The sequence below is a fragment of the Hemiscyllium ocellatum genome, chromosome 32 (genome assembly GCF_020745735.1).
Source record: "Hemiscyllium ocellatum isolate sHemOce1 chromosome 32, sHemOce1.pat.X.cur, whole genome shotgun sequence".
In the NCBI taxonomy this organism is placed as follows: Eukaryota; Metazoa; Chordata; class Chondrichthyes; order Orectolobiformes; family Hemiscylliidae; genus Hemiscyllium; species Hemiscyllium ocellatum.
Window position 1 is genome coordinate 22,989,988 of NC_083432.1, and position 288,358 is coordinate 23,278,345.

Here is a 288,358-nt window from a genome sequence, read left to right on the forward strand (position 1 = left end):
TCACACCAAACATTTCTTATTCATATACGTATCTAAATGTCTGTTAAATGTTGTAACTGTGCCCATCTCCACCACTTCCTCTGGAAGTTCATTCCACGCACAAACCACGCTCTGTGTAAAAAAAATGGACACCATCTCTTTTTATATATCTTTCTCCTCTCACCTTAAAAATATGCCTCCCGTCTTGAAATCCCCACAACCGAGGGAAAAGACACTCATCATTCACCTTCTCCATACCTTTCATCCCTCAAAGTCCACATTGGTGTCCTCACCACTCAATCTCAGAAATGAGGCAGTTCTGAGGAGGAGTCGCTTGATCCAAAATGCCAACCTTGATTTCTCTCCACCAATGCTGCCCAACCTGCCCAACCTTTCCAGAATTTCTATTTTTGTCTCAGGAATGAGTTCAAAAAGACAAAGTCTTTTCCCTGGGGTGGGGGAGTCCAGACCTAGAGGGCATTGGTTTGGGGTGAGAGGGGAAAAACTTACAAGGGACCTAAGGGGAAGGTTTTTCATGCATGTATGAAATGAGCTGCCAGAGGAAGTGTTGGAGGCTAGTACAATTACAGCATTTAAAGGGCATCTGGATGGGTATATGAATAGGAAGGGTTTGGACAGATATGGGCCAAGTGCTAGCAAATGGGACTAGATTAGGTTAGGATACCTGATTGGCACGGACGAGTTGGACTGAAGGGTTTGATTCCATGCTGTACATCTCTATTACTCTATGATCCAACGGAGAACTGGCACCTTTCATCCCAGTCTTGCTGCAGCCTGGTTATGCTCAGTGACTCACTGCCCGAGAATGCCATCTCTCAGGTATGTACAATGCCAATATCTGGGCTAGTAATGTCAGCTGATGTTTCTTCCTCCTCAGTCTGTTTCGCTTTCAGCTTCCTGCAGCATCCGTTGACCAAGTAGCAGTTTTCAAGAATAGATAGAGGCAAGATTGGTATGAGGGATGCCCAGGCTGGGACAACAAACAAGAGTTGTTTGATTATACTATTTGTAGCTAGTCCAGAATAACAAGTCGAAGGATGAGATCAGTGCTTTGAAGAAGTAGTCAGAAAGTGTGGCGCTGAAAAAGTACAGACACCATCATTCATCGGAAAGGCTTATGCCCGAAACATCGATTCTCCTGCTCCACAGATGCTGCCTGACTGTGCTTTTCCAGCGCCACACTTTTCGACTCTGATCTCCAGCATCTGCAGTCCTCACTTTCTCCTAGTCACTTTGAAGAAGCATCTTGTGCTGGAGAGAAAGTGGAGCCAGTGGATAGATAGTACTTAACTTCAAAAGGTATTTGATAAGGATATCGAAGGTTATCCTGGAAAGTCAAAGCTTGTGGTGTAGGGGCTAACACAGTGGCATGAACAAAAGCTTGGGGCAAGCTAACTGAAAGAAGGGAGTGAGAATGAATGGGTCTTTTAAAGTTTGGCAGGATATCACAAGTGCCATAGGAGTCAGTGCTGGGGCCTCAACTATTTTCCAATTTATATAAATGAATTGATGAAGGGTTTCAGCCTGTAATGTTGACCTTCCTACTCCTCGATGCTGTCTGATCTGCTGTGCTCTTCCACTTGCACATCTATTGACTTGTTACCATATGTATGGAGGATCTGAATGCATTGGAAGCAGTTCAAAAGATGTTCACTGGACTAATACCTGGCCTGAATGGGTTGCCTTATGAGGAAAAGCTAGACAGGCCAGGACTGTATCTTAATTCCTGATGAAGGGCTTATGCCTGAAACATTAATTCTCCTACTCCTTGGATGCTGCCTGACCTGCTTTGCTTTTCCAGCCACACAGTCTCAACTGTGGTTTCCAGCATCTGCAGTCCTCACTTTCTCCTCTGTCTGTCTTCTGAAGTAGAAGAGTCAGAGGTGACTTTATTGAAACATTTAAGATCCTGAGGAAACTTGACTGAGTGGATGCTGCAAGGATGTTTCCTCTTATGGGAGAATCTATAATCAAGGGTCCTAGTTTAAAAATAAGGAGATGAGGGAATGTTTTTTCTCTCAGAGGGTTGCCGTCTTTGGAATTGCCTTCCTCAAAAGGCAATGGATTGTTATATATTTTTAAAGGAAAGGTAGATAGATTCTAGATCACCAAGTGGATGAAATATTATTGGAGGAATGTAGAGTTGAATCAGACCTTATTGAATGGGGGAAGCAGGCTTAAAGGGCTGAGTGGCCTACATTTACTTCTTGTTTGTACGAAGACAACATGGGATTTGTGAGGGTACAGAAGAAACCATGTAGCGCCTGCCTCAGCAGCAGTCATTGACTTTCCATTCATTCCCAGCTGCTGCTGTCATCTACTATAGGGAGCCTTGTCCTGCAACAGATGGGGAAGTGAGTCTGGGGCCATGTGCCTGTTGGAGCTGAAGAGTTGACAGCGCACACAACATGTGAGATGCAAGCCTATGGCTTCAGCTGTGCACAGTGTCTAATATGGTAAAACACATGGACGGGAACCTTTAGTTACAGTTGACATTTGGCGGTTGAAGGGGATGTGGCAAACTGATCAAGATATGAGGCTTTCGGTCTATTTAATAGGACTCGACACATGAAGATTGTATGAATTCCTGTGAGGCCATTAATCTTCATTGGGCTCTGCATTCTGACTCAGGAGCTACGTGGCCCTGTGCTTCCACTAACTTCCCAATGTTTGCCCAGAATACCTCCTGACCCCATGAGGTGAATTGCCTTGCAACTGTCCCCATCCTGTACCAAGGCCTTCAATGTAGCATCTGAGAACCTCTGGGCATGCTCTTGTTTCCTCCAGGTTACCTCAGCTACAGGCGGTCTGGCTTTAAGAGTTTCTAGCATCACCTGAAGCAAAGGCTTCTGCTGAACCTTATGGATCCTCCAAAGTGTGTTCAACACTTGTCTGCCTGCTGCAACCATCGTAATTAGACCAGTACCAAGTTTGTGTGCTGTCTGCATCCTTGAAATAATATAAGATAATTATGCATTGCAATCCCTGCATTAGATTCTGGGCTCTGTGGAATTTAGATCCTCAGTGCAGGTAGCCTATGTGTTCAACATAACTATAGCATCATCGAATCCACACAAGCGGTAGAACTATAAATGTCTGAGTAATTTAAAGAAAAATTGAAAACTGCATTCTCCAGATTACTCAAGATATAAAAATTGAGTAAAACTGCACACTGATCTCCCGAATCATATTCTTTGAATGCATTTTTATATGTTTCTTTTAACAGGATAACTTGGCAGCAGGAATGAGTAGTTACAACTGCCTCCTAACATTACTGTCATGTTACTGCATGAACACTTGTTTCCCAGTGACTGTTAGAGGAAACCTAATGTCCTGAATAATGTCCCCTATTTCTTGTGGGATTTTACAGCTGGTGACTCATGGATGTGTGAATGGGCTTTGACTCATGTCTCATGCAATGCTGGAGCTTACCTCGCTGGCACTTTCTGCCCTCTCTCATGTATCAGAAACTCACCAGCCCTCATTAAGAACAGAAATTAGATCATAATTAGACATTTACTGCTTGCTTTGGTGTACAGTGACAGATGGTCAGGTAATTCAATTAACACAGTCTCATTACGGACTATCAGAAAAGGCACTTGAATAATGACCTTCACAGGCCTGTCAACTACTCAGCGCAGTGATTTTGGCAGACTTCATGTTTCTGAAATGATCATTTGCAGTTTGCAACTATTGAATATGACCAAAAATCATCAGAGGCCGATCATGATCTTTTAACGATTTTCAGAAAATATAAATAAAGTGGTATGCTTTTGTAGAACACTCAGGATCAGTGAGCAGACGGGTTCTGTAAGCGCAGTGGGTGGAGATCAATTCGACATCGCCAACTGGTGCTCCTGCTGAGACCAGGAGTGACCAGGGATCATATCTTCACTGCTGAAGAAGAGTTATATCAGACACAGAACATTAACTCTGACTCTCTGTCTGACTGTCTCTGTGCCTCTCTCTCTCTCCACCTCTGCTACCAAACCTGCTGAACTCCTCCAGCAATTTCTGTTTTCATTTTGCATCAAATCGAGAGGTTTCATGCTCCAACATTCGTTTTGACCAACCCAGGCAGTATGAGTTACTCACAAAGTTATCTGATCACAAGATAGGGATTAATCACCTATTAAATGTGCCATATTGCATGCTGAAGACAGGCCAATAATGAAGTCAGTGCCCTCCATTCAACCTCCGCGTTTAAGATTTCTGGGCTGGAATCGAGAGAAATTTGGTGAAATTTGCTTATGGGGGATATCCTATTTGGTGGGTCACTCATTCTCCAATGAAATTATAAACTGTTCTGGAAAATAGAACAATGACCTTTTTCATTATATTGAAACACACCCTAATCACTGTTTTATAACACAAACTATTTAGAAATGACCTGTTAGACATCACATACTCAAACTCATTGGAAAATATACTTTAAGAGGTTTTCGTAAAAACCACTTGGTAAATCTTTCCCTTTTATCAGGCAAATCCATAGAAATTAATTTAACTTGAGCAAGTATTTTATTTTTAGTTACTAGATGGTTAGCTCGCCTCTGATAATTGCAGCCTATTACTCTGCACCCTGTTAAACAGATCAATTGGAATGCACTAATCCCATTATTGTCTGTCCTATAGCAAGTCAGAAAGTCTCCTGGTTGTAGGATCATGCGCTCATTTGGGTTCTTTGGATCTTTGTGCAAGCTCATGTCCAGTTTCTCAGTTACTGTTAAACAAAGTTAACCATTGCCCTGTCCATGATCGTAAGGTCAGTGAGCAAAATGCTCAGTCCCACTTCTTATAGAACACCAGCACATGACTCCTAAGATCATGGTAACATCACAGCCAACCTCAAAGACTCATTTGCATATTGATTGAAGCCGGTCTCTAATGTGGTTAATTGCATTGACACAGTAAAAGAGAATAATTCTTGCTTTGCTTCCTTTAGGATGCTTTACATTTCAGAGGGACTGCTGCTCTGACAGGTTGAGGAAGCTTACTCTATCGATTCTGTGTACAGGGGAACATCTTCAAGGTATGGCCATTACCACTGATGTCATTTCCTGTATTTGGATGCTGCAGTCAGTGCTCCTGTGGAGCTTCCTGTCCCTGCCTGTCTAAACCCTGATTTCACAAAAGGAAACTCCAATAAAATGTACGATTGATGCAAACTGGTCTGATGCATCTTGTACACTTCAGTGTGACCAGTATGTTTATTTGCATGTATTCCTGGTTTTTAATTTTTTTTCTCCTTTGAGCTAACAAAGGCTTGAAGCTCCTTTCACCAATCCAGCCTACCTTAGACAATGTGGTACATAAGTACACAATGTGACAGTCTCATCTCTCCAAATGGGCTCAATACAATGGCACCAAGTCCCTCACAAATCAGTATTTCCAAAATTACTGCTTCAAGGAATTGGTATCTGCATTGTTCTGTGGCTGGTTTTAGGCCCCATATCTCAGGAAGGATGTACTGGCCCTGAAGTTGGTCCAGAGGTGTTTTACGAGAATGATCCCAAGAATAAAAGGCTTAAGATATGAGGAATGTTTGAGGATTCTGGACTTATACTCAATGGAGTTTCGAAGGATGGAGTTTCGAGGATTCTGGAGTTATACTCAATGGAGTTGCGAGGATCGAATTGAAACTTACAGAATACTGAACAGCCTGGACAGAGTGGATGTTGTGAAGATGCTTCCATCAGGAAGAGAGACTAGGACCTGACGGCACAGTAAAAGGAAGATCCTTTACAACAGAGATAAGGGGAAACTTCTTCACTCAGCGAGTGGTGAATCCATGGAATTTATTACCACAGAATGCTGGGGAGGCCAGGTCATTAAGTATATTTAAGATTGAGATGGATAGGTTCTTGAGCACCAAGACGATCAAGGGTTACGGGCAGAAAGCGGGAGAATGAGTTTGAAAAACTTATCCAGAGAAAGTGAGGACTGCAGATGCTGGAGATCGGTTAAAAAGTGTGTTGCTGTAAAAGCACAGCCAGTCAGGCAGCATCTGAGGAGCAGAAGAGTCAACATTTCGGGTATGAGCTCTTCATCAGGAATGAAAGGGTGGCCCAAGGGGGCTGAGAGATAAATAGGGGGATGTGGGTGGGGCTGGGGTTAGGTAGCTGGGAGTGATAGGTAGATGAAGGTGGGGGGTTGATGGTGATAGGTTGGAGAGTGGTGTGGAGCAGATAGGTGGGAAGGAAGATGGACACGTTGGACAGTTCAAGAGGGTGCTGCCGAGTTGGAAGGTTGGATCTGGCATAAGGTTGGGGAGGGGTAATGAGGAAACTGGTGAGAGCGACATTGATCCAGTGTGTTTGGTGGGTCCCAAGGCAAAAGATGAGGTGTTCTTCCTCCGGGCCTGGGGTGGCTAGAGTTTGGTGGTGAGTATGGCCTAGGATTTGCATGTCCTTGGCAGAGTGGGAGGGGGAGTGAAAGTGTTCAGCCACAGTGCAGTGGAGTTGTTTACTGTGTGTGTCTCAGAGATGTTCTCTGTAACATTCCACAAGTTGGCATCCTGTCTCCCCAATGTAGAGGAGACTACATTAAGAGCAATGGACACAGTAGATGATGTGTGTGGAAGTACAGGTAAATTTCTGTTGGATATGTAAGGATCCTTTGGGGCCTTGGACGAAGGTAAGGATGGTGGGTTGGTGGGCACTATGGACATAACAAGGGAGTCATGGAGGGAATGGTCTCTGTAGAACACAGATAGGGGAGGGGAATATATTCCTGGTGGTGGGGTCTGTTTGTAGGTTGTGGAAGTGGCAGAGAATGATATGTTTTATCTGGAGATTGGTGGGGTGAAAGATGAGGATCGTGGGGATTCTGTCCTTGTTGCGTTCCTCCAATCATAACAAGGACAAAGCCCCCCATCCCCCAACCTCTTCTCATCCTCCACCCCACCAGCTATGCTTTTCCAGCTCTGCACTTTTTGAAAAATTTATCAGCCATGATTGAATGGCAGAACAGACTCGATGGACTGAATGGCCTAACTTCTGCTCCTATCTCTTGCAGACCATAAGACATAGGAGAAGAAATTTGGCCATTCAGCCCATTGAGTCTGCTCTGCCATTCAATCATGGCTGATACATTTCTCAACCCTATTGCCCCGCTTTCTCCTTGTAACCACTGATCCCTCGGATACTCAAGAACCTGTCTGTCTCAGTTTTAAGCATACTCAGTGACCTGGCCTCCACAGCTTTCTGTGGCAATGACTTTCATAGATTCACCCCTCTCTGAGTGAAGATGTTTCTCCTTATCTCTGTTCTAAAGGGTCTTCTCTTTACTCTAAGGCTATGTCCTAGTCTCTCCTACCAGTGGAAACATCATCCCAACATCCAATTTGTCCAGGCCATTCCATATTCCATATGTTTCAATTAGATGCTCCCTCATCCTTCTGAACTCCATCCAGTATAAATCCAGAGTCCTCAAATATTCCTCATATGTTAAGCTTTTTATTCCTACAAACATTCTCGTGTACATCCTCTGAACCCATTCCGGGGCCAGTACGTCCTTCCTGAGATATAGGGCCCAAAACTCCCTATGTGGTCTGACCAGAGCCTTATAGAGCCTCAGAAGTACATCCCTGCTTTTATATTCTAGTCCTCTCAAAATAAATGCCATCAATGCATTTGCCTTCCTAACTACTGACTCAACCTGCAAGTTTACCTTTGAGCGAATAGAACTCCCAAGTCTCTGCACTTTAGACTTCTGAATGTTCTCTTCGTTTAGAAAATAGTCTATGCCTCTATTCTTACTATCATTGTCTAATGGTCTTAAGGTTCATTTACTTCAGGGTTTGCTCTTTTAAAATGCCATAATTGTGGCTATTTGATGCATCAAAACCTTCCTCCTGAGTACTCACTTTTCTTACCATACCCTGTGCACCAACCACACTGTCCAGGAAAGAAATCATATCTGTTTCATATCTTTCCATTGGCTTGAGGTTTGCTTCATGTGCGGAAGTTGCTGACTACACTGACACCCCTGGAATAGCTGGGCAGAGATGGGCAGACCTTGATCACTGGCCCAACATCCATTTCCATGATTTTCGCAACCTCCATGGTCTGTAAAATTCCACCCAATGATAATGTCATTAATGACATAAATTGTTTCATATCCACAAAGATAGGATCTGGTCGGCTAAAATATTTTGTTGATACTGGACAATGTAAAAATTTTAGCCCGAACAATTCCTCGAATTGAGTAGTGAGAATGTTAACACTCACTGAGCCAGCAAATAAGGTCCTGATTTAATTTCTTACTCAAAGACCTCCTCCACTGTTAATGCAGCATTACCTCAATTCCTACGCCTTGAATTTGAGTTGATGACTTCAGGTGATATTTACCATGTTCTGACTCTAAGACACAAGTGCTATCAACTAATTGCAATTTGTTTGGTTCAGAACTACCACTCTTGTTTCTGAGTCTAAAGGTTTTTGGTTCAAATTTCACTGCAGGGCCGGAGTAGCTACTTCAGTGCAGTAATGAATGGTACATAGCATGAGCTGATCCTTTGGAATGAGGTGGTAATTTAAATACCTATCTTCCTATTCAGGCGAATGTAAAAAAATCAAACAGCACTTTTGGAAGTTAAGCAAGGAGCTAGTATCCTGGAATAATTAGTCCTTTAATCAACACCAGAAGTAGAATACCTGGACATTCATTCTCTTCGGTTGTTTGAATACAAAATGGCTGCTACGTATACCGATGGCACAATATGGCTGTTGTTCATTGTAAGCATTTATTGGTTTTGGGGTACCTTGGAAAACTTGAGGATGTGTAAAGTGCTATATAAGTGTAAGCTATTTCATTTTTTTATTTGTGTTGCCATAAATGCACACATAATTTTTCATCAAAATTAACAAGCATAGATGTATGGATCCAACTGTCTTTTGAACCCATTTATGTTAATTTTTCACTGATTTATTCTGGTAACTTTTTCACATTTCCTTTTTACTCAGTGTTGAATAGCTTTGACTGAACGCCCTATTTACATGCCCTTTTCATAATGTTGAAGTAAGTCCTCTGAATCCATACTCAGTGTGAACCTTTTACACTGACTAATTTTATCAATCATCATGTCATTGTTTTAACATCTACTGGATGGATTTCATTGCTCTTCCTTTCTTGCAGTCATATGCTATTTCTTCAACAACCTACACTCTGATTCCTGGTACATTCCTGCTTAAAGATCCTTTCTACAATATTACAGATGGGATTACAATGGGCTTCTCTCCCTCACTTTCTTGTTTTTCCCATCTTGATGGGAATAAAATTTAGTTGAGCGAGGAGATGAAAATAAACTTTTGAAACATAGTGTCATGGTGATGAATAGCCAAGAAACAAACCCTTCAGTCCAACTTGCCCATGCCGACCAGATATCCCTATATTAATCTAGTCCAATTTGCCACATTTGGTCCATATCCCTCTAAACCCTTCCTCCTCATCTACCCATCCAGGTGCTTTTTAAATGTTGTAATTGTATCAACCTCCATCACTTCCTCTGGCAGCTCATTCTGTACACGCACCACTCACTGAGTGAAAAATATCCTCCTTATGTGTCTGTTAAATCTTTCCCTTTAAACCTATGCCATCTGGTTTTGGACTTCCCTAAGCTGGGGAAGAGATTTTGGCAATTCACCCTATCCATCTCCATCATGATTTTGGACATGTAAAGTCTCCATAGAATTCGGAGATTTTGCTAACAATGAAAGTACAAAGGAAAAACATTTCATTTCGACTTGGTCCATTCCTTCTCCTTTTAACAATGTTTCACCTGAAATTGTGACAGACAGCTGTCATGTTGAATAAGGTAATATGTGTGGTGCAGCAATGCAGTTGCCAGGGATTGGAGAGATGGAGCTTGAAGGATTTGATGGAAATGCAACACTGTCAAATATAATGTTCAACCAGCTCATCACTTCGCCATTAACAAAGATATTCAAAATGGAGAAATTCCCAATTAATTTCACACTAAGTATGATAAATATAAGTTTAATCATTGAAAAGGCTAACTACTGAGCTGTATCATTTTCCACAGAGCTTTACAAGAGGGAAATATTCTGCATATATAAGAATCTAATTTAATTTCTGCATGATCAGTGCAGCTAGAAAAGTATTAATTGTTAAAAAAAAATCATGGTTCACATCAAGCATATAGGGCTTAGACAATTGTCTGCCCAGATCACTGTCAGCTGCTTCCAGCTCTGGTGTCAAGTTTAGACTCATCTACACTGTTGAATCAAAACTCTGTTTTCTGAATATTTTCACTGAGTACTTGCTCATTGCTTGGCAACCACCTCCTCCATTTAGAAGGTGTGTTGTGGAATTTTCCATGTCTGTTCCTTTAGCTTTACAATTCCAACTCCTAATTCTATTTTCTTGGTTTAACATAAAGACATTCTGCTCCATTGATTTCTTTCATGATTTTAGAAGTTGGATCACATCCTGCCTTTAGTCTTCATTATTTCCAAATGAGAAAACAGATTTATATCGCTCAGCCTTTGTTCATAGCTCATTGGTTTAAGCCCTGCTTGATTAATATCATATTACAATTTTGAGTAAGGCAATTTCACAGACTGCGCACCAATATGCTCATCTAAGCTTCAACATGGCCCCTGGATGCCACCTATACACAACCATGGAATACGTAAAGGATGTACACCTGTGGACTAATTTTAGGAGCCTGAGCTTTTGAAATGAGTCTTTCCTGTCAGAAGTGTGAATTTGAAATCAGGTGTATGTTCTCCATGACTTTCTGACTGCTAAGCCAAATTTATAAGCAAATTACTAATTTGGCCCTTAGAAGTTCATCACTGACACTGATACAGCGCAGTGTGTTTGAACTCCTTTGCCTTCTGCTTTCAGGTCAGGCCTTAAACCAAAGTCCTATCTTGTTTCTGAGGTGAGCATAAAAGATCCAATGGAGCTGTTTTAAAGAAGGGCAATGGAGCTATCTCAAATATTCTAACTAATATCTGTGCCTCAACTAGCATTACAAAAGCAGTTTAGCATTTAGAAATGATTCATTCTGGACTGGTCTCCAACATTTGCCCTTCACAAACCTGAGATAATCCAAACTTCTGTTGCCTAGAATTAAACATGCACTACATCCCACTCTCCAACACATTGGCTACCAGGCAAGCAATATCTTTACTTTGAAATTTCTTATTTTTGAATTGTTTCATGGCTTTGCCCCTCACTCTCTCTGCAGTAGTCTCCAACCCAACAACCATTGTGTAATGAGACTGCATATGTTAATGATACAAAGACATATAAAATGATGTTACAATGACAACATAAGGTACTTCAGGAACTGACATCACTATTATTATGCAGAAAATACAGAGTCAATTTGCATATAACAAGTTCCCACTAATGCCAAAATAACAATGATTTGTTTCTATATCACTTACATCGTGACCACAATCAGGGTTTCTCGCCTTTGTGCCTTCACTTCTCTGGCAGTTTCCATGGCTCCATCATCATCCAACTGTCCAAACCACCTCAAATCTTCACTCCCAAACCCAGAATTTCCAGAGAATGAGCACTTCTCAATAGCCTCACCACCAAAGCCAGCATCAGAACTTCCATTAACTTTGTCGACCAACTAAGTATCGATTAATCATCACAAAGCCCATATGATTGTTTCCATCGCAGACACTATTCACTGCACAGTGAATTGTGCTCAAAAATATATCTACCAATGTTCTCATCTACAACCCGTACTCAGTCTGCCAGAACGAGATCTCACACAAAACAGACACCTAGGAGAGACAAATCAAAAAGTGTGGCACTGGAAAAGCATTGCCGGTCAGGAAGCATCTGAGAAGCAGGAGAATCAACATTTCGAGAATAAGCCCTTCATCAGAAAAGAGGAAGAGCTTATACTCAAAACATCGACTCTCCTGCTGCCTGACTGGCTGTGCTTTTCCAGTGCCACACTTTTGACTGTTCTCTCCAGCATTTGCAGTCCTCACTTTCTCCTAAGAGAGAAGTACAGCTACAAGAGGTTACTCTCCCTTAAACGCTACGTTGACTGAGATCGGAAGGGGAATGGGAAACATCATAGCCATGGGCAAGGCAAGGCACATATTACCCAGATGTATGAGATCACTGCAGCTCCTTCACACATCCACAGCTAATCCTAATCTCTAATCCCCATATGCTTTCCTCATTCACAAGCTTCCTGTAATGTCACCATCTATAGCAGCCACTCAATTGTTCCCTAAACCATCCCTAAACTTCTGTTTAAGTTCTCAGGTTCAGGAGTCTACCTATTTTCTGGATATCTTTTCCCTCAGAAACAGGAAAGCAAGAAAAGCAACGCTACATTTAACAGTACAGCTGGCATATTCCCCCGTCCCACTAGCACATCCCCCAGCTCAAACACTTTCTCTGCCAGGCATAACTTGGAGACTAGGATAGATCATGGTTCTTCCAAGTTGGAGCTAATGGGCAGAAGTTCTGCTGGGTGGTAGAGACTCTGCAGGTCCCAACCTCCTGGGATACGGGGCAGATATTTTGTCAGTGGTATTTGGGGGCAAGATCACATACTAGTTCTGCTGTAGAGAGCTGTCCTCTTTGTTGACCACATGTTGACCATGTGGGACCAGGAAGCACTGCTGCCTCACAGCGCCTGAGACCCGGGTTCAATTCCCGACTCAGGCGACTGACTGTGTGGAGTTTGCACGTTCTCCCCGTGTCAGCGTGGGTTTCCTCCGGGTGCTCCGGTTTCCTCCCACAGTCACAAAGATGTGCAGGTCAGGTGAATTGGCCATGCTAAATTGCCCGTAGTGTTAGGTAAGGGGTAAATGTAGGGGTATGGGTGGGTTGCGCTTCGGCGGGTCGGTGTGGACTTGTTGGGCAGAAGGGCCTGTTTCCACACTGTAAGTAATCTAATCTAAACGATATGTATGTTGCAGTGGACAAGCTGTCTAAAAATGAACAGCTCATGACCAGTGGAATAATGGAATCCACTAGCGGTTTGATTCAGAGTCTGGAATTTATAGACACAAGTGCAAAGAAATTGTCCAATTCCAGCCAATGGCTTGTGGAACCATTTTCTTTTGAGTGGTTCAGATTTCCAGCACCTGCAACATTTTGCTTTTTTGTTAATTTAGAAGACTCCTCAGTTGGCATTTCCTTAAGGTGATCAGCTCTCACTGGAATGGAGCACAGGGTAAGTGGAACGGGGAGATCATGAACAAAGAAAATAAATAAGGGTAACCTTAATGTAAAGTAATGAGGATTTGAATTTCCCAGAGATTTCAAACCGAATGAAACACAATCTTGGTGCCGAGTCACATCTATTCTACATTTACCTCAGAAAGACTGATTTTAGATTTTCAAATCCAGCTTCTGGGAGGATGGACAGTTGAGATGGAATTGAATCGAACATCAGAACTAAGGATGTTCAAGTGTGATAAATAAATTAGTATTAGCAATCACAGACAAGGAAGATTTTCTCTGGTTTTCCGATTAAATCTCATTTATTTTTGCCTGCAGCTTGATTATAGTCAGTGCACACAAGCTTTGAGTTATTGAATCTCGTACAGTTTTAATGGAATGCCCTGATTTAAGACAACTGCCCACAAATTGAAATGAAAACTGAGGGCCAAATCCTCATGACGGAAGGGTAAAACAGAAATCAGGACTGTTTCCAGATCCTGAACTCATCTTCAGAGAAAGTTGTTAGCTTCACACACTGGTTGTTGGGCAGTTCCATAGCCCCAGTGGGTGAGGGGTGGGGGTGGAAGCAGGGAGCTTGTTTCCTTCTTTATTCACCTGCCTCCGCAGGTAGTCACAATGAGATTCTTTAAACCAAACAGTTCACTTCCTTTTCTCCCAGCCTCAAATGTAGTTACGTTCTAAAAGACAATTTAAACATTTTGTTGAATTAACAGTGTGTTTATTAAGTACTAAATGTGAGAAGAATCAGTAATGTAACACACAGACAAACAGATGAGAAAAGGTGAGTCCAAAAGGTAAAGGTTTATCAAATAAATCAGTATCTGAGTTGCTCACGAAGAACGAATAGCTGGGGGTTACAGTCTTTGCAGTGGGGGGTTACTGGCAGCTTTGACATTGATTTTGAGATCCCTAGTTTAACAGGTTTGTTGAAGTTTTGCTGTTTTGATTCTTTTTGTCTGTGACTAAATCCCCAGCATTCAGGGTGAGAGAGAGTGCTTTTATTGTCCTGTTCTCTTTTGTCTGGCTTTCTGGTCCTCAAAGTCAGAGAATCCCTCTTATATGCAACACTGAGGAGACCAGATGACTAACTGTGACCCTCATAGCATGCTTCCACTCAAACCCAGGCTTGGACGCATGAAAACATTCAGTCTCACAAGCACACTCTAGTAGTGATGAAACTGTCTTTTTAACCCCGATCCTGGTGTATTCCTGAAAGGAAAAACACAAAATATATCTACAGTTTGGGCCATAATCCACATAACACAGGACTGAGGATTATTAGCCGTTTGTTGTCTTTATAATCATAAAAGATCACAGCCCAATCTTTCCCCCTAGCAGATTTGTTGTTTGATGTTCTCTTGGTATCTTTAGGCGCAACGTTCTCTCTCTCTCTCTCTGTCAGTCTAGGCTACCACTTAATTTATGTCAACAGTCATTCTGGATGTATTAATTCTCTTTTTAAAAAGTATATTTTAGAATTATAAATTAAAATTTTGACCAACTAGAAGGAACCAGGCTGGGATCAGAGGAGGCAATTCAATCAGATCACAGCTGATCTTCTGCCTCAACGTCATCTTCAAGCACGATACCCATTATACCCATATCCCTTGATACCTTTAAGATGGAGAAAGCTAACCAATCTCTAACGTGAATATGTTGAATGATTGGGCTGCCACGGATCAATGGGCTGGAGAATTTCAGAGATTTGTTGGCTTCTGAGTGAAGAAATTCCTTCTCATTTCAGTCTCCAAAAGCTTATCTCTTATTCTGAGCCTATTGGTACTCCCTCAAAAGTCCCAAGCAACCAGAGAAAACATCCTTCTTGCATCTGCCCTGCTGATCTCTAGAAGAACGGTTCTCCCTGTGAGCAGATGGCTGTTCTTGTATCATCTCTCTGTTCCTCCTGAAAGGTCTTTGTCAAAGGGTTAACAGACATTCCTCTAAAGGGTATTGTTTGATGTTAGAATCCATCATGCTCTCTGGGAATGGGAGTGCTGTGTTGAGGCAACCTGGATGACAGGAGGATGATGATAACTTTACAAATGATCAGGAAACAGTGCACCAACAGCAGGAAACCTCCCTCCTCCACCCCCAACTCTCCCCCCCCCCACCCCTCCCTTGTGGTTGCATAACAGCTGAATATTGAAAGGAGTGGGAACTCTTCATTAAATGAATCAGTTTGCATCATTACTATATCCTTAATGACCACATGGGTGCCTCTAATGATGCCCTACTCCCAGGAGAATTCAGCGATGGTAGTAAAATCATGGTCTTTCATCCTTGCAGCCTCAAATCCATTAGGGACTGAACATGGTGTTCAGCTCTTTGAAGTAGAGAGTCAGTGGTCTATGCGGTATGGAGGAATTAATCTACTTGGGAAGTGCCAATAAGATCCATAGCCAATCCTTGGAAGAAACCAGAGGTATTGATGTTCAAGGCTCCAATGATCTTGACCATTATTGGCAGGGAATAGTGACCAGTGCTGCAAGGTTGCAGATCATTGGCAAGGAGGGCAGCCTTGGCTTTGACAATCAACCTGGAGAGTCACAGTCTTGCCGAACATTGGTTCCTGGTCTTCTGTAGCTTTGTGCCTTCCACACTGGTAGATCCATAACTGAGGTCATATCACCCTTCCCGTTCCTCCCCCTCATCCTCCACCAGAAGTGCCCCTAACATCAGTTGTTCCCCTCATTCCAGTGCCCCCCGAATCTGACACAACCACCCTTCCTTAAAACAAAAGATTTCCCTTCAATTTAACTCATGGGGCCAAATGTAATTCTCTCCCACTGATGAAATTACAGACATTCAATTCGTCTGGCAGCATTTGTGGTCAGCTCTGATCTGGTCTGTTAAATGCCAAGGCAGTTCTTTGTGAAACGCTTTCTTGTTTTGTGATGTTAACTAAATAGCAGGATTATTCTCCATGTGGACTGCCAGAATGAAAATGGATTGCAAACTGATTACATTTACTTGCAGTTCATTGTATTCTTGATCCAAGCATAGTGTTTCTTGGCCACTTACTTATGCATTTATCAATACTGAGCTGCGGTGATGAATGAAGCGCTTGTGTTGTTTCAGGAGCTGCACACTGGAGGATTGACTTCTATGTCAGAGCATCCTGCTGAAAGTCAATACATTCAGTCTTCGTCATAATTACTTGTGAAGTGGAGATTTGTTCATTGGATCTTTGCAAAGCATGCAGGTTTAATGAAACAAAACATCATTGTGCTGATAATAGTTTAGAAGTTACTTTGAGCAATGCAGATTTTGTGAAGACAAAAACAGAGTTAATGGGTCAGAGTTCTGTTGGGGAGACAGGAAGGTAGACAGACACACTTCCATTAAAAGGTCCTGAGTTGCCATGTATGCATTCCCAGAAGGTGGGAGTGGAATAGAGTCAGGCCCGAGGCAGTAATGAAGAAAAGTGTATTACCAAACCAGCACGATTGCCAAAACTTCCACTTCTGCTTACTGGGGAATCAGGCCAGTTTTAACCGTGAATGCCAGATCTTCAAACCTTGATCACTCTCAACATCCAGATATCCATCATGGTTCCTCTGTACCCCCATACCCAACCCCATAATTTCTTGTTTCTCCCAATCCCCATTGCAACTCCCTGTACCCCCATGCCACCTCCATGCCTCATCTCTATGTCCTCCATTTCTATATAACCCTTCAATTCTACCTCATATCATTCATGTTCCCAAATTTCCATGTCACTTCCATGCATCCTTTCATACTCCAGTGTCACTTCCACACCCCATCTTATTTCCCATCCCTATAACCCTTGTTGCCCCGTAAGTATTCAACACACACTCAATGTCTACTATAGACACACCTCAGGAACCAGGTGGAGATTAGGAAATCTTCTAACAGTCTAATAAAGCTCTCACGCAAATATACTTGATTCCATGAACATCATTTAACATCCATTTACTTTTCTCAAATCATCTCAGGTTGTCAATCTATTATAAAAACAAGTAAAGATCTATTTCAATAACTACATAAAAGACAAGTAATCATTTAATAACTACTTAAACCTCTTAACAGAATGTGAATGTAGCTCCTGAGATGTGGTCTTTTAACCATTTGAAATTCAGCCAAGCATTCCCAATAAGCACAATATAATAACAAAGCCCAGGACGAATTTGTTACAACCAGAAAAAAATTGTAAACTTCTCTTATTTCTTTTTGAACTGAACCATGTGTCTTGCCAATCTGTGGAAGGACAGATGGGATAATTTCTTTTCCTGAAAGCTGATAATTACCTTTTTTTCAGTTTAAAATGGATTCTGGACATTTATGTCATTTCAGATAATTAGCTTAGAAATCCTAATAATGGCAGTTTAAAAAATCTATTTAGAATACATTGTCTAACTACTGAAATCACAAGAACTTTTTTTAACTGTTTCTTAGCTTGTCAATAACAGAATTTTAGTAATGGGTGATTATTCCTCTTCTGATTCCTCCCGTAAGACTGGGATTCCTTCATGGATAACTCCTCCTCTGAGAGGCCGTGGATTATTTACTTACTAATAAGGTCTGATGCCATTAAACTGTTGGGGTTTGGGGGGAGGTTATATAACCTAGCCACCCCTACAGTGGAACTGGCAGGAGGGAAGATGATAAATACCAGTGTACCTTTAATTTCAATGCATAATTAGGTGGCTTGGGGGAAAACTTTGACTTTTTGTGTTCTGTCCTCCACTACAAATCACAAGACTTTTAAAATAATTGATGGAAAAATACATTGCAGGTTAAATATTGCTTCCTTAATTCCTTACTTTGCTGAACATAACCTATAGATTTCAGTTTCCAGGCAGAAAGCACATTAACAAATTTAACTAAGCCTTGCACGTACTCAGAAAGGAATTGACAACAGCAATGTGGTTCTGGACTTGCTGAAAGAAACAGAAGTGAAAATCCAGATCATAATTTATTTGCACAATTGGACATATCCCTTGGTTTCCTTATTCACCCTTGAGTTGTGAGTGTGACTGGCAAGCATTTACTGCCCCATTGTAAATTCCTCTTGAGAGGACAGTAGTGAGCCAGCTATTGCACTATTCATAAGGGAATTGCAGGATTTTAACCAACCCACACTGAAGGAACAGCCATTTAATTCCAAGTGAGGCTGCATGTGACTTGCAAGTGATGGTTTTCCAATGCGTTTTATGCCCTTGTCTTTCTAGTGGGACATCTTGTGAGTTCTGGAGATGCTGTTGAAGGAGGCTGAATGAGTTGCTGCCGTGAATTGTGGAGATTGTATGCATTGCTGGCACATGAACCAATGCTGGAAAGAATGAAAGTTTAAGGTGTTGGACGCAATGCTGAACAAGCAGGCTGCTTTTTGTGCAGTGGAAGAAAGGGTTTCTCCACCACTGTTAGCCTATTATTTGTCTGTATTTCCAAAAGAAAGTACCAAATTACTGAGGGACTACCACATTAAACTCATCTGACTTCCTTAACGAGTTTTTTTCTCTGTTCAGTTTCAAAAAAACTAGAGGTCACTTACAAATCATGAATAAACTTCAGATTGGTAACATATGGAAAGTTTTGAGCTTCAGAACAGGAAGACGGAATCACACATTTTGACCATGATTGTTCTACTTTAGGTTTGCGTTTGAAAGCAGAGGCCTTCAACACAAAGGTGCAAAAAAAAAGACCTCCATTAAAGGTACATAAGTCACAAATTTCCATTGAACCAATAATGCCAAATGCCCGAGATGACAGATTCAGTGAGATTGTGTTTCCTCCAAAATCCCTCTGATTATTGCCTGCTCTGAGCAAACCAAATGCTATGTCATTGCTAGGTAGAAGTGAATCCAGTAGATAAAGAAGGCGTACAAATAACCTTCATAATGTCCAAGCAATTTATACGTTTTGGGTCGGCTTTTGGTGCATTCTTCATTCTGCATCCACTGCTACACCATTTGACCCAACACAACTTGTAAAATTGCAACCTAAAACACCCCTCTGTACACATATGGCTCACGGAAAGCCATCAAGCCAGCAGATCTCCCGATGCTCTCTGAAAAGGCAGGTTCCTCAGTTGTACCAAACGACTACAGGGAATTCAAAAGGAGTAAAACCACATGGATCATTAACCTCAGCCTCAGCAATGAAAAATATAATTGTACATTCTGACTACACAACCCTGCAGTGTCTACCTTCCTGACATTAGATAGTTTGTGCCACAGAATTATCGGCAACATTCTGACACATTTATCAAATTACATTTTCCAGCCGGTATCCCACATTTTTATGTGGCTGCAAAGTTGGTGGCACCGTGGTATACTGGGGTTGCCCTGTTAGTCCTCAACATTGACTCCAGATCCCATGAAATCTCATGATGTAAGGTCACTCAAGGAAACCTCATGTTGATTCCCATCTTTTGACAATCAATATCCCTCCATGTTGAACATGTCTGGAAGAAGCACTGAGAGTTGCAAGGGCACAGGATGTAATCTAGGTGAGTAACCTCAGTGGTCATCACCAATTGGAACTTAACAACACAGCTACTGAACAAGCTGGCCAAGGCCTGAATAGGACAACTGTCTATAACAGGTGGTGAGGGAGCCAAGCAGGGAAGGGTCTACCAGACCACAACCTCATCAATCTATTTATAGTAGATTCATCTGTCCATTACAATCTTAGAACAAGTACTCATAATGCATTATGTTTAAATCTTCACATTGAGAATACTGTCCCTTGTGATGTGTGGCAAGACCACTATGCCAAATGGGATAGATTCAGAATCAACTTAATCACTCAAAACTCAACTTCTTGGGGCATTGTGGGCTATCAGTAACAACAGAATTGTGTGTACCTTCTTGCCCCAGAATATGCCCCAAGTTTATCATTTCAGCAAACCAGCGGAGCAATCTTGGATTAATAAAGAGTACACAAGAGGAGGAGTGCCAAGCACACCCAAAGATGCCATGCCAGCCTGGTGAGTCGACAACACAGGACTACTTGTATGGCAAACACCAGAAGCAACATCAATTAGACAAAGCTAAGTGATCCCACTAGTAATGGGTCAGATCAAATCTCCGCAGCCCTGCCACAACTCAAAGAATCTAATTGATCTCAGGGAAGTAGAATTATTAGAGGGAGCATTGGGTGTGTCAAATCTGTCATGATATTTACAGGCAGCTCCATGTATTTGTCCTTCCAAGCATTGTGGAAGAGTCAATTAAGAGTAAGTATATTTTTCTTTTGTGCCATTCCCTTATGGACCACTTAGTTGCCTTGTTTCAACTCAAGTACAAGTGAATGATTACTATAGTACTTTCTTTCTCTGTAGAAAGCATCAGATTTGTCAAGTATTAGTGTCAGTGTCATGCAAAAGCTCTCCCTTTCGCTCTCTGCCAACCTTGCTGTCAAGACAACAGCAGCAAATAATTTCACTTCATTCCCGGGACACATTTAGCCAAGAGCTGACAGCAATGTGAGACATACATATGGCTCTTATAGGTACATACTGCAAACAAAGTAAGATATATGGACACTACTAGATGGGAATTGCCATATAAGAACAAGACAAATTATGCTTGTGGCACAGAAGCTACAATTCATTTGTCTACGTTTTCAGCTCAGCAAACGAGCTTTGCCCCTTATGTTCAAATATCACTCTCATAAGAAGTAGTGAGAGGATGATCAAGATTTATGTGATCATATTTCTACATGACGCTGATAAATTTATCATGTACAATCATTTGCAGTTGTCATGTTACTTACTAAATTTGATTAATTTTATACAGTTAAACTTAATTTCTTAAACATGTAATAATTTGTAAATAATGTGACAGAATAGAATTGACAGTTAGAGGAAAGTTGCTTTATTGCAAAGAGCGTTAATAACTGCATGACTCCACGTAACAAAACTGGAGCTGCAAATCTATGGTCAACAACATTTTGCTAAGATAATTGTTCTTGAATTAATAAATCTTCATTGGAAGATCGGCTTTGAAGTCATCGTTAACTTAAGGTTAATGTCGCAATGGCTAGACTATTTTAAGTGACTAATTCAAATAATTTTCAGTTGAAATTAAATTTAACAGATTTAATAACTGAACCAAAGCTTGCTAATTTGGCTCCTATGTGTATGCTTCACACATATGAATCAAACTGCTGGGCATTTTCCAATATATATTAAATGAGTCTAGATAAGTGAGTCACTTAGAATGGGATCTATCTGCAGAGCTGCACTGTCCAGTAGGAGAGTATGCTGTTCTGCTGGTATGCTGTCCAGTAGGAGAGTATGCTGTTCTGCTGGTATGCTGTCCAGTAGGAGAGTATGCTGTTCTGCTGGTTTTCTCTAGCTTTCTGAAAAATTAGGACTAAATTGGGGTTTAGATAAAACTAATTGCTTCTACACATTGAACACTGATATAATCATAGAGAGATCATAGCGATGATTGGGATGAATACAACAATGGATGTTAATACTTTGGAGCATTTTTATCACACACTTTATAGTCTCAGATGTTCCAATGTATGCCAATTCTAATGCAATCAATCTCTTGCAGTCGGACCTCTGAATTATAAACTCACTACAAATTCCCAAGAGAAATACTCAACAAAATAATAAACCTAAAGTGGGCGGCACGGTGGCACAGTGGTTAGCACTGCTGCCTCACAGCGCCTGAAGACCCGGGTTCAATTCCCGACTCAGGCGACTGACTGTGTGGAGTTTGCACGTTCTCCCCGTGTCTGCGTGGGTTTCCTCCGGGTGCTCCGGTTTCCTCCCACAGTCCAAAGATGTGCGGGTCAGGTGAATTGGCCATGCTAAATTGCCCATAGTGTTAGGTAAGGGGGAATGTAGGGGTATGGGTGGGTTTCGCTTCGGCGGGTCGGTGTGGACTTGTTGGGCCGAAGGGCCTGTTTCCACACTGTAAGTCTAATCTAAAAATAACTGATCCAACATGGTGAAATTATACAAACCAAACATTGTCCACAATTCTCAATAACTGTTCTCTCCCTCCTTCTGCTCTGAAAATGGTTGCATTATTACCAGAGTAGGTTTCCATGGGCACCATGGAACTTAATCTAAGCAGCTGTTATTTATTAGTGTTTTGGAAATTAACCACACAGGTAGAAACTGAGTCTGAAACAGTCCTCCATTTAACACATACAGATGGTCTATTGTCATCTGGAATGGGCACTCTACCATATTTTCCTTTCTATAACTCAGGGAGAGGATGCCAGTTCTGAAATTCAATGGTTCATTATGGCAAACTCAGTGAAAATTGAAAATTGATTCTGTTGTTTTCTCATTCTGTACATAGCAGCAGGTCACTGGGTAACGCTGCTGAGCCATTGAAGAACCTTACCTCTACTTAATGAAAATGGTTGACGCGATTTATGATAAGGTGAACAGAAATGGGTGAAACAAACTTTTAGGCTCTTGGCTTTACTGGATCAGTTATATAAAGCTGCACCCTACTTTCTCTCCTGGCACCAGCATCTGAGCTTAACATTGAGTAATGGAATAAACGTCTCTTCTTCCTAATATTTTAAAGTACCAAACTAAAGAATAAGATTTGGAAATCTTATTGGACTGGGGTATTTGTAGTTAAAAATCACATAACACCAGGTTATAGTCCAACAGGTTTAGTTGGAAATATTAATTTTCGAGCTCTGTTCACCTCCTGAAGGAGCAGTGCTCCAAAAGCTAGTGCTTCCAATTAAACCTGTTGGACTATAACCTGGTGTTGTGTGATTTTTAACTTTAAAAGAATAAGAATTGAGGTAGTTTTGCTGTAGTATTTAATGCATGAGGCTTCTGAATTACCCTGTTAATGATAAGCAGTCTATTTTGGAGAAAAACACAGCATTAGGAAGTGAGAAATGGAAATTCTATACTGATGCTCTATGAACTGTTCTTCTGAAACTATATTTAAAATGCATTGTTGGGGTAGTGTAGAAGGAGCTTTACTCTCCAACCAACCTGTATTCTGAACCAGCAATACTGTTTTTCAGTCTGCAGTTCTAAAATCATCAATATGATAAAGTTCCAATTCATCACAAAGTAAACAAAGTGTTTATATCATAACCTTATATCCCTAAGAACTCACATCATAAGAAGTTCTCCAGTTTCATCCCACAGTCCAAACGATGTGCAGGTTAGATGATTTGGGCAAGTTAAATTGCCTGTAGTGTTCAGGGGTGTATAGGTTAGATGCATTAGTCAGGGGAAATGTAGAGCAATAGGGTAGGGGAATGACTCTGGATGGGTTACTCTTCGGAGGGTTGGTGTGGACTTGTTGGACCCAATGGCCTGTTTCCATACTGTGGGAAGTCTATGAAATAAAAGTCTTTGATCATTTCATAACTGAGCCTATTATTTTATTTTTAAGTGATAGGGAATCTTCTACTTTGCTAAGATCATGTTTAATTTCTGACATGAGTAGCAAAAGCTGAGAAAAGACAATGACTACTTGAACCAACAAAGGAACTCCAAAGGTTGGGTCTGGGACCACTATTCAATATGATTCTGCTTTGACGGTTGATAAAAACAAGAGTGTAATTTTCTGTTTGTACCATCAGTATAAGAAAGACCAGACTTCCTTCGAAGGATACAAAATAGCTTAATCCAGCTCAATTTCACAAAATAATTTTTTATCCAAAACTGTTTCTTCAAATTTGTTTCAAGCTTTTTCTAAAAATATTCTGTTACGCATGCGTCTGGAATTTTATAGAAACGTAACAGCTCTGGAGTCATTTAAAATTGACAATACCTGTACAAACAAACATTGAGTTATTGACAAAAGAAATCACTGAATAAACGCTTATCATCTTAAGCTGCCAATTAATCAGAATTTTGAATTCTTTGCACCTATGTTAACAAAGGTAATCCTTTTATGGGTGTTCAGGCTCTTATCCAAGGTTCATGTTGTATGCTCTGGTGAGCTTCCAGGCTTTTATAAAAAGAATGATGTGGTTGAATGTGTTTACACAGGTAAAGATAAATATTGACTCTACTTGACTGACATCTGTCTGAAGTTATATAGTTTTATATTGTGATCAATTTATCAATAGCTCAATATTTATCTGTACAAGAGTAAAAGGTGAAAATGCGTTGCTGGAAAAGCGCAGGCGGTCAGGCAGCATCCAAAGAGCAGGAGAATCGACGTTTCGGGCATGAGCCCTTTTTCAGGAACTTTCCTGAAGAAGGGCTCATGCCCAAAACGTCGATTCTCCTGCTCTTTGGATGTTGCTCAACCTGCTGCGCTTTCCCAGCAACACATTTTCAGCTCTGATCTCCAGCATTTGCAGTCCTCACTTTCTCCTCCAAGAGTAAAAGGTACCAAGTCCTTAAAGCTAATGTTTCTGATACTTTAATGATCTGGTTGAAAGAAATATCAGTTTCTTTTTCAAAAGGTTACAAACATATGTTTTTTTTAGAGAGGTTTCACTGAGTCCTTTATTTCTAAAGGCCTTTGTGTTCTATATATGCAGCATACTGAGTGAATGGGCATGGAGTGGCAGTGAGGGGCCGCTGGGACTGGAATGGGGACACAAGTTGGCACAGAGTTGGCAATGAGGTCACAAACATGGAGTATTGGGGATGAGGGGTGATGCAATAGGTAGGGGTAACAGCTGGACAACCAAAACTGTAAGCAAGCAATTTGAACAAGTTTCCTGAGAACTGAGGGAGACGTTTCCACCAGCGCACTTCAGCACTTGGCTTTCCCTGTGGTCATCTTCAATCTATGTTTGGATCCAACTCCATCATTCCTTCAAGGCTCCTTGAGTGAAAATTGGGTGTGGCAGGACATTTCTACCAAAGGCCATCTGCCAAGTTGGGCAATTTCTTGACTCCAGTTACTCACCTGGATAGCAAATAATTGAGCTTTTTTTTAATCTCCTCATTACTTTGAAAACATTACCAGTGCAATTATAGAACATAGAACATAACAGCACAGATAGACCCTTCCGACCTCAATGTTGCGCCGACTGTGAAACCAATCTAAAGCCTGTGTAACCTACACTATTCCACTTTCATATGTCTATCCAATGACTATTTAATTGCCCTTAAAGTTAGCGAGTCTACTACTGTTGCAGGCAGTGCATTCCACGCCCTTACCACTCTGAGTAAAGAAACTACCTCTGACATTTGTCCTATATTTATCATCTCTCAATTTAAAGCTATGCCCCCTTGTGCTAGTCATCACCATCCAAGGAGAAAGGCTCTCACTGTCCACCCTATCTAACCCTCTGATTACCTTGTATGTCTCAATTAAGTAACCTCTCAAACTTCCTCCCTTCCAAACAAAAAAAGCCACAAGTCCCTCAGCCTTTCTTCATAAGACCTTCCCTTCATACCAGGCAATATCCTAGTAAATCTCCTCTGAACCCTTTCCAAAGCTTCCACATCCTTCCTATATTGTGGTGACCAGTACTATACGCAATACTCCAAGTGCAGCCGTACTAGCGTTTTATACAGCTACAGTATGACCTCATGGTTCCAAAACTCAGTCCCTCTACTAATAAAAGCTAACCCACCATTTGCCTTCATAACAACGCTAACAACCTGGGTGGCAACTTTCAGTGATCTATCTACATGGACCCTTTGCTCATCTACATTACCAAGAATCTTACCATTAGCCCAGTACTCTGCATTCCTGTTGCTCTTTTCAAAGTGAATTGCCTCACACTTTTCCACATTAACTCCATTTGCCACCTCTCAGCTCAGCTCTGCAGCTTATCTATTTTCCTCTGTAACCTAAACAATCCTTCAGCACAATCCACAACTCTACTGACTTTAGTGTCATCCACAAATTTACTAACACATTCTCTACACCCTCATTCAGGTCATTTATAAAAATGACAATCAGCAGTGGACCCAAAACAGATGCTTATAGCACACACTGGTAACTGATCTCCATGATGAACATTTCCCATCAACCACCACCCTCTGTCTTTCAGCTAGCCAATTTCTGATCCAAACAACTAAATCACCCTCAATCCCATGCCTCCGTATTTTGTGCAGTAGCCTATCATGGGGAACTTTATCAAATGTCTTACTGAAATCCATACACACCATATCAACCACTTTACCCTCATCCACCTGTTTGGTCACCTTCTCAAAGAACTCAATAAGGTTTGTGAGGTACGACCTACTTTTCACAAAACCGTGTTGACTATCCCTAATCAACTTATTCCTTTCTAGATGATTGTAAATCCTATCTCTTATAACTTTTTCCAACACTTTACCCACAATCAAAGTAAGGCTACTGGTCTGTATTTACCAGGGTTGTCTCTACTCTCCTTCTTGAACAAGGGAACAACATTTGCCATCCTCCAGTCTTCTAGCACTATGTAGATAATGATGGCATAAAGATTAAAGCCAAACGCTCAGCAATGCCCTCCCTAGCTTCCCAGAGAATCCGAGGAGAAAGTGCATCTGGCCCAGGGGACTTACCTATTTTTACATGTTCCAGAATTGTGAGCACCTCCTCCTTATGAACCTCAATCCCATCTAGTCTAGTAGCCTGTACCTCAGTATTCTTCTCGAGAACATTGCCTTTTTCTAGTGTGAATACTGAGGAACAATATTAATTTAGCATGTCTCCTATCTCCTCTGACTCCAAGCACAACTTCCCACTATGGTCCTTGATTGGCGCTAATCTTACTCTAGTCATTCTTTTAATCCCGATATACCAAAAGAAAGCCTTAGGGTTTTCCTTGAGCCTATCTGCCAACAACTTCTCATGCCCCCTCCTGGTTCTTCCTAACTCTTTCTTTAGGTCTTTTCTAGCTAACCTGTAACTCTCAAGCACCCTAACTGAGCCATCATATCTCATCCTAACATAAGCCTTCTTTTTCCTCTTGACAAGAGATTCAATTTCCTTAGTAAACCATGGCTCCCATGTTCAACAACTTCCTCCCTGCCTGACAGGTACATACTCAGCAAGGATCCGCAGTAGCTGTTCCTTGAATAAGTTCCGCATATCAATTGTGCCCCTCCCTACAGTTTCCTTCCCCATCCTATGCATCCTAAATCTTGCCAAATCGCATTGCAATTGCCTTTTCCCTAGCTATAACTTTTGCCCTGGGGTATATACCTATCCCCATCCATCACTAAAGTAAACAGAACCAAATTGAGGTCACTATCACCAAAATGTTCACCTACCTCCAAATCTAACACCTGGCCAAGTTATTACCCAGTACCAAGTCCAATGTGGCCTCGGTCCTTGTTGGCCTGTCTACATATGGTGTCAGAAAACCCTTCTGTGCATATTGGACAAAAACCGACCCATCTAAAGTACTTGAATTCCAAGTCAATTATTGGAAAGTTAAAGTCCCCCATAACAACTGCTGTGTTGTTATCACTCCTATCCAGAATCATCTTTGCTATTTTTTCCTCTACATCTCTGGAACTATTTGGAGGCCTACAGAAAACTCTCAGAAGGATGATCTCTCCTTTCCTGTTTCTAACCTCAGCCCATACTATCTCATTAGGTGAGTCCTCAAACGTCCTTTTAGAAACTGTAATACTGTCCTTGACTAACAATGAACTCCACCACCCCCCCCGACTTCTTTGTTCTTCATGAAACATCTAAATCCTGGAGCCTGCAACAGCCATTCCTGTCCTTGCTCTGTCCATGTCTCCAAAATGGCCACAACATTTAAATCCCAGGTACCAACCCATGCTGCAAGTTCACCCACCTTATTCCGGATGTTCCTGGCATTGAAGTAGACACACAGTGTAATGTAACTGAAATTATACATTGAAAAATACCTGGATTGTCTGTTGAGTCTTTCATCTGTTTGAATACCATGATAGTTTCACTTTTTTACATCAGTTCAGTTACATCATTGTAAATTTTTGCGATAAATTCTGTGCCTTAGGGTTGTGTCCTCCACTATCACCTGATGAAGGAGCGTCGCTCCGAAAGCTAGTGTGCTTCCAATTAAACCTGTTGGACTATAACCTGGTGTTGTGTGATTTTTAACTTGGTACACCCCAGTCCAACGCCGGCATCTCCAAATCATTTGTTCAGATAATGATTGTTTGGCTAACACTTCTGATTGTAAACAAAGGAAGCCATACTGAACGTAATTACGTAAAAAAGCGTGTTTAGAGATTTCATTTCATTCAATCGATTAAATGCGTACAAACACCAGATGTTGTTTAAACATTCATGATATTTCACAAAAAAAATCACTTTTTGCCTAGCAATTGACTGAAATCTGGGAAATGTTTGCTGATATTTTCCTCGGTTTTATCCCAGTCCTCGACAGCAGTCGGCATCTTTCTGTTCGGTGTCATCCTGCTGTCTGGACTAACCAAGTGTTGTCCCTCCCTCCTCAGCAACTGCCAAGTCCTTAGAGAGAGAGAGAGAGAGAGAGAAAGAGAGATAGAGAGAGAAAGAGAGAAAGAGAGAAAGTAGAGGGGGAACCACAAGAGAGAGGGAAGACTTTTTCGCTGACTTCAGCTTCTGTCCTCCCATCAATTTTATTTTAAGGAGGGTAAAGTTCTCCTCGTGTTTCATCCCGTCAAGTTTCCTCCTGTTTATTTTCACATGTGCTAACTCACTACGGTTCGGTCTCCCCATCAAAAAATGTTACATTACATTTTCTTGTCAGCTGAAAAATATTGAACTAATTTCTACTTGGAAGAAAAAAAAAATTAGTCATGGGACAACAAGAGGAAAAAGCAACAGAAACGAAAACTGCGAGCACATTTTTTGACTTCACTCTCCAGAGAATGAGCTGAGGGAAACAATTGTTGGGTGAGTTAATGTTGAGAGGGAATCTTGCGCTTATCGTGTACAGCTCAAGCTTGAGTGGTCACAGTCACAAACCTTTGTCTTCAGGGAGAATAAGTACCGGAGAGCCTCTCTATAAAAAACATAAGACTTAATTCTAACATCATGTCTCGGGTATATATTTGAAGTTAAATATTTATTAAAGCATACTTGCATCTATATTCCTGTTCAAATTTACAAAATGATGCATTAAGTGGATGGGGAATAGAATTTTCCTACTTCAGTTGAAGTGCGCGTACAGAGCGTGTACCTTGATCCTGTTAGGCTAATCCGAAATTCGGATAATTGATGACCAAGGTTGTTCTGCATCCATTAACTATAATTAATTGTTCCAAAATAATAACACCCCAGAAACACGCACTTAGCAAAGGCAAATTCAGTGAAACAGATTGTCTCACGTGCAATTCTAGCAGCAGAAAGAGAACCCAAGCTTTTAGCTGGAACTGAGAGAGGAACAAAATCTTCCACATCCTGGTTCAAGACCCCAGCAATTGCTAAAAGCTAAAACTAAAAATCCTGGTTCTGTGGGAGCCTGGCCCCACCCATTGGAGTGAAAAAAAACTCCAAGGCCTCAGGCTGTTTATACTATTGGATTGACAGAGGGGTTGGCAACTCTGTCTCAACCTTTCTTCATAAAAAAAAAGTGAAAATACATTTCTCAAAGCCATAGAATCATCACACCTGTCCCCTCCTTAAAGAACCATGAAGATGTAAACATGGCTTCACTTTTAAAAACCTTTAGTCTTACTCTTCTAGTACACTACAATACATATATATTACATTATTCCAAGCATGCAAACATTCACTATACAGTCCATTTCAGTCTGTTTTCTCCCAGCACCGAACATTCCTGTCTTCCTTCAGCAAAGTCGTGACAATGCGTTGGCAATAATGTTCTCTCATCCTGCTACATGTATCATTTTCAAATTGAATGTTTGCAATAAGCTCCATCTGAATGAACTGGACTTTTTATACTTAAGTTTTCTCAAAAACTTTAAGAGGTTATGAACTGTATATATTGTCTCAGACACACTATTGGCAATATAAATGGCAAAATGTTGCAATGCTAATACCAAACTCTCTGTGCTGCTTCTCAATTGTGGAATCAAGTAACCTGTTGATGATTACTCAATTTTCTGGAAAAATATCCAATAGGTCTATCTTCTCTTCATCTTCTTGTAAAAGTAACACACCAACACCCACATCACTCGCATCAATGGTGACTTTGAATGGCTTTGTGTAATGAGGTGTGGCTAACACCAGAGCAATGATTAACACAGCTTTCAGGTTGTCAAACACCTTCTGACATCCATCCACTGAAATCTTCTGCATTTCTTCAAGAAGTCAAGTCATTGAAGCAATCACACAGCTAAAATTTGGTACAAACTTCCGAAAAAAACACACTCAGTCCTAGGAATGGCAGTACTTCCCTTTTTATTAGTATGGAAAACTCCTCAAGAACCTTTGTTTTCACATGCTATGGAAACATTTGTCCATGTCCAAAGACATGGCCCAGGAATGTGACTTGAGTTATTTATGTGCGAGTTACTTATTGTCACATTTATCTGGAAAGATATAGTGAAAAGCTTTCTGAGCCACAATCCGCACCACTTTGAGTTACATAAAGCATAAAAAGAAATTACATAAGTAGAGTTAATCTTCTGTACAAGGGGTTTTTCAAACACACCTCCAGGGTCTCGGCAAGGTTGTTCCAGGGTTCAAGAAGCTTAAGGCAACGCCTCCACCACAGTGATTCACCACCGTCACTGTCACTGTCATGTTGGATGCCACCACTGCCACCAAATGATGACCTCCTAAGTCCACACTACAGGCTTACTGCAGCCAGGAGTACTCACACCAAACATTGTCAACGCTACAGCCAAAGACCCATCAAATCTACAATCTGGGCTTACCGCAGCCAGAAATCTTTTTGATGTAAAATTTGACCCTTGATCCAAATGTATGTCTGTGGTCAGCCCATATCTAGTAAAATAGTTGAGTAACTCTTCTAAAATCCCTTTAGCTGTGATACTGCATAATCGAATGGCCTTTGGAAATCTGGTCTGCTCAGCAAATACTGATTCCCACCTTTTATAGAATATAGAATCCCTACAGTGTGGAAACAGACCACTCGGTCCAACAAGTCAATGCCAACCCTGTGAAGAGTATCCCACCCAGACTCACCCCCACCCTACCCTATCCTCCTGCATTTTCCATGGCTAATCCATCTAATCTGACATTCTTGGACAATTCAGCATCACTATTTCACCTAACCTGAACAGCTTTCAATTGTGGAGGAAATTGGAGAACCTGAAGGAAACCCACACAGACATAGGGAGAATGTGCAAACTCCACACAGTCACCTGGGGGTGGAATTGAACCCGGGGCCGTGGGGCCGTGGGGCAGCAGAGCTAAACACTGAGTCACCGTGCTGCCCAGGGCAGGGCTCCTATGCAATCAGTTTAGCCTCTTGAAAAAGATTCCTCATATGCAGGAATCAGTATTAAAGGTGCGGGTTTTATCACCATGGGAAATTTCCTGATTACCTGACACGTATGTCCGGCAAAATTCGACCAAATTCTTATGCAGTCCACACCAAACAAAAAATGGTTTTGTACTTTGGCATGAGATTTCCTTACTCCCAAATGACCTACTACCTGGTAATTCATGTGCTATCTGCAATACTTCTTTTCTATAGCCCACCGGTAATACAACTTGATGAACCTCTACCAATTTTTCATCCACTGAAATATGGTCGCCATTTCCCCATCAAGACTTCATTTTCAAGATAGCAACGTTCTGGGATACACCAAGGTTCATCTTCTGTGCATGCTTCAGTTTTCCATCTTTCTGTTGTAATTCAGCTAATTTCTCTGAACTAAAATTATTTACTTTGTTTTCCACCTTTTTGCTTTTGCTTCACAATTTGACCAAACACAGACTCTGATAACTGAACTTCAACGTTCTTATCATTACTCTTTTATTTCTTGACCTGCTTCGCCCTGTGGTCTTGGACCTTGGTACCACACGGTCAGGAAACATCCCAGTCTTACAATAGTCTTTTGGCAGAGATGGGAAAGTGTACCTTCAAACAGGGTATTATACAAAGGTTTACACTGGGACTTAGGAAACATGGTTTGTACTATCCAAGGTAGCTGTAGCCATCTCCTATTTCCTCCAGCTTATTTGCCGATTCCATAGCTTTACCCACCCTCTGTAAAACTCCCAAAGTGATTTCTTCCACCCCGGGTGTTAAGTAAGTATAAGAATGACAGTTTGTAAAATTGACACAACCATCATACCATTTTCCAGTATTACATCACCAGAGATGTTCCAAGATCACTCACTCCTTTTCTCACATAGAGTGGAGTGGATGATCCTGAAAGATTTCTTGATGCAACTCTCCAGTAAGAATCTGATTGCTTTGGTATCTCCCTGAGGAAGTGTGTGTGGATCTAACTGCCCGGTTTCTGCATTAAAACGCTGCTCCAGACAAATTTCCGTGTTTGCCTATGCTGCCCTGAGATAAAGTTGTTCATTCGTGTCACTTCATTGTCGCACAAAAACCAGCTCGCATGAATAAACTGGACTGGGGATAATAAAGCACTGATGCAGATATGCACCTAGAAAGGTAGGCACAACATCAATCTGAAATCACTTGATGCCAACATTAATGAGATTTGAGAAACTAGATTAAAAGATCGATAGTCATAGGTGAGGTGCCGGAAAAATGGAGGTTGGCTACCGTGATGCCACTGTTTAAGAAAAGTGGTAAGGACAAGCCGGGGAACTATAGACCAGTGATTGGTTAGGCCACTGATGGAATATTGCGTGCAATTCTGGTCTCCTTCCTCTCAGAAAGATGTTGTGAAACTTGAAAGGGATCAGAAAAGATTTACAAGGATGTTGCCAGGTTTGGAGGATTTGAGCTAAAGGGAGAGGATGAATAGGCTGGGGCTGTTTTCCCTTAAGTGTTAGAGTTTGCTAGTGACCTGATAGACTTTTATAAAATCATGAAAGGCATGGTTAGGATAAATAGGCAAAGACTTTTCCCTGTGTAAAAAATGAGGTCTGCAGATGCTGGAGATCACAGCTGCAAATGTGTTGCTGGTCAAAGCACAGCAGGTTAGGCAGCATCTCAGGAATAGAGAATTCTCTATTCCTGAGACAAAGACTTTTCCCTGGGTTGGGGAAGTCCAGGACTAGAGGGCATAGGTTCAGGGTGAGAGGGGGAAGATGTCAGAGACCTAAGGGGAAATTTTTAATGCAGAGGGTGGTACGTGTATGGATTGAGTTGTCAGATAAAGTGGTGGAGGCTGGTACAATTGCAACATTTAAAAGGCAGCTGGATGGGTATATGAATAGGAAGGGTTTGGAGGGATATGAGCCAAGTGCTGGACTAGATTGGGTTGGGATATTTGGTCGGTATGGATTAGTTGGACCGAAGAGTCTGTTTCCATGCTGTACATCTCTGTGACTATGACTCTATGTGATGGCAGATAAGCCTTGACATTTAAAGAATGTCATGTTGAATTTAAAGAAATAGTGCATCATTTTCAAATATCTTTCATATGCGGGCAGTTTTTGGTGACTATATTTGTCACAGGATAAATCACGGTGATTGTGTTTGCGGTAGTCCCTCAGAATGCTGATGGCACGTGGTTGTGGCAAGAACTTATGCCTGGAATCTTTTGACATGACTACACATTTCTAGCTGACCAGGAAACTCACCCACTCTTATCCTCTGTCAAAGGAATATGGGATGGATTTACAAATTGATAATCAACTTATTTGACGCTATTATCATATCCTGAGGTGAAGCTGGAGTTTTGACTCAGATTCAGCAGCACCACCTTTGTGTCAAAAAGCGTCCTCCTCTGTGTACTACCATCCAAACTGAGCATGTTCAAGCCCCCATGCACCTCAACAGGATATTGTCTCAATTAATATATATTCCCATTGGGAATAAAGATTCCACAAGTAAAGTGACGCAACTGTGCTACTAAAGGGACTTAAGGATAGTAACGATTAACAAAATTTATAAGCTTCACAGAAAGGGCAGTAAGCCTGGGAATTGGGTGGATTTTAGGATTCAGCAAAGGATAAAGAAATTGAAATATAAAAGAAAAAACAGAATGCAACAATAAACTGGCCAGTGGCATAAAAACAGAATGTAAAAGCTTTCATTTCATACAAAAAAAGGGCTAGCAAAAGTAAACATGTGTGCCATAGTGAGGAGAAAGTATCATGGGAAACAAGGAACTGGCAGAGATATTAAAAGAATACCTTTCATCTTAGACTTAGACTTAGACTTACAGTGTGGAAACAGGCCCTTCGGCCCAACAAGTCCACACCGACCCGCCGAAGCGCAACCCACCCATACCCTTACCTAACACTACGGGCAATTTAGCATGGCCAATTCACCTGACCCGCACATCTTTGGACTGTGGGAGGAAACCGGAGCACCCGGAGGAAACCCACGCAGACACGGGGAGAAAGTGCAAACTCCACACAGTCAGTCGCCTGAGTCGGGAATTGAACCCGGGTCTCTGGTGCTGTGAGGCAGCAGTGCTAACCACTGTGCCACCATGCCGCCCTATCATCTGTCGAGATAGAAAAGGCAAAAATAAACATTCAGGCAATAGTGAGGAAGCAAGCATCTGATGAAAATGAGCAGCAGGAAATAGCACTGGAGAAATGACTGGATGGATCTAAAGCCTGTTAATTCCCATAAAGCTCACTGACTACATCTTGAGGCTTTAAAAGAGGAGGTTGCAGAGGAAATATAAGCATTTGTTTTGATCCATTAGAATTCTCTAACATTTAGAATAGCCCTGAAAAGTTGAAAAGTCGAAAATTTCTATTCAGGAAACGAGAGTGAGTGGAGCCAGGCAATTTAAGGTCAGGTAGTCTAACACGAGGCAAATGAGAAAATTTATCATGAAGGAACTGTGAGCTGTTTGGATCCCTTATTTAAGGAGAGATATCATTTCACTGGAGGCAGTATGGAGAAGGTACACTAGGATAATCCCTGATGTGGAGAAATTGTCACATAGACAAGGGCTAAACAGGTTGGACACTACTCACCTGAGTTTAAAGGGATGAGCAGTGGTCTGATTGAAACACATAGGATTCATGAAGGGTTTGATAGGGTAAATGGTAAAAGGACGTTTCGCTCATTGGAGGAATTGGGACCAAAGGATAGCCTCAGAATGAAGGGCTGCCGATTTAATACTGAGATGAAGTGCGAATTTTTGGAACATTTTGCCATGGAGAGCTATGAGAGCAGAGATCTTGTGTATATGAGAGAGATCGATTCGTGATCAGTCGGGGAAATCAAGGATTATGGGTAGGAGCAAGAAAATGGATGTGAGGAATGTTGGATCTGCCATGATCCTGTTGAACAGCAGAGCGGGTTCAGGGGACCGAATGGCCTACTCTTATTCCTATTTCTTTCAGTCTTAAGAGGCTGCTCAGAAAATCATAACAGCACAGATTTTGCAATCAGTGGCAAATCAGAGGTATTTACCACTGACAGCCTGAAGAGGTATGACCATAAGCTGCAGGGGAAATTTCTTCTTCCAGATGAAGCCTGAGTCCAACACTGAAATCAATTCAGAGATGCAATAACCAATCACAGTGCCTGTGAAGGCATATTCCCATTCAGCGCTTCAATCCCAAGACAGGCCTCTTGAGGTCTGTGTTCAACTAAATGACGGGTAATCATTTCTTGATACTTTGCAAAACTTTATTACATAATTAGAACTGGTCAATGTGAATGTAGAATACGTTTCAACAACTGAATGCATAAAAGCAAATTACTGCGGACGCTGGAATTTGAAACCAAAAGAAAAAATGCTGGAAAATCTCAGCAGGTCTGGCAGCATCTGGAAGGAGAGTATAAATACCACCCTATTTCTCCTTTTTTTTAGCTTTGACAAAGGGTCAGTTAGACTCAAAACGCCAGCTCTTTTCTCTCCTTACAGATGCTGCCAGATCTGCTGAGATTTTCAAGCAGTGACTGCTGTGAGTTGAATATAGTAATTATTACCATTGACCTATTGGAATTCCTTCCATTTTGACTACATTCTGCTTCATATCGACAGACATAGATTGAAAGTGTTGTTGTAACATTCCAGAAATTTTCTTTTCATTATGAAGACATACTTTAATGACAGCTCCCCCTGTAAACCTGCCTCCTCTCCACCACCATGCAGCACCATGACTTGGCAGCCTTTGCATTGGATAATAAAATTTGATGTGTTATTACAAATTCATGAGATTTCTGTCTTCAAAACAGTTAGGGCACTGTGTACAGGTTAGGTTCCTTTACTTAAGGAAGGTTATAGTTGCGTAGAGAAAATGAAATAAGGAACAAAAGATTTATTGAATGGACCTTGGGATTATCTGATGTGGTAAGATCTTGTAGATTAGGCTTATTGCCTCCAGCATTTAGATAAAGGAGAGTTAAAAATATGTAGGGGTTTGACAGAGTAAATTAGATTAGATTCCCTACAGTGTGGAAACAGGCCCTTTGGCCCAACCAGTCCATACCGACCCTCCGAAGAGTAACCCACCCAGACCCATTTCCCTCTGATTAATGCACCTAACACTATGGGCAATTTAGCATGGCCAATTCACCTAACCTGTACATCTTTTGGATTATGGGAGGAAACCAGAGCACCCGGAGGAAACCCATGCAGACACGGGGAGAATGTGCAAACTCCAGACAGACAGTCGCCCGAGGCTGGAATTAAACCCAGGTCCCTGGCGCTGTGAAGTAGCAATGCTAACCACTGGGCCACCATGCACCCCTAAAAACAGAACCATAACATAAATGCTGGAAGAATGTTTTGTCCAGCTGCATAGACAAGAATTAGGGGTCAGTCACACTTAAGTAATCACTGCTGTAGGACAGAGATGTGGAGAAATTCCTTCCCTCAAAGGTTTGTCAACCTTTAAAGTTTTCATGCAAGAGAGTTGGGGATGCTCAGTCATCGAGCATGTTCACAACTGAGATTAGTAGGTATTCAAGTACTGAGGGAATCAAGGGAGATGCACTGCAGAATGGGAGGTAAAGACTGCAGGAGGTAGAGAATGAGCTGAAGCATCTTCAAACTTCACCTTTTCAGCCTGCATGGCAGGAGTCTAGCTGGTCAAATGAACAGGATAACATACAGGCACGGGTGGAGAGGAAAGGATGGGATGGAAAGGCTGCCATTATGAGAGACATCAGCAGGTTTACCCCAGAATCTGTCTGGCTACTACTCTCCCTAAGGCTGTATTCAGCAATCCTGATGGTCTTTTGGGGAACAACTCACAGTACTGGTATAAGTTGCTATAATTCCAGGATGGAAGGGTGATGCTGAAAAAGCACAGCAGGTCAGGTAGCCTTCAAGGAACAGGAGAGTTGACATTTCAGGCAGAAGCCCTTCAACTCTCCTTTTCCTCGGATGCTGCCTGACCTGCTGTGCTTTTCCAGCACCACCCTTTTCGACTCGGACTTTCCAGTATCAGCAGTCCACACACACTCCTAAAATTCCAGGATGCCCTGGAGACTCCTTTGTGTTGTGCTATCCATAGCCATGAAGGCCATTCTTTACAGCACTCAAAGCTTTGATGGAAGCTGGGACATTGACTATCAGATGTTTATCATGGTCCGTTTCTCTGGAGTGCTGATGGAGGTGACTGCCTGTTCCATTTTGAAATGACTGGGCTGCAAGCTGTGCACTAACGCCTGATATTTGAACTGGGCATCTCCACACTCTGACCTCAAAAGTCTTGCCAGAAAGCCAGCACTCAGCCAACCAAGCGGCCTTCATCCACAGTCTAGTCCATTGAGGTTCCTCAGCTCGATTCTAATTCCAGGTATACAATTCTAAAAAAAAATGGCAGCACTAAAATATCTAATGTTTGGATTGGAATTTGGGGCATTCAAAGTGATTCTGGTTATTTACTCATGTTGGTTGTTTTCCAATCTTGGGGCTGAAATTCTACATCAACATCAAGTTAAAACTTTCATCACAATTGGAGCTTACAGACTGGATTAGTCATATTAATCCATTTGGCTCAAGAACAGGTGGTATTCAGGTTCATATGAATCATAACAGTTCAGCAAGAAATCCAGAGGCTTTGAGAATTAAAGAACAGCTTGGTCACAATTTGAACTAAACCTTTTTCACACGCATTTTTGTCTCTGATGTAAAACCAACACCTGAAACCATCAGGGCTGGGCATAATCATTTCTGAAAGTGGAATTGATGAAATAAATCAATACAAGTTGCAATTTCAAACCGTGGTGAATCTACCTGACATTTAAGGGGATAATCTCTTTTTCACCAAAGACACTAATGAAAAATCATTCTAGGTGGTTGCTGGGTTCAAAAAATAAATTAATCCTGGACAAAATCTGTCAGCCAAACAACATTGCTAATTGAATTTGGGATAATTTTGGAATTATAAATTAGAGGGCATAATTTATTTTTGAGTGAAAATAAAGAACAAATAAAAATTTGCAGATTTTGGGGAAACTATTACATTAACAACCTTAAGCCAAATGAATTAATTTCCTTTAAACAGAGTCATTGGCACAGCTGTGTTCTGTGAGAAAGACATGAGAAAACTTACAATAAATTAAAGACAGGAAGCTTTCCTCATGGACTGATCTCCATGAGGAGACACAGGATCCCTACAAGTGCAGATTGAAACCATTCAGTCCATCAAGTCTGCATCACCCCTCCAAAGAGTATCCCACCCAGATTCACACCCTATCCCTGTTAACCCTACATTTACCATGGCTATATTACCTAGCCTGCACATCTTTGGACACTATGAGCAATTTAGCTTTGCCAATCCACCCAACCCTCACATCTTTGGACTCTGGGAGAAAACCGGAGCACTGGTCAGAAACCTACACAGACACAAGGAGAACGTGCAAACTCCACACAGTCACTTGAGACAGGAATCAAATCTGGGTCCCTGATGCTGTTAGAAGCAGTGCTAACCACTGAGCTGTCATGTCACCCTGGAAGACTGTTGCTTGCTCTTTGTGGCACTAATGGAGGTGATATGGAAGCCGGATGCACAAACCCAGCATGTGTAGCAAGTTAAAGAAGAATACTTTGTCCCCATCATCGAAAAGCAACGCAGTGACAGAGATGCTATCTTACACTATAATCTATTTACACCTGTTCATTGCCTTTATGTTAATAGTTGAAAGCCAATTCATAATTGTACTTGCGTTCGGTGACTAGATAACCTTTATAAACTAAATTAAAAGGTGATCTTTATAGACATGCTACAAAATTTTGTCCTAACATTGGATTGCATTTCAAAAGTATATTGTTCTCTCCAGGGAGCCCTTTTATCAATATTAGCTACCTGGACTCCAGACCACATAGCTGAATAATTTAAAGGCAAGTGTCCAAATGTAAATAGTCACCTTTTGGTACGAATCACCTTTAATTGCTGGTGGCAATATAATATTAATGCACGAGATTGCCTTGAAAATCAGATCAAAAATATCAGAAACTTGGAAGGCGCTTCTTGAAAAAATGACAAATGTAAGTCATGGGTGGCTGTGAGAATGTAAAGAAATTGACCAACTTAGGCAAAAAAAAGGTGTTTATTCAGTTAAAAGGAATATTTCAAATAAAATGCATTATATCCAGTACTTGAATAGATATGCATAAGCACGACACGGAAAACTGTAGGACATTCGGGGAACTTCCAGGGTAATTAAATATTTGTTTAAATTGAAATAACTCCACAGAGGCCAGTATCCTGTTACCACTTTGCCCTTTATTTGAACATGAAGAGTCCTTGACATGATCTAGTTTCCTCAGAGTGAACAGGATGCTGGGCATTCCTTTTTTTTATTTTATTAAACAAATTACAAAACGGTTTACAAAAAACAGTTAACATTTACAGCTGTATACAACAGCAATTTTACAAGGGAGAGGAGCAGCAAAGCCAGACCCCAAACCCTACCGTTCAACCAGTTTACAGGGAGATGAGGCATTCCTGTTTATAACTGTCAGCCAGGGCTCCCTGATTGCACACGCAGGGAACTCCTGTTCTATAAAGGTCCCCCTGTCTGAGCTCATTAAAATCACTGCAGAACCATAGATATTCATGATGGAAACAAGAAAAGAAGAGTGATAAGGCTTCTATTTGCAGACAATCAATAGACAGCCTTTCTCTTTCTTTCATAATGTCAAATTATAAAGCTACACACTGATATCACAAACACACCTACAAAAGATGTGTGCTTTAAACAAATTCCAATTAAATGTTGAGACATGGCAATCTAAAGAAATTACACTGAATTGAGAGCTTCCTCCAAATCTATTTAATTGAATATCTTTATTTAGAAGGTGGTTTTAAATATTATCTATGCATGGAAATAGACAATCTATAGCTGGGAAAGCTAACTAAGATCCCTTGATTATCTGAAATTTCTCTTAGTTGAGGTTTTAAGCTGACAGTAAGTTTGACTGGTTAGATTTATTTCGATGAAGTATAAAGGTAGTAGAATCTTTAAGAATATGCTTAAAGATGTGGTTGAATTTTCTGTAAAGATGTACTGGAATTGAGTTGAGAGTTCTTGGTACAAATTGTAGGATGACTTGCTTTAAGATCAGCTCGAACTGAGTTTCTCAAACAACCTTCGATACAGACAACAACTCATCACTTCACGATGATTGTCGAACCACCTACGAAACAGTAGAACTTGAAGGAGATGAAAGGTGAGTGTGCCAGTGGATTATCAATTATGTACAGGAGGAAAATGTGGAGGGGGCTGAAGTTTTGGACTAAGTCCAGTTCAACGTGGACCAGAATCTGATCACGTAACTCAAAAGCAAATTAAGTCGCACAGAGGGTTTGACATGAGGACAGTTGCTTAGCAGTTAAAAGATCAAAGAAGATAAGAATTCTCATCAATACCTACTATTGAAAGTGAGACCATTAAGGAGAGAGGTTGATTGATCCTGGTCAGATCAAATCCATTCAACAGCAGCCAACCAAAGCCTGATTATGTAGAGGGTGACTAAATGTTTTGTGAATCACTCTGCAATATTAAGCTAATAACATGGTTGAATTTGAATTAAAATTGTGTCAGTTGTATTTCTCAATCTTGCAGGTATTACAAATAGTAATCTGTAGCACATCTAAACAAGGCAATTTCAGCCTGGGACATGTGATGAAAGCAGTAGATATCAACATTATGTGAAAGAAAAACATTTATTGCAGTCTCAGAGTTAGAACTCTGCTTTTTGATGAGACTTAACTCCATCATTGTCATTTACTTACATTTGACTTTCCCTGTGTAACATGTTATTTTGAAAGGCTTCTACCCATGCTTCCTTCCTCAGCCAAACACTAAATAGTTACAGAGGATAACAGATGGCTGGTGATTTATAAGATTGTAAATGACTCTCAGAGCTCTGATGACATCATAAAACTACTGAAGTGAAACTTCTGTGCTTGAATATCATCACTGGAACCCTCAAGAGTGCGTTACAGCTGTAATCTTCCGGCAAACACTAATTTGTACAGTTTTTATAAGTACAGTTTTCCATTTAAGTGTCATCACTGGTACTCAGATAAAGAGTTCCTGTGCCAGCTACCATTAAAAGCCATCACAATGTTCCATTCAACTTCCAATCTTGATCTAGTCATCAGGCATATAAAAGTATTGTTGTGTGGGTTGTAATACTGACATTGGATGGAAAGAGAATGTTTATTGTAATATAATGCATCATCTTTAACTGGCTTGTAACACTGCTACATTTTGTTTCAGTCATTCTGAGCTTCATGAGATGAAGAAAGATTTGGCCGCATGATGTAGAAAAATCTGATGGCTTCACGGCAACTAGCAACCAGTTCAGTCTTGCCCACATATTCCCTATTGATTTCTCATCAAAAACTATGAAGGTTAACTGGATAAAGCATAGATATAAAGTAAACTTGGATTTTCATTAAAATGCCAAAGGTCATATAATTCAGGAAGCATCAGGAAGATGTATAATTTCTGGCGAGAGGGAATGCAGTTGAAAAGAGTTGCGTACCTGGGTGTGAGAGTATCAGAGAAGGGTAACTGTGATGATGACGACAATATTGAAGGAAGGGTTGGAGTGTCTTCTGCTTTTTGAACATGAAGCAGAAGATGGAAGACAACAACAAATTGGTTAAAAATAAGGCAAAAGGTGAGGGTGGTTAATCCTATATTATGAGGCAGCCTGCTGCAATATGATAAACATTGATGAACAAACAACACTAATTTCAGAGGTGAGTTGATTGAGAGGGGAGTACTGGAAGCATCCAGGATTCAAAGAATTTGAAAGACTTAAAAAAACATTTTTATTAAAAATTTGAACAAGAAAGAATGCACAACAGAAGATCCAAAAACAACACCATTAGTTTTGGCTTGTTTTAAGAATAGAACCACCTAAGATTTCATATATGACCTCAATCACAGGCAGACAAGGAATAAGGAATTAAGGAAGAACTGATCATCATGGATAAGGTTACAAATAATTGACACAGCCTGACTAATTTGAGAACTAGCTGAAAAATGTGTTGCTGGAAAAGCGCAGCAGGTCAGGCAGCATCCAAAGAGCAGGAGAATCAACGTTTCGGGCATGAACCCTGCTCTTTGGATGCTGCCTGACCTGCTGCGCTTTTCCAGCAACACATTTTTCAGCTCTGATCTCCAGCATCTGCAGTCCTCACTTTCTCTAATTTGAGAACTACAACAGCAAACTGAATTAATTTGGCCTGGTTCATTCTACTGAGGTAACGGGCAGGAATTTAGCAAATATTCACTATTTAGCATGTGGTTCTGCATATTGACTTCTACTTTAGCTGCCTGTATTGATCAATGTGCAGGAGGTGTCAAAAAAAAACGTAAATGCTATACATTTTTGAAAAACAATAGAAAATACTGCAAATTGTCAATAGTTATTCTTACTTTCCCTGGGCCATCAAATTTATTCTGGATGTCAATAGCCCAACGCAGTTCAACAACGGAATATATCCAATGTTCTTTATTAAAGCAAAGTAAACTTCAAGAAATACTGCAAAATGCAAACCGAAAGTGCTTACAATTACAAATGTACCCATGTACATGGACTATCCAAAGGTCATACGAGAACAGTGATCAGCCCGTATTGTCTCAACTTCCAGCCATTGATAAGACAAGCTCTTCTCTGAGATGGCAAATTGTGTTGTGGGGCAAGCTTGTATTATATCCTCTTTCCATACAGCCAAGCCGGATATTTAACTCTCACACTGTCCAGTCTCTAGCAATGATCAGTTTGACCATTGGCACAGTTTTCCATTTGCTCGCATCTCCTTGGAAAGAGTATAATCACTTTCTTTTAACAAACCGTGATCTTAGTTTTAGCTTAGTCATGTTTTATATAATCCAATCCAATTTATGATATTTACACAGTATGATTCCATGACAATGACCAATTCAGCTGATAAATAGTCCACATTAATACATATAATTCACTGTCTGTTTCAAATAAACCTTCAGCTTTTATAGACTTACTGTTACATTACAATCCATTACTATTGAGTTACCATGCTTGATATAAACACATACACATTCTGTCAGCAAAGCAGAGAAACAGCTTAAACCAGTGACCTTTCAAACCATTAGGTCATCACCAGGCTTCATATGTTTTCGCCTCATTTTGTTGAACTTCATTTCAACTAACCTAATAAATTTTAGGTTAATATCTACACAAAATGCAAAGCCAATGATCTTTGAAGGAAAATAAGATTGGTTCAAATCATTCAAAGCCCAAATGCTGTTGTCTGATCTTTGGTGGTTAAGTTTGCAGTTTTCTCCATTTTAAACAGATGTGCAAATAATAGAAAAACTCTTGCTTTGAATTTTTCATAGAGCAAGTAATGAACTACAAATTGCTCTTTCCTGGTAGAAAGTTTCTCAAGCATATTAAGCATTTTATCACACAAATATACGTGAGAATGAAAGATTTGCATCTACAAATTATCCATATTAACAGGAGATGGATTATTTTTGCTCTGTGCTGTTAATACAGATGTCAAATTGCAGGGTGTAAAATGACAACTTTAGCAATAAAGACAGAAACACACATCAGTAATGGAAATGTCACTTGACCCAAAGTAACTCTCCTTCTCACATTGACTCTCTCATCACAGCTCTCAACGTTACCTTGAAGAACACCAGTATTGACAGGAAGAATAACAAGAGTTAAAAATATGTTTGCAGCCTTCTCCAATCTCATTAAAGTAGCGTTTCCCAGCATCAGGTTTAGATTTCACTAATCACTCATTCCCAAGTATTTTCTCAAGCAATTTTTCTTTTAAAAGTGGCGTACTGTATTTACATTCTCTGGACAAACAAAATATATAAGCTCCACACTGAAAAGTTAGTTACTTTTATCCAATGTTTCCTGTTTACATCTTGCTCTTCTTTACATGAATATAATAAACTTAAATTACCGTGTTCAAATCGACACAATGAGGGTCCTTGGCATAACATTTTGAAAAACTGCTGCCCAATCCAACTGAGTTTTCAAGCTTGAGAGAAACACACAAGAAATGCACAAGGTAGAATCAAAATTAACTTGGAAGTTAAAAAGAGAAAGGTTGATAAAATTGTGTTGCTTGCTTATTTAAGATGAAACAAAAGAACATAGGAAATACATGCATCTTTCTTTGTCTCCTTATACAGTAATGGCTTCAATGGTGTTTAAAATAAAAATCAGAAAATGTAAGTTAGAAAGTGTCTAATGGAAAAATGTTCTAAATGCTGCGTGTTAAATGTAATTAAACATTCAACATGTGCATTCATAAATGCCAGGAGCAATTCAAATTTAATTAGCATAAAGATGTGTAAATACAGGTATAAAGTACAGAGAGCTGCAGGGTGCAGAGAGAACAGCTGATGAAAACAATTTTGCCAAGTATTCCAGACATTGGTGATGCTATTTAAAGAAAAGCAAATTAAAGAGGGTCAGGACACCTGCGCAGTGCAGGCACCACAGACTTTACTGCATTAAACTGTAAGATGTGTCAAGATCTTGTCAGCTGCTCATCAGGAAAACAAAGTCATCTACTTGGCTGCTTCTGATCTGTTTAAATTTCTCACCCCGACATCAATGGCCCTCATTCCCCAAACAACACTTTCATCGCTCATTTTGTTGATATATTTTCTAATTGGGCATTAAGTTCCTGGTTCAACTGATTGCTGATGGTGTTGTTAAATAAGATAAGAACCAAAGATAAGATAGCGAGTGGTTTGGTCAGGATCCTGCAGGGGATGTTTGTTCTCCTGTGTCTGCTGCATTTGTCCTTCTAGATGGAAGTGGTTGTGCCTTTGGAAGGTGCTGCCTGAGGATCTTTGATAAATTTCTGCAGTGGACCTTGTAGATAGTACACACTGTTGATATTAGGCGTCAGTGGAGGGAGTTGATGTTAATTTGGTGCCAATCAAACAAGCTGCTTTGCCCTGGATGGTATTAAGTTTCACAAACGGTTTTGGAGCTACACTCAAACGGACCAGTGGGGAGCATTCCATCACACGACTGACTTATGTCTTGTAGATGGTGGACAGGCTTTGTGAAGTCAGGGCGTGAGTTACTTGTTGCAGTATTCCTAGCCTCTGACCTGCTCTTGTGGCCACTATGCTCATAAGGTGAGTCCTATTGAGTTTCAGGACAATGGTAACCCCAGGCTGTTGACAGTGGAGGACTCATTGATGGTAACACCATTGAATATCAAGGGTAGTGGTTAGATTGTTTCATATTGGAGATGGTCATAGCCTGGCATGTGTGGAAATTATTTACCCCTTGTCAGCTCAAGCATGGATATCGTCCAGATCTTGGAGCATTTGAATATGGACTCCTTCAGTATCTGAGAAGTCGGGAATGGTACTGAACGTTGTACAATCATTGGCAAACCTTTCCCACTTCTGATGGCAGGGAGCCATTGATGAAACAGCTGAAGATGGTTGGGCCGAGGACACTAGGAATTCCTACAGAGATGCCCTGGAGCTGAGATGACTGACCTCCAACAGCCCCAACCATCTTCCTCTGTGCCAGGTATGATTCTAGTCAGCACAGAGTTTGCTCCCATTACCCACTGATTCCAGTTTTAGAAACTAGCAGAAAAGATTGTGGTGTAGCAATTAGACCATAAGACATAGGAGTGGAAGTAAGGCCATTCGGCCCATCAAGTCCATTCCGCCATTCAATCATGGCTGATGGGCATTTCAACTCCACTTACCCGCATTCTCCCCGTAGTCCTTAATTCCTTGTGATATCAAGAATTTATCAATCTCTGCCTTGAAGACATTTAGCGTCCCGGCCTCCACTACACTCTGCGGCAATAAATTCCACAGGCCCACCACTCTCTGGCTGAGGAAATGTCTCCGCATTTCTGTTCTGAATTGACCCCCTCTAATTCTCAGGCTGTGTCCACGGGTCCTTGTCTTCGCCTAACGGAAACAATTTCCTAGAGTCCACCCTTTCCAAGTAATGTATTATTTTGTAAGTTTCTATTAGATCTCCCCTCAATCTTCTAAACTCCAATGAATATAATCATAGGATCCTCAGCCGTTCCTCGTATGTTAGACCTACCATTCCAGGGATCATCCGTGTGAATCTCCGCTGGACAAGCTCCAGTGCCAGTATGTCCTTCCTGAGGTGTGGAGACCAAAACTGGACACACTATTCCAAATGGGGCCTAACCAGAGTTTTATAAAGTCTCAGTAGCACAACGGTGCTTTTATGTTCCAACCCTCTTGAGATAAATGACAACATTGCATTCGCTTTCTAAATCATGGACTCAACCTGCATGCTTACCTTCAGAGAATCCTCGACTAGCACTCCCAGATCCCTTTGTACTTTGGCTTTATGAATTTTCTCACCGTTTAGAAAGTAGTCCATGCTTGTATTCTTTTTTCCAAAGTGCAAGACCTTGCATTTGCCCACATTGAATTCCATTAGCCATTTCCTGGACCACTCTCCCAAACTATCTAGATCCTTCTGCAGCCTCCCCACTTCCTCAGTCTGTCTGTCCAACTAACTTCGTATCATCAGCAAACATCACTAGAATGTCCCCAGTCCCTTCATCCAGATCATTAATATATAACATGAACAGCTGCAGCCCCAACACTGATCCTTGTGGAACACCACTTGTCACCGGCTGCCATTCCGAAAAAGAACCATTTATCCCAACTCTCTGCCTTCTGTCAGACAGCCAATCCTCAAGCCATACCAGTAGCTCACCTCGAACACCATGGGCCCTCACCTTGCTCAGCAGCCTCCCGTATGGCATCTTATCAAAGGCCTTTTGGAAGTCTAGATAGATCATATCCACTGAATTTCCCTGGTCTAACCTACTTGTCACCTCTTCAAAGAATTCCAACAGGTTTGTCAGGCATGACCTCCCTTTACTAAATCCATGTTGACTTGTTCTAATCCGACCCTGCTCTTCCAAGAATTTAGAAACCTCATCCTTAATGATGGATTCTAGAATTTTACCAACAACTGAGGTTAGGCTAATTGGCCTATAATTTTCCATCTTTTGTCTTGATCCTTTCTTGAACAAGGCGATTACAACAGCGATCTTCCAATCATCCTGGACTTTCCCTGACTCCAGTGACTTTTGAAAGATCCCAACCAACGCCTCCGCTATTTCCTCAGCCACCTCTCTTAGAACTCTAGGATGTAGCCCATTGGGGCCAGGAGATTTATCAATTTTAAGACCTTTTAGCTTTTCTAGCACTTTCTCTTTTGTAATGGCAACCATAGTCAACTCAGCCCCCTGACTCCCTTTAATTGTTGGGATATTACTCATGTCTTCCACTGTGAAGACTGACGCAAAGTACTTATTAAGTTCTCCAGCTATTTCCTCATCTCCCATCACTAGGCTTCCAGCATCAGTTTGAAGTAGCCCAATGTCTACTTTTGCCTGTCGTTTGTTTCTTATGTATTGAAAGAAACTTTTACTATCATTTCTAATATTACTGGCTAGCCTACCTTCATATTTGATCCTCTCCTTCCTTATTTCTCTTTGTTATCCTCTGTTTTTGTATCCTTTCCAATCTTCTGATTTCCCAGTGCTCTTAGCCACTTTATAGGATCTCTCTTTTTCTTTAATACATTTCCTGACTTCCTTAGTCAGCCATGGCTGTCTAATCCCTCCCCGGATAATCTTTCTTTTCTTGGGATGAACCTCTGTACAGTGTCCTCAATTATACTCACAAACTCCTGCCATTTTTGCTCTACTGTCTTCCCCACTAGGCTCTGCTTCCAATCTATTTTTGTCAGTTCCTTTCTCATGCCCTCATAATTACCTTTATTTAACTAACACTATTACATCCGATTTTGCCTTCTCTCTTTCAAACTGCAGGACTTTCTTGGGGTAATTGGGGAGACAGCAGAAATTCATCCCAAGGAGAAGAAACGTTCTAAGGGGAGAACGGGGCAATCATGGCTGACAGAGGATGTCAGGGACAGCAGAAAAACAAAAGGAAAAGCATACAATAAATGAAGATTAGTGGGAAGCCAGAGGATTGGGAAGCCTTTGAAAACCAGCAGAGAACTGAAAAAAAAGGTCAGAAGATGAAAGCTAACTTGGTAATATAAAAGAAAATTGCAAGGGATATTTTTTAGATATCTAAAAGGCAACAGAGGTATGAGTGGACATTGAACCACTGGGAAACATGGCTGGAGAAGTAATAATGGGGAACAAAACAATGGCAAAGAAACTGAACAGGTACTTTGCATCGGTTTTCACAGCAGAAGACCCCAACAGCATACCAGAAGCAAGAGAGAGTCAAGGGGCAGAGGTGAATAGTGGCCATCACTGAGAAGGTGCTGGAGAAGCTAAGAGATGTGAAAAATCACCTGGACCAGAACTCCAAAGTTCTGAAGGTGATAGCTGAGGAGATTGTGGAGGCATTGGTGGTGATCTTTCAGGAATCACTGGAGTCAGGGAGAGACCCAAAGAACTGGAAAATGGTTGACAAACATCTCTGTTGAAGCAGGGAGGGATGCAGAATACATGAAACTGTAGGCCAGTTAGCCTGACCTCAGTCAATGTTAAGATTTTAGTGTCCATTTTAAAGTAATAAGTGAGGTCTGCAGATGCTGGAGATCAGAGCTGAAAATGTGTTGCTGGTTAAAACACAGCAGGTCAGGCAGCATCCAAGGAACAGGAAATTCGATGTTTTGGGCCAGAGCCCTTCATCAGGAATGAGGAGTGTGCGCCAGGCAGGCTAAGATAAAAGGTAGGGAGGAGGGACTTGGGGGAGGGGCGATGGCAACGTGATAAGTGGAAGGAGGTCAAGGTGAGGGTGATAGGCCGGAGTGGGGTGGGGGCGGAGAGGTCAGGAAGAAGATTGCAGGTTAGGAGGGCGGTGCTGAGTTCGAGGGAATCGACTGAGACAAGGTGGGGGGAGGGGAAATGAGGAAACTGGAGAAATCTGAGTTCATCCCTTGTGGTTGGAGGGTTCCCAGGCGGAAGATGAGGCGCTCTTCCTCCAACCGTCATGTTGTTATGTTCTGGCGATGGAGGAGTCCAAGGACCTGCATGTCTTCGGTGGAGTGGGAGGGAGAGTTAAAGTGTTGAGCCACGGGGTGGTTGGGTTGGTTGGTCCAGGCGTCCCAGAGGTGTTCCCTGAAGCGTTCCGCAAGTAGGCGGCCCGTCTCCCCAATATAGAGGAGGCCACATCGGGTGCAGCGGATGCAATAGATGATGTGTGTGGAGGTGCAGGTGAATTTGTGGCGGATATGGAAGGATCCCTTGGGGCCTTGGAGAGAAGTCAGGGAGGAGGTGTGGGCGCAAGTTTTGCATTTCCTGCGGTTGCAGGGGAAGGTGCCGGGAGTGGAGGTTGGGTTGGTGGGGAAATGGACCTGACGAGGGAGTCATGAAGGGAGTGGTGTTTGCGGAACGCTGATAGGGGAGGGGAGGGAAATATATCCCTGGTGGTGGGGTCCGTTTGGAGGTGGCGGAAATGACGGCAGATGATACGCTGTATACGGAGGTTGGTGGGGTGGTAGGTGAGAACCAGTGGGGTTCTGTCTTGGTGGCGGTTGGAGGGGCGGGGCTCAAGGGCAGAGGAGCGGGAAGTGGAGGAGATGTGGTGGAGGGCATCGTCGATCACGTCTGGGGGGAATCTGCGGTCCTTGAAGAAGGAGGCCATCTGGGCTGTACGGTATTGGAACTGGTCCTTCTGGGAGCAGATGCGGCAGAGACAAAGGAATTGGGAATATGGGATGGCGTTTTTACAGGGGGTAGGGTGGGAGGAGGTGTAGTCCAGGTAGCTGTGGGAGTCAGTCGGTTTATAGTAGATGTCTGTGTTGATTCGATCACAAGAGATAGAAACGGAAAGGTCTAGGAAGGGGAGGTCGGGATGGAAGGTGTTGGTAAAGTTGATGAACTGTTCAACCTCCTCGTGGGAGCACGAGGCAGCGCCGATACAGTCATCGATGTAGCGGAGGAAAAGGTGGGGTGTGGTGCCAGTGTAGTTGCAGAAGATGGACTGTTCCACATATCCTACGAAGAGACGGGCATAGCTGGGGCCCATGCAGGTGCCCATGGCAACTCCTTTAGTTTGGAGGAAGTGGGAGGATTGGAAAGAGAAGTTATTCAGGGTGAGTACCAGTTCAGTCAGTCGAAGGAGGGTGTCAGTGGAAGGGTACTGGCTGGTGCGGTGGGAAAGGAAGAAGCGGAGGGCTTTGAGTCCTCCGTCATGCGGGATGGAGGTGTACAGGGACTGGATGTCCATCGTGAAGATAAGGCGTTGGGGACCGGGGAAGCGAAAATCACAGAGGAGGTGGAGGGCGTGGGTGGTGTCCCGAACGTAGGTGGGGAGTTCTTGGACTAAAGGGGACAGAACCGTGTCGAGGTACGTGGAGATGAGTTGGGTGGGGCAGGAGCAGGCTGAGACAATGGGTCGGCCGGGGCAGTCAGGTTTGTGGATTTTGGGCAGGAGGTAGAAACGGGCGGTGCGGGGTTGTGGGACTATGAGGTTGGAGGCGGTGGATGGGAGATCCCCTGAGATGATGAGGTTATGGATGGTCTGGGAGATGATGGTTTGGTGGTGGGAGGTGGGGTCATGGTCAAGGGGGCAATAGGAGGAGGCATCCGCGAGCTGGCGTTTGGCCTCAGCAGTATAAAGGTCGGTGCGCCAAACTACTACCGCGCCTCCCTTGTCTGCCGGTTTGATGGCGAGGTTGGGGTTGGAGCGGAGGGAGTGGAGGGCTGCACGTTCTGAGGGTGAGAGGTTGGAGTGGGTGAGAGGGGTGGACAGGTTGAGTCGGTTAATGTCCCAGCGGCAGTTGGCTATAAATAGATCGAGGGCGGGTAAGAGGCCAGCACGGGGTGTCCAGGTGGATGGGGTGTGGTGGAGGCGGGAGAAGGGGTCATCAGAGGGTGGGCGGGAGTCTTGGTTGTAAAAGTGGGCACGGAGGCGAAGGCGACAGAAGAATTGTTCAATATCTCGCCGCGTGTTGAACTCATTAATCCGAGGGTGTAGGGGAATGAAGGTGAGGCCTCTGCTGAGGACTGATCTTTCATCCTCAGGGAGGGGGAGATTTGGAGGGATGGTGAAGATCCGGCAAGGCTGGGAGCTAGGACCTGGTGTGGGACTGGAGCTGGGAGTGGGGGCGGGGACAGAGATCAACATAGGGGCGGGGTTAGACGTGGTGACAAAGCTCGGGGTGGGGGCGGGGTTAAGCGTGGGGGTGGGGTCACGCGTGGTGACAAAGACAGCGTGGGGGCAGGGTTACGCATGGTGACGAAAGTTGGCGTGGGGGCGGAGACACCTGAGGCGTTGTGGTCGTGCAGGTTAGTGATGTCAGTGGGGGCGGAAGTGGCTGCGGCGACGGCAACCGAAGGGGCGGAAATGGTTGTGGCGTCGAAAGAACCGTTGTCATTCCTGGTAGCCACGGGGGTCGCGACTCTGTCTGCGATCTTCCTGGCGATCGTGGAAGCGGTTGTCTGTGCGGCAATCGCTGGGTTGGTTGTTTGGGCGGCGATCGCGGAGGCTGCGAGGTCGGTGGGGGCGGAAGTGACATCACGGTCATCATCGGCCGTTGCTGCTGCGGGCGCTGTAGCGACCGTGTGTGTAATGGCGTCCGACAGATTGTAGAGGCCGATGACCTCCATTGCCAGAACATAACAACACGATGGTTGGAGGAAAAGCGCCTCATCTTCCGCCTGGGAACCCTCCAACCACAAGGGATGAACTCAGATTTCTCCAGTTTCCTCATTTCCCCTCCCCCCACCTTGTCTCAGTCAATTCTCTCGAACTCAGCACCACCCTCCTAACCTGCAATCCTCTTCCTGACCTCTCCGCCCCCACCCCACTCCGGCCTAGCACCCTCACCTTGATCTCCTTCCACCTATCACATCACCATCGCCCCTCCCCCAAGTCCCTCCTCCCTACCTTTTTTCTTAGCCTGCCTGGCACACTCTCCTCATTCCTGATGAAGGGCTCTGGCCCGAAACGTCGAATTTCCTGTTCCTTGGATGCTGCCTGACCTGCTGTGCTTTAACCAGCAACACATTTTCAGCTCTGTCCATTTTAAAGGGTGAGTATGCAGAATTCTTGGAAGTGCACGGTAAAATTGTGTAGAATCAGCATGGCTTCGTCAAGGGGAGGTCATGCTTGACAAATCTCTGTTAGAATTCTTTGGGGGAAGGTAATGAGCAACTTAGACAAAGGACAAGCCAACGCATATGACATTAATGGACTTCCAGAAGGCTTTTCACAAGGTGCTGCATAGAAGGCTGCTAAACAAGAGTCCATGAAGTTCAGCGCCAGCTACTGACAATGTTTAGAGGATTGGTCGACTGACAGAAAGCAGAGACCATGGATAAAGGAGTACTTTTCAGGCTGGCAGCCGTGACTCGTGGAGTTCCACAGCGATCCATATTGGGACCACAACTAGTCTCATTCTAGATTAATGATCTGGATTAACCAACTGAGGGCATTGTTGCTAAGGTTGCAGATGACAAAGATAGGTGGAGGGGCAGGTAGTGTTGACAAAGCGGGAAAGCTGCAGAAGTGGATAGGACAAAAAAAATCTGGCAGATGGAATACATTATTGGAAAGTGTGGTTATGCACTTTGTAGCAAGGACAGAGGCAAGGATTATCCTGTAAACAGGTAAATGCTTTAGAAGTTTGAAGCACAAAGAACTTAAGTGAAGCCTGAACTAGGACTCTTAGGTTTAGTTGGCAGCTAGGAAGGCAAATGCAATGTTCGCATTCACTTCAAGAAGGCTAGGATGCAAGAGCAGAGCTATACTGTTGAGGTTCTAAAGGGAGCTGGTCAGACTGCATTTGGAATACTGCGAGCAGTTTTGGGCTTTCTTCATAAGGAAGGATATGCTGGCACTGAAGGGGCCCAGAGGAGGTTTGCAGGAATGATCTAGAGATGAAAGGCTTGTCATATGAGCAACGGTTGAGGACTCTGGGTCTGTACCTGATTGAGGTTAGGAGGAGGAGGTGGGATCTGACAGAAACTTACAGAATACGGAGAGGCCTGGATGGAGTAGATGAGAAGATGTTTCCACCACATTCCAAACACTGGGATGTCTCATTTCCCACCCCCCCCACCACCACCCCCATCCCCACCACCACCATCCCCATCCCCCCCACCCCCCCCCCCACCATCCCCATCCCCATCCCACCCACCACCCCCACCCCACCCCACCCCACCCCACTCTAGTAGGAGAGACTAGGACCTAAGGGCACAGCTTTAGAGTAAAGCTTGACCTTTAGGACTGAGATGAGGAAGAATTTCTTCAGCCAGAGGGTGGTGATCCTGTAGAACTCACTGCTGCTGCGGGCTGTGGAGGCCAAATCATTGAATGTATTTAAGACAGAGATAAATAGGTTCTTCATTGGTAAGAGAAGCAAGGGTTATGGAGAAAAGCTGGGAGAATGGTGTTGAAAAATATACCAGCCCTGATTGAATGGTTGAGACGACTTGGTGGGCTAAATGGTCTAATTCTGCTCTTATCTCTTAGGGACTTATGCCACAAGTTTGATATTATTAAAAACTCAGTATTTAAATATTTATTAAAACTAAATATTAGCTCCTTTTGAATTTTCTTAATGTGAAATTTCAATTATTTTATTCAAAGATGAGCTCCAAATGTGTTTCCCAATGGAAAATTAGATTAAATGATCAATTCGGGTTTCCAGAATCAGCATATTTCATGGACAGTAATACATTGCATTGTGAGTATATGATCCCTAAGAAATTTAAGCAAATATATTCCATCTAAACTGTAGTATTGGGTTCTCTACCAAACCTTATTTTGGAACGGTTTTCTGGTAGACCTGTGCTTATGTTTTCAGTAGTTTGCCCAAAAAGCAGGAGTGATCCCATGGTGTTGCAACCCTTGGCCCAGCAAGGTCAGGATGCAGTTCCTGGATCCATCACCGTGGAACAGGGAATTGAATTCTGCACTGTTGACACCAGTCGTGATCCACCATCTATCCAGCAAATTTAGCTGTTTCCCACAGTGCCCCACCTCACTAACTAATCAGAATTTTTGTGGCAATACACACATTTACTTGCATGTTTTTCTCAGAGTTCTGAATAGTAATGATGGTGGCTCATCACATGGCTGGCCTAAATCTTTGTTTTTCTGTTTACCATTGATGTTTGCTGGAAGGATTTAAAAGTTGGTTTTCAACCTTTATGAAAGGCCCATTTCAGGCACAAGCCCTTCATCAGGAATTAGGCATTTCTCATGAAGGGCTTATGCCCGAAACGGTCAACTCTCCTGCTCCTCAGATGCTGTCTGACTAGCTGTGCTTTTCCAGCACCACACTCTTCAACTCTCAAACTTTATGGCTGTGCTGCAAATATACTTTCCCGAGCTGTTACGTCCTGGAGTGGCACTTGAACCTGGAGCTTCTATCTCTGACATAAAAGCACTACTCATTCAATCATCATAGCAACACACTGGCTTCAGTTTTTGCACATGGACCATGGAGATCCATACACGAAGAAAAACAGGGAATATTGCCCATTAGAAAGCTTCTTTATGAAGTGCTGGACTCTGCAATAAACAGGCTTATCATCCATCTGGTTAAGATAAGGCAATGTTGATTGAACATGTTTCTGAGAAACTTATACAATGAAAACCAGACACAATTTGTCTTTAGATATCTAAGTCATTGTATGTCAGATGATGTGAAGAATTGAAGCCAAATCAGAAAACTCTCAAGAAAACTGACAGCCCCAAAAGTCTGACCACTCAAGAACAACTCTAACATGTGAAAATGAATGGTTACATGGGCTCTGTAACTTGAGCTGCAAATGAGCACAGAATTCCTTTGCTTGTACTCAAGGGAAAGAAAGATCAAATCCAAATCTCGAAAAGTCAAGAAGTGAACAGATAATTGATAATGCATTTCTCAAAGTCTAGAGATGAGGTGTCTAGAAAATATTTCTATTAAAATGGCACTCAAATTTTAACACTTCTGATATTTCACTTCTCAGTAAGTTTTAATATTAAAAATGAACAAAAAAAGACCCCTTTTTCATCTAAACCACCATGCCATCAGCTTCCCAGTAATGACCAGAGCAGTCACTGTCACATCCCTTACCCCAACCCCATATCATCCCCAGGTCACATTGACACAACCGCCTGTAAAAGCCAGCTCTCAGAGCACCTTAACTTTATGGAAACATTCTTATTCTCTAACCATCCCAGTAAAGCGAATATTCTTTCAACCTTCTCCCCTATTTCAAACGGTCATATTTCGAGGTGCGATGGCCTAGTGGTATTATCATTGGATTTTTAATCCAAATAACTTTCTGGGTTCAAACCCCACCACAGCAGATGGTGGAATTTGAATTCCATGAATACCTGGAATGAAGAACCCAATGGTGACCATGCATCCAGTGTCAGTAAAATCCATCTGATTTAGGGAAGGAAACTGCCAGTCTTACCTGGTTTGGCCTACATGTGACTCCAGACCAACAACAATGTGGTCAACTCTCAACTACCTTCTGGGCAAATTAGGGATGGGCAATAAATGTTGCCTAGTCAACATCACCCTCATCTTGTGAATAAAGAAAGAAAAAAAAACAATGGAAAATAAGAAACAAAATGGAATTGATTTTATGATTTGGACTTCAGGTGCATGTTTATGCTCCTGACAATGGCACTTTAAGACATTTTTCTCTTGAATAAATAATCAAAAACAAACTATATTGTATATCCTCCATTATACTATTTTTTGATTCACACCAACGTCTAGCAAAAGCGCATTACTGGTAGCTACCTAAATACATAGTTACTACTTCGCCTGTGTCTTGAGAGTTATTTGAAAGTAGGATCTGACTCCTGCCTGACAGCTGTATGTCACCTTGCACAGAAGGGGGTGGTGAGGTGGGGGCAGGGGGAATGCATGATTTATTTGGGCAGTGAGGGATAGATTGCTGATATTAGCAGAAAGATAGAATTTCTTCTCATATTATTCTTGTCTCACAGCTTGGGCTGATTAGTGTGAACTCTCACACACCACAGAAATGCTAGGTGATGACCATTTCAAGGGAGAATCTAACCACTTCCCCTTACATTCAATGAAATTCTCATCACTGAATCCCACTTATCAACATCCTGGGGTTACCATTGATCAGAAAACAGAAATGGAATAGACATATAAATACAATGCCTACAAGAACAGGGTAGAAGCTGGCAACTTCCGTGGTGAAAATGTAATTCCTGTCTCCTCAGTGTTTATTTCACACATACAGAGTGAAAATCAGGAAAGTAGGAGTACTCTATACTTTCCCGAGTGGAGGCAGCTTTTTCAACAGTCAGAAGACTTAACCACATCCACGATTGATTTGCTCTCCCATCTATCATCTTAAACATTCACTCTCTCCATTGTCAATGTGCAGTGACAGCAGTGCGTACTATCTACATGATGCATTACAGCAACTCACCAAGATTCTTAAGACAACACCTTCCAAACCCACGATCTCCGACACCAAAAAGGGCAAAGGGACGAAATGCAACCACTTGCAAATTTCCCTCCATGCAATGCACCATCTTAACTTGTAACAGTCAACATGCATCCAGTGTCGCCGAGTCAAATCCTGGAACCCCTTTTCCATCTGCACTGTATGTGCACCAATAGCCTGGAACTCCCATTCTAACAGCACTGCAAGTGTACCAATAGCCTGGAATTCCCTTTCAAACTGCACTGTCAACACATCTGCACCCAGAGGACTGAAATGGTCCAAGGCAGGTTCTCAACTGTAGTTAAAGATGGCCAATAACTACTGGTCTACTCAGCAATACCTTCATCACATGAAAGAATGAAAAAAAATGAAGTGTACTTCTGACCAAGCAATAAATTGACTGCTTCCATTTAACTGCCTTTGGACTAAAACCCATTTGTCTGGGGTATGTTCTGGTAAAATACATAAAATGTATCATGATTGGCTAAGATTGAAAGAGGAGAGCTTTTATATTCTATTTATTTCCAATCACTTGCTTGTCTCTCATATGCCTGGGGCAAAGTACAAAGTCATTTTTTTTCCAGAGTCATAAAACCAAGGGACTAACTTATGAACTGATTCTTCCAATATTCTTGCCATTTAAATCCACAGGAACTGTACATACATCAACAATACATTATATGCATCCATCGAGCTTTGACTTTTGCATGCAAATAAAATGTTGATTTCTGAGGCCCATCTTGTACCAACTCTTGGCAACATGAAATGTCGATGGTTGGTAACTGTGTGTTGGTAACCAACATGACCAACTTCTCCTGTCTCAATTTTTGGCAAAAGAGGTCAATGCTAACATTTTTATACTCCATCCAATATCGTATTTGCTCAAAAGTCCAGCAAGCGGAACAATAGCAACAGTGATCAAACCATCTGGGCAGGATGATCTAATTTATGAAATATTTCAGGGGATTAGCTCGGTACACTCCAATCAAAACACTACTGTGGATTCACTGATGCAAAGACAGAAACAACTTATCAGCATTCAGGTTGCTTGTTGCTTTACTGAGGTAGGTGTCCCTTACGTCGAAGCATATCGATGGTGCTTTATGTAGGTGTGAGAAAACCTGAAGCCTGATACATAATTCCCATACCCGAAGCTAGAAGAGCTCCACAAGCTCGGGGTTCAATTTTCTATGAAAACTTCTACAACTAATGCTTCAGATAGCATTTGAAAAAAAAGGTTGTAAAACGCAATATAAAATTGTAGGTTCAGTATCCCGATTTAAGGAGTGATGTAAATGGCCTAGAAGAGATTTATCAGATTGACACCTGGAACGAGTGGGTTGTTTCATGAGGAAGGGTTAGATAGGATGAAACTGGTTTTAGCAGAGTGCAGGTTGATTTGACTGAAGTGTATTAGATCCTGACAAAAGTAGGCGTTGAACAGATGTTCTCTCTTCTGGGATAGTTCAGAATATGGGACCACTGACAAAAAGTTAAGTCAGAAAGGAGAAATTTTTTTTCCCCTCAAGAGGCATGTTTAACTTTGGAATTCCCTGCCTGAAAAGGCAGTGAAGATGGGATCAGTGAATATTTTTATGGCAGTGGATGCTTTTCCTGTTAGTGTCCTAGGCTCAACCATCTTAATGGCTTTAACTCTATCATTAAAATCAGAAGTGAAGATGTTCAAAAATGACTGCGCAATGTTCAGCTCTTTTTACCATTCAGGATGGTAATAGTCCATGTATCAAGACTTGGAAAACATCCAGGAATGAGGTGATAAATGGCAAGTAATGTTTGAACCACAAAAGTCGACATAATGATCAACTCCGTCACGAGAGGAATCCTACTATTGCTCCTTGAAGTTTGATGACATTACTGTTACTTAATTGCTCACTATAACATCTTAAGGATTATCATAGCCTAAAAACTGAACTAGACCCACCGCATAAATACAGTAACTATAAACAGCTCAGATAGAGTAATTCTGCAGCAAGTTCATGTCTCCTGGCTCCCCAATATCCATCCATCATTTACAAGTCACAAATCAGGATTGCCTCAATGAGGGGAGCTCCAAGAACACCCAAAAAGCTTAATACCATCCAGGACAAAGCAGTTTACTTGATTGGTACCATCGTGCATTCTCTACCCAAGTGATGCTCAGTGAGTACTGTGTCTCATGTACAAGATGCACTGCAGTAACTCCAATAGTACCTTCAAAACCTGCAAACTCTTAGAAGGGGCAAGGGATTAAGATGCACGGGAACATCACTGGCGAGTTCTCCTCTAACATACACACCATCCTGATCTGGAACTATGTTCTCATTCATACATTGTCTCTTGAACAAGATCATGCTTACAGCACTTCAGGTATCCTTCTAGCCCACAAACTGCAGCAGTTCAAGGAGGCAGCTCAGTACCACTTTCTCTTGGACAATTACAGATATGCAATATTTGATGAGCTAGCCAGCAACACCAACTTCCCATGTATGAATGATAAAAAGATAAATAGATCTCATTTGGCAAGGGAATCAAAAAGTGTATCAGGGAGAGGAGGTCATGGAATTCAAAACCAAACCAGATTTTTACATTTTTATCATTCATACGTAGGATATCAATCTTGCTGGGTAAAAGTGAGGACTGCAGATGCTGGAGGTTAGAGTCCAGAGCACAGTAGGGCAGGCAGCATCTGTGGAGCAGGAAAATCGATGTTTCAGGCAAAAACCCTAGCTCAGCAAATATTGCATACCCCTAACTGTCCAGATCATATCTTATTGAATAGCAGAGAAAAGGTTAAGGGGCCAAATGGCTTACTTTTGCTCTGAGAATGCGTTCCTAACCTATTTACTGTGGTGGTTTTCCACTGGAGACGAAGGTTATTTGCTCTGATTAGGATGGGTAGGTGAATTGTTTCTGCTGCTCTTGTATATTGCTGTGATCACATTAATAGGGATCAAGTGAGTGTCAGCGAAAGTGGGTACTGCAGATACTGGAGATCAGAGTCAAGAATAGAGTGATGTTGGAAAAGCACAGCAGGTGAGGCAGCTTCTGAGGAACAGTAAAATCAAGGGCTTTTGCCTAAAACATTGATTTTCTTGCTCCTTGGATGTTGCTTGACCTGCTGTGCTTTTCTAGCACCACTCTAATCGAGTGAGTGCAGTCTGGCAGCGTTCCACCAATTGTTCCTTCCTGAGGAAAATATTCTCTTTCAACCCCTTCATTAGCATTGAGATTAATATTAGCACTGTGGGAACAGAGTTTGCATTACTTTTAACACCCCAGTTATCGAAACAAACACTAAAGACCTAAACATATGGTCTCCGTGCTCATGGCCCAGCATTGACTGGTGAATGTAGAAGTCCAGAAAGATAGCAACATGCTAGAAATCTACTTCTATTGAAGTGGAGGGGATGACAGTGCAGTAAAGATGCTACTCTTGAAGAGCTTTTTTCAACAAGTAATCTTTATAGCATTCAAATTAAATATGGCATCTTATCAACACACAAGATCTTGTATGCAACTGTACTTCAACCAAATGAAACTAAAGCTTTATTTATAAAGTGCTGAAGTTCTGAAGGAGGATCACTGGATTCAAAACATTAACCATCTCTCTCTCTCCACTGATGATGCTAAACACACAGAGCTTCTTCAGCAATTTCTGTTTGTTTCAGATTTCCAGTATCTGCAGTTGTTTTGTTTCACCTCTAATACCATTGTTTTGCAGCACACTTGTTTTGATTTTTGCCCTGCACTGAAGTACCTGTAGACATCTCACTCTAACTAAGTGCATTACCATGAGCTTACATGTCTTGGCCATGGGAAGAGATTTGAATTTACCTAATATTTTACCATGTGTTTCAGGGCATCTCATCACACATCTCATTCAGATAATTACTTTGAAATGACTTATGCCAATAATGCAGAAGCTATTTTCTGTAAAGGATGATCTTAAAGCAATGAGCATGACCTGCTCACAAGCTTTCAGATATGACTGGAATGAGGGTGGAGGGTTGGAATCTTAGTCAGTTTATGTAGTGAACTCTTAAATTTCTTTAAATAGTACCATCACACCTTTACCATCCATTTGAAGGGATAGAAGATATCTTGGGTTAAGGTTATATCTGAGGATAACACTCCTCCTCACACAGTAGCTGTTCAATAGCTGCTCAAACTGAACAGTGGGACTTGAAAGGATAACCTCTACACCCAGCGAGTTACACAATCCAATTGCATTGTCACATCTGACCAGCATGGCTGGGGTAATATCTCTTTTCTCTGGGAAAAAATGGGAGAAACTGGGGAGGATAGAGGGGAAGCAGTATTTAGACAAGGTGTTTCATCGACTGCTCGGACACTGTAATACACATGACTCCTGGCTGTAAAACAACGCAAGTGCAAAGATATTGCCTTTGTTTGCCCCTGCAGAATGCCCGCTGTGAAGCAAGATGAATGATGAATGAAAATGCCAACTGTTCTTTCAGGTGGCAAGCTCTGCCTCTCTGTGGTATAGTGCTCTCCTATTTGTATAATAATTCATTTACCCATGACTGTGTTCATGAGGTTATGACAGTATATAAACTAAATACAAGAACATATAAAAGGACTGCAAAAGCAATGCTTGTAATTGAAAAAAATTGTTTGCAATGGGAACATTTGGGATACTCTAGATTGCATTTATATTCAGATTTACTGAAATTCTAAATAACCAAATCTCTCCTACGATCGTATGTGAAACTACCCGATTTATGATACAATTTCAAAGGGAAATACTTTCTCAATTACATTATTGAAGATATATAATATGACTTATTGAATATAAATGCAAGAGCTGTCAATCATGGGGTATTAAACAATTTTCCATTCACAGTCTTCACTGGTTAAGTGTATTTTGTCTACCGCCTCAATACAGTGCCTCCTCCAGGCAGCTATGTGTCATTTCTACTTTCCAAAGTTGTGAGAGGCTGCAGACTTACCACTGAAATGTAGATAGTGCTCTCGGGCTGATAAGAAAATGGGTTGATATGACCAAGAGCTTTTACAGCTGGCTGATTTTCTCATGTTGCCCTCGTTAGACTACAGAACCTGACACTTTATTTTTGTCTTGGCATGTGGACATTACTGGCAAAGTCAACATTTGCTATCTATTCCTAATCGCCTTTGAACTGAGGGGCATGCCAAGCAATTTTGGAGGACAATTAAGATTGGGATTCAGTCCAAAACTGTGTGGGTTGAATGGAATGGCCATGCTAAACTATCCATATTGAATGCGCAGACTAGGTGGTTTAGCCATGGCAAATGTAAGATTACAGGGATAGGGTGGGACACTCTACAGAGGGTCTGTGCAGACTCAATGGATCAAATGCCTTCTTTCTGCACTATAGGGAATCTATGATTCTATGCCAGACTGAGTAAGGATGTCATTTTTTTTCTGCCTCTAAAGGACATTAGTACATAAAGTATTGTGGTTGCTATTGCTGAGACTAGCTTTATATTCCAGATTTATTAATTAGGTTCAAACCAGCTGTCACAGTGGGACTCTACACAGGCCTGGACATCTGAAGTACTGCTCCAGTGACATGACCACTCTGTCGCCATTTCCTCACAATCAACCCTGAATCTCACGCGGCTTCAGAACTGGAAGATTGACAATTGAAGTGACTCTCTCAGTCTAGTAGCTTCAAATGAACAGCCATGAACAAAGGAGATCACATTAACTTCATTCAACTGATCAAATTGTACAAGGCTGTGTGCTGAGGCAAACTATTCAACTGAAGCTGCTGAGTGTGTTCTCCGTTACATGGTGACAGGATCGAAAGGTTCAGCCATAACAAGGAAATATCTTGAGGCACAGTGGGTTCAAATACGATTGCTATCTGCCACATTTTTCTCTTTGCTACTATCCATTGTCTCCAGTTCGTCTATGGCTATTTACATAGCAGAAACGTACATGACAGGAAGCTCTTCAGCCTCGCTCACCCGATATCCAAGACAGGAGTGCTCCTAGTCATCATCAGAGGGTTGCTCTACACTGTTGAGGTCATACCAACAGACAATATGGAGGAAGACTTTCAGCAGTAAGTGGACAGACTCTCACGTTTGTGAAGAGATTGATTTGACTATAAGCATAATGGAGACAAATCTCACAGCCTAGACTATTATGTTGAATAAATCAGCACTGACTAGGGATGCTGGAGGTTGTTGCTGTTGTAGAGAGCTGTTGTCATAGTGGGGCTAAAATGTCTCTTTCAGACAGACAGTTGATAAACAGCCTCGGGCTCCCCCTCGGGTTTTTTTTTAAAGTAAGACAAAAGCATCACGAGTGAGTGGATTCAAGCTCATACAGACTCAAAAGGAGTTTGGTTTTGCTATCAGTGAGTTGAGGTCTCTGCTGTTAGAGTGAAGTCTTCAACCGAAATACTTCCTCTTAAAAAAAATCAAAAGGGCAGATTGCTTCTTTCAGTTTTCTTTGTACTGGACTGGAGAGAGACAGCATGTGAGACTCATAACTCGGTTGCTGTATTGCTTTTGCCAAGAAAAGAGTGTAGAGAAAACAAAGGCCAATACAACAGATTGAGACGGGGAAAACTGCTGATGGAGAGGATACTTCAAACCCATTAATCTCAGCTGAGTAATACCCAAAATCCTACAAGTCAATCGATAATATTCCAACATCAAAAACTTCCCCGTCTCCATTAAGCAGTCTATTTTCAGTTGCTGGTGATGGAGAATCTAATCAACTGTTGTACTACATTGCCAAGTACTGTAATCAATCACATGCATAATCCCAAGAGTTGAATAGATGCTAGATTTGCCTGGGATGCAGCTGTAGTACTGAATTACTTCAAAATAATGGCTTGTATTTGATTTGAATTTTGTTGGCATTTGAAACATGTAGCACAGTCTCTATTGATTGCAAAGGTTAAACGTGGGGAATTGGGATGAAGAGTGGGAAGAATTCTGATGAAATTAATGCAAATGAAAAAGCTGAAGGCAGCTGGTTCTTTATACTCAGTGCACAAATGTGTAAGTCACCAACCTTTGCAACTTGAAGTCTACAATGCCATTTGGAAGAATGGCACCGAGTGTGCACTTGGTCAAATGAGAGTGCTTTGAAGTTGGGTGAAAACGGAGTTGGGGAGACAGGGAGTAGGTGACACTGAAAGACTGAGTGAGATGCTCAGTCTCAGTCCAGGCAGCTCCAAAAAGTCATGCCGCCCCAATGGAAATAACCAATTATTAAGTGATATCTGCAGAGTATTATCTTACAGTTTTTAAAACACATCAGCTTAAATTAGCTTTGGGGAAGCACGGTGGCTTAGTGGTTAGCACTGCAGCCTCACAGCACCAGGATCCCAGGTTCGATTCCAGCCTCAGGCAACTGTCTGTGCAGAGTTTACACATTCTTCCAGTGTCTGCGTGAGTTTTCTCTGGGTGCTCCGGTTTCCTCCCACAGTCCATAGATGTGCAAGTCTGGTGAATTGTCCATGCTAAACTGCCCATAGTGTTAGGTGCATTAGTTAGAGGGTCTGGGTGGGTTACTCTTCGGAGGGTTGGTGTGGACTGGTTGGGCCAAAGGGCCTGTTTCCACACTGTAGGGAATCTAACCTAATCTAAAGGGATCTCAATTAGAATAGAAGTGTTTGAAACAAAGGTCAGTCTCTAGCTTAACTAAATTCCCTTAAAAAGGGAGTAACTAACTTAATCTACAGAGAAATGAGGAGAGATATCAGACCCATGGTGTGCCCCTCTTGCACAATGTGGTAAACAAGGGATGCTTCCAGTATCTCCGATAGCTACATGTATAAGTAGCATATCCATCTGCAGTTACTGGTTAACAGCTTTCAGAGCTGGAGCTGTGGGTGGATTCACTGTGGAGCACCTACAATGACGTGAATGTTGTGGTCAGTACGTTTGGAAGATGGCCACATTGCAGGTGAGAGTTACACAGGCAGAAAGGGAATGGGTGACCATTAGACAGAGTAAAAGGCTCAGGAAGGAAGTGCAGGAAACACAGTGGTCATCTGCCTCTTAAGCAGATAGACTGCTTTACTGTTGGATGTCTGGACCCTCAGGGGAAAGCAGCATCATCCAAGTTCCCCAGCATGTGTGGCTCTGTTGCACAGAATTGGAGGAAAACAAGCCACAGGGCTATAGCGATAGGGGATTCAACAATAAGGGGTTACAGGTAAGCTCTTCTGTGGCTGCAGACGTGAATCCAGAATGGTATGTTGCCTCTCTGGTGTCAGCGTCAAGAATGTTACAGAGCAGCTGAGGGGCATTCTGGGCCAGGTGAGTGAACAGCGGTGGACGTGGTACACATAGGTACCAATGACATGGGTAAACAGAGGGATGAGGAGCAGCAAACTGAATGTAGGGAGTTAGGAGATTATTTAAAATCCAGGACCTCAAACAGAGCAATCCCAGGATTAATCCCCATGCTAGCAACAGCAGGAATAACAGGATAGATCAGTTGGACATGTGGCTGGTGAAATAGTCTACCAGGGAGGGGTTTTCATTGTTGAGGCACTGGGACTATTTCTGGGAAAAGGTGGGACCTGTCCAAGCCTGACAGGTTGCACCTGGGCAGACCTTGGACAAATACCCTCAAGAGTTTTTGCTAGCTCTGCTGGTGAGGTTTTATGCTAACCAAAGTACAGGTTTAGATGGGTCAGATTCAGATCAGGAAATGGGAAGTCAAGCATTAGCTAGTGATGTAGTCAGTGACTCGGATTGAAGATCCTCTGAAGAGCAATCTGCCTATACCCAACACCTAACACGACGGGCAATTTAGCATGGCCGATTCACCTAATCTACACATTCTCCATATTCACCAAAAGAAAGGGATGATGTGTATTAAAGCAATTCAAGAGGAGCAGTATGAAACATTGGACAAAATAATCACAATGGATGTGTTAGTGGAGTTAGAATCTTTGAAAGTGGATAAGTGGCCAGGGCCAGATGCATTCCTCCCTGGGATATTGAAGGAAGTCAGTGAGAAAATAACAGATGCTCTGAGGATTATTTTCCAATCTTCACTCAACCTGGATGAAATACCAGAGGACTAGAAGAACGCAAGTGTAGTTCCATTGTTTAGAAAGCAGACAAAAAAAAATGCCAAATAACTATAGGTCAGTTGGTCTGACTTCAATGGTAGGCAAATTGCTAAAATCAATTCTGAGAGATTGGATGAACTGTCACTCAAAAGCATGGACTAGTCAGGGATAGACAGCATATAGTTTAATGGAAATATCATACCTTACAAATCTGAATTCTTTGAGGAATGAGGAGGATCGATTAGGGTAGTGCAGTGGATGTCATCTACACAGATTTTAGTAAGGCATTTGACAAGGTCCTATATGGTAGACTGGTTAAAAAGATAAAAAGCTCATGGGATGCTGTGAGGATAATGTTTTGAGTTGGCTCAGTAACAGGAAACAAGGGGTAAGCATCAATGGCTGTTCTTACGAATGGAAAGCTATTTTAAGTGGTGGTACACTCAGTGTTAGGGCCCCTGTTTATTTTACAAACAATTTGGACTTGAACATGGAGGACACAATAGAGAAATCTGGAGAGGACAAAAATCGGCCACACAGTAGATAGCTGTAAGTTCAAAAGATATAAATGGGTTGGTAAATTGGGCAGGAAAGCGGCAGATGGAGTTCAACTCTAATTAATGAGAAGTAATGCGTTTAGGGAGGTCAAATAGTAAAAGGAATACACAATAACAGAAATATACTGAAAAGGGTAGATGAAGTGAGAGATCTTGGCATGTAAGTGCACAGGTCCCTAAAGTGTTCAGGTAGATATTCTATATCTCTGCTCTCTTTCATTGGCAGAGATATAGAATACGTAATGATGAAACTGTGTAAGACTCTGGTGAGCTCACAACAGAAGTAGTGTGCGCTGTTCTGGTCACCATATTACAGAATGTAATTGCTATGGAGAGAGAACAGACAGGATTTACTAGAACGCTGCCAGGGCTGGAGAATTGGAGCTACAAGGAGAGACTGGAGGGGTTGGGGTTGTTTTCTTTGGAACAGAGAAGGCCGAGTGGTGACATGATTGAGGTTTACAAAGTTAAAAATCACCAGGTTTAGTCCAACAGGTTTATTTGGAAGCACTAGCTTTCAAAGCGCTGCTCCTTCATCTCTGTTTCCATCTCCCCCACTCTCGCTCCCTCTCAACCACTTGGAGGAGCAGTGCTTTGAAAGTTCGTGCTTCCAAATAAACCTGTCAGGCTATGACCTGGTGTTGAGAGATTTTTAAAACTTTGTACACCCCAGTTCCAACACCTGCATCTCCAAATCATGAGATATATAAAATTGAGTTAAAGATAGAATAGACAGGAGGATCCTGTTCCCCTTGACAGGGAGTTCACAAAACCAGGGGCCACAGATTCAAGCTAAATGGCAAAAGGATTAGAGGGGACAGGAGGAAAAACACTATTCCACAGAGAATGGTGGGTATCCGGAATTCGCTGCCTGAGAAGGTATCTGCATCATAAACTGCAGGGCTACGGGCTGTGTGCAGGAAGATAGGATTAGAATGGGCATCTGGGTACCTTTGGATCAGCATGGACAAGATAGGTTGAATGCCACCACCCCCCCCCTTCTGTGCTACATCATTGCTATGGCTCGAACTCAGAAGTGTCCAAGAGATCTAATATTGTTTTGTCTCTAATGCCATCTTTGTCAAGTTGACTACAAGCAGTTTAAAATAAAAGACCTTCAAAACTATTTAACTTAAAATAGAATAAATGAAACAATGCAGTTAAAGTTAAGTTCACCTTAATATTTCCATTCAGATTACTAGTGCAGATAAATGCCTGCACTTAAGTAAATTCCTTGCATCACAACAGTTGTGTATCAAAGCCAGAACGTGTAATTTTCCACTCGATTTGACAATCCAGAGGCCACCGTAAATGGGGGCCTTTAGTCCCCATGAAAGTCTGAACATGTATGTATTACCCATTCCTAATTGCTCAGAAGGCAATGGAGTGTGGATCTGGAGTCATAGATAGACTGTACCACTCAGACAGATTTCCTTGCCAAGGGGCATTGGAGAACCAGATGGGGTTTCTTTTGACAATCAGCAAAGGTTTCATGGCCACTAGTGGAATTTTAATTCCAGATTTTTATTGAATGGAATTTCCGCAATCCGCCATGGTGGGATTTGAATCTGCGTCCCCAGAAGATTACCTGGGTCTTTGGATTAATTGGGCCAGTAATAACACTGGTGTCCTAAAATGCACCATCCCTGGGTTGTCTCAAACCACCAATCTTTCCATTAACAACAACGCACTGACCAATTGTCTTGTATTTGCATCTTTAACACAATGAAGTATTTTAGAATTGAACAGAATAGGAAATGCATTGTTACATGTACTTTTACATGAAAAAAAGTGAAAAGTTTTATCAGTTACCCCAATTCACTCTCACAGAAGGCTGTGGAGACCAGGTCATTGAGTAGATTTAAAAAAAAAAGAGATAGATAGGTTCTTGAGTATCAAGGGGGTCAAAGGTTACAGTAAGAAAGCAGGACAGTGGGGTTGAGAAACTTATCAGCCATCATTGAATGGTGGAGCAGAATCGATGGGCTGAATGGCCTTATTAAAAAGGCAGAATAATACATCATTAAAAAAGTAAAGTCAACATTCACAGTTCAGTAAAGCTGAACCTAGGCTCAGGGAAAGCCGATTTAGGAATAACAGAATAGCCTGAAGACACAGCCAGGCTGAGAGCACTATGCCGGGCCACTGGATACAAGGCTTTCGCTCAAGACCACTGCCTCATCATGGCCTAGGCACATTTTGCCAGGAATGCACAAATGTAAGATTTAACTGCAGGCATGATTCAAGGGATTTAAGAAAAATGCTGGAGGAATAGGATCTAGGCGATCACCACCAATACTGATTTTGATTCCTCAAGGTGGTCAGAAATCTTATGGAATTTGACAACCACAGAAGCAGAATAAAGTGCAGCCATTGGCTTGTGAAAAGTTATGAAAGAATTTGAATTGGGAATTAGTGGAGGTTGATGAGGATAAAAATAAATGGTCAAATGGGGCAAAATACTAGCTAGACAGCAGTTAGGTGGAAGCACCTTGTTTTTTGAAAAAAAAAGTTTACGGTCATTGGGTAACAAAAATCAGGGACAAAGGTTTTAGCAGCAGCTCAGCTGAGGTTTTGGAAGTGTGGGTCTTGGTGATAGAGGCTACCCAATAGAATCGGTTCCATGGGTTTATAGGACCAGCTGAAACTCAGATGGTCTTGACATTCGGGCACACCTTTGTAAGAACAAAATGGAGAATAGCATCTTGGAATGGAGTTTACAGGTGGATGCCTGTAAATGATACCAGCAGAATGGAAAACAATACCACAACGCTGCGAGTGAACGTATCACATTGATTTGAAGTTATCAGCCCCAGTTTCCAACTCCAGATTCCAGTTTTTGATTTCTCACAACCTTACATTAAATGAAACACTTGATGCTAATGAAGGAGATTGCGATATAGTTACATGATTGTTTCTGAATTATTACTTCTATATCCTGGTGTAATTGTACATAGAGGACTCTTTCCTAAAATATTAGTACTCTACAGGGTTTGATACAGACAGACTAACGCTGCGCTATTTGGCATTTACACGATGCTGAGAGAAGTTGCTTCCACACAGGGTCAGGCGAAAGTGAGGACTGCAGATGATGGAGATCAGAGTCTAGATTAGAGTGGTGCTGGAAAAGCACAGCAGGTCAGGTAGCATCCGAGGAGCAAGAAAATCGATGTTTCGGGCAAAAGCCCTTCATGAGGAATCCACAGTGTTGGTCTGACGGGTTGTTCCAGGGAATTGAACATGCTTGGAAGAACAAAGAGGGACCATGAAAAGGAGGAGCAATTTTTAGAAAAAGAGGTGCACAATGAAATGGAGAAAGGTGGACAGCACCTTTCTTCCTGGGGTCTGTATGACCAGGTTATGCATGACAGGCATTTATGAAATCAACTAGATTGTCCTATACAACAGCTGAAAATGTGTTGCTGGTCAAAGCACAGCAGGCCAGGCAGCATCTCAGGAATAGAGAATTCGACGTTTCGAGCATAAGCCCTTCATCAGGAATGATGAAGGGCTTCCTGATGAAGGGCTTATGCTCGAAACGTCGAATTCTCTATTCCTGAGATGCTGCCTGGCCTGCTGTGCTTTGACCAGCAACACATTTTCAGCTGTGATCTCCAGCATCTGCAGACCTCATTTTTTACTGTCCTATACAACAGCCTGGTGGAACTCACTCTCCTCTATTGCTGTCACGTGGTCCTTCCCATAAAACACAAAACTACGCAAGGATTTGTAAATGCACAACCAAGTCTTTTTTAATTCTTTCACAGGATGTGGGTGTTGCTGACTAGGCTCAAATTTATTGCCAATTATAAATTACACTCAAAGTTGGTGCTTTTTTGAACCACTGCAATGGTTGGGAAGTTGGGGTACCAAATGCTATAAGAAAAGGGGTTAAAGGATTTTGAGCCAGCACTAATGAAGGATCAGTGATATAGTTCCAAGCCAGGACAGTGTCATTTGGAGAGGTAATTACAGGTAACTATGGTCCTATACGTCTGCAGCCTCACCCACTTAAGTGATAGTTGAGAGTTTGGAAAGTACTGTTGAAGGAGCTTGGGTGAGTTATTGATGTATGCTTTGTAGATGGGACACACTGTTGCCACTTTATATCCAGTGGTGGTGTACGTGAATGTTGAGGGCAGTGGATCTAGTGCTAATCAAGCAAACTCTGTCCTGACCACAATTGAGCTTCTTGAGTGCTGTTAGTGCTGCACCCATCTAGTCAGGTGGATAATATTCTATCCTACTCTCAAGAATCACCACCCGGACTCCAAACTATTTCTGTCTCCAAAGATGCTCTCAGACCTGCTGACTTTCTCCAGCATGCTTTGCTTTTATTTCAACATTCCAGCTTCTACTGTAATCTGTTTTTAATATGATTGGTAATGGTAGACAGGTGGGGTGAGTTACAAGCAGGGCAATTCCTAGTGCCTAAGCTACTCACATTGCACATATATAGATAGCTGATCCAGTCAGTTTCTGCTGAATCATAACCTCCAGAATGTTGATGCTAATGCCATGAAATGTCAACAAGTAGTAGTTATTGAGAAGACGGAAATGGAGAACGGCATTACCTGCCACTCGTGTGGCGCAAGTGTTACTTATCAATTACCAGCTCAAGCCTGGATGTTGTCCAGGTGTTGCTGCATACAAAGGCAACTTCAGTCTTGGAGGAATTTCAAACATGTACCACTTGTGTCTGTATCAATGAACATCCCCACTTCCAACCTTCTCTCAAATGAAAGTCATTGAAGGAGCTGAAAATTGAGGAAATCCTGAAGATGCCATGATGTCGTCATGGGAGTGAACATTGATTTCCAACATTTCACAGTCTTCCATTGTGCCAGATATGATAACAACTAGAAGAGATTCTCACCCCACCCCAGCCCTCTCCTGATTACCATTAACTCCTGCTTTTCTTGGGGTTAAATGCCGGCCCTCACCTCTGGAGGTCAGCTCTATTGTTTCTCCTCAATAAACCAACAAAAAGTTTAGACAGCACTGAGTTGGGGACTGCAAGAGAAGATCCAAACCTCAAAGAAACTTACAAATGTAAACAAATGTCATTTCTAAAGAAGCCACAGATAAAGTGCAGCTCTGTTTGGATTAATGATATAATGAGATCAGGAGCTGAGCAGCCCTGGCAGGACTGAAACTGATCAGTGACCTGGTTATTGCTGAGCAAGTGCCAAATGATATCGCTGTCTACAACCCTGCCAATACTTTGCTGATGGTTACTTTTCCTAGTCCTTCAAGTGTCTGCAGGATGGGAGGTGGAAGAGTGTTGACTTACAATGGAAGACTTGACAGATAGCCTTCACAGACAACCTTGACCAACTCTCCCCCAAAAGGGGGAGCTTTGTACTACATGAACTGCACTTGAGCTATAAACAGTCTGGACTGGCTGGCTGGGGCAACATTAAAATGACACTGGTAGGGTTGGGAATGCCATGTGCCTGAATAATGGCAACAGTTACATACTCCATAATACCAATGGACACTTCCTGATGTAGCACCACAGCAAATCTGGTGATATGTTGGGGTAGAGATTGACTGATTGTGCATTGTCCTGGAATTCATAATTTTAAACTGGGATTTACAAAAAGCCCCCAAAAATTGTTGTTTTAATATAGTTCAAGTGCTTAGTAGTTAATGTCACTAGGTTAGAAATACTGACAGTGTTAAATTGCAACATGGCTAATGGTGAAACAAAGCCCAAATGTATCAACATCGGTGTCATCACAAAATAACTATTATCCTTCAGGAAGAGCCATTTAACCCAGTTGCAACTCTTGTTCCATACTGTACTTCTGGCCTGCTGTAGTTGTCATACTTGCAGCCTTTAATATCCTCTAAGTGACCGAGCAAGCCACTCAGCTCTGTGCAAGGTTTAATAAGAAATCAAGACATATTATTGATGGCGAACATTATAATCAGAATGGGATTAATTTCAACTCAGTCAACTCGGCAACGCCTTCCTCACTAATTCAGAAGCAATTTAATATTGTTAGATTCTGAATTATAGACATCAGCAAACATCCCATCACAAATTTCTGACTTGATCACATATTGAAACTCTTCCAGTGTTGCACTTGCCGATCCAGTTGCATTGCAGGAGCCACTGGACTGAAATAGTTCAAGGAAAGACTATTCACTATATTTTCAGGGCTTGGTAGAATTAGATGGGGGCGACGTGGATAAGCACAGTTAAATCAGTTGTTAAATGCCTAGAATGTAGGTCCAATCAATCAATCAACACCAACAGCATGGGGTTCAAACCCCTTTCCAGCTGAGATTTGCTCAGTGCCTGCCTCTGCATGCTACCCAGAGAAAAGCACACCAATGTATAGGTAAATAATTACCAAGGGACCTCCCTTCAGGTATAGAACTGCAGAGTTAAGAGTGCAGGCCTCCCCATAGCCTCAAAACTTTGAACACAAATAGAAGTGGCATGTATGAGCAAATTTAAGAATCAAAGTCTTTCAATAACTGGAGAAACTCAGCTGGTCTGGTAGTATCTGTGGAGAGAAAGAATCAACAGTTCAGGTTGTGACCTTTGCTGGCAGAGCTGCTGAGTTTCTCTAGCTACTTCTGTTTTTGTTTTAAAATGCCTGTTCCTTTATGCCCTGACAGCATCTTGTCTCTACGACTACCATTTCCAGAACAGATGTTTCTCTTAATGAATTCTTTGGGTAATCAATTTTCCTGGCAGCTACGAATCTCAACATATTGTAACCTATGTTACAAACTTCCAGTTTTAAAAATTAGCACACTTTTATTGACAGACATCAGCTAAACCAGATGTACAAAAATAACTAGCGGTCTGCAGACATATCAAGTGGTACCAAAATTCTTATAGTACTTAAGATCAAAAAATTAAACAGTGGACAGTAACTGACAAGTACAAGAGGATCAGAGACAGAGCAATCATAATCATTGCCAAAGTAGTTAAGCTATTTTAGTAGATACTTACTTTATTAAAATAACAAGCCAAATTTTGGTAATAAATTTTGATAATCAGAGATTACATGATAGTGCCAGAAACATTAAAGGCTTTCAAAGGAGTGGGCCACCTTGTGGAGAAGCAGATTACACCTCTAAGTGTTGTGCTTTGTTCATTTAATTGGCAAGTAAATGGATGACAGATGTGATTCAACGTAGAGAAATGTGAAGACCGAAGCACAATAAAAAGTAGTGCAACTTAAATGGTTAATTTCATGAAATTGGAAAAATCTTCTATAGATGGATCCCTATAGATGCAATTATGGCTTAAGTCAGGGTTACAGAATGATTTTTCAAGAAGTTAAAAGATGCTATTAGAAATTATTCAACTGCATTCTTTCCCTGTTATCAGCATACAGCCACTAACTTGGTGACTAATGAACACCATGCCAGTGATTAAATAATGGAATAAGCCATGTTCCATTAATTTAGTCATCTCCAATGGCAATGGGTAAGACACGTATTGAACTAAGTCATACAAATCCTACTAGGTCCAAGGGTTCAGATTCAGCTTATAGTTCTGTACTGACAGAATCCCTCAGCTGAAAATTCAATTACAGAAAATAATGAAACCAGGGAGTTATTTATTATCGCTTAAGCCCCAAACACAATCGAGTCTTAATGATGACTGGATCAGTCTTTATGTTCAAAAGGATTACTGACACTAGTAGTTCACATACGCAGAACAGTCACTTGTAAAACTGACCCAGTAGGCGGCGATTTACAAAAGTGTGAAAAACTGGGGAGTGTGTAGAAAATGTTGCTCAGTGAGGTCGATCTGTTGAGTTTCACTGTGATTTTTGAACGAAGACCCCCTTGTCTAGGAGAGTCTGTAATAATGTGAATCAGTTAGATTTCCACATGACCAGTCAACCACTGGCCTCCAGTTTCTTTCAGTTGAAGTATGCAGCTCTCTAGTATTCAATTGACAACAGCATTAGGTTATGGGGATTGTGAAAGAGGAAAGAGAGACGTACCGGATAGAGGATTTATTGGAATTGTAAGCACATGTACGATTTATGGGCAGAGGAGATTTTGAATTTAATCAACGCAAATTAATGTATTCTAAATTATTCATACAAGTGTTATCTATTTTCCAGCACAGACTAATCCCCTGCACTCACAATTTAAATAGTGCTAATTATATTCAAATTAATGCCATAGTCCTATTGATTTTTTTCATGAAAATGAACAGGAATTTTAATAAAATTGCTGAGGACTTCAAAACCACTGATGTTTTCATTAACTAGGTGTATTAATTTACTTTTCAAAATGTGTCACCAAACAAGAAAGGCTGTGAATGTACTGATTACAGTTTGTTTTTGAGCACTTCTACTTACCTACCACATTAAATACTCTGAGGGAGCCAAAGCTTACAAATTAAATGACATTTAAAAACCCTACAGATAAAAATAGGCCAAATTTTGAAAAAGAAATAAGCAAAACTGAAATCAGATAGCTGTCCACTCAGTCAAATGTGGAAACCTGGGAATTGCTATCCGGGGTGTTCTCGCTCCTCCAGAAACACATTTACAACAGAATCTCAAGATTCAACCATTCAACTACATAGAATAGTGCAAATTTGCTGTCATTGAATAATTGCATACATTGGCTAAACTCAAAGTAGTTGAGGCTTCTGCATTCCGGTGTAAATTAAGTTTAAATGAAGTGTTAAGTCTTCATTAAAGGCCAGCACCACCTCTGGCTTTGAAAATTAACCTTTGCATGTAGTCCTCATTACATCAAATTTTAGTTACTGTTGGAAATTTATCAACTTTTGTTTTTTTTCTTTTAATATCATCTTTACCTCTCACTTGCACTACAAACTGAGGCGCAGAATGCTCAGCTACCTAATGCTACAAAGTATTCAAATCATGAATAACCAGGAAACAGTCATCATCATTAATTTAGACCAATGCATGTGATGATGATGATGAAGTGCACTTTCCAAGTTAGATAGACCTCATCACTTCCTGGTGGTCTAACTGTAACCCAATATCAGCATTGATGAGAGTGTTTAGGCACGCGTCTGACATTCCTGACTCTGGCACTTGCAAGAAGTGAGACCAGCTGCTGCTCATTTGACCGCATGACAGCTCTGGAGCTGTGGATGGACTCACTGTTGAGCATCTGCAATGCTGAGGTGGTCATGGACAGCATATTTAGTGAACTGGTCACACCGCAGGTTAGAATTGCTGAGAAGGGCAGTAAATAAGTGACCAAAAGACAGAAAAAGAGGAAGAAGGCAGTGCAGGTGTCCCCTGCGGTCATCTCCCTCCAAAACAGGTATACTGTTTTGGATACTGTTGGGGGAAATAGCTCACCAGGAGAGGGCAGCAGTTGTCAAGATCATGGCACCGTGGTGGGCACTGCTGTACAGAAGGGCAGGAAAAAGACTCGCAGGGCCATAGTCATAGAGGATTCCATTGTGAGGGGAGTAGATAGGCGGTTCGGTGGTTGAAAACAGGATTCCCGGATGGTATGTTGTCTCCTAGGTGCTCAGGTCAGGGATGTCACCGATCAGCTGCAGAGCATTCTAAAAGGGTAGGGTGAACAGCCACTTATGTCTTAGGCATACAGGCACCAATGATGCAAGTAGAAAACAAGATTAAGCCCTGAAAGAAGAATTCAGGGAGCTAGGAAAGAAGCTAAAGGGGAGGACCTCAAAAAGGTAATGATCTCAGGATTACTATCAGTGCCAGATGCTAGAAATGAAAAAAATAGGCAGGATGAACATGTTGACAGGGTTGACAAGAAGACTGTTTTAGCTTTTATTAATAGAGGGATCGAGTTCCGGAACCATGAGGTTATGTTACAGCTGTACAAAACTCTAGTGCGGCCACACTTGGAGTATTGCGTACAGTTCTGGTCACCGCATTATAAAGGAGGATGTGAAAGCTTTGGAAAGGGTGCAGAGGAGATTTACTAGGACATTGCCTAGTATGAAGGGAAGGTCTTATGAGGAAAGGCTGAGGGACTTGAGGCTGTTTTCGTTAGAGAGAAGGTTGAGAGGTGACTTAATTGAGACATAAGATAATCAGAAGGTTAGATAGGGTGGACAGGGAGAGCCTTTTTCCAAGAATGGTGACGGCAAGCACAAGGGGGCATAGCTTTAAATTGAGGAGCGACAGATATAGGACAGTTGTCAGAGGTAGTTTCTTTACTCAGAGAGTAGTAAGGGTATGGAATGCTTTGCCTGCAACAGTAGAAGATTTGCCAACTTTTAAGTACATTTAAGTCATCATTGGATAAGCATATGGACATACATGTACTGCACTGTAATGTTCTATGTTCTATGTTCTATGTTCTATATGTGGCTTAAGAGATGGTGTAGGAGGGTGGGGTTTAGATTTGTTGGACATTGGGACCGGTTCTGGGGAAGGTGGGACTAATACAAAATGGATGGTCTACATCTGGGCCAAACTGGAACCAATGTCCTTGGGGGAGTTTTTGCTACCGCTGTTGGAGGTTTTAAAAAAACGTGGCAGCAGACTGTGAACCAGAAGAGAAAATAAGTAGGCAGTGAAGTGGAGACTGGAGACCGCAAGAATCATGAAGATAGCATTAATAAAGGGAAGAGTAGGCAGGGAGTGTAAAAGAACCGGTGGCCTGAAATGCATCTACTTTAATGCAAGGAGGATAGTGTGTAAGGCAAATGAACTTAGGGCTTGGATTGGTGCCTGGGAGTATGATGTTATTGCAATCACAGACTTTAAGATTTAGATTACTTAGTGTGGAAACAGCCCTTCGGCCCAACAAGTCCACACCGACATGCTGAAGCATAACCCATCCCTACCTTTACCCCTTCACCTAACACTACGGGCAATTTAGCATGGCCAATTCACCTGATCTGCACGTCTTTGGACTGTGGGAGGAAACCCACACAGATACAGGGAGAATGTGCAAACTCCACACAGTCAGTCCGATCCGAGGCGGGAATTGAATCCAGGTCTCTGGCGCTGTGAGGCAGCAGTGCTAACCACTGTGCTGTCCAGGTTGAAGGAAGGGAATGATGATTGGTAACTAAATGCTCCAGGATATAGATGCTTCAGACAGGACAGGGAGGGAAGTGGGGTGGATTTGCATTGTTGGTCAGGGATGATATCACTGCTGTGCTAAAGGAGGACTCTATGGAGGCATTATTGATAGAGCTGAGAAATAAGAAGTGTGCAATTACATTGTTGGGGCTGTATTACAGACCTCCCAACAGTGAGCGTGAGGAAAAACAACAAATAGGTAAACAGATTATGGAAAGACGTAGAGGCAACAGGGCAGTGGTGATGGGAGATTTTAATTTTCCCAACATTGACTGGGATACACTTAGCGTCAGAGGTCTGGGTGGGATAGAATTTGCAAGAAACGTCCAGGAGAGTTTTCTAGGGCAGTAAGTCAATAGTCAGACGAGGAAAGGGGTCAAGTTGGACCTGGTACTGGGGAACGAGCCAGGACAGGTGGTAGAGGTTGCGGTGGGGGATTTCTTTGGGAACGGTGACCACAATTCTGTAGTTTTAGAATACTCGTAGATGAAGAGATGGTCCTAATGGAAGAGTACTAAACAATTATATCAAAATTAGGAAGGAGCTCGGAAATGTGGATTGGACACATTGAAGGGAAGTCCACATTTGAGGCGTGGGAGGCTTTCAAAGATAGATTAAAGATAGTGCTGGATAAGCATGTCCCACTGAAGGCAAAGGATAGGAAGGGCAAGATTCGTGAACCATGCATGGCAGGAGAAATTGTACGACTAGCCAAGAGGAAAAGGGAAGCGTACATAATGTTCAGGCAGCTAAGAACAGAACGTACCCTGGAGGAATATTGGCAGAGTAGGACAAGTCTTAAACAAGGAATCAAGCGGGTTAAAAGGGTCATGAAACATCTTTAGCAAGCAGAATTTAAGGAGAATCCCAAAGCATTTTATTCTTATATAAGAAGCAAGCAGATAACTAGAGAAAAGATTGGTCCACTAAAGGATAATGAAGGAAGGCTGTGCGTTGAACCTGAGAGAATGGGTGAGATTCTGAATGATTACTTTGCATCATGTTCCTCTCCTCAGTGAACAGTGATGAATGTTGAGATTAGAGCTAGAAGTTTGATTAGTCTGGATCACGTTGACACAAGTAGAGAAGATGTATTGGGTATGCTAGAGGTTATTAAGGTTGACAAATTCCCAGGACCAGATGGGATCTATCCCAGGTTGCTGAGGGAGGTGAGGGGGGAAATAGCTGGGGCCCTGACAGATATCTTTGTGGCATCCTTAAATACAGGTGAGGTGCCAGAGGACTGAAAGTTTGCTCATGTTGTCCCCCTGTACAAGAAGGATAGTAGGGATATTCCAGGTAACTACCGACCAGTGAGCCTGACTGCAGTGGTGGGAAAGTTGCTGGAGAGGATACTGAGGGATAGGATCTATTTATATTTAGAAAAGAAGTTGATAGATGAAGGAAGGACTGTTGATGTCATATACATGGACTTTAGTAAGGTGTTCGATAAAGTTCCCCATGGTAGACTAATGGAGAAGGTGAAGCCACATGGTGTACAGGGTGTTCTAGCTAGGTGGACAGATGCATGAATAGGTGGGGAGCAGAGGGATACAAATGCTTAGGAATTAATCGATCGGTTTAGACACTACATTTAGATCGACTCAGGCTTGGAGGGCCGAAGGGCCTGTTCCTGGGCTGTAAATTTTTTGTTTTTATTAAAGGTATTCACTATGCTTGTTGAAATGGGTGTAATGCAGCCTTGATTCTTGTGCTTAATCTTGGACTTACACTTGAATTCACTACTTCATTTGGTCTATTGAGGAAGAGAGTACGTAACTAAAAGAAAAAGGATAATAGGGGATGGGAAGGGAATAAAATGAGAGACAGAGCAAGATCAAGTCAAACTATTCTGCCTCATTTCGATATGATGTAAGCCAAAGGCATCCTGAACATTAACTAAATTTTGAAACTCTGGTTCTATTTATCTTAATTGGTTATTCATGGACAGTAATAATTAGTAGTAAATTGACACTGCTCAGCTATGTTTCTGTATTCCTGACTGGGAGTGTTAGAATTTTGATCTTATTTAAAAAGTAGGAGGCACCAGCCTGTGATTTTCTGTAGTCTGTGGATCTAGCTTACTGCTGGCGAGAGCAGTTCAATAAAGGTGACCAAGTATCACATTAGCATCATGATAGAGCAGAGGCTAGTTTCTTTTTTGCCCAATTGGATCTCGTGATAGATTTATAATAAGATAGACAACTTGGCAGCATAAAAAGAGTTATTTTTGTTTCAGAGAGTAGCATGAGAGAAAGATTTACTAGTAGGTGATCAAAATTGGGAAATAAACAAACCAAGGTACACAACACTCCAAAAAGACAGGTAGAATTGGAGGAGTAGCCCTGATTGTAACCGACAACATAGGTACAATAGTGAAAAAGGATCGTCTCAAAGATCCAATATAGAATCAGTACGAGGGGAGATTAGAACTAACAAAGGTCAGAAACGGTGGTGGCAGTAATTTATAGAAACTCTTACCAGTTATGATACCGCTGATCAAAATATTAAGCAAGAAATAATTGGAAAGTGTAACAAAGGGAATGAAGTAGTTAAAGGGTATAACCACGGCAATAAAAAATTAAGAGTTTGAATCTGCACAACTAAAATTTAGGAAAGACAGTCAGGTCAAAATGTGCAGAATACTTTTTGCTGCAATTTCCTGGAGTGATATGTAACCACTAGAGGTAAAGCCATATTTGACCTAGCATTATGTAATGAAACAGGGTTAATTAGCAATCTCACTAAGTGATCATGAAGAAGTGATCATAACACAGCTGAATTCTGTGTTAAGTTTGAGAGCAACATTCAGGTCAAAATGTTAAATGCAAACATAGCCAAATCCGTGAACGTGAATAGAGCTGATTGGGTAAACAGAAATATATAACATTTAATGAATAGTGAATCATTTAAAAATGTTTCCAAACATGTTCAACAAAATACATCCCATTAGCACAGCAATAGATATCCATCTGTGGTTATTAGGGCAGATAAAGGCAGTATTAGCTTGAAAATAGAGACTTGTTATTGCAAGTGCAAGAAATTTCTGGATTGAGTGTCTGTAAACAATGCTAGGTGACCAATAAATTGATTAAAAAGCAGGCAATGTAAAGCAGGCAAGATAAAAAAAAGTTCTTGAGAGCTTGTTCTAAGTGAAATAGCTAAAGTAAATATTAGTTCTGTTGAAGTAGAGACGGGGGAATTTCCCTTGGAAAATGGTAAGATGGTGAACAAATATTTTGCCTCTCTTCACAGTAAAAGACTGGAATTAACAATTACAAAAAGGTGATAGTATGATTGAAGAAGTAAAATGTAATAGGCATCAGTAAAGTATTACAACACCTTCATGGTCTGAAAATTCCTAGGATCTGATGGCCTTTATTCAAGGGAACTTAAAAAGAGGTAACTAAACAGATATTGAATATATTTGTTAGAATTTCCAAATTTCCCTAGCTTGTAAATTAGCTTTAAATTATACACTGGCAAAGGTAACACTTATTCAAAAAGAGAACAGGAAATTACAGACTAACATATATCAAACAAAGAACGGAGGATGCTGAAAATTTGGAACAAAAACAAATGGCTGGAGAAACTCTCAGGTGGTCTGGCAACATCTGTCAAGAGAAAAGAATGTTAATATTTCAAGCACCCAGTGACCACAGTCCAGTTAGCCCGACATTAGTCATTAGAATAACAAACTATTTTTTAAGGTAGGTTTTAATAATGAATTTTCAAAATCCTGCTATAATCAAAGTTCATATGGCTTTAGGAAATTCCAACCATGGTGTCAAGCCAATTGAACTGGTCTTTTGCCTCTGTAGTCAAGCACAAAATTGGAGCTTAGATTAACTGGCCCTCCTCGAATTGAAAGATGGATTGAGAGAACATATTCAGAATACTTGAGGTTAGAACCTCCCACAAATAGTAGCAAGTTTCTCAAGCAAAACCCTTGCCTCGCTCATATTACCTGCGAATTCTTCCCCTATCAACTTGAATGTGGTAATGTATTTCTTTGGAGGGGGTTGGGGGGAAAAGAGATCAGTGCTCAGCAATCCTGATCTCTTGAACAGAAACTACATTGGTGCTGCCAGACTAGACTTCAATTTTGCACTCAACTACTGTCTCATGTTTTGTTATTGCTCCAGAGCAAACCTGCAGCAAAACATATACAATGGGCTGCCCAAAATGTCAGGCCCCTCTCATTACTGTGTACCTCGAGCTCAAAGGATTGCAAGCACAACGTGAGGGGCCAGTTCAGTTGCAGGAGTTACCAGCAAGATGTTATATTTAAAAAGTTTCAATTTTACTCCAATTTTTTTTTAGTCAAGTGTTTAGTCCCTTAGCCCTCCACTCTCCAAAAGCAGTCGAACTAGTCACCCAAAGCAGGGAGATTAGTTGAGGGCCACACCTTTCAGCTTTAATATGGGTTTCAAGGTGGACTCAGTTTGTGTGTCACCATAACTTACCAAAGGAAAGACTTACACATGGTTCTGGTGTGTTTACAATCCTGATTTCCACCAACGCAGGCTGAAACTGTGATGCAACCAAGCATACAAGAAAGCATACTCTTCATTCACACACTTGGGCTGTCACACGTTTGGTTTCCTTTTGAAGTTTTGGTTTCCATTTCTAAGGTCACACTTGTGTTATAGCAAGTACAGCAAAAGATCACTTGATTTGTTCCTGAGTCTTCCTGTCATAAGAGTCATAGTAAAATGGGCCTGTACTAACTGGAATTCAGAATAACAAGCAGCCTAATTAAAATATACAAGTTTCTGAAAGTCTTGGCAGGTAGACAGAGGCTCTAGCTCCTGGCTGGAGAATCTGAAACATGGAGATATCTCAGGATAAAGGGGCTGATCATTTAGGTTTGTGATGAAGAGAAATTAACTGTTATTGTGATTATTTAGAATTCTCTACCTTGGAAGGTTGTGGATGTCTGATCATTGAATATATTTTAAGGCTGAGATAAATGTTTGATCTCTTCTCCAAACTGTATTTCATGGAATAAGTGAGGAAGTGAACCTGAGGCAGAAGGTTAAAAATCACAACACCAGGTTCTATTCCAACAGGTTTAATTGGAAGCACACTAGCTTTCGGAGCGACACTCCTTCATCAGGTATTTGAAGGAGCGTCACTCCGAAAGCTAGTGTGCTTCCAATTAAACCTGTTGGACTAGAACCTGGTGTTGTGAGATTTTCAATTTTGTACACCCCAGTCCAACACCGGCATCTCCAAATCATGAGGCAGAATAGTAGCTATGGTCATATTGTGTGAGGTAGCTTGCTATGGTGATCATCTCATATTTCTTATATTAGCAACTCTGACAACTCCAGCACCCCACCAAGTAGCTTCACTTCATAGGGAAGCACAGGGAAGATCCAGAGGCTATTTGGCGATAGGAATAGAGTCACATGTATCCTAGCATATTTCATAAAGTTAGCAATCAAAGGCTTTTATTTTCTTCTTCTTCCCATCCCAAGATAAATTGCAGTATGTATGTTACAAACAGGCTGCCATCAAGAATTGAACATCAACATTGTTTTCTAATCATTTACCTGGTGATTAAATCATAAGGACCACCACTGAACTTTATACAGCTTGCTGGAATACAGGACCATGGATGGCAAGTGCCCCCCCACACCTTTACCTGGCTCAAGTGATCATTCGTGCTACAGCATCTGCCCTACTGTAGGACAAAATCACAATTAAAGTTCCACAACTCAAATCCACATAGAAACATTTTAGAGAACAGCAATTATAACTGATTCTCACAGGCTGAAAATCCATCAAGCCAATTATAACTCTCCAATGCTCCTTGTGACAGATTAGATAATTCAAGACACATTAGTCATCTGCAGTCCACATGGCTATCCACTGCATCACACTGTATATATAGTCACTTGTTTTTTGCAAAACCCACAAAAGCTAGTTTAGATTCATAAAGTTGTAGAAGTGGCAGAATGCAACCTTTGCTTGAACTAAGGTGACTGAAATAAAGTAACACAATTTTGGAGAGATCCTTTTCAAAAAGAAATTGCCATACTAGTTTACCAGCATATCTATTAGCAATTGGACCACAGGTGAAATTTTTCACATTTAAAAGCTAATTTTCCCAATATTGGGGCAAGTCCAGAACTAGGGGATCACAGTCTTAGAATAAAGGGGTAAAGTCATTCAGGAATGAAATGAGGAAGAATTTTTTCAATTGAGCTGTGAACTTGTGGAATTCTCAACCACAGCAAGCAATTGGGCCAGTTCATTAGATATATTCAACAGGGACTGGATGTGGTCCTTGCAGCTAAAGGGATCTGGGCTACGGAGGGAAAGTGAGAGTGAGGTACGAAAAGTGCATGATCAGTCATGATCATATTGAATGGTGTTGCAGGCTCAAAAGGGCTGAATGGCCACCCCTGCACATTTTTTTCCATGTTTTACATAAATTTTCTGCTAGTACTATCAATTTGTTCGCATCATTTTATTTATTGAAAAGGCAAAAACTCTCCCTCCTGGTTTAATACATTTGTGTTTTAAGGACAAGTTGCATGACCAGGTAAAGGAAAAATGTCACTGTTTGTCTAAATGGTTATAAATTAAGAACTTTAGCCCAAACTCAAATATAGGCAGTAAAAACCATATTGGTTAAGGAATTGTGTCCAATTTCTTGAAAACACTGAAGAGAAGTGAGGGATGTAATTAGTTATTCATAACTTTTGGATACCTCAGACTAAAAAAAAATCAAAGTCTGTTTGAAGTTGCCAAGGTAGTGATAAACTTCATTGGTCCTTCCCTTTAGACTACATAATGTACAAAAATAATGTTGTTTAAATTATCCATGATTATATATTATACCTATACATTAAGTCTTTCCATAAGCCTCTCACTGAGCTGATACAAACATCTTTACTCTAGTACTCGGTGCAGTGGCAGATGTCCATGGTAGTCAAGAGGCACACCCAAGCTTGATGGTACAATAGAGATATGCAGTGAAAATAACTGATCTTCTCGTCTTTGTTGTAATGTTAATTGAGTGCATTATTTAAATTGCTTTCAGCAACAAAACATGCAATGATCATTCACCAACATAGTGATAATTTATATAATTGTCACTAAAATGCACAGGCAATAATTGTTAGGTAGTCCTTTTCATCTGACCTGAAAATGAATCAGATTGCAAGATAACACCAGAATCTAGATGCATATCCTGTAAAACTCATACTTGCCCTTAGTCAAAAAGGATTTGTTCTCATTACATTGATTAGAATATTGACTGTGATGCATTAGATTAAACAACGATAAGACTATGGAAAGTTGACCAAACTTTTGATTGGCTGAGAACTAGGGTAAAATTCACATAGTTCGCACTTAGTCTGATCAGAGCTGTTACTGTGAAACGAGAGATTCACAGACATGAACAGAAAATCAAAAAGTATTAAAAATTCATAGCTATACTGTAATAGCAGACATGAAAAGGGCATGCATGCATTTAATTCACAGCATTTCTACGTAAGGAGTCCACTCACTCATTAAAACAGTCAACTCCTTTAGAGTCATGTGGAAATCTAATCCTGACTGGCAAGTCATGACCTTGCCCTAACTGGTAAACTGCCAACAGTTGTGTTATTGAGAGCTGCACTGAATGAAGTTAGATTTGTCAGTGGACAAGTATGAATAAAACTTGAGTCTGCATTGACTTCAAATTACACTTTCCTTAGTGACATATGTTCTACAGAGTTTTGTTAGAGAGTTCTCCTTATGAGCCCGGACAATGGAATTTGGAGAGCTCTAAATGAGCAATAATTTTAGGAGGCGTTTTTTTTTTATATAGATACATTAATGGTTTAAACAACATCTCCTGCACCCCTTGAGGAGGTTTAACAGAAATTCCTTCGACAGAATTTTTTCTTCGATCTGAGCACTACATTTGCAGTCAGCACTGAACAAAATATTAAAACCTTTATGAAGCTCAAAAGCCAGGGTAGATTTTTGTCTCGGTTCCCCCTTTTCCAGACGCGATTTCAAAGAACATAAAATCAGCAGCTGTGATATGCCACTTCTAGAGAAGCAAGATCCCACAATATTTAAAAGGTCATCTACTATTTCAAAGCTTGAGGGCCAATCTGTAACATTTGAATAGAAAATGGATGTGCACAAAACATTTCTGTGAAGTCACTTTTAAAAAAAAAGTTGAAGTTTTCAGCAGATTATCAATAGTCATAACAGAATATATTTTCCTAAAATTTCCAGCAATGCTTGCATTAAGCAGGTTCCAAATGTTCTTTTCATAGTTCCTCCTTTGGTTTAAATGCTGTTCCTCAGTAATAAACTATAATTGTCTGGTCTGTTTCCACAATTAGGCCAATGACATTCCACTACAAATGTTAATTCCACGATCACAGCTCATACTTTTAAGGTTTGTCTGAACATCCTCCAATTGAATATTAAGCTGACAAGGTTCTTATTCAACCCCTGACGATAACTAAGTGCTATCTTAAGTATTAATCTTCGTCCTGGTTATAAGTCAGTCTGAAACCATGAAATTTGCAAATGCTATATTTCAATCAAAACTTCTAAGCCCGTCTTCTGCCAATTAGAATTTACATGTCGCCACTTCACTAGTTCGCATCCTTATGAATTTCTGTGATGTAGATTCTTTTAACCTGTACTGTTGTTGCCCAAACCGGTCTTCTCCGATGCACTATTTTTACCAAACCTATGTAACACCATGCTCAAAGTACATTTCCATTAAAAATCTGTCCCAAACTTATGCCATGCTGTTCCCACTGATCAATCACCCGTGACTTCAGAACTCCCACTGCTTTCCTAACCTACATTAACAAATCCAAAATCAACAACTTCTTGCAGGCCTGCCCGTATACTTCTGTTCTTATAAGTTTGAACTTTGATCCATCATTGCTTGTCAGACTGCCTCAGGAGTCAGTGCTGGGCCCATTATTGTTTGTTATCTATATCAACGATTTGGATAAGAATGTACAAGGCATGATTAGTAAGTTTTCAGATGACACTAAAATAGGTGGCACCGTGGACAATGAGGAAGGTTATCAGAAAATGCAGCAGGACCTCAATCAGCTGGGGAAGTGGGCCGAGAACTGGCAAAAACAGCTTAATATAGCTAAGTGTGAGGTCTTGCATTTTGGAAAGTCAAATTAGGGTAGGAGTCTCAGTGAATGGAAGGGCCTTAAGGAGGAGTGGAACAGATGGATCTTGGAGTTCAGCTACACAGTTCTCGGAAAGCAGAGTCCCAGGTAGACAGGACAGCGAAGACCGCTTTTAGCACAATGGCCTTTATCAGTCAGGGCACTGAGTATAGAGGTTGGGAAGTTATGTTGCAGTTGTACAGGACATTCCTGAGGCTGCACTTGAGGTATTCATTTTGGTCACCTTGCTATACAACGGATGGTATTAAACTGGGATAAATACAAAAGATATTGCCAGCACTGAACAGAGTTAATAGGGAGAGGGTGGATTAGCTAGGACCTTTTCTTTCTAGAATACGAGACTGGGTGGGTGGGGTGGGGTGGGGTGGGGGTGGTGGTGAAGAATCTTAAAGAAGAGCATAAAATCATAAGGGGCATGGATAGAGTGAATGCACTGGTCTTTTGCCTGGGGTGGTAAGCATATAGAATGAGTTTCCAATAAAGTGGTTGAGGCAGGTCCATTAACATTTAAAAAAATCATTTGTACAAATACATACATAGGAAAAGTTGAGAGGGATATTACCAGAGTGCAGGGAAATGGGATTAGCATGGGTGGGCACCTTGGTTGTTATGGCCAAATGGCCCGGCTCTGTGCTGTAGCACTCTATGACTGACAGTAATGGTAAAGCTTGGAGTGACCCTGGTCCTATACTGTGTAGATCCTTCTTCAAGCCACTGTACCTTACTTCTTTCACTGGTCATTGTTAAAAGCTTGTACAAGGCTTCTTTTTCCCCTTTGAACCATACTACAGCATCTCATCTGTAAGATCTGCAAATGCATGGCATCCATTTCTTCCACAAAACTTCATAAGAATATTTTAAAGCTTTTTTAAAATAGTTGTTGCCTGTTCCAGTATACATTCATCTAATTTGTCTACATTAAAACCCATTGTTTCCTAACAAAACACTTCATTGGTCCAGTACTGTAAACATTTCAGAGGGTCGGTGTGGGCTTGTTGAGCCAAAGGGCCTGTTTCCATACTGTAGGCAATCTAATCTAATCTGATCTAAAGAAATCCTATTCTATTTTAAGAAGAAAAAGTTTTGAATGCTAATTACCACTTAGCTGGGTGACCATTGTCAGAAACAGCATACAAATTCTTTGGTTAAGAGTAGGTCATAGGCTGAAAACTTCGCGACCCTTTCCGCTATACCTTACACTATGGGCAATTTAGCATGGCCAATTCACGTGACCTGCACATCTTTGGATTGCGGGAGGAAACCCACGCAGACAGCGGGAGAATATGCAAACTCCACACAGACAGTCGCTCAAGGCAGGAATCAAACCCGGGTCCCTGGTGCTGAGAGGCAGCAGGACTAACCACTGAACCACCATGCCATATAACCACATTTGGCAGAAATCATAGAACAGATCAATAGTGGAGAGGTAGGACTGGAACTTCTGACGTGTCATCCATAAAACTTACTACAAAACCTTCATAACGCTTCATGCTCAAATCAATGCATTTGATTGGGCAATATAAGGTATTTAAATTGCGATTTCAACTTAATCCAAATAGAAGATAAAAACAAAATCTGGAACAATCAGCAAACCACTTCTAAAATAAAATAGAACAGACATAACATTATATTAGTTCAGAGTTATTTACAAGCAGCTATTAATTGTGTGGAAAAACACAGAACAGTCTTTGTTACTGGTTTTTGATGGCCATGCAAACTTTCATCCAGAAGTTGGCTAGAGATCAAAAACATCTAGTTGACCTTTTTCTTCATTAGTCCCATGGACTTCAAACTTCACCTGCTCTCAGGTAGAGAAGCTAATCCTTTAAAATTTACTTGGTCTGTGAGTGCAGCAGTTCATCATCTCCTATCCAAAAGAACTTGGACAAGCAAATTGTTTTATATGAAGTTAATGGCAGGCACTTCCCATCCTGATGTGATCAATAACTGGAATGTACAGCTTGTTCACATAAATTAATAGCTATATTTCACTTGGACTTCCAATGCTCATAAATTGACTTTTCTGATCCATAGAAGTCTTTCAAACACCTTTGGAGCACCTTCCTGCAGCTTTAACTATATTCTAAATCAAATTAGAAAGCAATATTCCCTGATGAGCTAATGTAACAATATTATGCATTGGATTTTGTATGACAAAGATGCTAATTGAGAAAATGTACTCCATATGACAGTATATCACAGCATCCTTCATAAAATGTCTACTTAAGTGGGCTAAAATTCAGCTTCTAGGAATAGATTTGAAAGTTATTTCTTTCAAAAGCACAGATTCTGAAAGAGCCAAATTGCTCCCAAATGTGTATGCTATCAATTCTAACATATTTCATTATAAGAAAAGGATCTGTGTATTAGATTTGCACTCACAGTCAAGGCAGCATCTACAATAGCAACACATGACTAGACTGTCTGTAGATGTTCAGTTTCTCACGTTAACTTCAGGAAATCAATAGAAACCTCAAAATTGGTAAGCATTTTCTAACTCCAATTATCTGTCATAGTTAGAACAACCTGAAAAATGTTTCACAGAAACACAAAACTCCATTGCAAAAGTTAGTCATCGTGAAGTTTTCAGCCTCTGACCTACTCTTAACCAAAGTATTTGCATGCTGTTTCTGACAATGATTAATTCCAGTTTGATGATTGGAGACTCAGCAACAATACTGCTTCATGACATTTTTAAAAATGGTTAGATTCCCTCATTTCAGATTGTCACTGCATGACATGTGTTGGTGTCATTTGCTGCTGATTAGGTAAAGTCCTACAGCCATCCAGGTTTGGCTACATGTTATAATGAATCACTTCAGTATCAGAGGAACTGTTAATTGTATTGCACATCAATGGTTGAAGAGATAGCTGCTGAGTACATTTCAGCCCAGGAACTATTGAATGATGTCCTGGGGCTGAAATGGTTTATCTCCAGCAATCATCTCTCTTTGTTGCATTCCACCAATCTATTAAAAGGCTTTCAGCTGATTCTGACTTCGAAGGATTCCTCAAGAATAAACGCTTCAAAGTTTGGGAGAAGATTTGTAGCTCGGGTGCTCGTTGTTGTGGTTCTGTTCGCTGAGCTGGGAATTTTTGTTGCAAACGTTTCGTCCCCTTTCTAGGTGACATCCTTAGTGGCCAGAGAGGATGCCACCCAGAAAGGGGACAAGACGTTTGCAACAAAAACTCCCAGCTCGGCGAACAGAACCACAACAATAAACACTTCCTTGACGCCAACATCAGTCAATAGACTGACAATAGGTGCAGGAGTAGTCCATTCTGCCCTTCGAGCCTGCACCACCATTCAATATGATCATGGCTGATCACCCTTAATCAGTATCCTGTTCCTGCTTTATCTCCATAACCCTTGATTCCACAATCCTTGAGCGCTCTATCCAACTCTTTCTGAAATGAATCCAGAGACAGGGCCTCCAATGCCCTCTGGAGCAGAGCATTCCACACAGCCACCACTCTCCTCATCTGTCCTAAATGGTCTACCCTGTATTTTTAAGCTGTTTCCTCTGGTTCGGCACTCACCCATCAGCGGAAACATGTTTCCTGCCTCCAGAGTGTCCAATCCTTTAACAATCTTATATGTCCCAATCCGATACTCGCTCAGTCTTTTAAACTCAAGGGTATATATGCCCAGTCGTTCCAGTCTTTTAGTGTAAGGTAATCCCGCCATTCCAGGAATTGACCTGGTGAACCTACGCTGCACTCGCTCAATAGACAGAACGTCTTTCCTCAAATTTGGAGACCAGAACTGCACACAGTACTCCAGGTGTGGTCTCACCAGGGCTCTGTACAGCTGCAGAAGAACCTCTTTGCTTCTATACTCAATCCCTCTTGTTATGAATGCCAGCATGCTATTAGCCTTCTTCACTACCTGCTGTACCTGCATGCTTACCTTCATTGACTGATGTACAAGAACACCCAGATCTCTCTGTAGTGCCCCTTTACCTAAATTGATTCCATTTAGGTAATAATCTGCCTTCCTGTTCTTGCCACCAAAATGGATAACCATACATTTAGCCACATTATACTGCATCTGACCACTCGCCTAACTTGTCCAGGTCAACCTGTAATCTCCTAACATCCTCATCACATTTCACCCTGCCACCCAGCTTGGTCAGTCTCAGCTCACTTCTGAGGATCTAGTTTGGACAAAGGCTGCAACTGATCAGGCCTAAGTGCCCCTTGCAGAACCAAACTAAGCAGGTTGCTAGCAGATTAGTACCCTGTTAGTCAACAGCATATTTGTATCATGCTAGAATCATAGAATCCCGACATTGCGGAAAGTCTCTATTCAGCCCAAAGAGTCTGCTTTGACCTTCCAAAGAGCATACCACCCAGATGCAGACCCCTACTTATCCCTGTGGGAGCAAATCAAAGCACCCAATGGAAACCCACATAGGCATGGGGAGAACATGCAAACTTCACACAGTCACCGAGGCTGGAATTGAACCTGGGTGCTTGACACTGAAGAAGCCGGGCTAACCACCAAGCAACCATGTTTGCTGGGGTAATTGGCTGGCTTAGATTGGTTCATTTTTTAAAATTATGGACAGAACATATGAGATGTGCTGGTACAGCAGCTCTAGCATGGGTGGCAGGTTATTTTAGAATGCAAGTTTTATTGGTCCAAAGTCTTTGTAGCACAGAGTGTCTTCAGCTGTTTCTTGCTACCGAGTGCAGTGTATCAAATTAGCTGAAGAGTGGCACTGGAGACTTCATAGGGAGACCTAAAATGATTCAACTGAAAGACTGCAATTTAGCATTTTCTAACACTACACTCCAGTGTCACCTTGGAAAGTGAACCCAAACTGTCTGTCTCAAATAGAAATGCAACTGCTGGACAGGAACTGAACATTTTTAAACATACCTATAACGAATACAAATCAGAGGAAGTTGTGATCTGAAAGGTGACCTTTAAAATGTACACGAGATATTAGATGACAAACCAATAAAACTAAACCATACTATAAGGGTAGGAAATAGAATAATTTGCAGTCATTTAAGAATAAAGCACTAGGCACATAAATGAAAAGAAAATTTAATATTTGACAACGGTTAATATACTGAATGAACACCCTGACTTCCAAAGTAAGCAAGCAAATCAGGGATTTTATTCCGAATTGTTTATCTTCACTTCATTACATTGCCAACTGATTGAAAAGGCATATTGGCAATTCAACCTCAGTTCACAAAATTGCTTGAGCAATTTGATTGCCGTGTTTCTGTTGATGACAGGTTCAGGATTCATATCTTTAAAAGAAATTGTGAAATTTCTTTGAATGGTATCCCAATTCCTCTTTCTTTTTCCCCCATTTATACTTACTGAAATGATTGCTTTCAGTTCATTCATGTTTATTTAATTGGATAAGGTGATTTGTAACTGTCAGTAAACTGGCCATCACTAATTTCTGGACAAAGATGCCAGTGTCTCGAGGCTTCACACAAGATAGTTTGAAATGAGTGATTTGTAGGATGGAAACTAAATACTATCTATTTAATTGAAGTATGTGTATTTAGTCAACATTTAAAACGTGTAGATGAATTAGGAAAGCTAAGTTATTCATAGCTGTTAACCAACAGCGCATCTGATCTATCTCTTCATACTCAGCTAATTCTCCACAGTTCATCAATACCAACAAGTTGAATTGCTATGTCAAGTATCTTCTACATCAAATGTGAAATCCATAGTATAGAAATGTAATCTTTGTAATTCCTTTTTAATAATCTCTAATGGTAATACTTACTCTTTAAAATATTAGTTAAGAAATTATCAAGTAGGGGGACACACATGGAATCATATAATCTTAAGTGTTTCATGAAGAAACAACCCTGCTAGCCATTAATACAGCACAGAATTCAGCTCGACATTTAAGCTGTGCGATAAAGCTTAACATCACATTTTTAAAGCTAACCATGTGCTGTCCCTGGATTTGCACTTTTGACTCCTTTGAAAGTAATTTGATAGGTTTACCTTTTACCAGGTCCTGGGCTCAATGCCGATATCAAAATTATACGCAGCTTTGATTGAATTTCTTGAACGTCTTCTTTAGGTTTACTGAAAGAGCAAATGCATCTCCATCCTCTGACTTTTGATGTTAAGTCTTGGGATATCAAATCAAGTTATAACTTTTCAAATGTTTACAAGTAAAATATGCAGAGTTATGTTAAAGTTTAATTACGGTTTACAATGCTCTTTGCAAGAGTTTTAGCATTGCAAATAGTTTAAGAAAATATAGAATTACTACCAACATAAACTTACGAGGAAGTTGAGTGTCAACAAATTAGCAAACGGTACACATTATGTGGACAAGTAATGTCTCCCGGCCCAAAAGAAAATTACTAATATCCAATTTGCTACACCAGGCATTTTTCACATTATACAATTACATACAAAGTTTCTTTAAAATCTACTAGAACTGAAAATTACTTGGCGCTGTAAATATTCAGCTTACTCAAGTTAGAAATTTTAGGTTTCTTGCTTTCATCAATATTCATGAAATGATCATTAAAAGAACCATATCTATCTTTATTTTTCTAGATCTACACCAATTACCTTTGTTATATTTAGCTTTATCAGTTTAATCGAGATCATTTTAAAAAATTGACAAGACTTTTCATGTTCTGGTTTTGTCTATTAAGTGGGCACTGGAAGGATTTTCAACTTTTAACCTTAACCGTCCTAATAAAAAACGTCCAGGCTGAAAGAGACCAATTTTATCCAGCACTCATGTTCAAGTATTGCATGGGATGTAGCGTATGTCTGAAAAACATTAGATAGCATTGCATTACAAATACAAAAATATTCAAAAGCAAATTTGCAGAGCTCCATCAAGTAACAGAGCATCAAAGGTGGGTGTGTTTGAAGAAGCAGTGTAGTATGATGGAATGAATAAGCTGGTAGATAAAAAGATAAATATATAGGTGACATACTTTAATATATCAACCTATCAACAAATCATTTTGCTATGTTCACATGAGCAACAAAAGCAGACCATACAGTTTATAGTTTCAGGAATGTAAAGCTATGCTGCCATCAGCTGTGATGTACAGAGTACAGCTTTGACTTAAAATAAAGTGCCACAATGCAAACTCAACCACAAGTTTTCAGTCCGACTTTTCTTAGACTGCACCATCTTACTTTGGAGAGGGAACAAAAGGGACCAAAACAATAGCATGAGGAGAAAACAGGCCTGTTCAACCCCTGTCTAAAAACAGAAAATAAACCTAGAATTTTAAATTTTTGATAGCACAACCAGAAACTATGCCCCAGTTTCAGAATTAAAAATAAGGGTTGCAAGGATTGTTTGCAGCATCCATTCTCATTCAAAACATTTGTAAAATTCAGATTTCAACCTTGGTAACAGGACAACGCAAGAGTTCACTTTAAATCACAAATCTCAAAAGGAGATCAGTCTTTTCAAATAAGTGAGACTTCCTCAAAGCATAACACAACAAACACTATTGAATCAAATCAAAATAGCAGACTTTGCTCCAATAAATAAGTTTGGAAAAAAATTCAATACAAATTCTGTTAAGTGACTGACTCTTCAAAAATAATTTCTGCACAAAATTTATTCACTAAACAAAAGCTGAATTTGCTGTCAAAACCATACAATTAATCAATATATCACAATATATTTTCTGGGGAAAAGGATTTCCTCTGAAGAGGAAATACACAAAAGGCATTTCAATACAAAATAGTATTTTACTTATAATTTCCAAAGAAAAATTTGGGACTTAACCATTTCAAATTATGTTTCCCCACTTCAGAAAAGCAATGAATCAAAGGAAGCAATGCAACCTGGGAACAAGTTGCTACAAATTAACCTTTTCTTTCTCGGGTAGAAATAGTTGAATGTGTTTGACAAAAGCTTGAATTCAACAGCTGAAGTAGAACTTTTTTTTATCCCCCCCCAGTGAACAAGAAAACGTGATCATCAATTCTCGTTCCGTTTGTTAACCCAACCAAGAAAAATGCCCAATACATTTTTCATACATTCTACACATGAAACTTCAGCTATCATCTGAAAACACATTTACATAGCCATAGCTCTTATGTATCTAAACATAGTTTAGCTTAGAATGCTAGGAGCACAAGGGTAAAGTCTAAACTGAATGGTTCCTTTCCATGCTTTTAAAATTTGACCCAAATTTGTGTGGATTCATTTTTTCCATTTTTTTTTATTATAATGATATTACAAGTGCTACTTAAACAGTTCTCTTTTGACTGCTGTTGCAAACTTTGGGTCAGATGCGGCTAACGACATTAACGTACTTGCATTTTCAGTGGAGGGACAAAAGAAGTCCATTGGCATCTACCGCATCCACAGCCTGAGTATTTCTCTCCTCCTCCATTTAGAGGTTGTCCATTTGACTCTAGATGCCCCTATCCATTTTCTTGTGCTGACAGAAGCTGGCTTCAAGTTCACGAAATGAAGTAGATGAAGTAGTGCAAGTTAAACGGCTACCTTTTTCTTTCCCCCCCCCCAACTCCCACCCACATAATGAAAGCTTCTGAGCCAACATCTAAAAACATCCGTTAAAAAACAGCGGGAATCCGTTCAGCCAGGTCTAGGGGGCACAAGACAATGCAGCAAAAGTTTGTGGTTTGTTTTTCTCCCCAAAGTGCTTAGTGCAGAAGGGTCATTAGCACACCAAGCACGGTCGTTCCCATGGCGGGAAGCGCGTCAGAAAGCTTCATACATTGCATTGTGCAACATTGTGATCGGGTCAGTGCTGTAAAAATGATGCGCTCCATTTTCTAAATGTCACTTTAGGACTGCTTGAGCCGTTTGCGGGGAGGACCAAGGAAAGGGCATTGAGCTGATGCTAGTGATCGGTAAGCTTCAGCCACCAGATGAGGGTGGGACAAAACCATAGATTTCCAGCCAGATGTTTCCATTACGTCAGATGCATGGCTATAAAGATGAAAGAAAAATAAATAAATAAATTATACACACAATATCATAAGAGGTCAATGTAGTAAAAGCCATTGTAAAGACAAGATATCCTTTTCTCAGTACTTTGCTGTAACTTATACTGTCGGTTTCTCTCCCCCATATGCCCAAAATAATTCATATATTTGCATGATGAATTTTAAAAGATTCATAATTGTTTTAACAAAATGCCATTTGTTAACTACAGAACTGGACAATACATTCAAAATAAAACCACGTGACTTTACTAATTTGCCAATATGCTATTATGTCCAAGTGAAAAAGAAAAAGAACACAAACATAATACATAACAAAAGTGTCCATCATTTCATATATGCAACTTTAAAAGATAATAAGCAGTTAACGGGTTGCAAACAGCAGCTTATGTCCATCTGATTGCTATGCAGATTACCTTACTTTTACCTAAATGATGTTAAGAGCTTGTAATCGCTTCTGGCAATTATAGTCATTTATTTGTATGTGACAATAAACATTCACTCATTCATATCTTCTAAGTAGATGAGAAAGCCCCTTTACATCTAACAATTTTTAACCATTACAGACTTGAAATAGAAGACAAACAGTTTAATGATAAGTTTGTGTATCTCAATCACAGAATGGTCCAATACAGGAGGCAACTATTCTGTCTGTTGTGTCCGTGCCCAAATCTCCGAGCTCTCTGCTAGTTCCACTTGCTCAGCACTTCCCTATAAGCCTACCGATTTTGTTTCAGATAGACATCCATTTCCTTTTTGAAAACCAAAACTGAAATCCATTCACCACAAGCGCTCTCAGTGCATTCCAGATCACAATTATACACTGCAAAAACAGCTTCTCCTGTTGCTTTTGGTTCATTTATTCTTTAACTAGTTGTCCTCTGAAAAATGAAAAACATCTATAGTGCCAGACCACACAAGATTTTTAATATGATTGATAAATCTCCTCTCAACCATCTTTTCTCAAAGGAGAATAGCCCTTCTACAATCTATTCATACAACTAAACTCTCTCAGCCCTGAAAACATTCAGCAAATATCTTGATCTCCTCCAATGGCTTCACAGCCTTCCTAAAGTACGGTGCTCAAAATTGGATAATAAACATGCTTAAGGCAGAAATAAAGTGTCTTATAAATGCTCACCATAATTTCCTGGTTAACCCAAGTCTTACGATACAATGATCATGACCCCAAAATGTTCTCCTCAACACCTGATCTAATTTACGTCTCATCTGTCAGATGAAGATCCAGCAATGCATCTTTCCTTCTGGGTTCAGAAATATACTGATCAAAAATTCCCCAGAATACATTTCAAACGCTTCTACCCATACGGCCTTTATACTATTATTATCCTAGTCTACATTACATATAAAAATACATTATAAATATTATGCATTCTCAATAGTCTAATTTCCTTGCAAATTTGTTCCTTTCCATAATTTACCCGAAGAACACACTTACTTTAGTAATGGTGCCTCTTTTTATTTTAAAGATGTAACCAAATAGAATCTACTCTCGATTCCTCCAGGTCAGCCATTTTTAACAGGGGCCATCAGGTCCTATTCCCATTTTGCTATCTGCATCTGCTGCTCAAAAGTATTATTTGTCACATCTTGGACATTCACATTATGAGCAACACATAGCTAATTTATCCTTGATTGCATTCCCTTACCCTAACATCTATTACTTTAGTTCTATTGGACCTTTCCAATTCTTTGTGCGCCTTCATTTTCCTCTTGAAATGTTACATCCTGGCACCTAGTCCTCTGGCAAGTTATTTTAAACTCACCCTAACTGCGCTAATGAGAAAAATGGATCCAGTTCTGTTCAGTTGTTTCATGCTCTACAGATCCAAACTACTTCAAAAGTCATCTTAATGTTGCAGGAATTAATGCCTTCCTTTCTTAATTCAAAAATACACCTACGCCTTCCAAATCCTGTACTTATTTGCATTCAACATGAGGTTATCCAAAATGTTAGTATGTCTACTCTTTAACATTTCATTCTAATAAAATTAGACCCAGGAAATCAAGTTGATTTACCTCCAAACACTGAACAGTTACATTTTTAAAATAACATGTAATACCAACTTCATCATTTATCAATTTAACCTCACTTTATAACAGATCAATTTAAATTAAATAAAGCTCAACATGAATACACACACAAGTGACTACTCCACCTGAAATCTCACTTCAATACTTTTATTCTCATACAGTTCAGATTGTCAGTGCAAAGCCTCTCCCACTCCAACCCATTCCAATCCCAGGCATCTTTCTTGTTGTTCTGCTCATGGGTCTCTCCTTTTGTGCTGCTCTTCGCCACTTATGGGCTTCTTTATACAACTCTGCCTCCTGCTCCTTTGCCTTTCCTTTGAACTCAAATGTCAGCTGCCTGGAGTCAGGCTCCATTTACATGTTTCCTCACATCAATCTACCACTCAACATCTTTCATGGAGTCTCAATAATGCCCCAAGAATGATAACATTATTCATTCTCCAACACCAGAAGTGAGGTCATGAATCAATATATTGAAATACAACATGAAAAAGCCTTTCTATCTCAACCTCAAATTAAATGTTTTAATAAGGGTCCACACAATCTGCTTTTAAAATAACAGAATTAATTTAAAAAATTGAATAAAGAGTAAACAATGATGGAAGACAAATATACTCCAGCATACCAAAAGGTTTACAAAATGAAGAATGTTATCTTTAATTTTCTTTTCACCAAAATTCAGTGGAATCTTCAATAGGCTGTTATTAAACAGAGTTTGATTTTTAGAAGAGGACACAAACATTCCAAACTGTCTAATTTGAATTAAATATCATGCCACATTAACATGGGAACTCAGTGAATTAACATAATTATCATTAGTGGAATTATTAAATTCACAGGAGGCATCAATTTGGTTCGGTAGTTTCCACTTGAAGAGAGGGCTCTCTTGTGGTAGAGACAGAGTCCCTACCCCTCAACTGGGAGGCCCAGGTTCCAGTCCCAGCTGCTTCAGGGGTATGTCATAACATCTGAACAGGTCAACTAAAAAATAGCTCAAGTTAAAAAAAAACATATTTCTTTAAATTCCATTCTAGTTAGAAGACAACTCCAGCGATTGAGCAGAAAGTCTAAGTTGTGTTCTGTTGGACATGACATTAAACCCAGCCTCAACTTGCTACACTAAAGATTCAGGTTTATACTGAAAGTCCCACAGCATTTTCCCCTCAAGACTATCAAATAATTAACCAGCCATTCATCTCATAACTATGTGGTATTTTGCACTGTTGTCAAATGGCTGCTACACTTATCTCCTTAATTGTTAATTTATTTAATGAGAATACTTTAGACATGTGTGAAAAACATGGTCAGATGTTGTACATGTAAATGTACGATTCTCACTGGAATGCTTGTGGCCCAACCTGGTTTCACCGATATTGAAACCTATTGAATAGCAAGCTAGGGAAATGATTGCTGGGTCACTTGCTGAGATATTTGCATCATCGATCATCACAGGTGAGGTGCCTTAAATGAGCATTGGCTAAGATGGTGCCACTATTCAAGAAAGGTGGTAAAGAAAAGCCAGGCAACTATAGATCGGTGAGCCTGACATCAGTGGCAGCCAAATTGTTGGGAGGGAATCCTGAGGGACAAGATGTACAAGTATTTGTAAAGGCAAGGGCTGATTAGGGCTAGTCAACATGGCTTCGCACGTGCAAAATCATGTCTCACTACCTCGATTGTTATTTCTCTAAAAAAACTCAGAGGATTGATGAGGGCAGAGCGGTGGACGTGATCTATATGGACTACAGTAAGGCATTCAACAAGGTTCCTCATGGTGGCCTGGTTAGCAAGGTTAAATCACAGGGAATACAGGAGAACTAGCCATTTGGATACAGAACTGGCTCGAAGGTAAAAGAGAGGGTGATGGAGGGTTGCCTTTCAGACTGGAGGCCTGTGACCAGTGGTATGCCACAAGGCTCGGTGCTGGGTTCACTGTTTTTTGTCATTTATATAAATGATTTAGATGTGAACATAGCAGGTATAATTACTAACTTTGCAGATGACACCAAAATCAGAGGTGCAGTGGACAGCGAAGGTTACCTCAGAATACAAGATCTTGATCAGATGGGCCAAAGGGCCGAGGAGTGGCAGATGGAGTTTAATTTAGATATACGTGAGGTGCTGCATTTTGAAAAGGCAAATCAGAAAAGGGCTTATACATAATGGTAAAGTCCTGGGGAGTGTTGCTGAACAAAGAGACCTTGAAATACAGGTGCATAGTTCTTCAAAAGTGGAATGGCAGGCAGATAGGATAGTGAAGTCGACATTTGGTATGCTTTCCTTTATTGGTCAGAGCATAGACTAAAGAGTTAGGAGGTCATGCTGTGTCTGTACAGACACTGGTTAGAGAACTGTTGGAATATTGTTTGCAATTCTGGTCTCACTATCCAAAGGATGTTGTGAAACTTGGAAGGGTTCAGCCAAGATTTACAAGTTTGCTGCCAGGGTTGGAGGATTTAAGCTAGAGGGAGAGGCTGAATAGGCTGGGGCTGTTTTCCCTGGGGAATTGGAGGCTAAGGGGTGACCTTAGAGGTTTATAAAATTATGAGTGGCATGGATAAGGTAAATAGACAAAGTCTTTTCTCTGGGGTGGGGGAGTCCAGAACTAGAGGGCACAGGTTTAGGGTGAGGGGAGAAAAGTTTAAAAGGGACCTAAAGGGCAGAGTTTTCGTGCAGAGGGTGGTGCATGTATGGAATGAGCTGCCAGGAAGTAGTGGAGACTGGTACAATTACAACATTTAAGAAGGCATCTGGATGACTACATGATAGAAAGGGTTTGGAGAGAAATGTGTCAAATGCTGGAAATGGGACTAGATTAGTTTAGGATATCTTGTCGGCATGGACGAGTTGGATTGAAGGGCCATTTCCATGCTGTACATCTCTGACTGTGATTCTAAATCTATGACCTCATAAGGCTAGCTGCAACTACTTTCAAAATTACTGAACTTTTTACCATAAATACTAGCCTATCTTAGATATTCCCACTAAATATTTGAAAACTCTAAATTTAAAAAAAACAAACTTCTTACAAGATACAAAGTTCCAAACACACAAAAGCCACTTCAAATGATACATTCCACATGACAGGCAAGACAGGTTCTGCAACTTTTTTTCTAAATACCAAGTGCTGGTGGGGGCACTGGAAACACACTGTAGCTCAGAGTACTTCCTAGACATAATCCAGTTCTACTCTGGCCAGCATAGGGTCACTGGTAGTATAGGTAGCCTATTCCAAAATATTCAGTTGATTGCTTACTGCACTCAGTTAGAAAATGTACTTCTATTAAAAGACAGAATAATATCAAGAAACCTGGACATTGTTCTTATAGGCTTTAAAGTTGCCCCTCAGCATTGCATATCACTATATAACCTTCCTTATATTTACATTTCATAAAAGGAAATGGTTTCAGTCAACAAGCCTTTAGGGCCTTCTCCCCACGTGTAACAAATTCCCACAAGTCCCAATCAAAGGCAAGTGGCCATGCCAAGATACCTGGATAAACTGATGTAGCCAAACACAATCAATGGCTCCGAAAGAAACAAAATGCAGCCTCTTTTTTCATGGAACTCAGAACAAAATCAAAACCAATGTTATAATTATTCAAGGAGATGTTTGTCAGTGTTTCACAAAATGTGAAAACTACTATCATGGATTTCATTTTGTATCTCTTCTGCAAAAAAACTATAAACAATGCGTCCCAGCATATTCAACACTCAGTCTTCCATTTTGCATGTAATTTGATCAATCTCAGCAGTAAATTAGGTATGCCTGACCTTTTAGAGTCATAGAGGCAGATGTACAGCATGACAACAGACCCTTCGGTCCAACCTATCCATGCCGAACAGATATCCCGACCCAATCTAGTCCCACGTGCCAGCACCCGGCCCATAACCCTACAACCCTTACAATTCATATACCCATCCAAATGGCTCTTAAATGTTGCAATTGTACTAGCCTTCACCCCTTCCTCTGGCAGCTCATTCCACACATGTACCACCCTTTGCTTGAAAAAGTTGCCCCTTAGATCTCTTTTATATCTTTCCCCTCTCACCCTAAACCTACGCCCTCTAGTTCTGGACTCCCCCACCCTAGGGAAAAGACTGTATTTATCCTATCCATGCCCCTCATGTTTTTGCGAACCTCTAAGGTCACCCCTCAGCCTCAGATGCTCCAGGGAATACAGCGCCAGCCTGTTCAGCCTCTCCCTATAGCTCAAATCTTCCAACCCTGGCAACATCCTTGTAAATCTTTTCTGAACCCTTTCAAGTTTCACAACATCCTTCTGATCGGAAGGAGACCAGAGTTACATACATTGGCCTAACCAATGTCCTGTACAGCCGCAACATGATCTCCCAACTCCTGTACTCAATACTCGATCAATAAAGGAAAGCATACCAAACGCCTTCTTCACTATCCTATCTACCTGCAACTCCACTTTCAAGGAGCTATGAACCTGCATTCCAAGGTCTCTTTATTCAGCAACACTCCCTTGGACCTTACCATTAAGTATACAAGTCCTGCTAAGATTTGTTTTCCCAAAATGCAGCATCTCACATTTATCAGAATTAAACTCCATCTGCCACTTCTCAGTCCATTGGCCATTTGATCAAGATCCCGTTGTAATCAGAGGTAACCTTCTTCGCTGGCCATTGCATCACCAATTTGGTGTCAACTACTAACTATACCTCTTATGCTCCCATCCAAATCATTTATATAAATTACGAAAAGTAGTGGAGCCAGCACCGGGCCTTATAGCACTCCACTTATCACAGGCCTCCAGTCTGAAAAACCCTCCTCCACCACCTTCTGTCTCCTTTAAGCCAGTTCTGTATCCAAATGGTTGTCCCTGTATTCCGAGTGATCTAACCTTGCTAAACAGTCTTCCATGGGGAACCTTGTCAAACACTTTCCTAAAATCCATATGGATCACATCTACCACTCTGCCCTCATCAATCCTATTTGTTACTTCTTCAAAAAACCTCAATCAAATTTGAGAGATATGATTTCCCATGCACAAAGTCATGTTGACTATCCCTAATCAGTCCTTATTGGTAGGAACCAATAAGACTTTCTAATTTAAAGGAAAAATTACCATAGCTTAGATGGTTTGAGAAGGACCTTGCCTATCCCTTCATTAGGCTGTCAACCTTTAATACAAAACAATTTACAAAGTTACAGATTCTCCCTTGATCAAGATAAACACTGGCTGGCGTTCATAGGTGTGAATACCAGACCAGGTATTGGTGAAAACAGACATGTGCTGGTTCTGTATTGAGAAGTCATGAATGTTGTTGAACATCATGTAATCGTCTGGAAATATCCTCAATTCTAAGCTTATGATGGAAGGAAGATCTTGATGAAGCAGCTGATGCTTACGCTTATGACATTACTCATTACTTAGTTAGTGTGGTGACTGATTGTCAGTAAGTGACTGGATTAGATCTATGTGTGAATAGGCATTTATTTAATGACTACCATTATCGGCACTAATTTATAAAATTAACATTCAAACGTAAACAGTCTTGCCCCAAACAAAGCATCAGTTTCTTTCTGTAAAGAGATGGTCTATGTTCACATTAGGCAGTTCCTTGGGATCCAGTAGAAGTCATGTCCACTTACTGAACAGACTCCAAGAGATCACTGAAATTCAAAACCAAGCTGTACATAATGCCCCATATAGGGTTGATGATGCTTGAAGGGTCATATGGAGATGAGCTGTTAGGTGACTTTTTTGACATCTACAACTTCTCAACCCTGACTGTGGACCTCTGAAATTTTAAATTTAATGTTGAACTCATGATGTGCACCTTCTCTGCAGCAGTAGCACTGCACTCTTCGCTCTAATGTTGAATGCATTTTGTATGGTACAATCTGCCTGTACTGCACACTACCAAAATTTTTCACCATGTTTAGACAAACAACAATAATCATCTCAATTTTGTCTGTGTGCTCAGAAAGTCTCTCAATCGGGCCAGTGCCTTGCCAAATAAATGTTCGTGTTGATCAATCATACACCAGGCACTGGCATGAGTAATGGGAATGTTCAGCCTTTTTTTGGATGCTATGAGGACTTTCCAAAGTGTCAATGTCCTCAGACTTTCATTTCACATAAAAGTTCCAGGTAGAGCAGTTGCTTTCACAATTAGTGTCAAACCATTTGAATGAATAGTAAGTCTTATCCAGCTTAGCTGGCTTTGAGTGATTAATACCACAATGGCTCAAAAGACACTGCTGTTAAATCTGCTTTGCATGTCAACAAATTTGGAGGATCTTGTGAAGATGGAGCTGGTGACAGTTCTCCAATTTTCCCAAAATATCTACTGTATGTTGTCCAAGTTTTCAAGGCATACAAGAGCACGTTTACTACTGCTGTCCACTAAATAATGGCTTTAGTCCTCAGAGGTTTGAGATCCTAGTCTCAACTTTCAGTTGGCCATTTGTTGGGCTGGTATATTATAATTTTATATACTAGCAACATTTCAGGAATGAAAATAATGTTACATTACAAAGTGACGTAACAGTGCTGCAAAGACAAAATATGTAGCAATTTATAGTTTAAAATAATTATCAGTCTCCATTAATGTCAAGTTCCCATAGAAACACTGCAACAAAATATAACTAATGGCCGTAATTTTATGCTAACCACAGGTATCACTCAATATTAAATTCGATTAAATTTCTAGCATAGCATCAACATTTTTCCTTGTATGAAGCAGCTCTCATTATCAGAATTTCATTGCTCCCTAGATTGTGTTCCCAAGTCAGATGATCACAGTAGTACTTTAAAATGGAACTTCTACTTCTTTGAGAATCCTTCATTACTGAGCAACTTTCAGCAACGCAATACAAGAATCCATGACTCAGATTGATCTTTGAGAAGTCCTAATTATCCTCAACGTAGAGTTTGAAGGAAAACTGGCTAAGAATAGTTGATTTCTAATCAGGTATTCTGATTTTTTGCCTACAGGACAGAAAACATCAGAAGGTAGATCTACTTAAAATTGCAATCGAGAACATAGCCTCTTCAATCGTGTTGAACAGAGTAAGGTTCGAGTGTATTTTATGGCATTCTAACAAAACCAGATGGTTGCAAAATGCAGTAACAGATTAGTGATAACAGCTTAAAAGCTAAACAAACTTTGAAAAATACCCAAAGTGCAGATTTTACATTCTATTCTCGACAAAGAAAATCAGACAAATTTAAAAATGGGGTATTTTAAATAAGTTTATCTGCATGATTTTTAACTGCTTGAATTTTTCTGTTTATCATTTGAGACATCCTAACCCTCAACTACCTTTGGCACTTAGTCTTTAATCATATTGAACTCATGTACACTTTACTATCCCCAACTAACAGGTGACCAACAAATACTGAAATCTAATCAACAAAACCTAATCTGCAGGTCACAAACCATGCAGCCGAAAGAATTACTTTTGAAAACTCAACTGCAAATCCCTTAAACCTCCATTATAGCATAATTTAATGCACAAAAAAGTGAAAGCGTTGCTTTTTCACATCACTTGCTAATATGGAATTTTCACACAATGTCAAGATCGTTATGAAACTGCATTGCAATCTGTAACATTAATCCCTTTAAAACATTCAGCGATACTCAGCATCAATATCCCACATAAATTAGTGCACAATTTTAATGTGAGAAATAGACAAGAGGTAAATGGAGAAAAAAGTGCATATTCTTAAGGGCATCAGTCATACTTAGATCTTAAAAGCCTGCTGGATTTAAAGATAGATTTGTATTTCTAAACAAAATGGGATCGACCAGATAAACTTGTACCAAAAAAGGATAGTTTGATCCAAACAGGGAAATCTAATGACATCCAATCTAATGCTAGACCAGTCATCAAGCCAGTCAAGAGACAGGAAACAAAACTTTTCATCCAAATACATTTCTCACTGAAAGATCCTCCTGTACTCTGTACAACACCAAGTATTTTACTGCTCCTCATTGCCATCAAACCTCATACTGAAGTGGAATTATTAAAAGAAACCATGAGTAGTCATTTCACTCCCATTTCCAACAGACATAAAAGAAAAATGCTTCAATTATTCTTCAGATCCATTCTGCATCTCATCCCAGAAGAATCTTCACCACTGAAAATCCTTCTTAACCCATTTATAAAAAGCACCACTAAGTTATATTCCATGCTGTTTTATAACCACTTTTACCCAATGCTACTCCAGGCACATATTAAAAAAGTGGGTAAATGCTCCAATTTCTAAAAGCACAGCATTTAAAAAAAAACGCTAAGTTACTAGTTCATTTGTGTCTTGCTTACTGGATGGTTTGATTGTTTTAGAGGATAATGACTAGAACTGAAATCTTAGTTAAACATCACACACCAGGTTATAGTCCAATAGGTTTATTTGAAAGTACAGGTAGACAACCCTTTATCTGAAATCCCGAAATCCAAAAAGCTTCGAAGTCTGAAAGTTTTTTTTGCAAAGTTTTCTTTCAGGCATCAATTCTGTCTCAAGGCTCGTTTTACTCAGCGAGTCTGCTCCTCCGATAAGATTTTTAAAAATTTCACCATCAAACGGTCACTTATTCTGAAATTCGAAAAATTCTGAATTCCGAAAACCAGCTGATCCCGAACATTTCGGATAAAGGACTGTGCACCTGTACAAGCTTTGAGAGCACTGTTCCTTCATCAGGTCGCTAGCGGGGCAGAATCATAGGACACAGCATTTATAATAAAAGATCAAAGTGTCAAATAAACAAAGCTAGACCGCTGTTAAACCTTTGATCACTTAAAATGGGGATGCAGGTTTCGACTGATTAATATGTAAATCACAGAACTTCAGAAATTTTATCAATTCCTACTTTAGAAACAGAACCAGTCTGGTAAGGTTGGGATACAGACAGACTCTCATCTCACACCTTTAATGCATTGTCTGAGCTAAGAGGTCACTTTTTTAATATTGATAAAACCTTAAGTGGTCTTCAGACTGTGAGTTGAAAGAAATTCTGGGATTTAACATAATTAATCAAACCTACATCCCCATTTTAAGTGACTAAAGACTTAACAGCAGTCCAGGTTTCTTAAATGCATTGCATCAATTACATGACACTTTGATTTTTTACTAGAAATTCCATGTCCTATGATTCTGCCCCACCAGTTACCCGACAAAAAAAAAAACCACTCCAAAAGCTGATGATTTCAATTTACACCAGATTATTGCCCAACAGGTTTGGGTGATTTTTAAAAACTTTTTCCACCCCAGTCCAACAACTGGCACCTCCACATCATGAAATCTTAGTGTAATAGGAAGAGTAGTTCATTCGGACCATCACGATTTCTCTGGTTAAGATAATTGCTCAATGAATTAAGGCTTCAACTCCAACCACTTGCCTCACCTCCATAATCCTCAACTTCCACCTGGCTCAAAAATTTGTATAATTTGCCCTCGAATACTTTCAATGACAAACCTTGACTGTATTCTACAATGTTCAAATTGTATCCATTTAGTAAAACAAATGAAAAATGTGGAAAGAAATCATATGACATTTGATACCTGGTCCAAATTGCCCCCTAACTGTATATTTGTTACCTAATTTTTTTTGTTTTCTCAGAACCATTTCTTAACCTGTAAAACTTCCATCAGTAACATATACAAAGATTTTAAGCAATGCCTCAGTAGAATTTTCCCTATCTGGGTAAGCTTGAAATTCTGTTGATACATTTTAGACACTGCAGTTTTTAAACATTAATTTAAGTAACCTATAAATCATGACTACAAACACTTCAGAAATGGTGCTCAAAATTTGGGGAGAAGAATAATGCTTTGAATCAGGGGATACCAATTTGAAGTTTCCAAGGATTTGCAGCTAAACTTCGTGGAATGATAATGATAAATTTTTACTTCAAATTTTGAAACAAAAAACAAAAAATATAAAGCTACATGACAGAAAAAGGCAATGTCAACATTAAGAACGTGCAATTTTATAAAGGCATTTGGTACTCCATGTTTGTCTTTTTGAGCTCACAAAGGCAGAGTTCACAAATGGAGAACAAGACTTTTCTCCATTTTGAGCACTCTATGCCAACATCAAAAACATTTAAATGGCAACTAAAATTTAACTTAGCCTTGACCACAGAAGTTTAACACTAGCTGAACCTAGTGAGATTTTACATCACACACTGACTACTTTTATGGCCAAAAGATGACAGCCAAGTTACTGTACACTGTGAGCCATCTGCAGCTGGGACATCCAACATTCATTTCATCCAAGACTCAAGAGAGAAGCACCCTGAACGGAGTACGGGGACGAAAGGGTATGGTATTGACCTTGTGACAGTTGACCAAAATTGAAATTTCAAGTTTGCAATAGCACTGAATTTTAGTACTCACTAGTTTATGAAGTCTACTGCTTGAGTTTTGAGTTGATCTGCACTGTGTAGATCTGCCAGAATTAAAATTTCTGCAGCATTTTCCACAGACAAATTGCTGCAAAGAGCATCCTCACACATCACCTTCAAACGTTCCAGAGCATACTGAAACAATAGAGTTTGCATCATTTAGAAACAAAAGACCAGGCAAGTTTTAAAAATCATATTGCCATTTGTAAAATACATTCAATTGAAAACAAAAATCACAGCACATCCTTTATCTTAGTCAGACCCAAGCTACATTCGCACTTCAAACTTAAGTTCTGAATCTAGATTTTGCAAGTCCTAAATGCACACTTGTCAGTACAATTGGAGATTTGTTTTGAGGCAATGATTACCTGACCTGATTAAAATTCAAATACAATTTCCAAGTTCTTTTGCTTTATGGTTGTTGCATTGAATTTCAGGTGACAGAGAAAGCTGGGATGGGATATAGCACGGATTGTCTGAACCTGGGTACTGAAGCAGTGGGAGAAGAGAGTGAACTGGGTGACAGAAGCAGGTGAGTCAAAGACTTGAGGACAAATTGCACAAGCACGAGAGACAACTCAAGTAAGGAAGTGGTGAGCAAGCAAGATTCAGAATTTGGAGCAGCCACGCCAACAATGACGTCTACTGGGTCAAGCAAATTGACTTTCAATTGAAGTCCCAGTGAAAAGTGCACATACCAGACCCATTATATCTGTAACACTAAAGCAGAACTTTGAAAAAGATGACTTAAATACTGTCTTACTCGAACCTTCAAAATAATTTTTAGAACTGGAGCTGGTGTCACCTAGTATCTATGACAAACCAACCCAAGTTAATTTGAGAACAGGCATAAATCTTTAACCTCAATCTATTTTATCATTATGATTGATCTTTAACCAAAACCCAACTGACCATTTTTGTTCCATACTGATTAGTGCCATAGGCTAACAAAAGTCTATCATAGCTTTAAATTAATAATTTATCTAGTACCAATCACCATTTGTGGAAGTGTTTTAAACTTCTACCATACATTCTATGAACATGATTTTTTTTTAAATTTTTCCTTCCAAAAGGTTTGGCTCTAGTTCATGCCTGAGTCTTAAACTTCACAACAGTACTGCCTCTCTTAATCAACACATTTTCCCCACAATATCTTGAAAACTTTCAACATTGGCTCATATGCCTTAAAAGTTCAGTATTCCAAGAAATGCAATTCTAGTTTGTGTCTCATCTCATATGTTAAAGCAACATGGGCTGCAGTGACCAATTGTACAAAATAACAGAAACACCGCAACATTGTATTCTGATGGTGGTCTTGAAAGACACAAAGGAAACTGCTTTCTAAAGCATCATTTCAAAATATCAGAAGCATGTCTGGAGTATTGTGAAACGTAAACTTCTCACTTCAAGTACCACATTTACTGCCTTAGCAAAATAGAGTTTGTTAAAATGCAAATGATTGAGACCAGCAAGTTCATAAAATGATCAAGGAATTAGAAGTGAGTAATGCATCAAGTAGCAAAAATAAAAATTATATTTTAAAACTTATTAATGTGACCAGATAGAAAAGGCATTTATTAATAGTTTATTATTTTTGCACCAGATGGCAATGTAGTGCAAAATGCGTGCTTCAATTAGGATCACACTGCCTGGAATCAGAAACTTTGAAGTGGTTAAGAAGTGGGCAAATTCATTATCCTCTAACGGTTAAACCCTGACATTGTCATGCAAGTTTAAAAAGCACTCAAAAGTAACAGGAAAACAACCAAGCCATAATTTTGATAAAACATCCAAATGTGATGAGCAGAAAAAGTAGTCAGATGGCTTAAAAGGTTCATCATTCATTCATCTAATATGTTAGAAATAGATAATATTTTTCTTGTTTGTATTGAAGCAAACTATTCTAAAAGATCTAATGTATAACAATGCAGCAGAACCGGAGATCTCATGTTCTTGTTTCACATTGCTTATTATGCATAGGCTGGCTAAGACCTTTTTGAAGTTATCATGCATCATTTAATCAAGAAGATTACTCATAAGCTTTGCTAGGATTTCGTAATTGTGATTTGGAATAATAATTATCTTAAGTAAATTTAACTTGAATACACTATATCCAAAAGTTACACCAGCTTAAATTCCTGGTATACATTAGGGATGAAGGGGATCAATTTGTTCAGAGGGACTGCCTTCTTCTGTGAAACAATTAAAATTCATTCTAAAATTAATATTTTAACACAGTATAGACCATCTATAATGGAACAATTCAAATGTTTTTGGTGATCTAACATTAACAATTAAGCACCTTATTTTGGATATAATACTGGTTAGATTAATACACTGGGTAACATCCAAGTCAGAGATGAGCCTATGAACAAATCTTTTAACTAGCACCACAACTTGACAATTATGACAAGGAATCAAGTATTAATCAAATAAAATCTGGATGTAAAAGATGCCACAGTGCCTTGAAAATATGTTTAAAAATTAGCACTCAAACACATTCAGGAATAGAATTACTCATGGGTGCGCGTATACCTGCTGAGCTTGGAAGTAGATTTGCAGATGTTTCGTCCCCTGCCTAGGTGACATCTTCAGTGCTTGGGAACTTCCTATGAAGTGCTGCTATAGTCTCTCTTCTGGAATTTATTTTGTTCCATTCCTGCTGCTTTCGATTGTAGTGGCCGGTATATTGGGTCTAGGTAAATGCATTTATTGATAAGAGCCTGTTATGAGGGTCATGCGTCCAGGAATGCTCTGGCTGTCCTCTGTGTAGCTTGTCCTATGATCATTGATTTGTCCCAGTCAAATGTGTGGTTCCTGTCATCTGTGTATGGCTACTAGGGACAATTGGTCATGATATTTAGTGGCTACTTGGTATTCATGTATGGATTGTTAGTCGTCTGCCTGTTTGCTCTAGTGCTTTGTGCAGTCTTTTCATGGAGTCCTATAAATTACGTCAGTCTTGCACATGATGGGCATTGAGTCCTTTGCCCTAGTGAGTTGTTGTCTGAGCCTAGCTGCTGATTTATGGGCTGTCATGAATCCAAATGGTCAGAAGTCTGGCGGTCAGTTCAGAGACTTTTTTTGTGTAAGGTAGCATGGCTAGTGAGTTAGGTCATTGTATGTCCTTGCCACAATGTTTGCCTGTTAGGCATCTAGGGTCCATTGACCTGGACCCAATGTGCTTGCTGATAGAGTCCATGGAGGAGTGTTATGCTACGAGGAATTCTACAGAGTATTCACCAAGAACGGATATCTCTGCAACTTCATCTGCAGATGCCTACCAGATAAGGACATGCCACGACCTAACTCACTAGCCATGCTATCTCTGAACCGACAACCAAACTTCTCCGACCAATGGGATTCATGACAGCCCATAAACAGACAGCCATTCTCAGACAACTCATCAGAACAAAAGACCTTACACCCATCATGCGCAAGACAAATGTAATTTACAGGATTTCATGCAAAGACTACACAAACAGACAACTAACAATCCGCACCCACAAACACCAACTTGCCACTAAACACAATGACCAGCGGTCCATGGTAGCCACACACAGATGACAGGGATCACAAATTCAACTGGGACAACATAGTGATCATAGAACAAGCTAAACATAGGACAGCCAGAGAATTCCTAGAATCATGGCACTCATCCACAGACTAACACGCATTTACCAGGACGCAATATACCAGTCACTACAACAAACAACAGGAACCGGCAACTGGAAGCAGCAGGAATGAAACCAAATAAATTCCAGGACAGACAGTACAGCAGCGCTTCACAGAAGGTTCCAAATCACTGAAGATGTCACCTAGACAGGGAACAAAATGTCTGCAAATCACTCCAAGGGTTACGAATGCCTGATTAAAAAATGACCTCAGTAAAGCCTATTTTAAAAAACTGAGTTACATACAATGGTCTGTACTAACGGACTACTTTGCTCGACGCTCAAAACACTATTCAGTGGGTCACTGGCCCGAGGAAGAACAACGCCACACCATCATTGTCATTTTAAGTCGGATCACATAAACATTGTTGCGTGCGTTGTGTTATGACTTGAATTTGTGTGTTTACACCTGCGTAATCATGGCTTCAAACTGTAAATCCGATGCATGTGGTGGTAATGCATCGGAGTAAAAAATGAGGTCTGCAGATGCTGGAGATCACAGCTGCAAATGTGTTGCTGGTCAAAGCACAGCAGGTTAGGCAGCATCTCAGGAATAGAGAATTCGACGTTTCGAGCAGGCTTATGCTCGAAACGTCGAATTCTCTATTCCTGAGATGCTGCCTAACCTGCTGTGCTTTGACCAGCAACACATTTGCAGCAGTAATGCATCGGAGAAAAGGAAAGCTATCACGACTGAAATGAAAGTGGAAATAATAAAGCAATCAAAAAGAGGTGAAACTCCAACAAATATTAGAAAAGCGTTAGGCTACAGTCAGTAAGCGATCGAGACAATTATGAAGGACAAGAGGAGAGTAATGGAGCATGTACAAGGCTCTGTCTCAACGAAAGCGACAATTATCACTAAAACGCAGTGGCCTAATTATCAAAATGGAAAGGCGATTGGTAATTTGGTTAGGGGATCATAATAGCATAATATTTCTATTAGCCTTGGCTTAGTGCGAGAAAAGGCTTGACGTCTTTTCAGTGATTTGAAAGCTACACGTGCAGCAAGTGAAGGTGCTTGCGATGAAGAATGTGCTGTGAGTAGTGGTTAGTACAACTGTTTCAAAGGGAAGGTAAAGTTACACAATATTAAAGTGCAAGGTGAAGCAGCGAGTGCCAATGTAAGTGCTGCAAGAGTTTCCTGAAATTTGAAAAAAAATTGAAGGGGAAAGTTCTGTGCCTGAGCAAGCATTTAACATAGACAACACATGGGGGGGGGGGGGGGGGGGGGGAGAAGAAAATTGACTGAAAGGATATACATTTCAAAAGAGGAAAAAAACTGCTCCAGAGCATAAGACATCCAAGGATAGGTTATCATTACTGCATGGTGGTAACACATGTGGAGATTGTGAGCTTAAGCCTATGCTTGTGTATCGCTCCCTAAATCAGAGGACACTTAGTCGAATCATCAAGGTATCTCCTCCTGTTTGGAAGGCAAATACAAAGGCTCAGGTAACAAAAGCTCCCTTTGAAAACTGGTTCCTGAATTTGTTTGCTCCTGCTGCTGAATACTATCGCTTGGCTAAAAAATTCCTTTCAAAATTCTCCTTGTGCTTGACAATGCCCCCGGACATCCAAACATTGTGATGACCTTCACCCCTAAATGTAAAGGTAGTCTTATTACCACCCAAAACCACATCATTACTTCAGTCAATGGATCAGGGAATCATAGCTTCCTTGAAAAAGGTTATTATTTACACCGGACCTTCTTACAAACAATCAGGGCTACCCAAGATGACGCAAATGACTTTAAAAAGAGTTCTGGAGGAATTACATCTACGATGGCATCAAAAACGTTGAAGATTCTTGGGAAGTAGTGAAGAACCAACATGAAAGGAATCTGAAATTGAAGTTGTCACATGTACCGAGTCACAGTGAGAAGCTTTGCCTTGCGAGCAATACAGGCAAATCACAGAGTTAAATAGCATAGATAAGTAAATTACAGGTAAACAGCAGCAAAACAAAAACATAGGAATAGGATAATGTTAAGAGTTTGAGAGTCCATTCAGTATTCTAACAGTAGGGTAGAAACTGTTTTGAAACCGGCTGGAGCGTGTTCAGGCTTCTGTACTTTCTCCCAGATGGTAGAAGTTGTAGAAAAGCATTGCCTGGGTGGGATGGATCTTTGAGAATACTGGCGGCCTTTCCTTGACAGCAGGCCTGGTAGCTGGTTTCTGTGGATGGGTGGTTGACCTGTGTGATTGTCCAGGTCAATTGTACCCCAATTCGCAGATGGTTTTAAAGAGTTCACAACTGAGGACATTGTCAAAGCCAGGCAAGCTGCGGTTGGTATTGGTAATTAATCAAATGCAGTTAGACATCAAAGAAGATGATGTCTTAGACTTGCTTGAATCCCATGCCAAAGAACTTACCAATGAGGATCTTATGGAGCTGGAGCAGCAGATGATAGCATTTAAGGAAAAAGGCTGGTACCAAGAAACCCCAGAACCCAAGATGTTTTCGGCAAAGGAGTTAGCTGAAGCCTTTCGTCTCATTGAAACAGGGATGGCAAAGTTAGAGCAGCAAGATCCTAATTCAGAGAGAGGTTCACCAAAATTTACTGGACAGTTATTAATGGCCTCAGCTGTTACAAGGCCATTTATAATGAGAAAAGGAAAAGATCTGTTCAAGTCACCCTTGATGTTTACTTTAAGGAACTGACTTCAGAATCAGACTCCGACTCTCCTGCAGTCACAGCAGGCCCATCCCCTCATGTACCAGGCCCATTACCCAATTAATAAAGTCATCTTAATTATTAATTCACGCCCCTTCCAGTATGCAAGACATCGATTGGAACGAGTGTAAGTATTAATCTTTAATCATTATCTTTTCTATCTAAACAATTTAAGATAGGTTTCTTTAATCTTTTAAATAACTATACACACATTGTCAATTATACTGCAGCTACATTTATTACTATATTATTATTTTAAAGATTTTTTTGGTAAAATATATACTATATACTAAGAAACATTTAACTAACTGACGCTAGATGTGAACGTACATAACTATTCCCACTTGCATACAAATTCAACTTATGAACAGACTTAAGAACTGAACTCGTTTGTAACTTAGGGATTTCCTGTACTCATTCTGACAAATGAAGATCTGCTCACAAACATTAAGTTTTGATGTAGTACAGATACCAGGGATGAATAACTTCCAGTACTCTAATTTTAACTGAACTGAAACTACTTTTGTTCACTAGTTAACTACTGACTCGCATTAGTTTCTTGCTTTCTCACTCACCTTATCAGCAGCTGCAAGCAAGTCATCTGCCATTTTGTCAAGATTTGGTGCCTTTCCCGTATAAATAAAACACATCATTTCCTTAAAGACTTCAGGCTCCACATCATTAATTTCTACTCTATTCTGTGGAAAACGAGAGGGGGTGGAGATTTTTGAATTAAATCTTATGATTGTTGCTCATTGTCCACATTTCTTTTATAACACCTTCAAAAAGAACAAAAATAGGGCATTCTGGAAGCATGAAACATGACTTCTGTCCTTTGTAATTACACTTTTACACAATGAATACTATTGTTCCACAACATTTCCCAGGTACACGCCATCACTCCAACACTAAAAACAAATCTGCTAGATAAAATAAAAAGCTTTTTGACTTTCAATCAAAATCTGCAAAGGACATGGAACACTTCAGTGTTAAATCATGCCTCAAACCCCAGAAAAAAAATTTAAAGGAAGGAAGGATTACAAAGGAAATATATTTTGCATGCACCATTATGCAATCTTCCAGGGAGCTAAGACATGCAGCACAGCAATCCACAGCAGAATGGATCCGCAGTCTGCGCACAGGCTGAGCTAGTGTCAAAAATAAAGTCAAAGCACAAGGTTACTCAATGTGGTAACTCATCACAGCAGGTTTCAAAACTATTTAGCGCAAATGGAGCTTTAAAATTATATACAATCAAAATGTTTTCTCTTCCGTTGACTGCAGCACAGTTAATAACATTGCAATCCATTTAGTGCATGCTCAATGTTAGTTATTTCTGATTACAAAGTACTATTATACATACATACCTTTTTACTTTCTTCCATTTCATGCTCAAACATAGCACTGAAGACTGGGGATCGAGCTAAAAGTAAAGATATTTGTTTTAACTTTAACTGTTCTAATTTAAGCATTAAGGCTCCAATTACCTGCCTGTGATTGACTACACCAAATGAAGTAGTTTACTATTTTCACTGTAAATATTTAAATAAAATGCAACACCTAGGTAAATAAACTTTAAACTTCTGCAAAGCGAATGTGCATAAGTTCAAAATCTGAAGAAAGATTTAGACTGCCACTTGATATTGAATCCTTCACATTATATTTGAATGTAAAGGATTTGTTATAATCAATCACTAAGCATCAGTGTACCGAACAAACCACATAAGGTGTGTGGGGGTCAAAATATTAAGCATAAATTCCAACCGAAGGAACAATGCCAATTAAGAACTAAAACACACAATACTGAATCAAGCCGATGAATTTCACAATCTTCATGTCTAATCTTACATGACATAATACAGCTAGGTTATCAATACCAAGGCTAAATAAATTTGGTCGCTCTCAGCCAGATCAAAATCTCCAATAGTGCATAGCACTAATCCACCATATCTCTCTCTTCAGATACCATGCTCTAAGATGGCATTGATTATCATGGATTTCCATTTAATTGGTCCAAAATTATGCTTAGTAAAGCACTGCAGTGACTTTGTTACTTTTGCAATATGGTTGATCAGAAAACTCTTGCACTTCCAATACATTTGATGAAAAGTGGTAAGAATTGGTTGGCTAATAATCAGTCTGTCTGACAACATTGCAATGGCTACGGAAAGTATGCTCAAGTGACAGTATGTCCCTAATATGCATACTTACAAAATAAAGGAGAAAACTACATTTGGGAATAAACATTTACAGGCAATTTTTCAGTGAGATCAGGAGATTAAAGTCATCAAATGAAACAGCAAACTGCTTGTTTTTAGTTTAAATTAATTGAAATCCTGAAGCCCTGCACACACACCCTTTACTATGGAGTTTGGCCATCAGATACTACCACGAGCAAATAACTTTGTTGTGCTCACATTGTACAAACTAACCAGCAAACTGGAATGATATCCATTGAACTAAATGCTGACCATCTATCCAAAAATAGCTTTTATTCATATAGCTGGGGAAGTAATCATACCTCATTACGGAGGTTTAACAGTTCCAGATGCCGCACTGTGTAGTGTTCAGATACAACCCGGAAAGCATGTCCCAGAGCAGAAGTGCAGTATGTGGACTATAGGTTGCCTTGGATGCCCCAGACCCAATTTGAGCTGGACCTCATGTGCCTATTATGCAGTCAGTGCGAAATCCTCACTAGTCAGTCCTTAAGTGATTGAGTGTTGTGCAACTTTTCTGTGGAAGACTGAAAACTGACTTGATCAATCGGGTTAATTACCAGCTGGTGGTTGGTGATATATGCAGTCAATCACTCAAGTGATGTGACAACAAAAGGTGGGGTTGCTGTCAGAGTGTGTTCCAGCAAGAAACAAGATTTCACATGGGTGTGTGGCTTTTTCCTCAGGATCTGTTTCAGGGGAGTGCTTCACTAGCTATCAGCAGTGGTGCTGTAAGATGGATTTATCTTTCCCAACACAGTGAATGCCAGGAAGTTCAAATAATATGGTAGTACAGAAAAAATACCCCAATTAATTATTTTGGCTTCCTGCAGGGAATATTTAAGTCATGAAGCAGCATTTTGTTGTTGGTTTGACCAGGACAAATAAAACACAGCATAGCATGTTGGGGGGGTCTTCTGGCAGATTGGTAGTATCCCTAACTCTGAGCCTGGAACCCAAGTTCAAGTTCCACCTGGTCCAGGGGTGTGTCATAACATCTCTGCACAGGTTGATTCTGTGCTAGGTAGGACCTGCCAGTTTCTCCAAAAGATTCGCTTTCATCCTGAACTTAGCTCAAATTTTTTAGAAGTGCTTCTGATCAAGAGTGAAGCCAAGGTATTTTGGTTTTGGGTGACAGGTGAGTGGGTGGCCCCACAACTGGACATAGAGTTCTTCCCCAGTCCTAAGAGTTATTTAGATAGTGGAAACAATAGTCCTGACACATTTATATGGTCTTCAGTAAAGCAGGTTTTCTGTCCTGAAAAAGTGTGATTTAATGCTGCCAAGGAGGTATTGAATTTTGGCCACCAGGCTCCTCGGATCAGCAAGGAGAAAGTGAAGACTGCAGATGCTGGAGACCAGAGTCAAAACGTGGAAAAGCACAGCCGGTCAGACAACATCTGAGGAGCAGGATGAAGAGCTCATGCTCGAAATGTCAATTCTCCTGCTCCTTAGATGCTACCCGACTGGCTATACTTTTCCAGCGCAATGCTTTTCAGCTGCTGGTGTCAGCAGCTAACACCACATGTGAGCATGCCTCAAAGCCAAAACCACACATGGAGGCACCTCACCATTAACACCAGAAGAGGTAGCCATGATGTGGAGGTGTTGGAGTGGGGTGGACAAAGTCAGAAGTTACACAACACCAAGTTGTAGACCAAGTTGTAGGTTTATTTAAAATTACAAGTTTTTGGAGTGCTACTCCTTCATCAGGTGAAGTGCAGGCTTGTGATTTTAAATAAACCTGTCGGACTACAATCTGGTGTTGTGTGACTTCTGACTTTGCCCAGAAAAGAGAACAACTGCCAGACTGGACTTCCACAGATTATGTAAAACATGAATGATGCAAAGCAGCCTATCACACTCAACTCTACTGCAAAGTAGCAAATGGGTGTTCTACTTGGAATTTACTTACATTCAGTTGTACAACTGAAATAATTGAAAGGAGCCCATGAGCATATGTTTCAGAGGAAGATTTAATATGACGTACAATATACCTCTGGAGCACAAGGATAAAAGTTGGTAAGTGCATTTAATTCCATCAAAAGTCAATGGCTGTGGCTCAAAGCTATTTGGAAAATTCTGAACATAAATGAAGGATTTAATTTGCTTTGACTAACACGGAGTATCTAAATAATATAGCATATGATGCTTGATAAAACACTTCCACCAAAAATTGTTTGACTAAATCATTGCTGCATGAGTTGATCCTATACAACTCATTTCTACCCTTGGTAATCCCCATTAAATGAATTCTTGATTCCATTTTAATAGCATGCAGGAAATGCAAACAAAGGGTTTTTATAACCCAAGAGCCAAGTTTGACCAATTGCCACACCCAAAACACACTTTTCTTTCACATGCTAATCTAAAATGTGACATTCTTTGCCTTTACGTCAGATTATCAGAATCCTGCGATTTTTTAAAATGGATCAAAACAACAAAACATTTGATACATTTTGTATGAAAAGAGACATCATTTGATACAAACTTTACATATATTTTTATTAAAAGCTCTGGGCGTTAAGAATGTTCCAAACCTGCAAGGATTGCTTTGTGTGCTTGGAACTCTTGTCCAGCGACACAAAGACAACAATCTGTAAACCTAGAGTTTTCCCATAATCCTCCAAGTTCATCTGCTAAGCGACATTCAGGAACTTTCACCATATTCATGGTGTTCTGGCCTGATATATTCACAGAATCTTGGACCACACTCACCTAGAGTGTAAAAAAAATACAAACCCATTATGTTGCACCAATACACAGTTACTGATACCAAATTAAGTACCAATCAGCATTACTTAAAATAAATGCAGCTCCACCAGTGCTAAATTAATGCCAAATTGTAAAAAGCATAAACTTTGCACAAAAATTATAAACAGTCAGGGTGCACACATAAAACACAAGTTAAAAGGGCACAGAAAAATCATTACAATGCATTTCTTACTTTGATAATTTATTGATTTGTTGAAATGCCATTTCTCTTATAAATTCAAACGTCAATATAAGAGTATGCCCCATAGCATTACTGACATGGCCTTCAAAATTTATTCAACTTTGAAAGCAACTGAAAAAGCAATGTGCACATTACAAAAACAGTATGATTTTGACTTCAAGTAATTTCCAATCGAAATAACTAAACATTTTTACGGCCTTTCAAAAAATGATTTATCGTATAATTCTCAGTTTAATTTCCAGCTTGTGCAGATACTAGTTTAAACAGCTTTAAGTAAATTCATTCAAAATGTCAGTGATAAGAAAACAGTGAAGAATTACAAAAATCTCTTTTGAATAAAGAGCAGAATTTTATTCTGCCATGGCTCATCAAATGAAAGACTTACTATTCTAATGTTTCCATTCAACAATTGGAATGGAAGGATTAAAATAATTACTTCTAAATTTGCATATATGGCAAACAATCATCTTTATTTATGAAAATGAACCATAAACACTTTTAAGGCAAAGAACAATCAAGTACACTTTCCATCACAGAAGGTTAATGATACTTATGTGCAATGATTATACATTGCTTGGCTTTGTGCAGATATTATAACAGTACTGATTTGAACCTTGTTAGCTAGTGAATATTTTTGGCTAGGGAATTGACTAATATTATGGAATGTATGCGAACTGTTTAAAATGGTGTAGAACTTAATCAAGATGTGGAATTTTGGGCAAATATGGTCACAAGTGCAAAAATACGCTTCTTTCACTTTGACATAGCTGACGTCTGATGCTGTGGCTTTCTCCACTCTGAATTTTGCAAAAATGGCTGAAGATAACTTAGTACTATCTGCCTAGAATATGGTACAAGATTAAGAAATAGCTGCAGAAGTTCTGAATGGAAAGGCTAATTTTGTTTTATAATAATGGCCAATCAAAACATGAAAATATAAATTCACACATCTTCACAAAACCAGTGTTCAAAAGCTATATAACAGTTCAATCTCTAAAAGTGAAAGATTATTTTAATAAATTGATTCTAGTTACAAGAGATTTAAGATGTCAAAAACAGGGAAAAATAATTGGACGAAATTGCTATCGAGTAACACCCACTGTGAAGTGTACTGGCATCTATACGCAAGTCAGAACACCACACAGTATAAAATATCTGTTAAGCATAAGCGAACATTCACATGTTGGATCCATAAAATTAACAGAAAAACAGGATCATGTTCGCAAGTATAAGCTTCGAAAGGTCGATACTCATAAATCTGGGTCCCGTGTAAGACAATCTAGGCTGCTATACTAATACTGTCAGTGGACGGAGTTGCTCGCTTTTAAAACACAACTTTTGTCGAAGTCACAGAACACCAGGTTAGACTTCAACAGGTTTATTTGAAATCACAAGCTTTTGGAGCACAGACCCTTCATCAACCTGGTGTGGTAGGAGTTGACAAAGTCAGAAGCCATAAGTGTCAAGCCTCTGCACTCCGGTGTAGCAGCACTAGCCAAGTGAAAATGCTTTGCACCTTTGGGAAACTCAAACATAAATGCATCTTTAGTAAACACTATTCCAATTTTGGTTTAACATTTCATGGTTCAAAGTAATTTCAACCACTTTTCCTCCATGAACTATTTAGGAAGAAAATAAAAACTGCATTTTGAAAATTATCCTCAATTATACAGACACTTTACCCCAAAATCTATGAATGGCTTCACCATCAAGCAGGCCAGGATGCTGACATATAAAAAGAAACATTGCCATCAATTGTTTTCACAAAGGTTTCTGTGGAAGTTATTTTAAGGAAGTCACAACTTACATATCCCTGCTGGTTCATCAAAAAAGTGAGGTCCAATTGTACTAATACTACAATCAATCTTGCAAAATAGTTAAAATATATGCATAAAAAATTGCGACAGACTTTTCTGAAACAATGTTCGTTGAAAACATTTTAAACAAATCCAGGAATATTCATTCTAAATTCACATGGATGTGTATGAACCTGAACTCGGAAGGTGACCCTAAGATGGTATGCATGCTACACACACAAAAAAAAAGTACAATGCATTGAAACAAAAAACTGAATTGAACCTGGTTCATACAACTTATACATTCAAAAAAATAATCAAGGATACCCCAAACTGTTTTTCAAAATCAGTTCTAAGTAAACCTGTAAGTAAAACAAACTGATAAAGTTCTGGCTCAGTTGCTAGTCCACTTACCTGAAGTGAACAATCAAGTTCCAACACTAAATTGGAACATAATCAAGAAATGAGTACGAACAATATTACTGGAGGTGCCATTTTTATATGGGATGCTAGAGGGAGACCCTGTCTGCCATCTCAAGTGGTCCTAAAGTCCCATAACACGGTTTCAAAGATCTTCTAGGGATTTATCCCAATATACTGGCAAATACAACTAATCCATCATTCAAAATCACAGACGGGTTCTCTCGTTATCACTGCGCAACTATGGAAGTAGCTAGCTGATTTTAAATTGGCTGCCTGGTTTCCTGCATCACAACCTTCACCATAAGGCGCTTTAGGATGTCAGAGTATGCAAAAGACATCCAGAAAAGGCAAAATTGTTTTACTAAAAATGTTTTCATTTTTAGTACAAGGAAGTTTAACACTAAGCTCTATGTGTGATAACCTTTCAAAATAATAGTGAAGAATTTAAACAAAAAGTGGGTGGAAACTCCCATCATTAGTGAGATTGCTAAATGCCCCATTTAATTATTACATTTATAGGATAAAGAGATGTTCAGGAATCTCTGTACAGACTACATTCTTTGGAATAATGTCAAAAGGGTTTGTCTATTCTGCAGGCAAACAAATAACACGTGGTTATGTAATGATAATAAGAATGACTCTTGTGCTTCATTTACAACTAGCTTTATCTTGTTTGATAAAGTAGTACAATTTTTAGTTGTTTCAAAAATATAGGTGGGCCTTTATATTTCAGATTCAGTCATTTCTGCAACGAAACCCTAAAAAAAGTTAGGGTTCAAACAAAGCTATTTTCTCTTTTCCCACTCCCATGCTCTAAGTGAAGCTTTTTTAAAAAAAAATTGCAAGATTCATGAGAAATAGACAAGACCTAAATTTCTTCGATTGTCTCAATTCATAAATTTGTAGTAATTCAGCTTGTCCTATTAATAAGAACACAACATTATTTTCTGTAACTGCCAACTTTAATCCACATTCAAGGGCAAATTGTGCACAGAGGTCATGACTATGTCAATGAGAAGCTTTTGTATCTTTATTATGATGTTATATTCATGGCATTGTGACTGAAAAGGAAACTCAGTCACCAGAAGCATTCAAATTGATGGAGAGAAATTTTGGATAGTCAATCACAACTTCAAGTTAGCAAGGCATCAGGACTGCATTCAAAGAGACTGATGGAAACAAGCGTGAAAATTACACAAACTTAGGGGAGGTGCCAGAAAGTGGAAACTTGTAGACAGCATGCCCTTATTCAAAAAAAAACTTGCTGGAGTAAGCCCAGCAATTGCAAGCTCATTGAACTTCTGTCATAGAAAGATTTTGCAATTATTCGGTACAGAATTAGTCAAATGTTTAGGAACAACCGATATATGATTTTCCCTGTGCAAATTTGTTTGACTAACTTGGGAGTTTCTTTGAAGAACTAATGCTCTTAAGGTGGTGCTTATGTGCTTTCAAAATACATTCACTACAGTGCCACACATCAGGTCTGCAAAAAAACAAATTTAGCTCAGGGAATGAAATGCTCAACTATTTATACAAAATTGACTGAGTGAAAGGAAACAGAATAATGGTCAGTCAATAGCTTTCAGGCTGAAGGAAGGTTTGTAGTGGGGAAGCTCCCCAGGAATTGATATTGGGACCCTTGCTTCCCTGACGTAATAATGATCCAGATCCTGATATGAAGGAGAAAAGTTCAACATTTGTGGATAGTATAAAAATAACAAGCATTATAAACTGATCAGAATAGTGCACAACTCTGAAAGGATGTAAGTAAATTTGTGGATTAGGCACATTGGAAGCAGATGAAATTCAATGTGAAGAACTTGGACAGACAATATAAAATAGGGGCTACAATACTGAAAGGATTGCAGGAGCAAAGAGATCTGGGTGTATGTGTGAATAGATCACTGAAGATGGCTGAACAGGTAGAGAGAGCAGTTAATAAAGCATAATCCTGGTCTGCATTAGAAGTAGAACAAAGAGTAATGATGAACTTATGAGATACTTGTTAGACCTTACGAGCTGGAGCATTAAATTAAGCTCTGGATGTCACACTATAGAAAGAATCTGAATGCACTAGTAGGTAGATGGTATTTACAAAAACTGTTCCAGGAATGGGAAACTTCAGTACAATTAAAGATCGGAGAGTTTGGGCTGTTCTCCTTGGAGAGAAGGCAGCTAAGAGATCTAACAGAAGTTTTCAATATCACGAGGGGTCTACGCATTCCCTATAAAGAACACGGTGCTACAGATTTAAAATGAGCTATAAACGTACCAAGTGTGATGTAAGAAAAAGACTTACATAAACTAATTCTGGTCTCAAATGCACTGCCTGGAAGCGGGCTTAGAGGTAGATCCAGCTGAGATATTCTATAGAAGATTGGATAATCTTTTGAACAAAAACAATGAGAAAGGGTATAGGGAAAAGGCAACCAATGGCACTGGGTATTAATACCTTTGGAGAGCCAATATAGACAAAGTGAGTCAAACTCACCGGCACTGTAACAATTCGGTGATCCTGTTATTCTAAAAGGATGAGAGGATAGCGTAGCACTAATACTTGATGGCAGTGAGGTACAGGTAGTAGATAGAGTGTATTGAAAGCTGCAAGCAGGTGGAGAAGAACAAGGAGAAAAGGTTTACTTTTGAGCACAGTCACAAGATATGTGATTTTCCAAACAGGAATTTTGGTACTATGGCAGAAATCTGATTGAAGAGATTTAAGCATGGAGATCCAAGGAAGACAGGAACAACTTGGGATTGGGTTTGGAAAAGAAACAGATTGACATTTCTTGACTTTGCCAATAGTGAAAACAACCAATGCTGGAGATCACAGTGGGTCAGACGGCACGCATAGAGTGAGAACAAGCTAACATTTCAAGTAGAGACTCAAAATGTTAGCTTGCTCTCTCCCTATGGGAGCTGTCTGACCCGCTGTGAACTCCAGTATTGGCTGTTTTCAGTAGAGATTCCAGCAAAGCAATGATTTGCTCCAAGAAATGTCAATGCTGGAGATCCAAAATGAAAAAGTGATTCAGAAATTTGGCAAGTCTGGCACCATTTGTCAATAAACAGAGTTAGCATCAAGTCCAATGTGGCTCTTCTTCAGGATGCTGTTCCGAAATGAAGGCACCAAATGAGATGGTTCCATGTGTAACCTCTCAAAAACAAAAGACATAAGCAAACTAAAATAGAAGTACATGAGTCACAAAGATTGATAAATTTAACTGCATTTATTTCAATGCAAAAGGCCTGACAAGAATGCAGAATGGTTGGAAACATAGGACTGGGATATCACAGCTAATACAGAAACGCAGCTCAGGGAGGGGGAGGACTAGGAGCTTAATGGTTCATGTCACACATGACATACAAACAATAGAAGAGGGGCAAGAGGGGAGGGGGATGCAGCATGATCGGTTACGATTATATGATGGCTATACTTAGGAAGAACATCTAGTGACGTTGTATGGGTAGAACTGAGAAATAGGAAAGAGATAATCACCTTATTGAGATTGTACATCAAAAGGGGAAGCAGTTTGCGGCCAGTGATCATAAAGTGACAGAAACAGTTAGACCTGATCTAAAAGTTAAAGTTCAAAATTGGAAGGCAGCCACTTTTGATGGTATAGGCATGAAGTTTCAAAAGTGGTTTGGGAGAGGCTATTCACAGATATAAAGGGATAGGTGAAAGTGGGAGGCCTTAAAAATGAGGTTTACAAGTGTTCAGAGATGGTATGTTCCTGTTAGTATGAACGGCAAGGTAGTAGGTGTAGGGAATTCTGGATGACTAGAGAAATTGAGGATCTGTTAAGCAAGAGCAGGAGAGAGATGTTAGGTATGGACAACTAGTATCGAATGAATCTCTAGAGGAGTACAAAGGTAGTAGGAGTATAGGTAAGAAGGAAATCAGGAGGGCAAAAAGGGGACATGAGATATTTCTGGCAAATAGGGTTAAGGAGAATCCAAAAAGATTCTACAAATACGTTAAGGGAAAAATAAGTGTAATGAGGGAGAGAAAAGGACCTCTTTACGATCAACAAGGCCGTCTATATGTGGAACCATAGGAGATGGGTGAGGTACTAAACAAGTATTTGCATCAGTGTTTACCGTGGAAAAAGGTTATGGAAGCTAGAGAACCTGGGGAAAGAAACCGTGAAATCATGGAAAGTGCCCAAATCCAAGGGGGGGGGGGGGATTGGGTGTCTTAAAATGCATTAGGTGGATAATTCCCTGGGACCTGATCAGCTGTTTCCCAGAACTTTATATGAAGCCATGGATGAGATTGATGGGCCTCTTGCTGAGCTATTTGCATCATTTGATAGCCACAGGTAAGGGTGCCAGAAAACTGGAGGTTGGCTAATGCTGCGCTATTGTTTAAAATAGGCTGTAAAGAAAAGCCATGGAACCATAGACTGGTAAGGCTGATGTTAGTGGTGGCTAAGTTGTTAGAGGGAACAGGATTAACATGGATTTGGAAAGGCAAGGACTGATTAGGCAGTGTCAACATAGCTTTGTGCATGGAGAAATTGTGTTTCAGTAACTTGGTTGAGTTTTATGAAGAAATGACAAAAGAAGATTGATCAAGCCAGAGTGGTAGATGTTGTTTATATGGATTGCAGGAAGATGCTCGACAAGGTTCTGCAGAGTAGACCAGCTAGCAGCATTGGACCAGTTGTTTTTCAGACTGAAGACCTGTGAACAGAGGTGTGCCACAAAGATTGCTGCTGGCACACTGCTTTTTTGTCATTTATATAAATGATTTGGATTAAGTATCGGAGATGAGGTTATTAAGTTTGCAGAGGACACCAAAATTAGTGGTGCAGTGGAGAGTGAAGGTGGTTATTTCACAGTACAATGAAACCTTGACCAGATGGGCCAATAGGCCAAGGAGTGGCAGATGGATTTGAATCTCAGTAAATGGGAGGTGTTGAATTTTGGAAAGGCAAACTTACACAGTTAATAGTAGTGTCCTGGGGAGTGTCATAGAGTCATGGAGATGTATAGCATAGGAACAGACCCTTTGGTCCAACCTGTCCATGCCAGTCAGATATCCCAACCCAATCTAGTCCCACCTGCCAGCACCTGATTCATATCCCTCCAAACCCTTCCTATTCATATACCCATCCAAATGCCTCTTAAATGTTGCAATTGTACCAACCTCCACCACATCCTCTGGCAGCTCATTCCATACACGTACCACTCTCAGTTAAAAAAGTTGCCCCTTAGGTCTCTTTTATATCTTTCCCCCCTCACCCCAAACCTATGCCCTCTAGTTCTGGACTCCCCGACACCAGGGAAAAGACTTTGTCTATTTATCCTATCCATGCCTCTCATTATTGTGTAAACCTCTATAAGGTCACCCCTCAGCCTCCAACGCTCCAGGGAAAAAAAGAACCCCAGCCTGTTCAGCCTCTCCCTTTATTACTGATCAAAGGGTCCTCTGGGTGGAGGTACATTGTTCCTTGAAAGTAGAGTCACAAGTAGCTAGGGGGGTGAAAGTGTTTAGCATGCTCGTCTTCATTTGCCTGTGAACAAAGTATCAGAGTTGGGATGTAAAGGTGCAGTTGTACAGGGCATTGATTCAGCCACTTTTGGAATACTGCATTCAATTCTGGCCTCCCCGATAGAGGAAATGTGGTGTTAAATTTGAAAAAGACTGCAGAAAATATTTACAAGGATGTTGCTAGGGTTCAAGGGTCTGAGCTACAGGGAAAGGCTGAAGAGGCTCCCTGGAGCGTCAGAGGCTGAGGTGACCATAGGGGTTTATAAAAGCATGGGGGCATAAATAGGGTAAATAGCCAAGGTCTTTTCCCCAGGGTGTGGGGAGCCCAAAACTAGAGAGCATAGGTTTAAGATGAGAGGAGAAAGATTTAAAAAGGGACCTCAGGAACAACCTTTCTCGCAGAGGGTACTGCGTGTATGGAATTAGACGACAAAGGAGGTGGGGGAGGATGGTACAATTACAACATTTAATAGGCATCAAAAGTTTAGAATGATATGGCCCAAATACTGGCAAATGGGACTAAATGAATTTAGAATATCTGGTTGACATGGACATTTTGGATTAAATGGGCAGCACGGTGGCTCAGTGGTTAGCACTGCTGCCTCACAGCACTAGGGACCCAGGTTCGATTCCCACCTTGGACAACTGTGTGTGTGGAGTTTGCACATTCTCCGCATGTCAGTGTGGGTTTCTTTTGGGTGCTCTGTTTCCTTCTATAATCCAAAGATGTGCAGGTCAGGTGAAATGACCATGCTAAATTGCCCATAGCGTTCGGTGCATTAGTCAGGGGTAAATATAGGTTAGGGGAATGGGTCTGGGTGGGCTGCTCTTCGGAGGGTTGCTCTTTGGAGGGTTGATGTGGACTTGTTGGGCCAAAAGGCCTGTTTCCATACTGTAGGGAATCTAATTCAATCTATTTTCATGCTGTGTAATTCTATACCTGTGATAAACATCAGCAGGGACTGGATTAGAAACTACCTGCACAAGTTTGCCCAAAATTGGACACTAGCTTCTTCCTTCAAAATTACTAATCACTATTTCATTACAACATTGCCATAAAATCAAATATGGCTCCAATAGAATACTCTCCCTATCCAATTCATTGTATAATCCAAAGAGGCGTTGACTTTTTGCCAATTTAAGGACAGATTAAGGATCAGTATTGTCTCATTACTAAACTTTAATGCCAATTCAAAGATAAGGATGCATTGTAATATCTATTTATATATGTTAGCATAAAAAGCACTAGTAGTGCATAAATCACAAAAAACCTAATGTAATTCTTCAAATCAGTAAGTGAAAAGTGAGATTATCTAGCACGTTACCGGGATTGACAGGTTTGATTTATAAAATATATTAGGCTCTTAATTTCCATGTCAATTTGTATCAAAACTGCAAATTAGTTCTTTAATATAGCATTTAAAATCATGAAATGTTTCTGCTGCAATAATTGCAATATTTTCTGAAATGCTGATATATACCCCAGACATGGCTTATATTACTTAAACTGAAGTGAGTTCATTTGTATGGTATGAGCTGCCAGAGGAAGGGATGGAGGCGAGTACAGTTGCGACATTTAAAAAGGCATCTTGATGGGTATATGAATAGGAAGGGTTTGGCGGGATATGGGACGGATGCTGGCAGGTGGGACTAGATTAGGTTGGGATACCTGCCTGGTATGGATGAGTTGGACCGGAGGGTATGTTTCTGTGCTGTACAGCTAAGACTATGACTTTACCAAACAATTTAAATAATTAACATTAATTTAAATTTTAGTCACAGATGATAAGTGTATGCTGTCTGGTATCTAAACTCAGTGGTTACTTGATGCTAATATTGCTGAATCATTTAATATTCTATCACATACACCATTTAGATTTAGCCAAGATGCATGCACATACTTCAACACAATACAGTACACTGGGAATATTAAAGATTTTCCATAACTGTACAGCAAAGCAGTGTTATCCAGCACTTCACAAACTAGAACAGTCCTCCAACCAAGATCTCCAACTGAATGCAGCAATTTCTGCTCTGTTGCTAGGTTGCAAAATGCAACCACCCGAAGCATTTAAGTATTAAAACTATACAGGCATTTGTTTACAACTTACAAGTGATGCTCATGCCCTTACAAGGGCTTTATGGCTCAAAATCAAGGATCAGATCAAATCAAAATTTAAGTCCTTACTGGAACTCTGCTTTCACAAACAATAACGACAAAATGTTTGTTTTGAATATTTACAGCACGAAACCAGAATCATGTTTCAACATTTGTTCATTATACTTGTTTACAAATAGCCAAGTTACTATATAAAATCATAATGTCAGTCTGACATGATTTAAGTACCATCTGAAATTTGTGCCTTGAATAGCTGAGTTATTAACCACTGGGTTAACTGGTATTTTCAATTTACCAGCACTATCTGGTTATGGTGCATACTGGATAACACAAATGTTTACAGTAAGTTAAGATCCTGAATGCAACAAATAAGCTACATCACAATCCTCTTAGAACAGTTCTAAGAGACAGATATACATTCGGTTTCGACTCGGAGGGATCAACAGCAACAACTCATGCTTATATGGTTCCTTTAATGCAGCAAAGCATCACAAGATGCTTTACAGATTTGTAAACATCTGTCACCAAATCTCATAAGGAGAAATTAGGTTAAATGACTAAAAGCTTGGTGAAAGTAAGCTGAACGAAATGTCTTCAAAAGATGAAAGAAAATGAGAGGTGGGAAGGTTAAAGGAGAACATCCCAGCATTTAGTGCTAAGACAGCTGTAGGTCCAGTCAACAGCACTGGAATTGTCAAAATCAGTGATGTTTAAAAAGCACGGCTCTTGAAAGGCTGGAAGAGATCCAGGACAAGGAGTGGCAAAACTAAGGACAGAGGAAAAGCTTAAAATTGAGGTATTGTTTAACGAAGCACCAGTGTAGATAGCTCAATAAGCACAGAGGTGATGGGACTCAGTTTAGGACCACCTCAAGGTCAGCTATTTCAGCAATTCTATATTCACAAAAGGCACAGACCACTATATAATTGAGTGTCTCACAGGAGAGATCCAACAATAATAAATTAATTAAATCCAGAAGAAAGCAAAAAGCACAACTATTAACTATTCTTTACTGGGAGTGACCAGATAAGAAGTGAATATCTAAATTCTTTATTTTGATAAATTACCATGTTTACCTTCATCGATAAATAATCTATACAACATACTATTTCCGATTTATTATTAATCTTTCAACAACAGCTCATTGTTATCAGTCTGTTACTTAAGAGGATTAATTTGGTTTGCTGTTTCTAAAATGCAGTAACCATGTTAAGGCTGCCTAACTCAAAGCACATTCGTTAAGAACTTACTTCACAGAACAATGTGAGTTTGTCATCAGGAAGGAGCCCATTGGCTTCATCTAGTAGAAAATCTCTTCTAATAAATTTCTTGAAACCCCAATCTTTTCCTTGTACAAACCGATAAGCACGCTGGCTCTCTGCAATAAAAAATACACCCATTCTTAGTTTAAGTTGTAATTCTGTAAAGTCTGTAAACCCGAGAAACAGACTGCTAACCTTTTATTGCTTTCAAACAGCTTTAGCCACCTGAATTCTATTGTGCACCTGGGTATGGTCACAGTATACATTCTAGAAGATAGTAAAATGGGCTGACTCAATAGAACTAAACTAATTGCATTCTGTGGATGATAAAAATTCAAATATGGCCTTTAGTAGGTATTTCAAAATCAGAATTTCTAGTACATCAGCGAACACCTCTACAAAATTGTTATCTGCTATGTACTTTACAGAAATAAAGAAATAAAATCCTAACAAACATTCTTTCCTTTCTCAACAAAAAGCAATGTAAATATAGTGACATGAAGGTCATTTTCTTAATGTCAAGCTTATTAAAATTCTGCTGCATGTATTAAAGTCTCAACTTCTTAAAAACAAACTCTTAATTAGTAAATTAGATTATAATCTAAGTCTGTATCTTATGAACTAAGGTATGCGAATTAGGTATGAAATTAACCCTGTAAGTTGAATAATTACATTTTTATGGTAATCAAAACAACCATTTCACAGTTCAGACAATCAACTTCAGCTGGAGCTAAATTATAAATAATGGTTTTGCTTATTTATACCAAATTATTAATATTAACTTCATTAAAAAGAAAAGGAACAGAGACACCAATGGTTAACACAAAGAACTTTCAATTCTCAAAGCTAGTTTCAAGTTCAGCTCTAAGTGATAATCAGTTTTCAGATTGGCTTTAAGTTTTCAAAGTTATTCACACGATAGGGAAGTCATTGGTTAGGCCAACACTCAATACTCATCCCCAATTATCCAGAGGGTTATTCAGAGTCACATATGAGGCCAGGACAAGAGTTTTATTCCCTAAAACGACATTAGTAAACTCGATGGACTTTGCAAACAATGATTCCGTGATCTTCATCAGACTCAAATTTATTGAATTCAAACCTGACCATCTGCCATGGTCAGAATTGAACCAGAGTCTCAAGAACATTCCCTGGGTCTCCAGATTAATAATCTAGCGATAATACAACTAAGCCATTGCCTCTTTCACATTATAAAATCTTATATGAAATAAATTAAAAGCGGTCTTAATCTATTGTCCAGTGCATATGAACTTAGTGCAAAATTACTATCGCGTTGCGAAGGGATGGATATGGGCAATTTAGAATATGAACGTTAAGACTAGTGAAAGAGTTGCCCCCTTGTAAATGAAAATAGATATTAGATTTATGCCAAAGCTAAATGTGCTTGATACTAATACCACATGATAAAAATCAAGTTTCATTTCACAGTTCTAATGCCAAAATCTAATAAGTTTCTTATACATTATGCAAAAATTAATAATATCCATGAAGGAGGAGGAAGAGCAATGGAAGTATTTGTGTTAAATAAAATATTGACCACAACTGCACTGCGCAATACTGCATATAAGAAATTAGTAAGGCCCAAGCCACAACACCTCAACAAACATTTAAAACTGTTGTATATGATATGAAAAAAAGTCCATGTAAATCTTCTGCAGTATACCAGAGGCTACTTTATTCAGGACAAATAGCTAAAGTTATGAAGTTGTGATTGAGTTGCAATAATGAGGTGGCAAATGAAACTTGTTAAATGCTTCAATAGCATACAACTAAATCATGATATTATACAAAGATATAAAACCACTGGTGATGATTATGGCTTTAAAATTGCCCAAAAACTGAAAGGACAACTTGTTCTATCAAATAAAAGTGATGAAATAAAACAAACGCAATTTAAAATAGGCTCTTCAGCTTCTAAGAGGGGAAAAAACAAATTAATATTTTGTATGAAGGATTATTCTTAATTCTCTACCTAATATGCTAGCCTCTCTTTTCTTTCCCAGATAGTGATATATCTACCATATATCCTTAACATTTTCTATTTAAAGATTCAAGCTGCTTGGCTTTTAAATTGTCAATCACTTGAACTGTTCAATCGGGCAATTTTTTCAGGCACTGATTACCTTAAGATAAACCTCCTATCATTTAGATTTATGGAACTTAAATCTTGAAGAGAAATAAACATACACTGTGAAGGGTTTCCATTTCACACATGAGGACAAATGCAACAGTACTTAATTTCAAAAGATCACAAAAACTTATTAGACAGGAAAAATGTGCTTTGTCCCTTTTGTAACATAAATCATTGTGATCATCTAAAATACAGTCCTTTGTCAGTGCCCTATGAGCACATGATGTAAAGCTTCAGCAGCATGTCTCTCTTCTCAGTAATAAATCACCTTGTGGAAATGAAGCATGACAGAGGGAAACTTGTGATCTCTTAGCTCATCACCTGGGAGCCATTCATGAAATTTGCATGCAGGTCCTTGGCTTAGCCATTCTATTTTATTTTAAATACGCTTTCAAGTTATTCAAAGGCATGCTTTCCTTGTTCAATTTTAAGTGAGCAGGATTTCCATTTCTTCAGTGTTGACGGGTAGATAGAAAAATAATCTTTACTGTGGTCCAAATGGGACTAGTAAACTGCATGCAGGAAAGAGCAAAAATGCTACATTTTTCTAACAGATGAGCATGTCTTTCTCTAATCTTCCTTCTAATCTTTACAGAACCAAGAAAGGTTGAGGTAACTGCCCTACAGTATTTAGAAAGCAGACTTGGCATCGACAGGTTTGCTATATCATGGGGCTTATACAACAGTTAAGTCTATAAGGGGTTGTGGAGCTTACAGCTACAATCCTGCAAAGGCTGCTGAAGTTAGAAGACCAAGCACTAGTGGGTTCTTCCTAAGAATTATTAGAAGAGGCAATAACACTGACGCTAACAGCAGGATCAATAGGCACCCATTAATTTCTTCTAATGACTGATTCCAAAGACAGGATTCCTCATGAATATAAACTTTAGCTTGAGCCATATATCTTGGCTGAGCATTTTTTGATTCTACTAGTGTGAAGGCTAATGGAATATTATTTTTTAGCCTTGTTACTGCAGGTGTGGAAACCGTGTAATTTCTTTTTCAAAGCATCTAGGCCTTAACTGAAAGCATTTTAACTTGGACATAAATGCAAAATTTCAGAAAATCCATTTACAAAAATAAAAGCACATGAAATGACAATTGTTTTCTCGTATTTTTAGTAGTGGAGGGGGAAGAAGCATATTTTTTCTCGATATTGCAGGTGATATTATATGAAAACAATCCTTGGATGAGAACTTTATTCAACGAATCAAACCTGAGCAGAGTAAGTGAATTCCAAATAAATTCCACTTTAAAAATGTAATCCATTAGTCTGCAGATTGTGAAACTGAGGATAGGCGTTAAAGACTCCAGCCTCAACTGAAAGATAATCTGGACCATTTCATACTTCCAGTTTGGAGTTGACAGGGATTTTGTTTCAAAAAGGGGCCGTCAGATTAGGGGAAATGAAGTCAAGAAAAGGGAAGCATTGGTCATAAATTATTGCTCTTTTACACCCAGTTTGCACAACTGAATAGTGCTGCATTTTAAAGCGGAGCCTGTTTCTGAAGCATACTGTCACTTCACTTACCCATTGCCTTAGTTTCTTCACCTTTTGCGTTCAGAATGGAGAATTTAAATTTTGCTCTGACTTCACTTTTTGGACAGCTGACTAGCAGCAGGTAGAGTGATAGGTAATCTTTACTTTCCTCATCTAAACCCTTAGGGTTCACTCGGAGGCACCTTAAATATACATAAAAATGAAATATGTTAAAAATAAAATGAATGAATTACATACAGGCTGAAAAAAAATTAAGAGCATTTTAGATGCAGAATTGGGCTGTCTCAGATGTTCTTCCTCTTTATAACTTTCCTCTTCTTACCATAACTATAGCTAGTTACTACATATGTAAAGATCACTTGTAAAAAGGATGATCTATCTCAATTATGTTCAATGCTAATACTTAAGAGTTGCTGTGGTGTCCTTCAGGCCATAATTCATTTTTTGTAAACTACACTTCCCAAAAATTTTAATGTAGAGACTGTCTCCAATATTACTACAAATGACAAGCCAACAAATGTTACTATATTTCAAATATACTCAACTCTAGTTCCCACTCATCTTGTAAGTGATAGCATTTTAAAATGCACTTTCCATACTTACCATTCTCTTTCCTCTCCTCCCCTACACAGCAACCGTCCCGCCCCCCACCCCCAACTTTTACACAGCACATGGGGATGTGGGAACATTTCATGAATGGGGTGAGGGCAAGTTGCTTTTCAACTTGTTTGAACTGAAAAGTGTGACAACTCTTCACGAGCATTAAGTAATTTGCTCTTCTAATTCACATGCTCAATAAACGCTTTTTCTCCACCACTCTCCCCAACCATTTTGTGCCCACTAACCTCATTTCATCACCTCCTCAACTGTGGTCTAATTCTTCATCAGTAACAAAACAGATTACATTGCTTTTAAATATCTGTATGCTATTATAGTCATCAAGTTAAAAAGCACTTAATGAGTGAATCAAACAAAAAGAAACTTGCTTGCCAAATTCAAAATTAAAAAAAGTAAACAGTTCAAATGCCATGAAAACATAATTGTTCACTTGCCCCTATAGTCATGAGTTGGCAAGTAAAAACAACACATTCATTTTAATCAAAGTGCTGGATACTCCTTAAATGAAGCTTTGGAAAATAGCTAAAATTAAAGTACAGGCAGTTCAGGTATGATACGCATTTTTTAAATACAATTCGGCTATAACACAAGGTGAATAGCGGAGCTTCATTTATAAAAAAAACCCTCCCACTCGCTGTTATGCAATTCTGTCCCGTTACCAGCCGGCTGTGATTTATTCTGCTTGCACATCTGTTGCAATAAGAATAAATGTGCAATAGGTTGTCATCTGTGTTACTTGCTTAGATCTGCAACTAAGGCAGGGGAAGCAAACATTGGAAAACTTTTGCTGGAATGCTCAGTAGCATCATACACTGTGTTGGAGGGTAGGAGTCGAGAGAGAGAAGCGGGGCGACGAAGGAGTGCAGGAAGAGGAGGGGGGAGTGAGAGAGTGAGAGCGCGAGAGAGCAGGTACAGTTACAGCAATGTCCAGGGAGTGTTGGAGAGTAAGCAGGGCCTTTTATTAAGCAGAGGTTCAGTTGCTGGCTATTTGATGCTTCAAAACACTGATTTTGAGTGTGTGCGCGCGCATGAGACAGAGAGAGAGAGGGGAAATGTGTGAAATTAAGGACAGACCGTTGGCAGCCCGCCCCACTCATCCCTGAGATATGCCTAATCCAAATTTGCCAAGCCTCCATTTGAATTGGGGGGGGGGGGGTGGTGGCAGCGAATCAAAGTCTTGCTCCTCATTCGCTCTGAAACCTGAGAAGTTGGATAATCTCCAGCCATTCACGGCTTTCAGCTGCCCTTTTGTTTTAAAAAAAGATTTTACTCATGCCAAAATAAAACTCAGAAGTTTCACAAAGTTTAATAGCAAACAGCCAAGCTCTGGATAAACTTCACTCCACAAGGAGCCGGGAATACAACAATACATTGGGAAACTCTGCTTGTAACAAATTGTCATTTCTGTAACTGACCAGAAATGGGCTGTTCCGCTAAACTGGAGTGCCTAAGCCTGTTTTTCCCATTAACCCCATTACTTCCATTGTGCGACTTTCTATAACATGACATCGCATAGGAACGCAATTATCATGTTATAAGAGAACTACCTGTATTTGCAAATGTACAATATGGAAGAACTGTACAGGTTTGACGTCTATACTTCGACTGAACACTTAAAATGTTAACATGCTGAATACTAGTAAATACTAATGGATTCTGGAGTCTTGGTACATTTGAACCAAATTATATTTCCCTTAAATTGGATTTTGAAGACAACTTAATGATGGATAACTTGTTACAACATAATTTGTTTCTTCTCATTAATTAATGGTCCATTTAGAAAGTTCTTGCAGCTTTATCAGAATCTTTCACTATTTGAAGTTAATTGCTGCATTACTAAATGCTTTACCATCACTGAAGGTGAAAGATAATGCTTAAAGGAATGCAACGACTGAAGATGATCTTGACTGAGATATCAGGTCCTGTTCAACACATCTCTGGAATTTATTATTTTCAACTCTATACCATTGTCAAAAAAGTATCTGCCCCTCAAATGTGAAAGTTTTTCTTTACGTAAGCAGCATTACACTCACTTCTTGAAGCTTAGCAGACTAAGACAGCTACACCTGTGCACTTTTAATCACCATTAATGACTGTGTTTTGCACATAGCATATATTACAAAAGGTGAACTTGTTGCTTGGAACACAGCAATAACGTTTAGTGGTAGAGTCTGTACCTTTGAGCCAGGAAGAGCCATGGGGCCAAGTCCCATCTGCTCCAGGCGTGTGTCATAACACCTCTAAGCAGGTGAGTTAGTAGATATCTAAACTTGGTTCAGAAATAGATCAAAGCACTATCAAATGGTTTGGGTTGCACTAGATCAATTCTTGTAAATTACAGTTTGGAGCACCGTGGATCCAATCATTTCATTCGAAAAAAAAATTCCATATTTTAAATTGGAGAGAGGAAAAGATAAACTTCAGTTGCTGGGAATATGAAATTAGCATAGAATACCAGAATTTCATTGTATGCCTTTTAGCACTTAGAAAGAGAAAAAGGTGCACTTTTTTAGATTCCAAAAGGGTGGAACCCAAAACACTGGCAAACTTTGCCCTTACCAAATGCTATTACACACCCCATCTATTTCCAATGCTCATTTTCCCCCTCTTATTTCCTATCCATCCCATTCTCAATAAGGAGAGTGGGGAAGGGGAAGGAGAGATGAAGAACGTGGAATCATTTTCACTCTAGGGAATTACCATCACATAACGACTGCATTCAATCATTCAGCAGCTGTTTCTATGTTTTAAGAGTTGATTTTAATACTGCTCGGATAGTCCATAAAATTACATGCACCCCAACATAATCAAATTCATGATTGAGAGTACTTTTAACATCAACAATGTTGTATTTATGCCTCCCTGCTTGTTAGATCCAAATTTCACCACCCTCCCCTAAGACCCAGATTTGCTGTGAACTCCAATCACACCAAAAATAGAGTTCTCTACATTATGATCTGTAGGTCAAAAGTTGTGTGCGTGAGGAAGGAGAAAAAAGAAAGAAAGAAAGATGAGGCGCAAGGGAATTAGCTCCATTCCTCTAAAAAGAAAAAATGTATTCCCTGAAGATATATTTTATGTTGGTTATGTTCTTATACATCACCAGTAAGACAATGTGTTGCCCTAATGGTGTATAACATTTAGATGTACCACACCATGAGCAAGAGTAACTCCCTTGAGCTCATTATGCTGAATACTTCAAGATTTTAAAACTAATATGTTCCAAATATTGACAGAAACAAAATGGAGTTTTTAAAAAAGTGCCTAATTTATAAAAGTACCTTCAATAGTAACACTTTACAAAGATAATGTTTAGATATCAGAATTGTTTCTTCCCTTATAAACAAAGGTTTTTTTAAAATTCATTCATGAGCTGAGGGGGTCACTGGCTAAGCCATCCTTAATTGTCAACTACATTGCTATGGGTCTGGAGTCAAGCATAGGCCAGACTAGATAAGGATGGCAGTTTCCTTCCCAAAAAGGACATCAGTGAACCAGATGACTTTTTAAATGGTTATCAATAGACCCTTATTTTCAGATTTTTATTGGATTCAAATCCAAGATTCAAAACATTTCCCAGAACATTACCTGGCCCTCTGACTTAACAGTCCAGCAATAATACCATTAAGCCACAGCCAAATAAATTAAAACTGTTATTCATAATTTTAACTTCAAAAGTAGAGTACTGACGATATCACTGATGGTATAAGTTTAAAGATAAAACTGACATCATTAATGTTAGTGCATTTACTCATCTTGTTATGCAGGTCACCTTCCCAAAAGCAAATCTCCATTTAAACCACCAATATAGTTTAAAATTTATTAAATAAAATCAAAATAGTTGCAAAAATACTTGGCTCAAATCTTTGGATCGGTGTCAGAATGCCTTTTCCCAAACCAGATCAGAGAAAAAATTGCATATTTACAATTGGCGATAACCAGTTATTCTTGTGCCCAATTTCCAATCAGCACAAATTTGGTCTCCAAGATAAAAAATATAGTTTAAAAATTATTCTCATAATACAATACAAAAACACCACAAACACAATTAGCTTTTCATATGTACCATATTCAGCACATTTCTCCTTTAGATAAGATATAGAGATTTAAACTTTTCATAATGGTACATTTCTAAATTTTCTAATGCACAAAATATTGTATACCATGACTTTGCAGTTTGAGATAAAAATTACAATATCAATGCAATACAAGGATTATTCCCTCAATACCCAAAATAAAAGTTAGGGAGGAAATAGCACAGGATGCATTTGTTCATGGGATGTGTGCATCACTAGCTTGACCAGCAATAATTGCACATCCCTAAATAAACAGAAGTCAAAGCAACAGTTAAGTGCCTGGAGTCACATGTAGGCCAGATAAAGGTAAAGATGGTAGAACTCCTTCTTAAAGATTGGTGAACCAGATTTTGTTTTAAAAAGATAAGCAACTGTTGCTACAGAGTTATTAAGCCAGCCTGTCGCTGAATTCAAATTTCGCCACCTGCCAGGATGGGTCTTGAAGCCATATCCCCAGAATTTTGTCAAATGATTAAGCATTACTCATCAAGTGACATTACACCATCTCTCCCCCTACAGATAAGACAAACCTCCAAACAGTTTAAAGTTTATTCGATCAGGAATGGGAAGATAAGAGTCTTGATCTGTGGGATACAATATTAAATTATAGCCTGGAACTGTGCACTTGGGTGAAACCTTTGGAAGGAATAGCTGTAAGAATTTTGCCATTGGCTCAGCTGACATCAGCACTAAGGCCCATTTCTTCAATAGGTATCCTCATTGACAGCCAGTTAGATTAACAGAATGAAACAGTCAGGGAGCAAATCTCAAATACAACACCAAGCGGAGTGGACTGGGAGACCTTGCCCTACTCCTGTTGCCCTAAATACAGCATAACAATGTCACTTACCTCTTGGATCTGGTCCTTCATGTCTCCTTGCAATAATAAAAATACTCAAGTTTCCTCCGTAAACTTTAAAACCCCCAACCGCGTGCGTCGTGAAAGATTAAAATTAACCTCAAAACATTTGTTTGCAACAGATCTAAACTACATTGACAATTTGTAACTGAAAGATCAACCCAGTCATCCACTCCTAATTACTACCTAATGTTCCTTAACAGTAGCACATGTGCGACAATACTTGTTGCATAAATAATATTGAATTTGGGTCATGAAGTATGATGCTCTGGACAGCACCAAGTATCACAGAACACAAATCTATCAAGGTGCATTACCTTCAGAGAGAATAAAAGGTTTTGTTTTCTTTTTAAAAACTACATCTTTCTTCCTCTCTCACACCATCAGGTTACTAGGGCTTCTTCAGGAATACACAGAGGAACCTCGATTATCCAAACAAGATGGGTGGGCACTATTTTGTTCAGATAACTGCTTATTCGGTTAAATCGATTCGATGCCTCTCCTCTTTTCTATTGAAGTCTGTTCCACGTTCCAGACACTAGACAACAGCACAGCACGTCTGGGCCTCACCTGCCCTACCACACCCCCTTCCCCACTCCCCATTCCGTTCCAAATCCCATCCAACACTGACCCTGCCTGTCCCCTCAAGCGCGTCCAAAACCAATCTTCAACCCAAAACCACACCCCCATCTGCCTCCAGCACTGCTCACCGGGGAAGGAGGGGTTAGGGGACACACCTGCGCAAAACTCCAGGGAAAATGTAGGAAGAGCGAGAGGGGACATCAGTCACTTAGAGAGGGTGCCTATGCTGCCATCAGTCCAGGACTGTTCTTGGCAGCACTTTTAATCATTGTAAACAAAAGACACATGCAGAAAGTCTTTGATGTAATGTTTCTGTAGGGACCTCAAGATCACCTTCAGATGATCAGATTTTTGGATAATTGGTATTCAGATAATCGAAGCTCCTTTGTATTTTTAAATTTTGCTCAAAAGAGAAGTGATTTTCCTGTCGCCTCATCACAAAAGTCCTGAAAGCAGTTTCTAATTGTGCACAATATACCGAATTGCAAATTCTCTATTCTGGAGTCAAGAATCAGAGTCATCGAGATGTACAGCATGGAAACAGACCCTTCGGTCCAACCCGTCCATGCCGACCAGATATCCCAACTCAATCTAGTCCCACTTGCCAGCACCCTGCCCATATCTCTCCAAACCCTTCCTATTCATATACCCATCCAAATGCCTCTTAAATGTTGCAATTGTACTAGCCTCCACCACTTCCTCTGGCAACTCATTCCATACGTACCACCCTCTGCGCAAAAATGTTGCTCCTTGGGTCTCTTTTACATCTTTCCCCTCTCACCCTAAACCTATGCCCTCTAGTTCTGGACTCCCTGACCCAAAGGAAAAGACTTTGTTTATTTACCCTATCCATGCCCCTCAATTTTGCAAAACTCGTGGATTTTTGTTTGAAAAACTGAAAATAGTTCCCGAATTAGTAAACAGAATGAATGACATCCAATAATTTTACACCTATAACGAAGACATAATCCTGCATTTGAGCTTTAAACAAAACATACTCAAAACTACATTAACTAAAGTATATTCAAAATTGTAGCTCTGGAAAAGGCCACCATAACTTCCTAAAGTCAAGTTAATTGTTCCTTCAACCCCAATCCAAATACTTATTTTACCTTGCAATGAAATTATATCCAATGTTTGAAACATAGAAGTACCAACGATCACCGCAAGCATGAACATGACTCCAAATAAACATCAGAAATATTTGATGCTTACTAAGGTATCAAACTATGAGATTTTTAGTGGTCTGTACAACTCAAAAACACATCTACTCCATTAATGCTATGGTCTAGATGGAAAAGGGAGTCGTCTAGCTCCCTCTTAACAGAGCAGAAGGTAAGAAAGTAAAGGATAAATGTGAAAATCTTTTGTAGAGCAAGAAAATTAAAAAGTCATAACAAAACTGTTCTTTGGAAGGAACAAGGAGATTTTCTTCTTTTTAAATGTATTAATTATTCCTAATTTTAGCCCTTTGTCTTGATTAAGGGTTTGCATGGGTTCTTTATGGAACGGTTTAATTTATTTCAATTAATCCTAAATATCACCCAGTCTATGGAAACCAACTATAGAAATAAAAGTGCTGAACTCCCCCTCAACATTAAGTACCTTCCAATTAGTTAGCACCTATTATATGAAACTATAATAACAAAATGCTGGCCAACAAGTGACAAGAATTGAAATAGCCAGCTTACAGCTGAAAAATTCAAAATATTTATTAATAGGTCATGAAGCAAAATAGTCTAATACAGAGGAACTTCGATTATCCAAACAAGATGGGTGGGCACTATCTTGTTCGGATAATTGATTATTCCGTTAATTGATTCAATGCCTCCCCTCCAGGGCTCACTTTTCTGAAGTTTCTGTTTTCCTTGCTCTGCCTGCGTTGTTCCCTCTCCCTGTCTCAGCGTTTGTTTCTGAGTAGATACACGCTTGCGTGTAAGGGACCTGCAGCATTGCTGAAGCCTCCCCACCACCCCAACAGTTCAATGAATTAACACAATGAACACTTGCTAAGTCCACTCTCCGTTCAGGAGACTAGGCAGCAACACATCACGTGCGAGCCCTTGTCTGGCCCATCCAACTCCGCCCCCTTCCTCCCCCCCCCCACAACCAAACCCAGTCCCCACCCGCTCACCCCACCCATCCCCTCCCTCTCCGGGGCAGCCGAACAGGACACCAACAATAGCACTGCTGCTGCCTTTGGAGGGGGGTGAACCTCAAAACAGAGCAAAGATGTCCAGGACTGTTCTCAGCAGCATTTCAATAAACCAAGTTTATTTTTCCTCATTGTAAACAAAAGATGTGATCAGTGTTAGAAGCACCTTTGAGGCAATGTTTCTATCGGGACCTTGAGATCTTCTTTAGATAATCCAAAATTCAGATAATTGATATTCGGATAATTGAGGTTCCTCTGCATTAAGAAATGAGACAATTTGCTGGGTTTTAAATATCCAACTGGTGACTGATCTCCTGAATTTACCTATAATTCAAATAATATTCTTCCAATTTAAATGGTTGCAAGGTACCACAAGGTTGTCATGGGATGATTATATACAAGGTTCAAGGGGAATTTTGAAATTTGGATTATGCCCTGTACCCAATTATTGCACGGAAATTTTAGAAATAGATGCCATAGCTTCCACAGCCTTCAAAAGGGACTTCTGGTTCACAGGCAATATAATGGATTAGGTCAAATGTATCAAATCACAAATTCATTTCTCTACATGCTTCACTAAGCTTTTCAATCATCTTGCCTTTCCCAAAACTGCATAAGCAAATCCCCATAAATGCAAAATTTATCAGAGAGCTCCACACTCACCACTTTAATTTATCATTTGCTCCAGATGAGAAAGTTGAACTCTTGATAACTTCTCCCATTTCTTCTCTGCAGAAACTGAAGTTGTTGATAGTCCACATGTAAGAGAACTTCACTACTTTTATCTAACAGAAAAGGAAAAAGATCCTTAATTATTGCAAAAACAACTGATGACACAACTACAAAGAACAGTAGGTCCATGCTTTGCTTAAAGAATGCCTGAGAGCTGCGAATTGAAAGGATCTGGAATCCAATATGAAAAGTTTTTCAATGGCTGTTCAGGGGTAAATCTAATTCCTGTCCTTAAAATTCGCTAAATAACAAATCTACTGGCATCAAATATGGATAACAAAGAATTTGAATACCACCCAACTGTTATTAGAAATTTCAAATTCTTGTATTCTGTGCTGTTAAATGTCTTGTGCAATCTATTGCAGATGACTTCATAGAATCTGTATTTTAAGAATAGGAAATGATCAAACCAAAAGGTGAATTGGCCATGCTAAATTGCCCGTAGTGTTTAGGTGAAGGGGTAAACATAGGGGAATGGGTCTTGGTATGTGCACTTCGGCGGGTCGGTGTGGACTTGTTGAGCCAAAGGGCCTGTTTCCACACTAAGTAATCTAATCTAATCAAAACAATATTCTTGAGACTTATGGTCTGTAAGGGTGGAGAAAACCTGTCACCTGGTTGAGGAATTTAAAACATGGGGTCAGTTTCAGACTAAGGGATTGACCGTTTTAAGGCTACTTGGTTGTGATATAAATGAAACAGAGAATGTTGAATGGATGATTAGTAAACTTAGGATGACAAAGATTGGCCAGGTGGTTAACAGTGAGGAAGAAAATCTTCGGTTAAAAGAAGATATAGGCAGCTTGGTCAAATGGGAGATCAGTGGCAGATGGTATTTAATTCCGACAAATGTAAGGTGATCCACTTGGGAAATAATAAGACAAGTAATTAATGAACAGTAGGACACAAAGCCTGGAAAACAGGGATCTTGGAGTGCTGACCATAGACCACTGAAGGCAACAGAACAGGTTAATGTAGCCTACAGATCACTGATCTAGCATAGATTTTAGGAGCAGTGAGGTTATGTTGCAGTCGTACAAAAAACAACTTTGGTTAAGCCATAGCTGGAGTATGCTGTATGGTTCTGGTTTATGCAACCATATACTTCCTATAGCGCGATAGAGCAGGTGCAGACGAAATTCATCAGGATGTTACCAGACTTGGAGTATACCAACTATAAAGACTGGCTAAACATACTCAGGCTCTTTACAGCAAAGAAGGCTGCAGAAGACCTGACAGAGGTGGATAGGATTATGAGGGGCATAGATATAGGGAAATAGAAAGCAGGCATAATTTTACAGCGAGGGGATTCAAAGAAAAATGCATTCATCCACAGGATGGGAGGGGGAAATCTAGAATGCATTGCCTGGAAGGACAACAGAGACAGGGAACCTTAACTATTAAAAAGGTACACGGATGAGTACTTGAAATGTCATAAGACTCAAGGCCATGGGCCAAATGTTGGAAAGTGGGATTAGTATAGGCAGATCAGTACAGACTCAACGTGCCAAAGACACTGTTTTGTGCTACACAACCGTTAATAGAAGGCTCTTGAGCAATCCGAGCTATGATTCATTCTTCAGTCAATATCATTAAAAGTAATTCACTGGTCGATTAGCATTTCGCTGTTTGCAATATTGTTGATGCAGAATGGTGGATATTGTTGTTCATGTAACCATGATTGAAACTCAAAAGTAATTCAATTTGCAAAGTATCCTGAAATATAAAATGTATTATAGCAGCATATAAAAATAAGGGCCAATTGCTTCATGTAGTTCAGGATTCATCTTCAGCACTGCAAGTTAATTTATAGTTTACAGAGTCATAGAATTACAGAGCATGGAAACAGACCCTTTGGTCCAACACATCCATTCTAACCAGATATCCTATGTTCACCTAGTTCTGTTTGCCAGCAGTTGGCCCACATCATTCTAAACCTCTCCTATTCCTGTCTCTATCCAGGTGTCTTTAACTGTTATAATCAGTTTCCACCATTTCCTCTGGTAGCTCACTTCATACATGCACCATCCTCTGCATGAAAACATTGATCCTTGAGTCCCTTTTAAATTTTTCCCGTCTCACCTTAAACCTACGCCCTCTCAGTTTGGACTTCCCCACTCTGGGAAAAAGACCTTGGCTATTCAGCCTATCCATACCCCTCATGCTTTTATAGACTTCTATAAAAGGGCTTCTCACAGGGTCCGATGCTACAGGGAAAATAACCCCAGCCTATTCAGCCTCTCACTATAGCTCAAACTTTCTAACCCTGGCAACATCCTTGTAAAAGACCAGAATTGAATGCAGTATTCCAAAAGTGGCCGAACCAAAGACCTGCACAGCTGCAACGTTACATCCCAACTCCTATATTTGATTCACTGACCAATGAAGGCAAGCATGTCAAATACTTTAAACATCCGGTCTAACTGCGACTCCACTTTTAAGGAACTATGCGCCTCCACCAAGATGTGCAATTGTTTGGCAACATTCCCCAGGACACTACCATTAACTGTGTAAGTTTGCCTTTCCAAAATTCAACATGTCACATTTATTTAAATTCCAATCGCTCTGCCACGCCTTGGCCTACAGGCCCAACTGATCAAGGTCCCATAGTATTCAAATAACCACCTTCACATTCTACTATACCACTAATTTTGGTGTCATCTGCAAATTTAGTAATCATACTTATACTCACATCCAAATCATTTATATAAAATGACAAAAAGCAGTGGACCCAGCACCAATCTTTGTAACACACCTCTGTTCATAGGCCTTCAGTCTGAAAAACAACTGGTCTAACCCAACTAACCAGTCTACTCTGCAGAACCTAGTCAAACACCTTCTGGAAATCCATTTGGACAACATCCACTGCTCTACCTTCAATTTTTTTTTGTCACTTCTTCAAAACACTCAATCAAGTTACTGAGACAATTTCTCAAAGCACAAAGCTATGTTGACACTGCCTAATCAGTCCTTGCCTTTCCAAATGCATGTTAATCCTGTCCCTCAGAATCCCCTCCAACAACTTAGCCACCACTAACATCAGGCTTACCAGTCTATAGTCCCATGGCTTTTCTTTACAGCCTATTTTAAATAATAGTACAGCACTAGCCAACCTTCAGTTTTCCGGCACCCTTACCTGCGGCTATCAAATGATACAAATAGCTCAGCAAGGAGCCCATCAATCTCATCCATGGCTTCATATAAAGTTCTGGGAAACAGCTGATCAGGTCCCAGGGATTTATCCACCTAATGCATTTTAAGACCCCTTCTGAAATTTGGGCACTTTCCAAGTATCACCGTTTCTTTCCCCAGGTTCACGAGCTTCCATAACCTTTTTCACGATAAACACTGATGCAAATACTTGTTTAGTACCTCACCCATCTATGGTTCCACATGTAGACGGCCTTGTTGATCGTAAAGTGGTCCTTTTCTCTCCCTTAACGGATTTGTAGAATTTTTTGGATTCTCTTTAACTCTCTTTGCCAAAGGCATTTCATGTCCCCCTTTTTTCCTCTGATTTCCCTCAAGTATACTCCTACTGCCATTAAAGTCAAGGGATTCACTCAACCCCAGCTATCCATACATAACATCTCCCTCTTTCTTTTCCTTGACAGATCCTCAATTTCTCTATAGTCATCCAGAATTTCCTACACTTACCAGCTCTGCCCTTCACACTAACAAGAACATACCGGCAAGGAACTCACTAGCTCATTTTTAAAGGCCTCCCATTTTCCAACTGTCCCTTTATCTGTGAATAGCCTCTCCCAAGCCACTTTTGAAACTTCATGCCTAACACCAAAGTTGGCCTTCCTCCAATTTGGAACATTTAGATCAGATTTTCCATCACTTTTAAAATTAATAGAATTATGATCACTGACCCCAAAGCACTTTCCCACTGACACCTCAGGCACTTGCCCCACCTTATTTCCCAAGTGAAGGACAGATTTTGCTCCTTCTCTCGTAGGTACATCCACATATTAGATTAGAAAATTTACTTGTGCACTTAAATTCCTCTTCATCCAAGTCCTGAACACGACGGCAGTTCTAGCCTCTGCTCGGAAAGTTAAAATTCCCTACCGTTGCAACTTTATTATTCTTACAGATATCGACGATCTCCTTACAGATTTGCTTCCCAACTTCCTGCTGTCTCTGGGGGGTGTACAGTACATTCCCAAAAGGTGGTCATCTCTTTCCTCCTCCTCCTCAGTTTCACCTATATTACTTCACTGGATGTTCTCCCAGGAATATCCTCCCTCAGTACAGCCATTAGGTTATCCTTAACCAAAAATGCTGCTTCCCCCTCCTCCCATGTCCCCCTTTCTATTCATCCTATTGCAACTATACCCTGAAATATTAAGCTGCCAGTCCTGCCACTCCCTGAGCCACACTTCTGTAATAGCTATGATATCCCAGGCACTTGTTCCCAACCATGCCCCGAGTTCATCTGCCTTGTCAGGCCTCTTGCACTGAAATAAATGCAGTTAAATTTAATAAAATCTTCCCTCATTCTTTGCTATTCTCTTGCCTGCCTTTACTATGTAACTTGCTCCTCTTCTGTACTGTACCAGCCTGAGGTTTCTCTTTTGTCACACTCTTTTTGGGTATACGCTCATACTCCCTTACTAGTTTAAAACCATCTGAGTCGCACAAGCAAATCTCACCATCAGGACATTGGCCCCCTTCCAATTCAGGTACAACTTGTTCTCCTTACACAGGTCATTTCTACCCCAGAAGAGATCCCATTGATCCAAAAATGTGAATCCTGGTCCCTTGCATCAACATTTCAGCCAAGCATTCATCTGCCCCATGTTCCTATTTCTACTCTCACTAGCACATGGCACCAGGGGCAATGCAGAAATTGCTGTCCTTGAAGACCTATTTTTTAACCTCCTACCTAATTTTCTATATTGTACCTGCAGAACCTCATCCCCTTCTCTTACTATGCCACTGGTACTAACATGTACAATGACCTTCTGCTGGTCACACTCCCCTTTGAAAATATTCTGCATCCTTGACCCTGACACCAGGGAAGCAACACACCATTCTGATGTCTTGTTGTCAGTCACAGAAACATCGGTCTGTGCCCCTCACAACAGAGTCCCTTATCACAATCGATTGCTTGGAACCTGACATACACATTACTGTACACAGTCAGTCTCTGTACTGTTCAAGACTCTGTGCTTTTCTCAGCAGGTACACTATTCACAGTATGTGTTGCCTCACACAGAACTTACTACACTTGACAAATCATCATTGGGAAGCATTCGACAAGAGTATGGCATCAAGGAGCCCGAAGCAAACCTGAGTCAGAGAATCAGTGGGAAATCTCCACTGGTTTGAGTCATATCTAGCATACAGGAATATAGTATAATTGAAGATCAATCTCAGTCCTAGGACATAACTGCAGGAGTTCCTCAGGATAGTGTCCTAAACTCAAACATCTGTAGCTGCTTCAACAATGACCAATATGTCATAAGCTCAGAAGTAGGGATGCTCACTGAGGACTGTGCACCACTCTCAATCACTCAAGATACCAAAGTAATGCATATTCATGTACAGTAAGACCCGAATAACATTTCGGCTTCGACCGCACAGACCAAACAAGAAAATCTAACCACTGTCCCTTGCTGTCCAATGGCATTTCCATTACTGAATTCCCACCATCAACATCCTGGGGTGAATTTTGATCAGAACCTGAACCAGACCAGTCATTTAAAAACAGCAGCTATAAGGGCAGGTTTAAAAAAAAGAGCTAGGAATTCTGTAGTGAACAACTGACCTCTGAACTGTCCCCCTGCTTGTCCAACACCTAGAAATCACAAGTCAAGAGCGTGACAGAATATTTTCCCCTTGTCGGAATGGATTCAGCTCCAAATCAAAAACAAAAAGTTTGACATGCTCCAGAACAAAGTAGCCTACTTGGTTAGCATCCCATCTTCCATAATCACTTCCTCCAACAATGGCAGCAGTAGCATGTACCATTAACAAGTGCACTGTAATAATTCACCCAAGGCTTCTATGATACCACCTTCTAAATCCATGAGATTTACTACTCAAAAGGGCAGAGGCAGCAGATGCATGGAAACACTACGACCTACAAGTTTCCCACCATCCTGACCTGAAACTATATCACAGGTCCTTCATTGTCAGGGAGTCAAAATCCTGAAATGCTCTTCCTAACAACATTCAACATCTATATCCAAAGACAGCAGCAGTCCAAGACAATAGCTCACCATCAGTTTGTCAAGGACGATTAAGGATGGCAATATAACTTAGCAAGGAACATTCAAATCCCATGAATGGAAATAAAAGAAACAATCCTATATTATCAAGCCATAACACAGATTTTCAAAAATTCATGTGTAACAAATATTTGAAGACATTTATTTCTTGAAATAAACATTTCAAAAACAGAAGACTGTACACTTAGACTCATTTGTAAATAATTTCATAGCTATTTGAGGAATAAAATCTGTATTGAAAATTGATCTGGTATTTGAAGCATCCAGTCTCTGGGCGCTACAGGGAATTCACACAAAAGGGATAGTACTGTGGCCTAATTATCAATTGACAGCCTTTACTACTTGGTCCATAAGTCATAAACTTTGCATTGAAATTTCAATGTAACTATTAGATTACCTATACTGCAGCAGAGATACTGAGATTTGAAACAAGGTATAAATCAAGCTAGTTTTATTTCAGAAATAAAGGTTATTGAGAAATTCTATACCAAATATTTGCCATTTTATTTTAATATATCCTAAAAATAGTAAATTGCTTCAGTAATGTATTAGGCATGTGGAAGCATCAACTTAAAAATACTTGTAGAATTTAAAGCATAGGTAGTTTTATACCTGTTAATGGACAAAAGAAAGCCTCTCCAATAAGTCACCTAGCTACAAAATTAAGTGCAAGGTAGCAAAACTGGGTCTTTAGTTCATGAGCCTTGGTAATCCAGCCCTTTTAGCATGTCTTTTTAATTTAAGAACTGTGAATTTCGAAGTCTTCAAAGTTTGATAAAGCTGCACAAGATCTGTTTGGTTTACCAACAGATTACTCCTAAATCAAAACATGAAACATCAAACAAATGCTGATATTGACCAAACTTGAAATCTTTGAAAACAACAACATGGATTTAAACATCATACACAGAGCCATGAAAGACATTTGTGTGGTCAATAAATCCCACACACTTGAACACCCTGTAATAAAAGCTTTGATTTTGAAAGTTTATAGCTCATGCAGATGTATGAAAATACTCAAATTTTCAATTGCTGCTCAACATGGCCAGGCATTTGTTATTGGTCTGTTCACCAAGCTGGTAGGTTTGCTGGCAGCCATTTTCTCCCCTTTCTAAATGACATCTTCAGGGCTGTGTTGGCTCCTGTTATGCTGTTCTGCTTTGAATTTATGCGACTCTGTTTGAGCCATCTCCAGTTGGTGCCAGTTCCGGTTTTGGTTTTCTACTAGAGCTGTTTGTAACTCGAGTCCAGGTCAATGTCTGGATCAGTGGTGCTGGAAGAGCACAGCAGTTCAGGCAGCATCCAAGGAGCAGCAAAATCGACGTTTTGGGCAAAAGCCCTTCATCAGAAATAAGGGCAGAGAGCCTGAAGCGTGGAGAGATAAGCTAGAGGAGGGTGGATGTGGGCAGCACGGTGGCACAGTGGTTAGCATTACTGCCTCACAGCGCCAGAGACCCGGGTTCAATTCCCGCCTCAGGCGACTAACTGTATGGAATTTGCACGTTCTCCCCGTGTCTGCGTGGGTTTCCTCCGGGTGCTCCGGTTTCCTCCCACAGTCCAAAGATGTGCAAGTCTGGTGAATTGGCCATGCTAAATTGCCCGTAGTGTTAGGCAAGGGGTAAATGTAGGGGTATGGGTGGGTTGCGCTTCAGGGGGTCGGTGTGGACTTTTTGGGCCGAAGGGCCTGTTTCCACACTGTAAGTAATCTAAAAAAGTAGCATAGAGTACAATAGGTGAGTGGGGGAGGGGATGAAGGTGATAGATCAGGGAGGAGAGGGTGGAGTGGATAGGTGGAAAAGGAGATAGGCAGGTAGGACAAGTCATGGAGGCAGTGCTGAGCTGGAAGTTTGGAACTAGGGTGAGGTGGGGGAAGGGGAAATGAGGAAACTGTTGAAGCCCACATTGATGCCCTGAGGTTGAAGTGTTCCGAGGCAGAAGATGAGGCATTCTTCTTCCAGGCGTCTGGTGGTGAGGGAGCGGCGGTGAAGGAGGCCCAGGACCTCCATGTCCTCGGCAGAGTGGGAGGGGGAGTTGAAATGTTGGGCCACGGGACGGTGTGGTTGATTGGTGCGGGTGTCCCAGAGATGTTCCCTAAAGCTTTCTGCTAGTAGGCGCCCAGTCTCCCCAATGTAGAGGAGACCGCATCGGGAGCAACGGATACAATAAATGATATTAGTGGATGTGCAGGTAAAAAACTTTGATGGATGTGGAAGGCTCCTTTAGGGCCTCGGATAGAGGTGAGGGTGCAGGTTTTACAGTTCCTGCTGTGGCAGGGGAAGGTGCCAGGATGGGAGGTGGGCTGTAGGTGGGCGTGGACCTGACCAGGTAGTCACGGAGGGAACGGTCTTTGCGGAAGGTGGAAAGGGATGGGGAGGGAAATATATCCCTGGTGGTGGGGTCTTTTTGGAGGTGGCGGAAACATTGGCAGATGATTTCGTTTATGCGAAGGTTGGTAGGGTGGAAGGCGAGCACCAGGAACGTTCTGTCCTTGTTACAGTTGGAGGGGTGGGGTCTGAGGGCGGAGGTACGGGATGTCGACGAGATGTGCTGGAGGGCATCTTTAAACACTTGGGAAGGGAAAGTTTGGTCTCTAAAGGAGGAGGCCATCTGGTGTGTTCTGTGGTGGAACTGGTCCTCCTGGGAGCAGATACGGCGGAGGCGGAGGAATTGGGAATACAGGATGGCATTTTTGCAAGAGGTAGAGTGGGAGGAGGTGTAATCCAGGTAGCTGTGGGAGTCGGTGAGTTTGTAAAAAATGTCAGTGTCAAGTCGGTCGTCATTAATGGAGATGGAGAGGACCAGGAAGGGGAGGGAGGTGTCAGAGGTGGTCCAGGTAAATTTGAGGTCAGGATGGAACTTGTTGGTGAAGTCGATGAATTGCTCAACCTCCTCGTGGGGTGAAATTGATGAATTGCTAAACCTTTTACCTCCAGGTCAATGTGTTTATTGATGGAGTCAAAGGATGAGTATAATGTTTCCAGAAATTTCTTTGTTCTTTGTTTAGCTTGTCCTAGCATCATTGCATTGTCTCAGTCAAACTCAGTTCTTGTTGTCCATGTGTATGGATACCAGGGAGATTTAGTTGTGTCACTTGTTTGCTAGTTGGTGTTGATGATGCAGGTCGCTAGCTGTCTGCCCTACATCTTAGTGTAATCACTGCATGAGATTTTGTAAATTACATTCGTCCTGCAAAGTGGGTATCATGTCCTTTATTCTGGTGAGCTGCTGACCATGGATGTTGGTTTGTGTGCTGTGAAGATCCCTCGTGGTCGGAGCAGTCTAGCTGTCAGATCCAAAATGTTTTTAATGTATGGGACAGTAGCCAGTGTGTTGGGGCATGTCTTGTCGTCTTGGTGTTGCTTATCCACCAGGCACCTGAGGACAAAGCTGTGGGTGCATCAGTTTTTAGCAAAGATTTTGTATTAGTGTTCTTCTTTTCACAGGGCCTGGGACAACAAAGATAGTAGGACGGGCTAAACAAAGAATAGCAAGGGAATTCCTGTCGGCGTGGCACTCATCCCCAGACTCCATCAACAAACACATTGCACTTCAGGTCCAGGTCAAACTGTTGAAATAGAAAACTGGAACCGACACGAACTGGAAACAGCTCAAACAGAGCCACGTGAACTCAAAGCAGAACAGTACAGCAGCACTTCACAGGAGCCAACACAGCATTCCTGTCACCTAGAAAGGTTTTGTTGGCAGATATTTCGTCCCCTACCAGCTCAGTGAACTGACCAACAAATCCGATCAGCTCCCAAGCTACACATCTTCACAAAAACTTTAAATGATCAGGCATAATACAGGTTAAAACTTTTCAAGTCTACTAAGATGGAAAAACAGTCAGGCCGCAAAGAGAGAGAATATAAAGATTGGAATCTGACATGGCCGCAAACTGAGCCAGACAAATCAGCACAACATTAAATACTATTCCTAATCAGCAATGGCACTGGTGTTTATTTCTCAGCCACTATTCAAGTCACTGCAGACCCATGGACAGGGATGTTAACTATTGCATCAAAGCAAAGGAAGAGGTTTACAAAGATGCCAAAACAAAAGTTGCAAGCCTGAGAATTGCAAAAACCTTAGAATTCAAAAGGATGACCAAGAAATTGATAAAGAGAGAACACAATATTTGAATATAAAATAGCACAAAACAAAAAATGGGTTGTTAAAACTTCTATAGGTATGTAAAAAGGAAAAAGATCAAAGAAATGCAAGCCTATTACAGGCAAAAACATGAAAATTGACAGTTGGAAATAAAAAAAAAGACGGGAGCCAAATAAGTTGTGCGCGCTTTCCCTGTTCTGAACACAGATACAAGTCTCTCCAAATTAATGATGATCCAAGGGTTGAGTAAAAGAATGGAACTGAAAGGAATTAGTATTAGCAAAATATTAGTATTGAGAAATTAATGAGGCTGAGAGGTGCACAATTCCAAAGACCTGATGCCCTTCATCCTACAGTATTGAAAGAGATGGCAGAGGTGGCAAATGCATGGAAATATTTCCAAAATTCTAATAATTCTGCAAAAATACCTGCAGATTATAAAATTCCAAATCCAACCATGCTGCTATAAATCAAATAGCTTAACCTCACTAGTGGGGGGAAATACCAGAATCTATTATAAAGAATGTAATTACTGGATATTTCAAAAATAAATTACCTAATTGGACAGAGTCAAGAGAAACGTATAGAGAGGAAATATGATATTACATCCACTTTGGGAGGAGAAATGAGGATGCAGTGTATTTCTTGTGTGGTGAAAGATTGTAAAGTCTTATGATGAATCAAGGACACCGAGATCCCTTTGGACAAGTAACCAAATGCCAGCACGCACGGACAAATTCAGAAGGCAACATTATGTTAGCATTATTGCCATAAGATTTGAGTTCAGAAACAAATAAGTTTTTTTTCCTCCATTGTGGAACATTTATAAAAAAAACTGCATCTGGAATACTGCATGCAATTGAATCCCCCTGCCTAAGGGAAGATACATTTGGCATATAGGTTTCTAATTACTAATTAGAAAGATTATGGGAATAGCGTTGAAATGTGGCATTGAGGTAGATGATCTGTCAGCTTGGCACAGTAGGCTCAAGGGGCTAAATGATCTACTCCAGCTCCTATAATCAAGTTTGGCAGTAATGCTATTCTCAGTTAACAGACATTTATTAAATAACCCCACACATGAAGAACAGAAATCCATCAAGGATTTCAAGGAAGTCCATCACACTAAATCTCAGCCATGAGTCAGCACCTCTGAAAAATGAAGTGAGAAAAATTATGCATAACTTTTGAAAAGTATAAATTTGGAGACCAAAGCTTTTTACAAAATAGTCATAACCAGCTGGCTAGTGCCAATATACATTTTTTTTTTAAACATTTCTTCCATACAAAAAGAATGCAGAAAAGAACTGTTCGTAAGAACCTGCCTACCTGTGTATAGCACCAGCTTTCTGCCACAGGTCCACTTGACATTTCAGCTGGGGGTGGAGGACTTGGTACCCTTGACATCGCCAGCTTAACTATTCTTCAGGTTTTCTCAAGGCAGATGAAAAAGAGTTCTGTAGAAACCTTATCCTGTTACTGTAAAAAGGTGAACACAGTTGTTAAAGGGTGTTTGCATTTTTGGTCATTTTGCCTGATGCAACCAAATTATCATAATACTCCTAAATTCATTTTAGAGATTAAAGAAATATTGTCAAAAGAAAACAATTTACAATATTACATGATTAATTAACACACCAGATATTTCACTTTAAGAATTTACAACATATTTACTATATCCATCTCAGCTTAGAAATTCTACAGCATTCATTAAGCTGATAACATCAGGGGTTAGACAAGCCCACTGGAAGTTAATTTTATTTGAATTAACAGAAAAACTCATTGAGCCTCATTTTCCAGAGCTGTTTCAAATGCAGTTGCTAACTGTTGGATACCTAAACGTTTGCTATACAACTACCATTCATTATCCAGCAAAGAGACTTAAGCAAAACTTATTTGCTCACCATCAAAAAATGGGATAGAAAAGGTAACTAGTAGTACTTACTGCATACCCAGTATGAAGAATAAGTGCATAAAGTTACAGATCCACATTTTTTCAGTAGGATTTTAAAAAGACACCAAGAGGTAGATAGAAGGATTTTTGATCGTATTTGGGATTTCTCCATCAACCACCATTGTCACAAGATGCTGAGCATGTGAAATACTAACAAAGATCAGCACACAGAATTGCTCTGCCCATGGAGTAGACTGAAGATGCAAAGTCTAATCATCTAATGATAGAGGAAAACAGACAACCACTGCGCTACAATGCATCAGAGACTTGTTTGGCATTAAGCATCTGCAAAGGTAGATTGTCTAACATAGTACACTATGCAGCTTGAACAAATAAGTAAATATTATTTATTGGGAATTTGTAGAACTATAAATATTCAACACAAATAACTGCATAATTAGTGTAAATCATCAAGGTTAGTATCCCAATGAGATCAAGGCACCAACATCTCATTGAAACAGTCAAAAGCCGACAGGTACAGATTTGATGATCAGAAAGCACATGCAGACTTCAAAATTAGCTATCAAAGTTTCACGCTCTTTTCACTGAACTGCAAGCTGATATTTTGAAGAGCCAATACAATATTCTGGCAAATCCTGTTCATTAATTTCTTACAAATCTAGAGAAGTAGCAAAAACAAATATGCTGCAAACTACGATACAATGCAACTATCAAAGAGGATCAATGCAGGCTGTGGATTTCCTCCTATCTCACAGAGATTGAGGTACCATAACACCTGGTAAACCAAAATGAGGTCACAACACCAAGCTATAGAACCAATTCCTCAAACTCCCCACCCCACCCCCATAAAACCCATTTATCATTTGAAAAGGCTGATAAGCCAAGATAGGTAGCGATTGCAGTGTTCTTTATTGCCAAGTATACCAAAAGTTACTTTAAAACCACAGCAACTAGCATATAGAACTGTCAAGCAAGAATTCTCTCCATCTCAAATAGAAAAAAAGTTAGAGGGAATAAACATGCACATTATTGAAGCACTTTGATCTATTTTTAATTCCCCACAGGGTATTGTGGCCAACACAGATGTAGCAATTGCTACATCTGTCTTTTTAAAAATGCTGCAGCCTAATTGTTGATGGAGGTCAACGGATTCTTATCAAAAGTAAAAAAGTTTTAATGTTACATGGGAATGGCAAGACCAAGAAATCTTTTATTAAGTTTATAATCTCAAAATAATTCAGAAAAGCAAAGCTCAGAGAAATGAGATAAGACTTGGAAAACAAGCAAAGTTTGTCAAGGTGAAAGTTAACAGTATAATGCCAAACAGCTATTGAATGACATTGAAGAATATGGCATGCATAACAGGGGAAACGTGGAGGGAATACAAAATTTGAGCAATAGCATTACTGTACAAAAGCCCGGCAATGAAAACGTTTATATACATCTCCCACCTGTGAATTTTGGTAATGACGAGCAACATTTAAAAGTAAAATACACTTGGTCCTCAGCTAGATTAATAACTCAAACTTCTCTTCCAATAGCGCTGAGTGCTGAGATGTTTGCCTCAACTAAGGGCAGCAATGGCGCTACAACTTGCAGCAATTGCACTCATGTTTGAAAACCAGAAGTTGCAGTACACCTCAATGTGTTCCTGAGAAGAGCACATTAAGGATTACAATAGCAGGAAAATCAATGTGGCAAGAATCACATTAGGCCAATTGTCCACAACCTGCATGGATGCTCATCTGTAAGGATGTAGGATCTCAGAATGTGGATTTAAATAAGAAAGTTGGACAGAAATACTAACCCTCTTTCTTGGAGATCTGTTAACCTGAGCAATCGGGATAGCATGGTGGCTCAGTGGTTAGCACTGCTGCCTCACAGAGCAAAGGAACTGGTTTTAATTTCACTCTCAGGCAACAGTCTGTGTGGAGTTTGCCTAGTCTCCCAATGTCTGCTTGGGTTTCCTCTGGATGCACTGGTTTCCTTCCACAGTCCAAAGATGTGTAGGTTTGGTGGATTGGCCATAGGAAGTGCAGGAGTACAGGGATAGGGTAGGAGGGTGAGTCGGTACAGATGCAACAGGCCAAATGGTCTGCTTCCACAGTAAGAGTCGTACAATCACAGAATCCTAAGCTCTACTAGAAGCAGGAAGGATAAGATAACGCAGTCCTTTTTGACAAAGGCCATTGTAACAATGCAAGCTGAAACCTGCTGGTTCTTGGGGTCTGACATTCCAACCTCACCCCAACTCTTACATCCCTCTAAACATTTCTTCAGTTCCACCAATTTTGGAGAAAACATTTGATGAGGAGAAAATACAAGAAAACCCTCAACTTCAAGAAGAGCCAAGGAGGAAAAGGGGAGGGTGGGCTTTCATATCCATGGGACAAACCAAGCAGACAGGAAGATTAGTCAAAGTCAAGGCTAGAACGAACAGTCAAGAACAGTTGTGAAGCAATGGTAAAACTTGTGATGTTATCATTCAGCGGTTTGCATTCTCTCAAACCCAATTAGTTTGCTGGCTTTTGAATTACAATACATTTAGTCTGGGGCTGTACTCCTTTTAACATCAAGGCCACTTTTCCACTTTTGGCTGTGTCAATTATACCATAATGCAGATACATGAATGGGGTCTTTTGTTCTTTTCTGATATCTTAAGTATCAGCATTCATTTTTGTCAAGGATTTATCAAATATTATACACCAATCCACTGTTCTTCCTCCACACTGCAATGACTGACAGATATGTGGCTCCAGTTTATTCCTGAGCAAACTTCTGTTGCTGGTGGATTTTATGGGTTTTTTTTCAACTTCATTAGCTTTCTTTCCTATTACAGAGAGTCGACACCTCCCGAGTTGTCACAGTTTTGACAATATCTTCCATTAGTGTACCTTCAAATAACTTCTAGACTTTAATTTCCTTCATTTACAGACTTGGACAACTGCTCATTGATGACTCCTGCAGAGTTCACCTTTCCAAAATCATTGCACTACCACTGTACTTCTACACTGAATTCTGAACTACACCATACCATGACCATCTATTTTATATGACATCTTTACTATCAGTTTCAATATCATAGTTTTTAAGCATTTTCATTCTGTTGCTACTCTGAATGACAGTAAGTTTTCTCCCCCTTTTCAATACTATTTGCTTGACCTCCTACAAGACATTCTATTAGAGTCATAGAGATGTACAGCATGGAAACAGACCCTTCGGTCCAACCCGCCCACGCTGACCAGATATCCCAACCCAATCTAGTCCCACCTGCTGGCACCCAGCCCATATCCCTCCAAACCCTTTCAATTCATATACCCATCCAAACCTCTTAAAGTGTTACAATTGTACCAGCCTCCACCACATCCTCTGGTAGCTCATTCTACACACGTACCACCCTCTGCATGAAAATGTTGCCCTTTAGGTCTCTTTTATATCTTTCCCCTCTCACCCTAAACCTACGCCTTCTACTTCTGGACTCCCCGACTCCAGGGAAAAGACTGTCTATTTACCCTATCCATACCCCTCAATTTGTAAACCTCTAAGGTCACCCTTCAGCCTCTGATGCGCCAGGGAAAACAGCCCCAGCCTGTTCAGCCTCTCCCTATAGCTCAAATCTATTGTAATGCCTTTTATCACTTCTTCACCTTCAAGCACTATCCTCCCAACTCAAAACCTTTCTTGCATTCTTGCCTCATTTCTGTTCTGATACATAAGCTTACAGCTTCACATTTCACATTCCTGCAATGGGAATATCAAGGTACTCAACTAGCTAATTAGCTGCATCAAGCCCCATCTCATTCATATCAGCCTTCTTACTCATTGCACCCACTGGAAACAAACTTTGCCCATCTTATGTAATACATTGCTTCCTACTAATGATCTGTGGACCTTATCAGAGCAGTTATCGGCAGCCAGTCCAAATGCATTTCCCTCCAACCCCAGAATGTGTTCCCTGGTTACGAAGGCTATTTCACAAACACATTGATGATGGCATTGACATCACAGCCTTGAGAGAAAGTTGGCAAAGGTGATGACACCAGCATTTCTTCATCCCGCCCCCCCACACCAATCACCAGGCTGCATCCTTCACCATTCACCTTGTCATGATCAACATGACGACACTGTGGTATTTAACACAGGATCAGTTTGGCATTACCTCTACTCCTCTGGTGGATCTCACCTTACTCCACGCTCACACTGCTTTCAAACTAATTTTGGACTGTCTTAATTACAGTGAAATCTTTATTACTGTGATTTTTTCATTGCTTTCTTTCCCAAGGCTCCGCACTAGAAGATTTCTTAACCTTGTCAATTTCAAACTCTCTCAACTCATTACGTTCTCTTTCTTCTGGGTTCATTGCACTTTTAATATTAAACATTAACCTCTGTAATTTCCTCATAATATGCAAGTTGTCCTATTCATTCTTGCCATCAAGTGATTGCATTAGTCTGCATCAATCACAGTTGAGGCCCTCGAAGATGATTTTCTTATGTCACTTACCTTCAATACCCAACCCTATCTCATATATTAAAAACATCTATTGCATTATACTTCTAGATTCTGCCTTTAAAGTTCAAGCCATTTAGCCTTGGCCCTCCATTTGTCAATATTTTCACAGTTAATTTACTCAATTGCCACCTTCACCTCCACTTTGGTTATCAGTGTCTAAATAAAACCATTATCCTTGGTCCCTCCCTCGTCCAAATGCCTTCATCTTTATTCACTTGAGGATTGCAGAGCTAGAAGTGGACAGTCAGTCATCAACTGTCAGATCTGACTGGACCAAAGTATAAATAATATCTTGCTTACATCAGTTAAAGCTGTTCGCTGTTCCAGAATCATTCTGGAATGCAAATATAACCCAGCTTTTTTTCTCTATTACAATCTATCTTCTTAAATCCCTCCTCTTACTGCCGCCTACTACTGCAAGTAGTTCATCGACTTTCATGCCATTAAGATTGAAAGAAGGATTCCAATCGCCACTTGAAACTCAGTTCATATTGCCACTGCCTCTACCCCTTTCAGAAGAGATAAGATTAAAGTTGTGTACTCATAGCATTAGTGTCACAGTTAATCCCAAAGTGAACTTGCAACCTCAAATCATGCCATTACCAAGACTACATACTTCCACCACTGGAACTTTACCCAACTTCATCCTCCGAGCTCTCACTGAAATCCTCATACATGACTTCATTACTTGAAGATTTGACCATTCCAAAACACTCCAACCAGGATATTTCACATTGTACCATTCATAAACTTGAGGTCATCCACAATTCAGATGCCAACTCAATTGCCTACTCTCTACCCCAATTTTCTCCTTTGAAGTGAATCCTTAAAAGCCCACTTTGGAATAAGTTTTAATCATATGACATTTTTCATGCAATTCCATGCCATGCTTCACAGGAATTTTAAAAAATAAAGTATCTCAAAACTTTTAATTACTTTAACTGCACTATAACAAATCTCTAGGTAACAACTCTTACCTTACTCTGCTAATCTGACCTTTTAATTCCCACCCCTTGCCTCCCTTCTCCCAACCATAATCAGAATAAGAAGGCTACTTACCATTTAACATGCTCTTATTTTTTGTCAATGGTTTTATGTGGAACCTAAAACTCATTGTAAATATCAGTTCTTCCCTTACTTCAAAAACATTCAACTGAGTTAGTCAGACCTAGTTTGTTTTTAACAAAGCAATTACCAGTTCTTTCTGATTCGCTCATATTTGTGCTTGTCCTCAGTTATTGTATTCTTAAGGGCAGGTTCTTCCATCTATGGGGCAGTTTCCCTACAACTGAAACACCAACAGGCCTATGGTTAGCTAATTTAACCCTCCCTTCCTTACAGTAACAGTAACAATTTTCCACTCTAACAGCACAATTCTCAAAACAAAAGAAAAAGAGAAGCCTGAAAGATTATCCGTGTCTAAAATTTCATCTACTTCCTTTAATACCCTGTGTTAGAAATCATTAGGCCTTGGAGATTTATTTATCTATTCTAAGACCTATTATTTCCACCAGTAATTTTTATAAAGTTATATTGACTGAAGTTCCTCCCTTTGTATTTCATCTATCTTGAAGACTGTACCCTCTTTCTCTAAATAAGATGAAAAATATTTAATAACTCTCCCATTATCTTGTTAAATGATTATATCAAAATTATGCATGAGGTTAAAGCACAATATAAAATCTGGATTGTTAAGATTTTGAATCTAGGCAGCAATTAATATACAAATTAATTCTAAGTAGTTAAAGATAGAAGCATTTACAGCTGTTTGAATACATGGAACTCTTTCCACGTATTCAGAAGTCACACAACACCAGGGAGTCATGAGCTTTCAAAGCACTGCTCCTTTGTAAGGTTCCTTCACCGGAGAAAGGAGCAGCACTCAAAGCTTTTGAGTTCAAATAAACCTGACGGACTATAACTTGGTGTTGTACAATCTTGAACATGACACATGGCATTAAAATATATCAGCAGGTTAATGTACCCAGCTCAGTTCATTAAAGTTGCTGAGAATGCACAAGACCATAATTCCGCAGCATCTTCAGAATTCAAGATAGCAGAGAAAGCTCACTACATAGCTTGGGAAATTCCAAAAAAAATGAAACATATACAGAGAAAAGACTATTATATGGTCCCAGTCAGAAAATGAAATTGTGAAATATGTCTACGAAAATCACCAAAATCAACTTTAGTTTCTCACTGATCTTTCAGAATGCTCACTTTCAAACTTACAAAATTATGCATTGCAAAGGTTTAGGCCAGCCCTGGATGATGCAATAGGTCTATTAGCAGATACAAATTTGCACTGCAATAGAGACCAAGATTTCATGGTAACTCCCAGCTGAACTCGATTATAGCTTATCGGATTTCAGCAGCTTACAATGAAACATTGACAAAAGAATCAACATCAATGTTCTTCCAAAAAAGGCCAGTGTATGATACTCAAGGGTTTTGACATGTTAATCAAATGGTGAGGAAGGGATTCTATGATTTTATGAATAAGTTGGGAAAGAAAACAGTTATGAAGACAACAGGCTATGAATGGAGTAGCTTCATCATTGGGCTGTCATCTGTGCCTGCTGGGGCAAAGCTAAAGCCAACACTGATATTTGAGAGAGAAAAACAATCCCAAAGCAGCAATTCCCAACAGGAGTTCTGTTCAGCTTCAAAGAGAGGAAGAAAGCAGAAGAACCAAGTGGGAAGGTGAGAGGAAGGGTAGAAAATATAGTCCAGTAATTTTGGATTTTCCAACGATGAAAAAAAAACAAAGATATAGGTAAGGAGAAAATCAGATGTATGCCATTTGGTCCTTCAAGCCCACTTTGCCATTCAATATAATGGCCGATCATCAGATTCAGTATCCTCTTTCTCCCCGTATCCTTTCAACCTTTAGCACCACAAACTAACTCCTTGGAAACAACGTTTTGGCCTCAAATGATTTCTGTGGCAAAGAATTCTACAGGCTCACCACTGTGTGAAGAAATGTCTCCTTAGCTCTGTACTAAATGTTCTATCCCATATTCTTTAGACTATGATCACTGATTCTGGATTCCATAAGCTACAGGAGCAGAAATTAGGCCATTCAGCCCATCGGAGTCTGCTCTGCCATTCAATCAGGGTTGATAGGTCTTAACTCCGTTCTCTCGCTTTCTCCCCGTAATCCTTGATCCCCTTGACAATCAAGAACCTATCTATCTCAGTCTTAAAAATACTCAATGACCTGGCCTCCACAGCCTTCTGTGGCAATGGATTCCATACATTCAGTACTCTCTGGCAACAGTTTCTCCTTATTTCCGTTCTAAAAGGTCTTCCCTTTACTCGGAGGCCATGCTCTCAGGTCCTAGTCTCTCCTACCAATGAAAACATCTTCCCAATATTAACTCTGTCCAGGGCATTCAGTATGTTTTAATTAGATCACCTTCATCCTTCTAAACTCCATCAAATATTAGCCCAGAATCCTCAAATGTTCTTCATATGTTAAGCTTTTCACTCCTGGGACCATTCTCCTGAATCTTGTCTTGACACGCTTCAGGCCAGTTCCTCCTTCCTGATATGGGACACAAGACTGCACACAATACTCCAAATGTGGTCTGACCAGAGCCTTACAGAGCCTCTGAAGTACATCCCTGCTTTTATACTCAAGTCATTTTAATGCCATCATTGCATTTGTCATCCTAACGGCTGACTCAACCTGCAAGTTTATAGAGACTCCACGGTCAACGGGGGACATCCTTCCTATAATTTAGTACTGTTAGAATTTTATAACTTTCTAGGAAAATTCTCCTCATTTATCTCAACTTCAATTAATACAGTCGTAATGTTCATATGTCAGTCCTGCCATCCCAGGAATCAATCTGGTAAACCTTTGTTGTACTCGCCTCGTGCTCAGATTAAAAATGCAGACAATGTATCAGGTGCAGTCTCTTCGAGAGCCTTTACAATGTTCTCATCTGGCACATCAAAGTATCACACCTTGTCAATACTGTTCCTGAAGTTGGATCTCGAAAGTGCGATTTTGCAGCCTTGTTCAACCACAGGATGACTGTCTGCCACAAGGGCATTAGGAGAAAAAGCGGAAAGACCAGATGAGTGAAGAAGAGAAGAAATTCACCAAAGGTAGCAGCATACAAACTCCAACATTAGTAACCTTCGCAAACCCTGGGGAGGTTTAGGATTAAATCAGAATGGAGATTGTGAAATGTTTCAAGAAAGTTGAGCTATCCAAAGTATAGATTCATAAAGTGCATAAAAGGCACTTCTGCCCATTGACTCTACACGAACAATAACTAAATGGGCACTAATCCCAATTTCATGCATTTGTCCCATATCCCTCTATGTTATGGTATCTGAAGTGGTCATCCAAACTTTGAAGGTTGTAAGGTTTCCAGACTGCACTACCTTCTCAACCAGATTCCCACCAGCCACTGAGGCAGAAAATATTTTTCCCCCCAAATCCGCTCTGAATCTCCTATCCCTTAACTAAAAGGGTATGCCCTCTTGTAACTAACCCCTCAACCAAGTAGAGCAGCTGCTCTCTACTCACCCTGTCCACACTCCAAGTTTATACACCAACAACCATGTTCCCCTTTAGTCTCTTCTACTCTAAACAAAACAATCCAAGCCTATCTAAGCTCAGTTTCTCCATCCCTGGCAATATCCTGGTGAACATCCTCTGTATCCCCTCTAGAGTGATGACATCCTTCCTGTAGTGAGGTGACCAAAACCATACACAATAAGGCCAAGGTCTAAAGCTCTGTACAACGCCAACAATACCTACTTCCTTATACTCTATGCTATGACTGATAAAAGGAAGCGCCTCGTATGCCATCTTAATAATCCTATTCAAATGCTCTATCAACTTCAGGGATCAGTGAATAAATACACTAGGATCCCTGTGTTCTTCTAGTCTCCTGCCATTCATTAAGTATTCCCTCATTTTGTTGTTTCTTATAAACTGCTTCACCTCGCACTTATCAGGGTTAAATACCACCTGCCACTGGTCTGCCCATCTGACCAACCCAGCTATGTTCCTTTAACCCAGAACCATTTTCTTCTATATCAACCACTCTACCAATCTCGGTGTCACTTGCGAATTTGCATATTTACCTATATCATTTGTATACATTACAAACAATAAGAGTCCCAGTACGAATCCTTGTGGTGCATTACTGAACACCGGCCTCCAGTCATTCGAACAGCCTTCTACCACTAATCTTTTAAATCCTATTATTAAGCCAGTTTCTGATCCATCTCTCCAAGTTTTCCTCAATTCCATGTGCTTTAACCTTTTCGAATTAATCTCCCATGTGAGACCTTGTCAAAAATTTGAATGACCTTGAATTCAATCCATTCAAAAACAACCCTAACTTTGAGTTAGAGAGATACAATTTGGAAAGTTACCCAGGAAGTGTTGAATGGCTAAAGACCATGTTAACTCCTAAGTAATGATACAACACCCATCCTGGGCCCCCTCAATCTCCAACTCCCCATCACCCATTCTAATAAATGCTATCTCAGGGATTCACAGGACTCTCTATATCTCTGTTAACCACCACATTTGCTCTCTCACCCACATGCCAACCCACCCAATTACCCATCTGCCAACCTACCCCTTAACCAACTAACAACCCACCCCATTAACCACCTGCCAACCACCACATAATCCCACCTAACACTTTACCAATTATCCCCCTACGACTCCACCCCCTCACCTACCTGCTATACTACCCTCTTTCTAATTTGATATTTTTACCCCTCAGCCACGTGCTGCCAAATTCCCTTACCAGCTGATAGTATTAGTCCCTTACCCATCTTACACACTGCCATGACCACGTGAAAGTTATGTCTATAGGTGATGGAGAACTTTAATTCCAACATATACTTTCTTTTCAAAAGAGCGCTAAGATGGCCATTTTGACAGTGGATGGAAATTCAGTAGCTGTCTGGAAAGAAATTCTGGAATGTTACACCTTTACAAAGACAGGGAAGCTTTGAACAGAAAGTCAAAAACTAAAGAGACAAGCAGAGGCTAATTCCTAAACTGTGACTCAGCTATCTGCTGCAGCAGGTTTGTGCTTTTACCCTTCCAGGGAAAACGGAGGGGTTAAAAATGATTTTCAACCTTGGTTTGTGTCAGTGACCGAACATTAGTGTATGAACTAGAAAGTTTGGTTAAATTGGCTCCTTTTAAAACATAAATGTTGCAACCAATCATGGAAATGGGTGACTGGCCAATTAATCCCTCCTCATCCAGCAGTTTAACTATAACAAATTGAGGAAATTACCTCATGAACCGATCATAACACCAATGCAGCCCCTCTCCCATATACCTTACACACCCCTCTACTGCCCGTAGTTTTGGGGATTTAAACTGGCCTTTGACTGATTTATGCTGGCACCATTAAAATAAGGGTGGGCATGTATGGTTTTCACATAGGATTCTTCACACCAGTGCCTGCAGGGATTCCCACTCCTGGCGAGTTCAGCACGATGCTCCATTGGAAGCTGAGCCACTAACTTCTCAGAGGGGTAACTGGTAATTCCCTTGTTAAATCAGAGTTGGACTCCACCCCAGATGAGAGGGTTTAGTTCTTCAGATGTATCAGAAAAACAGCCTCTTGTTTTATCGATTTGCCTCATCTCAAATGGTGCACTGAGATGAACCTGGCTCTCAATGCCAACAAATAAAGGAACTCATTATGGACTGTCGGCAGGATGTATTTTAACCTTCTCAAATCAGTCTCCCTTGTCAAAAACTTTGCTAAAATCCATATAAACCACGTCAACTGAATTTCCCTCGTCCACACATGATCACGTTTTTAGAAAACTAACAAATTTGTTAAGCATGACTTCCCTCTGACAAAACCATTGTAATGTTAAAAGATTAAATTGTACTCTCTCCCTGGACATTAATGTAATGTCAAAGCATTAAACTATGCATCTTTCTCCAAGAAGATGAACATTCTGAAAGTGTATGGTGGGATGACATTCTGTCTCAAAGACAGCATGCAGGAATTTAGATGACTATCAACTGTAATCCACACTTCATTTGGACTGCCATTTATTACCATTCTACTGCTATTATCAAGCTCTCATTCAGTCCCTTCCATTCAGAAATGCTTTCATAGCCATCACCCAGCCAATCAAATTCGTTTGCAAGATCATCCCCTTGATACTGAAGTATATTACACAGACATCATGCAGGGAAGGAGCAAAACCAGAACTTGTTTGCAGAGCCGCCCTGAAGCCAAGACATCACACCCACATTGTCTTGGGTAATCACAGAGTCAGGAAATTATTTGCATAACAATTCCCCAGGATTAGGGCATTTACATTATCTCTGAGGATGACCTCATCCTACCATTATTGTATCTGGGGTAATGTGTGATTATAGAGGTGGGAGTGGCTAGAACCTGTGAGCATTACCAACTGACCTGTATAAAAGGGGATGTGTTTGCTTTGTTCAGGGCCTCTTGACTGGACTTCGCACGTGTGTCAAATGGGTCACCTAGCTTGTACGGGCTTTAATAAACTTAACTGTTTGCAGAAGTTGGAGTGTGTGAATTGCACCTAGTGTGTGAAACCTCAGGAAAAGAACCTAACACCAATGTTGACTATCCCTAATTAACCAATGCCTTTCCAAATGGCCATTAATTGTTCCTTCATAATTTTTTTTTATTAGTTTCCCTACCACTGACAAAGACTCTAATTTCCTGATTCAGCTCTACCACTCTTCTTGAAAAGTGGAACCACATTAGCTATCCTCCAGTTCTCTGGCTCTTCCCCTGTGACCAGAGAGGAATTAAAAATGAGTCACAGGCCCAGCAATTTTCTGCCTCGTCTCCCACAGCAGCCTGGAATGTAATTCATTCAGGCCAGAGGATCAGCCCGTCTTTAAGCCCAACAGAGCCTCCACGTCCTCATTTCGTATTTCAAACTGAAGGCTCCTCATGGCCCCTTTTCTCAAATTCTGGACCTATGTCCTCCTCTTCCAGAGTGAAGACTGAAGAGAAATATTCATTGAACATCCTTCCAATATCCTGTGGCTTCTCGCACAGTTTGCAGGTGAATTTGTGGCGAATATGGAAGGATTTGCAGGTAAATTTGTGGCGGATATGGAAGGATTTGCAGGTGAATTTGTGGCGGATATGGAAGGATTTGCAGGTGAATTTGTGGCGGATATGGAAGGATTTGCAGGTGAATTTGTGGCGGATATGGAAGGATTTGCAGGTGAATTTGTGGCGGATATGGAAGGATTTGCAGGTGAATTTGTGGCTGCTCCTTCCATATCCACCACAAATTCACCTGTACCTCCACACACATCATCTATTGCATCCGCTGCACCCAGTGTGGCCTCCTCTATATTGGGGAGACAGGCCGCTTACTTGCGGAATGCTTCAGGGAACACCTCTGGGACGCCCGGACCAACCAACCCAACCACCCCGTGGCTCAACACCAACTCTCCCTCCCACTCCACCGAGGACATGCAGGTCCTTGGACTCCTCCATTGGCAGAACATAACACCACGACGGTTGGAGGAAGAGCGCCTCATCTTCCGCCTGGGAACCCTCCAACCACAAGGAATGAACTCAGATTTCTCCAGTTTCCTCATTTCCCCTCCCCCCACCTTGTCTCAGTCGGTTCCCTCAACTCAGCACCGCCCTCCTAACCTGCAATCTTCTTCCTGACCTCTCCGCCCCCACCCCACTCCAGCCTATCACCCTCACCTTGACCTCCTTCCACCTATCACATCTCCATCACCCCTCCCCCAAGTCCCTCGTCCCTACCTTTTATCTTAGCCTGCCTGGCACACTCTCCTCATTCCTGATGAAGGGCTCTGGCCCGAAACGTCGAATTTCCTGTTCCTTGGATGCTGCCTAACCTGCTGTGCTTTAACCAGCAACACATTTTCAATTCCAACACTTGCCAGGCTTCTTTTCTTGGAATCAGATCCAACACTGCGCTATCCCTTATTGGAACACTTCCATATCTGCTCTACTTACTGCAGTAATTGACTCCCTTATTAATTGTGCTACATCACCACCCTTTCTATACCCTCCTCTGTATCGCGTCAACATCCCATACCCCAGAATGTTGAGCGGCCAGTCCTGATCTTCTCTCAACCGTGTTTCTGTGATGGCCACAATATCATATTTACATGTGTCAGTCAACACTATTAACTCAACAGTCTTACCTATTACACTTGTAGCATCAACATAACCATTCAGCCTTGCCTTACCTTTCTGAAATTGATGTGCTTCCATTGCTGTAGCATGATGTCTCTTTTCCATCAATATTCTATAACCCCACCACCAGACTAGATTAAACTCCTCCCACTAGCACTAACATCCTCGCAGGTAGGTTTGCTAATCAGAGTGCGATTCAGGTGAACACCAGCCCATTTGTACATGTCCCACCTTCCCCAAATTCAGTCCCAGTGACCCAGGAACCTAAAACCCTCCCTCTTGCACTAACTTTCGAGCCACACATTCATCTGCCCTAATTTCCTGTTTCCCACTCTCACACTTGATGAAAAAACTGACTACTTTTGGAATGATATGGTCAATGTTGGCATTTTTGCTGATAAATTACACCATGAATTAAGATGATCAGGAGGAGTTATTTGGTTCAAAGGTCAAGGAGGAAGGTAATTTTAATGGATTTTCATTACACATTCGGTATGTTCTGCTGTTAAGCAGTATGCTTAAAAACTGAATGAAATTGTGTAAATTTGAATATGGCTTTGTTTTTGAGGAATTTCATTTCTGTATTTAACTCTCAATCTTCAGAGGTTATTATTTTAAAAAATTACAACTCAAGAATGAAAATACTTTGACTTTTGTAGGCAGGGTTGGGAAGAAGAATCTGTGGCCTAGTAATTCAGCAATACAGTGAGATAAGGGGAGGTGAGCTTCAACTCATTGAACATATTTCTCATCCACAAGCAGATTCCTCTGACTAAAAAACTAGCCTAAAAAAAATCAACTTTTACATGAGCATAGACAGTAATTTTGTTACATTGCACATTTTCAGAAACATGCACATATCACAGATCTCTTAAAAGTGTATTTATTGCTACTACACTTAAAGGAAGCTTTTAATACTTCTCTATTTAAAAAAAACATTAAGGCTTGTAATTGAATTTAATATGATCTGCACTTACCAACCTGGTTCAGAGGTGAAGTAAAGCAGTTACTAAGCCAAGTTAGCTTTCCAAACTGGAGATAGAGTAATCTAGTAATTGACAATAAATTTGTAACCAAGTAGGATTTAGTTCTTGTCAAGTTTGGAATAGTACAGATGACTCTTAAGACACAAGCACCAGTAGGATGGCATATCAGAGTACTTTAGGAAAGCTTTGGTTCTTCTGTTAGTGATCGCACGTCCCTTATAAATCAACTGCCCTTCATGTCGTGTCACCTACAGTAACAATTCTACACTACCAGCGCCTCTGCATTGGATTCTCTCCAATTTACTTCAGAGAGCAATGTTATCAACAAACTACTGATCAGGTCGAACACAGGTAGTTGTGGTATAATGCAGGTTTCGGCAGCGCAATTTGGCTATAACGTTGCTAAAGAATTAGGGAACAGTACTTTGGAGATCACGCACCTCTGTTCACAATAGCATGGTTTCAGTGAGGATCGGTTCATGCATTTTGTCCTGCGCATGCACCAATGGGCGCGCCGAAATCTCCGCCCCATTCTGCACATGTCAGTGTTCTTGCCATTCTGTGCATGCTCCCATGCCTGCACATGTGCGATATTGGTGCTGGTCTTCGTACCGCTCTGTGAATGAGCGATAAGTGCCCCAGGTTTCATGCCATTCTGTTCATGTGCCAATGCCAGCTGCCAACAGAGCAGCTGAGAGAGGTACTGTATAGAGAGCAGCTTTCTTACACTTTTAAAGTGTATGGTGATAACTTTTTGTTTTGTTAATAAATAGGATTTTAACCTTCATACAGGCTGTGCTATACTTTGCATTACACTTGTGGGCGAGGTTTGAGCAATCGTGAGTGATGCTTTTTGCCAACCTCATTTTTCCCATAGGCCCCATTATTTGTATTAAGTGAGGTTTTGTTTGAACACAACTACTGAGTTATAGGAGAACTACCCACACTGAATTAATTGACAAGGTTGAGGAATTATGTATTAAGGATAAAGTGAACATTAAATATGTAAAATGACGACAGAAACTTTTTTTAAAATCTACTACCTGCTCAACTTGCAGTTAGAGTTGGCAAGTCAAAAGGTTAATGCATGTACTAGGACTACTTTCACTTATTTTCTCTCAGAGCCTTTCTTTAAGGGCAAGACTCCAATGTCTCTTTTCCTTCCCCTCCCTCTTCATGAAAGCCGAATTGCATGATAACACTTGGACAGACATAACATGCAAATATAATTATCCCTCAATTTTTCCATTTTGAATATACTAGTGGGGATTGTACACAATAAGTCTTCCTGGTATATCAAAAACATTTGGAAGTCAAGAAACAAAACCTACCATATACAAACCAGGCATGCATGTTACTGAGAAACTATTTTAAACCTAATCCAGTTTCATTTTTTGCAATGTATGATTTAACAACTTTATTGCTAAAGTTTGCTTACTGCCATATTCCTCTGCAGCAACAAGAACTCACCTTTGTTTCACCTTTTGCCAGTTGAATAATTGATGGCTCCAAATTTGCACTGGATGCAATTTAAGTTACTTTCCACCAAGCACAAGGAGCTCAGAATGTGCATTCAACAACATGGCCACGAATACACTAGACTAACAAAGATTATACAACAAAATGCTTCTTGCTCACTCTCAGGCAGATTGTAGTTAAACTTTCTACATCTTAAAACACTCCTGATAGTGACATCAGAAATGCTAGTTTAAATGTATACTTGACAATTTTTAGTTGCAATTATTTTCAATGACAATTATGTACAATGACTACACAAGAATTGAAATTGCAGTACTAACAAACAAACCAGAGAATGCCATTCAACCAGTTGAGCCTTGCTCCACTATAATGGTTGATCAGAACCTTAACTCCATACTCCTAATATCACCAGTAAATAATGTATCAGTTTTGAAACATTCAATTATTCAAGTGAATGTACCTTTGAGGTCTGGAATAAAAAACAAATGAACTCCAGATGCAGCTTACCCAATTCTCAATAAAATTCCCAACTTGTATTCCAAACTCTTGCAATAGACAGCAACAGGCTATTAGAATTTTTGATGTTATTCAAGATTTTGCTAAGCTGTAACCTAAGAACTAATGCTTGGTACAAAATTGCATAACATAAAAGGGGAAGGGGAAGGGGAGAGAGAGAGAGACAGAGAGAGAGAGAGACAGAGAGAGAGAGAGACAGAGAGAGAGAGAGACAGAGAGAGAGAGACAGAGAGAGAGACAGAGACAGAGACAGAGAGAGAGAGAGAGAGACAGAGACAGAGAGAGAGAGAGAGAGAGAGAGAGAATTTTTATCTTCCCTCAATCCTGACAACATTTTTCAAAAAATGAAGATTTGTTTTAAAAATATATGTTAGTTTAAAATCATTAGGAACAACTTACCACATAAACGGACAGAGACTTCTGTTACATTTTTCTTTTTAGGTCAAGGTACATGTCAGTATACTAAATTAACAAGGACTTTTTTTTTCAGACAAAGCATCAGTCCTAAGTGTCTACAGTGAAATTCAGTCTCAGCTGTCGAACAAATGTGGCAATTCTTTGACATCTGTAGGCAGATTGCCAGCAAGTTCCTTTTTCACTAAGCTAATATAAAAACAATGCAAATCATTCAGGACTTTCAGATGTCAGACCTCCGAGACATTATCTGTTAAAAGTGATTACTGATTTTGTAACAAATCTCAACTCAATTTCTACCTCTCATGACAAATTGCCACATTTTCTGAAGCAATATTGATGGTCAAAAACTTGACAATGTTTTTCCAAAAATTCCTTGGCTGGTGTTTCAGTCACATGTAAGAAAGCATGGAAACATTCAGTAATGTGCTTTCAGAATGGCAGAGTGCTGCATGAGAAGCCTGCATATCTGCTAAGTGGGTGACTATAGGAAAAAGGAAACAGGAGACAAATGTAGCTTAAAATTTCAAACACCGATTTGTGGTACCTTTGGTACCATGAATAGAGTCAAATAAAAATACATCCATCTGCACTCTATAGTACAGATTAAAGTGAACTTCCAAACACCTTTACAAGAGTCACAATCCAATAACCAATTCACAACCCCATTACAGGTGTACGGGTATAAATCAACCAACCAATCAGGTTGGTATGTTAAAAGCACAAAATGCAACCTGTGTATGAATATGTGCAACTTGGACTTCATTAACCACTTGATACTCAAATAGAATGAGATGATTTTTATTGCACTGAAAAACACTCACCTTTCTTAATTTATCACAGTCTCTCTGTACTTCAATACCACGGAGTACTGCGGGAAACCTTTTAACCGCAAAATTCAGTTATAATCATTCCTGAAAAAAAATTAAAAGTTGTTGAAAAACTTGCCTCATTTTATTTTTATTTAAAACAGTGCTTTCATTTTACTTTAATAGTATTAGAAATTTGGCATTAGTCGTACTAAATATCACATTAAGTAAACCAGAATATGTGAATGTTGACAATATTTAGTTAAGTACAAAAATTACTTGGAGGGAAAAAAACTTCGCTTTTCAACATGGTTTCTCCACCTTCTTGGTTACCGAACCATCTGTAACCAACAGTCAACTTGCATCGAACCACAAGGCAGTCACGGCTACTTTGATAGCAGCCACCATTAAGGAGCCTAAAGAGTCAGCTTTAAGTTGGATTTTGACTCCGACTTCCCTCCCTCTTTTTCTCTGCTGAAATAGCAGCACAAAACAGTAGGAGCTGTCATTGGGATTGCATCAAAGTTGGTGTGTCCCAGAAAATGCCAATTTGACAAGTGATGGTTTTATGGCACAGTAGAATTGTCCCCATCTCTGGCTCAGAGAACCCAGATTCAAATCTCACTTGCTCCAGAAATGAGACATGTAAATGTTTGAGCAAGTTAATTAAAATATGTACATCTGAAAAGCAGGGTAGTTATCTCTGCAAATCCAAGATGTGCGTGATGAAATTCAAACTTGACATTTGTCTGTTCCAACAATCAACAACGCTGACGTCATTATAAAAACCCAGAGAAATATCAAATGTTCAATGCTTTTAACACCCAAAATAAGCAACCTGCAATTTAAGCCCAACTGTCAACTGAAGAAATTGTCATTATGTCTGCTTAATGCAAACTAAAAATACAAATCATACAGAAGGAGGAAAGAGTTTATCTTCAAGAAAAAAGATGCTTTCTCTTGCCATGTTTTTCTTTCAAGTCACGACAGAAGGAAAACAGAGGTAATCCAGGTAGTTACAGTTCGGTGAGCCTGACATCAATGGTGGAAGGCTGTTGGAGAAGATACTGAGACACAATTTATTCACATTTGGAAGTGAACGGATTGTTAGTGAGGGGTTTATGCAGGGAAGGTCACGTCTCACCAACCTGTGAGTTTTTATGAGGTGGTGACAAGAATGATTGATGAGGGAAGGGCAGTGGATATTGTCTACAAGGATTTTAATAATGCATCTGGTATGGCACCTCACGGCAAGCTGGTAGACTCTCGTGGGATCCAGGGTGAGCTGGCTCAATGGATACAAAACTGGCTTGGTTATAGAAAAGTATAGCGGTGAAAGTGTACTTTTTGGACTAGAGATCTCTAATGGTGTACCACAGGGATCACTGTTGTTTGTAATATGGAAAATGAAGCAAAATGTAGGTTGTCTGATTAGTAAGTTTGCCAATTTTAATATCATCTGCAGAGTTGCAGGTAGTGAGGAGGACTGTCAAAGGATACAGCAGGATATAGATCAATTACAGATTTGGGCAGAGAAATAACAAATGGAATTTAATCCAGACAAACGTGAGATGATGCATTTTGAAAAATCAAATTTAAGTGTGAATTACACAATAAATGGCAGAACCCTAAGGAGTAGTGACAGACAGATTTGGTATACAGGCTCACATATCCCCAAAATGGCAACACAGATAGATAAGGGGGTTAAGAAGGCATACTTGCCTTCAGCCAGGGCATCAAGTATAGAAGTTGGCAAGATATGTTACGGCTGTATAAAACTTTAGTTGGGCCACATTTGGAGGAATAATGCATACAATTGGGCGGCACGGTGGCACAGTGGTTAGCACTGCTGTCTCACAGCGCCTGAGACCCGGGTTCAATTCCCGACTCAGGCGACTGACTGTGTGGAGTTTGCACGTTCTCCCCGTGTCTGCGTGGGTTTCCTCCGGGTGCTCCGGTTTCCTCCCACAGTCCAAAGATGTGCGGGTCAGGTGAATTGGCCATGCTAAATTGCCCGTAGTGTTAGGTAATGGGTAAATGTAGGGGTATGGGTGGGTTTCGCTTCGGCGGGTCGGTGTGGACTTGTTGGGCAGAAGGGCCTGTTTCCACACTAAGTAATCTAAAAAAAAAATTGTGCCACACTACCAGAAGGAGATGGATGACCAGGACGTTGCCTTTTCTTGAAGGCTTTGGAGATGAGGAGACATTGGATAAACTCGGACTGTTTTCACTGGAAAGACAAAGGCTGAGGAGCAACTTGGAGGTTTACAAATTGATGAGGGTACAAATACAGTGAACAGTCAGAGGCTTTTCCCCAGGGTGGGAAGGTCAACTACAAGAAGGCACAGGTTCAAGTTTAGGGGAAAAGTGTGGGGAAAAAAAAAGTTTTCATAGAGGGTGGTGAATGCCTGGAACGCACAGCAGGCACATTAACAACAGTTAAGGAGCATCTTGATAGACACGAATGAGAGGCAAACAGAAGAATAAAAACTATGTACAGGTAATAGGTAGTGAGTCTAAATAAGGATTAGGAATTCAAAGTTTGCGAGAAGATTTGTAGCTCGGGTGCTCGTTGTTGTGGTTCTGTTCGCCGAGCTGGGAGTTTTTGTTGTAAACGTTTCGTCCCCTTTCTAGGTGACATCCTCAGTGCTTGGGAGCCTCCTGTAAAGTGCTTCTGTGCTGATTCCTCCGGCATTCATAGTGGTTTGAATCTGCCGCTTCCTGTTGTCAGTAGCTGTCCGCTGCAGTGGCCGGTATATAAGGTCTAGGTCGATGTGTCTGTTGATAGAATTTGTGGATGAGTGCCACAAATTCTAATTATTTTTTGAAATATATAACTGTGCACACAATCTTCTCAAATCCTTGTCAGGTTGTTTGCCCATTATCTCGAAATTGTGCCCATCTTACACATTCTACCAGCAGAAACAGTTTCTTTTCAGCTGTGCCATCGAAACTACGCAAATAACTCCTTTAATCTTCTTCCTCTAAGGAGGACTCTAATCTCCCTCCTGTCATAAAGGAGAGTGTGAAACTTGAAAGGGTTCAGAAAAGACTTACAAGGATGTTGCTAAGTTTGGAGGGTTTGAACTATTGGGGAAAAGAGATTGAATAGACTGGGGCTATTTTCCCAGCAGCATTGGAAGCTGAGGGTGACATATAAAAGTTTTATAAATTCATGAGGGGCACGGATAGGGTTAATACAGAAGGTCTTTTCCCTGGGGTGGGAGAGTCCAGAACTAGACGCCATGGGTTTAGGGTGAGGGGGAAGATATAAAAGGGATCTAAGGGGCAACATTTTCACTCAGAGGGTGGTGCATGTATGGAATGAGCTGCCAGAGGAAGTAGAGGCAGCTGGTGTAATTGCAACATTTAAAAGGCATCTGGATGGATATAAGCCAGGTGCTGGCAAATGGGACTAGATTAGTTTGGGATATCTGGTCAGCAAGGACAAGTTCGACTGAAGGGTCTATTTCTGTGCTACACATCTCTATGACTCACTAATACCATTCTAAAGAATCGCATCTGTATCTCTCCTCAGTCTAAGATATAAACTGTTAGGAAATGAGTTAAGTTTTTAGTTTTGTGAAGCAAGAGGTTCAGCTGAGCATGACTCAGATCAGTAAGAACTTGCAGTTAACAATGGAGTGCTGGAGGCGAGGGCAATGGGTTAACAAGGTGGGAAAGCGTTCATTATGTACAGCCATTTAACAAGATTGGAAGCAAAGTCAGTTTAACAAGATGAAAAGTATTCATTATATGAAGCCAGTTAAGGTTAAGAACAATGTGTAACAGCAGATGGCTTAATCTTTACTATTGACACTTGCTGATTTTAACAGTCAGTCACTCAATCAATATGTATGTTGCCTTATCTGAATGTTCCTCCCCGTAAAATGACTATATATAATTTATTAAGAAACTGCTCTTCCAGAGAAGACCGTAAACTCATGTTCCTGTGCACAAGGGTGACTGTTCACACGCCCTCTCTCCAGGGCCTGGAATAAAAATGAAGGAGATAAAACTCTACTGTGTCTGAGCATTTTGTTTCGACTGAGGGGCAAAACGGGACGAAAGGTCTTCCATAGATTTGGATAGTACTCAAGGCCTTGCCCAGCAATTCATAAAAGATGTACCATGTTTTCACATTACCAAATTATCCCTGTTTTTATACTACACGGGTCCATTTCTAAAGTCACAGATGCCATAGGTTCAACAGATTTCCTTTCTTTTGAAACTGAAAGGATAGCAACAATGTGAAACCTGGTTGTTATTGCAATTCTTCATGGTAAAAGTGACAAAACATTTAAACATTTTTTACATGAACATGACCACACTGCTAGAAAGAACATGCACCACTTGACCAATTAGTGGCACTGTAACTATTAATCAAGTGAAACATCCTACCCGACAGACATCATTTCAAACAATGTGGTAACTATTTTTAATTTTGCATTCAAATGCCTACCTACATTACATGCTTAAGTCCTGGAATAGGGCTTGACCCCCATGGAAGATCTGTTGGAGGCACGATGGCAGATCCCTGCAAATATGTCAAGCTCAGGTTTCTAAGCAGCTTAGAATTTAATGTACCAAACGGTAGTCAAAACTTCACTGAGCTAAGATTTCCATGATATTTCAATGATATAAAAATGTCTCAACACTCAAATTTCAAACATGGAGCAATGGATCACCGGTAAATGAAATAAAGGAGACTCTTAATTTACATCATGCAAACTAACTTTAGCTTTCCAGCTTCATTAGAACAAGAAAAAATTACAGCACAGGAACAGGCTCTTCGGCCCTCCAAGCCTGGGCCAATCCAGATTCTATCTAAATCTGTCACTTAATTTCTAAGGACCTGTGTCTCTCTGCGCCTTGCCCATTCATGGATCTGTCTAGAAAACAAACTTTCCAGGTGGATGTGCCATGAGTCCATGTAATTTACAACAAGTTTCTTTTAAAATCTGCTTGAAGAAATAATCACTTTTCATACCTTTCCCTGCGTCAATTTTGTGGTTTATGATTAGATTAAATTAGATTCCCTACAGTATGGAAACAAGCCCTTCAGCTCAACAAGTCCACACTGACCCTCTGAAGAGCAACCCACAAAGACCCATTTCCCTCTGACTAATGCACCTACCATCTAGCATGGCCAAGTCACCTTACTGGCTTATCTTTGGACATTGTTACAGGCAAATACTACAGGAAGGGTCATGCCTTCATTTCACTTTGCAGAAATCACAAAAGGCCAAAGTAACTGCCAATTCATACAAGACAAAGATTCTAAACAAAAAAAACTTTCCTGCAAACACTGCAAGCCCACTCCTAGAAAGTCAAAATTTTAATCCAGCAAACTTTTTAAAAAATCAATGACTTGTTAACAAAACACTACATCTTCCAGAACAAATCACCAGAAACCCATAAGCTCGGAATAGAATTGGGGACTCACTGAACAAGAGGTCAGGCTAATTTCAAGTTTTAAGCCACAATCTCATGATATGAAATTAGCCTTTTAGAGCCAAGTAAATTGACCCTTATTTATTTACCACCAAATGTAACATTATAAACAGATACTTGAAGCTGAATAGTTAAGAATCATTTGTTGAAAAATATTAAATACTTTTAAATTTGTCAGCAGACAAGCATGTTTACACCAGGGGAAAAAATAAATTCACTTTTACTCCTGAACAGGCTCCTTGTCAAAGTATTATTGAAATGGTTCACTCCCACTGTCAGTTCCTAAAGATTTTCCTCAGTCCCTGCAATGTTAACAAATAAAATCACTGAACCAGAGCTTTTGAAACAAAACTGGAATTTGACAAATTTAACTCAGTTTTTAAAAATGGCACCAGTCTAATTTTGAAAATAGCCATTCATTTCTAATACATTACAACACTTTGGAAAGAATCCTGAAGTCTAAAGTTTACTACATATTTTTCTTTGATTTGGCTATGGTTGTAACAGTTGTCACACCCTAACACCCATACTTAGTGAAAACATAGCATGTTACATATCCATCTCAGAAACAATAGAGGGTCCACTTACAATATCCGTGTTATGTTTCAATGTGAAAGTATACTGTAGAAAGGACAGTAGTGCAATTCGGGTTGTAGTTCTCTTCACCAATAGGACTCCAAGGCAGCAAATATGCCCCAACTACAGATATTAAATAAAATTCATCCCAAAGAGAAGCGTTATAACCTGATAAATTGGATTCAAAACCAAGTGCCAACCATACATTATGGAGTTAGAATTCAAAGTTTAATATAGATCATCACCGAATTACTAAAACTTGCAACAGATTCTTAGGTTATACAAATCAAATTTACTTCGTTGAGCAAAATAAGATATTAGTTATTCTATTAGGGAAGGAGGTAGGAATAACCATTTTATTAAAATGAGTCTTCTTATCCTTAAAATAAGTATAAACTTCAAAGTACAAGTTCGATTTTCTTCAGTTAAAAACAAAACAGAAATTTAGATAAAGATGCATCAAAAGGATTGTGGGACTTCTGTTCCATTTTGATTTACTTTCAAAGGAGCACTTACAACAACTGTTTAATCAGGATTGATTGTAGAACAACCACAGCATCTTAACATTAGGAGTAATAATTATTTTAGACAAACTTTGAGATACAAAATCTTTTGAAAACCTCCATTAAAATAAATGAGTACAATAATTATACTCAGCTTAAGTCCATTGAAAAATTCATAAGGGAATTTAAAATAAACTTGATCTAAAGAGTGGCAAGACCATGAAATTCACCATCATGGATGATTTGTAAATAGTATAGAATTATATATCAAGAGCAGGACTTTTACACTATTAATGGTAAGGTCTGGGGAGTGTTGCTGTACAAAGACACCTTGGAGAGCAGGTTCATAGCTCCTTAAAAGTGAAGACGCAGATAGGTAGGATAGTGAAGGAGTGATTTGGTATGCTTTCCTTTATTGGTCAAAACAGAGTACAGGAGTTGGAAGGTCACGTTGTGGCTGTACAGGACATTGGTTAGGCCACTGTTGGAATATTGCATGCAATTCTGGTCTCCTTCTTATTGTAAGGATGTTATGAAACTTGAAAGGGTTCCAAAAAAAAAATTTGTGAGCATGTTGCCAAGGTTGAAGGATTTGAGCTACAGGGAAGAGGTTGAATAGGCTGGCACTGTTTTGGACTGGAACATCGGAGGTTGAGGGGTGACCTTATAGAGGTTTACAAAATGATGAGGGGCATGAATAGAATAAATTGACAAGGTTTTTTTTCTCCCCCGGGTGGGGGGAGTCCAGAACAAGAGGCATAGGTTCAGGGCAGGGGGTGGGGGGGGGGATGTAAAAGTGACCTAAGGGACAACTTTTTCCACACAGAGGGTGGTGTGTGTGTGTGTGTGTGTGTGTGTGTGTGTGTGTGTGTGTGTGTGTGTGTGTGTATATATATATATATATATATATATGGAATGAGCTGCCGGAGGACATGGAGGCTGGTACAATTACAGCATTTTAAAGACATCTGGATGAGTATATGAATAGGAGGGGTTTAGAGGGACATGGGCCAAGTGCTGGCAAATGGGACTAGATTAGGTTATGATATCAGGTCAGTATGGACGAATTGAACTTAAGGGTCTGTTTCGATGCTGTACATCTGACTCCAAGAAGCATTTGAGGAGATGACAATAGATGGTTAGGATGCTAGATTTAGTTAAGAAAATCTCAGTCAGCTTGAATATAGCATAACACACAAATGAACTATTTGGGTCAAATGGCTTGCGTCAACTTTCAATATTATAGAACAGTGTAAAAATATCCATTTGTCATAATTCTAAGGGACTCAGAAGTTCTTCATTTTTATTTGAATGAATTCAGAGACAAATGAACCAATTACAGACCCAAGCCATTTTCAGCAGTCAGGTTTATTGTCCACGTACTGCATGAAAACATCTCGAAGTAAATTTTACATCACACCTTTCCAGATCAGAGTCATAGAGAGGTGCGTAAACAGAGGAAAAAAGTCCATTATATCATACAATACAATGAGCTACTCTCAAGTGCCTTGGCCATTCTGCTTCACAAGCCAGGATTATTCCACTGGTCTGCCTTAATATATTTTGCATAACCTTTCAGGCCTCTAAGCATAAGAAACATTGTGTTACAGTTCTCAACTCCATGCATGTGGAATGATAACGGTTGAATCTCACTGACAACTTTGCCCTTGCTGACGCACAAAACAAAGCACAAGAAACAGCACAAAACCGATACACCCGTAACCTTGACCTTGACAAATACATTCAGATGTAACACAAGAAAAGTCAACATGCATCTTGCTACTGTACATGCTGCTCCCTAAGTTAGTTATTTCGTTTCCTAAATCACAAAAGGTGTGCTATACTTACTTAAATAACTCACTAAATATCATTGACTGTTAAAATTGCACCACAAATTTACTCCTTCAGCATTAAATTTCAAAATCTACACAAGCATAATGAATCAAAAAGTTTACTGCTCACTTAATAAAATTTCAGCTTAAATTTTTGAAGCAATAAATTTAGGTGCATTCAAAAAAATTAATCCAGCAATAAACATTTCCCAACATGGTGGTAGGGTGTTCCAAAAGTGCTTTTAAGTACTTGAGCAGGTCAAGTTTTTTTCAAAACGGTGCTGCACTCGTTGCACTGTAGATGAACTGCACACTTTAGTGTTCCACAAAGCAGTGATATAAAAGCAAAACATTGTACATGCTGTAGGTTATCAAATAATGACAGATAGGAAACGGGAGAATAGATGGCGCTTTTTCAGAGTGACAGGCTGACTGGACAAGGACTGCAAGAATCAGTGCTTGAACCCTAGCTATTCTATACAGGACAAAGCAGCAGAATTAGGCCATTCGGCCCTTCAAGTCTTCTCTGCCATTCAATCATGGCTGATATTTTCTCAACCCCATTCTCCTGCCTTCTCCCTGTAACCCTTAATCTCCTTAAAAATGCATGACCTAGAAGAGGGAATCAAATGCAACATTTCCATGTTTGCTGACAACAAAATGGGATTGAGCGTTGAGGGGCATGAAAGGAGCTAAAACGGGATTTAACCTAATCGAATGGATAAACACATGGCAGATGCATTACAATGTGCTAAATATGAAGTTATTCAGTGCAAAAGGCAGAGTATTGGGAAGACAGTGGACATACAAAGGGACCTGGCTACCCTTGTACACCAGTGAATGAAAATAGACAAGGAGATGCAATTAGGAGGGCAAATGGTATATTAGCATTCATTGAAAGTGGAGTTTTGTTCAGAAGCAGGGACGTCTTATTGCTGTTACACAGGGCCTTGAGTGGACCTGGAGTACTGAGGACAGTTTTTGTCTCTAAGAAAGGGTATAATTTTCTATAGAAGTAGTACAGTGAAGATTCACTAAACTAACACGAGGAATGGCAGGAAGATGTCCTTTGAGGACAGAGAGGTTTGACTGGGCCTACAGCCTATCTTCAATGGGAGTTTAGAAGAATGAAACTGCTATTTTGGATCAAGATGAGGAAATATTACTTCACTTAAAGTAAACCTATAAAAGCTCCTACCATTACGGGGCAACGACAGACAGGTTGACTCAGTACTTACTATGGAAAAGGAGGATAGCTTGCCAGAAGTCCCAAGAAAGTTAATACTGGATCAAAGAACAGGGACTGAATAAAATTATCACAAGTAAAACATTAGCATGAGAAAATTAATTAAATTAAAGTAGCAAATCCCCAGTACACGGTTTTCATGCAAGTGTGTTAGAGGAAGTAAGGGAACACAATAGATTTCCCTAGATACAGGAGGTACCCCTCTGGATTCGAAAATTGCACATCATTGTACTTTTTCAGAAAGATGAGAGGGGCAAACCAGAGCATTACAGACTATTGTTGGCCTAACATCCCCGATAGGAAAATTGTTGGAATCTACAAGAATGGGGTAAATGAACACCCTAAAAATGTTCCGTTCATCAGAGAGAGCCAAAATTGATTCATGATAGGTACGTCATGCCTGACAAATCTCACTGAAATTTAAAGAGGTGAACTAAGATAGTGGGAAGGGGAATGCATATGGATGTTGTTTATATGGACTTTCAGAAGGCATTTGATAAAGTTCCAAATAAAGGCAGTTGACTGAAGGTAGAAGCCCATGGAATTGAGGGCAAATTACTAACAAGACTAGAAAACTGGTGGAGTAGCAGGTAATAGAAAAATAAGGATAATTGGTAGTAATGCAATGATGATCAAATAGACAGCTTTAGTAATGTTAGTGGAGATAAATATTTTGAAACATGAGTAAAAACTTCCTTGCAATGCTGAATGCGATCTTTGAGCTCGCCTAAGGATTCATTACCTCCGTTAACATCTTATTCAAAGGCTGGCATTTCGACTGATGCTACATTCTCCAGTGCTGCACATGTCTTCCACCTTAGACGTGGTGCTTAAGTGTGGTATTAAAACCAATGACTTTCATATTTAGAGGCCTACATCTTTGTTAAAGCTTCATATTTGCACAGAAAGCAAAATTTGATAATTTCCTTGCAATCTTACTAGTTTAAAACAAAACTCATAATTCTAAAGTTCACCATTGTACCACAGCAGAAGATTTCTACTTTAAAACACAAGTTATACAGAAAATGGATACTTAAGCTTCATATTCAGGGGACCTCCTTTTATAGAAGTACCCAAACCCATAAGGAGTCTATTTGAATAAATTACACAACTGAATGGAGTTTGCGCATTCTCCCAATGTTTGCATGGGCTTCCTCCTACATTCCAAACTTCATTAAGTCCAATCAGGTAGCAACATCCAGGGGGCACAGACACATAAATGTCAGTGCAAAACCTGTCTAAGGCAAGGCCAGAGCATCAGTATATAGCAAATTTACTGCTTCACAGGAGATTAACTAAATTTATATTCTAAAGAATGCTTTATAATGAGACATTTTACACAACAGAAAAATTGTTTTATTTTCTCATTACTTTGATACCAAGTTTTACAGTTCTTGCATATAGTTAGGCATTAGAAAATTAGGAACCTGAAGAATTAAACTCTTCTTCCCCAAGAAGAAACAATTTTCCATCATTTCTGTCTTTCCAACATAGACAAACCCGACATAAAATGACATCAATACTCTTCAGTACACTGCTAAGCCATTGTACCAAATGACATTAAAATGTTTTAGATGATTGAAATAGATAAAATAACAACTTGTTTGCAAAGCATGCCAATTTAAATGTCTATGTAAATATAGATTTAACAGTAACAGGCCAAGATGACAACTAAGCAAAAAGGGTATTTATGCAGACATTTAACATTTTAAAAAACTACACATTGGTACAGTAGTATTATCCCACAGAGATCAATACTGAAGATCAGTTTCTTACTTGGCATGCTTGGTGTTGTTACAACTAGTCCCTGAGTGAAGTCCCCCAATTTTTTGTGGATAACCCAAATGGATGGATGGATGAACTGACTCCCCTTCATTGCTTACCAATTGCTTGCAATAAGGTTAACTTACAAAGGATTCGTCCCCTTGTAAGTACTTTCGCCCAGACCAAATGAATTTGTTATAAAAGGAATTAATGTAATCAGACTTTGAGTTTACAATGAAATGAATTTATTTGTTACTAAATAGAAGAATAAATAATACAACAAAATGCAAACTTGTTTATAAACGGAGTCCAAAACAAAACTTTAAAAAATACACAGATCAGTTTCCAAGTACATAATGAAGATCAGATAGTAGAAAATTGCAGCTATTGCACTAGCTTGTATACGGAGCATTCATGTTATTAAGTAAGCAGTCAATTATGAGATCCTTGGCTTTGCAGGTTGACCAAAACTATTTTGCCATAATGGCTGGTTGACAGCACTCAAGTGAGAGTCTGTTTTATTTTGAAAAAAAAATGTAGGGATGTCGAAGAGCAGTTCTCAAACTGATTTTCACAGCTCAGACACCCAAACTAGTATATCAAGCCACTAAAATACACGGACCAGCGGATGCAGTTTTGAACTAATCGTTTGTATATACTCCTAGAAGGGTAATACACAAATGTCTTAGCAGGAAGGCATCTAATGCAGACAGAAGGGTGGACAGTCAGCCTATCACCTGTTATTCATTTAAAACAAAACAATGGACTGTGGATGCTTCAAATCAAATTGCTGGAAAACCTCAGCAGGTCTGGCATCATCTATGGAGAGAAAGCAGATTAACATTGAGTCTACAGACCTGGGAGGCTGACTTCAGTGATGGATAGGTTGTTGGAAGCAATTCTGAAAGGTAGGATTTACAGGTATTGAGAGAGGTAAGGAATGATTAGGGACAGTCAGCATGATTTTCCACAAGAGAAATCTTGTCTCAAAAAATTGACTGACGTTTTTGAGGAAGCAACCATGATGATTGATGAGGGCAGAGGGGTAGACACTGTTTATTTGGACTTTAGTAATGCTTTCGACAAGGTTTTATATGGTAGACTAATTAGTAAAGTTAGATTATAGACTTCACGATGAGCTTGCAACTGGATACAAAATTGGCTTAACTGCAGGACACAGAGGGTGGTGGCGGAGGTTTGTTTTTCAGATTGGAGACCTGTTACCAGCAGTGTTCCATAGGGAACAGTGCTGGATCCATTTGGTTTGTCATTTATATAAATGATTTAGATGAGAAAATAGAAGGCATGGTTAGTAAATTTGCGGATGACAACAAAATTGACGATATAGTGGACACTGAAGAACGCTATCTAAGATTACAAAAGAGAACTTGATCATTTGGGTCAATAGGTTGAGAAGTGGCAGATGGAGTTTAACTTAGACATGAGTTATTGCATTTTGGCACATTAGGTAAGGGCAGGACTCAACTAAAAGTTGGGCCTTAGCTGGTGTTATAGAACAGAGATCTCAGGATTTAGGTACATAATTCTTTGAGGTTTGCATCATATTTTGACTGGGTGGTTAAGGCATTTAGCACACTTGCCCTTCATTGCTCAGATCTTTGAGTGTAGGAGAAGTTGTCATGTTCAAGTTGTACAGGACATTTGAGAGGCCTCTTCTGGATTATCGTGTGCAGTCCTGATATATGAAGCGTTCAGAAAAGATTTACCAGGATGCCAGGAATGAAGGGTTTGAGTTATAAGTACAGGCTGAATAGGCTGAGACTTTTTCCACTGGAGCATAGCAGGTGGAGGGGATGACCTCAAGAAGGTTTATAATATCATGAGGCAGAAAGAGAAGGTGAATAGGAGGCGTATTTTCCCTAGGGCGGGGGATTCCAATACTAGGTGACATACTTTTAAAGTGAGAGCAGAGAGATCTAAAAAAAACCATGAGGGGTTTTTGTTTTCTTTTTACAGAGTGGTCCATGTAGAATGAAATTCCAATTGAAATGTTAGATGTGTGTACAGTTACAACATTTAAAGAACATAGGAATAAGTAGATGAATAAGAAATGTTTGGAGGGATATGGGCCAAGTGCAGGCAGATTGGATTAGTTTAGTTTGGGATTATGGTCAGCATGGATTGGTTGGACCAAAAAGTGTATGACTTTTGATCCTTCTTCAGTGTTCTGAAGAAGGACCCAAAACATGAACTCTGCTTTCTCTCAGATGCCGCCATACCAGCAATTTCTGATTTTATTATCTCTTCATTAGTCTGTTCGAAACTCTCCTGATGTTACATGGGTATGACATTCTATTGGTTCACAAAAGGACTCTTTCAGACAGTTACTGAGTTTACACCTGTAGTCAGTTTTTCACTCTGGCAGTCCTCTTAAAAAAAACACATGATGGAATATGTTCATAATACAATGGACCATAGTTCCACAATCTTCATAAATGAAAATACAGGAATACTTGTGTTCATCCTTACTGACCTACATTTTGGGTTTAAATGCAAAGAAAAAACAGCAAGGCATAGGTTAATACATTGGACATATTGGACATAATCAGTCCAAAATAAATTTTAAAAATGGTGACCGAAGGGTCGGTTTCCATGCTGTACATCTCTAATGACACTATAAAGAAAGAGGGGTAAATGGATGGGAATTTATGATCAAGGCAATTGAGGAAAACAAGTCTCAATAGCTTGTACGCTCATAAATAATAAAAATCTAAGATGCAAAAAGCAGACACAAAAAGCATAATATAAAAGGCACATAGGGTTAAACAACCTGAACTTTATGTTCAGTTCTACTGTGCTCAGACAAACTCAGAGCAAAGACCATAAGACATAGGAGTGGAAGTAAGGCCATTCGGCCCATCGAGTCCACTCCGCCATTCAATCATGGCTGATGGGCATTTCAACTCCACTTACCCGCATTCTCAATTCCTCGAGACATCAAGTAACAATCTTGATGTTACTGGCTAGAAATATTGGGATGAAACAACTCCACAACAATAGTATGGGTTAGCGAGTTTAAAGACGACTTGTAGCTCAGGTTAAGATTCTAGATGTAGGTTTGCTCGCTGAGCTAGAAGAAAAATGAACCTTCCAACTCTGAGCAAACCAACATCCAGAATAGAATGAGGTGACTAAAGATTAATACAATTGAGGGCTCAAAACATACTGACACATTAGGAATGAAGTAACTAACCCCTAGCAGCAGCCAATAAAAGGATATCAAAATTCCAGTTAAGCTGTATAAAAACAAAATCTGTTAAGAAATGTGTCTCTGGGTTCGGATATCTGGTCGGCATGGACAGGTTAGACCGAAGGCTTTGTTTCCATGCTGTACATCTCTATGACTCTAAATGACAGAATGAAAAAACTGCTCAAAAGGCCATAAATGCAAAGTTGATTGAGATGATTAAAAAGGGAGATAAATACTTAATTAGAAAGTAAGCACATTCATGGATTAAGGAGCAAAGGACAGAGCTCCATGGTGAGCAAAACAGAGCAGGCTTAGAAGACTAATAACCTACTATAACTCTACCTTATCTTCCTTACTAATTAAATGTTAAAAAGCTTTAAAACCAGTCTCTCAAGTAGAAAAACTGGTTGTGTTCCAGGTGACAACTGCAGTCCATCAATCTGAGCCAGTAATCAAGTCAATCTGGTGAAGATCTTCAAAATCAGAAAAATCCAACTCCTTTTTGATTTAACCCCCTCCCCTTAACAGGCTTTGCATGCAAATTCAATTAGAGAACATGAGTGATTTATTGGAGGGTGATTTACAGATGGAAAAATAGGACTGATTTAGTGATAGGGAGAGGGGAGCAGAAGGAAGAGTGCTTCAGTTGTGTATTTCCAAACGTATAAAGAAAAAAGGCAAAACAGAAACAAGATTATCAATACCAGCATTCAACTCCCACTTGCTCCAGGAGGTATGTAATAACAGTTTGATTAAATCAAGGGGATCTTGCAGTGCAGTAGAACAATACCTACCTCTGAGCCAGGAAGGCTGAATTCAAGTCCCACCTGTGTCAGGTATGTGTTGTAACATGCTTGAACAGCTTGATTGGAAATATCTATGGAATCTTGATGAAACGTCACCTCACGTATTTTGGGGTTCTTGGCAGCTGAATGGTAATATTGCTGACTCTGAGCCAGGAAGCGCAGGATAACGTCCCACCTGCTCCAGATGATGGTAACACCTTTGAACAAACTGATTAGTAAGTATTTCCCTACTTCTAAACTGGAGCCCTGGATTATGGTCGCACCCCCTAAAAGGTGGGTCAGAGTATGTCTGAACAGGTTGATTACAGAAAAATTAAAATCAGCATTCATGAGGCTGTCAAACTTACGCAGTGAAACAGCACTACCTTGCCAAGGTGGGCTCATAAACTCAGAAGTCAAAAACGTAGGAGAGACTCTTCAGGCCATCAAATCTAGAACAAAAACCTTCCAACTAGCCTCATCCCATTTTTAAGCACTCAGCCCACAGCATTGTATCCATTAGTGTGGCAAATGTACAATTAAATATTATTTAGGAGGGTTTCTGCATCTACCACCGTCACAGACTGAGTTCCAGATTCCCACCATCCTTGCGGTGAAAAACTAAATAGGAGCAAGAGAATGACAGGCTGGCCAAAGTAATTAATTTCCTTTGTAACCAACCAATTTGTGGCAAATCTTGTGTGCACACTTTACAAATTCCATCATGCCAGGGGTCCCCTTGTGGCACAGAGGGAGAGGCCCTGGCCTCCGGACTGGAGACCCAGGTTCAAGTCCCAGCTGCTACACAGGTGGATAATAACATCTCTGAACAGGCTGATTAGAAAAATAAGTTTTAAAAAATAATCCTACATACTTTGGAGAGGCAATAGCCTAATGGTATTACCAATGGATTGTTAATCCAGAATCCTGCCACAGCTGATGGAAGTTGAATTCAATAAAATGATGTCCATGAAACCATTATTGATCGTCGGAAGAAACCCATGGGCCAAATGGCCTTACTTCCACTCCTATGTCTTATGGTCTTATGGTATGAAAATCTTAATTGTTTTTGAAAACATTTATGGATTGTGGACAATTTTTATTAAGCAAGCAAATTTTTAAAAACTAACTAGTATTTTAAAATTTGTTTAGAAATACACATTTGTATAGAAAGTGAACTGGATAAATAAATGCAAATAAATGCCTTTATAACATATACTTTGACAGATTCTGCAAGCAGGTTATGAATAGACAACCACTGTCAAAGTAGTGCATTCCTTAATTGACACTATAAATTACTTATTCCTGATGAAGGGCTTATGCTCGAAACGTCGAATTCTCTATTCCTGAGATGCTGCCTGGCCTGCTGTGCTTTGACCAGCAACACATTTGCAGCTGTGATCTCCAGCATCTGCAGACCTCATTTTTTACTATAAATTACTGTCAGCTTTAACTGTTGCTTATTCAAATCAACAAAGTTACTTCAGATTTGCTTTAAATAAAATACATTTTGCAGTCAATGCCAAATAGGCTGTCAGAACAGAATTGCAGTCAATACAAATTGCAGTGATGAAAAAGATTTGCATGCCAGTGAAAAATGCAGTATTCCCTTATTAACTGCAAAAAGTATTCTATATTTCCTCTCGAAAATATTGTAGGCAAAAATAGTTTCTATCCTTGTGTGCACAGGACATAATTTCAAAGTTTACAAGCAAGTCAATGTACTAAACAATGGAGACAAACAATCATAAACTTCAGTGGGACCTGACCAGGCATAGGTCAGATTAAATTTAAACAGGAAAATGTGTGGGAAAATGTTTTAGGCAGTAAAATTAGGAGGGACAATATGAACTAAATAATACAATTTTGCAGGAAAGAGACAACAAGGGTATCCATGCACATAAATCTTTGAAGGGGAAAGAATAAATTTAGAAAACAATGCATAAGATTCTAGACTTGATACAAAGAGAACAGTAATGCAGCCTTTATAAAATAGAAGTCAAGCCTCAGTTGGAATAACGTTCAATATTGGGCATGACATTTTTGGAAGGAGGAAACCTGAGGATATAGAAGAAATTTACTCAACTGGCATGAAAAGGCAAGGAACATCAGGTTTCAGTGGAGAATGGAAGAGCTGGGAATGCATACTTATTAATGAGAAGGTGAAGAGGCGATCGCTTAGAGGTTATTTTTAAAACTCATGCCTTGATGGTGCAGGTAGAGAGAGGCTGTTTATGTAGAATGCACCACGTGAAAAAATGGTGGTGGAAGCAGATTCAACATTAACTAAAGAGAATTAAGCGCTTGAAGGGAAAAATGGCAACGGGGAGTTTAGGAGAGTGGAACTAATTAGAAAACTCCACCAAACATCCAATAGATCAAACAACTTTATCCTCCACTGAATCATCCAATGATTCCTTGAAGTTTATAGAACTGTTCAGCCCTTTGCATCAATGCTGGGGCAATCCAGAGTAACACCTCTCTCCTACTTTCCTCTCACAGATCTGTATTTCCACTGTATCAAATAGCTATCAACACTTTTCCCTGAAAAGGTGCATTTCTTTCTGACCCAAATACTCTTGGTAGCAAAACATTTCATGTTCCAGCAACTATACAGCATGATAAGCTATAAATACACACTAAGTAGTTCTCCAGTAATAACATTATAATTGAATCTGATCATTTCCTTGTTTGACTTTCACATTTGTGCACTTTACAGCACTGAATATTGAACACAATCTTTGTTTTTCTTGGCACAATGCCACTACTGCTATCTAGACTGAGATGAGGCAACTCAATACAGACCAAAACCTTGCAACCTCATAAGACAACAAGATATATCAGACTTAGGTCATTCAGCCCATCAAGTCCACCATTCGATCATGACTGATGTTTGAGACCCATTCTCCTGCCTTCTCCCTGTAACATGACCCCATTACTAATCAAGAAACTGACTTAACTACACAATGACTTGTACTCCACAACCTTCTGCATGCAGTTCCACAGATTGACCACCCTCTAGATGAAGAAATTCCTTTTCTCCGTTCAATTGTGTCATCCCATCACTGAGGCTGTGCCCTTGGTTCCTAGTCTCTCCTATTTGTGAAAATACCTTCTCAACATCCACTCCATTCAGGCCTCTCACTATTTGAGAAGTTTCAATAAGGTACCTCCCATCCAACACACACCCCCTCCCCCCACCAACCTTCAAACATTGCTGGTTACATCCATTAAAAAAAATAACAGATTAGTTGTTGTCCTGTTTCCCCCTTCAGTCAAAGCAAAACGCTCAGAGACACAGTATAGGTTTACCTCCTCCATCTCCACATGATATACATTGAAGGTAGTTTGCTATAGACCGCCAAGTATGACAAACCACAAAGTAGAACATTCCCCAGTGTAGCAAAAAGCCAATCTCATGCCTCCAAGTTGAGTCTCACGACATGGTGAAAAGCAAAAGAACCCGACTGATCCAAACTGAGAAGTTTCTTACATGTGAAGATTTGAGGAGAAGAGTCAGGCTGAGAACATGTATAAGGTACAAGCAGGCAGGGAAAGAGTGAAATTTTGAGTTCTGTGAAAGAAGGGTTTCAGCTGAGCATGACTCAGATCAGATAAGAACTTGCAGTTAACAATGAGGTGCTGGAGGCAAAGGTAATGGTTTAACAAGGTGGCAAAGCATTATGTAGAGCCATCTAACAAGATGAGGTAGTATTCAGTATGGAACGTCAGTTACTAAGGTGAGCAGTATTCATTTTGTGAAGCCAGTTATTCATTCTACCAGCAGATGGATTAATCCTTAATGTTAATTGTTGATTATAATGGTCACTCAATTACTATGAATGTTGTCTTATTTGGATGTTCCTCCTTGCAAATTGACTATATAGTTCATTGAGAAACTACTCATCCAGAGAAGACCGTGAATTCATGTCCCTGTCCACATTGGCCAACGTTCTCTCTCCCTCCAGGGATGAAGGGGGTAAAACTACACTGTCGGAGTGTTTTGCTTCGACAGAGGGGGTGGGGGGAGAAATGGGCCGACAAAGTGAGAAAGTGAGTCATATTAAACAGAACACCCCAGACACTAAACTAATAGGGTAGCTTCCACAATAAATCTGGCTGAGCTACGTTTTAGAACAAAAGCAAACAAATCCAGCAACCAGCAAAAAGCTGGAGGTCAGCTATTGTCAGATCTGCATGAGATTGTTACAAAAAGTCCTCTCTCTGCACTGTTTCTATAGAGGAATATAGTCGCCTTCACATCAAGAATGAAGCAGATCACAGAAGGGGAGGGGGCAGAAAGTGTGCACTGTAGAGATTCATAACATTTTTTGCATTTTTAGTATCAAATGAAGCTCAAATCAAGTTATTCCACTTCACAGTCAAGACTACCAATGTATTAGAATAAAAGTTCCACTTGTTGGTTTAAAAGAAATCAGTGAGTACATCTGGAGTCATTATTCAACCTCATCATGTGCAATACAGATTAATTCACCTTATACAACATCATCTCATTCCAATTTCCTCTACGATTAAGCTATGCCTTCACTCGGATTTACACCAAGTAAGCCAAACAACTTTAGGCTAATGATCCAGCTGCAGGGAAAATTTAGCCTCAACAATCAAAATTGTCACAGCACAGTTCCATTTCAGTGGAAGTAGTTCCACAGCACTGCTCATACATGATAATTTTATCATTTGCCATAAAACATTATAACTTACTTGCCCCAAGAGTAGTATATCGAAATATTAAACATAGCTACAAGTTTTATCTAAATGATGAGAGAGAAATGATATCAGTGCCTCATGTTGTATACTCTCCGATTCAATGCTTTTTCCTGAATTGCTAATAAAGACCATTCTATTCTTAAAAAGCGCAATATCCTCAGTTTTTCCCCAATCACACTGAATTAAGTACGTACCTAGGCAAACTCTATGATCAGAGAACAGATTAAATCAATGCTGTTTACTTTGACCACTGCGAACAAAATGGCCAAAAAACTGCCCAGCCAGTTTCCCTCTTCAAAAGAAATTATATTTCTCATTCTGTGCGAAATTAATAAGTTCCTCAAACCACCCCCCCCCCCCAGCAAAAAAATTACTTCCAAATATGAATCTTCCAGGCCAGAAATCAAAATCAAACTATAATCAGTTACATCAGGATTACATTAGGATCACTAGAAGAGTGTGATTAAAAAAAAATGATGAAAACATTACAACTGCTTAGACTCATGCAAGAGACAGATGCACAATATTTTGTATGGAGTTGCATTCAATATTTATAGCACTCACAACTTACAGTAGTGTGGAAAAGTTCAACCAAATTGATTCATAACTATCTGATTTAGGGTTGCAGACAAGAAAAAAAGCTTGATGCACCCGAGTCTGTGTACTTAACACCAATTTGACATAGCTCTTGGTTACATGTGGCTCCAGCTGCATGATAATTAAATACTCAAAATGATTACTACAACCAAAAACAACTTTCAAAATGCATTTGCACTGCAATGGCTGGTGGGTCCTGGCCAGACAGAACCTAGTTTACACTAGCTGGTTCCTGCCAAGCAGGAGCTATAAATGCGTCATTCAGGAAAGAATATTGCGCATACCTACATTTATAGAGCTCATTCCCAAGGAAGAATCCCTGCTTTCTTAACATACAAATTATTTTCAGTACACCCAAGCCCCCATAGCTTAGAAACATTTAGTGTTGGCCATTTAAACTGGATATGCCAAATTATCAAGCAGGCAGTATTGACTGTTTTACAAATATGCGCAAAAGTTTAAGATCATCCGCACATAGCAGATCCCAAAAGGCAAACAAAGATGGTGACCACCCACACTGTTTACTTTTATACTTGGCATAAAAATGAATCCACCATTTTGTCATGCAGCAGCAAAGTGTTGAGGACACTGACACTTCGTTCAAGGAGTCGAAGTTAGAAGTCATTGTACATGCCCCATTATGAAATAGAACATAGAGTATAATCTAAGCTTTTAGCCAATAGTCTGAGAAACTGTCAATGGCCTGAAATATTTACAGTTTGGCTCCACAGGGCTGCCTGCCCTAAATTTTTTTTTAAATATCAAACTTTTATTTGTTGCTAACAGAATTAATATGTCACTTGGTCTACAATTTCAATTTCTCCAAGCTACCACTACTTTCTCTTGTGTCATTTTCCCTCCTCTACATAGCATCCTCATGGTCCAAGGGTTTCTCACCACACCCAAAACACCATCACAAAAGGGGTGGGGGTAGGAGGCAAATTTAGAACTACCGTGGCCAGTAAGGGCACCGAATCCACACTATTGATGTTATTCTGCACCACACAGTAGTGACTTAGTGAAATGAGACAAACCACCACTTCTACTTATTCTTCCACCATCATATTCAATTAATGTGTCATAAAACATCAGTTCCCTTGTACACTGCTATTAAGTCAACAGTTAAACTAAACGCTGTTTTGTAATCTTGTTAAATATACCTTTTTACAAAATGGTTATACAAGGAAACTACATTAGAGGGGAATTTTAAGTTTGTTTACAAATTAGATTTATTAAAATTACTCAAAATAAGTACACTGTTCTCAGTACATGTATGGTCCCGTGCAATTTTTATTTGCATGCAAGGTGAGCATCACTGGCTGGGGTAAAATGTATTCCCCTTGAAGAGGTTGTGTTGAGCTGAATTCTTAAACCGCTGCAGTCTATATGCTGTAGCTCGATCCTCAATGCTGGTATGGAGGGAATACCAGGATTTTGAACAAGCAACACTGAACGAAGAGGGTTAGATTTCCAAGAAAGAATGAGGAGTGGTTTGGAAGGGAATGTTCAGATCATGGTGCTCCCGTGTATCTGCTGTATTTGTCCTTCTACATAGCAGTGGCCATGGTTTGGAAGGTGGTGCTTAACGAACCTTGCAGTATAACTTGTAGACAGTACACACTACTGCTAATGAAAATTGGTGTTGGAGGGATTGGATGTTTGTGAATGTGGTACAAATCAAATGGGTTGTTTGTCCTGGATGGTGTCAAGCTTCTCGAAACTTATTGAAATGCGCACACCCAGACAAATGGCGAGTAGTCCAACACACTGACTTGTGCCTTGCAGACGATTGGACAAGGTTTGAGGAGTCAGAAGTCAACTTACTCATTGCAGGATTCCTAGCCTCTGATCTGCACTTGTAGCTACTAGTCATACGGCTCGTCCAGTTGAGATCAGTTTCTGGTCAATGGGATTCAGAGATGCTGAACATTGAACATCAAGGAACGATAGTTAGATTTTCTCTTGCTGGAAGGGGTCATTGCCTGGCATTTGCTGTCGTACAAATATTACTTAGCACCTGTCAGCCTAAGCTTTGACTAATGTCCAGGTTTGGCTGCATCAGGACATGGACTGCTTCACTGTCTGAGTCATCGTGAATGTGCGATGTTCAGCACCAGTCAGCAAACATCCCCACTTTTGACTTTATGATGGAGGGAAGATCATTGATGAAGCAGCTGAAGATGGTTGGGCAAAGGAAATACAAATGGACAGGAAGTGAGCTTTGTGAACATGGTGACTGCACAAACTGCTGCAGTTTAATGTGTAACACCTTACTGGGATTCTCATTGGTTTTCGCAATTTGTTGTACAAAAAACATGTTTTTCTTTAAAACAAATTATAGTAGTTTTTTTTAAATCTGTAAAAGGTATTGAGACATCAATTAAGTGAAGTAAAATTGTGAAAACTTGTTTAAATCTCAATAATATATGAATGTACATTTGCAAGATTGTAATATTTACTCTTTCCAAACTTCTTAAAACTTCTCACTGAGTACAAGTAACATCAAGTTGTAAAGACTGAAAATTGCCAACTGGAGGTAACAATGCAAAATTAGAAGAGGTACTAAATGTTAAATTCTTTCAGAGACGTGGAAAAATATCTAAAATAATAAAAGCAGAAGACATAGGGACAGAAGTATGCCATTCAGTACATCAAGTCTGTTCCAACATTCAATAAAATCATGGCTGATTGGAGTGGAGGATTATCCACTTTCCCGCCTTTGCCCCATTACCCTCAATCCACTTGTTGATTTAAAAAAATCTACCTCAGCCTTGAACATACTTAATGACCCAACCTCAACAGCCTCTGCAGTAAAGAATTCCACAGATTCATTACCCTCAGAAAAAAGTCGTAAGAACCAAATGTAGGAGTAGACAATTCAACCCCTTCAGCCTGCACAACGCTTTAAACACAAACACAGTTGATCTCAACTCAGCCCCACTTTCCTGCCCACTCCCTATAACCTGGAACTAATTAAACATTTGTCTATGTCTTCCTCAAATATCCATCGCATTCTGGGGTAGTGAATTCCAGAGACACTCAATCCTGAGAAAAATAATGTTGTGGTTCTGTTCACCAAGCTAGGAGTTTTTGTTGCGAACATTTCGTCCCCTTTCTAGGTGACATCCTCAGTGCTTGGGAGCCTCCTGTGAAGCGCTTTTGTGCTGATTCCTCCGGCATTTATACTCGTTTGAATCTGCCGCTTCCGCTTGTCAGTTGCTGTCCGCTGCAGTGGCCAGTATATAGGGTCTAGGCCAATGTGTCTGTTGATAGATTTATGGCACTCATCCACAAATTCTATCAACAGACACATTGGCCTAGACCCTATATACTGGCCACTGCAGCGGACAGCAACTGACAAGCGGAAGCGGCAGATTCAAACCAGTATAAATGCCGGAGGAATCAGCACAGAAGCGCTTCACAGGAGGCTCCCAAGCACTGAAGATGTCACCTAGAAAGGGGACGAAACGTTTGCAACAAAAACTTCCAGCTCGGCGAACAGAACCACAACAACAAGTACCCGAGCTACAAATCTTCTCAAACTTAGAGAGAAATAATTCTTCCTCAACTGTTTTAAGTCTAACACTCTTAGCCTAAAACAACAACCTCTCATTCTATTTTGCCTCAAAAGGAAAAACATTCACATTACGTCAACTTTGGCAATTGCATTTAGCAAATTATGCACCTCAATTAGAGATACCATCATGTGTTTTAAATAGGCGAACTCAGATTATATTTTGGTCCTACATTCTCCTAAAAGAGGAAAACAACCTCGTTACTTCTACACTTAAGCACCCCACCCCACCAAACCCCAAAAGAATCTGATCCGAGCTTCAATAAAGTCTCCTCATTTTTCTAAACTCCAATGAGTACAGACTCAACCTACTCAAACTCTTCAAAAGATGATCTATTCCATACCTGCAATCAACCTGATGTACCTTCTCTGAACTGCCTCCAATGATAGGACTCTTTCCTTAGATTAAGGTGCTCTACACTGTTCACAATATTGCAGGTTTGGTCTGAGAAATGCCATTTATAGTTTTCAAAAGAACTTTATTTTTATACTCCATTCCCTTTGAAGTAAAGGCCGACAATCCATTTGCCTTCCCTGCTACCCATTGAGCTTGGATGCTAGCTTTTTGAGAGTCATGCACATTTCTGCAGTCTTTCCCCAATTAAGCAATATTCAGCTACTAAAGTGCATTAGCTCACATTTTCCCCCCACCCGACAAGCTTTTGCCCACCCATTTTACCACTCCATTGGTTCTGATATCCTCACTACTTATACTCACACTTTATTTTATAAATGGGAGAAAGCTAAATATTAGAATTCAAGAACTGCCAGCACAAAAATGTTCAATGATATGAATTTCTTTTACACTTTTTTTATTTGCACTTTATTGAAGGAAAATATTTACCATATTTATGCTATTTCAAACACAACATACAAGATTTTTTAACCCACCTTTCCTGCAATAATGTTCTTAACTTTGCCTTACAACTCAAGCACTACCAAAGTGGAAATCTTAATTTCTGTACATTTTCCAATGCAATTTTTCTTCTAGAATGGTCAGAGAAGAATTGGGTGGAACATGATCTCAGGGAAGGGAGTGTCAAATTTCTAAGTCTAGTTGTAGTATTAAGATTGTATCAGGATTTATCTATCTATCCCAGAATATTGAGAGAGGCAAGAAAACAAAGTGCTGAAGCATTGACAAATATCTTTAGTCCCAGAGGTCTGGAGAATAGCTTCTTGTCCCATTGTTCAAGAATGATGGTAGTAGAGATAATCGAGGAAATTATGGGTCTGTGAGCATGTTGATGGACAAGATCTACGTGCAATTAGAAGCAAGTGGACTTATCAGCCCAACAAGTCCACACCGACCCTCCAAAGAGCAACCCTACCCAGACCCATTTCCCTCTGCCTAATGCACCTAACACTATAGGCAATTTAACTTGGCCAATTCACCCAACCTGCACATTTTGGACTGTGGGAGGAAGCCAGAGCACCCAGAGGAAACTCACAGATGTGGGGAGAATGTGCAAACTCCACTCAGACAGTCGCCAGAGGCTGGAATCAAACCTGGGACCCTGGTGCTGTGAGGCAGCAGTACTAACCACTGAGCCACCGTGCCGCCCCAAAGTTAGTGATAGACAGCATGGTTTTATGCAGTGGGGGTCATGCCTCACTAAGTTGATTGAGTTTTTTGAGATGACAAAGGTGATTGACGAGGGAAAAGCAGTTGATGTTGTCCACATGGACTTCAAAGTCTTTGACAAGGTCCCTCATGGCAGACTAGTACAAAAGGTGAATTCACATGGTATTAGGGTGAGCATGTAAGATGGATACAGAACTGGCATAGCCATAGGAGGTGGAGGGTAGCAATGGAAGGATGCTTTTTGGAATAGAGGGTCGTGACTATGGTGTTCCACAGGGATCAGCGCTGGGACCTCTGCTGTGTGGGCTCCATAAGTTTGGAGGAAAACATACCTGGTCTAATTTCCAGACAATATCAAGACTTTGTATTGGAGTTGCAGATAATGAGGAGGATTGTCAGAGGATACAGCAAGATATAGATCAATTAGAGGCATGCGCAGAAAAATGGCAAATGGAGTTTAATCTAGACAAATGTGAGGTGATGCATTTTGGAAGGTCAAGTATGGGCGAAAATTATATCGTGAATGGCAAAACCCTAAGGAGTATTAATATACAGAAGGATCTGGGTGTGCAGGTCCACAGATCACTGAAGGTGGCAGCACAAGTAGATAAATAGTTAAAAAGAGACCTATGGCATGCTCGCCTTCATTGGTATAAGGGCAGATAGGCTATGCTACAGCTTTATAAAACTTTAGTTATGGGAGACTTGTAATACTGCGTGCAGTTCTAGCCTTAGTACTACTTAGAATGATATTTTAAGGTTTACTAGAATGTTGTCTGATATGGGGGATTTTGGCGATGTATAACCTTGAAGAAAGGTTGGATAGAATGGATTTGTGTTCACTGGAATACAGTAGGTTGAGTGACAACCTGAAAGAATTGTAAACGATTGTGAATGGCATGGATACAGTAGAAAGTACTAGGTGGAGGGGGGGGGGCGGGAAATCAGTTTAAAAAATGTGCAAGGCAGGAAGCGTAGCCTTACAAGGCAGTGCTGGATGTTGTGAAATGCATACAAGTAGATAAATCCCCAGGACCTGATCAGATGTACCCTACAACTCTACGGCAAGATATGTGATTGCGTCTTACTGAAATATTTGTACCATCAATAGTCACAGGTGAGGTGCTAGAAGACTGGAGGTTGGCTAATATGGTGCCACTATTTAAGCAGGGTGGTAAGGACAGGCCAGGGAACTATAGACCAGTGAGCCTGACATCGGTGGTGGGCAAGTTGTTGGAGGGAGTCCTGAGAGGCAAGATGTACACGTATTTGGAAAGGGAAGAAAGGATTAGAGATAGTCAACAAGGCTTTGTGCATGGGAAATCATGTCTCACAAACGATTGAGTTTTTTGAAGTAGTAACAAAGAAGATCGATGAGGGCAGAGCAGTAGATGTGATCTATATGGACTTCAGTAAGGCGTTCGACAAGGTTCCCCATGGGAGACTGGTTAGCAAGGTTAGATCTCTCAGAATACAGGGAGAAGTAGCCATTTGGATACAGAACTGGCTCAAAAGGTAGAAGACAGAGGGTGGTGGTAGGAGACCTGTGACCTGTGGAGTGCCACAAGGATCAGTGCTTGGTTCACTACTTCCTGCCATTTAAATAAAATCACTTAGATGTGAACATAAGAGGTACAGTTAGTAAGTTTGCAGATGACACCAAAATTGAAGGTTACCTCAGATTACAGCAGGATCTTGATCAGTTGGGCCAATGGGAGTTCAATTCAGATAAATGTGAGGCACTGCATTTTGGGAAAGCAAATCTTAGCAGGGCTTATACACTTAATGGTAAGGTCCGAGGGAGTGTTGCTGAACAAAGAGACCTTGGAGTGTAAGTTCATAGCTCCTTGAAAGTGGAGTCCCAGGTAGATAGGATAGTGTAGGCATCATTTGGTACGCTTTCTTTTATTGGGCAGAGTATCGAGTACAGGAGTTAGGAAGTCATGTTGCAGCTGTATAGGACAATGGATAGGCCACTTCTGGAATATTGCATACAATTCTGGTCTCCTTCCTATTGGAAAGATGTTGTGAAACTTGAAAGGGTTTAAGAAAAGATTTACAAGGATGCTGCCACGGTTGGAGGATTCAAACTATAGGGAGAGGCTGAACAGGATGGGGCCATCTTCCCTGGAGTGTCGGTGGCTAAGGGGGTGACCTTATAGAGGTTTACAAAATCAATGGGGGGCATGGATAGGATAAGTAGACAAAGTCTTTTCCCTGGGATGGGGAAGCCCAGGGCTAGCAGGCATAGTTGTAGGGCGAGAGGGGAAAGATATAAGAGATACCGAAGGGGCAACTTATTCACACAAGCGGTGATACATGTATGGAATGAGCTGCCAGAGGAAGTGGTGGAAGCTGGTACAATTGCACCATTTAAAAAGCATTTGGATGTGTATATGAATCGGAAAGGTTTGGAGAGATATGGGCCAGGTGCTGGCAGATGGGACTAGATTGGTTTGGGATATCTGGTCAGCATGGATGGTTTGGACTGAAGGGTCTGTGTCTGTGCTGTACATCTCTAGGAGTGCCTGGAACACGCTGCCAGAGGTGGTGGTCAAGGTAGATACAGTTGCAGCATTCATGAAACACCCAGACGGATACATGAATTGGAAGGGAAGAGAGGGATATGGATCCTGCAAGTGAAGAGTGTTCTGATATGGTAGGGCAAAATGTGTCAGTGCAGGCTTTTGATTTGCACAGGGGGAACTGTTCCTGTGCTGCATTGTTCTTGGTCACCATTTCAGTCAAAACATATTCAGCTAATTGTAGTCCAAGAATACTTTGCTTGAATCATTCAATAGATGCAGCTATACATCTTGTATTTATTCAAAAGTCTAGACAAGAAATGTTATAATCTACTTGTAATGTTAAAATTTCCTTGCTTAATTCTAAATCATTTGTTGAATAAGTATATATTTAGTCAACAATAATAATATTATTCAAGTCTGAGACTCAGAATTTTTTTTTAAGAAATGCCTGCGAGCCAAACATGCACGAGTATTTTCACAGTCACAGAACTTTATGTCAAACCAACAGAGCCTGTAATTTGCATTTTCAGACTGCAACATCAACTCATACATGAGCTAAAATCAGAATGGAGGTTGGAAGGAAAGGCATTCCAAGCAAAGAACTTCATTTTACTCCACCATGGAATTCTTTTCACACACAGGACATGTTAAAAAACATTGGTTCTGATTTTTTTAAACCATTATTTCACTGTTACAGATCTACCTTAAAGATTTTGTTTAGCTATAAATTGACTAATCTTAAAATTCAATCTAAAATCAGTTTGTCCCTAAAAATATTCATTGTCTATTTCTTGCATTTAACCTCAACTTATGTTCTTATCACTTCAGACATGCAATGCATAATTTTCTACAATTTACAAACTGCAGTTCTCTCTATAAGCTTTGACTGAATAATAAAAAAGTTCATAGCAATATGTTTTTGTCTGTGAAATGGGAATAAAGTACAGGTAAATAGCCCAGTAATGCAGAAAGACTAATCATTGAGAGTGCTACTTAATTTAGATCAACTGTCACAGTAAAATAATTCATTTCAAAAGCCTTGCGCAATACAATAAGGCTAATATTGCATTTAGAAACAGTGCTGTCACATTTGATTCTGCCACATCTTGCGGACTTGCCCTCCAGCAGCAGTTTCAACTGTTGTACCAATACTAGATATACACTTCAAACAGATGGCTGGGAGTGTACTGCAGGCTCTTATACAATTATGGGGTTCAGATGCATCATAAACCACAGGAGTGAAACTGGAGAAGTTTATTAATATAATTTGAACCCAGACAATTGCATCATAATTTCTAATGTACGCCAAACCATCTGGCCTTTATATACACAAGTTTGGTTTTAAAACCAATGATTTCTTTCCCTTGTGTAAAAGATCCATAAAGGCTTTCACCACACAGTGGAAAAGATGCCATAATGGTACCTACAATGAAATAGCACAAAACAAAGCAAGGAACATTATTTTCTTCATTTTCATTGCTTTAAATCACACCCCAGATATATAATCACAGGTCATGCTTTGATGCTGAGTAAAAGTCCGAGAAGTGATGACTAAACAGCAACATGCAATTATTTCACTACATAGCCTACAGGGTTCAAGAAAGCAACGTATCATTAAACTTTCAAGGGAAACAAAGGATGGGAAATAAACACCAGACCTTGCAGGAGACAGAGTGTATGGATTCATTTGAAAATGGTAATAATTTGAATACAATCGGGTGGTGTATTAGTAAACTTCCAAATATACTTCCTTTCAATATTCCAACATAAATTTTCACTATTTAATCTTTGCTCACAATTATGTGTTGTGACATTTTATGTATCAAAACACCAGCAAAATTTTAAACAAGCAAAGTTCCTAGTTTTAGGCAGAACTCCTTTCTCTTTGGCTAACATACTATCTCCTCTGTCTTGCACGTCCTTAAACTCAGTATTGGTTCATAACTATGTTCCAGATACAGGTCGTTCTGCTATAACACTTTTCATCAGCAGGAACTGGCTATAAAGCTAATGACAAATTGTCAATGTTGCTTGAATAATGCTTTTGCCAGAAATGCTGATTCTCCTGCTCCTCGGATGCTGCCTGATCTGCTGCGCTTTTCCAGCACCATACTCTCAACTCTGATCTCCAGCATCTGCAGTCCTCACTTTCACCTAATGCAAACCTTCTGTTGAAGAGGTACAGCGATTTTCTACTAGCAATCCTCTACTGTAGAAGATTCTATAACAGTTTTCAATAATGCAATTTCACATTATAGCAGAACGGCCTTTAGTGCTGTGGAAATACCTTAAGGCCCCAACCTGCCAATGTAATCACCATTGTTTTGTTGGCAAAGTAGTTAATTTGTGTACAACTAGGTCACAATAAGACAAAAAATATAAACTGATCAGATGTTAAAATAGTGGTTACTGCGATACTAATTTTGCCAGGAGAACAAAACTCCCCGCTTCTTATTCTTACTTAAAATTTCCTGCCTTACTGTCTCTCATCTGGCCATTCCATTGCCCTACACAGCATCAAACACTAATCTTTTCCAGCTTCATCCTTCTGCATAATAGTTCCACTGTATGGCTTTCTCCTGGTTTGATAAACCAGGTTAGAATCTTTTGAAAGGCATGTTTCTCCTTTCTTCCTAAACATTGTCAGTGCAGGCAGAAGTTTCATTCTTCGTTGCCACATATTATCTTGCTGCTTTCTATCAGAAACGTTTGACATTATCAGGTCATATTCTATAAACCCACAACTTGACTTCCCACAAGGCTCTGCTACACTGTCCAACTTCCAGTCAGATAGTGACAAAGTCAACTTTTATCTACCATATATATTTGTATAAAAGGTTGAGTTTCTAACTCAAAAAAGTCAGGAATTAATATATAAGGGGTCAAAATCCACTCTCTCCTAACACCGTTATCCAACGGTTGCCAAGCCGGTGTCTATTCCTGACAAGTTTGCCTCCCAAAATAGCACAGAAAAGGAACAAAAAATTTGATTTATTTCAAAATGTAAAATCTTCCGTGTTCTCCACAAACCATCCAGGGCTGATTTTGAAATTTGCAATGCCTAATTATCTAGCCTGTTTCAGGGTGAAGATTCAAATAGACCTGCAAGAAACAGAGCACGGATATTTTATGCAACTTAGGCTTTCCAGATCTATGTCTTTTACTACACCAAAATCCAAACTATGCAACAATCTCAGTCAAAATGCAACAATCTACACCTACAACACAACCCAAACTTCAGTCACTACCAATCCCCATTACATCCTCCTGCCTGAATAAAAATTCTCATCCTCATTTTCTCATCTCCATGTCCCGTCATAATCTATTATAACCTAGAACATCATCCTTCCTCAGCTTTGTAAAATATGTGCATTTATGCTGTTTGGACACTACAAAACAATTCCCAAGCAGTGAATGACTTCTGAAATGTAGCCACCATTGCTTTGTAAGCAAAGTAGCACAACTAGGGCACAATAAGACAAAAATATAAACAGAATTTTTTTTAAAAAGTGGTTACAGAGATATTGATTTTGCTGGGACAACGGAACCCCTCGCTTCATCTTCCAAATATATGTTGTAGGATCTTTTACATCAAGCTGAATTGGGCGACTGTGTTTAGCAAATAATCTAGAAAACAGCAACTCCGAGATCTTCCGTAGTTCTACACTCAAGTGAGAACTAAGATTGCAATCCTAAACAGAGTGGAACTTGAATCTACAACTTTTTGATTCATAAGACACAGTGCCAACCACTAAAAAAAAGTGAAGATCATAAAGCATCCTTCTGCATAAAGGCATACTATGGTAATTTAGTTCAGTCTTTCATTTTTCAAGTGTAAAGCAATTATAATCAGGACAGTGAATGAACAGGTCAGTACGTGAAGTGCTTAAAAAGTGAAATCACTAAACAAATATTTTTGCAAAGTGCATTTCTAAAGTTGCATGTCACAGAACCATTTATTGAAACTCTTACCGATAGGATCAGCTCAATTTTGACTCTGGCTGCTCCTTTAGTCAATCTCAATATAAAGTATTTGCACAAAATTTCAACTTTAAAATCATTGTGGAAATAAGTTACCAAAGCCAGTAGCTTGTTCAGCAGCTGCAAAATATCTGGGCAGATTCTCAACAAACTGCTGTACAGATCCACACAACATGGCACTGCCAAATGTTTTGGCTACCTCAGTCAGCAAATTTGGCTTTTCCTTGCAGGGTAATGCACTGCACGCTGAAGTAAGGATGAAAACTAGCTAGAATAGATATAACATCCATGTACAAATTTGAAGGTGGTGCCAACAAATATGCAATATTTTGAGATTTCTGCCTAAATTTCTTCCTTAATTCTAAGAGGCGATCCAGTATTTTTAAAGGGCAAATTAGGTTAAAGGGATAAGTTAACAGAGATGTAGTAGCAAACATTTAAAAGGAGATACTTTAGAGAAACACAATAGATACATTGCAATGAGAAAAAAAAAATTCCGTGGTTAATCAACAAGTTAAAGATGCAAACTTCAAGAAAAAGATAGCACTAAGTTTGGTTTCATGTCAGGAGTCTGCTATTTTATATTTTTTCCAAAAATTAACAAAAGGTTTATTGACGGAGGAAAAGCTTGAGTCAAGAGAAAACTCAAATTATTATAAATGAAAAGTAATAGTTCCCAAAGATATTTGAAAAGGGAAAAAATAATGTTCAAGTGAACATCGGTCCTGTAAAAAGCAAACCTGGGAAATTAGTAATGGAAAACAGGAAAGCCAGAAAAGTTAGCTATTTAGTATCAATCTTCACTGTGGAAGATACAAGAAACATCCCAAAAACAGATATAGATCAGGAAATGGAATTGAGGAAAATTAGAAGTGATATAGGCAAATTGTTGGAGCTGGGATTGACAAGTCGCTAGGTCTTGCTGGACATCATCTGAGCCTGTTAAAAGAAGTAGCGGCTCAGAGTTGATTGATCGATATCGGTTTTAACATTTCCAAAAGTTCCCTAGATTTAGGAAATGTTCTATCACCTTACAAAACAGTGAATTAACTCTTTAAATAAAAGGAAGGGGTGGTTAGCTGAAAGCAGGAAACTACAGGCCAGTTCGCTTAACTTTTTATTATTCATGGAACGTGGGCAGCAATGGCTCGGCTAGAATTTACTGCTCATCCCTGATTGCCCTTAAGATGGTAGTGAATAATCGTCTTCAACTACTGCAGTCCACTTTCCGTTGATAGACCCACAATGCTGTCAAGGAGGGAGCTCCAGGATATTGAACCAGGACACTGAAGGAATGGCAAACTATCTCCAAGTCAGGATGGTAAGCAATTGGGAGGGGAATTTGCTAGAGGTGATGTTCCCACATATCTGCTGTCTTGGTCCTTCTAGACTGTAATAGCTCATATCCCTCTAAACCCTTCCTGTTCATATACCCATCCAGAGGTCTTAAATGCTGTAAATTGTACCAGCCTCCACCACTTCCTCTGGCACTCATTCCATACACTCATCACCCTGTGTGTAAAACAGTTGCCTCTTAGGTCATTTTTACATCTTTCCCCTCTCATCCTCCTAGCCCTCTAGTTGGGGACTCCCCCACCCCAGGGAAAAGACTTGTCTATTTACCCCATCCATGCCACTCATGATTTTATAGACCTCAAAAAAAGGTCACTCCTCAGCCTTCAACGATCCAGGGGAAAACAGCCCCAGCCTATTCAGCCTCTCCCTATAGCTCAAATCCTCTAACCCTGGCAACATCTTTGTAAATCTTTTCTGGACCCTTTCAAAATTTCACAGCATCCTTCCAACAGGAAGGAGACAAGAATTGCACGCAGCATTCCAAAAGTGGCCTAACCAATGCCCTGGACAGCCCGCCCAACTCCTATTCTCAATGATCTGACCAATAAAGGCAGGAATACCAAGCGCCTTCTTGACTATCCTATCTACCTGCGACTGCGCTTTCAAGGAACTAAGAATCTGTTCTCCAAAGTCTCTTTGTTCAGCAAAACTTTCCAGGATCTTACTATTAAAAGGTGTGCAAGTCCTGCTCTAACATGCTTTTCCAAAGTACAGCACTCACATTTATCTAAATTAAACTCCATCTGCCACTCCTCAGCCCACTGGCCTATTTGGTCGAGATCCTGGTGATCGGCAAGGTAACCTGCTTTGCTGTCCACTGCATCACCAATTCTGGTGTCATCTGCAAACCTACTATTATACTTTTTATGCTTACATCCAAGTTTATATAAAATGACAAAAAGTAGCGGACCAGCACCAATCCTTGTGGCACCCACTGGTGTTAGAAGGTAGGTGATATGGGCTATATCAAAAGTAACTGCAGAAAATTGTAAAAGATGTCTCACATTGCTTGTTGCAAGGACTCGTGCTGGGTCTCATCTTTTTACAGTTTATATAAATGGCTTGGTTAACAGGACCAAACAAGTGGTTACAAAAATTTGCTGATGACACCAAAATAAGCCAGTTGTGAACAGGACTCAAAGAAATAAAGGGATATAGGTTATGAGAGTGGACAAAGATTTGGCAAAAGAGTATAATGTTGGAAAATATAGAACATTTCATTTTGGCATAAAGAATAAGAAAAACAGTATCCAAATGGTTAGAGATAGCAAAGGCCAGAGATGCAAGGTGATTGGAGTATCCAGGTGCATGAACCGTAAAAGGTTGAACCTCATGCTAACAAGTTAATAGGATGTTAACATTTATTGCAAAGGGAACTGAATACTAAAATAGGGTGGTTTTGCTTTAGATATATGGGTTGTTTGTGAGACCACATGCGGACTACCACATTTAGTCTTGGTTTCCTATTTAACGTGTAAATAAATGCACTAGATACACTTCAGAAAATATTTTGCAGACTACCACCTGGAATGGGTGGGGTACCTTGTGAAGATAGTTTTGACAAGTTAGGTTTGCATCTACTGGAGCTTAGAAAGGTGAAAGGCAGATGAAGCAGGATTAGGCTGCTCCTTATTTGTATGTTCACATTTATTCTACTGGGCAGTGGAGAAACACACAGCATTCCTGTGTCCATGCCTGCTAAACCAAGCATACAGGGGAAAACTGGCCTGAAAATTATTATTTTGAACATCACAATGTGGTGGTGCCAACTCATAAGGGCAATACTCAATGACAGCAGCAAGATTCCGAGTTCCCATTTATGGAGCAAAAAGTTAAATTACAATTTTGATAAACATAGGATTCCAAAAATGTCTTTCAATCACAAGTGCAAAGAAGGAAAAGACTAAGTTGCTAATGCAGGTATGAACACATTAAAATTTTAAATCAGAGAACTGATCAGTATCACATTGTGTCAGATCTGTGTTTCTTTGGGTTACAATTTGCATTAATTTATATCACCCTTCTGCATTTGGACATTAACGTATAATGTTTTTGCTGCTCAGTTCCCCAGGTTGGTGCAGCAGCGTGTTCACAGTATCTACTTCCCAAACTTTCCAGCTATGTTAATAATAATGGGAGTTCTGTATTACCAGTTGAGATGAAATATGAATGCCTTTTAGTCATATCATTACAGTGACTTTACACCCTTCGATCTTTCTCACCCAAATTACAATGAAAAGCTCCTTAAAATAGACTGCATCACAGTCATGAGAAAAAAAGTCAACGTAAGGATGTCATGGCTCCAAAAAAAAACCAATGAAGATTCGATCCTAAGATTGATTCAGTTGGCACTGGTGTGGTTGAGAATGTCATTTGAACTTATTAATTCGATTATATAATCATATTAAACATAAAAAGTAATATTACCACCCTATAAACCACAGCATAAAATAATCTTAAAGTTAATCTACCTGTACTAATAATCAAGGAACTATGTTACTCATTTCAACCCTAGAATAAATTTCTCTCCCCTTCAATCTTGCATATGATAAATTTTCTCTCAGAATCTCAGCTGACTGCAAGTACAGATTACTGCAGCACTTGTTATAGACCAGTACAATAGAGTTATTATTCAGAGGAAAATACACGTAGTACACTGGGAATTCTTTTGAAGAGGTGGAGATTCTGAAAAATTGACATCAGCAAACTAACCATAACACCTTAAAAATACTTAATCACCATGTCCAGGGAATTAATTATGCCTGCATTTACTTTACTTTCTTTTAAAAGAAAAACAGCACTGTCAATTCAAAGCTGATCAATTATTTGATTCATTTTCCAACACTACTCAACGCTCTGCCTGCTCAACTTTAAAGCTTTGAGTGTGCATTTTATGTGTACAACATAAAAGGGAAATGTATTCTGGTATATACAGGTTATGTTGAAAAAGGTATATATAGGTATATATAAAACAGCTGTCACACCAATGTCTAGAAGGCAGCTAAGATAAGGTAAAAAGACGATTATTTATGATGGCAAGTATACGAAGTTGCATTGGAGTCAAGGAGAGCTTCTTTTCTTCTCATCATAACCAACAGCCAAATGCCTAAGAACTTGAACACAACAATGGCAATGAGCTTGCACACTAAGTTTGACAGGACACAAACATATACACATTAACCAGTCAGACTAAATGCTGTACTCTCTCTCAAAATATTTAACTTTTACATCTTTATTGTATGGAACTTTCGCCAAATCAACATGTTTCAAGAATATCAATATGATCAAAATTTGTATTCTGTTCTATATTTTTGGAGCAATAAGTACAGATAATTATGAGTTTCGGAACTAATTTAAAGGTAAAAACCAAGGGTATTTATTAAAATCATAGAGACATATCAGTACTTAATGTTATCCTGCTATTAAAGTGAGCCCTCTCAATGCCAAGTCTGGCCATCATATAGAAGATTTACCATCAGGGCTCCAATAGTCAAATAAAATGCATGTTCTTATGGTTGTGTGTGTGGTGCATGGTATGGTTACTATGTTACCACAATGTTTCTAATATGTTCTCCTTGGAAGGCAGCTCTCAATTTCTTACAAACATTTGTGTAAGAGAGTGATTCAATGTCTTGTTTAAACCGATGACTTATCTTAAAAATGGCCACTGCTAGCAAAAGGTTATTAAAGCCTGCCAAAGTTTGTACTAGTGTTAAATGATGGGGGGTTACATTGTCATCAAAAAGTAGATCTTCCATCAGACATTGCATTTCATGTTTTGGAACTTGGTACATAATATTGAAAAATTGTCTAACGTACAAGGAATAATCCATCTTAAACATAAGAGGAAGCACAGAAGAATGTACCAAAAGGGTAGTGATGCCAAAACACATCACTCTTTGATACCTTAAGTTTCGATTTATCACATTGATTATTGTGCTGGATTGCAGTCTGTTTTAATACAGATCAAACTGGCACACCACACAGAAAAGAATGGTTGCTAAACTTTACACACAGGTTTTGTTATTTAACATCAGTCCATTGGATAAATTATCCCATGACAATCAGCAAAACAACCACATTCAGCTCAAAAGACTAACAACACATAGGATATTAGAAAACAGATATTAAACACAAAGTCAGGCCACTCAAATCAATTCAAATCTCACTGTTACGGAACAGCAACAACAACTACCTAGAACTAAAGATGAATGGACAAACTTGCATTATGTAACTATCTGCCACAACTGGGAAGACAAAAAAATACTCTCACCCTGAGAAGAAGCTAAGTCATCATGGTAAAATAACATCACTGAAATACAGAAACCCCCAGCTGCTTCGTCATCAAGAGAACTAGAAGATGCTTCAAGACCACTGATTTTAAGCATGGTAGATTTATAAACTAAAGATCAATATTCCCAGCTAAAAAGAAATGTGACTCAGAGAAGACTATACGTGACAGATGTGCCATGTTGGGAAGTCAAACAGCATTGGCAAAAAGGAAAGAAAAGCAGCAAAAGGGAAAGTAATAATCTAAAGGCCTTTTCATCTGGCCACTTCCACCATATTTGTGAAGTACTATAGCAACAATTGAACATTCAAACATTCACCATGCTGCAGCATGGCAATATTCCTGAACTGGTTTGGTATTTAAATCATTAATAATGATAGATGATTGCTACATCCTTAACAGACTGACTCATACTCTGATAAATCCATTGGACATTCCAAAATGTTGTTGATGTGACCCCAAACAGCAATTGTGATTGACATGTTGTTTCCCCCCCAGTAGCAAGTAACATAGCCAGTCCAATCCTATTTTTGATCACAAGTCACAGAGGCTTTACAGCAAGACATCAGTTATGAACAGAAACCTAATGGACCAGCTATCTTAGCACAAATCAGGAACAAAATCCAGAATTCTCCTTTTCTCTTTGAAGTAAGGTCATACTGGGCAGTGCATTTATCACTGAATCACATGGGCGACAAATCTCACATTTTAAGCAACGGTTCTAAGTGGATTTTAAATTTAATCATGAATCAATGGTTTTATATGCAATGCTTCATTGTTTATAAGAAAAACAAAGTCAAGGCTCTCGAAAATACAAAGTAGTTATGTTTTCCTTCCATTGTTTCCAAACATCATTAAGTGCGTATGTCAGTGTTCATAATTCTGCATAAAATCTAATATTTTAAATTAGCACAGAATAAAGGATATTAAAACATTCAAAATGCAGCAGGATACTGGGCAATGACAACAGGAGAGGAATGAAATTTTCTGGAACAAACGATCCTTCTTTATTCACTGTTCTTCACTTTCTATATTTAAAAGAAAAACACTCTCAGGCAGGACAAAGAAAGAGGAAATCGATAACCAATGCTTTGAAAGTGACAGATTATTACCAATCATGTGGTTTCACCTCCTACAAAAATTAAAGCTTCCATAATATAGTGACATTCCTTTTCTCATTCCAATATTAGAGTGATGATAAAATGGCAGCTAGTGACTCCTGCAGATCTTCACTAGTCAATGTTGAGATTACAACAATAAACATTTTACATTAACAAAGGAATGAGGGCATTGTTACTAAATTTTGCAGATGACACAAAGCTAGGTGGAGCGACAGGTAGTGTTGAGGAAGCAGGACAGCTGTAGAATGACTTGGACAGGCTAGGAGAATGGGCAAAAAAATGGCAGATGGGATAAATTGTAGGATATTGTGAGACCATGCACTCTGGTAGGAAGAATTATATTTATTTTGTAAACTGGGAAGGCTTCACAGGAACTTGGGAGTCCTTGTACAATATTCTCTCAAGATTAACATGCAGGTTCAGCTGGCAATTAGGAAAGCAAATATAATGTTAGCATGAACTTTGAGAGGACTACAATACAACAGGAACTGCTGTGGCTGTTTAAAGGGAATATTGAGAAGCTTTTGCCCCCATATCGAAGGAATGATGTGCTTGCACTGGATGCAGTCTAGAGAAGGTTTACAAGAATGATCCTAGAGATGCAAGACTTTTGATATATGAAGAATGGTTGAGGAGTGCGGATCTGTATTTGATGGAGCTTAGAAGGTAAGGAGGTGGGGAAATCTCAATGAAACTTAGAATACTGATGGGCCTGGATAGAGTGAATGTGGAGAAGATGTTTCCACTAGAAGAGACTAGGACCTGAGGGCACAGCTTCAAGATTGTGGGAGAGCCTTGAGATGAGGAGGAATTTCTTCAGCAAGAGGGTGTTAAATCAGTGGACTCAAAGCTACAGAAGGCTGTGGAGACCAAGTCATTGATTTATTTAATACAAAGGTAGAAACATTCTTGATTAGTACGAGGACCAAAAGGTTATGAGGAGAAGGCAGGAGAATGAGGTTGAGAAATGTATCAGCAATGACCAAATGGTGGAACAGATGTAATAATCTAAATGGCTTAATTCTGTTCCTATGCCTTATGGTCTGATAATTTCTATTAGTTTTCAATTCTCATACATACTGTTGATATTCATCACAAACAACAAGGTAAAGCTGCTTATACTCACCTAAATTTAATACTTGGCCAGAAAAGTTTGTTTTTAGGAATTGTGGAGAATATGATCAATTCCCAAAAAATGGCTGACCAGGACTCAACAAGTGTGTTTGAGCAGAAACAACATTCATCAAAACACTCAGCTCAGAATCTCAAACCATCAGGTGCTGCAAAAGCAGCAGACAAAATCACTTCATCTTACATAGAGTATCCAGTGTTACTGAGATGGAACAAAAGTAACAGAGTATGAAAAATTTAGCATGAAGACAGCAACCAAAGTATGATTTATTTTCAAACTGCATTAGGTGAAACTTAAAAAGTGAACTATTTTGGCTCAGAGACAAAAGTTTCAGATAGAAAGAGTAAGAATAAGAGTGGGGAATGATGGAAAAAAAAAGGTATATCGATTTTAAAAATTGAATTAATTTTAACAGAAATACTTCACACCAATAAAGAATTGCAGTATATTTAATATCAGAGGAGGGATGGTTAATTCAAATTCAACTATTCACTGCAATGAAGATGCTTGCAAATCTAACACAAAAAAGTGGACATGCTGTATCTGACAACTGAGAAGTTCCAAAGTCAGGAGGCTTTGCTGGGTGAAAACATCCATTTATATAAAAAAAAACTAGTCCATCTCTCTCAATGTTGCTTGCCAGACAAAAGCTGTCCTATATTCACACTCTTACCTCCTAAGATTTTCCACACCTTGTCATCAGGTCGACCCTCACTCTTCACATATTTTGCTGATCCCCTCCTCAACAAGTCTTACAAATCTAACAATCATGAAAATACTCTGATTACAAAGTCATTTGAGAAATTGTGTTATGTTACACTCAGAAATAATAGCACAGCAGCAATCATTTCCCTAACAGCTACAAGTATTACATCAACACTACTGCATAAGCCAAGGCCTGCCAAATCCTCTGCCCCAGTTCATCCATCCTTACCATTTGCCAAGAATCTAGTAAATTGAAGAGGGGTACCGTTATATGACTACAACTGACCTGCAAGATTGCAATTAGAAAGTGACAGCCGTAGCAGTGGCCATGAACTCAAGGCTGAAAGTAACAGGACACCAATTGTCAATGTGTAGGCTCAAAGTGAAACTCACCAGGCTTTTTTGGTAGATAGAAGGCAAAGACAGACCCTTGCATTCCTACAGTTAAAACCATCTGGAACTATGATGGGGAGCTGCTGTGACATCACAGGAGTGACCTCAGGAGTCACAGGAAGGATTCATCATCCCCAATTCGAGTAAAAAAAAACTGCGTCAAATGCATTTCAAACAACAATGGCGAGACAAAACAAGGCGACTTAGTATCACCACACAAAACTTTGTACCATCAACTCAGGGGAAGCCCCCTACTTACCCCAAACCCTCTGGGATTTAAACCAACTAGACAGGCGCTGAAGTGCTGCCATTCATCTTTTCCAGAAGGAAGAGCCAAACAAACCTACTTTTGAAAACAAAAATCTCTGCATTGGCAGAAAACGCTTCCAACTCGGATCCAGTCGCCGCCCGGTGTCCGGGAGACAGGGAGCGGCGGAGGTGGGATTTGGGTCGGATTCAGCGGCGAGCTGAAAGTTTGAGGGATGAAGGTTGGCGGCGCGGCCTGCGGGACTGCAGCGGCCTGCGGGGGGGGGGGGGGAGGCGACATCCCAGCCCCTTCACTGCCGCTGCCTGACCCCCCTCCCCCCGCTGTCACTTCATCTGCTTCTTTATTCCTTTTTTTTCCAACAATTACCTGTTTTCGTCCGACCTTGTTCTCGCCGACAGTCTCCGGCAGTAGTGCTGCGCTCTCCGCCACTACCACCATCCCCCTTCTCTCCTCCTCCTCTCACCGCAGCCGGGACTCGACGAGTTAAACCAGCGGCTCAACTCCCATCCGGGCCTCGCACTGCTCCCCTCCGCCCCCAACACGCCGGAAATGACATCACGCGCACCGGCCTCAGCCAGTCGCAGGGCCGCATTGGCATCAAGCGCACGCGTACTGTCGTCGGTGTGCACTTTGAAAGGAGGGGCTGCCATCATTCATACAGGCAGAAAGTAACGCTGCAAATCAAGCAAAGTTGCAAATTTCATGGGCTTTCACAATGTTACATGTGTTTGCACAAAATAGTTGGTCGCAACAGAGGTGATATAGGATCACAGATGCAGTTTCAAATGAAGGCCATTCAGCCCATTGTGTCCAACTTCTCCAATCTATCTACACAACGTCTATTTCCCAGAAACGTTCTCATAAACCTTCTCTGTACTCTCCCCAATATCTTCACACTTTTCTTACAGTTTGGCGTTTGGAAGCAGAGTACACATTACTTCAGCTGATATCTTATAAAAACAGAAAAAGCTGACGAACAGCACTCTGGCAGCATCTGTAAAGAGAAAAATAGAGTTAACATTTTGAGTCGAGTGACCTTCAGAGCTGAAAACAGCTGGGAAATATATGCTGATGACAGAAGGGGATTGGTGACCCAGTAAATAAGTAGAATATGTGGAGACAGTGCCAAGAGAGGGGAGAAAAAGGACACATAGGAACAGGAGTACGCCATGCAGGCCCTCAACACTGCTCCACCATTCAATTGTGGTTGATTCATGATTAACATGTATCCCTACTCCATATACTATCTTGGACCCATATCGTTTAATGTCCTGACTCAATAAAAAATTGTCTATCTCAGATTTAAATTTAACAGTTCAATTATCATTGACTGCCATTTCAGAAAGAGTGTTCCAAACCTCCATTGTTCAAGTTAAAGTGCTTTACCATATCTCTCCTATATTGCCTGACCCTCGTTCTTTTCTTGATGAAGGCTCTATTCCTAATGATGGGCTTTTGCCCGAAACGTCGATTTTCCTGCTCCTCGGATGCTGCCTGAACTGCTGTGCTTTTCCAGCACCACTATAATCTAGAACCTCGCTCTTAGATCATACTCCCTGGTTGTAGAATCTTCAAACAGTTGAAATACTTCATCTTTATCTAACCTGAGTTTCCCTGTTGATATCCTGAAGACCTCGGTTAGATCACTCCCTAACTTTCTAAATTCTAGAGAATAAAGGTCTAATTTATCTAATTTCTCCTCATAACTTAAACACTTATGTCTGGGTATCATCCTGTACCCTCTCCAGATTTCAAAAAACATTGTTCCTAAGGTATCATGTCCAGATCTGCTCACAGTGCTGGAAGGTTTGTTTTCAGACATTTTGTCACCATACTGGGTAATATCATCAATGAGCCTCCAGAAAAGAACTGGTGGTATGTGTTTCGGGTTCCTTGGGTTGGTGATGTCATTACCTGTGGTGATGTCAGTTCTGTTTTGATGTCATTTCCTGTTCTTTTTCTTGGGGGAAGTGGATGGTAGATGGGATCCAAGCTAACATGTTTGTTGATAGAGTTCCGGTTGGAGTGCCATGCTTCCAGGAATTAAATTAGATTAGATTCCCTACAGTGTGGAAACAGTCCTTTGGCCCAACCAGTCCACACCAACCCTCCGAAGAATAACCCACCCAGACCCATTTCCCTCTGAATTATGCACCTAACACTATGGGCAATTTAGCATGGCCAATTCACCTGGCCCACACATCTTTGGACTGTGTGAGGAAACCAGAGCACCCAGAGGAAACCCGCTCAGACACAGGGAGAATGTGCAAACTCCACACAGACAGTCACCCGAGGCTGGAATCGAACCTGGGACCCAGGTGCAGTGAGGCAGCAGTGCTAACCACCAAGTTATCTCTGTTTGGCTTGTCCTAGGATGGATGTGTTGTCCCAGTCGAAGTCGTGTCCTTCCTCAGCTGTATGTAAAATACTAGTGAGAGTGGGTCATGTCTTTTTGTGGCTAGTTGATGTTCATTTATTCTGGTGGCTATATTTCTGCCTGTTTGTCCATTGCAGCATTTGTTACAGTTCTTGCAAGGAATTTTGTAAATGACATTAGTTTTGCTTGTTGTCTGTATAGAGTCTTTCAAGTTTATTAGCTGCTGTTTTAGTGTGTTGGTGGGTTTGTGGGCTACCATGGTGCCAAGGGGTCTGAGAAGTCTGGCAGTCATTCCAAGATGTCTTTCATGTAGGGGAGAGTGGCTAGAGTTTCTGGACGCGTTATGTCTGCTTGTTTGAGTTTGTTTTTGAGAAATTGGTGAATTGTGTTCATTGAGTACCCATTCTTTTTGAATACAGTCTATAGATGATTTTCCTCAGCTCTTTGTAGTTCCTCTGTGCTACAATGTGTGGTGGCTCATTGAAATAATGTTCTAATTCAGCTCCATTTATGGATGCCGGGATGATTGCTTCTGTTGTTCAGTATTTGGTTCGTATGTGTTGTTTTCCTGTAGGCGCTGCTTTGAAGTTCCCCACTGGCTGTTCGCTCTACTGCGACATCTAGGAAAAGCAGCTTAGAGTCATAGAGATGTACAGCATGGAAATAGACCTTTCGGTCCAACTCGTCCATGCCAACCAGATATCCCAAATCATCCATACCAACCAGATATCCCAATTCATTCTAGTCTCACCTGCCAAAATCCAGCTCATATCTCTCCAAACTTTTCCTGTTCATATATCCATCCAGATGACTTTTAAATGTTGCATTTGTACTAGCTTCCACACTTCGTCTGGCAGCTCAATCAATACACGTACTACTCTCTGCGTGAAAAAGTTGCCCCTTAGGTCTCTTTTATATCTTTCCCTTTTCACCCGAAACCTTTGCCCTCTACTTCTAGACTCCCCCACTCCAGGGAAAAAACTTTGTCTATTTATCCTATCCATTCCCCTCAGGATATTATAAACCTCTATGAGGTCACCCTCAGTCTCTGATGCTCCAGGGAAAACAGCCCTAGCTTATTCAACCTCTCCTTATATCTCAAATCCACCAACCCTGGCAATATCTTTATAAATCTTTTCTGAACCCTTTCGAGTTTCACAACACCTTTCCGATTGGAAAGAGACCAGAAGGTATATGTGTTTTTGGGTTCTTCTAATAGTGTAGTTGGTGTTTCCTTGGCCAGGTTAATGTTGATGGATGTGAATGGGGCTGTTACATCAAAGGAGACCATAAACGTTGGATCCATCTGGGTTCATTTATTGGATGTCAATCTTATTTATTACTTCACATTTTTGAAGTTTTTTGAGTAGGGCTGTGATTCGGTTCTCTAGTTGTGGAGTTGGGTCTATTGCCACTTGTTGGTAAATATTGGTATTTGCAAGTAGTGCATTCGCTGTCTCAATGTAGTCTCTTTGATTTAAAATGACCGTCAAGCCAAAGACACATACACCAAACACCACCAACTTCATCAGCAAGGACAATATATTCAATCCAGTGGACCTATGCCTTACCATCCAATTCACCTCCAACAACAAAACCTACAGACAAACCAACAGAACACCCATGGGATCTCCAATATCAGGGTTCTTAGCAGAAGCAGTAATGCAGAGATTCAAACAAACAGCTCTGCCAACCATCCAACCCAAACTTTGGGTCCACTGTATGGATGACACCTTTGTCGTCACTAAACAAAACAAATTAAAGGAAACCTTCAGGACCATCAATAATACCCTTATTGGCATAAAATTCACTAAAGAGGAGGAAAACACCAAAAACTGCTATTCGTAGATATCACAGTAGAGCGAACAGCCAGTGGGGAACTTCAAACCAGTGTCTACAAGAAAACAACACATACGGACCAAATACTGAACAACAGAAGCGATCATCCCGACACCCACAAACGGAACTGAATTGGAACATTGTTTCAATGAGCCACCACACATTGCAGCACAGAGGAACAACAAAGAGCAGAGGAAAATCATTATACAGCGTATTCAAAAAGAACAGGTATCCAACGAACACAGTTCACCAATGTCTCAGTGACAAACCCAAACAAGCAGACAAAATGCGAGCCAATTACTTATCTATGTTACTTAACTCTGTGGTCTGTCTCTATTGCTCGCAAGACAAAGCTTTTCACTGTGCCTCAGTTCCATTCAATTCAATACATCAAAGACATTTCGGAAATAACTGTCAGACTACTCAGACCCTTTGGCATCATGGTAGCCCACAAACCCACCAACACACTAAAACAGCAGCTAATAAACTTGAAAGACTCTATACAGACAACAACCAAAACTAATGTAATTCAAAAAATACCTTGCAAGAACTGTAACAAATGCTGCATTGGACAAACAGGCAGAAATCTGGTCACCAGAATAAATTAACTTCAACTAGCACAAAAAGACATGACCCACTCTCACTAGTATCTTTATACACAGCTGAGGAAGGAAACCACTTTGACTGGGGCAACACATCCATCCTAGGACAAGCCAAACAGAGACACACACAAGAATTTCTGGAAGCATGGCACTCCGATCAGAACTATGGCAACAAACACACTGACTTAGATCCCATCTACAATCCCCCCCCAACCCCCTCACCCCAGAGAAAAAGAACAGGGAATGACATCACCACAGGAAATGACACCAACCACCCAAGGAAACCTAAACACAGAAATAAAAAGTGGGCCATTACCACCAGTGCTTCATCCAGAGGCTCACTGATGATGTTACCTAGTATGGTGACAAAACATCTAAAAACGAACCTTCCAGCTCAGTGAGCAAACTTACATCCAGAACCTCAACCTGAGCTACAAATCTCAAAACTCACTATCTGCTCACAGTGGTCAAAGTGGGGTCTAAATCGGATTTGGTATAATTGAAGCATTATGTCTGCATCCCTGTACTCCAGCCCTTTAGATATGAAGACTGGCATTCCATTACCCTTTTTGACTATTTTCTGCACCTGTTTGTGGTATTTTAAACAATTATGCATCTGAATCCCCAAATCTCATTGGACATCCACTGTATTTACCTGTACTTCCTAACAAATACCATGATCTATCCCTTTTTGGTCCAAAATGGATCACCTCACTCTTGCTTATATTGAAATCCATCCACCACAGCTTTTCCCATTCACCTAATCTATCAATATCCTCTTGTAATTTTATACAGTCATCAATTCTATCTACAGTGCTGCCCAGTTTTGTGTCATCAGCAAATTTGGATATTTGACTATTCTGCCATTACCCATATTGTTAATGAATATTGTGAAAAATTGAGGCCCCAATACAGATCCCTGCAGGACACCACTAGTCACAGCCAGCCAGTTTGAGTACTTACTGTTATCCAAACTCTCTGTTTCATGTCACTCAACCAATTTACTATTCATGTCAGTAATTTATTCTCACTTCCATGGGTGTCCACCTTAGCTAACAACCTCTTGTTATCAATAGCTTCTGGAAATCTATATAAACAACATCCATCAATTTACTCTGTCGATCATTTTTGTAACCTCTTTAAAACAATCTATAAGGCTTGTCAGGCATGACCTACCATTTATGAATCTGTGCTGACTCTCCCTAATTAACTGAAATATTTCAAGGTGATTAGTTTCTCTATTACATTTCCCCATTACAGATGTTCGGCTGACTGATCTGCAATTCCCTGGTTTCCCTCTGACACCCTCCTTAAAAAGCAGAATAACATGAGCAAATTTCCAAACCAGAGGTACAACTCCAGAATCCAGGAAGCTCTGAAAGATTATAGTTAGGGCATTAGCAATGTTCTCTTCTATTCCTTTAACACCCATGAATGGGGAATTGGCACTCTTCAGTTTCATTAATTTCCCCATTATTGATCATTTCTGTAAGCTAACTTTTTTCAGACACTGTTCCTGACCCTCGGTTAGTTTCTTTGGGACTTCTGCCAAGCTATCCTCCTTTGCTGCTGTAAATATTGACGCAAAATAATTGTTCGGCATGACTGCCATTTCTCCATGATCATTGACAATATCCCCATTCTAAACCTTCAGTGGGCCAATAGTACTCTTAACCACCATTTTTACTTTACAGTAGAATCTTGATTATCCAAACTAGACGGGCAGGGAGTATTTTGTTCGGATAATTGATTGTTCGGATAACCAATCTGATCATAAACAAGTGATAATTTATGAGCGCCGGTTATCCAAACACTTCTCGGTTATCCAGCATTGCATGCCATAATGCCATTTAACCGATAACTGATCTATTGTAAACAAGCAGTAATTTGGTGCCAGTTATCAAACATTTCTCGGTTATCCAGCAACACATGCCATAATACTATTTAAATGACAAATGAATGCTAAGTTGCCAAATGCCATTTCACAGGACCTTGAGATCTTGTTTGGATAATCCGAAATTCGGATAATTGATGTTCAGATAATCAAGGTTGTACTGTGTATCTATTACTGTAAAATTTCTTCTGATTGTCATTTACATCCCTTTGCAAGTTTCCTTTCATCATCCTTTTAGCCACCCTTCTAAGCCACAAATATTCTGTGTTCTATATATAATGCTGATGATAAGTTAGGAGGGACATTGATGCTGAATGGGTACTAATGCAAAGTGCGAATAGTTGAAAATGGGTTAGCTGTGCTGGGAGCATGAGAACATCACCACGGTGTTTAGGAATGGCCATTTGAAAAAGTCTGATGGGAGATGAGCAAAAAGAGTAACTTTTTGTGGTATTTTCTGTTCAATCGAAAATTCAACAAGTTTGGTGCCTTCAGAGTGTTGTTGCAAAGAATGTTCTCTTTGCCAGAAAATATCAGTTGGTGTAGATGTTCCTTAAAAATGCAACATCTGAGCATACTTGTCTGCTTTCAGAACACAATGGCAGAGAACAAAAAGGAGCAGACTTAAAAGGGAAGACCCAGAAATTAAGTGACCTTCACTCCCTTAGTGAAGGACATGTTCACCACCCTTAATATGATTTTCTGTGGACTAGAGGAGGTAAAACCAGAGGGTTTACCCAATCTGAGTACTATTTCTGGGACCTTGCACCTACTATGTTTTTGTTCCCATTTAAGTAAAACACAGACACAAAAACATTATGCTGCAAATTGCAAAACAAGCTCATTTTGAAATATCTTGTGCAAATCAGCAAAATAACAGATCTGACGGCAGTCCTGTTATGCTTCCAACTTAATGAAATCTGGACACTCTTGCACATTTTGTGCTGAAGTAAATGAAACGTGGTTAACTGGATCTATATTTTTTGTGCATTGCATAATACTGTCAAGAATGTACAGGTTGTAAACATACTACTTTCTTACCCAAATGCACCCACATACCCTCCCTCACCCCACTATGCAGTGTTAGCATTTTCATCACTTGGAATATATTACCAGGGAGAGTTTCTTTTCACAATTCTTCTTAATGACAGAAGTTATCAATAATTATGTCAGAGAATATTTGATTCTTTTCTTTCATTAGAATGGCCATAATCAAGGCACTCATGGAGTCATAGAGTCACAGCATGGATACAGACCCTTCAGTCCAACTCGTCCATGCCGACCAGGTATCCCAAGCCAATCTAGTCCCACCTGCCAGCACCCAGCCCATATGCCTTCAAACCCTTCCTATTCATACACCCATCCAGACACCTTTTAAATGTTGCAATTGTCTTAGCCTCCACCACTTCCTCTGGCAGCCCATTCCACACATGCACGACCTTCTATGTGAAAAAGTTGCCCCATAGGTCTCTTCTATATCTTTCCTCTCTCACCTGAAACCTGTGCCCTCTAGTTCTGGACCCCCCCCACTCCAGGGAAAAGACCTTGTCTATTTACCCTATCCATGCCCCCTCATGATTTTATGAACCTCTAAAAGTCACCCCTCAGCCTCCGACATTCCAGGGAAAACAGCCCTCGCCTATTCAACCTCTCTCTTTAGCTAAAATCCTGCAACCCTGGGAACATCCAAGTAAATATTTTCTGAACCCTTTCAAGTTTCACAACATCCTTGCGATAGGAAGGAAGCCAAAATTGCACACAATATTCCAACAGAGGCCTAACCAATATCCTGCACAGCCACAACATGACCTCCCAACTCCTGTACTCAATACTTGCCCAATAAAGAAAAGCATACCAAATGCCTTCTTCACTACCCTATCTACCTGTGATTCTACTTTCAAGAAGCTACGAACCTGCACTCCAAAGTCTCTTTGTTCAGCAACACTCTCTAGGACCTTACCATTAAGTGTATAAGTCCTGCTAAGATTTGTTTTCCCAAAATGCAGTACCTCGCATTTATCTGAATTAAACTCTATCTGCCACTCCTCAGCCCATCTGATCAAGATCCTGTTGCAATCCAAAGTAACTTTCTTCCCTGTCCACTACATCTCCAATTTTGATTTCATCCGCAAACTTACAAACTATACCTCTTATGCTCTGTCCAAATCATTTATGTAAATGATGAAAAGTAGTGGGCCGAGCACTAACCCTTGTGGCACCCCACTGATAACAGACTTCCTGTCTGAAAAACAACCCTCCACCCCAACTCTCTACCTTCTGCCTTTGAGCCAGTTCTGTATTCAAATGGCTAGTTCTTCCTGTATTCCATGAGATCTATCCTTGCTAAATAGTCTCCCATGGGGAACCTTGTCGAACGCCTTGTCGATCGTCCATATAGACCACTCTGCCATTATCAATCATTTTTGTTATTCCTTCAAAACATTTCAAGGTTTGCATAGAAAAAAATACAGTACGTGATTTCCAAAATCTTTGCAAATATTTTTGAAACCAACATGATAAAAGTGGAACTTATGCAGTTCAGTCACTGTAAGCCAATGTCGTTATGTATATGCCAACAAATTCAAAATTGTACTGTATTTGTTCAGTCATTTAACTTCATTGAATAAGACTGGTACTTACTTGTAAAATTGAATTTAGCAGAACAAATGAAATGATTTAGCTGAAAAATAATCTTTCCACTCCTCTAGGGAATAGTAATTATAAGCTATGATAACCATCTAAAATATATTATTATTATTTGGGAACTTGGAGTTAACGTATGGTCATTTATTTTCAGATCTGTGGAAGGTAACTTTTTCTAAAACAAGTTAGAAAATTATTTGAAATCATTATCTAAATACATCATTTTCAAGAAAGCAAACAAAAACTTTTAAGTTTAGCAAGATATCTGTGGAGTTAGTCTGTAAAGTGTTTATAATGCTGGATTCTACCACATACAGAAAAATAAATGATCAGGGCCCACTTATAGGTTCAGAGGAATCAGATTTCAGTTCATAATAACACTTTCAGGAGGACAATTTGTTTATTTTATTGAAATCTCCAGACTATGAAAGTTTCTCCAGATTGTGAAAGTTTGTTAGAACAGATTCTTTGACTCCTGGCTGTCAGAACTAAAGCGAATTCCTCAAAGGACCTCCAAACTGGAAAGAAGACTCTTGGCCATCAAAAGGTCAGCTGGGTAGAAGATCTTTAAAAAATTGTTAGGAGCAATACTTCACTGAGATTGAGTGCATGCAAAGGATATTGTAAATGTAATTAACATTATACTAGAGGCATGTGCCTGACCCAAAAACAAATTCAACTTCTTTTTCCCACTTCTTCATAAAAGAAATTAAGGCCAAACTTTCCCTGGTATCAGACACATTTATATTTCTGAATAATGCTGAAAAAGTATTGTAATTTTGCCAACCTATCATTGCTGTACTGATCTCAGCTTCCACTTGTATTTTTCAAAAGAAGAAGCACAAAACATTACATAGGACAAACAGGAAGACAGCTAACGACCCGCATCCATGAACACCAACTAGCCACGAAACGACACAACCAGCTATCCTTAGTAGCCACACACTCAGATGACAAGCAACATGAATTCGATTGGGACAACACCACTATTATAGGGCAAGCCAAACAGAGAACAGCCAGGGAATTCCTAGAGGCATGGCACTCATCCACAAATTCTATCAACAAACTCATCGACCTAGACCCAATATACTGACCACTGCAGCGGACAGCAACTGACAACCGGAAGCGGCAGAGACAAGCCACTATAAATGCCAGAGGAATCAGCACAGAAGCGCTTCACAGGAGGCTCCCAAGAACTGAGGATGTCACCTAGAATGGGGACGAAACGTTTGCAACAAAGACTCCCAGCTCGGCGAACAGAACCACAATAACAGATTCATAATGTTCATGCAATCTAAAAGTACCTTAGCTATTCTAATGTGCACTGGATCTCTAGCATTGCTTGTAATGTCAGATTAATGTATTATTAAAACCTAAACCATATCAACTATTGAGAATTTATTCTAATACCAGGATATCACAAACAATAATTGGTAGAGAAAAAGGCCTTTAACAATTGCGAATCAATCCTCAGAAAACAGACTTTGCTTGTTGCATCTCACACCTTTACAAATCTATTCATTAATGCATTGATTATCTTCATATCTCAACACACTGAGTTTAAGTAAAGTGTGACAAGAACCTGAGTTTACTTCGAATTTTTAAAACTTAGTTATACGTTTTATTCGAGTGAAAATGAATTACCGTTATTCAACTTTCACGTGTTGACTTTAATTCTACGGACCAAAGATGGTTTTAAATAGAACAGGACTGACCTAAAATAGCTGTGCTTGCTCACCTAACAAGTTCAGGCAATTCTTGTGGAATATACAAAACTGAATTATTTAGAATTAGTGTTCTTAATCAAGATGCACTGAAGCTCAGTAAGGTGTCAAGAAATTTGCAACTATTGTTTCACTCACAGTTGTATGATAGATCCATATTGGAAGATGAAAGTTTGCTTTCAAGTTGTTTAGTTTGAAATTAAATAATGATACAGATACTAGAATCTCCAAAAGAGTATATCAACAGCAGGTTCTGGGGAAGAGAGACTGAAAGCAACATGTGCTGGAAGTTCTTCCCTCTCTCTCTCATTCTCTCTCTCTCACTTTTTCTCTATCTAACTTGCAGGAACAAGTGCTGGTGAAATGCAACCTGGAAAGATTAGCATTCACTGAAAACTTAAGATCTGCAAACTTCATCACTGAAGAACAATAGGGCAACCAGATAAATATTTAGATTTGGGTCTTTCCATCCTCATAACCCATAGACTCTTACGATCTATAAATTCTTTTGTCTTTACTTTGTTATCTTTATAGGTACCCCTCTCCCCCTTCCTTGAAAACTTATTATCAGTATGTGTGTTTGAAGTTGCATTTTATTGGTTTTGGGGGTACAGAAGGTAATAAAATAGTTGCACACAATAAAACTTTAGAATTTATTCTTAATTTTTGATCTGGTTAATGAATTCTAATTGAAGAGTGATAGCTAAAAAACAAGAAAACAAAACAAATTTGTGACGGACAGAGATTGAGTTAATAAAGAAGGGAGCTGTGATCCCTCCTGACCAGGTCATGACAAAATACTATTTGGAAGACATGATGTTACACGGAATTTCTCACAGGGTCCTTTGTCAAAAGGTCTATTCTGCATCCAACTTGTAGAATCATAGAATGGGAATAGCACAGAAGCGGCCATTTAACCCATCATGGGAACAAGTCAGCTAGTCACAATCCTGAATCTTTCCCAGGGGCCAGGAAAATCTTTTTTCATGTAATTGTCCAATTCCCTTTTGAAAAAAAAGTTTGGACAAATTAATTTTTCAAGCATCAAAGGACATTGCTCCTCTTCTTTTCTGCAATTTACTTTAACAACATAATAGGCAGTTTGCTTGGTCAGTGGAATGTTTCTTCCTCTGCTTTCCCCAAAACATTGTTCCTTATTTGTAATATTTTCAAGGATTTCAAATATCAAATGAAAGTTCTGTTTGGCCATTCTGAGCCTGATACCAGGAAACAGTCAGCATTGATACAGAAATAACTCCTACTTTGATTTTCTCGGTGAACATTGTTATAGCATTTTAGTCCATAATTGTATTGTTTAAACTAGAATTTTTTTAATCAATTAAATGTTTACATTGTTAGGTTTCGTTTGATTTGTAAGTTTACTTTCCAAGACTTTATGCCATCTTAACTTGCTTTGAGATGTATGACCTTTAATTCAGATTGAGAATATTGGCTGGGATCTTACATGGATCTGAGTAACCTGGGCTATGATGCGATTTGTTACAGAATTGGACAAGAAGTGCAATGAGACATATCGCAATGTCAGGAGTATGTTGCTTCAATCTTAATGCATTTGATAAACAGTGTGGTGAATTTCTTACTAGATAGCAGCTAGTTGCCACAGAAGGGGGAATTATTGCTTGTTCAATGCCTTGTTAAAAGCACGCACACTTTATTAATATGCAGCTTCCTATCTTACCAAACACGGCAAAAAAGCTAGGAAATTGAACAATCTCAACATGTACATCAAAGCAGGTACCTAGTGACTTCAACTCGCCATTGACTACAACCAGCCCCATGTTTCTCAGTATCAAACAACATCTCAGGTCACATTCCAGGGGCACCAGTCTCACACACACCCTTATCTAAAATCATTGGCATTCGACATTTGTAAACCCCACACAATCATGATAGTACCTTTTTGATACATTTTCAAGCTGCTTAGGAAACATACACTTGCATTACAGGGCACTCCAGCACACATTGCATTAAAAGTCTGCTGCGGAACACGCATCTAGCTCATGGATTGGACCAAGCTTCATCTTACAGCTGCTCATTAATCATTTACTTGCATTTTCTTTGCCTTTCCTCACTGTGTCAATCACCACAGTCACACAGCCAGGCAGCTTGCTTTGTTGGTCAGCAGTCCTCAGTCTAGGGGGAGCCTTTATCTTGTTGTATTGCAGCATGCTATGTCAATCTCACACCCACATCATGTACCAGCAGCTAACATAGCAAACCCTGCAGCAAGCAGGCAGTCATGTCTCAAAGTCTTAAGAGAGTAGTCATCATTGAAGTCCATGGAGGCACCCATCAGTGAGAGCTCCTGGCACAGTAAGTCAAGGGCACCTCTGATACCAGTCCAGTCAGTACATTTGCAGCCAGTGTTTCCATACCTCTGAAGTCTGGAGAATGGTTGTGGTCAGTCCTGCAGCTCCATAGTGGCCAGTCGTGGGGCTAAGACTAACATGGTGGAGGAGATGGAGGAGACAGCCACCAGTCAAGGGTCTGACACTTTTCTTTCAGGTGCCTGGTTGGGACAAGAGGGCGTATTGCCATGGGAATGAAACTTGGGAACCGAATCTTTGGAATTGAGGGCTGCAAACTGCAAGGAAGGGAGGACAACAATTCTAAAGGGGAGCAATAATATCTACAATGGGTTAATAGAGTAAAGTATGGATGGGAAGGGGGTCTATGTGGAAGTGAGGGGCAAGTGGGTTCTTCCACAGTCAGAAATAGCCTGATTCCAAAGGAAAGGACAGTGCATGACCACACTTGCATGGTCACCTCATATGCCAAGGATTGGGGTGGGAAAGGCAAGCAGGTGTTAGCTCATGTAGGTATTTGAGTTTGGACCCAGGAAGATCTAACACTGTGGGGTACATGGGAAGGGCCATGAGGAAAGGGACCTGGATATTTGGAGTTTCACTGAGATGCAAAGGTGGAACTTTGATCATTGGCCATAGAATACCCACTGACACCTTCTGTCATGCTCCAAAATGCAACTACACAAAGAGAAAGAAACAGGTGCGACCACAGTTGAAGTTGGCTGGATATATCCCTCAACTTGTGAGGGAGGGGTCTGTGAGATCCACTAATGGACCAAGCTTCGTCTTACAGCTGCTCATTAATCATTTACCTGCATTTTTTTTGCCTTTCCTCACGGTGTCAATCACCACAGTCACACAGCCAAGCAGCTTGCTTTGTTGGTCAGCAGTCTTCAGACGAGGGGGATCTTTAAAAGATCTTTAAAAGGAAATAGCACGACAGAAAAATGCATGCACTGTTCGGGGCACAAACTTGCAGGCCCAATACTTCCTGGCAATGCGGATGTATTGGCTTCATGTTTGCCAAGCATCTCTCCAACCTAGACATCACTGACCACTTCATTCACAATGTGGAGGTACTATCGGAGTGGGGTGGACAAAGTCAGAAATCTCTCAACGCCAGGTTATAGTCCAACAGGTTTATTTGAAATCTCAAGCTTTCAGAGCATAGCTCCTTTGTCACCTGAAATGAGACAGAAGCACACAGGACACAGAAGTGATGGACAGAGAGATCAAAAGATCATACAAATAGTGTGGGTAGAGTATCAAATAACAATCTTTGCAGGTGACTAAGGGTGTTAGAAGGTGAGAGTAAAGTTTCAAGAGTTGAATAACAACCGAAGAGATGACTTATAACACGATTAAATGAGGCAGGGAGACAATGACAAAAAATTAAAAATAAGCTGGTGCTGGAGATCTGCTTAGATGAGAAGGAATGCAACAGACACCCTTCCATATCTTTCTCTCACTCTCTACGTCTATGTCTCCATAACTGTTTCCACTTCCAATCTACATGCTAGCCTCTCCCCATTTTCATGGTAGATTTGTGAGCCACATACAGCATGGTTCTGTACTTCAATGCTGCATTTTGAGTTGCACATTGCTGCTGCCAAGACATTGTGCACAAAGGGGCAGTGACCTATCTAATGGATTGGAACAGGGTGCATCTCAGGGCTCATCACCTGCTCATTTAGTGTTCAATAGTTTTGTGCCTACTTGGATGTTTGCAATATCTCTACCTTGCCTTACCTTTAAACACCGTGCCCCTGAGTCAAAGTTCATAATACTTCTGCCTTGAATTTTTTTTAAAATCACAGATATAAAGCCAGACAGCTTGCCATCATTGTCAGCAGTGATCAGACGATGAATGGACATGTTGCTATATAGTATCTTGCTACATCAATCTCACAGTCGCACTACACACTGGCACCCTAAGCAACAATTACATTGCATGTGCTTCAAATGACCATGTTCAAAATCATCTTCAGTATCATCAGTTAGGTCCAGGGTCACAGTCTTCAGTAATGGGGTCCCTAACCAATAAGTGAAGGGCATTGTCTGCTTTTAGTCCATGGGCGTGGACATGGTCCATCAGCCATTTCAGGATATCAGAGAGCCTATAGCTCTGCAGTTTAGTGAGTGTTTTCTGGCCAATCCCACAGGTCCAATATAGCCAGTGTGGGGAGTCACAGCAAGTCAGTCAAAGAGCTACACAGGGTCCCAGTCAGTCATCAGCTGAGACAGTCTGTCCAAGTCAGTTAGGGGTTTGGACCACAGTCAGTCCTGAATGTCAAAGTCAAGGTTAATTATCAAGACACTACTGCCACAAGATTTTTCCCAGAGTGAAGGATTCAACAACGAGAGGTCATGCTTTCAAGGTGAGAGGGGGAAAGTTTAAGGGAGATACACGCGGTAAGTACTTCACACAGAGTGTGGTGGGCGTTTGGAACGCGTTGCCAGCAGAGGTGGTAGAGGCGGGGATGGTAGATTCATTTAAGATGTATCTGGACAAATGCATGAGTAGATGGGGAGCTGAGGGATACAGATGCTTTGGAATTGACTGACAGGTTTAGACCGTACATTTGGATCGGCTCAGGCTGGGAGGCCGAAGGGCCTATTCCTGGGCTGTAAATGTTCTTTGTTCTTTATTCTTTATACGGTGACAGTGTAGGAAAATGGAATTAAGGGAGATGATCTAACTGGATGGTGGAGCAGGCTCAACAGGTTGAATAGCCCATTCTGTTCTTTTATTAGCAATGTAACCTGCGGCAGCCCAGTAAAAGTCCAAGCCAAAAGCCTTCAGAGTTGTAATAAACTTTAATTTCCTTGTCGTGGAGAGGAGCTGGTCACCAGGCTGAAGACAATGTAAGTGTATTGTTGTGCCTCTGGGGAAGTATAATGTTTTCAAGCATTCTTTTTCTATTAAGTAATGGCTTATATACAAAGCTGGAAGGATATGAGTGCATGCAAGTACTTTTCTTCCTGGCCCTTGAACAACATTCCTGTTTCCCAAGACGATTCATGTTAAACTCAAAGCATTCAGTCTGTTTCTCTCTCCAGAGCTGCTGCCAGACCTGCTGCAATTCTTTAGCTGTTTTTGCTTTTATTTCAGCATCCACGATATTGTGCTTTTATTACAATTATACCTCCCCCACCCCCGGCACCATACACACACACACAGACACACACACACACACACACAGACACACACACACAGACACACACAGACACACACAGACACACACCTTTTTGCAATCATAGCTCCACTGAAATCTATTCATTGGTCATATTTTCAAGATACGTATTTTCATGTAGATACCTGCTTCAAATGGGGGTTTCTACTATTCATCCAAGATGTTAAATGGAACTGAAGGCAGATAGTGAAATATGAAACTAGATATAAATCTTTTTTTATGATAATTTGGTTTATTTACAGAATTCGCCATTACAATTGTCTGTCTTCCAATCACTGTCTCAGATAGCAGTCTCTCTTTGTACAATTTTGAAGAAACCAATTGAAACCAAATCAAACCAAATTTAAAATGTGAGAATCCCTCAAAGGGCAGCTTCTATTTAATTATTTTAAATACCTAGTTTAAAAAAAAACCTTCATCTATGCATTTTGATAATATAATTAACAGATTATTAACTGCAGAACTGTCGGAGAATGGAGTAGTGTTCAAATTTCATGGAAATCACACCAAACCTGAAAAAGGGTCACTGGACCCAAAACTTTAACTCTGATTTCTCTCCATAAATGCTGCCAGACCTGTTAAGATTTATTTGAAATCAGACACATCTGACATCTGCCTTGTTTCCAATTCCACTGTTTTCCATCTCTGCCAACAACTGCAGTACGTAAGCATGTACCCACACAGTCCTGACCATAAATCACCCCTTTCTCTACTCCTATTTACGAACAATTGAACATTGAGGTTAAAGGTCCACATTTGGTTGCTTTAATCCTGTCTCCTATTTTGAAGAGAAGATTCAAATTTACCATCTTTCAGTCATCTGTCACATCTTTCAACCTGCATTTTTTTGTTACAAACAGTAGTATTTTCCATTTCGTGTCGGTCAGATTCCTAGTTCACCTCCAAGGCACTGGCTTCAGTTTTACTTGACAGTGTTAGCCCATTGTTCAATTAATAATACTTTCATCTATAAGCTTGAAAGTTATATTGCAAATCCAATCCCAAGACTTTAACACAAAAATCAAAACGCTGTTAGAGATGTCATCTTTTGGATAGATTATTAAAACACAGATCTGTTTGCGTTTTCAGATGAACATGAAAATTCATGCAGCATTATTTTGAAGAAGAAAAAGGAAGTTATTACTAATGTCCTTGTCAATACTTACCCTCAATCAACAACCTAAATAACACAAGCTGGTTTTTATCATAGACAATAACAGAAATTGTTGGAAAAGTTAAGCAGATCTGGCAGCATCTGTGAATTAAATTGAATTGAATTGAATTGAATTGATTGTCACATGTACCGAGGCACACTGAAAAGCTGTGTCTTGTGAGCAATACAGGCAGATCACAGAGTTAAGTAGCATAGATAAGTAAATAATAGGTAAACAGCGCCAAAAACAAAAACACAGGTACAGGCAAATATTAAGAGTTTGTGATTCCATTCAGTATTCTAACTACAGTAGGGTAGAAATTGTTTTGAAACCAGATGGTGTGTGTGTTCAGGCCTCTGTATCTTCTCCCTGATGGTAGAGATTGTAGAAAGGCATTGCCAGGGTGGGATGGATCTTTGATAATGCTGGTGGCCTTTCCTTGACAGTGGGCCTGGGAGATGGACTCTGTAGATGGGAGGTTGGCCTTTGTGATTGTCCGGGCCAAGTTCACCACTCTCTGTAATTTTCTCCAATCTTGAATGGTACAGTAGCCATACCAGGTAGTGGTACATCCAGGCATAATGCTCTCGATGGCACACCTACAAATGTTGGCAAGGGTATTCACCGTCATGCCAAAATGTCTCAGCTGCGTGAGGAAAAAGAGACGTTGTTGGGCCTTTGTAATCAGTGTCTTCACATGAAGAGTCAAGAAAGCTTGTTGTGGATGACCACTCCAAGGAGTTTGACACTCTCCACACATTCCACCTCTGTGCTGTTAATGTCTAGGAGGGCATAAATAATATCCCGCCAAAAGTCAATAAAGAGTTCTTTGGTTTTGCCGGCATTGAGAGCTAGGTTGTTCTCAATGCACCATTTTTCCAGGTCTTCCATCTCCCATCTATAATCTGTTTCATAGCCATCTGAGATTCGACCGACTATGGTGGTGTCATCAGCGAACTTGTAAATGGCTTTAGTCTGGTATTTGGTGACGCAGTCATGGATATACAGTGAGTACAGTTGGGGGCTCAGTACACATCCCTGGGGGGCTCCAGTGTTGAGCATAGTGAGGATGAAGTATTGTCCCCAGTCTTCACTGATTGTAGCCTGTGAGTCAGGAAACTGAGAATCTAGTTGCAGAGAGTGGGGCTTAGTCCGATATCACTAAGTTTAGTAATCAGTCTCAAGGGGATAATAGTTTTGAAGGCTGAACTGTTGTCAATGAGAAGAATTCTTACGTAACTGTTCTTGGTGTCAAGATGTTCTACGGAGGAGTGAAGGGCAGGTGATATGGCATCTCATGTGGACCTGTTGGTCTGAAAGGCAAATTGGAGAAATCAGAATTGAAGTCAGAATTAATGTTTCATGTCCGGTGAACCTTCCTGATGTTGCTGTTTGCACCAGATTGCTATATGCAAATTGTTTAGTGCCTTTCCTGCATTACAACAGTGACAACATTTCAAAATTAGTTCATTATCAGTAAACTACTTTAGAAAGCTTCCATTAGCTCACCTGGCCAACCTTCCTTTGGATTCAAGATTAGATGGGAGCTGGAAATGCACAGCAGGTCAGGCAGTATCCGAGGAGCAGGAAAATCGACATTTCGGGCAGGAGGCCTTCAGCAGGAATGAGGCTGGATGCCTCAGGGGTGGAGAGATAAATGGGAGGGGGGATGGGGCTGGGAGAAGGTAGCTGGGAGTGCAACAGGTGGATGGAGGAAGGGGCAAAGGTGATAGGTCAGAGAGGAGGGTGGAGAAGATAGGTGGGAAGGAAGATTGACAGATAGGACAGATCATGAGGATGGTGCTGAGCTGGAAGCTTGGAACTGGGATAAGGTGGGAAACTGGTGTAGTCCACATTGATGCACTGGGGTTGAAGGGTTCCGAGGCGGAAGATGAGACATTCTTTCTCCAGACATCGGGTGGTGAGGGAGTGGCAGTGAAGGAGGCCCAGTGCCTGCATGTTCTCGGCAGAGTCGGGGGGGGGGGGGGGGGGGGGTGGGGGTGGTGTTGAAATGTTCGGCCACCAGGCAGTGGGGTTGATTGATGTTGGTGTCACAGAGACGTTCCCTGAAGCGCTCTGCGAGGAGGCATCCAGTCTCCCCAGTGTAGAGGAGACTGCATCGGGAGTAACAGATGTAATAAATGACATTGGTGGAAGTGCAGGTGAAACTTTGATGAATGTGGAAGGATCCTTTGGGGCTTTGGATAGAGGTGAGGGAGGAGGTGTGGGTGCAGTTTTTGGAATTCCTGCAGTGACAGGGGAAGGTATCAGGATGGGAGAGTGGGTTGTTGGGAGGGCTTGCAGCTTCCCAGGTCATCACGGAGGGAACGGTCTTTGCAGAAAGTGGATAGGGGTGGGGAGGGAAATATATCCCTGGTCAAAGTTTGTGAGAACATTTGTAGCTCGGGTGCTCATTGTTGTGGTTCTGTTCGCCGAGCTGGGAGTTTTTGTTGCAAACGTTTCGTCCCCTTTCTAGGTGACATCCTCAGTGCTTGGGAGCCTCCTGTGAAGCGCTTCTGTGCTGATTCCTCCGGCATTTATACTGGTTTGAATCTGCCGCTTCCGGTTGTCAGTTGCTGTCCGCTGCAGTGGTCGGTATATAGGGTCTAGTTCGATGTGTCTGTTGATAGAATTTGTGGATGAGTGCCATGCTTCTAGGAATTCCCTGGCTGTTCTCTGTTTGGCGTGCCCTATAATAGTGGTGTTGTCCCAATCGAATTCGTGTTGTTTGTCATCTGAGTGTATAGGGATAGCTGGTTGTGTCGTTTCGTGGCTAGTTGGTGTTCATGGATGCGGGTTGTTAGCTGTCTTCCTGTTTGTCCTATGTAGTGTTTTGTGCAGTCCTTGCATGGGATTTTGTACACTACGTTGGTTTTGCTCCTGCTGGGTATCGGGTCCTTTGTCCTGGTGAGTTGTTGTCTGAGAGTGGCTGTTGGTTTGTGTGCTGTTATGAGTCCTAGTGGTCGCAGCAGTCTGGCTGTCAGTTCAGAAATGCTCCTGATGTATGGGAGTGTGGCCAGTCCTTTGGGTTGTGGCATGTCCTCATTTCGTTGTCTTTCCCTAAGGCATCTGTTGATGAAAATGCGCGGGTATCCGTTTTTGGTGAATACTTTATATAAGTGTTCTTCTTCCTTTTTTTGTAGTTCAGGTGTGCTGCAGTATGTTGTGGCCCTTTTGAATAATGTCCTGATGCAACTTCGTTTGTGTGTGTTGGGGTGGTTGCTTTCATAGTTCAGGACTTGGTCTGTGTGTGTGGCTTTTCTGTATACCTTCATGGTGCAGCAAAAACTCCCAGCTCGGCAAACAGAACCACAACATATATCCCTGGTGGTGGGGTCCGTTTGTAGGTGGTGGAAATGTCAGCGGATGATGCAGTTTATGCGGAGATTGGTGGGGTGGAAGGTGAGGACCGGGGGTTCTGTCCTTGTTGGGTTTGGAGGTGTGGGATTTGAGAGCAGAAGTGCAGGACTTGGATGAGATGTGTTGGAGGGCATCTTCAACCACGTGGGAGGGGAAATAACGGTCTTTAAAGAAGGAGGCCATCTGGTGTGTTCTGTGGTGGAACTGGTCCTCCTGGGAGCAGATACGGCAGAGGTGGAGGAATTGGGAATATGGGACAGTATTTTTGCAGGAGGTAGGGTGGAGGAGGTGTAATCCAGGTAGCTGTGGGAGTCGGTGAGTTTGTAAAAATGTCAGTGTTGAGTTCGTCGTCGTTGATGGAATTGTAGAGGTGTAGGAAGGGGAGGGAGGTGTCAGAAATGGTCCATGTCAATTTAAGGTTGGGGTGGAATGTGTTGGTGAAATTGAACTGCTCAACCTCCTCGTGGGAGTACAAGGTGGCACCGATGCAGTCATCAATGTAGCCGAGGAAGAGGTGGGGAGTGGTGCCGGTGTAACTATGGAAGATGGACAGTCCTACATAACCGACAAAGAGACAGGCACAGCTAAGGCCCATGCGGGTGCCCATGGCTACCCTTTTTGTCTGGAGGAAGTGGGAGGATTCAAAAGAGAAATTGTTGAGGGTAAGGACCAGTTCAGCCAAATGAATAAGTGTGTCAGTGGAAGGGTATGGGCGGGGATGTTGGGAGAGGAAGAAATGGAGGGCTTGGAGGCCCCGGTCTTTACAGATGGAGGTATAGAGGGACTGGATGTCCATGGTGAAGCTGAGACATTGGTGGGGCTGGGGAAACAGAAGCCTTGGAGGAGGTGGAGGGGGTGAGTGGTGTCCCAAACATGTGTGGGGAGTTGCTGGACTGGGGGGATATGACAGTACTGAAGTAGGTGGAGATGAGTTTGGTGGAGCAGGAGCAGGCTGAGACAGTGGGTCGGCCGGGGTGGTCAGGCTTGTGGATCTTGGGAAGGAGGTAGAATCGGGCAGTGTGTGGTTCCTGAATTATGAGGTTGGAAGCTGTGGGTGGGAGAGCTGCTGAGGGGATGAGGTTGTGTATGGTCTGGGAGATGGTGGTTTGGTGATGGTGGGTGAGTCATGGTCGAGGTGGCAGTAGGAGGAGGTATTTTCGTGTTGGTGCCTGGCTTCAGCAGTGTAAAGGTTGGTGCATCAACTACCACTGCACCTCCTTTGTCCACTAATTTGATGGTGAGGTCGGGATTTGAGCAGAGGGAGTGGAGAGCTGAACATTGTGAGGGTGAGCGGTTGAAGTGGGGGAGGTCGGTAGAAAGGTTGAGGCGGTTGGAAAAAAAGAGATGGCGGGTGTCCAGGTGGATGGAGTGTTTTGGAGGTGGGTGAAGGGGTCCTCGGAGGGTGGGCGGGAGTCCTGATTGAAAATATAAGCTTGGAGGCAGAGGTGGCGGAAGAATGGTTTGACATTACGACGCGTATTGAATTCGTTGATGTGTGGACGGAGGGGGATGAAGGTAAGGCATTTGCTGAGGACTGATCATTCATCCTCAGTGAAGGGGAGGTCTGGGGGGATGGTGAAAACCCAGCAGGGCTGGGAGTTAGGACCTGGTATAGGGCTGGAACTGGGAGTGGGGGCGGAGCCTGTAACTGGAGTGGCGTGGTGGTAGGGGGAATGAGAGTGGAGTGATTTGCAGAGGTGATGTTCCCCTCAGGGTGCTGGGGGCAGGGAGTGTGACAGTGGGATTTGTGGGTGGGGGGGGCGGCGAGTGGAGGTAAGTGGCGCTGGTGGGGGTGGAAGTGGTGGTGACGACGGCAGTCGGGGGGAGCAGAAGTTGCGGGACGCATGACATCAGTGATGTCGCAGGGTGCGGAAGTGATGAAACGCGTGGTGTAGGTGACATCATTAGGGACGTCGGGGGGTGATGTAGGGGGTGGAAGTGATGTTAGAGGGGGCGGAAGTGGCTGCGGTGGCAACAATGGGGAGGTGGCAACCATGGGGTGGGCTCTTTCTCACCTTAACCCTGAACTGACACCTGTTTTGGTTTCTTTCCTCTCTACCCTCATGCCTTCGCTGAGGTCATCATGTCCATGAGGCTGAGCTCCTATGCTTTTGATCCTATTTCCTCCAAAATGGATGTAATTTCTCCATTTTAGACAATATTGTAAGAGGTCTCTCTCTCTTCCAATGTTGCAGCTTCCTTCTTTAGGTCTGTTCCTTCTTTAAATACATCTCCTTAAAAAATCAATCCTGACCCTCTGTCCTTAGGAGAAAATGAGGACTGCAGACGCTGGCGATCAGAGTCAAAGAACGTGGTGCTGGAAAAGCACAGCCAATCAGGCAGCATCCAAGGAGCAGGGGATTCCACATTTCCAGCTTAAGCTCTTGATCAGGAATGAGGCGGTGGACCAAAGGGGCTGAGAGATAAATGGAGGGAGTCGCTTGGGATGGGGGGAAGGTGGCTGGGAATGTGATTAGTAGATAAAGGTGGAGAAGGTGATAGGTCAGAGAGGAGGGTGGAGCGGATAGGTGAGAAGGAAGATGAACAGGTAGGACTGTTCAAGAGGGCGGTGCCGAGTTGGAAGGTTGGATCTGGGATAAGGTAAGAGGAGGGAAAATGGGGAAACTGGTGAAATCCACATTGATCCCATGTGGTTGGAGGGTCCCAGGCGGAAGATGAGGGGTTCGTCCTCCAAGCGTCGGATGATGAGAGTTTGATGGTGTAGGAGGCCCAAGACTTACATGTCCTTGGTGAGGTGGGAGAGGGAGATAAAGTGTTCATCTTAAGGGCAGGGTGGTTATTATTTAGTGCATGTGTCCCGGATATGGTTTCTGAAACATTCTGCAAGTTGGCATCCTGTCTCCCAAATGTAGAGAAGACCACATTGGGAGCAACAGACACAATAGATGACTTGTGTGGAAGCACAGGTAAACCTCTGTCAGATGTGGAAGGATCCTTTGGGCCTTGGACGGAGGTGAGGGGAGAGATGTGGGCGCAGGTTTTGCACCTCTTGTGGTGGAAGAGAAAGGTGCTGGGAGTGGAGAGTGGGTTGGTCGGGGGTGTGGACCTAACAAGGGAGTTGCAGAAGGAATGGTCTCTCTGAAACGCAGATAAGGGTGGGGAGGGAAATATATCCCTGGTGCTGGGGTCTGTTTGTAGGTGGCGGAAATGTTAGAGGATGATATGATGCATGTGGAGGTTGGTGGGGTGGAAGGTGAGGACCAGGAGGGTTCTGTCTTTGTTGTGGTTTGAGGAGTGGGGTTTAAGGGCAGAGGTGTGGGGTGGAGGAGATGTGCTGGAAGTCAACCACGTGGGAGAAGAAATTGCAGTCTTTGAAGATGGAGGCCATCTGGGATGTTCTATGGTGTAATTAGTCCTGCTGGGAGCAGATACGGTGGAGGCAGAGGAATTGGGAGTAAGAGATATGTTTTTACAGGAGGCAGGGTGGGAGAAGCTATGGGAGTCCATGGGTTTGTAGATGTCTGTATTAAGTTGGTCACTGGAAATAGAGATGGCAAGGTCCAGGAAGGGGAGGGAGGTGTCCGAGATGGTCCAGGTGAATTTGAGGTCAGGGTGGAAGATGCTCATGAAGTGGATAAACTGTTCAACCTCCTCGTGGGGCACAAAGTGGCGCCGATATAGTCATTGATGTAATGGAGGAAAAGGTGGGGAATGTTGCCGATGTAGCTGTGGAAGATGGACTGTTCCACATACCCAACGAAGAGGCAAGCATTGCTGGGGCCCATGCAGGTGCCCATGGCTACTTCTTTGGTCTGGAGGAAGTGGGAGGATTCAAAGATGAAATTGGTGAGGGTGAGGACCAGTTTAGCCTGTCGAATGAGGGTGTCAGTGCAAGACTACTGGTTGGATTGACGTGTGCATCCATCACGAACACCTTCCACCCCAATCCCAATTCCTCTGCCTCCACCACATCTGCTCCCAGGAGGACCAATTCCACCATAGAACATCCCAGATGGCATCGAAGACTGCAATTTCTCCTCCCACATGGTCAACAATGCCCTCCAGCGTATCTCCTCCATTTCCCATACCTTCACCCTTGAACTCCACCCCTCCAAATGCAACAAGGACAGAACCCCCCCACCCCCCGTCCTCACCTTCCACCCCCATCAACCTCTGAATTCTTCCCGTCATCATTTGCCATTTCTGCCACCTATAGTCTGACCCCACCACCAAGGATATATTTCCCTCTTCACTCCTATCTGCATTTCAGAGAGACAATTCCTTCTGCGACTCCCTTGTTAGGCCCACACCCCCTCCACCACCAAACTCTGGATGAAGAACACATGGAGGAAGAACGCCTCATCTTCTGCCTCGAGACCCTCCAACTACACAGGATCAATGTGGATTTCACCAGTTTCCACATCTCTCCTACCCCCACATTGTTCCAAATCCAACCTTCCAACTCGGCACTGCCCTCTTGAATTGTTCCACCAGTCCATCTTCCTTCCCACCTATCTGCTCCACCTTCCTCTCTGACAAATCTAGTCCCATCTTTCCTGGAACTGAATTTCCAATCGGGTTTTACGCTTGCCACAGCCCTCATTTCATCAACATCACAAGTGAATCCTATATGACTGTGACAGATGGAAACTTTCTCTTTTTGTCCTTCTCAACTTGCCTGCAGCCTTTTTGACACAATTGCCATACTATCCTCCTGCAGTGCCTCTCCATTAATATCCATCTGGCTGGGAATGTATTCACATTCTTATCTCTCTAATCTTAGCCAAAGAAGCAATAGCAATAATTTTGGTTCCTGTTCTCACACTGTTGCCCCTGGTGTCCCCCAAGGATCTATCCTTGGTTTTAACCCTTTTTTCTTCTACATGTTACTCCTTGGGGACAGCACCTGAAAGCACTGCATTTGGTTTTCACATGGACACTGATGTCATCCAGCTCGCCATAATTTCAATTGACTTCTCCAGGGTTACTAAATTATCAGAGCTGAAAATGTGTTGCTGGAAAAGCGCAGCAGGTCAGGCAGCATCCAAGGAACAGGAGATTCGACATTTCGGGCATGAGCCCTTCTTCAGGAATCCTGAAGAAGGGCTCATGCCCAAAACATCGATTCTCCTGCTCCTTTGATGCTGCCTGACCTGCTGCGCTTTTCCAGCAACACATTTTCAGCTCTGATCTCCAGCATCTGCAGTCCTCACTTTCTCCCTTGTTAAATTATCAGGCAACTTACCTTACATCCAGTACCAGATGTGCAGAAATTTCCTCCAATTATATATTGCAAAGACTAAAGCCATTTTTTCTCATTTGCGCTCAGTTTTATTCCCTAAATAACTTCTATTTCTCTGGGAAGAGACTGAGAGTAAACCATTCTTAAGAGATCATATCAAATCCAGAGATAAGTTTTCAACCTTTTCTAAGACAACTATTCAGCCCAATCTCAGCTCATCATCTGCCGAAACTGTCTGTCATACTTTCAATTTCTCTAGACCTGATTATTCCAACTTGTTCTACCTCCATAAACTTGAGATCATTCGAAATTCTGCAGCTTTGCTCCAATCCACATCAATCCCCATTCTTGTATCATCCCCTGTGCTTGCTGACCTACATTCTCATCCTCGTTTTCAAATCCATCCAAGGCCTTTCCCTTCCTTCTTTCTGTATGTAATATCCTGCAACTCTAAAGCCCTCGAAGATATCTGCTCTTCTCTAGTCTTGACCTCATTGTCAATCATAACTGCTCTGCCATTAGTGACTGTGCTTTTGTTGTCTAAATACTAAGCTTTGGAATACCCTCCCTACACACCTCTCTACTCTACTTCCCTACCTCATTTTTCGCCTTTAAGACACTCTCTAAAAGCTGATATCTCCTTTTTGTGGTTCATTGTCATACTTCTTTTTTATAATGAACTGATGAATGGCCTTGGGATATTTAATTATATGAAAGTGCTATATAAATATTAATTGTTTCTGAGAACATGACATTTGTCTTTTACCCATGTGTCTGCTTGTCTTTTGAATACTATTGCAGGCAATTAGCAATGATCTCTTTTGGGTGCTTTGAGATTTCACAGTAAAAAAAATCTCCAATTGAATATGTAAAGATTCACTTTATTGTTCCCTGCTGCACTTGACAGCTCCTGTGAACCCAGATTCAATGCTTTCTTTAAGATTAAAAATCACACAAAATCAGGCTATAGTCCAACAAGTTTAATTAGAAGTACAGGTTTTCAGAGCGCTGCCCCTTCATCAGATAACGAGTGAGGCAGGATAAAAGATATTGAGTTATAAAAGACTTAACAACAATCTAGGTTTGTGCAATATATCATTTTAATTGCATGATACTGTGATGTTTTGCTATAAATTCTGTCTTATGATCCTGCTCCACTAGTTAACCGACAAAGGAGCGGTATTCCGAAAGCTAGTTCTTCCAAATAAACCTGTTGTACTATAACCTGGTGTTGTACGGTTTTTAAACTTTGTCCATCCCAGTCCAACACCAGCACCTCCATGTCTTTTTAAAGATGATTCGGCTTGGGTCTGTCACCTAACGTTATGTGACAATGTGGCCATCGTTATCAAACAACTGGTCGCTCTTTAATAGAAAGGATATTATTAAAATGGAGAGGGTTCAGAAAAGGTTTATCAGGATGTTGCTGGAACTGGAGAGTTTGAGTTTATAAAAATAGACTGGAAAGGCTGGGACTATTTTCACTGGAGCATTGGGGGTTGAGGGGTGACCTTTATTGAGGTTTATAAAATTGCAAGAAGCATGACTATTTAAATGGAGCGAGTCTCCAAAAATGTGCAATGCAGAAGGATCTTGTGCCTGAAACACAAAAATGAAACATACAGGGGCAGCAAGTAATTGTGAAGGCAAATGTAATGTTGACACTTACTATAAAGGAGTTGGAGTTCTAACAAAAGGGAACTGTGCAGGGTTTGCTGACCCTACAGCTGGAGTGCTGTGTATTCTTTTGGTCACAATATTTATAAAAAATACTAGCTTTGGAGGCAGTTCAAAAGATATTCACTAAGCTGATTTCTGTGATAAGGCCATAGAATGATACAGCACATGAACAGGCCCATGTCGGCACTGACCATGATGTCATTCTACTACATTCAAGCTAATCCCATCTGCCTGCACATGGTCCATATCCCTGCCTGATCATATGTTTGTCTAAATGCATATTAAACATTGCTATCATATCTGCTTCTACCACCTATCCTGGCAACGTGTTCCAGCAACTACCACCCTTTGTGTAAAACTCTTGCCTCACAAATCTTCTTTTTCCTTTCATCTTAAACCTATGCTCCCTAGAATTTGACATTTTCACCCTGGGAAAAAGATACCACCTACAAGCCCTCTCCATGCTTCTCATAACTTTATAGTTGAAAGGGTTAACTTAACGAGGACAGCTAAACAGGTTAGGCCTTTGTTCATTCCAGATTAGAAGAATATAGAAAACCTATTGAAACACATGAGATCCTGTTGGGGCTTACAGGGTAGATGTTGAGAAGATATTTCCACTAGTCAAGCAATCATGAACTAAGGGCCATAGTTACAGAATAAAGGAACACACATTTAAAACTGAGATGTGAAACAGTGAAACAGGTTATCTAGGATTACAAAGAGATCTTGGTTGGTTGAGTCAGTGGGCTGGGGGGGGGTGGTGGGCGGTGTTGTAGATGGAGTTTGATTTGGATGAATGTGAGATATTGCATTTTGGTAAAACAAAGGCAAGAGTTATACAATTAAGAGTAGGCCCTTGGGTAATCTTGTAGATCAGAGAGACCTAGGGGTTCAGGCACATAATTCTTTGAAGTTTGTTTCACATATAGATAGGGTGGTTAAGAAGACATTTAGCACGCATGCTTTCATTGCTTGGATCTTTGACTGCAGGAGTTGGGACGTTTTGTTGAGATTGTACAGGACGTTGGTGAGGCCCCTTCTGGAGTACTGTGTCCAGTTCTGGTCACCCTGGTATAGGAAGGATATTATTAAGCTGAAGAGAGTTCAGAAGAGATTTACCAGGATGTTGCCGGGAATGGAGGGTTTGAGTTTTAAGGAGAGGCTGGATGGGCTGAGACTTTTATTACTGGAGCATAAGAGATTGATAAGTTACCTTAGTCAGGTTTATAAAATCAAGAGGAGTATAGATAAGCAGAATGGCAAGTATTTTTTTCTCTAGGGTGGGAAATATCAAGACAAGGGAGCAAATGTTTGAAGGTGAGAGGAGAAAGATTTTAAAAACCTATGAGGGGCAATTTTTTTTACACAGTGTGGTTCATGTATGGAATGAACTGCCAGAGGAAGTTGTGAATGTGGATACAGTTACAATGTTTAAAAACACCTAGATTAGTATGTGAATAAGGAATGTTTGGAGGGATATCGTCCAGGAGCAGACAGGTGGAACTAGTTTAGTTTGGGATTGTGGTTAGCATGGACAGTTTGGACCGAAGGCTCTGTTTCCATGCTGTATGACTCTATGACTATAATTACAGATATTCTATTTATCACCGGGGTTTGATTAGAACAGTTGGCTCAATGGCTAAGATACAGTTCAGAGTAACTTCAAAAGCACAGCTTTGATTCCAAATTCAACTGAGGCAGACTTTCTAAACCTGAAAGTAGAAAGTAATGGCAAACCATCACTGACAAAACTACCAAAAAAAATGGAGCATCAGTGGCTGTTGATCCAAGGATGTGCCCTTGGGCACAGCAGGCATTGTTCTTGTTAATGCCACCTATAACTGTAGAAACTTGTTAAAATGTTTTTAGATTAGAATCCCTACAGTAAGGAAACAAGCCATTTGGCCCAACAAGTCCACACTGACCCTCCAAAGAGTAACCCATCCAGACCCATTCTCCTATCCTATATTTACCCCAGACTGACGCACCTAATACTATGGGCAATTTAGTATGGACAATTCTCCTAACTTGCATATCTTTAGATTGTGGGAGGAAACTGGAGCACCCAGAGGAAACCATGCAGACACTGTGCAAGCTCCCCACAGACAGTTGCCCGAAGCAGGGATTGAACCCAGCGCTAACCACTGAGCCCCCAAACATGTATTACAATGGATAAGAACAAAGAAAAACATGAATGCTTTTTTCTTGCTGACAAATGGTAGCTAAAAAGCATCACAAGTGAAATAAAGGAAACAAAATGACCTCAATCTAACCAATGTTCAATTATGTCTTTAATTTTTATCCTTCCCAAACCAATGAAAATGGATTCCAATTTGTTTTGCCAGACTGTTTGTTTACTGATTTTAAAAAAAGGAAATGTTTTTGAACTCAACAGAAGCTTGTTTTGTAGGATACATCTGAACGTTGTCCTTGTCTCCCTGAGAGGCGGTGCCATATGGACAGATGGAATGAAGTTATTTCGGCTCCACCAGCTGCTGCAAATCCTTATTCAGCTCAGTTCGGCCAGCTTTTTATCCAGTTCCCTGTAGACAACATCATGCAGCAGAAGAAAAACAATCTGAAATTTGGCATAAACTAGAATCTTATCTGCATTTTGGCAAATGCACGTTTCCGTCGGCCAACTGTAATTCAGCCAGGGAAACAGCAACACGATTAGCCAGCTGAAAAGTTAAGACATGTGGATACAGTAAGCACTCATATTACAAATACAGATGCTTACCCTTTGTACATCACTAACATCGACACCATCACTCAGCCATAAGAATGGATGAGATAGTGATTAAAGCATCAGACAGGGATAATCAAAGGTGGGATAGAACACTCAACTCAGAATGAATTGAGGTATATTGTCAAGTTGTGAACATGAGATAAGTTGGAGTATCTCTGATGATGGTATATCTTGTCTGAGAGATCCTGATGTTGCCAGTAGACAGAAAGTGAAACGCTTTTTCTCCAGTAACATTATCTGTGCCTCAGTGAAAAGCTGGACAAAAAAAACATTATTGTGTTGAACATACCATTTTGATAAACATTGAGCTCCATACTAATGGATTTGAAAAATATCAAGTCAGGAAGTATGCAACCTGAAACCTGAGATGAGCACTTACTGCTTGTAAGGGACAGAAATAAAATTAGATTTTCTCAACAAATGATATCATACTTAACTCTGATAGGGTTTTATTCTATTTCTTTTTGGCAACCCATTCTTTTTGATATCTTTTGCTGAATTTTGCTTTCGTCAGTGTCTGACAGTCACCTTCCTTCCTAACTAAGAATATTGGTAACCTGTTTCAGATTCCATGTTACCTTATAAAGGTTGACAAAATTATGAGGGGCATGGATAGGGTAAATAGGCAAAGTCTTTTCCCTGGGGTCGGGCAGTCCAGAATTAGAGGGCATAGGTTTGGGGTGAGAAGGGAAAGATATAAAAGAGACCTACGTGGAAACTTTTTCACACAGAGGGTGGTACATGTACGGAATGAGCTGCCAGAGGAAGTGGTGGAGGCTGGTACAATTATAACATTTGAGAGGCATTTGGATGGGTATATGAATCGGAAGGGTTTGAAGGGATATGGGCAGGGTGCTGGCAGGTGGGACTAGATTGGGTTGGGATATCTGGTTGGCATGGACGGGTTGGACCGAAGGGTTTGTTTTCATGCTGTACATCTCCATGACTCTATGACTATGACCACGAAGAGATATCAGTTAAGCTTGGAGTGACGAGTGATCTGATGTTGCCTCTATGAGAATGGACAGCATCATCTCTCCTTTACAGTTATTCCAAATCCCATTGTCTGAATCAATTATTGAGTATGAAAACTTGACTCATTTTCCCACTGCTCAATGAAATAAAACAATGGAGCTTCAGCCTCCGCATTTCACCAGACCATTTCCAATATGATTTCAATTTTCTAGATTTTAATGTGCAGTATGATAATTTGGGGATTAGGAAATTGGGAAACATGTTCCACTCAATAGCAATGGTAACTAACACACTTACAAAGCACTTAAATCATGACCTCACATAAAATCAGGAAGGAGAAGCTCTAAGCTAAAGCTCTAGGACCATCCTCATGCTTCATACATAAGTGTGTAAAATGTTAATCCATGAATTCGTCATGATAGTTCCTACATTCTTTTCTGCAAAAACCTAAGGCTACAAAATCTTGCACTTCTTATTATTACATATCTTATCAGTTTGGATTTTTAATTTGAAAGAAAGATTCGCATTTATGTCCACAATCTCAGAATGCTCCAAAGTGCTTTACAATCAATGAAATACTTTGGAATGTTGTCACAATTGTAAAAATAGGAAATGTAACAGTCAATTTGTGCACAGAATACCTCACAAACAACAATTGATCACGGTGAGCTAATTTGTTTCTTGGTGAAGTTGATTCTGATAATCCAGGACATTTGACCTCAGACCTTCGGGTGACCATCCCCCAAGGCGGACTTCGGGAAGGCAGCAGCGAAAAGTGGCTAAGCAGAGGCTATCAGCTAAGTTCTGTACCCATAGGGAGGGCCTCAACCAGGATCTTGGGTTCATGTCACACTACAGATGACCATCATTGCACTACACACACACACACACACACACACACACACACACACACACACACACACACACACACACACACACACATCCTCTCAGAGACTTAGACCACTCTACACTCATGCACACACACATATACACTCTCTCTCACAGACACTCACAGCCACCCACCCCAGACACACACACATGCTTCCATACTCACACATGCACCCCCTCACAGACTTAAGACACTCTATATTCACTACACACACATATACATTCTCTCACACTCACAACCCCCAACCCAGACAGACACACACACACAGACAAACACAAAGACCCACATGCACACATATATTTTGTGGGGTGAATTTGTACTTGCAGAGTTACATTGTACTTCATGTAAAACTCTGTTATCTCACTTTTTTTAGATTAGAATCACTCTAAACATCATGGCATAGACAGAGAACACAGGGGGCTAACACCTTCAGCATATTATCTAGCTAATACCAATTGTTACAGTTAACCTGAGAATGCAACTTTTAAAAAAAGGTTTTGTGATTTACATATGAAAGAAGTGAAACTATCAAGGTATTCAAACAGATGAAAGGCCCAACAGACAACCAAGGTATTTTTCAATGTATAATTTCAGTTACATCACCCTGTAAATTTTTGCTATAAATTCTGTGCCTTACAGTTATGTCCTCCACAATCACCTGATGAAGGAGAGGCACTCCGATAGCTAGTGCTTCCAATTAAACCTGTTGGACTATAACCTGGTGTTGTGTGATTTTTAACTTTGTACCCCTCAGTCCAACACCGGCATCTCCAAATCATGACTGATAATTATTGGTTAGGATACTATGAAGATATTCCCTGCTGTTCTTCAAAATAGTGCCATGAGTCTTTTATATCCAGCTCAGGGGACAGACAGAGCTTTGATTTGACATCAAGACCAAAAAAAACTGTACCTTCAAAAGTGCAGCAGTCCCTCAGTATTGTTGCAGATTGTCAGATGGGATTATATTTAAGCTACTGAGCATAAGGTCTTCATACAGCAATAGTCAACTTAGGATTTTTTGCAAATAGAGAGCAAACTATATGACATCTCTTGGTGATCTCTTTCATCCCTGTGACTAGTGTGGCATAGAGTCATACAGCACAGAAACAGGTCCTTCAGTCCAAACAGTCAACAATGACCCCAAACTAAATTAGTCCCATCTGCCTGCACTTGGCCCATATCCCTCCAAACATTTCTTATTCGTGTACTTATCTGAATGTCTTTTAAACATTGTAGCTGTTCCACCCTTCCTCTGGAAGTTATTCTACACACCAACCATTTTCTGTGTTTAAAAAAAATGCCCCTCATGTCTTTTTTAAATCTTTCTCTTCTCACCTTAAAGAAATACCCCTTATTCTTGAAATCCCCCAACCCAGGGAAAAGGCACCTGCTATTCATCTTATTTATATGCCACATGATTTTATAAACATCTTGAGACTGTGGAAATCACCACATAAATGCACATTTTTATTTGCTTTCTGGGGTGGGAGATACCAACCTTCATGTGGTCTACTTTGTTTTAAACTAATATCACCTATTGAAACTATGACCTCAACCATTACAGTACTGATCACGCTGTATAAGGAAATCTCTGCAATGTGGACTTCGACTTACTCAACTGCAAAATGCCGCACACAAAAAGATTTTCTGCCTCAACCTCTCCACCTCACTCTGTCCTTCTTTAAAATGCTATAGTAAACCAATCTCTTTCGCTAGATTTTTGGTTACCTTTCCAAATATCTCTTTACCTGGCTCAATGTCAAACTGCATTTTAATAAGACTCTTATCTTGGAAAAACCTTTCAATGAACAAATGGGAAGGGAATTTAACAGAAACACAAGCGAGATGTTTATTTGCTTGCAATGTTACCACATATTGCAGCTGATGGAAACCAGTCCATCCATCACAATGTCTTCTGCTTGATAGGAGTCCTGTGTAAATGTGACCAATTTAAAAAGTGTATTGAATGCAAGTCAAGGAAAGCTATACACTAATCAAAACCTGCTGCTAAGAAGCATTCCAACTCCAGGGATGAAATGTTCACTTTCAATACTTAGTTAGTCTCTGTTAACAGTAGAAGTTTACAGTGGTTTACCACTGGATGGTTATAGAATCTGCCCATCATCACTGCATTTGTTTACTATTTTTTTCTAAGTGATCGTGCTGCGAGGTCAAGTATACATTTTAAGTCATACTTCATTCCAGAGCAACAAAAATATGTGCACAGCATGAGCTGAAACTGAACAGAAAATACTGCTCACATATGGAGAACATCAAGAGTAACATGATAAACAAACCAGCCAGGGACAGCTGATAGTTCAGCATGAAAATCACCTTTGCAAATCAAATCAAAACTCAATAAACCTGGTGAGCCATGAAAAATAATTAAAAGCATCAGCAAACACATTTAAAAAAAGGACCAGCACAAACAGGAACATGGATTCTTTTTCATGGATCTGTTTGAAATGTGGTGGATATTCTGTAAAACCGTCACTCCCAAACAATAAGAAGGAATCATTTAAACAGCACTGTTATCATTTTGAGAAGGTATGAGGTCTGAGAGGTTTTATCAAGGTGGAATCTCCATGGTATAATAATGGTTTGCAATATTGTAACAGGACAGTGATATGAATATTATCATCACATAAGGTGTTCATAAAATATTTAAAATGAAGTCAATTTAATCAACTAGGAAGGCAACAACTATATATTTTATCTCTGGCAAAGTAAGCATTTGTTGCCTATTCCTAATTGTCTTTGAGAAGGAGATCATGGTGAGCTGCTTTCTTGAATTGGGCAGTTAATGAGTGTAGGTACATTCACTGTGCAATTCGGAAGCTCTGGCAATTTAACCCAACAATAATGAAAAACAATTACTTTCAATCAGGATGTTTTGTGACTTGACAAGGAACTTACACATGGCCAATTTTCATTTAGTCCATTGTAATTGTAGGTTTGAGAGATGCTGCTGGGGAAGCCTTGGCAAGTTGCTACATTATATTTTGTGTGTGGCCATGGTGCACTGATGGCTTCTTTTACAGAAATACTCAAGTTCTATTTGTACACTATATAGTTATTAAAAGGGAATCCAGTGTTGATTATTGATAATTAATGCAATTAGTATACATTTAACCAAGGAACTACTGAATACAGGAATGAAGAACATAACAGAATGCAAGACCAAGATGAAAAATATAAAAAGGAGGCAAATTAAAACAAGATGTTGTGACAAAATGATTCCAATTTTGTTGATATTTATTCTTTGATGGAATTTTAGTTGCTTCCCTTCTCTAACTCCCCTGAATGTCTGGTTAGAGCATTTCAGAGAGCTGTTAAGAATCATGTTGCTGAGAAACTGGAGTCACATCTGACCCAGACAAATTAAGGGTAGCAGAGTAGGCAAGGTTTCACCAAAGGAAATGTATGTGTAACCAATTGATTGGATTTTTTTGGAGGAGTAATGAACACTGTGAATAAAGTCCATTTACTGTACTGTCCATGGACTCCTTAAAGCATTCAATAATGTGCCAACTCAATGGATTTTGTGGAAAGTATAACTTTATGGTGTAGAGGTAACATTATTATTGATAGAATATTGGCAAAAAACCCCAAAGTATACATAAATGAGACGTTATTTAATTAACAACATGTGACAGTGGAGCCTCAATGGGGTATGTGCTGGGATCCCAAACATTTACAATTTACATCAATGACTTTGATGAGAGGAGCAAAGGCAACAAAGCTAATATTGCAGATCACACCAAGATAGATAGGAACGTATACAGCAAAGAAGATATAAGGGGGTTTTGGATGGATATGAGTAGGTTGAGTGAGTGGGTAAAATAAAATCTGGTCGATGGATCAGGATGTGAGAATGTGTGAAGTTTTCCACTTTGTCAGGAAGAATGAAAAACAAGTATCATTCCAATAGAGAACAGCTGCAGAATTTGGATGTGCAAAGAGGTTTTGGTGTTCTTCTTCATGAATCACAAAATGTCAATATTCAGGAATGATTTGGAGATGCCGGTGTTGGACTGGGGTGTACAAAGTTAAAAATCACACAACACCAGGTTATAGTCCAACAGGTTTAATTGGAAGCACTAGCTCTTGGAGCTCCGCCCCTACCTGAAGAAGGAGCAGCACTCCGAAAGCTAGTGCTTCCAATTAAACCAGTTGGACTATAACCTGGTGTTGTGTGACTTTTAACGATATGCAGGAACATCATGTAATCAAGAAGGCTAACGAAATGTTATCCTTACTATGTGAGCAATTATACATAGGTTGTGCTTCAGTTATACAGAACATTGGTGAGACCATAACCCGAATAGCATTTTTGGTATCATTAGTTTAGGTGGGATGCATGTACATCAGATGAAGTTCAAAAGAGATTTACTCAACTGACACCTAGAATAGGTGAATTGTTTTATGAGGATAGATTGGACAAGCTGGATTTCTTTCTGGAGTTTAAAAGAGTGGGAATGACTTGACTGAAGTGTATAAGATCCGGAATGGTCTTAACAAGGTAGATTTGAAAAGAATATTTCCTCTGCTGGGTCAGTCAGACAGAGAACTGTTTTAAAATCTAGGATTGACCTTTTAAAATTGAGATGAGGAGTTTTATTTTATTCTCAGAGGGTTGTGCAACTTTGGAATTCTCTGTCTCAGAATGCAATGGAGGTGGGTTTATTAAATATTTTTTAAGGCAGATTCATGCCAGGCAAAACAAAACAAAGCTTGTCAGGAATGGATGGGAATTTGAAATGTAAACAGATCAGGTATGATCTTCTTAAAAGACAGCACAGGCTCAAGGATCCAAATGGTAAAATTCTGTAAGATTGTATTTCCTTCACTATAGAACGTTAGTGAACTAGATGCGCTTTGGTGATGATAGTTTGTTTTAGCAGCAATTCAGAGATTTACTTTCAATTCCAGACTTTATTAATTGCATCTGAATTCTACCTATTGCCTTTGCATCCTTGACCTCTGAGCATTAGCCTTGCACCCTGGATTACTTCTCCAGTGGCATTATTGCTATATCACAAAATCCCCTTTAAAAAACCCTATTTTTCATAAAACCAGTTAGAACATTGAAGGAATTCTTGATACAGTGGGAAAAATCAAGTTGGACTAGGAATTGGTGCACAGTGTCTTGATGTCAACAAAGTGGGACTGCAGAAAGGCAGATGTTATGTGGGGTAATTTATCAGGGAGACAAGTTGATGTTACTCTATAAGCACTCTGAAGTAAATTGAGAGGCAGATTTCAAGTAGGAACAACTTAATGTGAACATGACCTATACTTGTATCACGATTAACAGAAACATTCTAAAAGTCCATTCCTTAGCATTTTGAAACATTCAGCATTTTGAAATGTCAGTGAAATAGTCTATATGTGAAATCAATCAACCCTGGAAGAAGGAGTGTCATCAAGATGCGAAAATCATTATTTCACTTTATTTATACAGTTGCTGCATTTTAAAAAATCAGCCGACCATTTAATTATGATATACTTTGTTGGAAAAATACCCAAATTCTTTTCTGAAATGCAGTCAAATGGAAACCAATACAAAGATTTATTTTAGTTTGACTTCAGAAATGTCACTGAAGTGAGATGGATAAGATAAGGGATGTAAGCACAATATAACAATAATAATCTTGGATAAAGTCCATTTTATGTGCATATTTTAAGTGCATTGAAATTAACATTATCTACCTGCAAGATGCCAGATGCCTGTTTATCATTGTTATAGTAACTGGTCATAATCCCAAAACACAATGGGTGTTTTTAGCCTATAATTCCAAAGTTATGGTGAAGTCTATTAAGTTCTACCTGACAACCTGAACTGATAGACACTTTAATTTGCTTGAGGATTTTGAAAGTTTGTATGTTTTCAAAAATAGTAAGTTACTTTTCCTTCAGTTCTCTTTAGGCAAATCTGAAAAACAGCATCAAGAGATTATAGCCCTGAATGCCAAATTAATTTTATTTTGTAAAAGGACAAAAACAAAATAACTGCTGGTGCAAACCCAATAGTTGACTATTAAAACATTCTGTATGAGGTTGATGGATTGCAACAGTTAGGGATATCAAAAAAAACCTCAAACAGAAAGAGAAGAACTTGAGATAATGAGGGGGCTGACTATCTGCTTCCCCATCCTCTCTTGGCTAGCTCTTGCAGACATTTATGTGATTTTCCTTTTAACAAATATAAAAAGGGAGGGGTTAAAAGTGCTTAAACATTAGTCAGTGTGTTATCATTAGGTTGCTGTGCACTAGAATGAATAGCCAGTAAATAGCACTGCACTACAGGTTAAGGAAGAAAAAATGCCTTCTACTCTGAGTGATGCAAACCAGTTTAAAAAAAGGAGTCAAGGCAAAGGGACATCAATCAGCCTACAAAACCAAGGATCTCAAGAGTCATTCATTGACTACCACCATCAAAGCTACTGATGCAATTATGTAATAGTTATGCTCTCCACAAACAATTCAAAGACTGATACACATTAATTTCCTTTTTTCTTTTATCTCTTTTATTGTTTTGGACTTACCTCTTACTTCCAGTTTCCCATATATGTGTTAGTATTTCTCCTTGACTGCAATCATTATTAAGCTCCTTCCTTTTGTTAACTCAATAAATTCTGGTTAACTTGGCTCTTTTAAAAACATAAGTTCTGGTGATCTGGGAGAAAGGTATCTATGAGGGAAGGGTCCAATTTTAAATTAAACATATTGTAGCCAACTGAGGGGGTGGGTCAATGAAGAAAGGGAATCAGTTCATCCCTTCTCACCTTGGAGCTAAACAGTTTGGGGCATCCCATCTGAGGAACTTTAACAAACTGGAGAGCCTCACCTTGAGGCTGGTAGTTGAATCCAAACACCAATCTCAACCATACCAGCTAACTGAGCCCCAACCTGCTCCTCAAGGAATGTGGGTTGCTGTGGCATTTTATTTTGTTGAAGTCCAGAAAAATGGATAGTGACATTAGAAGCTTCAATTTTCTTTCAAGCACAAAGCTGAGCAGGAATCTCTTCCACTCCTACAAAACATTTACAAACTGATGCTCAATCGTTTTGGCTGCATTGCAAATGTACTTCCCTTGCCCATCACATCTTGCAGTGGGAATTGAACCTGAAACTTCTGGCTGAGAGGCAAGGATTCTACCCCTGAATCACAAGACTCCCACAAAGTGACTTTTAAACTTTTAAACTATCAGTACTTCTTTTAAACTAGCTGTGATTTAAATAGGGAAGGATAAAACCAGAGATGGTGTCACAGTTTTTGTTAATACTGAAGTCTTTTCTCTTCCTCATTAAGCATCCTACTCAAATATTTTGGGGGAAAGAGTTTTTGTTGTTCATGTTGGGATCATGATTTGAAGACGCCAGTGTTGGACTGGGGTGTACAAAGTTAAAAATCACACAACACCAGGCTAGATTCCAACAGGTTTATTTGGAAGCACTAGCTTTTGGAGCACTGCTCTTTCATCGGGTGGTGTTGAGATCAGCACCAATACATCTTAGAGTTGTTATGTCAATGTATTCTATTTACTGTTGCAAGGTAAGTGGAGCTACAGTGAATTGATTATGTACCTTCCAGCACTGAGTGGTGCTACATGCTGCTCCAAAAAGTGGTGCAATGGCCAAAAATGAATGGTGCAGTGGCCAATGCTGGATGGTGTACTGAGCGTGTATTGAGTGAGTAGTGGGCTAATATTAAATGATATGGTGGACTAAATGATATGAGGTCATTGTTGATGTCAATTATTAACAGTTATATTGATCACACTGAGTTGATGGTCCTCCAGGCACAGTTGATATTTGCCTTTATGTGAGTCCCAGGGAGCAGATAATAGAGCGCACACAATGCATAAAAGAGCTGCTCGGGGTGAACCTCGATAAAATCCACTGCATTTTTGTCTAGGCTCCGTTTGCAAAAGCACATATCAGAAGGAGTTGTGCAAGACAGTCCCTACATCCTTGCATCCACCCTGTGGGCAGTATGTGATGGTGCAGACAGACTGGGCATGCACAAAGAATTTCACAGGTAGTGCCCTTCTCATCACCAGCCAAGCAATGTCTTGGTTCTTGATGGAAAGTTCTGGTGATAAGGCATTCTGCCAAACGACTGTGGCAGTTTGCTGAGGAAACAACGCAAAAAGATTTACCCACAGCATCTTGAGGGTGCTATGTGAAGTCCATAAAATTAGCAATCACTTGTACAAGATTATTGGTGTAAGAAATCCAACACAGGTGCAGTACAGGGTTTTTTTTGCATGTTAAAGTACGATAAGCTTTACTCTGTGCCCCATCGCTTGGACAGGACTAACACCTTTCATCTTGATTGGTATAATATTCAGAAAAGTGTCCAACACAACCAGCCAGCAGCCTGAGGAGATCTCTGAGCTATGCACAGAGGTAGGTTTAATGAATATGTAGATGAGTCATGATTTGGAGATGCCAGTGTTGCACTGGGGTTTACAAAGTTAAAAATCACACAACACCAGGTTCTGGTCCAACAAGTTTAATTGCAAGCACACTAGCTTTTGGAGCCAGTGTTGACAATCACCTGATGAAGGAGCGGGGCTCCAAATGGTAGTGTGCTTCCAATTAAACCTGTTGGACCAGAACCTGGTGTTGTGTGATTTTTAACTATGTAGATGAATGTCTGTGAAAAGCTGTGATGTCACTGTGACCTCAGTAGTTGTGTGTCATTTCCTTAGAAAATTGGACTCTGTACACCATGGAGCATGTTGCTGTGTGACCTCATGATCATGTGCAGTGTAATAAGAGACAGGATTTAACAGTTATTAAGGTTTTGATGATACTTGAAGAACTCAGACTGGAGCACAACAAATCAGTGTAGCGAATAATTAAAACAAAATCACTATTTTGTCACTCAAAATCAGCTTTCTAAAAGTTGAACAGAAACATATTGATTCAAAAGAAATAAGCTTTCCAACAAACATGGTTTTTAATATCTTTGTAAAAAAAACTGGAAGCATTTTTTCAGTGATTATTAAGATTGAAAAGGAGAACAGTTCTTTATAAATCATTTGCAGTGCAAACTTTTTCTTATGTTATATATCAAGGCTTCTGTCAGGCTTTTTGATGCCTTAAACACACAAGTTCTTAATTGGACAGATCTCTAATTAAAGAAAGACTTGAACAAATTTAGCAAACAATGGACACATAACTAAGTACTTGCCATGATTCTTTCAGTCAGTAGCAGTACCTGCAGGTGAATCAGCAGTTTGTATGCCAAACCAATTATGTAAGATAGCTTGTCTCAAAGCTCTAACTGCTTTGTAAGTTTTATACAAAATTGTATGGCTTCATTGTAGCAGGAACAAAAGAGAGGGCTGTGAGGCTTTGAAGACTTTAAGTCTCAATCTTTCCAGTCTTTGTACGTAGCTAAATTTCTTTATCCATAAAACCATTTTTGAGAATCTTCTCTGCACCCTCACTAATGTCTTCACATCTTTCCTAAAGTGCGGTGCCCAGAATGTGGCACGGTGGCACCGTGGTTAGCACTGCTGCCTCACAACGCCAGAGACCCGGGTTCAATTCCCGACTCAGGCGACTGACTGTGTGGAGTTTGCACGTTCTCACTGTGTCTGCGTGGGTTTGCTCTGGTTTCCTCCCACAATCCAAAGATGTGCGGGTCAGGTGAATTGGCCATGTTAAATTGCCCATGGTGTTAGGTAAGGGGTAAATGTAGGGGTATGGGTGGGTTGTGCTTCGGTGGGTCAGTGTGGACATGTTGGGCTGAAGGGCCTGTTTCCACGCTGTAAGTAATCTAATTTGGGGTGGCACGGTGGCACAGTGGTTAGCACTGCTGCCTCACAACGCCAGAGACCCGGGTTCAATTCCCACCTCAGGCGATTGACTGTGTGGAGTTTGCACGTTCTCCCCGTGGTTGCGTTGGTTTCCTCCGGGTACTCCGGTTTCCTCCCACAGTCCAAAGATGTGCAGGTCAGGTGAATTGGCCATGCTAAATTGCCCGTAGTGTTAGGTAAGGGGTAAATGTAGGGGTATGGGTGGGTTGCGCTTCGGCGGGTCGGTGTGGACTTGTTGGGCCGAAGGGCCTGTTTCCACACTGTAAGTAATCTAATCTAATCTAATAGATGGAACTATGTGGAGTATTCCAGCTGATGTTGAACTAGTGTTTTTTTACAGGTTTAACACAACTTCTTTACTTTTATACTCTATCCTCCTATTAATAAATCCCAGGCAATGCTCGCTTTAAACTGTGCAATTACCCTGAGGGTGTGTGCATGCTGATTGGCATGCCAAGGCTGTACCCAGTATTCACTTTTAGGTTTTGAAGTCACTGCCACACACATACCTTAGAGATCCACACAGAACAAAGCAAAATTACAGGTAAGGTAAAATCTATCCTATTACAGTATGCTTTATTGACCACTCTCTCAAATTATCCTGCCATCCTCAATGATTTATGCAGTTTCCAGAGTTCTTGTATCCTCTCTAGAATTGTATCTTTTATTTTATATTGTTCTCTGCATTCGTATAACCAAAATAATTCTCTTTATACTTCTCTGCCTTAAATTTCATTTAGAGTTTGTATGACCATTCCATCAACCTGTCTATTTTTTAAAAATTCCTCATAGTTAACATTTCCAAATTTCACTCATCAGAACGCAAGAAGATTGGAGATATGATAGCTTTGAAGGAAGCAGAGTAGCAGAGAAAATGGTGAATGGATTTCTATTGTAGGGTTCTTGCTGTATTAATCACAGGTCTGCTGCACATGCTTACATCAGTCCTACCATTTATTGGTTTGACTCTAGGTCACCCTGTTCCACTTCCACAATTTAATAGGTCTAATCAGGATTTGCTTTTCCATTTCTTTAGCAATCCTATTTGTCATCGATCAATCACCATTCCAGGCCAAAAATGCCAAGTTTTTCCAATCTGTCTTCATGTTTCAAATTGCTGCCTCAAGAACTCAGCCATGGGAATTCTCCCATATTTGAATGTTCCCTTGTTTCTCGCTGTACAGAAATGGTCACAAATATTATCATTTAGTCTGGTCAAGGCGCAGCAAAGTTTGATCACAACTTCTGCAAACTCCAACAAGGAAATGGCATTTTACATAATAGCATCTTATATGGCTGACCACAGCAAACGATTAAAACAAGGTCAAATATAGTTGTTTTCTAAAACAAAAGTAATGTAGTTGCATGGGTTTTGATATTAACTTGTTGCTCATGCCTTGTACAAAACACCAATATTTTATGTGGTAGATGGCAGCTTGACCAACAGTCTCTGGTTGGATCCATCATGCAAAAAAGCAAATCAGCATTCAGTTTGCCAATTTATCTAAGACAATCTATTATAGAAGTGAGCTTCAGGATAACAATGGAGCCACATTAAATCCGAATGGAAATAGTTGAGTTGAAATTGAATCTGCCTTTTGCAGACATTTTCATTTAAGAATTCCCTTCAAGTCATTGACCTGTCTTTTAACCCTGGATGGATTTTATCTTCTAAAACTTGAGATTCTATCAGTTCAGGTCCATTGATTTGCAATATAATATAAATAAGATGGCCTGTTTTGACAGAGTTTGTTCTCTTTCCAATTATTATTGTATGTCTCTCAGTACAGTGATATACATTGAACTACTTTAATAGGAAAACATGTAATGTTAGATCTGAGCAAGTACACAAATGCAAAACTATTTTGTGGGACTAATGATTTTCTTTGCACATTTGGTAAAGTGAACTGCATAATAGACCAGACAATAATAATTTGACAAATTTGTTGTTTCTATCTATTAAAACGTAAGACTGGGAATAATGTTTTTACATTGTGTTTTGAATCACAAGATAGTTTATTAGGAACAGTGCCCTGTAAATTGCTCAAATGGTACCTTCAAGATTCATGAAATACACTCAAATGTGTCTAAGATGAAATCATATTCTTAAAGCTGACCACATAAAATTGAGCACTAGGAAAAGGCTTTTAAACAACACAAATTCTCAGCTGCTTCAAGTTATGTAAAGTCTATAAATGAATTAAAATCATAAAACCTCTTGGTTAATTGCACGACAAAGAATTGAGTTTATGCAATAAATATTACTTTCAGCCTGAGAAAGCATCATCGTCAAGTCAAGCCACTTAGCTAATACCTAATGGGACATAAAGATGTCACCTTTCTCAATTTATGTGAAAGAAAACTTAATGGAAATGCAGGATTGATGAGCAAAGGAAAAAAAAAATCATAAGATGTACCAAAACCATTCCCAATGATGCAATAAATCACAGGATTTCAAAATGTACCAGATTTAATTGATAAAATGTTACAGGGACTTGGGACATGGAAAGGATGAATCTTTAAGCAGTGTCACAAATTGGTTAACTAAATGTAGGGAATCGGCTTTTGAAATTAATTTTTAAAATTAGAAGGTTTTGTGTTCCTCGAACAATCAAGCAATTGAAGGGATTCTGTAATAATCTTTGCATTGTAGCAAACAGTGTCCTGTAATATTTCCCTCTGCCTTTGGAGAAGTAGCTGTTCATGTTAATTCACTTACCTCTCTTTGGTTAGATCTTTTCCTTGAAGAATAGCTCATTTAGGGAAGAGAGTAAATATAATGGTTTTGTTTGGACACCATTCCAGCCAGTCACTGACAGTAAAAGTCTTAAATAATTCTCAGGATGCAAAATCAGTGAACGTGTTAGTAAAGCCAGTTCAGATATCTTCACTCATATAGAAGGTAACTTGAGCTAGAATGGAAAATTCAATTGGTATAGATATCCCACTTACTTGGAGGGACCTCATCAACTGGCAGCGACAGAGTAAATGGCTAGATAGCAATACCAGGGAGAGGAAAGGATTGTCTATACTCCAATGCTCATAAAGGTGTTACCTAAACCCTGAAACATTGATTAGAATGAGGACTTAGAAAATTGTCTATCCCAGGTTCATAACGTTTTCATGGCAGACCTAATAGCCATTGCTAAATACTGTCTGCTAATTTGAAGAAACAACCCTACAATTTCTAACATGCAGTTTGCACTAACATTCTTTTATCTCTAAACTAATGACATTATATTATATCTTGTCATTTACATGCGGCTTAAATTTATTGAGGCTTTTCAGATAGGGCCTTGTTACCCCTGTTCCCTGCCCATCAAATGCAATTGCAGCAGAGAATCAAAAATACAGGCTATCTTTTCCCTTTTATGGAATCAGACATTTCAACACTTCCTCCAAGAATTTGTTCAGTCTTTTAAATGACGGACACTTACTTTACCTTTTTCCATTGGATTTCTGGGCTTCCCTCAATGTGTTATCAACTGAACCACAATATTTTTTCATTTACGGGATGTGTGCACACACAAGTATTTAATGCCCACCAGTTATCCTGATGTTGGATACTGTCTTATTCTTCTTAAAATAACCAGTTGTCAGTCGGTAAAAATTCAAGAATTTTTATTAAGAAGCAGTGACAGTTACATTCCTGTCGCTGAGAATAAGTGTGTAACTGCCTCGATTCTAAGTTTGGCTTTATATTTTGAAACATTAAAACACCGATAGCTTTATCCAATCATATTTTGTTTTCAAGTCTTGGCAACACAATAAAACAATTACAACATGTGATAGCTTGTGTATGTGTTTAGATATGGACTCAGTCACACTGGAGAATGTAGTAGTGAGCCACTTCTTTGAACTGCTGCAGTTCTTGTGGTGTCAGGATACTAGGAGTGCTGCTAGAAGGGGCATTGGACAATTTTGATCCAGTACCAATGAAAGAATGATGAAATATTTTAAATCAGATGGTGTGTGGCTTGGAGGGGAACTTGGTGGTCCTAGTTTCAGTGGGTGCTGTCAAAGGACTCTTGAGTTACTGAAGTGCACCTTGTAGATGGCACATACTGTGACCACTGCCCATTGGAGGTCAGTGATCAGGTGACTACAGTGAAGGATGGTGCAGCGGACAAGGGATGGTGGCAGTTGCGCTCATGTGGTAGTCAGGGCCGAAGCTTTGCATGCGACAGTGAAGCCTGGCATACACGAGTGGGTCTGAAATCATGCCAGCATGGGTGAGAGCAAGTTCTCTTGGGGAAGCCCAGCTTGGAGCATCTCCATGCCCATGGCTCAAGAAAAAGACTGTAGTGTTTGAGTTTTTAACTTTATTTCTTTATTTTTCTGCTAAGGAGACTGAAGTGCTGAACTCTTTCATTTATTTCTTTGTTTTTCTATATCTGTAACTAAGATTTTGTACCAAGGTACCTTTCACCTAAGATGACATCATGTGTGGCAACTTAGCACACTTTCCACAGTACTTCTGCACCCTGAATTTGAATAAATGATACAATAAAACCTAAATTTAAATCTCCATCTCGAGAGAGGGAATGAATGATGAAAGTTATGGTTGGGTACCATCCAAAATGGCTGTTTAGCCCTGGTTGGTGTTGATCTTCCTAGACGTTGTTGGAGCATCAATCATCCAGGAAGTAGGGAGTATTTAATCACTTTTCTCCAGCCTGATAGCTCTTGAGCTAAATTTTAATCCCATAAACAATTCAGAAATGTCTGTTTTCAAAGATGAAAATGTGTTGCTGGTTAAAGCACAGCAGGTTAGGCAGCATCCAAGGAACAGGAAATTTGACATTTCGGGCCAAAGCCCTTCATCAGGAATCCTGATGAAGGGCTCTGGCCCGAAACGTCGAATTTCCTGTTCCTTGGATGCTGCCTAACCTGCTGTGCTTTAACCAGCAACACATTTTCAACTGTGATCTCCAGCATCTGCAGACCTCACTTTTTACTCAACTGTTTTCAAAGATGCACTAGTATCATTTTCAGCTGCCCTGCAAGAAAATGTCATTGTTCTGATAATGTGCTATTCCTATTAAATGTGATCCAATTTATGCCAGTGACATTATCATGTCAAAAATCGTGCAACTTTTAAAAAAATTCATGGAAATAGGCTGGCTCTATGAGCGAGGACACCATCCAGAAATAAGTGTTTCACATCGGAGTGAGCCCTAGCTTGATACAACAGTGGTTTCACACTATTGGCTTCAATCACTGCAGCCTAACATACAGGAGGGAAACTTAAGTGAGGCAGAACTCATTAGTTTGAAGGCCCTGCTGGTTACATAGCGAGAATAGGATCAAAACCAAGGCTGACATCGCTACAAAGTCAGATAGCCAAAAAACATTCACTGTCTAGGGTTGATAAGTGAAGATTGATTACTTGGACAATGAATCCATAAATAATTGTAAACACAGGGTTCATTTTATTTGTATTTGTTCCAGCACTTAATTTTGGTCTAAAAGAATCTCGCAACATGCCACAACAAACTCTTATTTAATATTAAATGAAGCATGTTTATTTCATAGATATCAATGCTACTACACTCTGTGCTCTCCTGCTTCTGGTTATGTCAAATGGAGTTGAGAAAATGCTTCAACATTTCCTGCTTTCTAAGTCCAATTTGAAGTGAGTTATGTGAAGTCTAATTAAAGATGCATTAGTCCTCCAGCATTACAATGAGCAAAAGCTACCACAAGTGGGCAAGTGATTTATAATTGCTGAAAAGGTCAATGTGTGAGAAACTTATCTTGGGCAAATTTGGAGAATTCTTGCGTTTTAGTAATTTTTTTTTCCTTTCACCAGCTGCACTTTAATCAGCAACATATTTTTAAGCACTCAGCTGACTGCCACTGTTAAAATTTAAAGTTTGAATGAAAGTGCTGCTGAGCCAAGTGTGTGCTGGCTGTTACAGTAATCAGTTAGAGGTTTCCTCCACTCATAGATGGACTGAAAGAGAGAGAAAAGCAGCACTTTAAGACTCACTGCTGATTAAAATTGAAGTGCTGGCAAATAGTGAAACTGGGAGTGCAAGTGAAGTTGAAAGGTGGAAACCATGGGATTTGTCACTCGTTGCTTTCTTAATCATGAGTTATTTTAATGAATCAGTGAGGACTTTAAGCAGCGTGTGCTTTAGGCATTTTGTATTGTTCTGAATGTGATTAACTGATGGCCACACACTAGCTCCCTGCACTTACAGGCAAATCTTTAAAAGTGGGTTGATAAATTAATACAACTCTGCTATTGAATTTATAAAATCTTAATTCCACATGCATACTTAAAAGTTTTATTAATTAAGATGTGATACCAAATTTATTCAGATAATTATTTGAAGAATGGTTGGCATACTTTGATAGCAATGACAGCTTTCCTTTAGATAAGGCATCAATACTCCATATTTTAGTTTTAATAAAAGAGATCTGTACAGACGCTACAGGAAGCAACTGGCAAAAAATAAGGTTTAAAAATAAAAGCTGGACCAAACTAAATTCAACCAGGGAGAATGTTTGTTTGACTTCAGTTACAAGTTTTCCAGCCAAATGATTTCCCAGGGTCACCGTGACCTCACCATAACATTCATCTCCACTTCCCGAGGGTGGGGGACCTCAGGATGAAATGGCGTAGTTTGAAGGTGAAAGGAGAAAGATTTAAAAAGGAAATGAAGGGCAACTTTTTTTATACAGAGAATGGTTCGTGTATGGAATGAACTGAACTGCCAGAGGAAATGGTGGATGCAGGTACTGTTCCAATGTTTAAAATACAATTGAAAAGTCCATGAATAGAAAAAGCTGGAGAGACAAGGGCCAGGCGTGGGCAGATGAAACTAGTGTTTATGTTCAGCATGGACAAGTTGGACAGAATGGTCTGTTTCTGTGCTGACTCTATGGCTATATAATAAGGAGCAAGAGAAAATCTGGATGTGCTTCCTGTTAATTAATACTAACATTATACTGCACAGCGCTGTCAAGTTTTAAACAACTAAATATATTAATGACCAAGGTGACATGACTGTTAATGGCCATCTTCAGCTACTCTAGGGAGTTGTATGACAAATTATTTCAATTACTTTTCAATTACAGGAGATAATAACTTAACATTTATTAAAATAAATCTGAAATAAAAAAAACAAGATAATAGCCCTAATGGTTCAAATTTTGTAAGTTTTTAAAATCTTCTGAACTACTCATTGCTTTTGGTGCTTTGATATAATACTGTGTTAGGACTGGCCAGACTTATAAGACAGGATTTTCAGTATGTGGTTGTGTTGTAATTTCTATTTGTCTGAAGCATTGTTTTACTTGTTACTTGGGCAGTTTTGCCAAAAAGGCAATGAAGTATTTATAACTCTTTCAACAGAATTATTTCCTGGAATATTTGTTTTGACATGACTTTGTATTAAAATGGTCTGTGGCTGCTAACGCTTTCAGTTAGGTTTAAGCATGGAAACCAGTTTCCTATTGTGGATTCCTTGATGTGACAAAAACCTTTCTTGAACCTCCTCAAATGTTTTAAAAACCTTCTGACCCTGACTACTTGTTTCAAACAAAGTTAAAAATCACACAACACCAAGTTATAGTCCAACCGGTTTAATTGGAAGCACTAGCTCTCGGAGCGTCGCTCCTTCATCAGGTGATTGTGGAGGATACAATTGTACGACACAGCTTTTGCTATAAATGCTGTATCTTACAATTGTATCCTCCACAATCACCTGATGAAGGAGCGATGCTCCGAGAGCTAGTGCTTCCAATTAAACTGGTTAGACTATAACCTGGTGCTGTGTGATTTTTAACTTTGTACACCCCCGTCCAACACCAGCATCTCCAAATTGTGTTTAAAACAAATGTTTTTGCGACTCATACTTGGTATGTTAGTGTCATATTTATCGCCCAATTGTGTTTGCACTGAATGACTTGTCAGGCTATTTTAGAGGGCAATTAAAAGCCATTCCTGTGGGTCTGTAGTCATATCAATGCTAGACCGGGCAAAGGTGGCAGATTCCATCCCATGAATGTGAATCAAATGGGTTTTAACACGAATCTGGTATTTTCATGATCATCGTTAATAAGATCAGCAATTTATTTCAGAATAAAATTTAAATTTCCCCAGCTACCACATACACATATCTGGAGCATCAGTCAAAACTTTTGAGTTGTGAGTCCAGACCTGGAAACCACCATTGCAGCTGATTTCCATTCATGACTCAGGTGCACTCAGAGCCTTATTTGTTTACTTAAAGAGGACTCAGCTAGTTTGATCCATGCGGCTTTGCTGCCTTGCAATTCAAAATTACATCAGTCAGATTCAAGTGACAAAAGAATGGGAATACCTCCTGTCCATTTTAATTGCCCTCCATCTGATTTTCTACTATCTACAGTGAACTGTTCATCTGACCAAGACCCTAGGTCCAGCCAAAGTTTCGCTTATGAATGCTTTGTGTGAGACTGAAGAGATTTTGGGTTCTTGTCAAGACTCATTATGATATAGGACCATATTGACAGAAATTGGATGCACAGGTCTCCAGACTGGCATGATACCTAATGATCCAATTGCCTCTCAAGTAGATCACAGTTGAAGGAGGATTTAACAGGAGGCATGGCAGACATTGGTAAAGAGGACAGAACCATCTCAGTAGCCATATGTCTGTCATATCTTGCACAAATGTCTTGGGCAGTTGGGCCCAGAAAATTCCACCTCACAAGGCTCAGTGAGGATGCTTTAATCTGTGTAATTCAAGAGCTCTGCTGTTGCTCATCCTGCTCTTGAAGATCCTCCGTAGAGGACGCCTCATGTAGAGGATATCTAAGTATCTTATGTTGCTCCTCACCTGCACTCAAGTAACTATGTTTGCTTAAAAGCAATTAATACAAGACATTGTACAGACATTGGTGAGACCACTTTTGGAATACTGCATACAATTCTGGTCATCCTGATATAGGAAGAATGTTGTTAAACTAGTCAGGGTACAGATAAATTTACAAGGATGTTGCTGTATTGGAGGGTTTGCGTTATAAGAAGAGACTGGATAGGCTGGAGTGTAACACATTGCAGGGTTACCTTGTCGGGGTTTATAAAATCATGAAGGGCATAGGAAAGGTGAGTAACCAAGGTCTTTTTCCAAAGCTAGGGGAGTCTAAAACTAGAGGGCATAGGGAAAAATTTAAATTGGACCTGAGGGGCATCTTTACACGCAGAGGAAGGAGCATGTGTGGAACTAGCTGTCAGAGGAAATGCTAAAGGCAGGTACAATTACAACACTTAAGAGGCATTTGGACAGGCACATGGATAGGGAAGGTCTAGAGGGAAATGGGCCAAATGCAGGCAAATGGGACTAGTTTAGACTGGGAAACCTGGTGGGCATGGATGAGTTGGAACAAAGGATCTGTTTCCGTGCTGTATAACTCTATGACTCTAATAGGCAGCATCATTCCTGGTTATTTGGGAACGTTATGAGTCTGTCTTATTTTTGTGCAAGAGAAGATGAAAATAGAAGAAGGGTGAATTCAAGGACAAAAAATGTTTTCGGGAAAGGCTTGATATTCTGATTTCCATTTACACAATCCTCCCTTCTGCTGCTGACAACTTCCGTTGAAAAATCTGCTTGAAGATCTCAAAGAATAATAAGAATTCTCCTACGTTGTGATACAATGCTCCTTAAATTGCTACGCGAAACATATTATCTGATCGGTCAACACATCGTTGTTTTGGAATGGTATTGCAAACAAATGACCCTATCTAGAAAACCATTTCAAGTATTAATCAGTCCTTGTATAATAACATTTTCCCTCACATCAGTGCTGCATTTGATGCTACCAGCTTGAATCTTTGCCACAATGTCTTAATTTCAATTAACACTCCCTTTCAATTTCATCGAATGTCTTGTTTTTATTCCATCCCCCACTGACATATTTTGCCCCCTTTTCCTCATAAAATAATTGTTGGACACCAGTCAATCTCAACGCTTTGCTTTGCAATACAGGTCAGTTTACCTTGTACCTGAGTCATCGGAACTGGCAGATTCAGTCATGAATGTCATCTGTTGTGCACACATGCAGATATTATCCAGAATCCAACACAATTCTCAAACTAGTTCATCAGGTTCTATGTCCCACTCTCCAAATTATGAGATTTGTAAAACCTATGAGCTTATATTTCAAGTTGTTCATATTGATCAGAAGCAGTATGTATAGAAAGTTGATTTATTAAAATATATATTCGGATTATTTACATCTAGCCGCCTTTGAAACCTCACAAAATAAAAGTGCATAGTAAACTACACACGGTCCAGAGGAGATATCATATCTGGAGTCTGACACAGATTGGGTATAATTTGGGAATATTGGCAGCAGCTTGGGAAGAGAACTGGTGAATCTTTCTTCTCTTTCTCCATTTTAAAAGTTTAAAATTTGTTGCCTAATTAAAAGGTTAATAAAGTAGCGGACTCAGTTGACGGAGGAACAGTTATGAGTCAAAAAAGTAGAAATTGTTGGAAAAGTTCAGCAGGTCTGGTGGCATTTGTGAAGAGGAATCAGTTAACATTTTGGGTCAAGTCACCCTTCCTCAGAACAGTTATCAGCTGAAGCCTGAATAGGGCCTCAGTAGGTATAATTACTATTGAAGCTTCATTAATGTGAGTCATCACAGCTTACCTCAGTTCGAATTAAGATCGGGCCCACTGAAAGCACACAAGTTAGCTGTGCACGCTCAGGAAGGAGGGATCGCATCCAGAACGAGGCACAGCTCGAGTGAGTATATAGTTCAGGGAATTTAGAGGCAGTATGGGAATTTGATGCAGAGGAGAGATACTTTTTGTTTGTTTACTTGTTACATAGTTTATAAGTTTTTTTTAAAACAGGATGAATTGACATCCAGGATCAGGGATCCAGCACAAAAAGAGTGGCATCACAGGAAAACTGCATGTTCATTGGTAGGCGATAACTACTTTTCATTAGACATGACTTTCAGACTGAGGATAAATAGGGGAAATATTTACAGGTTACAAACTAAAATAATTTTCTTAAAAAGTAATTAAATAGAGATGCTGGACCAGGTATTGTGGGAAGTTGTGAATCCCATTGTGGTAGAGAGTGACCATCTCTCTAACAAGTGTCGGTTGCTTGAAAAACTCCAGTTCAGAGTTGATATTTGAGCTTTGAGCACTCTGACACACCAGGGAGGGAGGTGGGGAGGTGGGGAGGTGGGGAGGTGGGGAGGTGGGGAGGTGGGGAGGTGGGGAGTGGGGAGTTATGCTGTGTTAAATGCCTCATTGCCAGAACTTTTCAGCAAGCACCAAGACATGGCTTGGCTGGTGGTGAGAAGGGCTCTGCCTGTGAGATCCTTTATGCACGCCCGGATTCTCTGCCGCACCGCACGCTGCCCACGAAGCGGCTGCGGGGGGGACAAGACTGTCACACACCTCCTTCTGGAATGTGCCTATGCAGGAGAAGTCTGGAGAGGAATGAAGTGGTGTTTGTCGAGGTTCGTCCCGGGCAGTGTCGTGACGCGGGACTCCGTGCTCTACGGCCTGTTCCCCGGGAAGCACACCGAGACAAACATCAACCGTGCCTGGAGGATCATCAACTCGGTGAAGGACGCTCTTTGGGCGGTCTGAAACCTGTTGATCTTCCAACTGAAGGAGTTGACCCCGACTGAGTGTTGCAGACTGGCACATTCCCAGGTCCAGGACTCCGTGTTGAGGGACACGCTGAAGCTTGGGGCAGCTGCCGCCAAGGGGTGGTGGGGAAAGACCACCGTGTAACATTTGTCTGCCGAAGAAGAACAGGGGGCCTCACTCAGTAAGTGGGCTCCGCTGATGCCTCAGCTCTATGTATGCATAGTAAATGTACAGACCTGTATATATGAATGATTACTCGATCTCTGTATGCAAAGAAATGGAATGTTTACGTATGCATGTCATGACCAATTGTACAGATCATCAAAATAGTTTATGAGTGAAGTATATTTTTGAAATATAGAAAAAAGACGTGTACTGCCTGCAGGATTTCCCTGGGGCAGGCTATTTCGATGTTACCTGCAGGAGTGTGAAGCAGTGCGAGCAGCTCCTGAAGGTCTTCAAGAAGAAGGAAGAGGAGCCTCTTTTCTCCATTTTGTTAGTGGTCCCATTATGTGTGATTCCTGCACAGAGGAGTCGGGTGGTTACGATTCATACGTACAACCCCCACGTCCCAACAGCTGACATCCTGACCTTCCTGAGAAGGTACGTCCAGATCAAGGGAGAAAGCACCAATGTGGTCGACCCTTCGGGATCTGGACCAGCAAGCAGCAGGTCAGGATGACTCTGAGGGTCGATGCTAGTGGGAACATCCGCCACCCATCCTCCAGCTTTGCAATTAGAGGGAGCAGAGGGGACCTGACGTATATAGGGCAGCCGAAAGTGTGCCGAACCAGCGGGAGGTCAGGCCACATGGCGGCGGACTGTAAGGTCACAATCTGTCGGAACTGCAAGCAGGAGGGTCACCCGACCAAGGAATGCAAGGAGGCCAAGAACTGCAATCTGTGCAGAGAGGCGGACCACATGTACAAGGCCTGCCCAAGACGAGGGGCTGCCACCCACACACAGACGGCCAGAGGTGGCAATGTGAGCCGTGGACCGCAAAAGGCCAGCAAGATGCCACAAACCAGCAGGGGGATGGTGTCTGGGGGCACCCAGAACGATGGAGCGGAGCAGACGGCAGCCAACGGGGAGGTGCAGCAGCCAATCCAGGCTCCAACAGGATAGACAGAGGAAATGGAGAAGGAGCAAACCAAGAGGCAGAGAAGTGGATTCCTGTAAAAACAGGAAGAGGAAACCTCGCCAGGCCCCCAAAGGCACCCAGCCAAGGAGGAAACGACACCTGCATGAGGAGGATACGGGCAGCCCTTCAGATGGTGAGGACAGGTGTAAGGAGGGTCATCACCAGAGGAAGAGTCAAAGTGCTGCGGGGAGAAAGGAGGGCAGCACCCCCCAAACAGGAAACGACAAACTCTCTGAGGGGACTGGTAAAGACCAACCCCTATCCGGTGAGAACCAGAAGGTACCCACCACCTCACAGCTCCAGATAACTGGGAGCAGCGATCATCGGACAGCCCCGCTGGACTGTGTGAACCCTGGTCCCGACTTGATGACACCAGAGCGGGGAATTGTCTGCAGCATGGAGCCGGACAGCTACCTCAGCCTTGCGAGGGTCCAGCAGTTCGCTTACACCACAGGGGTGCAGACAGCTACCCCAGAGAAGCAGGACCAGCAGCAAATGGACACTGGTAACCTCATAAACTGTTAAAATGGTGATAAAAGTTGCCAGTATGAATGTGCATAGCACTAAATTTGCTACACGATATGTCTCTATGTCGGCCTTCCTGGCCAACGTTAAAGCTGATGTCCTGTTTCGGCAGGAGTGTGGGATACCATACCTCAGCAGCTACAGGAGATGGTCAAGCTTGTGGGCCAATGGGCCGTCAGTTTGATCGGGGGGCAACGATAGCCATGCCTACGGCCTGGGTATCCTGTTGCAAGGAGGCAACTTCACCATCTCTGTGGTTAAGGAGGTGGTGGGCGGGTGACTCCTCATCACCGACGTCATGTACAGGAATACTCCCCTGAGACTGATTAAGGTGTACGCCCCAGTGGATAAGAGTGAACGGTTGGCTGTCCTGCAGCAGCTTCCACTGTTGCTGGCTACGTCCAGGCCGGTCATTCTGGCTGGAGACTTCAACTGTATCATTGATGCAGATGGATGATCCAGCGGGGGGGATGCCACGTCCAGAGCCCTGATGGACACGGTAAAAGATGCCAAGCTGCATGACATCTTCAGCACCCCTGCAGACAGCGCACAGTGTAGATACACCTGGTCACAGGCAGACGGGTCTATCCGCTCAAGGACAGATTACCTGTTTGTGTCCCGAACGCTCTCGGTCAGATCCAGTGACATCAAGCCGGTGTTCTTCTCTGACCACTGCCTCCTGCTGGCCGACTGTCACCTACAGGACGAGCAGCGGGCTGGTAAGGGAACGTGGAAGCTGAACACCAAGCTGTTGACCCCAGGAAACATTGAGGAGCTCAAGAGGGACTACGCAGGTTGGAGAACCGTGAAGCCCCTCTTTGAGTCCTCAGCGGACTCGGGGGAAACAGTAAAAGGGAACATTAAGAGCTTCTTCATCGTCAAAGGTGTTCAGGAGGCGAGAGAGAGGCGGGGAAAACTGTCCCAGCTCCAGGAAAGTATACAGAACCTGCTCCTGCTGCAGATGATGGGGGTTGATGTCATGGAGGACCTCCAGGAGGTGAAGGGCCAGCAAGCCTCGCTCTTTGCCTCGGAGGCCTCCAAGATAATCTTCCGGTCCAAGGTCCGCTCGGTGGAGCTGAACGAGACGTGCTCACACTTCTTCTTCAGAAGGTCCACAAAGAGAGCTCCGTGCTTCAACAGCCTGAAGGAAGATGATGGCTCAGTAACATCATCTCAGGCCGACGTCATGTAGATCAGCCAATCCTTCTATGCCAGTCTGTATGACTCGAAGTCAGCCGACAGCACGGCCTCCCAGTCATCCCTGTCCTCTATCACAGAGGTCTTAGACGATAGAACACGGGAGAGGCTGGATCAGCCATTATCTCTGGACGAGCTGACCAAGACCCTCAAGTCCTTCGAAAAGAATAAAACTCCTGGAAGCGACGGCTTACCGGTCTATCTCTATTCTGCTCTGTGGGACTTGATTGGCCAGGACCTGCTGGAGGTATATGTCAGTATGCTTTTGGCAGGCACCATGAGTGAATCCATGAGGAAAGGCATCACCACCCTCATCTACAAGCGCAAGGGGGAGAGGGAGGAAATCAGAAATTGGAGACCAATCTCACTGCTAAATAAGGATTACAAAATCTTGTCAAAGGTCATCGCCAACTGATCAGGTCTGTTTGGGATCGATGATCCACCCTGACCAAACCTGCGCTGTACCAGGAAGGAAGATCGCTGAGAGTCTCGCACTCCTCAGAGATACGATCGCCTACATGCAGGATAGGGGATTGGACAACTGCCTCATCAGCCTGGACCAGGAGAAAGCCTTTGACAGGATATCACACAGGTATAGGAGAGATGTTCTCTCCAAAATGGGCTTTAGGGAGGAAATCTGCAATTGGATCAGACTGCTCTACGCTAACATTGTCAGTGCAGTCTCAATCAATGGGTGGGAATCAGATAGCTTCCCAGTCAGATGTGGAGTCAGGCAGGGCTGCCCTCTCTCTCCTGCCTTGTTTGTGTGCTGCATAGAGCCATTTGCCAAGTCCATATGGAAGGATGTGAGCCTGAAAGGGGTGACTATTCCTGGCAGCCGGGACCTACAGGTTAAGGCCTCCCTGTACATGGATGACGTTGCTGTTTTCTACTCGGATCCATTGTCTGTGCATAGACTCATGTGCATATGTGACCAGTTCAAACAGGCCTTGGGGGCCAAGGTAAATTGAGTCAAGAGCGAGGTCATGCTCTTTGGGAACTGGGCCGACCAATCCTCAATCCCCTTCACCGTCAGGACTGACCACCTGAAGGTGCTGGGTCTTTGATTCGGAGGGGCTGGGGCGTGCTCCAGGTCTTCGGAGGAGCGTATCAAGAAAGTGAGGCACAAACTGGGCAGATGGAAGCCACAGTCACTCTCCATTGTAGGAAAAACTGGTCATCAGGTGTGAGGCACTGTTAATGTTGTTATATGTGGCACAGGTCTGGCCTATTCCCAGGGCCATCTTCCATTTTATATGGAGATCAAAGGTGGACCGGGTCCGGAGGGACTCGATGTATAAAGATCAGGGCAACGGGGGAGAAAATATACCCAATGCCACCTTCACCCTGATGGGCACCTTTGTGTGTGGCTGCATCAAGCTGTGCGTTGATCCCCGGTATTGCGAAGGATGGGCCTGGCCTTGCTGCCGCAGAATGCTCCAAGTAGTTGGACCATTCCATATCACCTGTCCTTCGTGGAGAAATTTATGAAGAAAAACACCTTTGACCACAAGTCCATAAGGAAGTGGTCAGCACGTAATGTCCTTGAGACCCTTTGGGAAAAGGAGAGGGTGGATCCTGTTGAGCGGTTCCCTGAGCAGAATGTCAAAGCCTTTTGGCAGAATGTCTCATCGCCAGAGCTTTCCAACAAGCACCAAGACATGGCTTGGTTGGTGGTGAGAAGGGCTCTGTCTGTGAGATCCTTTATGCACGCCCGGACTCTCCCGTACCGCACGCTGCCCTCGAAGCGGCTGTGGAGGGGATGAGACTGTCACACACCTCCTTCTGGAATGTGCCTAAGTGAAGGAAGTCTGCAGATGAATGCAGTGGTATTTGTCGAGGTTCATCCTGAACAGCTCCGTGACGCGGGATTCCGTGCTCTACGGCCTGTACCCCGGGACGTACACCGAGACGAACATCAGCTGTGCCTGGAGGATCGTCAGCTCAGTGAAGGACGCCCTCTGGGTGGTATGAAACCTGTTAATCTTCCAGCTGAAGGAGCTGACCCCGACTGAGTGTTGCGGACTGGCACATTCCCAGGTCCAGGACTACATGCTGAGGGATACGCTGAAGCTTGAGGCAGCTGCCGCCAAGGCGCGGTGGGGAAAGACCACCATGTAACGTCTGCCTGCCGAAGAAGAACATGGGGCCCCACTCAGTAAGTGGGCTCTGCTGAAACCTCAGCTAAATATATGGATGGTAAACGTACAGACCTGTATATACGAATGATTAATTCCGACCTCTGTATGTAAAGAAATGCAAGGTGAGCCTATGAATAGTACCACCAAATGTACAGATCTTCAAAATATTTCATGAATAAAATATAATTTTGAAATAAAAAAAGGATGCTGTGTTTCAGGCAACAGTCACCCCTCCCCCCCTCTTAGATTACTGACTTAGGAGGGTGTGGCTATAAGCAAGGCAGGTGGAGGAATCCAGAAGGCAGTGGTGAACGAGCCTCGGCCCTCTAAGCTTGTCTAACAGGTTTAAGAGTATTGCTCCCTGCATGGATGAGAGGGGGCACTGTCAGTGATTAGATTCCCTACAGTGTGGAAACAGACCATTTGGCTCAACCAGTCCACACCAACCCTCTGAAGAGTAACCCACCCAGTCCCATTTCCCTCTGACTAATGCACATAGCACTATGGGCAATTTAGCATGGCCAATTCACCTGACCTGCACATCTTTGGACTGTGGGAGGAAACCACACAGACTCAGGGAGAATGTGCAAACTCCACACAGACATTCACCAAAGGATGGAATTGAACCTGGGACCCTGGTGCTGTGAGGCAGCAGTGCTAACCACTGAGCCACCATGCCGACAATTAAGAGGAGGGAGAAAAGAGAAATGTAATTGTAATCGGGGATAATATAATCAAGGAAACAGACACTGTTCTCGGTGGCCAGGATCAAGAGCCCCTGAAGGCTATGCTGCCTGCCTGGTGCTCAGGCTCAGGATATTTCACCTGGGCAGCAGAAGAACTGAAAGTGGGAGGTTAAAGATCTAGTTTTCGTGGTTCACATAGGTACCAACAGTATAGGGGGGAAAGGAAAGTGGTTCTGCTGAAAGAATATGGGCAGCTCGGGGCTAATTTAAAAAGCAGAACCAACAAGTTAATCATCTCTGGAATACTACCGAAACCATGAGCAAATTGTCACAGATACAATAAAGTTAAAGAGGCAAAACATGTAGGTCCAAGAATGATGTGAGAAAAACTGATACAAATTCATGGGACATTGGCACCAATACTGGGGAAGGAGGGAGCTGTTCTGATAGCTCTCCATCTGAGTCATCCTGGAACTAGAATCCTGGCTTAACTAGGGCTTTAAAGTAAATAGTCGGGTGGAGAGGGGAGTCAGTTATATGAAAAATTATGGAAAAGCTAAACACTGGGAGGGTTCACCAGAAATTATGAAAGTTCCCAGAACAAAAGATTGACAAGGATGTTGCCAGGGTTGGAGGATTTGAGCTAGAGGGAGAGGCTGCATCTGCTGGGGGTGTTTTCCCCGGAGTGTCAGAGGCTGAGGGGTGACGTTATAGAGGTTTATAAAACCATGAGGTGCATGGATAGAGTTAATAGATAAAGTGTTTTCCCTGGGATGGGCGACTCCTGAACTCCCAGAGGGCATAGGTTTATGGTGAGAGGGGAAAGATATAAAAAGGATTTAAGGGACAATTTTTTCACTTAGAAGGCGGTGTGAGCTGCCAGAGGAAGGTACAATTACAACATTTAAAAGACATCTGGATGGGTATATGGACAGGAAGGGTTTGAACCAAGTGTTGGCAAATGGAACTAAATTACGCTGGGATATCTGGCCGGCATAGATGAGTTAGACCCGAAGGGTCTGTTTCCATGCTGTACATCTCTATGACTTTGAGTCATAGGGCAGAAAATGTGAAAGGGTCAGGAAAGGTCAGACACAGTGAAACCAGGACAGTTGTTGGTGGGTTGGTGGGGGCAGGGTGCTGGCGGGGAAGTGCCGGCGGATTGGTGGTGATGGTTTTAGCAGACAACCAATGACTGTGGGTGTTGTACTTAAATGCACACAGTATATAAAACTAGATAAGTGAGCTTGTATGGCAGACTGGAATTGGCGGGTATGATTTTGTGGGTATCACAGACATGTGTATGCAAGAGGATCAAGACTGGAAACTAAATATCTTACCATACGCTCCCTGTCAAAAGGACAGGACAGGCTGATGGGCAGAAGGGTTGGGAATGCCTTCTTCATAAGAAGTGAAAATAAATTGACGGCAAAAGGCAATGTAGGATTAGAAGGTGTAGAATCTGTGTGGGCAGAGTTGAGGAACCACGAACGACAAAAGACCCTGGTGGGAGCTGTGTACAGACCTCCCAACAGTAATCATGATGTGGCACAGAAAATAAATCAGGAGATAGAAAAGGTTTGCAAGAAAAGCGCTATGACTATAATCATGTGGGACTGGGGCTCTTTTCCCTGGAGTGTCGGAGGCTACGGGGTGACATTACAGAGGTTTACAAAATTATGAGCGGCATGGATACGGTAAATAGGCAAAGTCTTTTCCCTGGGGTCGGGGAGTCCAGAACTAGAGGGCATAAGTTTAGGGTGAGAGGGGAAAGGTATAAAAGAGACCTAAGGGGCAATGTTTTTACTCAGAGGATGGTACGTGTATGGAATGAGCTGCCAGAGGAAGTGATGGAGGCTAATACAAATGCAACATCTAAAAGGCATTTGGATGGGTATATGAATAGGAAGGGTTTGGAGTGATATGGACCACATGCTGGCAGGTGGGTCTAGATTGGGTTGGGATATCTGGTCGACATGGACGGGTTGGACCAAAGGGTCTGGTTCCATGCTATACAACTCTATTACTCTATAAAATTGGATTGGTAGCTGATCTCAAGAAAAGGATTTTGTGGAATGTCTATGAGCAGTTGGTGGTAGAGCCGACTAGGGAACAGGCAACTCTGGATTTGGTGACGTGAAATGAGGCAGACGTGATTAGGGTGCTTATAGTGAAGGAACCCCTAGGGGGCAGTGACCATAATATGATAGAGTTCATCCTGTATTTCAGAAGGAGAAGCTGGAATGAGGTGTAACAGTAGTATAGTTGAGGAAAGGTAACTACAAAGGCATGCAGGGGGAACTAGCCAGAGTTGATTGTAAGAGGAATCTAGTAGGGAAGATGGTGGCGAAGCAATGGCAGGATTTTCTGGGGGTAATTCAGGAGGCAGAACAGAGATTCATTCCAAAGAAAGAAAAAGCATACTAAGAGGAGGACAAGGCAGGTTAGACAAAGGAGAGCCAGTGGATGTCATGGAATCAGAAGAGTCATAGAGATGTACAGCACAGAAACAGGCCCTTCAGCCCAGCTTGTCCATGCTGACCAGATATCCTAAATTAAATCTAATCCATTTCCTAGCATTTGGCCCATGTCCCTCTAGATCCTTCCTATTTATGTACTCATCTAGATGCCTTTTAAATGTTGTAATTGTACCAGACTGTGATCTATTTGGACATCCAGAAGGCCTTTGACAAGGTGCCAAACCGAAGGCTGTTAAATAAGATGAGAGCCCATGGTGTTGGGGACAAGGTACTGGCATGTGTTTGGACTGGCTGACTGACAGCAGGCAGAGCCTGGGGATAAAGGGGTCTTTTTCAGGATGGCAGCCAGTGACTAGTGGAATTCTGCTGGAATTAGTTTTGGGACCACAGCTGTTTCCTTTATACATTTAACAATCTGGATGAAGGAACATTGAGGTCAATGCTGCTAAATGTGCAGATGATGCTAAAATAGGTAGAGGGGCAGATAGTGTTGAGGTAGCAGGGACACTGCAGAAGGATTTGGACAGGCTAGGAAAGTGGGCAATGAAATAGCAGATGGAATCCTATGTGGATAAGTGTGAGATCATGCACTTTGGTTGAAGAATAGAGGTGGAGACTATTTGCTAAATGGGGAAGACTTCAGAAATCTGAAGCACAAAAGGCATTTGGAAGTCCTGGTGCAGGATTCCCTTAAGGTTAACATGCATTTAGCAGTTAAGAAGGCAAGTGTAATGTTAGTATTCATTTCAATGTTGGCTAGAATAAAAGAGCAGAGATGTACTGCTGTGGCTGTATGAGCTTCTAATCAGACCGCATTTAGAATATTGTGAGCAGTTTTGAGTCCTGTATCAAAGGATAGATGTACTGGCATTTGAGGGGGTCCAAAGGAGGATCACAAAGATGATCCTGGGGATAAAGGCTTGTCGCATGAGGAGTGGTTGATGATTCTATTTCTGAACATAACGGACTTTAGAAACATGATGGGGGTCTGATTAAAACTTGCAGAATGCTAAAAGGCCTGCACAGAGTGGACACGGAGAAGATGTTGCCACCAGCAGGTCAGTCTAGAACCCAAGGGCACGGCTTCAGAGTGAAGGATGACCCTTTAGAACTCACATGAGAGTGAATTTCTTTAACTGGAGGCTGGTTAATTTGTGGAACTCTTTGCCGCAGAAGGTCGTGCAGGCAAAACATTGAGTTTATTTAAGATAGTGATCGATAGGTTCTTGATTATTCAGAGGATCAAGGGTCGTGGGGAGAAAGCAGGAGAATGGGTCATGTCTGCTCTTATTATCCTATGGTCACAGATGTACACCTATTATATATGTGATTGAGAAATTATTGGAAAGTATTTTTCAGTTTAAGGCGGTATACATCCTACTAAATGGAACCAAACCAGATTAAGTGGAAATCAAAACATCATATTTTTCCTTGGTAATGATTTACTCAGGGATTGTGGCCTTATAAATGCTTGTTCCCTGGTTCCTACTCACTGTCTCAGCTGACTTTATTTATCTGTGATCCCAGCCTTTATTTTAACAATGCTTATCGCCTGTATATCCTTAATAACAATCAATAACCAACATTAATCTCGGTTATTTATATTGCTCTTGATTCCAGTTACTCTACATGGCACCAGGAGGTATAAGCTCTGGATTGTAGCAATTTATGTGACACGTATAATTTGGCAAGGGATTCACAAAAGTTATCTAAAGTCCTTGAGTAAGCGGCCTCTCACTTTAGTGGTCTTCCATTAAGCTCAGTGTGTTAGTGCACACTTTAATTCCCAAGGTAAAAATCTTACGAAAATCTACAGCTAACCATCCAATTGACTACATCATCAACTGCTGTATAAACAATCTGTTGATCTCAGTTTATAATCAATTCTATAAATCTTTATAGAACATGAACTCAAAGTGCACTCCCATGTGGGTTTCAAATAACAGTTTTAACATAGTTTTACATTAGAATTGGTTTCAGTTGTCTCCCCAATTCCCCTCACTGAGGAATAGATCCCATATATACCTGTATGCTTCTTGTATTTTTTATAGGAATGTGCAAAGTGTCAGGGTCTGTTGGCTGTCAAATGCTTGCTAAACAGGATCAATGATATGGCAGAAAGTTTGTTTCCTCAATTAAATATTTTGTTCTGTTGTATAGAGGATAAACAAACAGGGGACACTGCAATAAAATATCAAAAATAACTAAACTATTGACCGAGTCTTAACTTGGAAAACCAAGGTTACATCAAAGGCTAAAATACAAACAACTGGAAGAGGAACTCCTCAGTTGCCAGGTTTAACAGCAGTGAGGAATGGCTGACCAATCCACTTACTGGATGGAACCTGGTTATTTCAACATTTTAATGATTCTGCCACTCATCAGTTTATTTCTTTTTCTTTATAATAATATTCACTCATTACGTGCCTTGATTTTAACTTTTCTATTTGGAACTCTCGGTCTGGGAAATGGTAACTTCCAACAGCTTTCTAAGCAAAAGGGGACAATATCATTTTGTCAACAAGTTTGGCTCCATAGCACGGAGTGTTTCAGTGACACAAGTTCAATTTTAAAGTGATATCTGAGGCATACATGCAAATGTTCAATGGTAGCTATTGCCAGGCACTGTTTCGGTGACATTAACATGCACAAACACTCGTCAGTTTAACAGTGATTCAATTCTACAGGTGGCTGAGTTTCCATAAGACTGAAGGAAAAGAAAACAGCATAAAGGTTATGACAGGTGACTCAGTCTATGAGGTAAGTACTTTTACGCAACTGCTTGGGGGAGCAAAGTGCTTCCTTCAGATTCATCAAGCTATTCTGTGCTCATCCTCCAGCATCTCCAATTCATGGTTATTTTCCTTGTTCACACTCTAATGTTAATACCTCAAACCCCTTTTGGATGTCCTCCCAGGCCACCGTCAGCTTCCTCCGCCAGCTGCAATTGCAATCCCCTTCGGCCCCCAATTAAACTTCCCACATTGTATGATAGAACAAAGAAAATTTACTGCCCAGAAACAGGCCCTTTAGCCCTCCAAGCCTGAGCCAATTGGAACATGTCCGTAATCAGGACTACTTGGTTCAAACCTCATACCAGTGATATGGAACATCCCCGCTCTGTGATACAGAATCCTTATCAGCAATGATCCACATTGTTTATACTTGTACAAACTCTCACTCCCTCGATATACCTAGTTGCTCACTCAGACATTGGTCTTGTGGCCTTCCCATGCCTGTAAAGCCTCCAATCTTTCAATCAAGCTTCATGTGAATGGGAACTCTACAAAAGTAAATGCAGCCCAGTTAAATTCTGTGGTCCTTGTGCTAAGCTTGAAGAAAATTGATCAACTGGATTGTCCTTCAGGATGTTAGCATGTATTCAGTGGACAGAGTGGCCTTCTGTGTCATATAACCACACAATAACCTGCCCCACCCCACATCACTCCACCCGCACCCCTGGGGAATTTTTCAATCTCACACACAGAACATGCCTTCAGGCTCAAATCCTGGCCTGTATACCTGAGTAGGTTCCATAAACACATAAAGTGACCATCTATGAAAAAAATGTTGCACTATAATGAAATGGAATGGTGTAGCTATCTATGTCTTACTTGCACAATATTAAATGTTGCTGCAGAAACAGTGTTCATTCTGTTTATATTTAATGTGCATTTGCAGCTATGAGTGGATTGAGTTGCTATTTTGCCAATTGGTTACATGCATGACTCCCCTTGAGTGAAATTCTCCATCTCACACCATTAGAGATATGCAATGCGAAGAGTGATTCCAAAATGTTTCCAGCAAGGAATAAAAGGAAAAAATGACCTGAATCCCCTTAAATCCTTGCCAGGCACTGGTTAGAGATTCAAAAAGCAAGTGTAAAGCAACAACACAGGAAAAGCCTGGAAGAGAAAAAGAAGTGGAAGCAGGCGAGGATAGATTTTTTAAAAAAGTTAAATTGTACTTGCAGAACTCTCGAGAGACTACAAAAAGTATTCAGTACAAATGAATGTTATTTCCTAGTAATTGCAAGATCACAAGCTAATTATTGGTCAGAAAGGTCATTCAACACGCCTGCATTCACCTGTACCCGAATATTCCTGCTGTTACAGCATTCAAATGGCTCATTATTGAGTCATTGTACTTTATTACCCATCTATATCTAAAGCTACATGGCGTGAGATGAACTTTAATCCAGAATTCCAGTCACAGCGGTTGTGTGGCACTTGAACAAAGTAGCTGGCCACTCTTATGAACAAAGCTGCTGTGATATTCATGTGAAGCTGCCATAGTGGCGACATGGGGGAGCGAGAGAGATGGGGTGGGCGGGGTTGGTGGTCTTGGAGCTGTTACAATTGAATCAGTATTTAAGGAGGGTGCAGGTTTCAGCATTGTACAACACTCTCGTGCACTGATGCATATGTGCTACTCTGCCCCTACTTCTTAAAATATCCATAAGGGGAAAAAGTGTAGAACTCCCAATTTGTGATGATTTATTGCATCTGTCACTTTTGTGACTGGTGACTAAACAACCTCGTTAACCTTCCTGGTCCTGGGCTTGAGCACATGGATACAATTAATGACCAGAAACAGCACAAAGGTACATTAACATTCCACAACCTGTTCCAATAAGCAATACCAGGATATATTTTGCAACTCCATGTAAAAAGTGATTTTAAAGTCACTTTGGCATTTAAATAGGGAGAAGCTACTGAGGTTGGCTGTATAAATTGCTTCACGAACTTACAGTAAAATGCCACTGTAATAAATAGAAGAAAATAAAGATGAGGAAAATGAATATGAACTGATTTAAATACTCAAACTGAATCAAACTGCATTGTCAGTCAAATGCATTATGTTTCACTGGAAAAGTAAAAAACTGATTGGACCTACTAAAATAAATACAATTTAGTGTGTATTTCATCTTTGGAATTCAGATACAAATCCAACTCAGACAACTAAAGGAGAAAAGGGGATTTTTACTTGGCATTTCTTAACCTCAAGTAATTCCAAAGTACTTTGCAGCCAATATGATAATTCTGAACTGCAACCATTGTTGATCCATAGGACTTGTAGCAGCCAATTTAGCAAGGCCTCATAAACAGTCTGCTGGTATCAGGTTCCTTGACATTTGAGTTTGTCCAAGCTGAAAATTATTTAATTGTGTTCTGCAGGTCCTTTCATGATTGAAGTTTCTGACTGGAATCAGTATGGAGTTTGAAAGAATGGCAGTTCACGTTCTTCCTGGGAAAACCTTTCCAGCTGCATGACCTTTGACCTTGCTCCAAACACATTGCATGTTATGATGGTATAAATAATGTTTGGTACAAATAGTGGTCGAAATATCTGGAAACAAATCTCAATGTTTCCATATCGGCCCAATCAGCTGCAGTCTTTTTGCAAGAGAGATGGTCTGCAAGCACATAGTTTGCAAGGCCATTGTTTTTGAGGTGTCCTTGTATTGTTTGGACTGACTATTGATGTAATCTGCCTGGAGATGGTTCCCCACAGAAGATCTGCTCATGCATTCTGTAATCAACCATGTGGGAGACATGGCTTACCCATTTAAATTGGAATTTCCTAGAGTATAGGTCTCCATGCTGGTAAGCACAGCACAATGAGGGACCACACTTTGTGAATTTGACATGCGATTGAATTCTCAAGATGGACCTCCGGTGTCTTTGGTGGTATTATTCCAGAGTGTAGATGTGGCATGTATAGCACATCCAGGATTCTGGGTAGTAAGGCCAATGCCGGGGTCAGGGGGTGTTTGATCCTAGCCTTCAAGTTAATGCCATGCTGCTTCCAGATACAAACATGTTCAAAAACAGGACTTGTTTTCTGGATGCGTGTGCTGATATCTTTATTAATAGTCGTGTCTTTTAACAGCCCACTACCAAGTTATGAGAATTTTACTAGAACCTTGAGACTGATGCCATCAGTAGTTGTGCCTGGTGCTTCCTGGCATGTGCCTGGATGAAACAATCTTGGAAACTAAGGGTTTATTTGCTATGCTCTTGATGCTAACGTTCTTATGAGACACTAGGACAAGTCACATGTAAGCAGTAGTCATCCAGCCCTGAATCTACAATGTGATTCTAAAAGGATATCGTCCACAATGCTGTTATGAAGATATGGGTGTACTGTACTTTTAAGTAAGTTAAAAGCTATTAGAACTACCTGACAGCACCAAGTGTTCTGAAAAAAGATATCATGTAACATTTGGTCGAACAATTCCATTAGCTGATTGCCTGGAGACAAAAACAAATTTTAATTCAGCCAATCAGTTTAAATTATATCCCAACCTCCAGTCAAATTTGAATTCAATATATTGACAATCTTAAAAGCCAATGACACAATCCGATGCTTTGGGGATATAAGACCAGGGAAATATGAACAATTGGGAGGAGAACTGCCAAGCCAGCATGAAGAGACTGCCCAAAAGATAGCTCTTTTAAAGGTACATTTATTGATCCATAACCTGTGAAGCAGAATCCCCAAGAAGAAGAAAAGCAGACAGGAATATAGAGGAGAACCAAAAGCTGCCTGGTTTTGAGATAAGAAGTTTTGTTTTGTAAATCTTAATCAGGGGTTTTATCAGACTAATGTTGTAGAAGGGGAAGGTAAAGATAGGTTAAAGGAAGGAGTTGTAAATAGATGTTAGTTAATCATTCTCTGTTATACTTTTTAAAAAAGTTGTTAATTTTTACTTTAAATAGTTCTTGACCTCTCGAACTTTCACAGATTACTGCACGAGATAAATCTTTTCTATGTTGCTGCTTTAAATTAAGCAGGAGTGTTTACCCCATGTCATAACTGTTTGAACTTGATTGAAGGTTGGTATTTTGGGGTATTATTTAAACTGATTGGCTGAATTCAAATTTGTTTTTGTCTCCAGGCAACCAGTCAATTGAGTTGTTTGACCAAATGTTGCATTATATCTTTTTTTAAGAACACTTGGTGCTGTCAAGTAGTTCTAACACTTTTCAAGTTTCTTAAAGGTACAGTACACCCACATCTTCATAACAATACTCAATTGTTTCATAGGAACCTTCTGAGGATCTTTCTGTAATTTGGAAGAAACTTATTTGTTGGTAATTATCACATGTATTTTTGGATCCAATCTGTTTCCAGATGCTGACTATATGGCATCTTTGTGGTCCTTTGTGGAACATATTCCTCATCCCAGATATTCTCCATGATTGCTGTAAGTTTGTTAACAAACTCTGCGTTGTTACACTTCCAAATCTCAGCTAGAATACCATCTGCATTGAGGGTTTGACCTTATTTGATTGATTTATTACCTGGATCACCTCTTCAGAGGAAGTGTGTTAAAACAGGTTTCTTTTCAGACTGAACTGTTCAACTTGATGCAGAGAATCTGTTCAGATATGGGTGTCTCTGTTGAGGATTCTTACTCCTGAGTCATAAGTTTGTGTCCCACTCCAGAGATTCCAAAATGGCTTCATCTGGGTAAGTGTGAGGTTATCTATTTTGGTCAAAAGAATAGAAGGGCAACTTAATATCTAAATATACAAAAACTTCAGAGTGCTTTGGTGCAGAGGGAACTTGTTGTCTTTATGCATGAATTGCAGAAAACAAGTATGCAGGTACAGCAGCTAATAAAGCAAATAGAATTTTGGCATTTATTGCTAAAGGAATAGAGCATAGAAGTAGGGGAATGTTGCTGCAAATGTGTAGCTTATTGGTGAGACTGCACCTGAAGTATCACGACAAATCTGATCCCCTTACTTGGGAGGGATGTAGTTGTATTGGAAGCAGTTCAGAGGTGGTTCGCCTGATTGATTCTAGAATGGGGGGGGGATGGGGTTGTCTTATGAAGAAAGATTAAGCAGTTTAGGCTATACTCTCTGGAGTTTAGAAGAATGAAAAGAGATCTAATTGGAGTATATAGGTTGCTAAAGGAGATTGACATAGTAGATCTAGAAAGGATGTTTCTCCAAATGGAGCAACCTAGAGCGAGTGGTCAGAGTTTGATGATAAGGGGTAGTCGATTTAAAATAGATGAGGAGAAATTACTTCTCTCAAAGGGTCGTGAATCTGTGGAATTCACTATCCCAGACTGTAGTGGATGTTCAGACATTAAGTAAATTTGAAGAGGACAAAGAGAAATTTTTAATTAGTAATGGGTTGAAGGAGTATAGAGAATGGAAAGGGAAGTGGAGTCAAAATCCAGATGAAATCAGCCATGATCGTATCAAATGGTGGAGCAGCCTCGATGGGCTGAATCACCTACTCCAGTTCCTAGTTCTTATGATCATAAAATCCAGCTAATGCTTCCAGACTAATCCTGAGAGAATACTGAACTGTCAGAGTTGTCATCACAGATTACATAATTATGATCACATTGCTGTCAGAAGCTGGATTTGGTAGCACAATGATAATGCTACTGAAATAATGATCCAGGATCTTGGAAACATCAATTCCCTGCTGAAGGAATTAGCACTGTTTGATTGATCAATTCTAATGTTAGAGTGTGACAATAAGAATAAAAGACTCCAAGCTTATTCTCAATGTGGTTGATTGACCTCAAAGCACACACATATCTTAGTTCAACTTGATTCCAATACAGCCCTGACCGCCTGACCTGCTGCGCTTTTCCAGCAACACATATTTAAGCTCTGATCTCCAGCATCTGCAGTCCTCACTTTCTTTTAACCCTGACATAATACCAGGTAAACTTTTTTGAATGATGTTGGTTGAGGAGTAGTTCCTATTAACATGAACTTGTGATCAAAGTCGTTGTAATCTACTGGCTATACTGGCTTCTACCATGAAATGACTTTTTCAGTCTTAACTCAATTTCTATTGTATTTGGCACCACATCATTAAAATGTCTCCATATGGCACATGTACTCTACTTTATAGAAGGCTATATTGAAGGGAGGGAGTACAATTTGGGTGTACAAAAATGATACCTGAACTTCAGGGGTTATGTTTTGAGGAGAGATTATACAATATAGGCCTGTTTTCTTTGGAATTTAGAAAGCTAAGGAATGATCTGATCGAAGTATTCAAGACATTAATCGGAAGGATAAAGATACACTATTTCCATTGGTGGAAGATTCTCGAACTAGGAGTTTGAGAATTAGGGCCAGATCACTTAGAACAAATGTTAGGAAGCATTTCTATATACATAGATGTTTGGAACTCTTTTCCATAAATGGCAATGGATGCTGAATCAATTGTGTAATTTTTAATCTGAGATAAATACATTTTTGTTAAGCATAGGTATTAAGGGTTATGTAGGTAAGCCTCAGATCAGCCATGATCTCATTGAAAGGTGGGACAGGCTTGATGGGCTGACTGACCTACTCATAGTCCCATATTCACAAACTAATCATACAATGGATAAATTATGATGTTACATTTCAATAATTTTATTCATCCCTTGGTCAGGAATCAATGCCTCACACGTTTTGGTTAAAGAGGGTGAATGCAGTCTTTACAGGATAATGGATAGCAACCAGCAGGACGCAAGGCAGCAATCACATCAAGGAGTTCTAATTATGTGAAAAAGTAGCTTTGTAAGTGTCTCCAGAACGTTGGGATTTAAACCACAATCCACTGTCGCTGCCAGAAAATTCTCAGTTTGTAACGCATTCCATAAGCAATGCTGCAGACAGTTGTTTAATGGGCTGCAAGCAGTTTTTCTGCTCTTGGATACCGAAGACCATCAAAGATATAGTTAATCCATTTTAATCCATTAACAGGTCACTGTAGGACTAGTTGCACTGGTTGGTGCTACACTATCACTTATGGAGAATGCAGAATGAAGGAAAATGTGGCTTGTTAGGGTGAACATTTTCTGTTGATAGAATTAAGTGAAATTGCATTTTTAAAGAATGTGAATATGAGAAATAGAGTTGGGAGTTGGCCATATGTCTACCCAAGCCTGCCCTACCATTCAGTACAATTGCAGCTGATCTTATGCCTCACTTTCACCATCCCACTCACTCCTTGTATCCTTTAATCGCCTGAGATTCAGCAGTCTATCTATCACAGCCTCAAGATCCACTTGTCTTCCCGGTGCAAGATTTCAAAGTTTGCAACTTTCTGAAAGAAGAATGCTCACTTGGAATCATACAATCCCTACACAGTGGAAGCAAGCCATTTGACCCCTCTGAGGAGGAGCCCACTCACCCCTATTTTATCCCTGTAATCCTGCATTTCCCATGACTAATCCACCTAGCCTGCACATTCCTGGACTCTATGGGCAATTTAGCATGCGCAATCCACCTGACCTTCCACCTGACCTGCACATCTTTGGACTGCGGGAGGAAACCTACGCAGACGCGGGGAGAATGTGCAAACACCACACAGAGGAGAAAGTGAGGACTGCAGATGCTGGAGATCAGAGCTGAAAAGTATTGCTGGAAAAGCGCACCACACAGAAGCTGGACATGAACACAGATCCCTGGTGCTATGAGGCAGCCATGCTCTCTGAGCCTCTGTGTTGCCCCATTTCAATCAATGCTGCTTCATTTCAATCTGAAATGATCACCCTCTTATTCTGAGGCTGTGCTTATGTTCTACATTCCCCAGTCAGGGAAAGTGCAGTGGCAGCACTCCCTGAGCAGCAACCAGGTTTTCTAGCCTATGCAGATAAACCACAGCTTCGGCCGATTAAACATTAGGAAGATCTAAGCCTCCTCTGCCATTTGTGGATTCATGTTGACCCCTGCCATTAACCAAACAGCCCTACCCCACTGAATCTCTCACTCCCCAGTCATTGGCTTAGGCTTCATCATCATATTAAATATTAACATCCCTTTCAGTATCCAGCCAAACTTCCAATATCCAAT

General features: G+C 40.6%; 1 protein-coding gene across 1 annotated transcript; it reads right to left on the reverse strand.

Moving 5' to 3' along the window:
- Positions 1–94,432: 94,432 nt before the first annotated feature.
- On the reverse strand, positions 94,433–215,795 carry spop (speckle type BTB/POZ protein). The gene is made up of 11 exons (XM_060849110.1): positions 215,656–215,795; positions 173,675–173,764; positions 155,172–155,321; positions 143,422–143,543; positions 134,499–134,650; positions 130,804–130,931; positions 119,297–119,474; positions 115,905–115,960; positions 115,113–115,235; positions 108,179–108,321; positions 94,433–95,736 (listed from the first exon to the last, which is right to left on the reverse strand). Exons 3-11 carry the CDS (start codon positions 155,247–155,249, stop codon positions 95,592–95,594), a joined length of 1,125 nt encoding a protein of 374 aa, XP_060705093.1. The 5' UTR covers positions 155,250–155,321; positions 173,675–173,764; positions 215,656–215,795; the 3' UTR covers positions 94,433–95,591.
- Between the last annotated feature and the right edge of the window lie 72,563 nt (positions 215,796–288,358).

Coding starts and splice junctions, on each gene's coding strand:
- spop (XM_060849110.1), bottom strand. CDS start 155,249: ATGTCAAGGGTACCAAGTCCTCCACCCCCAGCTGAAATGTCAAGTGGA. Junction 119,475..130,803: donor AACTCACATTGTTCTGTGAA/GTAAGTTCTTAA, acceptor TTTACACTCTAG/GTGAGTGTGGTCCAAGATTC. Junction 115,961..119,296: donor ACACAAAGCAATCCTTGCAG/GTTTGGAACATT, acceptor CTTTACTTTTAG/CTCGATCCCCAGTCTTCAGT.